At 37.2% G+C, this 288,358-nt stretch overlaps 1 protein-coding gene across 2 annotated transcripts; it reads right to left on the bottom strand.

Moving 5' to 3' along the window:
* Positions 1 to 57,296: 57,296 nt before the first annotated feature.
* Positions 57,297 to 175,066, bottom strand: GABRG2 (gamma-aminobutyric acid type A receptor subunit gamma2). Of its 2 annotated transcripts, XM_024753383.1 has the most exons (10): positions 174,960 to 175,066; positions 147,397 to 147,548; positions 145,632 to 145,699; positions 143,104 to 143,324; positions 140,759 to 140,841; positions 138,046 to 138,183; positions 66,584 to 66,736; positions 61,059 to 61,264; positions 59,004 to 59,027; positions 57,297 to 57,572 (listed from the first exon to the last, which is right to left on the bottom strand). In XM_024753383.1, exons 1-10 carry the CDS (start codon positions 175,064 to 175,066, stop codon positions 57,297 to 57,299), a joined length of 1,428 nt encoding a protein of 475 aa, XP_024609151.1. The 2 variants fall into 2 exon arrangements, with proteins under 2 accessions (XP_024609151.1, XP_024609152.1); XM_024753384.1 differs by lacking the exon at positions 59,004 to 59,027.
* Between the last annotated feature and the right edge of the window lie 113,292 nt (positions 175,067 to 288,358).

Genomic DNA, 288,358 nt, shown 5'->3' on the forward strand with positions numbered 1-288,358 from the left:
TACAAGTTCATTGGGTAAAAGTTCTACACATTAGAGCTGACAGAGTTAACTACCTGAAAATCCTTCTTCTGTCTGTTGGGTTTGTTCAGTGATAGTCTCATGTTCCAATCCTAATCAGAATACAGGTAGGACTTTAAAAAGAGTGTTATCAAATTAAAAGGCAAAAAAAGCAAACGACTTAAATGAACAGGAATCAGAACCTTGTGTCATGAGTAAAAGTTGACAAAGTAACAGATATTTATTTAGCTTGAAGAAGAAAAGACCCAGTATGATACAACTTTCTCTAAATACTTGAGGTTCTTAAGGAGTAAAACTTGATTGTACTTATTCAATGAGACTCCTGGGAGGTAATTGAGAACCATGGATGCAATTTATGAACGGACAGATTTCTAAGAATGAACGCTACCTAGTATTGTAATAAACCTACTCGGGGCTTAGTAGATTTCTTCTCATCAGAGGTTCAAGCAGAAGCTGGACCATCATATCTTAGGGATATTACAGGGTTGGAGTGGATAAACTTTGAAGGCCCTTCCAACTCCAAGATTTTGTGTTCTGTGATTGCTTAGTTCCAGCCGATGTCAAAATTTCAGACCCCAGGCTGGTTGTGCGTGCATCAGAAAACTCTGAGACATATTTAGAGCCCAGAATTTCTTCTGTTTCCATGAAACAACAGAATATGTGGTCCAAACTTACATTCCTCTCGCTTACTTCATTCTTCATGACTTAAATGAAATGGGGAGAAAGTATTTGTCTATTACACTGTCTGGATTCCTCACTGAGAAACTCTCATCTCACTGGGATACTTTCTGAATAGGAAACCTTGACTTTTCCTTTCTCAGAATCACCCAGAGAGATTCACTCAGCATGTTCCCATGCTGGCTTTCCCTTTTCCCCATGTATGACATCAGTCACTTTTTACATTTAGACACATTCCAGGCTACATGATAGGAGTTTCTGAGTTCTGGTAACAATAGGAGGTTACAAGGCATTAACTACTGGTGAGTAATGAGACAAATTGGGGGCACATGGTAAAATGCAGAGTGATACATGCGAGAGAGAGAGCCCTGACTCTAGATATTGAAGGAAACAGCATCAGACACTTCAGTTTTCTAAACTTTAGCTTCTTTTTCTGTACCATGGGATTAATTGCCTTTGCCTTGCTTTTCTTTCTTTCCTTTTTTAATTTTTATTGAGTTATAATTTACATACCATACAATTCACTTGCTTTACTCGTACAATTCAATGATTTTTGGTATATTTACAGAGTTATGTAATTATCACCACAGGCATAGAGTTTTTTTTTTTTTTTTTTGGCCCTACAGTACGTGGGATCTCAGCTCCCCAACCAAGGATTGAACCTGCACCCACCGCACTAGAAGTGCAGAGTCCTAACCGCTGGACCACCAAGTAAGTTCCTGCCTTGCTTTTCTTAATGAATAGTTTTGATGCTTAAACAAGCCAGTCTATTTGAAAACTTCCTATAAATTATTGCTAAAATATGAAAATTGTCGAATATAATGATGTTTGGAAAATCAAATCAATGAATGAATGCATTCTGTTGGGCACACATATACTGTACCTTAAAGTCATATATGTTTAATATCCTTGTTATTTTTTTTGAGTTGGGCTTGTTAAGAGGTTTGCGTCAGAACTTCACTCAAATCTAGGCCTGCTTTTCTATGCTGTTAGGAAAATCCCTTAAACTTTCTGAGCCATAGTCTTTTTAAAATAAATTTATTTATTTATTTGTTTATTTCTTTTTGGCTATGTTGAATCGTTGCTGCACGCAGCCTTTCTTTAGTTGAGGAGAGCCAGGGCTACTCTTCGTTGCGGTGCGCAGGCTTCTCATTGCAGTGGCTTCTTCTTGGGGTGGCTTCTCTTGCTGTGGAGCACGGGCTCTAGGCGCGTGGGCTTCAGTAGTTGCAGCACACGGGCTCAGTAATTGTGGTGCACAGGCTTAGTTGCTCTGCGGCGTGTGGGATCTTCCTGGACCAGGGATCAAACCCGTGACCCCTGCACTGGCAGGTGGATTCTTAACCACTGCGCCACCAGGGAAATCCCTGAGTCATAGTCTTCTTACCTGTAATAAGGAGAGATTTGCTGTTGCTTTATAACACATTCTTAACAGTTAAGAAAGTCAGTAATGTGAAAGCAGTTAGCACAGTGCCTGGCATATTATAAGCATTCATACAATAATCGTTAAACTTGAATCTGAGGTTTTAGCAGCAGTACGTGTCATTTGTAGCAGTACTTGGCTTAAGTCCTTTAAAAAGGCAGTTTTTTCACATCCTTAGAGGCGAGATAAAGCAATATTACTTTATTCTTCCTAGTGATCACTAAGGTCCTAAGTTTTCAGCTGCTGGCTTTTGTTTAGCAGGTAAGAAGACTTCCTAGAAGCACAATTAATGCACAAGGTAGCTTGTTGTGTTAGCAGTTTTCAGAAGATAGAGAAACTGTCTCTTCTACCTGGCCCCTTGTAGACACAGTGCCATAATTAGTAAAGTAAATAGGTTTCCTCTGTCCCCTTCCCACTTGTGTCTCTTAATATGCATTGTTTTCAGGGAAGACCCTGGCAAGCATCAGGCTTTAGAAAGCAATGATAAAAGGTGACCATAGCAATGAAAATAATGGCAGGAAGTAAAACTGTACTCCATTCTGTTGGTAGAGAGGATGGCTGACCTCTTGTTCCCTCCACTTTGCCTTTTTAAAGAATATTACAGTCTGGCAGGGAGAGAACTTTCACTACTAACAGTAATGGCATTATTGTTCCCTTGAGATGTTTTGCTCCTTTGGAATTCTTCTCTTTCTTTCATGGGGCAGGTAGCCAAATAAAGCAGCCTGCTTGGTTCTCCATTATATGTTCATTGCCCATGACCTGGCCCTAGTAAAAATGCAGTTTCTATGGAATGAATGAATGAATGAAATGGAAGTGATTTATCTCAAAACACATGGTGCAAGAAGCAGAAAACTTGTTCCAGATGGGCTCCAAGAGCTACTGTTCACGATAAGTTCAGTGTTACTGAGTGGAACTTCCTGTCAGATTCTACTACAAAAGAAAAATATGGAACCTACGCAAAGTATATATTACAGCCCACACAAAGAAATACCCTGAAGAATCAGAGAAAAAATTTTGTATCTGAGAAAGATTTTGTGTAAAAACAAGAGGGGATTATAAAAGCTGTCTAATCTATGAAATTAAAGCCAGCAGATGTGAAGTGGGGAAAATCTAAAATTAGAAAAATACATTTGATGAACAGCACAATTACTAAATTAAAAATAAAGATAGAGAAAAATCAAACAAGTATAGAGGACAAAAATGAGATATTCACTGAGATCCACAGTATAAAAATAAAGTGATATAATAGTTGAAAGACATTAATATATACAGCACTTGCAGTTTCTGTGTATGAGGATGACTCAATTTTGGGGGTAGAGTGGGTGGTGTTGGAAAGAATGCACAGAGAAGAAATATTCAATGAAATGTACAGTATACTCAGAATTTTCTTGAGAGGAAGATTTGAACATACAGATCAATAAAGTTCACAAAGTGTAAAAAATTCATACCTAGATATGTTATTTTAATTTTATTTAAAATTTAAGAATAAAGAAAATGTAACCTTTAGATATCAAGGGGGAAAATGTTGCCTACATGGGAAAGAAAACGGCTGTCTTAGAATTTTCCTCTATAGCATGAAAGACTCAAGGGCAATGCAATGATGTTGAGGGGGTTTTGACGAAAAAGAATTTTGGCTTAAAAAGTCTATATTGATTTAAGTTGTCATCTATATGCAAACAGAGAGATAGATGATAGATAGATGATAGAGAACACATATGTGTGTATGCATTTTCAGAAATCTTGGGGATAAATTAAAAATCTGTGTCTGTCATAAATCCTTTATGATGGAAATACACACACATGCATACACAGCCTGAAAATTACATTTAAAAATTTAAGATTAGGTAAGCGACGGTATAAGATAACTAATAATGTTCAATAAAGCAAGTTATTCAAAGTGTAATGTTATAAAACTGAGTCTTCTCTGGATACAGTTGTTTTCCATTCAAGAGGGGAATGGAGGAGGAAGCCTCATTTTGACTTCAAGCTTAAGCCACCTTCTCCAATATTCAGAAGCCCTTCGTTTAGTGAGTTAGAGAGTATTGCTCCAGATTAATAAAGTAAAATTCTGTTTCCGATTTGGATATTCATCCTTGATTATATGCTCCCCTAATTTTACAACCACAGAGAGCAGAAAGATTGAGTTGTGGCCCCTTTAACCGCTAATATGCAACTGATATGGGACTGTTCTCTTGAAATCGTTAAGTACAGTGTCATTACTGAGTTAAACCCCGCTTCATTTCACTTCCAGTGTTAAGAATAAATCACCACCATTTTTTTAAAAAGAGTATTTAATTATGCATTTTGAAAAGACAGCCTTCTCAGCCTTGCTGAGACTCTAGGGGTCTTGTCACAGGAGAGACTCCTTTGAAAGGTAAGAGACATTGAAAATTCTATATTGACCCAGCTCTGGGAGCTTTATGGAAAGATCATTAGTGACAAGAGTGACAAGAGTAAAAGGGCTTTAAGCATTTATTTAAAGTAAAAGATTGCTGGGAATTCCCTGAAGGTCCAGTAGTTACGACTCCGTGCTTCCACTGCTAGGGGCCTGAGTTCCATCCCTGGTCAGGGAACTAAGATCCCACAAACCGAGTGGTGTGGCCTTAAAAAAATAAAAAAGAAAAGGAAAAGATTACTATGAGAAAGAGTTTTTCCACTACTGTATATACTCTTTAACTGGGATATTTTTAAGAGGTTACAAAATAGCCAGGCAACTTTTCCACATGTTTTGCATTCATGGCAATGCTATGAATGGCTACAGAGTGTGAGGTTTCAATCTTCCTTGGTTGTGTAAAGAAATTTCTAGTTATATTCAAAGAGCTAAATAAATAGGGAGAGATATACAAATTTCAGACTCCTGAGAAAGCAGTTACTTCTGGGCTTTGAAGAGAATTGCTTTTCGGTGAGGAAGAGAGAAAAGGGGAGAGGAGAGGGAAGGGGAGAGGGAAGAGAAAGGTGGTGGGAAAATAATTGCAAGTCCTATTACTAAAGCTACATGACATATCTTTAATTTACTACCAATCTATCCTTGGCCAAAATCCAAAATAAGTGTTTTAAAGCAGAGTTTTATTTAACACTATGACAACCAAAATTTACCAAACAGAATACACTGGAAAAAAAAATGTGAATGGAGAATAATTATACTTCATTTTATGTAATTTATCCTGTTAGTTTTAAAGGGGATCCTGAGACTCTTGTACGTAAGTTTTCTCATAAACTTGAAGATTACAGCTTCCAGTAATTTAATTTAGCGTCTGCTAGATTTAATTATGGTTGAGCAGTGCTGAACTCACTGGCAAATGATGATAGCACCTTTCAGATGCTGAAATCACTGGCAGAACTGCTCAGCTCCTTTAATCAGATGCGTGTCCTCTTTGTTCATCCAGCACCTTGTTATCATCACGCTCTTTGGAGTAACCCCATTCTTCCCTTAATGAGATCAAACTATAGCCATTGTTTAAGGCTCATATCAAGTACTTTTCCTCCATGAAACTGTCTCCTACATCTCCATCCCACATGGACTTTCACATTCTCTTATTTCTTAGTTGTAGATATAATTAAATTGACGTGATTTAACCATTAACTGACTCCTATTAACGCAGGAGGGTTATCCTTGTATCCTGACCTTGAACTTAACCAATGCTACTCGAGAGCTACTTTATCTTAGTGATCCATTATTTCCTTTTGTATTCTTTCTTAGCTGTGTTCTTCTTTGAAATATATATATAATATAAATAAAACATATATATACATTTATATTTATATATTGAATTTAGCCCACTACTGGCACAGAAGTTTATAGTTCCCATCTCCTTTTCCCATTCTCCTTTTCCTTTCTTTTGCCCTTAATGAACAAAGATGCTAATTCATATATTTCAGTTCTGGGTAAATTGGGTTCTTGACAGGCACTTAAAGTATATTTACAGATTAAAAGCTGAATGAAAAAGAGTAATGGTGTTCTCTCTAGAACAGTGGATCTTTTTTAAAAAGTCCCTGGGAAAGAATAATTGTTCTATTTTCACGATAGACTTTATTTAAAGAGAAAAACAGACAGAAGAACAAATGGTCAGCCCGAATTAGTATTATAGCTTGTGTCAAGAAGGTAGAGTCTAGAAGGCTATGGCTTTCTTTCTCAGTCTGTCAAGCTAAACCATGTAATAAATGCATTTCTATAGGCTAATTTACATCTGTGGTCAAGGGAAATCAATATAGCTAAGAATATACTTTGGAATGTTAAAGAATTAAAATACTTCTGGAGGTTTTTAGTATTACTTTTCCCTTTAATAAATTGTTATGTTTAGATAAAATCTGGAATAGAGACTCTTCTTAGTAACAGGATTCCCTTCTCTTGTCTCCCCATTGAGCAACCTGCTTTTATGGGACAAGTAATTTGTTAAGCTGCTTGTAGTGAGAACAGAGGCCCTGAGTTTGTTCAAGTAATAATGATGGTGGTCACAAAAGTGCCTTTTTTAAAGGGTAAATGGTTACAGGGCTTTGACTTAGCAGGTAAGTCATTAGGGGCTGGAGCAGAGTTGCTTGAAGAGGGGGTTATTGGTTGCAGAGAAAAGAGCTGGCAAGGAGGAAGGGAGACTGTTGTGGCTGAAAGCAAAAGACAGAATTACAAAGTGAACAAACATATCTACTCTGTATTTTTAGTAAGTGGTCAAAAATAAAACATATGCATCTTTTAGATAACCTCCTTAACAAACCTTTTCCCGGCTCTGCCTATAATCAGTCTTGGAGGGATTTGAAACTTACATCCAAAGAAGTCTCTGATACAGGAAAACCATGACTCCTGCAGTCTTCTTTATGTCTGTTTTTCTTTTTTTTAATTTTTAAATATTTATCAAACAACCATCCATAGTATAGACATCGTGCAAGGTTAAAACATATTCAAACATCAAGATCTACATTCAGGGCTTCCCTGGTGGTGCAGTGGTTGATAGTCCGTCTGCCGATGCAGGGAACGCGGGTTCATGCCCCGGTCCAGGAGGGTCCCACGTGCCACGGAGCGGCTGGGCCCGTGAGCCATGGACGCTGGGCCTGTGTGTTCGGAGCCTGTGCTCCGCAGCGGGAGAGCCCACGGCAGTGAGAGGCCCGTGTAAGTTCTAGGGGCTGGAAGTCTGGGGTCAGGGTGCCAGCGTGGTTGGGCTCTGGTAAGAGCTCTCTTCTTGACTTGCAGCTGGTTGCTTTCTTGTTGTGTCCTCACATAGCAGAGAAAGAGGAAGAGGAAGAGGAGGGGGAGGGGGAGGGGGGGCGAGAGTCTGGTTTTCAAGGATGTAAAAAACTGCTACCACTTCAAGGTCAGTGCAGGCAAAAGCAGAAGCTGACAGTGGGAGCACACCCAGTGCTAACAATAGTTTGTCAAGGTTCAAGGCAAAAACTACAACACAGATGAAAATTTTTATAGGGTATCTTCTCATGAGCACCCCCCGCCCCAGGACTTTTACCTGCTCTCCTGCCATCGTTTCCCTTGTGGAAGATAGATATTTTCTTTATGTTATTATACCACAATGTGGGATGCTGTTGATGATTGTTATAATTAGTATTATGGTACTATTACTATGTACTGGGTAGTTTTATGAACATTTTCCATGTATTCAAATAGATCCCTACTATTCTTTATATCATCTGGAGTATCCACCCATGGGGTTTGGTCTTACAGCAGGACCTATTCCTCACCCCTCCCCTGTCCACCAGAAAACCTATGGAACACACACATACACATCAGCAGCAACAACCACCATCCAGAAATACATTTCCCAAAGACAGAGTCAGGTTATTCATTCCAAAATAATACCATGGCAGGATTCACATAGATGTTTAAGTGAGCTTTGGCACCTTAGGTCCTGCAGACAGACGTAGCTATTGAGACAGGCAGCAGACTTTCATTAGTACTACCCAGGAAATTCACAACCTGGAAGTTAATATTGCAGATAGAAATATTACACAAGAGGAAATAAGCTATAAAAATGAATCTTTGTTTTATATCTTAACAGCTGCAATATAACTATATTCCTGTGAAGAGCTAAAATGTAAAATGATTAAAAAGTGATAGCAAACATCTCCCTGTTTCAAAATTTTGTCCATAATTTTCCTTCCTTGAGTGCTTTCAGTTATTCATTCATTGAATATTTTCTAAATCTTTGCAATAAACACAAATAAATAAAATAAAACAAAATAATTGAATGTCTTCTAATGGGAGTTCATAGTTAAATGAGGCCTGATCTTATTTAAATCTCCTGAATGATATAGTGGCTTTTCAATAAAGAGAACATCTCTGCCCTAGGATAAGCTTTACTTACTTTATCATGATAGAAAGGAGATAAGACATGGTAAAGATGTAAGACTACAAGATGAAAAGGATATGAACCTGTTATATAATAACAGTAGATGACACAGAACAAATACAAAATAAATGTTAATACACTAGGGACAATACATTGAAATCAGCTTATGGTCTGGACAGGAACTAAATCCTCAGTGTGGAAAATGGAAAATATTGGCCACCTTCTCTTACAGTAGCTAGAATATCCCTTCAAAGTCAATTCATCTGGTTAATATTTCCTAGAACCAAAGGGGGAGCATCTGACCTGTTTGTTGAAATCTATCATTGACTGTTTAATGTGGGACTGGCAATATGTACCTTGAAACTGGACTAGGAACCAATGGATGAAAATCAAACTTAGGATCTCAGAGTTATCCAACAGAAAATTACTCCTGGCTCTAGTCCTCGTATTTTCCTTGGCATCTATTATTCTTCAACCATTGAATATCTCCATTTAAAACTACCTGGTTTTAGTCCTCAGACATAGGTTATGAATATATAATATCTAGCAATAATATTAGCTGTGTTAGATCAGGTTTATAGGGCTATAAAACATTTCCTGATGGTTAATTTTATTGTTTAGTGAAGTCTATGGTATTGTTGCTCTAACATAATTCTACAGAAGAGGGATTAAAATAGACTCACCTCATCCAATGATACCTCTGGTGGTGATGAATAGGTCAGCTAAGATGCCTGCAGTGTAGACTCAGGAGAATTATAAAGGTGTAATAGAACCCGCTTCAACACACACACACACACACACACACACACACACAGAGAATTCTTTAATTATTGAAATTCCTTCATAAAATTTTTGGTAAAGAATTTTATAAGCAATGCAGTTTGAAAAGTTGGAAAATAATTAAGTGGATGCATGTTAATTTTTTCCCTTTTTGATTCATGAATTACATGATGCTGGATAGTCTTCTATGTCCTCCAGATCGTCTTCCCTATTATATAGCCTGCTCTCTGCCTCCCGAAGGCTAACCTTTATTTATTCCTTGTTCTCTTCCATTGGATTGCAAATGGAAATATAGATAGAGGGCATTCAGGGTATTTACTCACCCAACTCTGTGGTTTCTCCTTGGCCTAGCTGCATCCTTTAACTAAAGGTCATATCTCCTCTCCAGGTGGCCATCTCCACATGACACTCTAAGAATTTCTATAATTACTCTGTCCACTCACCCCTTCAGGGGTGCAAACAGCCCTGGTATTGACACGGCCGCATCTTTGGAAATAGCCCTTTATTAAACTCCCTTGAGTAATCCAATTTGAATATGCCATCTGTTTCCTGCTGGCACCCTGACTGATATACACATGACCAGATCTCAAAACTTAGTAACACTAGGTAGCTTCTGATGATTGAATAGCTTTATTTCAATAATTCAGAAACTAATTCCAAGAGGTTCTTTCTATTTCACAAGTCACAACCAATAGAGCAAGATCTGCTAAACTTCGTGGATTGCTCTTCCCATCAGATACTATCATCATGTTCCTCTTATTTTGTTTTTACAGGATTTTCCAAAAGTATCTCCCTTTAAAATAAAAAAGAATTGAATAGCCCACTTCAAGCCTTTTTATACCATCCACAGGCCTCAAATACCAACCTTCACAATTGAATTTCTTTCCCTTCCTTCTTTAGAATTGGTTTCAATGTCTTCACCTTTGAAAAGCCATGCCAGATTGTACAGTGTTGAGATCTGTGCCACTTTTCTGTGTTCCTTTAATACTTTACAGTTACTAGGATATAACATGTATTAAAAATGTTGAAATTGCTTATATAATTGGTATCTATATCCATATATATAATATGAGATCCTTGAAGACAGGAACCCTGTCTTGTTCATTTGTGCATCCATTACATCTACCCCAGTACTGGCACATAGTAGGCACTCAATACAGCAGTCCTTTCTTGTCTATGGGGGATATGTTCCAAGGTTCCCTGTGGACTCCTGATACCAGGGATAGTATCAAACTCTATATATACACTATGTTTTTCCTATACATATTATAAAGTTTGATTTATAAATTAGGCACAGTAAGAGAACATCCATATTGCCAGAATCAATACTCTTGTGCTCTGTGGCCATTATTAAGTAAAATAAGAGTTACTTGAACACAAGCATTATGATACTGTGATAGTAGATCTGATAACCAAGAAGTCTACTAAGTAACTAATACGTAGAATACTCTAGAGAAAGAAAAGGATGATTCTCATCCCAGGCAGGATGGAGTGGGAGGGCCTGAGATATCATCATGTTACTCAAAATGGTGTGCAATTTAAAACTGATAAATCGTTTATTTCTGGAATTTTCCATTAATATTTTTGGACCATGGTTGACTGCAGGTAACTGAAACCACAGATAAGTGGGAACTACAGTACTGTGGGATAGAGCTATGACCATAGTAAAGTTGGATTCGGCTCACCTCGCATTATGCCTACAACCCAAACAACTCCCCTAGATTTGAGAAGACACAATGGGGATGATAGAACAGCCCAATTCTCTGTAATCTTTAACTCCCCGTGACTTATATAATGATCAAATATTAGACAGTGTGATGCCTATGTGTTGAGCACGCAGCGTTAACATTATGAATACAGTTCATTAAGGTGTTGTTGAAGCAACAAGGAAAATACAAAGATTAATTTTTTTTTAATACGATGATAATTTTATTGTTACTGTTCCAGAAAGTATATCAATACACCTCGATCTTTTCCATACCAGTATTTCATTAGGAACATATTTTGTTTTCAAATCTTCACACAATGTATTAGATGCATTTAATCCTTAATGGGATTTCTTCCTTCAGTAGCTCAACAGTTCATTCTGGCATGCACTTGTAAAATCCCTCTCTATTATTCAATTCACTTTACGAGAAAGCTAAAGAGCATGTGTTCTAAAAAATAATATTTTGCATTTATATAATTTATTTTAAGAAATAGTTTATAGTAATTTGGACCTTGAAATTTTTCATGACATAAGTCCTTATGTACCCAAGGAATGGTTAAAAAATACATAAATATATGTATTTTTTGCAATGAATAAAACGTAAGTGGAATAAATAAATGAATGAATGAATGAGATTTATAGGTGAAAATTTGAAACAGCCGAATCATAGCAAGTTTACGTCATATAATTTGCCAGGTTATACAGGAACAGAGTGAGACACTGAAATATTCTTCCATGAATGTTTAGACACCTCTTGAGTCTGCTACAGTATAAACTGTGATAATTCCATACTGTGTAAATATTTCCAGCTATAAAAATACACTAGAAAAAGCTTAGCATTTTTATAGTGTTCTCCAAGACAGTAGATACTATAGTAATGGTATATTCACATTTACAAACATTTAGTAAAGAAAAAATACTGTAGCAGATACTGTGTGGTACAAAGATAAAATGATACAGTCCTACTGTTAAAGTAGAATAATCATACCTAACAAATAACAGTGTTTTAATAAATACTTTTTTGAATAAATGAATAAAAATACAAAGAAATATCATTAATAACTAAAATATATGTCACATCTATGGGCCTAGCATTATAAATATATTTGTTTTAATTTTCTTCTTAGAAATTTCTAAAGTAGGTATTATTATTTCAGTTTCACCAATTAGGAAGCTAAAATTGAAGAGGCTATTAATTCTATTCAAGGCATAAAAATTGGAAGCCATAGTACCGTGGTCTGAACTCATGTTAATCTGAGCTCAAAGTCTGTGCTTTTTCCATGAAACAAACCACCTGTCGAGTGCTAGAAAGAAACCATATACAATGAGAGAGGTCCTAATACCTACCAAATAATAGATGCAAGTAATTGTTATCCAAAGGACATGTTACGTGCTATTCAACAGTTTAATGGAATAAGAGCTCAGGACTCTGAGGTTTAAAAACAAGAATAATGAAAAACAGCAAATTGCCTCTCACTATCTTACTATCTCCTGGATGTTAGGCTTTCTGATGCCAATTCAGCTTGATCACAGATATTAAAAATAGAAATAATGATTATTTAACCCCTACTGTTAGCCATATTGCATATTCTGTTTATCTCTTTATTTGCATTACCTCATTTTATTTTTAGACAACCACATAAGTTAGCTTCTACTGTATCTAAACATGTGATAAGACAGTCCATATTTAGGAAAATTAAGTACTAGTACATGGTAATAGCACTCATAAATGGCAGATTAGACTGAAAACCAGGTCCATCAAAGTCCACCGACATACATACACTACCAAATGTAAAATAGTTAGCTAGTGGGAAGCAGCAGCATAGCACAGGGAGATCAGCTCCGTGCTTTGCGAAGACCTAGAGGGGTGGGATGGGTAGGTGGGAGGGAGACGCAAGAGGGAGGGGATATGGGGATATATGTACACATATGGCTGATTCACTTTGTTGTACAACAGAAACTAACACAGTTATTGTGAAGCAATTATACTCCGATAAAGATCTCCTTAAAAATAATAAAAAATAAAATAAATAAAAAGCCAAAAAAAAAAGTCCATCATCTTATTTTTATGCTATAATGTTTACTCTCTAGGTTTCTCTGAACAACTGTCTCCTTCACACCATGATAGGCTTGGCTTTGGTTTCTTTCAGACATCATTTGTTTGTGTACAACTTTCATAATTTTTGTATGTATCATCAATACTGCAACTAGTCAACACTAACACTTACATAGAGCCTACAATATTCTGGTCACTGTTCTGCACATTTATTTGTATTAACAATTTTAATCCTCCAGTAATCCTATAGATAAATATTATCATCTGTTTTATACTTAAACAAGTTCATTTCTAAAGAAGTTAAGTGACAGAATTTATATTGTAGTCTGACCTGAGTTTAAGTTCTTAAATGTTATACAATATTACTTCTCAATATTATCAAATTACTAAATAGTTTTCTTAAATAGATTCACTATGCATACATTTATTTTAAAAAAATCTTTATTCATTGTCACTATAAATACTAGTTAAATGTTTTCTTAATACTTTTTTTAAAAAATTGAAGTACAGTTGATTTACAATATCATGCTAGTTTCAGGTATTCAGCACAGCAATTCAGTCATATATGTATATGTTTATATTTATTCTTCTTCAGATTCTCTTCCCTTATAGGTTCTTGCAAAATACTGAGTAGAGTTCCTTGTGCTATACAGTAGGTCCTTGCTGGTTATCTGTTTTATATATAGTAGTGTGTATGTGTTAATCCCAAACTCCTAATTTATCCCTCCCCCACACTCCCCTTTCACCTTTGGTAACCATAAATTTGTTTTCTTTGTCTGTTAGTCTCTCTCTGTTTTAGAAATAAGTTCATTTATATCATTTATTTTTCGTTCCACATATAAGTGATATCATATGATAATTTATCTTCCTCTGACTGGCTTCTTCAATTAGTATGATAATCTCCAGGTCCATCCATGTTGCTGCAAATGGCATTATTTCATTTTTTTATGGATAAGTAATATTCCATTGTATATATATTATCACATCTTCTTTATCCACTCCTCTGTTGATAGACATTTAGGTTGCTTCCATGTCTTGGCTGTTGTAAATAGTGCTGCAGTGAACACTGGGGTGCATGTATCTTTTCAAATTATACTTTTCTCTGGATATATGCCCAGGAGTGGGATTTCAGGATCATATGGTAGCTCTCTTTTTAGTTCTTAAAGGAACCTCCATACTGTTCTCCATAGTGGCTATACCAATTTAAATTCCCACCAACAGTGTAGAAGGGTTCCTTTATCTCCACATCCTTTCCAGCATTTATTATTTGTAGGCTTTTTGATGATGACCATTCCAACCTGTGTGAGGTGATACCTCATTGTAATTTTGATTTGCGTTTCTCTAATCATTAGTGCGTTGAATATCTTTTCATGTGCCTCCTGGCCATGCTGTATATCTTCTTTGGAGAAATATCTATTTAGGTCTTCTGCCCATATTTTGATTGGGTTGTCTTTTTGTTATTGAGCTGTATGAGCTGTTTGTATATTTTGGGAATTACATCCTTGTCAGTCACATCGTTTGCAAAGATTTTCTCTCATTTTGTAGGTTGTCTTTTCATTTTATGTTTTCCTTTGCTGTGCAAAAGCTTATAAGTTTAATTAGGTCCAATTTGTTTATTTTTGTTTTTATTTCCATTATTCTAGGAGATGGATCCAGAAAGATATTGCTGCAGTTTATGTCAAAGAGTGTCCTGCCTATGTTTTCCTCTAGGAGTTTTATAGTATCTGGTCTTACATTTAGGTCTTTAATCCATTTTGAGCTTATTTTTGTATATGGTGTTAGAGAATGTTCTGATTTCATTGTTTTACATGTAGCTGTCTCGTTTTCCTAGCACCACTTATTGAAGAAGCTGTCTTTTCTCCATTGTATATTCTTGCCTCCTTTGTCATGGATTAATTGACCATAGATACTTGGGTTTATCTCTGGGCTTTCTATCCTGTTACATTGATCCATGTGTCTTTTTTTGGCGCCATTCCTGTACAGTTTTGATTACTGTGGTTTTGTAGTGTAGTCTAAAGTCAGGGAGCCTGATTCCTCCAGCTCTATTTTTCTTTCTCAAGATTGCTTTGGCTGTTCAGGGTCTTTTGTGTTTCCATACAGATTTTTAAAAAATTTTTTCTAGTTCTGTAAAAACTGCCATTGGTAATTTGATAGGGGTTGCATTGAATCAGTAGGTCACCTTGGGTAATATAGTCATTTTGACAATATTGTTTCTTCTAATCCAAGAACATTATATATATTGCCATCTGTTTGTGTCATCTTTGACTTATTTCATCAGCATCTTATATAGTTTTCACAGTACAGGTCTTTGGCTTCCTTTGGTAAGTTTATTCCTAGGTATTTTATTCTTTTTTGATGCTATGGTAAATGGAATTGTTTCCTTAATTTCACTTTCTGGTCTTTCCTTGTTAGTGTATAGAAATGCAGCAGATTTCTGGGAATTCCCTGGCAGTCCAGTGGTTGGGACCCCATGCTTTCACTGCTAAGGGCATGAGTTCAATCCCTAGTCAAGGAACTAAGATCCTGCAAGCCGTGCAGTATGGCCAAAAAAAAAACAGAAAAAATGAAACATTTCTGTGTATTAATTTTGTATCCTGCACCTTAATGGATTCATTGATGAGTTCTAGTAGTTTTCTGGTAGCATCTTTAGGATTTTCTATGTATACTATCATGTCATCTGCAAACAGTGACAGTTTTACTTCTTCTTTGCCAGTTTTTTTTTTTCTTTTTGCGGTACGCGGGCCTCTCACCGCCGCGGCCTCTCCCGCTGCGGAGCACAGGCTCCAGACGCACAGGCTCAGCGGCCATGGCCCATGGGCCCAGCCGCTCCCGCTCTGCAGCACGTGGGATCACTCCCAGACCGGGGCATGAACCCATGCCCCCCGCATCGGCAGGCAGACTCTCAACCACTGCGCCACCAGGGAAGCCCCTTATTTTCCAGTTTTGATCCCTTTTATTTCTTTTCCTTCTCTGGTTTCTGTGACTAGGACTTCCTAAATTATGTTGAATAAAACTGGTGAGGGCTTCACTGGTGGCGCAGTGGTTGAGAGTACGCCTGCCGATGCGGGGGACACGGGTTCGCGCCCTGGTCCGGGAAGATCCCACATGCTGCGGAGCGGCTCGGCCCGTGAGCCACGGCCGCGGAACCTGCGCAACCAAGCCTGTGCTCCGCAATGGGAGAGGCCACAGCAGTGAGAGGCCCGCATACCGGAAAAAAAAAAAAAAAACAAAAAACTGGGGAGAGGGGACTTCCTTGTCTTGTTCCTGCTCTTAGAGGAAATGCTTTCAGCTTTCTACCATTGAGTATGATATTAGCTGTGGGTTTGTCATATATGGCCTTCAGTATGTTGTTAGGTTCCCTCTATGCCTACTTTCTGGAGAGTTTTTATCATAAATGGATGTTGAATTTTATCAAAAGCTTTTTCTGTATCTATTGAGATGATACGGTTTTTGTTCCTCAATTTGTTAATATGGTGTATCACACTGATTGATTTGGAAATACTGAAAAATCCTTGCATCTGGGATAAATCCCACTAGGTCATGGTGTATGATCATTTTAATGTAATGTTGGATTCAGTTTGCTAGTATTTTGTTGAGGGTTTTTGTGTCTATTTTCATCACTGATACTGGCCTGTAATTTTCTTTTCTTCTAGTAGCTTTGTCTGGTGTTGATATCAGCATAGAATGAGTTTGAAAGTGTTCCTTTCTCTGCGATTTTTTGGAATAGTTTCAGAAGGATACGTGTTAACTCTTGTCTAAATGTTTGGTAGAATTCACCTGTGAAGCCGTGTGGTCCTGGGCTTTTGTTCATTGGGAGTTTTTTAATCATGGAATCAATTGCAGTATTTGTAATTGGTCTGTTTGTATTTTCTATTTCTTCCTGGTTTAGTCTTGTGAAACTGTACCTTTCTAAGAATTTGTCCGTTTCTTCTAGGTTGTCCAATTTATTAGCAAGTTGCTTATAGTAGTCTCTTACTGTGAGTAATCTTTATCATGAGACTCTTGCTTCAACACATATATAATGACAAATATTTATTTTATATCACCTTTAAATTGAAATTTCATAAATAGATTTTTGTTAAACAGCCATAGAAGCGTGAGTCCATAAAACTCATCCACCCCTAAGTAAGGTGTTAGTCAACAAAACAGTTATTGGTTTTACCTCTGCTGGATCATCTCAACATGTGTGCAATATTAGCTTTCATTTTCTCTCTACCTCACATATTACTCATGACACAAATTAGATGCTAGAATTATAATTCTGATCTATAACAAGCAACATCAATCTTATGGAATATTTTGTGCCATAGATATGAAGGTACAAATATCATATACCAGTAGACATTAATCAATATAACTGCAATAATGACTATTTAGATGACAATTTTTCCTCAGGATTTCTTTCTTAGTCTCATTTACAGCAAGGATAGCAAATGGGTTTCGACTCTTATTTCAATGCTGATTACTTTGTAGAGGGTAAACTCATTTCCTCTTGTGCATTGCTCCTAAAACCAGTGTTTACAACTGTGCCCAGAACATGGTGCTCAAGAAATGCTTATTGAATGGATGAATAGTGCTTGATAGAGAATTGTCTTGACAAAGATTTTTTTTGCCCATTCTCTAACCTCAGTGTTAAAGAGTGATATTACCTTTTTATACAGGCAGAAATAGTGAAATTTACCTCACACATCTGTCAAGCTTGTAGAGCAGTGCTTCTTCAACACATATGTAGAAGCACGATACTTGGAGATCCTATTAAAATGTAGATTCTGAACCAGTAGACATGGAGCCCCAAATCTGTTGATTTAACAAGTTACCATGGGCTCCCAATGTTGCTGGTTTTCAGGCAACACTTGAGTAGCATGGAGCTAGACTGAACAGTAGTCCTTGTTAAAACCCAGATTGTCCCACCCACAGAGATTCTGACTCACTAAATCTTCAGTGGAGCCTGATACTTTGCATTTCTAGGAAGTTAGGAGCAGATGCTCATGCTCCTTTTTCCCTTACTACACCTTGAGAACCACGGATCCAGAATATGTCCGTAGGAAGGGGTGCAATCTCCTCCCCCCACCATCCCCCAATAATGATACGTGAACCAACAGGTTTTTACGGCATATTAAGTCTCCTAATTTTATGACCCAGCTTGGGTTGTTTCCAATTGCTGGTGCTTCCTTTCTCAGCATTCCAGAAAGAGCCCTGGACTACCATCCATTTAAAAGATTTCTAAAAAAGCAATAACATTTGCAAAATAACTTCTTGTATACGTGTTGAGGGGTGAAGAGAGAAATTATTTTCTCTCTAACTGACACATTTAGATATTATAGAAATTCTCTGGGGTTTTAAGCTGAACCATCTGTCCCTCTAAAGAGAAAAACAATCTGATATCTATAGATATGTGTCAGTCACAGCTCAAGACACTTTTCCTCTGCTTAGGGAGCTTTAAATTAAACAAACAGAACAGAGTCATAAGCATGATTGTAACTGGCATTTATCCATAATGAGCTATCTATAGCAGAGTTGAGGAGGTGTTGACTTACCTTTTAGAAAGTTCCGTTTATCACTCTTCTGTGAACTGTGAAATCGTTTTCAGAATTTGGTGCATCTAGCTCTGTGGTTTATCATTTATCATCATGATACTGGGAAAACAAAGACCACGTTCTGCCATTTGAGTCCCTAGAGAAAATATTAAAAAGAAAAGAAGAGTCTGATGATTTCTGGGACTGTAATTTGCATAGGCCAAGGAGAAAATACTTTAAGTTCAAAGTCCAGGAAGCAAAAGGTTCATCATCATTTACACTTTCATGGTTACATTCTGATATCTTCAAAATTTAAGTATTTGTGAATTAAAATGTATTCTTCAACATATCTGTAGGAGAGGAAGGGGAAGAGCCTTTTGCACTTATAGTTTGCGGTCTCACGATTATAATAAGCTGCTGATTAGAATTGCTTGTTAGATGACTGAGAGCAGTGATAATTTCATGGGTTTTTATCTATGAAATACTTGTTGGTGAAACATTCTCTTGTATTTACAATGCACAGATTTTCATGTACTTAATGCCTGTCTTGGTTAACCTTGCCTAGCATCAGAACCAGGGCAAGACCAATTAACAACTTTCCTTTAGAATCCAGTTTTCCTTTCTAGTGCAGAATAACAATTAATTTTTAAAGAAATCACACATATTTATTGATCAATTATGTTCATTTGTACCTGCTCTATTTCTTTTACAGTAAGGATGCAGATTCAGGCAGTGTTTCCTATGCTAATGCCTGTGATACAATCTGGGGCTTTGCTTATATTCTCGGATAGTACAGGAAAAAAAAAAAATCAATGGTGCTAGATTTTAATCCGAGGTTTGGCAAGTGGTAACTGGGCAAGTCACTTAAAATTTCTGTCTTCACCCATAAAATGGGAGCACCAAAACTTATCTCACAATAGTGTTGCGAAGGCTAAATCAGGTTGTTTATTAATGCCTATAGCATAGTACTTGACACTTATAAACCCTCACTAAATTATAATTGTTATTGTCATTGCAGCATTATTTTTTCTCATAAAGGCAAATACAACTCCAACAGATTAATTCTATAAGAAAAGCACTGTAAAGAAAGCTTCATGGAAGCTTTTTGAAACTCAGGGTCTTGAAAACATTGCTCTGATTTGAAAAGCAACGGGCACTCTTCCCTCACAGCATGTCACAGTGTATTATTATATTCCTATGCACAAAACTGCATATATTTCTAAAATCCATTTTGAAGTATAATACATATAAGAAATCAAATGATTTCTTGCTTTCTCTGTAGTTTTATTGTGACACAAGACAGGTACTAGTAAGGGACATTACTTTAAAAATACAAGTTTAGATGTAGAACTAATCTCATGGTTTTTAATTATTTTTGAAATGAATTTTTTTTGTTTTGTTTTGTTTTTTAACATCTTTACTGGAGTATAATTGCTTTACAATGGTGTGTTAGTTTCTGCTTTATAACAAAGTGAATCAGTTATAAATATACATACGTCCCCACATCTCTTCCGTCTTGCATCTCCCTCCCTTCCGCCCTCCCTTTCCCACCCCTCTAGGTGGTCACAAAGCACCAAGCTTATCTCCCTGTGCTATGTGGCTGCTTCCCACTAGCTATTTTACGTTTGGTAGTGTATATATGTCCATGTCACTGTCTCATTTTTTCCCAACTTACCCTTCCCCCTTCCCGTATCCTCAAGTCCATTCTCTAGTAGGTCTGCATCTTTATTCCCATCTTGCCCCTAGGTTCTTCTGATCATATCTTTCTCTCTCTCTTTTTTTTTTTTTTAGATTCCATATATATGTGTTAGCATATGGTATTTGTTTTTCTCTTTCTGACTTACTTCACTCTGTATGACAGTCTCTAGGTCCATCCACCTCACTACAAATAACTCAGTTTCGTTTCTTTTTATGGCTGAGTAATATTCCATTGTATATATGTGCCACATCTTCTTCTTTTTTTTTCTTTCGTGGTATGCGGGCCTCTCACTGTTGTGGCCTCTCCCGTTGCGGAGCACAGGCTCCGGACGCAGAGGCCCAGCGGCCATGGCTCATGGGCCTAGCTGCTCCGTGGCATGTGGGGTCTTCCTGGACCGGGGCACGAACCCGTGTCCCCTGTATTGGCAGGCGGACTCTCAACCACTGTGCCACCAGGGAAGCCCTGCCACATCTTCTTTATCCATTCATCTGCTGATGGACACTTTAGTTGCTTCCATGTCCTGGCTATTGTAAATAGAGCTGCAATGATGAACATTTTGGTATATGACTCTTTTTGATGAATGTTTTTTTATTTCAAGATTTCTATGCTTTATTCCATCTTTTATGTTGGATGATTTTATATCTCCTTTTTAGCTGACATAATTAATGGAACATCCTATAATAATACAGCATAAAGACATCCCATAAAGAAATACATCCCATAAAGAAATACAGCATAAAGACATTTTGGGTGGAGTGTCAGAAATAAATCATAAATGTTAGAAGCGAACAACTTATAGAGCACTACTTTGGTCAGTGAAGATATTTGATAACACCTTAGATTTTTTCTTTCTTGAATTCCTTGAGATTATTTTCACTGAAAAAGAGAACTTTGAGGAAAATACACCTGTGGTTTTTGAGAAGTGCTTTTCTGATTTTTTTTTCTCTTTGCTCAGAAAAATTGGGTATGGTCTATAATTAATAGTATATTTTATCAAATCTTTCCAAAAGCCTCTTGGAAATGTTGTAGCTTGGAAATCATGAGAACAGCAATTGAAAATGGTGCCCGACTACTTATATAAAATAAAACTGTCTGCCCCTAATACAGATAGACACAGTTTTGTCTATGTGAATTACTTGTAGAAATTTACAGAAGAGAAAGTTAGAAGAAAATATGGATAGCTGAGAAATGTATTAAAATTTTAACATGAACTCTTTTAAAATGAGAACTTGTATCAAGAAATACCACAATCCTCTTTAAAATCAACTAGTTTTTCTTGTAAATATGGCTCAGGAAAATAATAACTAATAATTTTAATTATTATTTGATAAAAATAATAATTAAAATATAAGCCTAATAGTAAATATTTACTTTCCATTAGGATGTTAAAACATTTTAAGAGACTATCTTCCTCATGCTAACAACCACAGCAACAAAACTAGAGAAGCTACAAAGTCATCATTAAAAAAAGAAATCAAAGAACTGAGAATTCAAAACAACAATAGTAAAAAGGTATATGAGCACAAGTTCAGAAAGTGATGAATCCCTCTAAAGAGGGAAGAGCCTGCAGTTGCTTTGATTTCTGATAGAGAGAGAGGAGGATAAGAAATCTTTCAGAGACAGGCATGTGGAGAAATCTGCATTTAATAAACATTTAATGGCCATTTGTGGGCTGGTTTGATAGATTAGAATACTGAGGAGCTTCAGCCACTGAGCTACTTGCATCCTTCAACTAAGTTTCTTTCTACAAGCCACCTCCTTAGTCAAAGGCTGAGGCAGGACAAGAGAGTCAAGGGAGGTCCCCCCACTCCCACCCCACTCCGCCAAACCCAGAGGTGCTTTTCCAAGTGTAAGGCAGTGGCTTACTGAAGCTGAGCAGGGCTGGAGAGCTGAGAACAACCCCCTGGGATGCAGTAGGCTATCATCAAATGCCAGGTAGTAGCTGCCAAAGGCTGGGAAGAGGGCAGGAAAGCTGAGATAAATCCAAGGCACTCCAAATCTTATCTGAGTGTATTGCTGAAACCCCACTGAAACCCCTGCAATTTTGGTGTTTACTGAGAACGTTGCAGTGGAGCTTTAGAGGGTTAAATGTAGGGCAGCCGAGGACATTCCCAAAGGCAGAAAAACTCCCAGGAATTAACCTGAACATCAAAGAGAATTCCCCAGTGGCCCAAAGAGCTGATAGCCAGACTGAAATCAGCAAGTAATTTCCCAGTTTGCTGGCATTCAACTCCCAAGCTTTGATGAAGAAAACATCATTCCTTACTCAGATAGCTGAAGTCACTGGTGAAACAAATAAATCAAACTGCAGCAAAGTCTGGATCGAGATGAAATAAATTTACACTCAGCTGCATTATCAGAAACCTTACAGAAACAGGGGTGTACCCTTTTCTAGGCTGAATATTACTTTTTAAATTATACTAGGTACCTTTATATCCAATGTCTGATACACGATAAAAGTTACTAGACATAAAGAAACAAGATGTAACCCATGGTGAAGAGAGGAAATAGTAAATTTAAACAGATGCAAAGATGGTCTAGATTTTTGAATTTTCACACTATAATAAATATATTAATGGATTTAATTGAAATTATATGCAGTGTCTATGAAAAAATGGAATATATCATCAAAGAGATGCAAACTATAAAAGTAAACCAAATGAAGAAATTGATTGATAGATTTAACAGCACCCCTAGAAGCAATGGAGGAAACAATCAGTGGACTGAGAGGCAAATCTATAGAAATAATCCAACTGAAATACAAGAGGAGTACCAAAAATAAATTTGTATAATGAAAGAGCTAAAAAACTGGATATTTGATTTTAAAAATGAACCTTAACCCCTTTTCTCTGTATATACAAAAAACAATTTGAGTTAGATAATAGACATAAATATAAAACCAGAATAAAATCTCTGAATGAAAATTTGAGAGAATATCTTCACAGTGTTGGAACAAGCATATATTCCTCAGACAGGGCAGAAAAGTATTAACCATACAAGTAAAAGTGATAAATTGTATTCATCAAAATAAAAAAGTCTGCCCATCAAAAGCCACCAGTAGGAAAATGAGTAAACAAGCCACACACTGGGAACAATGTTTGTAATACATACACCTGGCAAAGGACTCATAGTCATATTTTTTAAAAAGCTTCAGCATATAAATAATAAAAAGGCAAACAATCCAATTAAAAATGGACAGAAGTCTTGGATACTTCTAAAGAAAGATAAACAGCCAATAAACTTGTTCAAGGTGCTCAAAATCATTAATCATTAGGGAAACAAAAGTAAGACTACAAAAAGATATTTTACAAACCCTGGAATGGCTAATATAAATACTAAAATACCAAATTTTGACTAGAATGTGGAACAAGTGAAATCCCCATTCTTAATCAGGTATCATTTAGCACAAAGTAACAGTAATAATAGCATAGTAATATGATAATACCATTCAAGTGAACAAGTGGTTTATTTGCTGAGCACGCTAAGCAACTTTAGTGACAGAACAAAAAAATTCAGTCATCACACACAATGACAGGAATTTCTGCTTCTGAGTCTTGCTATGAGTCTTCCTAATTCTCCATAGTTTACCTGTAAATCAGCTTTTTCTAGCTTTCATGGCTTATCTGAGCTTCTAAAATTGCTGTTTATACATGGATTTGTTCTGACAAGGCACAGATTCTGGCCTATACTGTTCATTGTCTTCTAGTTTAAGCCCACATCATTTAATTTCCTTGGTCTTCTAGTGTCCAGTCTGAAACAGGAGAGAGAATCTGTTGTGTTCTGCTCAGTTGTGGTCAAAGGGATAGGATTATCTCATGTAAGTAAGTGTAATACTGAGGCCCATCTATTCATATGGTAGATGGTAATTTCAAAGAAGGGATCATGAGCTAAACAAGAAAACTTAAATGTATTTATTGCAAATTTTGACCTCATAAGGTTGCTGCATGTATTCAATAGGAAAATGTACATAAGATGCAAAGCAGAGTACCTAACACATAGTAAGAAAACAATAGCTCTTTTATTATCATAGTAATTATTTTAAAATGTAAGGGGGCATATAGCATGGTGTGAACATTTTTAAGTTCACAATATTTATTCTTTCTTTCCTCTTTCACTAAAATAGAAGGATAACTATACAATGCAAAGAAAATTAAATTTGATAATCACTATTGTCCTTATGTCAACTTGACCTCTATTTTTTATAGCATCATTTGAAGGTGGAATATTTCAAAATAGAGCCATATCATTTAATTTAGATATGTCTTACTAATGTCAATATGTTGCATATATAATACAGAAATTAATCTAGAATAAAAAGAAAGTATACGACTCTCTAGAAATATAGTTCTGATCTGTGTCCATTGTTAAAAGACCAACTGAGGCACATTAAAAATTTTCAAGAGTTTCTTTGAACACACATCAGTCAGAATCTGCCAGTGGCAAACAGAAGATGGTTAGGAGCATTCCATCTGACAGGAACTAGGAGAGAGGTTTTAAAGAGAAGATGCAGAAGCAAAGCAAGGAAATTATTGATTGGCTATAGCTTAAGCAGTTACCTTATTCGGGAAAGCCTAGGTAGCCATGATTTTGTGATTGGCTGTTCTTTTATTTTCTTGGATTCTGGTGCATTGACTCTGGCTTAGGTTTTGGTTTGCTTAGTAGGCTACCAAGGTATTAGAGCCACCCCAGTCTAATAGCTTCCTCCTTTAATCACTTTAACACCAGCTTCTCTTTGATTTATATGAAACTCATTCTATCTGAATAGTGCATTCATAGCGATGGAGAAGATGGTATATAGCTGGACTGCAGAAAGTATTTTGTCTATTAGACAATAATTTTCTTGAGGGCTGGCATATTTTGATCCTTACTTTATCTCAGCATTTAGTAAAATGCTGGTAGAGTGTAGGTACACATTAACTATTTGTTGTTCTATAAATTGAAGACATTGCATTTTCCTTTGTCCTGCTCCACCTATTCTATATATTGGACATTTGAAGAATACCTCATGATATAGAAAGTGTGATTTTGAGAAACTTATGATGAGTTACCTCACACTTGCCCCTATTAGTTTGTGTGGATAAAAATTATTTAATGTATTTTATTCAATGTTAATGGAATAGTAAATGGGAAAAATGAGATTACAAATAGATCTTTTGACTATATACTGAATGTTCTTTTCAGAGTTATAGATAAAGATGCATGAAAATTAATTAAAATGGTTCCTATTTTCCCCAAAAGAGAAGTCTGCACTGAAATTTTTTTTTAAATAAATTTATTTATTTGACTGTGCTGGGTCTTCATTTCTGTGCGAGGGCTTTCTCCAGTTGCGGCGAGCGGGGGCCACTCTTCATCGCGGTGCGCGGGTTTCTCACTGTCGCGGCCTCTCGTTGCAGAACACAGGCACCAGAAGCTCAGGCGCAGTAGTTGTGGTTCATGGGCCCAGTTGCTCTGCGGCATATGGGATCTTCCTAGACCAGGGCTCGAACCCATGTCCCCTGCATTGGCAGGCAGATTCTCAACCACTGATCCACCAGGGAAGCCCTGAAATTTTAACTAACTTCCCAAGAGACCCCGTAAAGTGACATTAATTCTAAGAAAACACATGGGAATAGAAATTCTTTATTTTTGTGCATTTTTTTAATTGAAGAATAGTTGATTTACAATGTTGTGTTAGTTTCAGGTATACAGCAAAGTGATTCAGTTATGTGTATACACACACACACACACACACATATATATTCTTTTTCAGATTCTTTTCCATTATAGGTTATTACAAGATATTGAATATAGTTCCCTGTGCTATACAGTAGGTTCTTGTTGGAAGTAGAAATTCTTGATTTGAAACTCTTTATTAATATAAAAATATGCTCACTAAAGGACCAACCCACTGCATGCAACATTTTAGAAGAGCTAAATTAAACATTACTGAGCTGTAGGTTTGCTTTGATAAGTATATATTTACTATTTCTGTCATACATTTTCTCTAATTAGTATAACTGTTACGTCATTCTGCAGATAGCAGGCAAAATGTTCTTTGGAACAGTTTTCACTGAATCATTCCTCTTCTCAGAAGTATTCAGTGACACACTGTCTTAAAAAAAAAAAAACCAGAAAAAACTAACAAATCAAATCATCTCGTGTATTAAGCCCAACATTCAAGGTCCTTCTTCACTTACTCTATTTCTCAACCTCTCTCTTCTCACCTCTTATGATATCCTTTATTCCCACAGAGCTTATATACTTCGACCTACATATTTTGTAAATATACTCTTCTTCCTCTACTCCATTACATGCTCACTCTTTAACACCTGCTGAAATCTTTCCCAGTTTGTCATGAATTTCTTGATTAACCTTTGCAGCAGCCTTCATTGTTTCTACAGCTTAGAATTCTACTCCCTTCTTGGAAAACCTATAATCTGATTGCCAGTGTGGAATTGGGCTCTTTCATATTCTGAATCAACTTATTTCTAGTTAATCTGGTAACACTAAACGTGGTGATTGGGAGTGATACTTAGTCTGAGACCTGAATGATTAAAAAGTATCAGTTCCACAGAGAGCTGAAAAGATCATTCCATGCAGAGAAAAAGGCCAGGGCAAAGCCTTTGAGGCGGGAATGGACTTTGCATTTTTGAGCAACTGAAAGGAGACATAGTAGGTGAAGTATAGTGAATGATTGGGGAATGGTGGGAGTTGGGGTTGAAGTTTGCAGGTGAGATCCTAATAGAACCTTAAATGCATGTTAAATGTTTGAATTTTATGTTATGGGGGAAGCTATTGGAAGATTTTAGGTAGAAAACGTATATGATCAGATGTATATAAAAAATCAATTTAATATTGAGGGGAGAATGTGCTAAAGTGTATTATGGTGTAAGCCTACTCACTGGCCATGAGCAAGCCCTCTCCTGCAATCTTCAGCTGTCAAATGAGGATAACAGCTTCACTAAGTAAGAAATAAATATGGTCTTTTATGAGAAATGTTTAGGCAAGAATGTGATGGAAAAGCAATGATATTAGAAAAGATCTTGGAATTTATAGAAAAAAATCTAAGGTAATGGAAAGAACCTATCTTGTCTAGTCAAGGTATCAAAAGAGTGAAGATTAACAGGAATGAGTTATTCAGAATAACAGGAATAAAGGAACAAAGGAGCAAAATATTTTCTTCTGAGCAAAATTCCTAACTCATGGGTTTCCCTTGTCCTTGTTATACATTTATGCCAGTGCCCTGGTGACCTTGTACAACACAGGCCACCTAGGTAAGATTCAATCACAAATGACATGAGGCTTATCAGAATGCCCTGTGAGTCTTAGGAAACAGGGAGAGATAAGCAGTGTTGTGAGGGGCTAATTCAAGGCAATTTCTCACTGACTTCCGTATCTTGAGAGAAGCTTTCCCAGGGCAGTTTCTATCTGTCTCCCTAATTCTTATAGGACGAGGGGCTTTCTGCCTTGTCCCCTCGTAGGGTATAGCTGCTGTTGATAAAACGGCTTTGTTCCTATGTGGAATTGGTTCCTCAGAAACAGCCTGGTTCCTAACTCGTTTGCATGTCACCTGGTCCCTTTTGCTTTAATGTCATCTTGTGACATGGGGAGCTGACATCATTGCCGATCTTGTTCTCACTGTCTATGTAAGTCATAAACTATGTGAATCTGCCTGGGCTTATATTTTCTTTACTAGTCACATCTGTCGGCCTTCTTGACAAATTTGGCTTCCAGTCTTGGGCTGCTCTTTTGGAAGAATGACAACTGGAGTCCTGTGGACTGGCTGGTTAAGTGTGGTAACCTGGTAGGTCGGAGTGGACATGGTTGCTGAAGTGTTCAGTAACAACAGAGACAACTAGTTTTGGATCATCATCCTTGAGATGACTGATGAATTGCCGTCATGGTTAGAATTAGGTATAAAGCAGCAGGATCATGGGAAGCTAAAGAGAGTGTACGGTGGTTGTCAGTCACCATCTGCACCACTGGCAAATGGAGGTCACTTTCCTCCAACTCGTAGCTGTGTCAAAAGATTAAATATTTGGGAATTCCCTGGCAGTCCAGTGGTTAAGACTCTGCGCTTCCATTGCAGGGGGCACAGGTTGGATCCCTGGTCTGGGAAGTAAGATCCCGTAGGCCATGTGGCTCGGCCAAAAATTTTTTTTAAAAAAAGATGAAATGCTTGCTGGTGATCAAGGGCAATTGGTTACTCACAGAAGGAGAGAAATTAGAGTTCTATCTGGGTAAAAGCCTAATGAGATAATAGAAATGTGACTTATCTGGTTAGCATGTTAGGGAGCTATACAAGGGTTGCTGGATAAGAAGGAATGGAATTCATTTAGGTGGTTAACAATCAACCCTGTGCTCCAAGCCACCCTGGCCACAGTTGCCTTGCTTGATGACGTGGGCCCAGGGGAAAGAACATGTAAAGACTGATCAGGACTTACTGCAATGGGTCTTTACATCCATATGAAAGAGTGGCCTGGCCAGGATGAGTTTTTAATCTTCTGAAAAGCACCCATGGAAGACTTAGGAGAAGCTCTACCTTCTCTTAGAGTCCCTGTAACCCCAACCTGGATTAGTAATGGAGATAATGAGCACCCAGGTGCGAAACAGTCACCTGGGCCAGACAGATCAGTTTCTGCAATCAGCACCACCATGCTGTTGGGGAAAATGAACTGTCCTATTGTGTCCTGGGAATAAGCTCTAGAAAACTGTTCAGCTACTAGGAAATAAGCTACTGGGAAAGCCTGGACAAATGTCAAGAAAAGTGACCTGCACGCTATGGGAGAGAAAAGGAAATTAATTAAAAGTCCAACCGGTAGGGCCATGTGAATCTGGCTATTACATCAGTCCCTAAGAAGATTAATGATTTGCCCCCAGATGATATTACCCTTCACTTTCAGGCCATGAGAGGGACACACGACTTGAAGATCTGGGCACTAGCAGAGGAGAATCCCTATTTAGTTGTGCCATTTGCTATGGACAAATAAGGGGTGAGCTAGGAGGATCTCAACCCCCTTGCTGAGGTCTCTGCTGTTTGGACTGGTATTGACACAAAAACTTTGATGCTGCCTCTCTACCTAGATTTTACCCTCTTCAAGAACCAACAGGACTAGGGTAGGATCTAAGGTTACCTAAAGAGGACTGGAGGTCTGATTCACTGGTCAAGATGTGTTGAGAATTTTACAGCAACCAAGGTTGCCAAAACTTTTCACCCTCTAGTTCTGGGAAGTACCCATGGATGTGATTTAAAAAAAAAAAAAAAAAAAAAACTTTAACTGGGTTTGGAAAAATTCTCAAATTTAGCAATATACTGATTAAATATCTGGGTGAATCCTTTTGGGCCAGTGTACAATTAGTAACTGCTAATACTGAATATATTGTGGGATTTAGACGTGTTAAAGATGTTCTCATGAAAACTGTTCTCATTGGGGAAATACCGTGATTAGAACAGTGGTAGTAGGAAGATTGCCTGACTGGGAGCCCATCAGTCTTCCTCTGCCTAGTCATGTCTTACTGTGAAGCAGTGTAGGATACTAGAGGGGCAAGGGTAGGAGGACTTCATGGCACTGATCAAGGTGGTAGTGGCGACAGAGTTGCTTAAAGAAATATTATCAGCTTGTAAGAGCCTTGTGTGGCCAGTGAAAAAATTCCGTAGTACCCGCTGCCTCTCTGTGGACTACTGCAAGGTCTGTGTGGCAGTAGTCCCTCTTGTCTTTGCAATTCCAGACATAACAATCTGAGTCCATTGCACTGATTGAAGGTGTTAGTATACAGTGGTACGCATTGCTAACGCCCTCTTAAGCACCCCAGTACTTACAGATGATCACAACCAATTTGGTTTTTCATGGCTTGTGTCACAACATAATTTTACTGTGCTGCTTTAAGGCTATCTAAAGTCCCCCATGATTTGTCCCTGGTAGTTAGGCAGAGACTTAGAAGAACTAGGGTACTACTCCTACTACTGGTACCATCATATCGATGACACTATTCTGATTGGAAAGACAGGCTGCCTTAGATAAGATGTTTCAGTATCTGAGTAACTAGGGCTGGAAGACTAACCCTGGCAAATTAGAGTCTGGTCACCCTAACAAAGTTCCTAGGAAACATATGGACTAATATTCAGAGGACAATCCCTGAACCAGTTAAAAAAGACCTGTTGACCTTAAAAGTTCACAAACAAAAAGAAGGCACAGCATCTAATAGGCCTATTCGGGTATTGGAATTATTTTATACGTCACGTGAAGATGCTGCTCAGCCAGTTACATGAGAACACCAGCGTGACAGCCACTTCCGAGAGAGGCTGTGGCCAACACCAGGCCCTAGGATCTATCCACCAAGCTGTACAGGCTCTATTGAGTCTTTGAGATAGAAATGTCTGTGACTGATAATTATGTGGATTGCAGCTTATGGCAAAAAGTCGTTCCCACTAAGGCAACGATGCCCCCTGGGTTTTTGGACACAGTAGTTCCTCTGTGCCTGGTATACCTCATTGGGTGGCAGTTACTGATTTGTTATTGGATGTTGTTGGACGCTGAGAGACTAACTAAGCAACAGCAGATTGGTACCTTGATATCCTGTCCTGGGATGGGTCCACATGAAAGCACCAGCAAAAAGGATATTGACCAGTAAGCATGTTATTTAAATGGAAATAGTATATCCAGGAAAGAGGTGAACCCAGGATTAAACAAAGCTACATTAGAAAGTGCTTAGTCACCCCCAGATGGGACCATCTCAAATGTGGGGTCTGTACTGGTCCTTTTATTCTCTGTGCATCCTCCTCCACTTCTGTGCCTCTCCTGTATCCCTCCCTGCCTAGGAATTTGGAGGTATCCTTCCGGGCCTGCCTTTGCTGGCCGCCAGTGTCCACAACCCCCATTGAAGTAAATCTCTCCTCTGTCCTATGATCTCAGGGTCCTATTCTTTGTTAACTGGTGTGTTTGCTTAATTCATGTCAATTTTCATGGTAATGGATGTTAAGAAGTCTAACGTATTACCCCATCTTTCAACTTTGTGCCTCATTAGAGCTTTTAGGACGAAAGTAGTTACTAACGTGGTAAATGTTAGACCTAGTGACAAAATAGTAAAGGGAAATTTTTCCCGTCCCACAGAGGGATGGTATCTTTCTCTGTCCCATACATGTTTGCCATGATACAGCTGGGTATGTAGTGATAGAGAGGAAACTGCAGAGAAAGGCAACACCAGCAGAGCCCGGGAAATGCAAATGCATGGTGCTGGGCTCCACCCCACTGCTCCTGAGCCAGAGCACCTGGTACAGAGGCATCTCCCCCCGCCACTCTGCTTTAAAGAACACTTCAGGGGATTCTGATGCTTTTTCAAGGTTGAGAATCACTGGTTTGGACAAGGTGTTTCTAACTATTGATAATTTGTTTTTATTTTGTGTTGCTTTTGATTGTAGTCAAGGACTATTTTTCCAGCAAATAGAGGAGAAATTCCAGGAAGAAATGCAAGTTTTAAGGCTCAGAATTTTCCACAGTGCTGTGACTCACCACGCCTAAAAAATCTTCATAGTTTTTTCTTCTCATTTCAAATAGGAGTGTTGTGTTCACTTTGAGAGTCAGCTGTGTGGCCTCAGAAGCCTGGTTTCTGGCATGGACTCCAGGTACCTGCCGTGGGATAGTAGTTGCTTCTCATCTCCATCTCCCATTCTCCCTCTCTCCCACATCCCCTTTCAACACTAACCTATTCTAAAATATCTTTAAGGTAGCAGTTATATGACTTGAGTTCATACCAAGCGTCTGTGTGTCCCCACTTACATATACAATGGAAGGGTCAATATTTATTTTACCTCTCGCACAGGTTTTTCAGGAAGGTGAAATAAAATCACATATGTAAGGTTATTTATAAACTGTGAAGTGCTTTGCAATCATAAGATAGGAATAGTAATAGTATGATTCTTAGCTAGACTTTTTTTAACTACCAGAAAGCACGATTCTTGCTTGGTCAATTGTGTAAATTTTGTAAGGAGACTTGATTAAAATAATAGTTTCTACTGTGAATGTTTTCATATTGAGAGAGAGAGAAAGAGGGAAGAAAGGAAGGAAAGAGGAAGAGAGAGGGGGGAATAACATTGCAAAAAAAAAAAAGAAGGCATTTATTTTCTTATTTAAATAACCTATTTAGTTTCCCCTTTGACTGTGAGAATAGGAGCTAAAGCCTTCACAAGTATTTAACCTGGAAAGGTGTCTCTGGTTTCCATCTCTTCCTACGTACAACATTAATTTCCTCTGGGATAGTCTAACAAACACCAGTTGGGAAAGGCAAGGATGAACAAATAAAGGACTGAAAAACAATCTCATACTTTGGGGGTGGCATGATTGTTAGTGAAACCACACAAGAAAATGGAAACTGGTCTCTGTGGACTCTTAAATTCATCTTAGTGCTCGCCAGGGTAGGGCCTTTGTACAGGCATACTTGGCTGTTGGGTCAAATATTTCAACACTATTAACTGAGTCAGAATATAACTGATCCTGGCCCTGGCAAGTGGAGGGGTGAGGGACAGTTAGTTACTGCCAGAGCCAAAACTGTGATCCTGACTCCCCCTCGGCCCCTAGAATTGAGCCCATATGTGATGATTTCAAAGATATGTCATCGAATTCTTTGATACTCCTCCCTTGAATTGGTCTTGACTTAGTGTTTACTTCTAAAAAATAGAATCAAGTGGAATTAATGGTATAAGCCTCTGAGATAAGCCATAAAAGCACTGGGACTTCAGCTCTCTCTCTTTGGATCACTTTCTCTGGGGGAAGCAAGCAGCCATGTTCTAAGCAGCCCTGTAGAAAAGCCCACATGGCAGGGAACTAAAACCTCTGAAAAATAGCTGGTGAGAACTGCATGCTTGCCAACAACCAGTTGAGCCACGAGATTTTAAAAATTTGTTATTTTAAACTACTAATTTGGGGAATATTTGTTACACAGCAATAGATAGCTGATACAATATATCTTGATACAGCTAAATGATTGTTTAGGTTTAATTGATCCCCAGATGACTGCAGAGGTATTTCATGTAGGGAATAGGGATGGGCACTTGATCATATTCAATTCAAGAGCTTTTTCTACAAAGTGTTTCTACTAAAACATTTGAATCTTCAAAACTAGCTTTTTATTAACCAAGACTTTAAGACGTTATTCTTTTAGAGCAGTTTTAGATTCACAGACAAATTGAGAGGAAGGTACAGAGATTTCCCATATCCCCCTGCCCCCCACACATGCATAGCCTCCCCCATTATCAGTACCCCCACCAGACTGGTACATTTATTACAATTGATGAACCTGCATTGGCACATCATAATCACCCAAAGTCCATAGTTTAGGGTTCACTCTTGGTGTTGTACAGTCTATGAGTTTGGACAAATGTATAAAGACATGTGTCTGTTATAACAGTATTATCCTAAGTAGTTTTACTGCCTTAAAAATCCTCTGTGCTCTGCCTTTCTATCCTTCCCATAGACCACCACCCTTTTTTACTAGCTCCACTGATATTTTCACTAACTCTGTAGTTTTGTATTTTCCAGAATATCTTATAGTTGGAATCATGCAGTATAGCACTTTCAAATTAGCTTCTTTTACTTGCTAATAATATGCATTTAAGGTTCCTCCATGTCTTTTCTTGGTTTAATAACTCATTTCTTTTTAGCACTGAATAATACTCCATTATCTGTATATACTGCATTTTATTTATCCATTCACGTACTGAAAGACATTTTGCTTGCTTCCACATTTTGGCAATTATCAATACAAATAAAGCTGCTATAAACATCCATATGCAGGTTTTCATGTGGATATAACTTTTCAATGCCTTTGACTTTTCAGTACTGTAATTTTTCAATACCAAAGAATATGATTACTAGATCATATAGTAAGAGTGTGTTTAGTTTTGTAAGAAACTACCATACTGTCTTCCAAGGTAGCTGTACCATCTTGCATTTCCACCTGTGATGAATGAGAGCTCCTGTTGCTCTACATCCTGGCCAGCTTTTGGTGTTGTCAGGATTCTGGATTTTGGCCACACTAATAAGTATGTAGTGGTATCACATTGTTGTTTTAATTTTCATTTCCACGATGACATATGATATAGAGTATCTTTTCATGTGCTTATTTGGCATCTGTGAATCTTCTCTGGTGAGGTGTCTGTTAAGGTTTTTGTCCCATTTTATAATTGGTGGTTATTTTCTTATTGTTGAGTTTTAAGTGTTCTTTGTATACTTTGGCTAACAGACCTTTATGATGTGTCTTTTGTCAATATTTTTTCTCGGTCTGTGGCTTGTCTTTCCATTTTCTTGAAAACTAAGACTTAAAAAAAAAAAAAGAAAGAATCTCTTGACTCATGTGTCATAGCCAAAACTTGACCCTGGGAGCTCATCCTTACCTTGCTACAGCAAAGATTTTTCTGAGCACTTGTTATGTAGTGGGCATGGTTGTAAGCGCTCAGGATTAGACTGAACAATACAGCTACCCTCCTCCATTCAGCATTGGTCATCAGGTCTGATTTTCCTTTACCTGATCACTGAATTCCTAGAATTTTCAAAACTATCCTGGCATAAAATTTGTATCACATCCCTTCCCAGTTTCCTTTATCCTCCCATTATAAGAAAATAGTCTGCAAGAGAGGAGAGAGGTCACATTTGTGTTAGTTAGGGAATATGGGTATCAGATAATGAGGGAAATTACAAAATTGCTTTCTTGTAAGAATGTTTATTTTTTTCTGGATACAGATGAAATAACACTTATGTGCTTATTTTATTACAAAAGCAATACATATTCCTCTTGAAAAACACAATAAGTACAAAATCAAATATTACGTATAATCACACCAAAGATGGTAATAATTACGAGTTTTTTTCTAACCACTGTCCCTCTGTGTATCTTTCCTTCTCAATGTGTGTGTCTGTGTCATGTATGTGTATGCATAGGTGTAGATTAAATATTCTGGTGAATCCTTGTATTGACGTAGTGCTTTATGTTTTAAACATTGTTTTAAATCATCTCTAATTGCTCAGTAAATAGTTGTTGGACTGTGAAGCCTTTGGAGGCAAAGAATGCATCTTACACATTTTCTATGTCTATCAGGGCACCTAATGTGTATATGGATCTAATAATTGTTGCAAGTATTATTCCCATTTTATATAAAGTAAAATGATTCAAGGAGAAAGCAAAGGGCATATTCAAGTCATACTGTTAACTCTCAGTAGATTCTGGAGCAAGAGCTACTATAACTGCAGTAAAGCTTCCTCTTTTCTTTGAAGGCACATGACTGCCTCTGGGAAGGTAAACTGCCCTCTTGGGAAATGGATTAGTGGAGAGAATAAACAGACCTTGGAGACCAGAGTGCAGTTGCCCTTTGAGCCTGGCTTTCCCTTTAGTTTTGAAAACCACACTGTTTTACCCACAGCTGATCAAAGACCAGGTCCTGCCAGAAGTGAAAGATGATGGGAGAAAGACCACACCATCAGAGTCTGCTAAAAGTGTGGCTTCTGTAAAACTATACTGCTTTTCATTTCCAAAGTGCTGTCCGCAGACAGTATGGAGCAGAACAATTTTGAATTTTTAATGTTTCCTTCACACAAAGCTATTTCGGAAATCGTCTCAATGCTGCTTACTCATTCATTCACACCAGACAGAAATTCTGTCAGAACTTGTCACTTTTATTTAAGGAAGTCCCTGACATAGAGCAGCTTTATTCTAATCATGCTCACATTCGATCTGACAGTTGCACAATATCTTGTGTGTCCACCGTACATGCTCAGAGAGATCATTTATCACTAAACATTTCTCTTTTGGCAACTCTGATAGATTCTCACCTTCTTTTAGCCCAACTTCTGGGGAGTAAAAAAGCCTATATTAAAAATATCATAGTTTTCATGTTCTCTGTAGATAGTGTGAGATGACATATTATAGAAACAAACACAATTTATTTGTTGCAGCTGCAAGAGCAGCGGGGGCAGCGGGATGCCAATGGAAACTAGTAGAAAAGATGTAGTGCTCACAAAGAATTGAATCCTGAACTTTCTGATTTTCTCCTTGAATCCTATTTTCCCAAAGGAATAAATTACGTTCCAACGAAACCAGTTGGTTTCATTGGAGTTTATAAAACATATTAAAATGCAAGTTTAAATGTTATATTGATACATAAACTGAATCTTCTAGACATATCTAGCCTTAAAAAGACTCAAGGTCAGAGGTGGACATTACTGAATAATCTGCTTCAATTGGTGCTGCATTAAAAACACTGTCACAGTAATTATTAGTATTTCTCATTTCTTGAATGTGTAGTATGGCTCAAGCATTCTATTTGCTTTATATACATTATTTCATTTAATCTTTGCATGCACTCTGTAAGGCATTATCATCTCTATCTTGCAGAAAAGGAGAATGAGCCTCAGAGCAGACAAGTGTTTCATTCAAGGTCATTCTAAAAAAAGGTCATTTCAGGGAGATGGTCATCTATGAATTTTCTATATAGACAATTAGGTAATTCCATAAGTATATTTTGAGAGCTGGGACACAAATGTGTGCCTCGTTATGGGCTAGAGGAGTGATTAGGGAAAATAATCCAAATGGACTTCCACTAGCAGCCTTTCACAAAGTGTCTATCAGCAACACACTTCAATAGATAAGGAAACTAAAATGAGTGATTCCCCATATATTGCAACCCCTACTTTGCACATGTTGGTGCATGTGTGTTACCACTGTCGACATCCAAACCAAATTTTGGGTGGGGGTCCATCCTGTGTCTGAGGGAATAACCAGATTATCTTGTATGTTTTTTATTATAAAATGGGGATAATATCTCTTTTGAAAAGTTATCAAGAAAGGAAATAGGAGTCTAATGCATTGTCTGAAAGTTCTACTTCTTACTGCAAAGTGACATGGGCACATGCAAGATCCCTGGGGTGCCAGCTGATACTTTCATAAAAATAAATCATAAAGAAATTGGCAAAGGAAATTGAATACTTAAAAAACATTAACATGAGAAAATTAGCAGCACATAGTAGGACTCAACAATTACAGACCATTACTATTTCTATGTTAATGCCATAGAATAGTAAAATAGTAAGAATAATAGGCAAGCTTCCAAATTATGTCTACATGTAAATCATTGATAAAGCTTTAACATAAAACTTATTTTCAAACTCTAGTAGTTGATATAGACCTTTCATTAAGTGGAAATGAAATGATTCCAATGATTAAGAATCTACATGAAGCTTTCTTGATAAGAAAACCACTAGAGTGAACTGAAGGAAAAATAACAGAACCAGAATTCCCACAGCTGGAAAACTCAATTCCTATATCTCTCTTATATCTCTTTATTCACACCCTTGGGAAAATTGTCACAAGCATCTAAATTAAACAATGTCTTTTAATAGTTATCTCTTTGGAAGTAACGTATTAGTGGTGTAAGACGTATTAATGGTGCATGATAGTCGAGTGAGGAAATTCACATCAATCCATTTAAAAAGTAGGCACTGTAAATTGTGATTTTACAAGGAGTAGTTTGGTAATGTTTACAGATTTCACCCAACGGATCATCCTGTTGTTGTATAGTTTATAATGCCAGGTAATATATTTTATCCTATATAGCTTTAAAAAGCTAGCAGATAGCCAAGAAAGCAGGTAAACTGTCTTAAGAATTTTAATAACCTTATTTTTATTTCTCTAATTCAGTTAATATGCTCTGGTTTATTTGTGACAGATATATACAAAATCATTGAATATATAGTTAATTAAAAACCAAGAACATTGATTGCACACATCAAAAAGTACCTTGCTTTCCCAAACTCTCCTTCTCTGAAATTGCTTTTCTCAATGGAATTACCTTTAATCAATCAATTTGAGGACTTGAATCTTTGGTGTGGCAGTAGTTGGACTGAATGAATGCAGTTGTCTTCAAGAAAAGCTAACCCTTGGTGCCATACTTGCAAAATTGAGGGATAGGCCTCTGAAATACGTGGTTTCTTGGAGGTGGTATGCAAAATCCCAGAGTAATCAATCTGTATCTTCTGGAAGTGTCAATTCCACTCAAATAGTTTTGGAAATATTAATAAATAAAAGAACCACAAGGAGATAAACTCACCAGAATGACTAAAATTAAAAGAAATGACACCAATGGATGTTTCAGCGATGTGGAACAACTGAACCATTGTTGATGGACTGGTAAATATTGCAGTATATTTGGAAAATGTTCTGGTGATTTCTTATAAAATTAAACAAATATCTACCCTATGAACTAGCAAGTTCATTATTAGATATTTACCCAAGATAAATGAAAGCATATACCCAAAAGTTACTTGAAAAACAACGTTCATGTTAGCTTTATTTGTAAAGCCTTAAACTAGAAAAGAATATTAATTTTCCATCAGAGAAGAATGAATAAAGACATTTTACTATATTTGTAGAAGAGGATAGTACTCAGAAATATAAACAACTCTAATGTATGCAATAACATGGATGAATCTTAAAAACATTATCCACAAGAAAGAAGTCTTACTCAAAAGAATACAGATAGTATGCTTCCATTTATATGACATTCTAGAACAAGTGAAAGTCAACTAAGGTGGAAAGATTACAATGGTGATTGCCTCTTCAGAGATGACAGATGGAATTTCTTGGGAAGGGATATGAGGGAACTCTCTGTGGGTAATGATAATGTCATATCCCTTTGCACTACATAGGCATAGTCATTTGTCAACAGTCATATAATGGTACACTTGGATTTGTGTATTTCACTGTATAGAAATTTTACTCTTAAAAAAGAGAATGGGTTAAGAAAGTGGCAGACAGATGGATAATATATGAAAAAACAAATACATCAAAATATATACATATTTACACTGTTACATTAACACAGGAAGATAATCGGTCCTTCTAGCGTTAGTTAAAAAAAAAAACAAAAAACAACCTAGGTCGTATGTAAATGCTTATTTACAGTTTGATTTTAATGTTGTAACACTGCAAATACTAGATTTTTATGTCCCTTGTATATGAGAACATACTATTCCTCAGTTGTATAAACCCATTAAATTCTGGTTCTGGAACAGTTCTAGCTACAAACATCTTAAAATTCTGGATAGCATAAATCACATTATTTTGCAGGCAAGGTTGGACTTACACAAGGAGAGGAAAATCCGTAGTGTCAGACATGAAGTGTACACAACACCCAAGTAGCAAGAGGGGAGTAAAGACTATGGTTATCCATCGTTTTAATCTAGGGATTTAGGATTTAACAATGACTCAGGAACAAGAGACAAGTCTTTGGTCTGAATGGGAACTAAGACCCCTGTTTAAAGCCATGTCACATGATGGGTTATTCTTCCTACCTGCTTGGGACCCTGTACAGAAAATGTGTGCATCCCTGAATGATCTTAGATAACTTTCCCCCCTGAGTCTCAGTTTTCTTATTTATAAAATGTGTATTGTAGTTATTAGTTGTTGGGCAGTTTTTATCAAAAGAGGAATCTACTATATTGGAGGACTGAAACACACTAGGTTTGATAGGTAGTCATGGAATAATAAATCAGTACGCTCAAGAAAGCTTAGGAAGAGAAACAAAATAAGAGAAGGCTAAATAATATTTGAACCCTTATAACCGCAAGAGTGAGGTAAAACAGAGTGCAAACAAAAAGCTGGTTCTTTTGAGTGGCTGACATTTTATAAGCATCCAATCAAAATTGGTGGTGCCATAGCACCTGCCTCTGTGAGTTTTTTGTTCTCAGATATTTTAGTCTCCTATTTTGTGCCTCTTGAATTTCCTATCAGTTTCTAAAATTATCTTGTTCGTTTATTTATCATTATTTGTTTTCCCCATCCTATCATGCCTGCTAAAACCTGTCAACGAAAGATGAAGGTCCAAAGTCTTTATGGCCTCAAGACCCTTCCTCATCTAACCAGTGGTTGCCTTCCTTCCTTGCTTACTCCCTCCAGCCACACTGCTCCTAAACTAGCCTCAGTCAGGAATTGTGTTCTTTGTTCCCTCTGCTTAAAATACTCTTTCCATGAATATATTGCAAGACTCCCACTCCTGCTCAATTCAGGTTTCTACTCAAATGTCACTCATCAAACAGGACATTCTGCCCACACCAGCTCATATGATATCTCCCTTACCTTTCAGTACAGTTTTCCAAATTAATACAGCCAATGCATTTGTTCTATTGCAAGTGTTCTATTAATCTATGAGAGGGGAAAACTTACCTTTTTTTGTTTTCGCTTGATAAGACCTAATTAACTATGTAGTTCTGGCTCTGGGTATGATTATGGAAACTGGTATATGCACATCTAACCATATAGATGGTTCCAATTTTTCTGATAATAAAAGACAAATGCTCGTTGTCTAATACTAAAACCGTACATACAGGTAGAAAGAATAAAGTGAAAATTCCCCTTCTAACTCTTCCTCCTCCCTTCCACCCACCCACCTGCCCTCCCTTCTTTCTCTCTTCCTCTCTCCCACATGCCCTTCCTCTCTTTCTTCCTCATACCCTAAACATGACATGTGCCGAGATCAACAGTCTCAAGAATTTACTGTAAACCCTTCCATATTTTTAAAATATGTATTTATGATGCAATGTATCTGTGTATATATGGGCACATATGTGTACACCTTTTTTACATGTGGAATATAAGTGCAAAGTGCAACTTTGTGACTTATATGTATCTATAAATAGATAAATAGATAGATATAATTTTACAGTGTGCTTTTTCCACTTAGCAACATATTATGGATTTTTTTATATCAGTGAGCTTAGATCCACATCTTTATTTTAGCTGCTGCCTAGTAACACATTACATGGAAGTATGATGCTTATAATAATCAACCTCTTCTTAATGGCTGCTTTCAAGTTTATATTATTAACATAAATGCAGCAATGCCTACATTATATATTTACATATCCTTTATAAATTTGTGTGGACATTATGTTATGCTGTGGTAGACCAATAAATAGATGGATCAGATAGAGATTCTGAAAATATATATGTATTGTGTAGCAGTAATAGCACATATTTTAATGTGGGAAGTAATTGGTTAGTGAATAATTTTTGTTGGATTAAGTAGTTAAGCATATGAATTAAATCAAATCCTTTAACTCATATAAAAATAAATTCTAATAGGAATAAATAATTTTAAAATAATTAAAAGTACAGAACTATTACAATAAAATATATATAGTTTTTATCCACTGTTTAGGGAAGGCTTTCTGAAGAAAAAGTACACCAACCTAATTACAGTGAATTAAAAACTTCTGTATGCGATAGACAGCATAAAGTTTAAAAAACAGTGGGCAGACTGAAAGAAGATACTTAGAACATCTACTCATCTACAGCAAAGGCTAAATATGCAGACCACAAAAAAAAAAAAGCCTACAAATGAATAAGATCAAACAAAGAAAAAAGAAGAATGAAAGGAGAGATAGGAAGAAAAATGTATGATGGATGTGAATAGGTGATTTACGAAAGAGATTTGGATGATCCCAAGCACAAGGAAAGATTTTGAACCTCATCAATATAAAAGAAATGCAATTTAAAACAAAGCACAATTTCACACCCAATAGATTAGAAAAAATATTAAAAATTTTAAAGTAATATGTATCAGCAGGAGTATGAAAACCATTATTCTCTCATGTTCTTTCTGGTGAACGTCTAATGATGCAGCTACTTTGGAGAGACATGGTAGTAGATAGGACAGCTAGGAACAGGATGAACACAACTACCCAGCATTTCTTTCAAATTATATACACTGAAGGTTCTCCTTTGATTTGTTTGAGTTGAAAAAAAAATGCACATAGGGCTTCCCTGGTGGCACAGTGGTTGAGCATCTGCCTGCCAATGCAGGGGACACGGGTTCGAGCCCTGGTCTGGGAAGATCCCACATGCCACGGAGCAACTAGGCCCATGAGCCACAACTACTGAGCCTGCACGTCTGGAGCCTGTGCTCCGCAACAAGAGAGGCCACGACAGTGAGAGGCTCGTGCACCGCGATGAAGAATGGCCCCCGCTTGCCACAACTAGAGAAAGCCCTCGCACAGAAACAAAGACCCAACACAGCCAAAAATAAAAAATAAATTAATTAATTAAAAGAAGGCTCAACATTAAAATAATGCACATAAATTTAGAGTATTTACAGAATCCCTGAAATCTATCCATTAATATTCTAGGGTGTTCATTAACTTCTGTGCCAATGACCCCTGGTATGTAATTTCCTTGTTTGCAAACTAACAACATCCTATAATAATTATCCAATGACTAACAAAGCCCTTATAGGAGACTGAGAACAATTTAAACATCGTGTATATACATGTATATGTATATGTATGTGTGTGTGTGTGTGTGTGTGTGTGTGTGTATATATATATATATATATATATATATATATAAAATCTTCCAATGAAGATGTATGTGAAGCTAACCGTGATGGCACAGGAAAGGCATGTGCAACATCAGGCATATGTGATATCAACCCCCATCTCCAATCCCCTTTTCCTTTCTTAGAGCATACAATGCCATGCTCTTAGGTGATTTTTCATGGACATGAATCCTTATCCAACGACATTTCAGTGAAACATTTTTAACTTGCTAAAATTGGCACATGAGGTATGTAGTGGTTTGAATGGACCCCCATTCAATAAACCTCCAATAAATGTCCATGTTCTGGAACCTGTGAATATGATCATTTTTGGAAAAATGGTCTTTACAGTTGTAAGTAAATTAGGGATCTCAAGACAAGATTATCTTGGGTTTTCCAGGAGAAACCAAAATCCAGTGCAAATTGTTCTTATAAGAGACACATAGAGAAGAGAAAGCCATGTGAAGACAAGCAGAGATTGGAGTTATGCAGCCACAAAATCAAGAAAATCCTGGAACCACCAGAAGCTGGAAGAAACAAGAAAGAATTCTACCCTAGAGCCTTTGGAGGGAGCGTGGACTTGCCAACACCTTGATTTTAGACTTCTGGCCTCATGAACTGTGAGAGAACTAATTTCTGTCATTTTAAGCCAGGAATCTAATACAAGGTGAAAATGATTCAACTTCTCAGGGCTAGGTGCTCCCAGGTACTTAGGTTAAGTGATTGGACAGGAAGTCTGTCTCCTAGATGCTGGTTAACTCTGCTTCAGGCCGTAGTAACTAACCCCATCCAGTCAACTAGCCTTGACAAATTTGACTACAATGCAAAGCGTTTACAACTAGAGAAGATTCTAGAATTTCCATATAAATCAGTGAGTTATTTTGGCAAGCACATTTGGTAGTTATGTTTTAGACCATAATTTACCAATGACTAACTTTGTAACTTTTGTCAAGTTACTTAAATCTGTGGGTCTCCATTTCTTCATCTGTCAAATATAGAGGTGATATAAGGGAGAATAAATTATAGCAGAAATCAAGGAAATTAGAACTTTTATGGAGAAAAATTCACTTTTTTTCTCTGGTTCTGTTTATTCTTCTGTACCAACAAATTTGCTTGGTGAGACCACAATTATCCTTAGTTATGAGAAACCATTCTAAGCAATTATACCTTCCTAAACTATTTAAAAATTAAATTAAATTAAAAAATAAAATCATTTGAGAGGTATGACTTTCAGTTATGTCACTGTTTACTTCTACTCACTGGTGATGTTCACAGATCTTCCTGTTTCTCCCCATCATTTACTGGAGAATTAAGCATCTGACTGACAGCCTTGCTCCTCATCCTAAATCTTAAAAAAAATCCTCAGTTTCTTCAACATCTCTATGGATCATTCATCCAATAACATAACCTGAGTCCTTCAAACATATCAATTCTCAAGACCTTTGACCTTCAGTCAGTGTCAATAACCTGGACTTTGCTATGATCAGCATCTCTTTCCTCTAATCTCCCTGGTCTATTGTTTCATCTCTTTCTTTGACCTATTCTTTAATGCCAAGTAGGTCACTGCTTCCCAAATGCTTCTTCATGAATTGAAAGTACTTCTATTTCATAAAAATTACTTAGGATGTTGTTAAAAGTATAATGTTAGGTCAAATAATTCAGAGATTCTGATTCTATAGATCTGGATTGGTGTCTGTGAATCTGTGTAATGTAGATTTATTCTGTGACTTTTCACCATCTCCATCAATATTTACTGCATTCGCTCTCCTTCCTGGATCTTATGATACATCAGTTGTATAGTATCTTTTTGACAAGCCACGTTCACACCTCATCACATCTGCACCAGTTTTTTTTGTTGTTGTTCTTTCTTTAGTCATGAAATTAACGGTGTTTTCCTTCACCTATGCACCAGATCCCATTGTATTCAGTCTCTTTAAGAGTCTGGGTCATTAGTGATACAATTTATTTTCTTAATCTTCAACCTTTTCTTTTCTATGACTCCTTCCCAACAGTATTTAAACCTGTAAAATTCTCTCCCATCTTTAAAAGATAAAGCTTTCCCTTCACCTCTTTTAGACTCCCTGGAGCTATTTTCTTCTCTCTCTTCTTCCCTCCAAAACCCAGTGTCTTAAAGAAGTTGTCTCCAATTGCTATCTCTATTTTTATAGCTTCCATTTGTGCTTCATACAACTACAGTCTGACTTCTGCCACCTCCACTCAGCTGAAATTGTTGTAGATAAAATCACTGTTGACTTCTTTGCTACTAAATTCAATGGAAACTTCTCAATCCTAGGTTTAGTTAACTTTTGTGCAGAATCCGATCGGTTTGTGAACAGATCACATCACACTGAACTTTAGAGGGGTTGAGGTTGCTGTGACACCGCACCTTTCTTGCTGTGTCCTGGGCCTCCTCACAAGAATTTCCTTTTATTTTCCTCACGGTTACATCTTCTTTTTTTCCCCCTTTTCATTCTAAACCTTTTCCCTCAGTTATCTTCTCCATTTCCTGATCTTCACGTACTGTTGTATATTCTAATAATTTGCACTCTATTTTTGGCTCATTTCTTTCTTCTTGGCTCCAATCTAAGTACCTCAGATCCACGTATCTACTACATTATCACCACTTAGATGCTAATACTACTATTAAATGTAAAGGTCATAACGAGAAATAACTACTGAACAGGCTCTCTGCTAAACCCATTTCACAAATTATCTCATTGTAAGATGTTCCCATTTTAAGATGAATAAACTGAGGCTTGGAGATATTTAATAAATTACTCAGTTCATACAACTAGAATCCAGATGTGTTTGATTCCTAATTCCATACTGTTAGCCATTTTTAATACTGCTTCTAATGATAAATATGCAAGGGTTTCTCCGCAAAAACTCAAACCCAACAGATCCTAAACTGAAATCTTCCATTTGGTTTACTATCGCAATGATTTTCCAATCTCCGTCCATTTACACAAGCAAGAAACAGGACTTTTTACCTTATAGACCATATCTAATAAATCACAAATTTTCTAACTTTTACTTCCTTAATACCTTAAAAATACAGCACATTCTACCTATCCCCATGGTTCAAAACACTATTAACCTTCCCCTGAATCAGCGTAGCGCTTTCTAGCTGGTGTCCCTGCTTCAGGTCATGACCCCTCCAGTCCATTTTTCACAATGCAGTGAGTGATTTTCTGAAGTCAAATCCAATCATGTCACTTCCTTGCGTACTTAAATCCTGTCAATGCCATTCCACTGCCCTCAGGATAAAGTTCACTCTCCTTACTAGGGGTTGCAAGGTCATTCGTGACCTAGTGTCTGTTTAAATCTATTTCTTCTTCTCTATCCAACTACTCACTTCTTTCTAAGCTCCAACCATTGGACACTATTTGTAGATCCCTAAGCAGGCTGTGCTTTCTTTCAGTTCTAAGATTTTTTTCTCCTGCCTAAAAATTGTATCCTTCTTCCTCCGTTCAGTGGGTTAATTGTAACCCATCCTTCATGCTTCAGTCTAGAGAGAGTTTTCTCTTATAAACCAGCTCTCTCCCACCAAGATCTCCCTATGTTTTTCCAGAGTGCATGGTCATTTTACTGATCATACAGTTCATTACACTGCATTGTCATTACCCATTTTCTTACCTGACTTTGTTACTACACTTTATGTCCCTTCAAGAGTAGACATCATGGGCTTCCCTGGTGGCACAGTGGTTGAGAGTCTGCCTGCCAATGCAGGGGACACGGGTTCGTGCCCCGGTCTGGGAAGATCCCACATGCCGCGGAGCGGCTGGGCCCGTGAGCCATGGCCGCTGAGCCTGAGCGTCCGGAGCCTGTGCTCCGCAGTGGGAGAGGCCACAACAGTGAGAGGCCCGCGTACCGAAAAAAAAAAAAAAAAAAGAGTAGGCATCATGACTTTATTTTGGCCAAGCTTTCCCCAGAAGAAGAGCCTGAGAGAAGGATTATTCAAGGGCAGATAATTTTGGAGGTGATATCAGGAAACTGGAGGCAGAGTAAGGAAGTGAAACAGGGAAGGGAAGTAGTCAGTGAAGAGCCCAAGTGCATTACCACTCTGGGTAAGTGGAGTTTAATATGTTGAGGCATTCTGGGAGCCAGTGTAAAATCCGTGCCTCAGAGTTAGGACAGAGTTGGCATATCCACGTACTATCCTGGTTGTGCTGAAAGTTACACTTTTAGCCTTGGGTAGCCCCTTCATCCCAGACTAGTTAGTCACCCTATTAGCAGCTCTCATCAGGTAATGGTTGAAGGCAGCTCAGGGGAGGGCAGGGGACTGGAAGAGAATGTATTAACTTCCTGACACTTGTAACCTACTGTGTAGACAGCAAAATTAACTCCCATAACCCAAGGCAAAGAAATTTAGGAGCTGGCAGGTGAAGGTTGGGCAAGTATACATCGGATATGGGTCTCTGCACCACTTGCTGCAGGTTTACTGTTCTAGACCTAACGCTTCACAGTGTCTCATACACAGTAGGTACTCGGAAATATTTATTAAATAAGGGAACAATTTTTTTTCTGAAAAAGGAAGAAGCGAGTTTCTGCAACTTTATTGTTCTACCCTCAGCATGGAACATCATTTCTAGCACTTAGTAAATGCTTAACAAATATTTTGAATGAATGAAAATAATCGAATAAAAGTCTCACTGTATGAAGGAGATGATCTTGAAGGTCCTTGTAAGATGTGAGATTCTATAATATTAAGAAACAATCAATATGCATATTCTACCATGTCCTTAATTATCTCTGTGTGGGTATTGTGGAAAGCAAAGCACACTATTTAATCATTCCTAACCAGTCCACATTAGGGAAGAGGAATGTTGCAGTATTCTTCCATCAGCCTCACAGCAGAGTGGCTGTGACAAATTGGAGGAGGGCCACCATGACCCAGTTTGGGGGCCCCATCACTGTAGAAACATTTAAAACCACACTGTGGGATGGTGGAACACAGATTAACTATTGCCACATGGGCCCCTCTAATGATGGAAATATAAAGAGAACTCTAATCTCCAGAGCTATTACCTTGGTGCTTCCCTTGAGCACTTTCTGTATTTTTCAAAGAGAAAAGAATGAAAGTGGAGGTGCGGGTGTGGGACGGGCTGTCTTCAAATAGTTTCCTGAAATGCCGTCTGAAACAAGAAGGGCTTGGAGGAGAGGACAGGGAATGTGTTTGAGCAATAGCAGAAAGTAAATGCACTCTACTTCTGGTTTTCAGAACATATAACAGTTAAAAAAAACCTTTTTCTCTTGTGTATGTGTAATTTGTTTATGTGTGTGTGAATAGTGTATGTACCGCGGCAGTCTGCTTTGCCAAGTAGAATTCCTTGTTCTCTAAGAAAGTTCTTTTCTAAGCTGACTACATATAATGTACTTTTAAAATCCAGATTTTTATCATAGCAATTTTAAAATTTAAAAACATCCCTTTTCTGATTGTAGGATTAATTCATGTGAACAACTGAGGATTTTAGAAAACTGAGAATGGGATTAAAAAAAAAATCTCCAATGCTCTAAACATCATTTTTTCTTAAAACTTTCTGTCTGTCTTCTATCTATCTTTCTAACAAATTCATAAGTTATCTTTATGATTTTCTCATTTAAAATACACTAGGTCGGGCTTCCCTGGTGGCGCAGTGGTTGGGAGTCCGCCTGCTGATGCAGGGGACGTGGGTTCGTGCCCCGGTCCGGGAGGATCCCGCATGCCGCGGAGCGGCTGGGCCCGTGAGCCATGGTGGCTGGGCCTGCGCGTCCGGAGCTTGTGCTCCGCGGCGGGAGAGGCCACAGCAGTGAGAGGCCCGCGTACCGCCAAAAAAAAAAAAAATACACTAGGTGGCCAACTCAAAATTTACTTTGAAGGACCCAGTATTAGGATCCCAGAGAAGTTGCAGGTCATGATTTGCTTTGAACATGCGTGACTTTCATGGCTCATTCTCAGATGGGTGGCAAAAGACTCGATGATTCTCATGGGACAGCTCTCTCTGAAAGCTGACTCTCAAAGTGACTGAGATTTAGACACAGCTAGAGGGCCATGTGACTCTGGTCAGGGGAGATAAGCCTACAGGTACTGAGACTGTGAATAGAGAAAACTACTTCAGGTCACGTGTCACAAAGACAATCCATTTTTATGTGCCTAATTCTTGGTTGGCAAATGTATATAGCACAAATCAGGGTAAATAGCATTAAGGATTTCCTCATTTGGTAAGGGTTCATAATCTCAAACTAAGAAATGAAGGCTACTGTATGGATATGGATATACATATAGGTATATTTTCACAATTGGATTATTTTGTTCATACATCTTGTAGCATATTTTCCAACTACTAAAATATTATTTTAATTTTTTCTACATGTAGTTGTATAGTTAAAACTTGTGACCAATCTAAGAAATGCATTTTGTAAAATGAACTAGTATAAATCTAAATAAACATAATAACAGGTCTACTGATACTCAAGAAACTACATCCATTCGCTTCATTCTTTTTCGAAGGAAGTATTAGTACTCACGATGTTTATGTGAAATTTCATACATAGCTTATATATTCAATAATATAAGATATAAAAGGTAAACCTGGAGTTCATATGGTCCAAATCCCTCATTAGAAAATTCTGAGCCTGCTCTTCCGCCCTCCCACCCCAGGTCATAATGCTTGTTAGTTGTAAAAATAGAACTGGAATAAAATTGATTTGATTTTCTATCAAGGTCCTTTATATTGTGCCCCATGGCAACTTCCCGTATATATATATATAGAATCTGGGATGGGGTAAGAATTTTGTAGTCAGATCTTTAGTTATACATTAATAATTCTCACCACCTACTGAATTTCAAATTTAATACTTTTTTGGCATTATATTGTAAACTCTATAAGGACAAGGCCCGTGCCATGATAGCTCCAAAGCATAGTGCAGTGTTTGGCATATGGTAGGTGCTCAGCGTACTTACTGAATTGAATCACATGTTCATTACCTTACAAAGGGATCAAGTCGTTTTGGGGAAAAAAAAACAGTGAAAGAGTGAAAGGGGAGAGACAGAGTCAGTAGAGGCTTAGAACAGGAAAGGGACTAAATTGAAGTACCGAGTAGAATTGCCCTCTTCTTCTGTTAGCAGGGCTCAAATCCGGTCCTAATGAGGACTTACTTCTTCCCGAGACTTTCAAACGAGTGGGGGCACTGCCCTGGGAGGAAGTCAAAGTCTTGTACTCTGTTGGACACTGGGTTCAAAGCACCTACTGAATTTATTTGTTCGCCAAATGGTTCAGGCGTAATCACTTTCAGTTAAGTTATGCCAGTTAAGTTTTAATTGTCCTATAGTCATTTTGTTTACAGAAATAGGACTCTGGCTTTGCTATTTTTAGCCTTGAACCCAGTATGGAATTGTACCCTTGGGTTCCCACTGACTCAGAAGCCTTGTTTCCTTCTAAACTGAGCAATAGTAGATGAGAAATACTGGATCAGAAGGTCCACCCTCTGTTAAAACATCTCCAGGCTGCTTTGGACTGCAAATCACTGCCTGACTTGGCATCCTTGCCATGGGGCTCACCAGAGGTCCATGACTATTAGCCCACATTAACTCCCAGAAAGCAGTTTTCTGAAGGTGTTTGCTAAAGCCAATTGGAAAATTATTTGTGCTGAGTAGAACATACGGTATAAAATATATGGGTCTCTAGAATTCCACTGTGATTCCTTTTAAATATTACTTTTTTCATAGAATAGGAATCCATTGAAATGACCTAAGTTTCACCTTTATCATCAGAGAGTTATGACGACTAGGGTGCGAAGAGGCTGTGCTACATGTGCTAATGTTGGGAGAGATTTGCCAGATAGTTTCCATCCATTTCTCTAGATTCATTCTCCACCATCCTCACTATGTGGTACGCCTACTACATTGACCTCTCTGGCCCAAGCTATCTGGGTGGGTTTCCTTGCCTTCTAATACTTTCCATTTGGTTTGACCAATGGGATGCTTTATGAGGAGAAGAGAGAATGCTGGGTAATATCCTCACCCTCCCTCCCTACCTGACCACTGTTTGGCAGTGGCTGTATCATCTATCTAAATCCACAGCTCCTGTTGGGTGGCTTCTGTTGCACAGTATTTTCTAGGTTCCATTACTGCTCCTCCTCCTTGCACTTTTCAGGACTAGAGGGGTGTAATAGGCAGAATAATTGTCCCTCAAAGATGCCCATGTTCCAATCGTCGGAACCTGTGAATATACCTCACTTAGTAAAAGGGATTTTGCAGGTGTGATTACGTTAAGGATCTGGCGATGAATATCCAGGATTATGTGGGTGGGCCCAATGTAATCCCAATGGTTCGTGTAAGTGGGAGGCCAGAGATAGAATTGGAGATATGATGAAGGAAACAGAGGTTGGACTGATGTGATTGCTGGTTATGAAGATGGAGGAGGGTCACTAGCCAAGGAATGCAGAAAGCCTCTAGAAACTTGTAAAAGCAAAGAGCAGATTCTCCCTTAGAGCATCCAGCAGAAAGTCAGCTCAGAAGACACTTCTGTTTTAGACAGTTAGACTTCCAACTTTCAGACGTGATGATGAATTTGTGCTGTTTTAAGTCACTAAGTTCGTAGTAATTTGGTACAGTGGCAATAGGACAGTAATTCAGACAATAATGACTTTCCACTGTTGTTAGACCTGTGGTACTACACCATCCTTTTATTGGTGGGTCTTAACCTTGCCCACATCTTTGCAACTAGCCCCTTCATTAATGTTTCTTCACTTATCCGTCTGAGTGTACCATCTGGTTTCTGCCAGGACTCTGTTAAATGCTTATACCGTTTTATTCATTAAAGCCACTTTTAGGTATTTATTCTATAGAAATGCTGGGAGATGTATACAGTAACTGAGATATATACAGATGTTGATTATTTATAACCACAAAAATAAGCAGAATAGGGACTGGCTAAATAAATTATACTATAGCTGTGTGATATAATAGAATGCCAGAAAACATTTTTGTTACATATGTACACACACATGCATAATTGTGTGAAAAATCAGGCTACAAAACATACCTATGTATTTTACCTGTGCCTATATCTGTATCTGTATCTACACCTTTATCTATGTATCATTTATCTATATATCATCTGCCTGTTTAAATATATAGAGAAAGAAAACTGAAAGAGGAGAAAAAGATAAATGATGCTTTTAGTGGTTAACTATTGCTAGTGGATAAAGGATAATAATTCTTTGTGCATTTTCATATTTTTCAAATTTTCTACAAGGCTTTCATTAGTAGTCAGAAAGACAGTTTTAAAGCAGTAATGGGTCCTCCTCACATATGGTAGAATGCTTTGTATTACAGAGGAAATCTTTTCTGGGTCACCCACAGTTAGAACAATTTCTTCTATATACAACTATTTTGTGCAGCTTCATTATAGTTACTTGTATTCTTGTCTGACTCCTCTATCATATTGTGGTTATTTTGAAGCAGATAATATCCTAAAATGCATGTCTTCCTGCACACTCACAGTGCCCTATGTGAAACTTGCAATATGTGTTTACTGAAAGCTTTATATTGAATTGAATTTATAGATGCTTAATCAAAACTTCTTTGACGGGGGTCTTATTTACAGACCCGTAAAAAATACAAGTAACAGGAAAAAACCTATGAGGCAAATCTGTATAGCAAATTTGTATATACAGAGGATAAAAAACCTGATTTAAGATGCAAATGGATAGTGAATTATTTATATCATATTCTTGTCACAGAATGGTTCATTTAAAATTGGTTTACTAAGAGGATTAGATGAATGTAAGTACTTAGCTGAGGTAAACATTAGAATTAGACTATTCAAAAATCAGATCAAGTACTGGAGGAGGTGAAAGAAAATAACCTATCGTACTTTAGTCACACTGGAAAGACTTCATGGACCAGGTTGAATCCTTAATTAGTGACTCTTCAGTATGTTGAGCGACAAAGGTATTCTAGGAATATGGCACTATTTTGGAGAAGACTCGAGGAAATAGGACAGATGAGTCAAGACAGCTATGTGGAGATACGGCAGAGTTTAGGAGAGCCTGAATGTTAGATGATAATCAATAATATCATACCATAATAAACGGCAGAGGAGTGATAGAATTAAGATATGTCAGAAGGAGAAGAGACTAAACCCTTTCATTCACATGTGAGAGACTGAGTCTCCCAAGATAGGAATATTTGGAAAATCTTCAGATATGACCTAAAGTCTCTATCCCTGGTCCAGTGACATTTTTTTTCTTTTTATATGGGAAGAGTCCTCAGTAATGATTGAGTCCTCATGTTCATTTCATTAAGGATTTTTAACACTTAGCTACAAAATAATGTATTTGACTTAGTTATATTGCAAAAAAATACTATATTAAGATAGAGCTACATATTTATTGATAATGTTTCGCATGTTTATTTAGCAGTCATCTTATTGGGGATTTTTAAGGGAAATCATGTTTAATTTTCAAAAGATATCTACATGTTTATCTTCATGCATACCACGTATAGTGATTTAGATGTTCCACTTGGGAATAGTTATTTATTGATACTTAGCTCTATAATCTTCTTTATGTACATGAATTTCCTAAGTATGGTGTGATGCCAGTAAAGATGTTTATCGTACTGCACTCCTACAGTGGAAAAACGTAGTAATTAACTTCATAAATGATAATCGTTATTCTTAAGCAAAGTAGACTATGATCCTTGTGCCCTTTGTTTTCTGACATTCCGTATCTGTGCTGAAGAAAATGACTGACAATCCAATAATTCCTTGGTATTGCTTCAGTCATTCCATATAGTAAAACTATGGGTTATAAACCATTATTATCCCCGTTTTCCAGATGAAGAAACCGAGGCAGAGAAAAGTTGGATAGTAAGTCTTGGCAGGGCCAGGATTTGAACCTTTGTAATCTGGAGTAAGAGCCTCTGCTTTTCCATTTTGTTATACAAACAATAATAAGGAAAAGCCTTTTTTTTTTTTTTTTTTAAATCCTGAATAGAGAGAAAGTCACAGCTGGATTTTGTAATTGGCCTATGGTTCCTAACCTCAGACCAAGTAATAATAGAGCATTCCTACCACTTTTCTGATATAGTTGAAAGAATGAGCCTGTAGAGACTAGCTGTAGGAAACTCTGGTTTTCTGTTGCTCCAAGATCAGAGGGACAAAGGCCAACTCTGGGTCTACAATTTTTCAGATGATTGGAGATCCCTTCTTTGCAACAGAATTCTGAAAGCAGTGGGTAACACTGAAAAGTTACATTAGAGAATAAAATAAATGTAAAATCTATCAACTTATCTCTGTTGCTACATATTTTAAAATTTATCTCATTGCAATTAAAGTGAAGTCAAGATCAGAGAAAGAAGGCGTCTTCAAATCTGGCAGATCCAAAAGAAAAAAGCATTAACAGGAAGATAATAATGTATTCCACAATTTTACTTCCAAATCCTAAAACACTGTGAGGGGCAGTAGAAAGAGTAATACTTGGGTGGCTTCCTGGTTTGTCATTAACTGGCTGTGTGACCTTTGGCAACTCAATGAGCATTAAAAATATTTAGCAGAGCTATTGGTCTAGGTCATTCTCTCTTTCTTCTACATGTTTAACAAAAATCCATAGTGACAGTCATAGAGAGACCAATTTTTGACATAATCCCCAATGACCGCATCATTTGGTTAAATTTAATTTGACCTTCATTAGAGACAAAACTTGCTGCTACTAGTCAGAATAATATTGAGACTTTAAAAAAGGATGAAGGCCGTCCAATGAATATGTACTTAGCTAAACATAAGGTCAAGGAGTTAGACAGAAGACAAGACCAAAGTGAACACTAATTTTTTTACGTGTCTGGAAGGTGAGAAATAGATGTTTAAATTGGACGCAGGAAGCCACGAGGGGCCAAGCGAATGACAGCTAGAGGAAGGTTACGGCAGCTGTGTTTGTAAAGGGTTACGCTAACTCTGTTCTTCTGAGAATTTCAAAGGACTTCCAGAAAATAAGATACTGGCTCCCTATATTTTTAATTTTGGGGGCTACAGAGAAGTGTTCTTTGGCTGTGGAAATAATCTGTGAGATTTCTTTCAATAAGAGATTTGTATTTTCAGCCTATAGTTTAAAGGAAGGTTTGCAATTCAAGTACTCTAAAAATGAAACATGGTGCTACAGAGCCACATGTAAGACGTATGAATAGTGCTGGATGCTTTTAGAGAGCCGATCTGATGGGAGTGGGAGGCAGCAGAGTGCTGGTGTTGCCACATGGGGTGGCCTTATTATACCTAATTTACAGCTGGTAAAATGGAGGCTTATAAAGGCTGAATTGACAGTTGTCAAACAACTGGTCAGTGGTAGAGTTGGGATCCCAATGATGTCTGACACCAGTGTCCATATTCTTAACCATGCCAAAGTTTTAGGCACAGAAGTCTTGAGCTTCACCCACTCCATACCTTTTCTGTCTTGTATCTCTACTCCACACCCCAAACACATCTCTTAATTTCTTTGAAGTGAGGAGCATTATCATGCAAAACACGATCACACTGCTCACAGATACAATTCACATAAAGGGAAGGAAGCGCTGGAGAATGAGACAGGGAAGAGGGGTCACACTCTTTAAGACAAACAAGTCCAACCAGACCACTGACCTGACACCATAGATTAGAATGCAGCATTTTTATTGTAAAAGTCCACATATTAAGCAATTCCCTTTGTGAAAAGGTTTCCAAATACATAGACCAGGAGCAGCTGATAATTAAGAATTAGATTATGTATAATATATATTCATGTTGCCAATACTATGCACACATTGGAAAGCTAGCTTTTTTGAGTGTCCCCATTAACGGAATACATTTCAAGTCGACAATAATAACATGTTTCTCGTCATTGAAAATTTGCCAACAACTCTCCCAAAGAGTCAACATTTAATATGTTAACAATTCAAAACAAGAAAATAATTCTATTTACATGTGTTTGAGGTTATATACTAGAGCACTGATACAGTAAAGGTTTGTAAAATTGGCAGCTAAATGTATTTCAAGATTCATCCAGATGACTTGATCATGACTTTACATGGTTTTCTATTAACAATGCCACTTTCTCTTCTTTTCTACTCTTTTTAGATTATCTATAGCTATGATTGAATTCCGACTTAGAGCAATGATTGCCAAAAGGAAGAACTTGCAAAGGGTGCTATTTTAGAAAAATAAGGATTCAGGATGAATACATGAACATGGAGCTCAACTCATTATGTTTGAAGTCTGGGACCACCACTTCATGTGAATACAATATCCTTGAATGAGGACACAGTCATAGGCTCAACCTCCATGTAAGTCTTTCATTTGTTCTTTCATTTTTTAAATGTTAACTTCAGTACATTTTGGTTTTCACAGAGCGTAGATTACTCCATTCTAAACACCAGTCAGGTATGACTCCTGCTTATGTCTGTCATGTGTCCTCAGTGAAGGGGTGGATGGGTCAGAGCTGACTCCCCTCCAAACCTGGAACAATAATACACAGGTTCTAATTATGCCCTACTAGACTCATTTCTGTACATAAATGGAGGATGTCAATATTGTTCTAAAAGGAGTATGGACTTTGCCTAAAGTAAATGTTTGATAAGGAACAAAAATAGCCAAAATTCTTTGGATCCTTCTGTTTACTTCTACAAGATCAAAGAGCACTGCCTAATGCCTATGTGAGAAGATGAATCACTGGTTCCAGACCAGCTCAGAGAGATTCACCAGAAGCATATAAAGCCAGTTCACTTCCAACCACATTTATTGAGCGCCAGCTATGTGCCAAGCACTATACAAGGTGCTGAGGACCCAAAGAGGAAATGACAAGGATTCTGCCCACAAGGCATTCACAGTCACTAGAAGCAGATCTTGAAATGGAGAGTAAGTTCTGTTATGACCTATCAGCCTAAAAGGAAGAAAAAAAATAGCAGCAAGCACACACATTTACTTTATTCTCTAGGAAACTGGGCATATTTCGAGGTGGCAGATGTCAATTATCCAGTCTGTATTTTACTTAAGGTGTTTTAATATGTCATACGAGGAAAAAATAAGATGTTTGAATCTTCATGCATGAGGGAGAAGGTAGAGAAAATTCCTCCCTCCAATTCCAAACCCCAAACCCTTATAATTACATTCATGATTCTTTTACAGCCCAAAGACACAGAATAAAATACTTTATGATGTTAACTTCAATCCATTTGTTTTGGCTCTAGAGAGATGCATGCATTAAACTTGAAGCATTCTACGTTACTGAAATATTTACATCATTGTACATGTGATGTGGAGGAAATTTTCCTCATATCTTGGGCTGGAGATGAAATAGATTTCTAGTGTAGGCTCCTATATTTAAAGCAGGTTGTGATTTTTCTCAGATAAGGGAGATATCCTGTTGGGATCAAATTTACCACAACTTGACCCCAGATGAACAGAGGATACAGTTTGGGATCTTTTGCATCTCGTTGTATTTTGAATTGAGTAAGGATACCACCACTGTAAATAGTCATGGCTTTCACTATTGCAATTCCTGTCGTGGAAAACAAAATCTTGTTTGTTTTCAATGTTCCTGCTCTAATTTCACTTGGCCTTGCAGGTTTGAGACACAGCAAACAGTATAGCTCAAATTACACTTATTTACCACAGGAGAGTTGGGTGCAAACCATATGACATGAATACAATTTACCAGGTTAGAACATAGAAACAAATTCAGAGTATTATAAACCACTCAGGGGATTATATAAGTGGACTTAGGACATTCTCTCTCCATGAGATTTAGTGAGTAAGACCCACATCAGTAACACCCATACCTCTTCACAGGTAAAGGTAGGAAACCCAGTAAACCAGATTGAACAAGCAGAAGGCAGTGGGGAAGAAGATCCGCGCATAGGAGTCCATCTTGGCGATACGGATATGTATCCTCCCATGTCTCCAAGCTCCTGTTCGGCAGTCTTCGAAACAGCAGAAAAAACTGGCACAGTCCTTGCCGTCCAGACACTCATACCCATATTCTTCATCTCTCTCTTGAAGGTGTGTGGCATTATTCATTTGAATGGTTGCTGATCGTGGGCGGATATCAATGGTAGGGGCCTGAGATAAGGGTAGGGAAGGAGAGGGATCAGAGTTAGTTATGCTTGCTAAATCCTAGACCATTTCTCCACAGTGTCAACCAATGTGAATGATGAATCTGAAAATGAGTACTCAGGGAATTGCTATGACATCATGATCTACAATGGTAAAATTGAACTTAGAAGGATAGCACATTTGCAGGGTTCAAATTTTGAGCTTAAGCAGTGCAGCTGAAAATAATACCACCAAGCTAATAGCTATAGCAAGAAGATTGAACACCAAAAGAACTCAAAGTTTAAAGATTTAAATCACACAGCTACATGGAATCTTATCTAGTAAATATTAGATGTGAGGTTGGTTACATGAAGGCATTTAATGGTGTTGCACATGAGTAGAACAGAGAAATAAAAACGCGTCAATTTCGAAATCAAATTTTGTGTCATGCTCATCTATATAGGCAAATACTATAACCCCATTACACTGAGCAAATGTCTTGAATGCTTTTAATAGAAAACGTCAAGATATATATAAATGTAGAAGCTTCCTGAGTTTATACCACAATGGTATGACTGACTTATGTTTTAATGGAATATATAAGTACTTTGTCTAACGTGCACCATTTAGAAGCTTCAGAATGTCAGCAATATTAACCTACATGTGAGTGAAAAATTCTTTTAAATGTTACTAGCTATCAAACTCTGTCTGGCATGAGAAGAAACTAGTACCAATTAACTAAATGTTAATCTAATCTTTTCTGCTGCACCAATTACAAAATTGCTAGAAAACTCAAACATTTATTTAATGTTAATTTGGATGAGTTAGTTTTAGGGTAATATAAATCCAAATCGTATTGTCTGTGAATCAGCGATCAGAATCCAGCTGAGAATAGAAATCTCATTAAATATTGCATGGTAGAGCCAAAGGCCCCTGGATCACCCTGGAAGGGAGAGATGGGTGTTTTAACTTACAGCATTTCAAAAAGACTGTATTATTTTTATAGAACTGACAGGTAGAGTTCAGGTCAGTGGAGATTATTGCATGTACTTATTGAAAAACAATCCTTTGTTGAATTAGGATTTACGGAGTCAAATTTTAGGGCATATATGGTATATATGGGACATGGTAGGTACAGCCAGTGAAACTGGATTCCATTTTTATCTGTGAAGAGAGGGTAAGTCTTGGCTTTGACGTTTAAAGAGGCCCACTCTACTAATGACATCTCATAGAGCTTACAGATATTTTTAGCCTCACGTTAGGTCAAAACCTCTGAATTAATGTAGGGTTGCTGAATCAATTCTAGAAATCTATAGAACTTTCTCCATCTTAAATGTGTTATCTCTAGTGGAATGCTAAAATGTCTGCTCATAAAAAATAAATAAAACACCATGTAAGCATTAATAGTCAAATTCAGCAGTTGCATGCAGTGAATTTCCATTCCAAAAAACATTATACCTTGAAGGAAAACATCCGAAGAAGCTTTGGGTTTGTAGACAGAAAAGAGAATCACATTTTTTTAATGAAAAAAGGAAGAAAAAAAAAAAAGAGAGACAAAGTAAGATAAATTAAAAATACATTTTGAAAGCATAGCAAGTGAAATGAACTGAAATTGTAAACAAAGAAGGACAGTTGTGAGCTTGGAATAAAGCATATGCCTAAAGTTGGACAATGAAATTTGGTGATTGATTGCTAGTGAAATCTCCAGTAAATTAATCCACAGTGATCTAACTGCAAAGGCCAGTATTGTTCACGTGTGAGGAAGCTTTCTATTGCCCGTTTTCCCTGATCAGAAATACTGATTTCATTTTCTAATTATCATCAAGGAGGCCTTACTAGGAGAGCCTTGACACAATGAACCCAAGGGCATATTAAATTGGAAAATGAAATTTCAGCTTCTCATTCACAGCTTGGGCTCTTGATAGTTCTGATAAATCATCTAATTGGCTTAAAAGAGGGAAATGCATGAAGTTCTCAGGTAATTTCATTTTTGCAGGTTCTTCAATTCCCCTTCTCCTCTGCCTTCTTTTCTTCTGCCAGCTCATGACCCTGGCTTAAGGAATCCAAGTGTTTTGTATCTCTGCAACAAAATCCACTCCACAATAGAGAGGACCAGAGGGCTTTGTCCTAAGCCAGTCCTCACATCCCTGTTTCTACTGCCAGGTAATAATGCTGAGTGTCTGTAGAACCATCTTTGGGGGGAAAATGAAATAGCAAGTGAAGGAGGGGAAGAAAATAAAAAACAACAAACACAACAAGGAAAATAAACTAAGGATAGAGAAAATGCAAAGGTAAAGAGAGGCAATACAGACAGAGAAAGAAAGGGCTGCATAAAGTATAGTGAATATGGGCAATTAAAGATAACAGTTTCTTTTGCATTAATCATCAAGAATAATGATGCTTCTTCACCTGTTATATAATGCCTTACATTCAAATAAACACGTGCAATTTGTAGAATTTCTCCTGGGTTTCTGGAGATGCATCAGGATGCAGTCTAGCATCAGCTACATTCTGTGGTTATAATTCAGCTCCCCAAAGCCCGTGGGTCAGAAAGCTGGCCACTATCATGACCCTCATAGCCCTTAGAGCAGAAGACCAGGAAAGGCTATAAATTCAGGAGTTCCTTTGCCCCAGCATTGTAAGGAAATGGACTAATTTTCATGGGGCCTCCTATGAACCAAACACTGTGTTTAAGTGGGCAAACGGGCAGCTACATGCTCTTTTCAACATCCATAATAAAAGACAGTTGCTTTAGGCATTTTAATTTATGCTTCATCAACTCTATTTAAATTTAGGTGGCCAGGTGAAGCCATCCTGTCTCCAAGTCACTGAACTCAATCCAGGTTGGTAACTGCGTGAATCACCAACATCAACCACCATCATCAACTATAATTGTAAAGTACTATGTAACGTTTTTTACATCCATTACCCCATTTATTCCTCACAGCAGCCTCATAGGATGTGTCTTTTTTGTAATACTCATTTTATATATGAGAAAATGAAAAAGGGAGGCTAAAAAAATACATTTTAACTATAAAACCAATAGAAGTCCTCTGGCAATGCACACACACACACACACACACATATTATTTGCAGCAGTGTGGTGATCCCTGAAACTTTAAGAACCTTGTGGCTTCCTATTGGAAATCATTGGATGAAAAATTTAAGTTAAAACATCAATAATTTAAAAATATTAGTTAAGAGGCAGAAAGATGAAAATCAATGAAACCTAAAATAACAAGCTACTAGAAGATGAATGCATTGTTCAGCCATGGTTATACTCCCAACGAAATAGAGAAAGCAAGAGTCTGCCTTAGTGAATCAGGTCTCTCCCAAGTAACTGATGACCTTAATGAATCCTTATGGCCTGGCCAAACCCACACAGTCCCTTTTCATCTTGCAGCCCAAAGTGTGGATAGACTGCAGACAGGCTAAGCAAGACCAAACCAAAACAAAACCAGGTGATCTCTGTGCATACAAATGTCAGAGGTCCCAATAAGAAATGATACATACAGGGTTTTTCTTCTTTTTGTCTTTGTCCTTGCTTGGTTTCCGGTTGCTGACAAAATAATGCAGGGTGCCGTACTCCACCAAAGCAGAGAAGACAAAGATGAAGCAAACAGATACGAAGAGATCCATTGCCGTGACATAGGAGACCTTGGGGAGCGACTTCCGGGCAATGGTGCTGAGGGTAGTCATCGTCAGGACAGTGGTAATGCCTGCAGGAAGACACAACAAAACAGATCATGTGACCACACCAGCAAGGTGGATAACTAACTGTCACTAATAAAACCAGACGTGTTTTGTGACTTCTGAGGAGCAACCTCAGTATTGGGAAAGGAGGTATAACTCAGATTCATTCACTCAGTTCACGGATGTGTATTGCCCGCCTACTATGTATCATCTACCGTATGTGCTGAGAAACGTGCTGAAAATGTGCTGAGAAATAAAATAGACATGGTCCCTGCCCACATGTGCCTCGTATTTCAGCGAAAGACACCACCATGGATCAAGTAAGCAAAGAAAAGTATAATTACAAATTATGGTACGTACCATGCAGAAGAGCAGGGATGATGAGAACTTACTTAGCTGGAAGGCCTCTTTGAGGAGGTGATATTTAAGGCGAAGCTTAAAAAATTAGAAGAAACCAACCTTTTGGCTATTAGCACTAAATAAATTAAAGGGAGGTTCTGAGGAAGGGAAACCTTACCTGTTTTTGAATTTTTTAAATACCTGGCTTCTGGGGATGGGCGGGGAAATCACGGTGATGCTGGGGAAGTCGAAGTTCAGTCATGCAGAGCATGCACAGGAGTTTGCATTTTATTCAAAGTGCAAGGAGAAGTCATTTACAAGTATTAAATAGAGGAGGTGCGTTGTGTACGACTGACATGTTCTGATGGATAAATTCTTTAGAGGCTATTTGTGATGAAAATAGGTATCTCAGAAGTAATATCATAACTAATATTTACTGAAAACTTCCTCATGCCAGGCACTCTGATAAACATTTTATGTGCATTCTCTCTTTGAATCTTTACAGCAGATATTTTCATTTTGATTTTATAGTTGAGGAAAAGGAGGCAAAAGGACCAGTGCCATGTCAGACGGTAAAGTAGCAGAAGGATTTAAACACAAAAATTAAATGTCTGATTTCAAAACACTTCTTTTCCCCCTCGTGCAACAGTGCCCAAGCAAACAAGTCCTCCCCAATAATTGTTTAATAACAAAGAACAAAATTAAGACAACCTATACGTATCTACAGGGGAAGGGTCAGGGGCTTACCTTCTGTAACAGCTATGTTAATTACAATAAAGGCAGCACAGATTCAGTATCTGCATAGGTTATAGCTCCAGTTATAGGAACTTAAGTCACTTCAACAGTCTAAATTTCTGCATCTGTTAGTGATCGTGGAGTCATCCGTCTCCCTGTCTAGTCTATATACTTTGTGACAACAGGTAAGACATATGTCTTGATGTCCATTGTAATCCCATAGTGAGTATAGTGGTAGGACTCAATAAATATCAAATGAATAAATAAAACAATTGAAGAATAGTGTGCATATGAAAGACTAGAGACTCAACCTACATTTGAAAATAGGAATCCACACTGATGACTTGGGGGAGATAGATACTGTTCTGTGCGATTAAAACTAACACTTAAGAATCTCTTCCTTTGGCCAGGTACTATGTTAAGTACTTGTATAATTAATTATCCCACAAAATCCTCACAACGACGTAAGCACTGTTATCCTTGTTTTGTTTTGTTTTGTTGCAGGTGAAAAAACCTGAGTCCAGAAGGAATAAACTAGTTAAGTGATAGAGATGACATACAAGCCTAGCAAGTCTGACTTTAAACGCAATGCTCTGAACCACATTGCTGTATTTCCTCTCTATAAATAGGTCCATAATATGCAGGATGTTTTTGTTCTTAAGGCAGATGGGTTAAAACTTTCAAGTGCACATACGAGTTATATACATGCTTACTTTCAAACACTTTCCAATTTTGTTAAGGGTTTTCATGGTCTATCTTTGTTCTGGGAGCTATTGTAAATTCCTAATTTGGGATATGATGTAGAGATGTGGGTCTTCCATGTTGTCATGATGGAAACATAAGAATGGGCAAGTTTCTCAATTACAAACTGGGGATGGTAGTGACTGGGGGAACTCCCTAAGGCTCTTGGGAAGACTCAATTGAATAAGGCACATAGAGTGACAATTCCTAGTAAAGTCTCAATAAATAGAAGGTGTTATTATCCTTTATTTTAGAGAAGAAAGATCTGCTTCTCAAACTAAAAAAAAGCTTCACTTAGGTTGTCTATACGTTAATTCACGTAGAAGTTTTTGATTATACCTAATCACAGCTGATGTTTTTGTGGGGGAATTTCAAAACTAAATTGGCACTTTGGTCTTCACATTCAGGCCTCAAACCACATATGACCTATGAGAAGTGAAAATGTCAGTATTCACAGTAGATACCATGGATAAGTTCACTTAAGACAATGTGGCTTGTCTCATATTATTAAGTTCACTTAAGACAATGTGGCCTCTCTCATATTATTAGGCTACATGGCAGTTCGTCACAGCCATGTAAAAGAAGAATCTTAAAAAAATGCTTCAAGATATTTTCAGGTCTGCCTGGAGCCACAGAGAAGAGAACAATGAAGTATAGACAAACGGTAGTTTTAAGTGATTTGCCAACCAACAACAAGATAGCCTGATGTGGTTTTTTCGTTTGTCTTTAATGTGGTTTTTAAGCCTAGTTTTGCTAAAAGCAAAGAGATTAGAGTTCTCTTACCTGAGATACATGAAAAAGATCCATAGCTTCTTTCCATTCCTCCAGCCTTGGCATGAAGTAAGCTCTTCAGGCATGTTACCTTACCTCATAACTCGGGTGAAAAATACCAATTCGTATTGTCCTTGTTTCAGCCATCATCCTTACATCATGATTAAACCTCACCAGCTACCACTTGTGTACCAAACTATACTCAAGTGTTATAAGTTCCAAAATGAATATTCCCCATTCTGTGGTGATCTGAGTTTAGAAAGCAGTCAGCCTCTGAGCCACATGGGTATGTTTGTCTCACTCATCAAATAACTTGGCTCTCTAACTGTTCAATGGCAATAAACTTGAAGTTCACAGGTGTTTAATGTCATCTGGTTCAACTCTTGATTGTAAACGCTGGAAAAGGCAATTGGACTCAGTGAAATCTAGGTCAGTGTTCTTAAACCGGATCACACATAAAAATCACCTGGGAAATTTTGTTTTTCTTTTAATCCTGACACCCAGCCCATGCTGTCAACAAATTAAATAAGCATCTCTTCAGGTTGGACTAAAGGCCCCCTACTGAGTTAAATGTACGGTTAAATCTAAGAAGCACTGACCTAAAGAAGTGAGACAGCAAAGCTAAAACAGGGAAACCAGCCCAGCTCAGCACCCTACCTTTTCCCACAACTGGCCTTCAACAAGGTCTCACCCAGAGCAAATCTAGGTGTCAATCAGCCAAGGTGCAGATCTACTATCTGCTGGCTGTGTGACCTTGTAAATGTCATTTAACCTTACAGCACCTCTGCTTCCTTAGCTCTAAAAGTGTGACAATAACCTTTATTATCATTACAACTTCTACGTGAGGCTGTTGTGAAGAGTAGAAAAAGCATGGGGACCATGTTGAAGACGCCTGACTTATCGTAAATGATCAACAAATAAGAGGAGCACCTACCTGCTGTTTGCTTGGGGACCCGTCCCTCGTTCCTCAGCCCACTCACCTTGATCCCTTCTCCCACCATGGTCTTGTGCCAGTGAGCACTCATTGAATAAGTGGTGGAAATGAGCTACTAGAGTGGTCTTAAGAAGGATTTTGACCAGCAGGAACTAGACTTCAAGAGAATAGATTGATTTAAAATCCTTCCCTTAAAATATTTTTGGAATGGGTAGATTGGAATGAATGCATCAGTGCATTTTTTCCATCCATTCATAAGTGCATACATTCCTTGACTAATCACTGAAGTACCAGCCATGTGCCAGGCACTATAATGGGAGTGAAAAAGACATTTACATTCTGAGGTGACAGACATATAAGCGTGTAATGCAGTACACTACTCACAGTCACAGGTAATAGTCCTCAAGTAATAGACTCAGCACATTCTGGGTCTGTCTTAGCATGTAGCATTAGACAGGACATTATAATTGTGAAGTAGAGCCTGTAACATAAAGTACCTCATATAACAGAAAAACTCAAAATAACTTTATTTTCAAACAGATGGGAGACTAAATTAGGTTTGGAGGAGAACAAAAATGCAAATGATGTCTTTTTTTCCCAGTAATCATTTCTGCCCTCAGTTTTAATAACGTGGTACAGATCACTTTGTCAGAAAATGACTATAAATGCTAACATTTCTGAGGCCCTACTATGCCTTGTGAACTTTGCATGGAATACCTGATTTCACCTAATAAAACCCCACAGTTAGGTACAGGAAATGATATATGTTTCACATGTGAGTAAAATGTGATTTGTATATCCAAGGCCATACCATATGTGTGGGTTGAAATCCAGATTCTCTGGACTTCAAAATCCAAGCTCTTAACTATTACATGATACTGCCTCTCTAGTCAAAGAGTGAGCAAGAAATATGGTTCTAGTTTTCATACAGATGATAAAAGAGGACAGTGGTTTTATAATTCATTTTTCAGTAGTTTTAGTTAAGTCTTTAGGAAATTTTATGTAGTATGAGAATTTTATTCATGGGCCTAGCCTCCAATGTCCCTGTGAGTCTGTGGCTTTGTCGTAATCTACGTGAGTCCTCTTTCCTTTCGTGAGGAAAAAGATGTGAAACTCCAAGACAGATATCACCATATATAAGAGATCGAGCAAACTGCAAATAATATTAAAAGTGGAGGGAGGGGTCCCAGAATTTCACAGGTAATTATGTTTTCCCCCAAATAAGCTTTTCAATGGTTCTTCTATAAGGAGCCAATTACTGTGTATGTATGTCTTCAAATGTCACAATAATTATGCATGTTGAAATTAATCAGTAGCCAGTGGTGTGCTAGTAAATGTGTAACAATTGATTCCCTAGAGAAAAGGTGCCCCTGATTTTTAGTGTTTGCCTATTTCCATGTTGTTAATATTTTCACCTTGGTTGATTTCACTACCAATGTGGCATCACTGAACACAACGTTGGGAAAAGATAAACACAATCAGCTCTCATGAGCTGGTGTGAGCAGCTCTAGTGTACTACTGCCCCGAGATCAAAACAAAAAAATCTACTGAAAAGAAAAGGTTTCTTTTCCCCCCCCAAGTTAATTTAAATTACTTAAAAACTTACTGAAGAAAGCCTATGGAGGTAATTTAGCAAAACAAAACTAGGAAACTTTATACACTGCTTCTTTTTTTTAATATGCTAGTTTTCTTTAAAATGAAACAAATGGCATTTCTATGTAATTGATGACTGAATTAAAAGCAAGTCAGTTTTTAAAGGGGAATAAAGATTAGTCATATTTGGTACTTACCTTGGGACAGTACAACACAAAGAATTGTGTCTCACCTAAAGAAGTTCTGGCTGGAACAGCATCCTTATTGATCCAGAAAGACACCCAGGATAGGACAACGATGAGTGTGCAGGGGATGTAGGTCTGGATGGTGAAGTATCCCATTCTTCTGCTCAGGTCAAAATAGACAGTCATGACCACGTAATCCCCTGGAACAGAACAAAGATAGACCATGAAAACCCTTAACAAAATTGGAAAGTGTTTGAAAGTAAGCATGTATGTAACTCGTATGTGTACTTGAAAGTTTTAACCCACCTGCCTTAAGAACAGAAACAACAAAAAGCAAACCCCAACCTGTACTGAATTCTGATCCTTTTAGAAGCAATGTGATTACTGATGGAAGGAAACATTTTTATTTATTTTTTTGGCGGTACTCGGGCCTCTCACTGCTGTGGCCACTCCCGCTGCGGAGCACAGGCTCCGGATGCGCAGGATCAGCGGCCACGGCTCATGGGCCCAGCCGCTCCGCGGCACGTGGGATCCTCCCGGACCGGGGCACGAACCCGCGTCCCCAGCATCGGCAGGCGGACTCTCAACCACTGCGCCACCAGGGAAGCCCCGGAAGGAAACATTTTTGAGCACATTGCTGGTATTTTCTTCTTTCGTGTGATTTTTGACATTGCCTTCTCTGCCTACTTAATATACACAATGTGAAATTTTTTGTTTGGTGGAGAGGGAAAGAAACAGTGTTTCTGCTCTGTGCCTTTCTCGCCTGCAGTGAATCCTAAGGTTTGTAAGAATTTCCTCTTGTTCTCAGGACCTTTCTCCGTACAAACCAGACAGAAATATCCCGGTGCTTGGTACTAATAAATGACTGTTTACTCAGTTGATAACCACATTTCTGTGCTGAGACATTTTCTCATATTTCTGTTGAATCCTGTGATTTTCCTTCATAGCAGTTAACTTCAGTTTGTCATTTCTCATTCATTCGTGTGGTTATTTTTGTAATATCTGTCCCACCTATTAGACTTTACTGCATGAGTCCACAGACTGTGCCTACTCTAGCCCATCATTGCCCTATCAGTACTTAGCATCCTGCTTGATTCCAAATAGGCATTCAGTAACATTTGTTGAGTAAATGATTAAATGAATGAATATATTTATATATTTAAATATAGAGAAAGAAACAAAAATCAAGAAGTTGTATTCTGGAACATTTGGGTTACAAAGGAGTTTATGTAAATAATACAGAGAGTAATCAAGGAATCCAAGAACGACCGTATAGCTGTGCATGAGAACCACGTAATGTGACATAATCCCAAGTCTCTGATTCATTAAAATCATGGTGCATGCATTGTTTTTAAACTTCCATGTCTTTCATTTTGTATGATTCCAAGTGAAATTTTACAAAATTTTAATTTTTGAAGTTAGAAAATATACTATAGAGACATATCCCAGTTACTATATATTTATGCTTCTTTATAGTACTGTTTGAGAACATCAGTTTCAAAGACTACATACACTCTCCTAATGTGAGGCAAAACATGAGACCACTTTTCAAATGTTGCTTCTTTTTTCTTTACTAAATTGTGATTTGTCCTAAAATGCATGGACGATGAAATCCAAATCATGTGTTTTAGTTGAATTACTTGGCTTCATGTCTGTGTTTCTCTACTTACTTAGATGATTTAGATCTGATTCGAAAATAAGGCGCTTTAGAAGCTTCATGGGGAGAAGACTGACTTAGCTGGGTGAATTTTTACTACCTAGTCCACTTCTTCCTTCCCCCTCTCAAGCTTCACTCCACACCCTTCTAAGCTGCTGAGATAGAAAACCCTTCACTGGGTACTCTTCAAGGGAGTAAAGACTCCTCTAACCCTGCAGTGTTTCCTAAGTGGGGTTATGAATACATCCTAATACTGCCCTTCGGTGGACTGATGGACGGTCACTTGTCTAATTCAGTATCCTGGTTAAGGCAACATTAGTGACCCAGACACTAATTAGGGAATTAGGCTCCCATGGGAATATTGGTTCCCTGTCCAAGAGCAGTGATTAGCCATTATTTAGCAATTATCCCTGAAAAGTTAAAGGTAGGAATTTTCTTATTGAGCATAACTAGATTTTGGTTAGTTCCCTGAGATGATGCTTCTCTGTGTTGATTTATTTGGACATAAGCTATTTAAAGTCATAGCATTTCATAAATTTGTTTGGTCTTTGTTCTAATTTAGAATATAACAGACACAGGCGATGATTGAGGAATAAAGACATTTAACTTGAGATGATCCCTATTAATATCTATCTTTTTCTTTCCTGTTTCTTTGATCACAATACCAGAGGCGAATTCAAGTTTCTTATTCTACATAGGAAACACAAAGAAAGAGACGTTTTCTTTTTAAATACTAATATTCAGGGGCACTTTTTCTCCCTATTTTCCAAGTCCTTGAGAATACTCTGCGTATTTTAAACATGTTTTTAAATGAAACTTTATGAATTATAGTATTTTAGATAAATCTAGACAATTTTAGTAACTCCTTTTTTACTCCTTTATCATGTAAGTGAATGAGAATCTACACTTTGGCATTAGTGATCTGACTCTTTTTAAAGGTGAACTTTAATTTTGCCTCAAGTGAACAGATAATTATCTCAATTTAATTCTCCACTTCCCTTCAGGTCAGAATCTAAACTTCTACAGCCTATTTATCTATCAATTTCTATTTTAAGGTAATAGCTTCTGAGCATCTTTCATGTTTGCCAGCAAATCCAAAGCTTTTCTGTCACTAGTTTATGGATTCAAACTTGGGAACAGGCCATTTAAAAGCAAGGCAGCTTCACAGTGACAGCCCGGTGCCTGTCGTATCTAAGGCTCTATCACTTTTTGTATTTTTAAAAACTCTCTGGCTGAGAACCCTATAAAATCAAGTCTCTTGAAAGTGCCACATCAGTGATTTCCCCAAGCCCAAAAGGATTAAAGTCGAAGGTGGTTATTTCAGCCACTTCAAATTTATTCTATTGATTTATTCTAACATATGATATTTAAAGTCATAGCATTTTATAAATTAGTTTGGTTCCCTGTTTTTGTCCTAATTTAGAACACACAGAGGCTATGACTGAGTAGAGAAGACATATAAGTTGAATAACACCCATTAGTGTTCAGTTTTTATTTTTTGTAAGATTCTTATGTCTAGTTTTAGGAAGACAGAAACATTAGTGAATAATGAACTTCAGTTATTATTTTTTTAGTTGTGATGTTAACCATTTGAAAGCTTTAAAATTCAGATTTATTGGAGTGTTTAGGCTCTTATTTCATACATGAAGCTATCTCCTCTTAAAAACTTAAAGAGTCCATGATAGGGACATCTTCCCCTCCAGTGAATGCCTGAAATAATAACTATTTTCTATTTACCAGGAAGGGGGACCTACTATGTGCAGACACTGGGCTGTATGGTTTGCAAATATTATCTTTAAACCACCTAAACGTTTTGTCAGGATGCTGAAAAAACTAAAACCACTTTGTTCCTCTTCCAAGTTTCTTACTCTACTTAAATATAGTTGAATAGAGTATATATTCCCCACCAGGTTAAGTTGAAGGCATAATTCGTGTTAATATTCTCTTCCTTACATTCCTTTCTCTAGTCTCTTTTTTATTTGTCAACAAATATTTTTAATCATTTTTATGCAAAGAGCACTATATAAGGTAATGTGGAGATACAGACCGATGGAATCTCACAGACTGATTCTAAATTAAATGGATTAAATGAGAATAAGATTATTTTGTCTCTTACTACAACTCAGAGAGACAGAGAGAGAGATGTGTTGAGACAATGCAGTAGATCTTCCTTTATCACTCCTCATTGAATCTGAGGCATAATTGCACAGGGCTGGTTTTGACCACAGGCAGGCAGGAGAGTTTGTTGGCTACAACTTCATTTAGGAAAAGTGTTTTCTGAAATTAGATCTGTACCTCACCTAACACACAACAATAAATTTAAGATCTACTGAAGATTCAAATTTAAGCATGAATATAAATACTACATAAGGAAAAAATATAATAGAACATCTTCATAACCTTAGTGTGGAAAAGGCTTTGTCAAGTACACCATAAAACAAACATAAAGGAGAAAAAAATTACAGGTTTACCATGTAAAACTTAGAACTTCTGTATTATAGGTATTTTTCCTTTAAATCATTTTAGAAGGCAAAATACCACATTTGAATAAAATATTTCCCAAATAAATAAGAAATCAAAGGCTAATATCACTGACACATAAGTAATGCTCTTAATTATTGAGAAAGAGACCCACATTTTTAACTAGGCTGAAAAAAATGAATGGACAATTCATAGATACTAAATACAAGAAAAGATTCTCAACTTCAGTAGTGATCAATGAAATGCAAAGTAAAATCATAGTATTTCATTTTTAGCCTATCATATCAGGGAAAAAAAATAAACTGGTAATTTCTAGTACTGACAAAACATGGACAGAGAACAGAGCTACACACTCTTGGTAGGGGTGTACACTGACGTAAGCTGGAAGGTAATCTGGAAGCACATAATATATTTTACTTCTAGATATTTGGAATAAACACTGCAAAAAAAAAAGTTTATTAAATATTGCCTTTCAATTGGCACCAAGTTGTTTTCAAGATTTGCTCCGTGCCCAAAAGTATGAGTAGAATACCCAGTCCTTGGGCAGAATCCCAATCCCTGACCTTATGCACCTAGAGCATTGTGGGAGAGGAAAGGCTTTCAAATTCAATCAGCTGCTAACATCTATGCATGTCATTCCCAAGTGTTTCTGCATCTGTCACTTGCCAACCATTCCCAGTCATGGCTTAGGCTCTCAGCTCTTCTGGAATTACATTCAAGGTTTTTCCGGCAACTAGGTCCTTGGAGGTCAAGAGAGGGCAAAATAGCTAAACTGTAATCCTTGCCATGAGGGAGTCCTCAGGCTAAGAAAGACATATGAATATAGTGTCACTACTCCAAGGCACACGGACTCTAATAGAACACACAGATGCTAATTTATCTTACATACCCTGATTAGATGAAGTTTCTGGCAAGCACATTTTTGAAAGTTCTGCTTAAATGTCAATCTTCCCAAACCTTTAGAGATCCATGCTTCTCTTCACAGAAAGTCCAGACTCCTTAGTGTGGCATGCAAGGCTGTCTGTAATTTGAATTTAACCTAGGTTTCTCTCCCTCTCATTATTCCCTTCATGTTCTCTAAGCCCTACACAAAGTAAATATTTTCATTTCATGCTTCTATGATTTTCCTGTCTTTATTCTTCCTGGCATCATATCTCTCCCAGATTCCCAACTTATCTCTTCAATCCTTTTCCTCATTCCAACCTTCCAGCCGCCCCCAACACCAGCACACCCCACACACATATACCCCGTACTGTGACTAGACCTGTGCTAAGTGGTAGCCATCTTAAGTAAAATTGAAAACTAAAAAAAATTTTTAATTCTATTTCCTCAGTTGATCAAGCCACACTTCAAGTGCTTAACAGCTATTTATATATTTATATATAAAATTATAAAAGTTACTAAATTATAGAAAGCTCAATTGGACAGTGCTGGTCTAAGCTAATCCTTCTAGAATGCATTTATGGTCATGCCATTCCCTTCAAGTTTTTCAGAATAAAATCCATTCCACTCAACAGGTGATTCTAGTCCTTTTGCCCTGGTCCACAATGAACCATCCCAGCTGTGTCTCACACCATTTGTAATCTCTCCATTTTATGCCCACCCAACCTGATTTACCTTCTGCTCTCCCGAGGGGTCCTGTTCATTCTTTTGTCCTCATTTGCCTATGTTACCTCCAATTTCTGAAATACTTTCCACACCTCCAATCATGTCATATACATATACCTCCAAACCGTTCTACTGTTGTCCATTGATATCAGGACACATTAAAAGTCTTCAACTTGTCCTGTAAGACTTCGTGTCGTCTTTTCCCTGACTATTCTCCAGCTTCATCTTAAATCGTATTTCTTTACACGCCAGCTGGGGTTCTTGCAGTTCCTTAAATGCTCTCTGCTACCTCTCACGTTATGGTCTTTTCACATGCTGATTCCCTGAGCTCAAAGTCTAATATCCCCACCTCTACTTAACTCCATTCTTTCTTCAGATGCCAATTAATGTATCCCATCATCAGAGAAGCCATTATTCGATCAGATGTTCTCAGTAAGATCTCATAGCACCACATGACTGTCATAGAGTTGATCTTAATTGGAAGTATATGATTGCTATGAATATTGAATTACATTTTAGACTATAATTAACCCATGGGCTCCATGACAGAAGTAGCTATAGCTATTTAGCTCACTATTTCATTCTCAGCATCTAGTACAGTGCCTGGTACACAGAAGGAATTCAACAATTATTTGTTAAATGAATAAATGCTGTAGCTCAGATGGCCATGAAAAAAAATTCCGGATGAACTATACACCCAAAGCATTTAAGACCAAGGCAGAGATCAACATGGGCTTTTAAAATATTAAACGTTACTTTAGAAATTATTGCTTCTGGAAATATTTTTTACTGGATACCTTGCTGAACTTAATCCCCAAAGATGTGGATCTAAGGACACAGTGAGCTGTTAGTAGTCTTAGCTGCTTGCCAAGAAGAAAAAAAAGAAGAAAAATCAGCTGCATCAGAGTGGCTACACCATTCTGGCTTATTAAAGAATCGATTGGTGATTTGAGCGTCTCAGCTAGATGCAGTTAGGGAAGGAAGAGGACAAAGGGCTGAAAAAGCCATCACAGTCTTCCACATTAAGTCTAATACGTGTGCTTTCATTTCAGAACTTCACCATTATTATTTCATCTGTTATTTGTTCAAGCTCATATGGTAATGAAAAAAGAACAAAATAGCAATTGGGGAGAATACAATGAAAAATAAAAAGTGTAATTTATAATTATTTTCCAGGCTAAATCTATCTTTTCAAGACTCCCTGTGACTGTCTGCTCTGAGGAAAGGGAGCACAGATTTGTCTTGAGGAACAGGAGCTGCTTCAAGTTAGAAGCCAAGGTGGAGTCCAGAATTCCTGCAAGGGTGACTTGTTGGGGTTTAGCTGTTAGAAAATGGGGAGTGAGGGAAGCAGGCAAGGGCAGCAGAAAAAAGCTAAGCATGGATTTGCTTCAGCCTGAGGAGGAGAGCTTCCAGGAGGTTCTGGAACAAACTGCGCCACAGAGTTAGTCCCACCCTGAGGCCAGAGCAGCAGTCATTTGTACTCCACAGGCTAAGGTGGGGTGGTCTTAATCTCCTAGTTCATATGGCTCTAGGCTGGTCAAAGGCAGTTCTCCAGAGAAGCGGACAGTCATGAGCTGCTAGCAGCCAACCCTCGCAGCACCCGAGCAATGGGCGCACCAGCTCAGAAAAGGTAATGGGAAGGAGGGGACATCAAAAGTGTCCACTGCAAGGACTGTGGTGTCAGGCTGGGTTCAAAAGGTCTAGTCCTGTCACTCACTGGTTGTATGATTTTAGGCAAGTGCCTTAACTCTCTTCCTTATCTGTAAAGTAGGGATGATAAGAGAATATACCTCATAGGGTTATCATGACCATAAAAAGAGTTAAGATACATAATGTGCCTGGTAAATTCCTGGCACACAGTAAAAGGCCTATTAATGTCAGTTATGATTACAAAGTAGTGTAATCTGCGGAATATAATTAACACCATTCTGGCACATACAAGCATAGAAGTGCTACTAAACATTCAAAAGAAAGTTAGAAAGGGTCCTAGCGTTTATATCAATCAAGTCTATCCTCTTCAAGGTTAAACAATTGAACCCCATTGAAAAAGACAGGTGTTTTATCCAAGGACACAGAGTGGCAGACCCAAGACTCCCGCCTCCCAAACCAGCACTCCTTTTGTAGTAAACAGCCTGCCCATTTTGAGCCAGTGGTAAGGATCGTGGAGGTAAAGCAAAAAAGCAGAGAGTTGAGCAATTACTGAATGGGGTTAATATAGAAAGCTGGTATGGATGACTGGGGGCCCCAATCATAACAAGAAAAAATCCTCTCATTTGTTCTTAAACCTTATATAATAGACCTGTTACTTTTAGGAGAATTGAAATTCATTTGTCTAGAATGCCAGCCTAACAACCATTCTAGAATTTTCCTCTTGGGGAACAGCTCTAGATGAAATTCAGTATTGGCAAAGCCTCCAGATAGTGGTTTTCTCTAGGTTCAAACAGGACCTAGGTATTTGCTAAGATCTCAGTTCTCTGCACTCTTTCCTAGAACACTCTTTTTTTTTTTTGCGGTACATGGGCCTCTCACCGCTGTGGCCTCTCCCACTGCGGAGCACAGGCTCCGGATGCGCAGGCCCAGTGGCCATGGCTCATGGACCCAGCCGCTCCGCGGCATGTGGGATCCTCCTGGACCGGGGCATGAACCCGTGTCCCCTGCATCGGCAGGAGGACTCTCAACCACTGTGCCACTAGGGAAGCCCTAGAACGCTCTTTTTATTAGTGTAATAGCTTCTCTTCCTTACCCTCTGAAAAAGCCACCACTGATTCTTAGCTCAACGAGGCTTTTGTAATTTTGAGCCCATCATCAAATTCCCACACTGTAGCAAATGAATCCACCTTGGGATTTATATAAATAAAACAACTCTGGCTCAGAAATCTAAAGGTGAAGATACAAATGAATGCATTTGCTACTTTGATCCATTCAAAAGAAACGCAACGTCCCAGTGTATTTAAACTTAACTCTTACAAACATCTGACTAGATACTAAAACGTGTTTTACATAAGGGCAGAGTAGTTCACTGTAGTGGAAAATATACAGGATCCAGTCTGAGAATTCAAGTATTAGTGATGTCATTAACAAGGTGCAGGGATTTGGGTAAATTGTTCAAATTCTCCCAGTAAAATAGGGATAATCACACCTATCACTAGGGCGGTGGTGAAAAACCATATTTTCTAATGGTAGGGAACGTGTTCTGTCACCTTTCAGAGACAGTGTGTAGGTGAGTGGTACATGCACCTTCCTGTTCAGTGATTTTTGTTGTTAGCCTCTGTTAAAAGGCTACCTGCCACTGTCAGGAACAATAGTTAAGAAGTCAGCCTTGTTCTTGTTTATATGAACATATCATTTTAATATAGTTCACAAACTTATGTCACAAAAGTTGCATATTCTTTTCTGTTCAACTTGGACTCTGAAGTACAGACTAATTACATAGCAACATGGCTTGGTATTGAAAGGTAACAAAATACCCTTTCATGTGTGGTTACTCCTTATGTAGCATATTACAGTGATACCACCAGATCTCACAATGTTTCTCTTTGAGAAGTCTCTCATTTCAGGTAAAATTTTAAAATGTGAATTCATATTCCACTTAGTTCTCCTGGCTTCAAGTTGCTGACTGGAAATATTTTTAATAGCTCAGAAAAGAGATACCAATAAGAAACACACACCATACTAGAGTAATATCTGTCTGTCAACTTTGATAAGAAAATTAGACTGGCTTAATGGAGGTATCAGTGAAAATCCGAGAAATCCTGAGAAAGATAGCAGTCATTTACTTCCAGTCAACCTGAGGTACATGCTAGCTGGGGAAGGACTTTATGCTCCTTGTAATTAGAAATTTCAATTGATTTGTCACAGTTATCATCCCAGGGCTACAGAAAAGTGACCAATATGTATATTTTGCCATTCTGGCATAGAAATGATGAGACTGTACTCCTTCGGAGACGAGTAGAAATCCCAGGCATCATCTTTGGAAAGAAGCAAGACTTCCCAGTAGGAAAAGGCATGGTTCATAGTTCAGCCCCTGGAAAATGAAGTCTTTAGGCATAAGCAGCCACAGGTTTTCATCATCTCTCATTCTTTCCTGACCTATTAAATAGGAATTTCCACCCTTTCAGAAGTACTGGATAGAAAACATTGCCCGCTGACTTCTTCCCAATTTATTCATTCTGTGTTATCTGATTGATGAAATTGGCACAGTTAGCCAATTTCCTTACTTGTGTTTCCTTATTAGATGGATCTGACAGTCACTTGTGTCTGTTCTCCATTTGGTTAGCTCTCCTGAGTCAAACCATGGACTAATTTTTAGAGGTTAATCTAGAGCTTTATCTCACTTAGTCCCTGCCACAGGGACTCAGTGGGAGCCACCCAGTTAAGCAAGTATGTTGGTCTTGCACACCCAACCCTCCTTTGAGTTGGTTAATACCAAAGATTAGATTTGGATGAGCTACAGTAAGAATCCCAACTCTGACTACAAATTTATGCTCTAAACCAATGCTACCAGCAATGAAGATGATATTTGAACTCTGTTGAATTTATGAATGCATCTCACAAATGGTTTCAAAGTCAGGAGACAAAGAGAAATATTATTAGTAATTGTACACCTCAAAACCCAGAAAACTCTTCTGGAGAAATAAGCATATTAGCAAAAATACTTTATTTTCTCTTTTTTTTTTTTTTCACTCTTTCAATGGGCCTGGCATAACTTTGCCTTTGAAGGCAGACGTGCTTAGTCTAACCCAGGCACTGACATTTGCTTAAAGAAAAGACACCACAGAGGTTGAGAAACCTAATGTTACCAGAACACCAAGCTTTCTAAAGTGACTTTGAAAGCAGCTGGAAAAAGAACATCCGAATTCAGGCAACTAAAGGCAATCATTGCAAAAGGTCAGATCACAAAATGTTCCCAAAGATGTCAAATCACTCCTAGGGATACTCTGCACAATTGTAGGCTTAAAAACTTGATCTCACTTGCTCTTTGCTCTATGCCCAAGCACTCCATTATAAAGGTTTGTTTTTTGTTTGTTTGTCTTGTTTCATTTTGTTTTCCTTCCTGCTGGAATTCTTTCACCCAGGAAGTTGTGCATTTTGTGATATTCAAGGTAGTTTTTAAGATGTCTGTCAAAAGTCATTACTACCGTAAAATATATCAACTACATCATAAATTATATCTACTACATAGAGTTGGTTCTAGAAAAGCACTGCAACTCACAGTCAGTGCGTGGGTTCTAATTCCTGTCTGGCTATGATCTTGTTGTGTGATCTTGGGTAAATCTCTTTCTCCTCTTTTGTCTTCTTTACAAAACATGACTAATTTAATTAGATAACAGACCTTGTGGAAATCCTATACCAAATGTTAAATATTATTTTAATATTGAAAAATTATTATTAGTGATGTTATTTAAATCTGCATATTTGAAATATATGTCCAGATTTCACCAATGGGAGTTTTAAAATTTATTTTAAAAAAAAAAAGGAATGAGACATTTAACCAAAAAAAAGAAAAAAACACTAGCTATTTCTTAGTTGGACACTCATTTGCTCCATAACCTTGAGCAGATTATTTAATGTCCGTTGTCTCGGTTTTCTCACATGGAAAAATACAGATGATAGTCACCCTTACATCACAGAGTTGTGATGAGGATTAAGTAGAATGATTCCTGTAGAGTGTTTATAACATAGACTGAGACACAGTAGGTGCTTAATATGTGTTCCTGAATGTTATGACCATTTTTGTCCTTTTTAAATGTCTTTACATAAGTCAGACATATGTATGACCTTGAGAATTTAGTTGTATAGAGAGCTTTTCATATTGATTTATATTTACAATAAATATTTCTATTTTTCTCCACCTGTCAGAAAATCAAAAGCTTAATCTCATTCTTTCCTCCTCTGGTTTTAAACCTAAAGATTCTATAGCTCTACACCTGACAGGACCTCGCCTTTTGCTCTGTAACGGCCACTTGGGGTACAAGAAAAGAGAGCAGAATAACCCATTCTCTTCCTTCCCCTGAGAAGACTCCATTACAGACAAAAGCATGAGAAGGCCACAGTGCAGCCGTGAGAGCAGAAGCCTCCCTATTTGTGGGCAGCAGGCCTTGTGCTTGAGGTATGAGTCTTTGCAAACTCAAGAGTCCACCTCAGAGCTGGTGAGACGACATCTGCCCTGCCTCTACTTCACTGGTAGCACAATCGCTTCCTTCTATCCACCAAAACACCCCATGTAGTGGACTTGCTTGTGTAATAAATGAAAACAATATGAAAACTTGAAAAATGTAGGCAACCACATCCACTTTCAGATTACATTTGGGATTCAAACCTCAGGGCTGTCTTGGTTTTCAATTTATATGTCCAAGAATGAATTCTAGCATCAATGTGTTTGCCACATAGAGTGTTGTGTCTCTTTCATTTTGTACAGGACAGTCCAGACCAGGGGGTTGATGCCCAGCATTCTCTGTCCACAGGGAAGATGAGGATTTTGTTTTTGAGCAAAATGGGCCTCTATGAGCAGCTGTTCTGAGAGGACGATCATGTGAGTTGTAGTATGCAGCATTTGCTTTCTATCTGACTTCTGCTATGGCAGGAGTGATGTAGGAGATTATCAAAAGCCTTCCAAATCCATGTGTTGTTTTTTTTGTTTTTTTTTTGAGTTGGCACTTGCTTTATTTTAGCAGATGGTATTCTGTGTCTAATCAGCGTCAAGAACAATGGTGTAATGCTCTGCTCACCAAAACTGAAAGTGTCTTTGGCCTCATTACATAGGGAGTTTTTAATGCTTTCATTGCTGAATTAGAATTTGGATTTGATCCTACAGTGTCAGAGCTAAGAGAGAGTTTAGAGATCAGGCCAGTTTCTTCATTTTCCAAAAGAGAAAGTGGGGCTCTGGGGAGTACAGGGGCTTCCCAAAGGTCAGGGTTCTCACCATGGAACTTGCACCAGGAGCCACGTCCCTCAATTTACCCTGAGAACCTTTTCGTTTTCATTAATACTGTCATTTAAATAACTATGAGTTGTAAAACTGAACTGTAGTTTTATGCATTAAAGATTTAATTTGATTTTCTCTCTTCTTTCCCTTGCTTGAGTTTCTGAATAAACTTTAGAGTTAACCAATGCGTACTGTGGAGTAACTGCTTTTATGATTTGCAAAGAAACAGAATAAAATAATAATAATCCTTAATTTTAGACAGTTATGTTATTTGCTAAGCACTATTGTTCTCTCAGCATTAAGGAAACAACTTCTCAAGCAGCTGATCAGGAGAGATTTCCCAAGGAGGATTTGGTGTCGGCATTAATGAAATTGTAGCCCACTTGGAATCTGGTGTTTAAATAGTGAGAAAATGGAAGTCCCTTTCTTCCCCTCTACAGCCTTCTCTGTAGGGAGGAAAAATCTCACTGACTCTTTTCAAGCAGTTTCTATAGGATGTGCACTTTGTAGAATTTATTAATTTATTCACCCCCCCAAAATTCTGTAACAACATATTGATTTTTGTGGCATGGAAGTAGTAATGGGAAACATTTGTAAACTGGTTTGCAAGTATAGGACGTTACAGAATTGAAAATAGCTGCTTTAAGTTAAACGTTAGTTATCTTTAACCTTTGCAAAGGTAGGGGAGATACTCTTGGTGATGTTTTAAGACCAAACATTAAAAAGAGAAGATCCCTTCTCTGCAAAAAGAGAAGGTCTCTCTCTTTTCTTCTTTGCCCTGTGTCAGCTTTTTTTTTTTTTTAACATCTTTATTGGAGTATAATTGCTTTACAATGTTGTGTTAGTTTCTGCTGTATAACAGTGTGAATCAGCTATATGTATACATATATCCCCATATCCCCTCCCTCTTGCGTCTCCCTCCTACCCTCCCTATCCCACCCCTCTAGGTGGTCACAAAGTACCGAGCTGACCTCCCTGTGCTATGCAGCAGCTTCCCACCAGCTATCTGTTTTACATTTGGTAGCGTATATATGTCAGTGCTACCCTCTCACTTCATCCCAGCTTACCCTTCCCTCTCCCTGTGTCCTCAAGTCCATTCTCTACGTCTGCGTCTTTATTCCTGTCCTGCCCCTAGGTTCATCAGAACCTTTTTTTTTTTTTAGATTCTATATATGTGTTAGCCTACGGTAATTGTTTTTCTCTTTCTGACTTACTTCTGTATGACAGACTCTAGGTCCATCCACCTCACTACAAATAACTCACTTTCGTTTTTTTTATGGCTAATATTCCATTGTATATATGTGCCACATCTTCTTTATCCATTCATCTGTCGATGGATACTTATGTTGTTTCCATGTCCTGGCTATTGTAAATAGAGCTGCAGTGAACATTATGGTACATGATTCTTTTTGAATTATGGTTTTCTCAGGACATATGCCCAGTAGTGGGATTGCTGGGTCGTATGGTGGTTCTATTTTCAGGTTTAAGGAACCTCCATACTGTTCTCCATAGTGGCTGTGTCAATTTACATTCCCACCAACAGTGCAAGAGGGTTCTCTTTTCTCCACACCCTCTCAAGCATTTATTGTTTGTAGTTTTTTTTTGTTTTTTTGGTTTTTTTTTTCGGTACGCGGGCCTCTCACTGTTGTGGCCTCTCCCGTTGCGGAGCACAGGCTCCGGACGCGCAGGCTCAGCGGCCATGACTCACGGGCCCAGCGACTCCACGGCATGTGGGATCTTCCCAGACCGGGGCGCGAACCCGTGTCCCCTGCATCGGCAGACAGACTCTCAACCACTGCGCCACCAGGGAAGCCCTGTTTGTAGATTTTTTGATGATGGCCATTCTGACCGGTGTGAGGTGATACCTCATTGTAGTTTTGATCTGCATTTCTCTAATGATCAGTGATGTTGAGCATCCTTTCTTGTGTTTGTTGGCAATCCGTATATCTTCCTTGGGGAAATGACTGTTTAGGTCTTCTGCCCATTTTTGGATTGGGTTGTTTTTTTCATATTGAGCTGCATGAGCTGCTTGTATATTTGGGGGATTAATCCTTTGTCGGTTGCTTCATTTGCAAATATTTTCTCCCATTCTGAGAGTTTTCTTTGCATCTTGTTTATGGTTTCCTTTGCTATTCAAAAAGCATTTAAGTTTCGTTAGGTCCCGTTTGTTTATTTTTATTTCCATTTCTCTAGGAGGTGGGTCAAAAAGGATCTTGCTGTGATTTATGTTATAGAGTGTTCTGCCTATGTTTTCCTCTAAGAGTTTTATACATGTGTCAGCTTTAATGGACAATTCATAATCTATGCGAATGTCAAAGTCACCAAGCTTATGTGTAGTTCATCTTTTGTAGATACCAAAAAAATTGTGGTAACATAAACATTCCCCATATTTCCTCATAGTTCTCTTACATTGTCTAGCCATTGTTCTTATTAAGAAAAGACACTGGGCTTCCCTGGTGGTGCAGTGGTTATGAATCCACCTGCCAGTGCAGGGGACACAGATTCGAGCCCTGGTCCAAGAAGATCCCACATGCCGTGGAGCAGCTAAGCCCTTGTGCCACTCATTACTGAGCCTGTGCTCTAGAGCCCGTGAGCCACAACTACTGAGGCCGTGTGTCACACTACTGAAGCCCATGCGCCTAGAGCCTATGCTCTGAAACAAAGAGAAGCCACCGCAATGAGAAGCCCACGCACCACAACAAAGAGTAGCCCCCACTCGTCACAACTAGAGAAAGCCCGCGCCCAGCAACGAAGACCCAACGCAGCCAAAAACTAAAGTAAATAAATTTATAAAAACAAAGAAAAGACACTGATAAAGAATAGAATATAAATAGACCCCCTTTGTTCCTAGTTGTAAAATCATTCCTTTAAACCACTATCACTTTAAAGTAAGTAAAAAATGTATTAAAAGGAAAAGAGATAGCATATAGCTTAGACTATTTAGAATTAGAAGGAATCTCAAGTATCATCTAGTCCAGCTGTAACTGAAACTTGGAGACTTAAAATTATACATCCAGGGACACAAAGGATCAGATCTAAAATACAAAATTTCAGTTGCTTGATTCTCAATTTGAAATTTTCTCATGATGACTTTCCATTAAAAGCATGACACCAATTTTGGGGTGTATGATACTGAAATGATAACACAATAAACCCATAGAAATATGCAATTTTAGACATCAACTTGTTCAGTTCTCTTATCTTAGAAATGAGGAACGTAAGAGAGGTCCCTCACTCCCCAACCTTCCTCCTAGAGAACTGGAAGCTCTCAGTTCATCCTCTGTCATAGGTTACCACACGTAATACTGCAGAAGATGGAGAGGAGAGGAGTGGAAGGAGGTTGGCTTTGGGGGAAATTGATTATCTGCCAGCTGAGAGCTGGGCTTGGAGCAAGAATATTTTTCAAGTGCTGATGTTTCCTTCCTGTATGTTATGAGAAGGGAAGCCAAGGCAGTTTCTAGCATTGTTCCTTGAAGAGCTGTGACATGCTGTTATGTAAAACAAACCCCAGAAAGGGAAGGGATGCCAACAAACAGTCTCACCACACTTAGTCAACTGTCCTCCATGGAGACACTGACAGTGTGTCTCTGCCTGCACGAGTAAAAGAACACCACTTGCTGAACGTAGGCTGGATGACCCAGATGAAAATCTGAGCTGTAATCAATATACCTCCTCACTGTATCTTAGCCAGGGAAGAAAATTAGGGATAGCTAAGCAGCAGAGATACTTGGCTTGGCATGTAGCCATATTTGCTAATCTCTGGGGAAGGAAGAGCATTCAGGAAGTCAGACCAGCAGTTATAAGAAAACAGTTTTCCATTTTTCTGCTTAATTCTGAGGATCTAAACAAAAGCATGATAGAGGCTGAAATTATATCTCACGTTTTCCGTTTCTCTGGCCTTTTCCTCTTGATGCTCTCTGTCCTATGTGACTGAAGATCTCCTTTCCACCCACTGCCCAACTTCACACAGGGCTTTCTGACCTGCTTTCCCTGAACAACACTGTTTCTGAATCATGTTTATGCAATGAAAATAGTGTGGGCTTTGAGATCAAATCTGGATCTGTACCCTGACACGAGTTCTTACTAGGTAGATAACTTTAGATAAGTTACTTAACTCTTTGGACATGTTTCTTCATGTCTACACTTAACTGTGTCACATTCCCTTCCTTCCAGTTGATCTAGGCTACAGAAGACATGATAGACTAATTGTCTAATGATTGTCTTTCCTAGCAGCATTGCATTTTACAGGGGAATTCCTGTAGACACAATGCTCTAACTCAATGGACAAGAGTTTTAATGTTGGGATTCCTGGTGTCGTAGCACATATAAGTCTAGAATCATATCCAGCTCCATCAAAGCCACACACTGAGAAGACTGTGTAATCCACCGTTAAGTCCAAACCTCGATATTCCTCATGTCTGGAGATTTGTGCTTCCAGGGGTTGGATTACATGATGAATAAGAATATTCCCAATTCTATAATCTTACAAAAAGCTTAAGTTTAGTCATAAACTCTAAAGCAAATCATATCAGTGTTTAGATAAAGAAGATAGACTAAAACATCCTAATACGAACCTAGAATACTCTCAATTTTTTTAGCATACTTTTAATTTGGGAGAAAAATCATAGATTTGTCAGTGTGTGATTTGATGACTTTGCTAAAAACAATCCTTAACATGAATCCAGGAGCTCCAGGCAATTCTGGTCTCTTAATCTCCATTACTTATGTGTCTTAAGATATTTTTTCTGTTATCCTTTAAGAGTGCCACTGTTGAATTCTAATGAGGTAGATTTGCAGGGATAATGATGTCTGGGAATTACATCTGGAATTTTGGAATAGTGAAAATAAAAGTTCAGGAAGCTCAATTACTACTGGGAGTTAAATAGCTTTATAGCAACCGGTGTCTATTGATCACCTGCTATAAGCAGCTCCCAGCTTCCCTGAGCTGGAAGCTGCCTCATGGACACAACCTTGAGAGAGTAGGTGTTGTTGAGACCATCTGGATAGTATATTAGACTGAACCTAGTTAAAGCCTCTATAGAGAAGTTTCTATAGACACTTCTAAGATTCTGGCAGGCAGAAAACGGAACTACTTGTCTCGTGGCCACCCAGGACAAGCCTCGTGAGTGCTTGATGCTTCCTGTGTGGGGAGAGTTCTGCTGTCAAACCAGGTGGCTTCCCTGCCAGTCCTCTGAATTGGAGTCAGAAACATATGGATCCTCTTTTTAATACAAGGGGGAAATCAAAGCACTCTGGACTTGGGGTCACAAGGCAGGGAATGAATCCCAACTTTGCAGCTAAGTAGCAGTGCTATGACCCTGGGTCTTAGTACTCCGGCAAGGTGTCAGGCATGAGATTCTGAGGTGGGAGAGCCGAGCTCAGGACACTGCTCTACCAGAGACCTCCCAACAGCACGTAATATCAAACAGTGAAAGCTCTCCCAGAGATCTCCATTGCAACGCTAAGACCCAGCTCCACTCAACGACCAGCAAGCTACAGTGCTGGACACCCCATGCCAAACAACTAGCAAGACAGGAACACAACACAACCTATTAGTAGAGAGGCTGCCTAAAATCATAATAAGTTCAGAGACCCCCCAAAACACACTACCAGACATGGTCCTGCCCACCAGACATGGTCCTGCCCACCAGAAAGACAAGATCCAGCCTCATCCACCGGAACACAGGCACCAGTCCCCTCCACCAGGAAGCCTACACAACCCACGGAACCAACCTTAGCCACTGGGGGAAGGAACCAAAAACAACAGGAACTACAGACCTGTAGCCTGCAAAAAGGAGACCACAAACACAGTAAGTTTGGCAAAATGAGAAGACAGAGAAATACACAGCAGATGAAGGAGCAAGGTAAAAACTCACCAGACCAAACAAATGAAGAGGAAATAGGCAATCTACCTGAAAAAGAATTCAGAGTAATGATAGTAAAGATGATGCAAAATCTTGGAAATAGAATGGAGAAAATACAAGAAACATTTAAAAAGGACCTAGAGGAACGAAAGAGCAAACAAACAATGATGAACAACACAATAAATGAAATTAAAAATTCTCTAGAAAGAATCAATAGCAGAATAACTGAGGCAGAAGAACGGATAAGTGACCTGGAAAATAAAGTAGTGGAAATAACTACTGCAGAGCAGAATAAAGAAAAAAGAATGAAAAGAATTGAGGACAGTCTCAGAGACCTCTGGGACAACACTAAACACACCAACATTCGAATTATAGGGGTCGCAGAAGAAGAACAGAAAAAGAAAGGGACTGAGAAAATATTTGAAGAGATTATAGTTGAACACTTCCTTAATATAGGAAAGGAAATAGTCAAGTCCAGGAAGGGCAGAGAGCTCCATACAGGATAAATCCAAGGAGAAACACACCAAGACACATATAACCAAACAATCAAAAATTAAATACAAGGAAAAAATATTAAAAGCAGCAAGGGAAAAGCAACAAATAACGTACAAGAGAATTCCCATAAGGTTAAGAGCTGATCTTTCATCAGAAACTCTGCAAGCCAGAAGGCAGTGGAAGGGCATATTTAAAGTGATAAAAGGGAAAAACCTACAACCAATATTACTCTACCCAGCAAGGATCTCATTCAGATTTGACAGAGTAATTAAAACCTTTACAGACAAGCAAAAGCTAAGAGAATTCAGCACCACCAAACCAGCTCTACAACAAATGCTAAAGGAACTTCTCTAGGCAGGAAACACAAGAGAAGGAAAAGACGTACAATAACAAACCCAAATCAATTAAGAAAATAGTAATAAGAACATACATATTGATAACTACCTTAAATGTAAATAGATTAAATGCTCCAACCAAAAGACATAGGCCAGCTGAATGGATACAAAACCAAGACCCATATGTATGCTGTCTACAAGAGACCCACTTCAGACCTAAGGACACATACAGACTGAAAGCGAAGGGATGGAAAAAGATACCCCATGCAAATGGAAATCACAAGAAAGCTGGAGTAGCAATTCTCATATCAGACAAAATAGACTTTAAAATAAAGACTATTTCAAGAGACAAAGAAGGACACTACATAATGATCAAGGAATCAATCCAAGAAGAAGATACAATAATTGTAAATATTTATGCATTCAAAATAGGAGCACCTCAATACATAAGGTAAATGCTAACAGCCATAAAAGGGGAAATCGACAGTAACACAGTCATAGTACGGGACTTTAACACCCCACTTTCACCAATGGACAGATCATCCAAAATGAAAATAAATAAGGAAACAGAAGCTTTAAATGATACATTAAATAAAATGGACTTAATTGATATTTATAGGGCATTCCATCCAAAAACAACAGAATACACTTTCTTCTCAACTGCTCATGGAACATTCTCCAGGACAGATCATATCTTGGGTCACAAATCAAGCCTTGGTAAATTTAAGAAAATTGAAATTGTATCAAGTATCTTTTCCAACAACAACACTATGAGACTAGATATCAATTACAGGAAAACAATCTGTGAAAAATACAGACACATGGAGTCTAAACAACACACCACTAAATGACCAAGAGATCACTGAAGAAATCAAAGAGGAAATCAAAAATTACCTAAAAACAAATGACAATGAAAACACAACAACCCAAAACCTATGGGATGCATCAAAGGCAGTTCTAAGAGGGAAGTTTAAAGACAAAAAGAATAAAGTACCTAGGAATAAGCCTACCTACGGAGACAAGAAACTGTATGCCGAAAACTATAAGGCACTGATGAAGGAAACTAAAGATGATACAAACAGATGGAGAGATATAGCAAGTTCTTGGATTGGAAGAATCAACATTGTGAAAATGACTGTACCACCCAAAGCAATCTACATATTCAGTGCAATCGTTATGAAACTACCAATGGCGTTTGTCACAGAACTAGAACAAAAAATTGCAACATTTGTATGGAAACACAAAAGACCCCAAATAGCCAAAGCAATCTTGAGAAAGAAAAACTGAGCTGGAGGAATCAGGCTCCCTGACTTCAGACTACACTACAAAGCTACAGTAACCAAGACAATATGATACTGGCACAAAACCAGAAATATAGATCAATGGAACAGGATAGAAAGCCCAGAGATAAACCCACATACCTGTCGTCAACTAATCTATGACAAACGAGGCAAGGATGCACAATGGAGAAAAGATAGTCTCTTCAGTAAGTGGTGCTGGGAAAACTGAACAGCTACATGTAAAAGAATGAAATTAGAACACCCCCTAACACCATACACAAAAATAAACTCAAAATGGATTAAACACCTAAATGTAAGGCCAGACACCATAAAACTCTTAGAGGAAAACATAGGCAGAACACTCTGTGACATAAATCACAGCAAGATCCTTTTTGACCCACCTCCTAGAGAAATGGAAGTAAAAACAAAAATAAACAAATGGGACCCAATGAAACTTAAAAACTTTTGCACAACAAAGGAAACCATAAACAGGATACAAAAAAACCCTCAGAATGGGAGAAAATATTTGCAAACAAAGCAACTGACAAAGGATTAATCCCCCAAATATACAAGCAGCTCATGCAGCTCAATATCAAAATAACAAACAACCCAATCCAAAAATGGGCAGAAGACCTAAACAGTCATTTCTCCAAAGAAGATTTACAGATTGCCAACAAACACATGAAAGGTTGCTCAACATCACTAATCATTAGAGTAATGCAAATCAAAGCTACAATGAGGTATCACCTCACACCGGTCAGAATGGCCATCATCAAAAAACCTATAAAAGTTAAATGCTGGAGAGGGTGTGCAGAAAAGGGAACACTCTTGCACTGTTGGTGGGAATGTAAATTGACACAGCTACTATGGAGAACAGTATGGAGGTTCCTTAAAAAACTACAAATAGAACTACCATATGACCCAGCAATCCCACTACTGGGCATATACCCTGAGAAAACCATAATTCAAAAAGAGTCATGTAGCACAATGTTCGCTGCAAATCTATTTACAATAGCCAGGACATGGAAGCAACCTAAGTGTCCATTGATAGATGAATGGATAAAGAAGATGTGGTGCATATATAAAATGGAATATTAGCCATAAAAAGAAACTAAAATGAGTTATTTGTAGTGAGGTGGATGGACCTAGAGTCTGTCATACAGAGTGAAGTGAGTCAGAAAGAGAAAAACAATTACCGTATGCTAACACATATATAGAATCTAAAAAAAAAAAAAAAAGGTTCTGATGAACCTAGGGGCAGGACAGGAATAAAGACGCAGACATAGAGAATGGGCTTGAGGACACAGGGAGAGGGAAGGGTAAGCTGGGATGAAGTGAGAGGGTAGCATTGACATATATACACTACCAAATGTAAAACAGATAGCTGGTGGGAAGCAGCTGCATAGCACAGGGAGATCAGCTCGGTGCTTTGTGACCACCTAGAGGGGTGGGGTAGGGAGGATGGGAGGGAGATGCAAGAGGGAGGAGATATGGGGATATATGTATACATATAGCTGATTCACTTTGTTATACAGCAAAAACTAACACACCATTCTAAAGCAATTATACTCCAATAAAGATGTTAAAAAATATATTAAAATAAAATAAGCCACTCCCAGTGGTAACTGCAGATGCAAGGGTAAACAAGAATGTCCCGGCTGAAAAAGGGCCACTCATGTACTTCAGGAAAACTGGCAATTTGTGGTGCCGTTATAAGTGCCCTGAAAGAGGAGAATAAAGGAAGAGAGTTCCAAACATTCTCAGAGGTTGCTTCATGTCAACTCAGTATGAAGGACAAATAGCAGCTGTCAAGTGAAGAATACAAGAAGAACATTCTACAGAGGAAGCAGCCAATGCAAATTCCCTAAGGCCCGTAAGAGCCTGACATGTTTAAAAAGCTATAAACAGTTGTTGTGACTGTGATGTACAGTGTTTGGACTGGGTGAAGGAGAATGTAGGGGAGGAAAGCTTGGAGAAGTAGATATTGAGTTTCACGTATGTCATACTAAGGAAGTTGGAATTAGTCCTAGGGCAATGTGAAGCATGTCCCAGGCCTTCTATCACCATTATCAGGCTGAGTAGGGAAACCCCATGCTAGGATAATATCTGCCTTCCCCAAAAGTGTCAACTTCATTTAAAGGTGTCAAGTGGAATCTCACACTTGGTATAATCCCATCCTCCGCAACATAGTTCAAGAGTGAATCAATGCACTAGTCTAAAACAATGACTCTCTAGGCCTTTCCAGTCATCAGGTGTCAACTACTGTGGTGGGCTGGACCACACATTGGAGAAACCTGTTTCTCCAGAATGTCTTTCCTCATTTATAGGGGAAGATTAAGTTGCAGATAACTCCTCCCCAGGCATATCCTCTACAACCACATCAACACTAGCTACCTTGAATCTACCAAGTCTAATCTTAATATGCCCAGATTTTCTTCCCCTAGTTACTTGAAGATTTTTAACTCCTGGCTCACTGCCACACTCTCTGACATCTCTGATATCAATTCTCAGTTTTCAGTCTACAAAACTCTGTCCCATGAGTTCCCTGAATTCCTCTGGTCTGATGCAGTGATGTTGATCTCAATACTACTTCATTCACCCACTTGTGTGGCATATTCAACACCACGTTTTAAAAAATTAATAACTGCAACATTTCCATAATCTCTGTTTTATGAATCTTGCCATATGATTAACATCTCATTTGCTTCTAGTTAACTCCCTCAGGTAGTCTGGTCTTCAAAATCTTTTGACCTAACAGGGACCTTTAATCCATTGTTTCTATAACATTTTTACTCTCCCTCACCCCATCAATATTTTCTCTCTCTCCTTACTCTGTGTCAATTCTTTGATCATTACAGACCCTCTTTTATACTGTCTCAACTCTGCTGCCATTCATCAGATTCATCTGGCAAAACCACCACCTTGGTTCAACTCAAATTTCCTTGTGCTTGATGTCTGTTCCCAGCCAAAATGACTTTTCTTGCTGTTGCTTAGACAGTGCAGGCATCCTTTTGCCCTAGTGACATTACAGTAATTACCAGTTAGTGTCTAGAAATCTGGGAATCATAACTCTCCAGAAATGTGTCCAGGACCCGAACAAACCTTATATATCAGGACTTAAAGTATAGCTTCTACATACATTTGTACTGAGGGCCTGTCAGTGTCCATGTCACCCACAATGTCGGTGGGAAATGGCTTAGTCACTAAAATTTAGACACCACTGATTATTTTATAACTTCATAACAAAATTTTAAATGATTTGTAAAAACAGGCACTAACAACAGAAAGGATACATGAGGAGACAGCAAGGTAACAGCAAATATCCAGAGGATTAAGAAGGACTCCAGTATCAAATATAGTTAGCCAAAAGATTCAACACACATAAATATAAATTCTAGGAATTAGGAAAAAAGTAGACAATAGATTCCTTTAGTTGTTCCTTTACCAGAAAGTGAAAATCTCTGTCATCTCAGGTTACAGCATATTTATCCCAAAGTCTTAATCATTTCATATTCAATTATTTGAACTACTGAACACAGATGAGGTACAGCTGAAAAGGTAGCATGACCCAAGGTGAGAAACCTTGTCTTCCAGGCATTTTTTCATATGCTTAGGTGAAACTATACACACAAGTCCCTCCATTCCAAAAGGAACAGAGGACAGTGTATCTTATTTCAAGACTGTTCTTATGTTTAGGAGATGCTCTTTTTAGGTCACTTATGAGATCCCTTGAGCCTTTTTGCAGAGGAGTAATTTCAACTCTATTTAATTGCTACAGGAAATATTTAAGAGGAGCAGGAATGAAGGAGTGGATCTCTACCACTGTGTCAGGTAGAAAATTAAGAAAAATAGCCAATTTGGGGGATTTGAGGTATAGATTTTCAATTTGGTCAAGGTGGAGGGATGCTGCATATCTACTCCTGATGTTCCCATCCCTGTGAAGGAGCTCTGCTAGAATAACTGTTAGCCTTTCCACATCCTTTTAGTCTATCCCAGGCGAGATGGAGTTACTGGAATGAGTAGTGAGCTTCAGAAGGATAAACTGGACATTCATTGCCCAACTCCTTCCTGTTCCTCCTCCTTCTTGGGAGTGAGAGCCCTACAGGGCACATGTGTTCTACTCTGCTTTTCCAGGCATGGCTAATCTTAATTCTTCTGGGTAGATAATTCTAGTTCTGGGGTTTAATGTTATAAAGTCTACTATCTCACAGGTGTTTATGAGATTTTCCAGTTATCAGCTTTGCTGGTAATAAAGAGGATACTCTGGTCACTTTCTACTCATTCATTTGTAAGATTTTCCAATTGTTTTTGAACACGAGACAAAAATGAGGTGCTCCTAACTGGACTTCTTAAACAGTCAACATTCACAGTTGCTTGAGTAAGCGTGGTCCTTCTATATCTGAGCCTTTATTTGTGCTATTATCCTTGCCTAAATGCTTCTCCTCTCTCTTCAGCCTATCAAAATCTCACTTCTAGATGATCTCACTTCTAGCACTCTATTTTCCGGGGGGGTCTTCTTTGGTTTACCAAGCATCTCTCTTCCTATACTGGGCATTACTTTAACTCTAGTTTAACTCTACTTTAACTCTAATCTTGATTTGCTGGTTACTACTATATTTTGCTCATGTGGACATAAGAGATTCACTTTTTCCCTAGATTTTTTGATGACTGTAGTTTGAAGACATGGCTTGTATAGTGGGAATTATTTCAAATATTTCACACAAATAAAAGCCTTAACACAGTTATGAGTACATTCTTTGGAGTGAGGCCCATTTTCAAGTCTTGGCTTTGCCACATTCTAGGTGACCCCAGCCAAGGTTCTTAACCACTCAGTGTCTCATTTTCTCATCTGTAGAATAATAATTTAATTCTTCATAGTTACTGTAATGATAAAAAGAGCAATGCCATAAGACACTTAGCTTAACTCCTAACACATGGTTAATACCCAATAAATGATAGCTACAGTTAGTCTTTATAAATATCCCTGTGTGCAGAGCACGCACATGCGTATATATGTTCCTTTTCATTTTTGATGTAACTCCCAAGACATATTGAACTAAACCAGAATTTTTTGTATTTGTCTTGAAAATGTGTAATTATTTTTTTATTGGTTAATGCCCATCAAATTCCATAGGAAAATACTGTTAAATATAAAGTATTCTATGAAAATCCCATAATCAGACAAAATAGTTAAAGGATAAACGGAAGTTTCATCGATACATAGAAAATTTTGAAAGATTTCAATAAGTATGACTGTATCCCATCCATCAGTAATCCCAGATAAACATACCCTTGATGTTCAATATATGTTTAAAGCAAGACGGAGCAGAATTTGGAAAGGAAGTAATATTAGAAAGATGATTTTCAGACATTGTATCTGTGCCCCATCTTTTCACAAAGACAGTTGCTAAGTCTTTGTAGAATATCCAAACATTTAATTAGTCATCTTTGAACTAAAAGGACTAAGCACTTTGTTTTCAAATATAAATGATTATCATGTTCAATATGTTCTAAGGTGTTTTAACATTGGTACTCTCTTGATTGTGCCAGAATCTACTTGCCGCACAGGTACTGTGAGATAACATTGGTTTTAAAATGCCTTGACTTCAGACAGATTAAAATGTAAAACAAATATGCACCTTAAAATCAATAAAGTAAGGTGATTTTTCTCAGTAATATTTATTGAGAATATATGTCAGATTCTATGCCAGGGTGTAAAACAGATGCCAAAAAAGGCAGTTTTCCTGCCCTAATGAATACCAGGAAAATTTATGTGGGAAATGTATGAAAAATACAGTTAGGGCTTAAAAGCATCAAAGATTTTTATCAAAATTTTTATTCATAGCTAATTTTGACTTAACTGCAATTTTAAAAAAATTCAAAAATAAAATTTTAATGGATGCTAATACTGGTAAGAGTAAGAAAAATAATCATACTGACTCCTAGTTCAAACTATAAAAAGAGGAGCTTATATTTCACCAAACCTCCTGATGAGATAAAACTATAAAAGCTGGATAAAGTTTCTTTTAAAGGAAATGGAAGCATATTGTTTGAAGGCATCAGGAAACAAAGGAGGCATCCAGAATCTCTCTCAAAATGTTAATGAGAAGAAAACTGCAGTAACTCATATTTTTTGATTCAGCAGTTTTATGATGCTATGGTAGTAAAAAACGAAGTTCCAGGACAGACCAGAGAGAGGGGTTTTGGAAAACAATCTATGCCATCAGTTGATTTTCTAATTATTGTTTCTAGTATATAGAAATAATTTTCTATTGACATTTGATTTAGTGACCTTGTTAAATTTTTATTCCAGTAGAAAATCTTCCAATATTTTACAATGTATAATGTTTGCTATAGGTTTTTTTTTAAAAAAATATTTATTTATTTATGGCTGCGTCAGGTCTTAGTTGCAGCACGCGGGATCTTTCATTGTGGCACATGGGCTCTTTGTTGCAGCACACGGGCTTCTCTCTAGTTGTGGTGTGTGGGCTTCACTCTAGTTGTGGCATGCAGGCTCTAGAGCATGCGGGCTCAGTAGTTGCAGCACATGGGCTCTCTAGTTGTGGCACACAGGCTCAGTAGTTGTGGTACGCAGGCTTAGTTGCCCCCTGGCCTGTGGAATCTTAGTTCCCTGACCAGGGATCGAACCCAGGTACCCTGCATTGGAAGGCAGATTCTTAACCACTGCACCACCAGGGAAGTCCCTATATGTTTTTATTTTGGATACCATTTATCATACTAGAGAAATTTCTTTCTATTCTCATTTTACTAATTGTTTTTTTATCATTAATGGGAAGTAGGTTTTCTAAATGAATTTTCTGCATCCACAGAGATGATTGCATGCTTTTCCCTTTTTATTCTCTGACTGTGAAGAGTCTGCCATATATTGTTTGAATTTATATATTAAGCCAGCCCTGCATCCCTGGAATAAAACTCTACTTGGTCATGAAATACCATCCTTTTTATATAACATTGGAGTAGATTTGTCAACGCTTGCATTACAGTTTTACTTCTGAGTTCATGAGCAAGACTGGCCTGCATTTTCTTTTTTCTTGTTCCTCTTCTCACTCTTGTTCTTCTTTTATTTGTTGTTGTTCTTGCTTTTGTTTTTCTTGCTTTTGTTCTTCTTGTTCTTCCTCATCCTCCACTCCCTCCTCCTCCACCCCTTTTTCCTTCTCATTCCCTTCTCCTCCCCCTCCTTCTCCTTCTTCCTCTTGCCTTATTATGCCTTTGTCTATTATGATGTCTAATAAAAAATGTGCAGGACCTATACACAAATGCATGCATGCATACACACCTGTGGGTGCAGACACAAACTAGAAAGTTTGAGATAAAACTAAAGAAGATCTAAATAAAGGGATGTATATACCTTGTTCATAGAAGGCTCAATATTATAAAGATGTCAGTTATCCATAATCTAATTTGTAGATTCAGTGCAGTGTCAATCATAATTTCAGGTACTTTTAAAATTGATAAGATCTGGGTTTCCCTGGTGGCACAGTGGTTGAGAGTCCGCCTGCCAATGCAGGGGACACGGGTTCGTGCCCCGGTCCGGGAAGATCCCACATGCCATGGAGGGGCTAGGCTCGTGAGCCATGGCCGCTGAGCCTGCGCATCCAGAACCTGTGCTCCGCAATGGGAGAGGCCACAACAGTGAGAGGCCCACGTACCGCAAAACAAAAATGAGATTGTTTTGAAATTTATGTAAAAATCAAAAGAACCAGTGATAGCCAAGAGAAAGAATAAAGCTAAGGAACTGTAAGACTAAATATCAAGATATTTATAAACAAGAGTAATTGAAACACTGGCACAAAGAAAATCAGACTAGATTTCATCTCAGAAACATACATGCAGTAACTCAATTTATTACAGAGTTGCCACTGAAATGCATTGTGGAAAGGACTGTCTTCAAAAATTACTGATAGATCTGTTATATATACATTTGGTAAAAGTTGTTTCTTGATTGCTACATTACTCCTTACACAAAAATGATTCCAGATGGATTATGGTCATAAATATTAAAGGTCTGACTGTAAAATGTGAATTCTAGAATATACATAGGAAAATTTCTTCATGACATTGGGGTAGGCAGATATTTCTTAAACAAGGTGCAAAAAAAAAACCCTACTACTAAAATTAAAAAAAAAACAACTATTGCTTTAAAGTAAGAAATTCTATTCATTAAAGGACATCATAAGTGAGAATGGAAGTTAAAGAATAGAAGATATGTATCTATTTGTTAAAAGACATGTATCCAGAATATGTAAAGAAATCCTACAAACCAATAAGAAAAAGATAAAAACAATGGACAAAGTCTTGAGGAGGCACTTCACAAGGAAGAATAGGCAAGTGACCAATAAGCATATGAAAAATTGCTCAACTTCAGTAGTCATCAAGGAAATGTAAGTTAAAACTACAATGAAATACCACCGTTCGGGGCTTCCCTGGTGGCGCAGTGGTTGAGAGTCCGCCTGCCGATGCAGGGGACATGGGTTCGTGCCCCAGTCCAGGAGGATCCCACATGCCGCGGAGCGGCTAGGCCTGTGAGCCACGGCCGCTGAGCCTGCGCATCCAGAGCCTGTGGTCCGCAACGGGAGAGGCCACAACAGTGAGAGGCCCACGTAACACACACACAAAAAAAAGAAATACCACCATTCATCCATCAGAATGGATAAAAAAATTTTTTAATTAAATTTTTAAAAGGACACTGGAAATCCCAGTATTGCCTAGTATGTAGGCATACTTCAGGATTCAGAAATTTCACTCATGGGTATATGTCCATAAAAAAATCTATAAATGTGTATTTATGTCAAACCTAATCTCCCAATTCGTCCCACCCTCCCCTTCCCCCCGTGTCCACATGTCCGTTCTCTATGTCTACGTCTCTATTCCTGCCTTACAAATAGGTTCATCTGTACCATTTTTCTAAATTCCACAAATATACGTTAATATACAGTGTTTGTTTTTCTCTTTCTGGCTTACTTTGTATGATAAATTCTAGGTCCAACCACATCTCTGCAAATGACCCAATTTCGTTCCTTTTTATGGCTGAGTAATATTCCATTGTATATATGTACCACATCTTCTTTATCCATTCATCTATCATTGGACATTTAGGTTGTTTCCATGTCCTGGCTATTGTAAATAGTGCTGCAATGAACATTTACTCCAATAAAAAAAGTAAAAAGAAAAAAATGTATATATGCACCAAAAGACATACACATGAATGTTTACAGCAACATTATTTATAGTAGTAAAAACTAAAACAAGTTCATCATGAATAGAATAAATTGTGGTATATTCATGAAATTGCATATTATATATCAGTGAAAATAAATGTACTAATGCTGCTCAAAACATAGATGGATGCACTAAATCTAAGATACCGGATGAAAAGGTATACACACTATATAATCACATTTATGTAAACTTTAAAACTCTGCTAAGAAAATAAAAATCCGAATAGTGATGGGGGTAGTGATAAGTGGGTAATAAAGATTTATTAGGGAGGGTTCTGCGGTGTCAGTAATAATATTCTATATTTTTATCTGGTTAGTGACAACATGGGTGTATTCCCTTTGTTAAAAATTCATTGAGCTGGTACAGTAATCAAAACAGCATGCTATTGGCACCAAAACAGAAATATGAATCAATGGAACAGAACAGAGAGCCCAAAAATAAACCCACACCCTACAGTCAATTAATCTTTGACAAAAGAGGCAAAAATATATAATGGAGAAAAGACAGTCTCTTCAGCAAGTGGTGCTGAGAAAGCTGGACAGCCACATGTACATCAATGAAGTTAGAACACGCCTTCACACCATATACAAAAGTAAACTCAAAATGGCTTGAAGACTTAAATATAAGACATGACACCATAAAACTCCTAGAACGGAGGCAAAACCTTCTCTGACATAAATCATAGCAATGTTGTTTTAGGTCAGTCTCCCAAGGGAAAAGAAATAAAAGCAAAAATAAACAAATGGGTTTTAATCAACTTATAAGCTTTGGCACAGCAAAGAAAACCATAAACAAAACAGAAAGACAACCTATGGACTGGGAGAAAATATTTGCAAACAAGGCAACCGACAAGGGCTTAATTTCCAAAATATACAAACAGCTCATACAACTCAATAACAAAAAAACAAACAACTCAATCAAAAAATGGGCAAAAGACCTAACAGACATTTCTCCAAAGAATACATACAGATGGTCAATAAGCACATGAAAAGATGCTCAACATCACTAATTATTAGAGAAATGCAAATCAAAACTATAATGAGGGCTTCCCTGGTGGCGGAGTGGTTGAGATTCTGCCTGCCGATGCAGAGGACATGGGTTCGTGCTTCGGTCCGGGAGGATCCCACATGCCGCAGAGCGGCTAGGCCATGAGCCATGGCCGCCGAGCCTGCGCGTCCGGAGCCTGGGCTCCACAACGGGAGAGGCCACAACAGTGAGAGGCCCACGTACCGCAAAAAAATAAAAAAAAACTATAATGAGTATCACCTCACACCAGTCAGAATGGCCATCATAAAAAGTCTACAAATAAATTCTGGAGAGAGTGTGGAGAAAAGAGAACCCTCCTACACTGTTGGTGGGAGTGTAAATTGGTGCAGCCACTACAGAGAACAGTATGGGGGTTCCTTAAAAAACTAACAAGAGAGTTGCCATATGATCCAGCAGTCCCACTTCTGGGTATATATCTGGAGAAAACTCTAATTCGAAAGGATACATGCACACCAATGTTCACAGCAGCACCATTTACAATAGCTAAGACATGGAAGTAACCTAAATGTCCATCAACAAATGAGCGGCTAAAGAACATGAGATATATGTATATATACATAGTCACGTATCCAATATATATATTGGAATATTACCCACAAAAAGAATGAAATAATGCCATTTGCGGCAACATGGATGGACCTAGAGAGTATCATACTAAGTGAAGTAAGACAGAGAAAGACAAATATCATATGATATCACTTATATGTGGAATCTGAAATATGATATAAATAAACTTATTTACAAAACAGAAATAGAGTCACAGACATAGAAAACAAACTTATGGTTACCAAAGGGGAAAGTGGGGAAGGGATAAATTAGGAATTTGGGATTAGAAGAGAGATACTACTATATATACGTAAAATAGATGAACAACAAGGTCCTACTGTAGAGCACAGGGAACTACATTCAATATCTTGTAACAAACTATAATGGAAAAGAAAAAAAAAATTAAGTGACTTCATAAAGCTGAAAAAAACCCCACTGAACCGAAAACATTGTTTTTGCACTTTGTTATCCTTAAATAAAAATGTTCATTAAACAAAGCAAAATATTGCTGCAGCTAGAAAAGCCATATTAAGCAATGTTTTAGCCTGTAAGTGGTATCTAGATCTATTTAATTGTTATTTGGCTTTTCTGATTTATACTCCATTCATTTCATGGAACTTCATAGACCCCACAATAAATTGTCAGTATTTTTCCTCAGTTTCATTGGTGGAGCCTGTAATGCCACTAATGTAAATGAGACAAAGTATATGATGAATTATGGATAGAGAAGCAAAGAAGAGACTCATAAAATATTTGAAGTCTCTACATGTATGATGAAAGTTTCATCAATGATATGATCCCTATAGTGTGTAGAACACTGGATATCACAGCAATCAAGCCCTGTTGTTTCTAATCTTTGCTCTGCCACTATTAAACCCAGTGTTTCAGAAGTGTTGCCTGGCTTCATAAAGCCTCAACTTCCCCATCTACTGAAAAGATTGGGCTTCCAGTCGAAGAATTCAAAATACATACTGCAACATGCTTATGGAAGAATGTTAAGACAAAGACACAAATGAGCAACTTTTAGAATTATCTTTGGAATTTCTTTTAAAAGATTCCTATTTTATACTTCTTAGCTCATACTCCTCTATATTTTGCTATACTTGTTGATCTCAGTGGAGTTTACAAATACCCAGCTGGGTGAACAGTTTTATACCTCTTAGCCTATATTTGTCTTTGCTTTGCCATTCATGTTGTCACTGACACCCACAGAGGTTACTCAAAACTTACTCAACACACAGTTTCAGTTTCTTGGGGCTAGTAACTTCCACTTGTGCTGTGTAAGAGGATACGCACATGTGTATCTTGATTTTCCTGTCTCTCTGCAGCTATTTTGCTAAGAAAATAGTTCAATTCTAGAATGAGTTGAAGATAGTCTTTTGTTACATAAAATACTGAATGCCCACGTGCTATATTTTGCCCTCTATATAATTCATTTATTCCAAGTAAACTCTGAGGTACATATTATTTTCTTCATTTTATAGATGAAGAAACATCCACTTAAAATAAATAATGAGTGACTCACTAAACTGGTCAATTGGGAGTTTGTGGTTTAAAGCTCAGTTTTTCCAATGACTTAGCCCATGTTTTCCCCATGCTTGTTTAAAGAGCTGCGGCCAGTTGGAAGTTAATGATTCTAAGGTACAAGTTAATGTCTACTTAGGTGTTTCCCTTTGAAATATGTGAAGCTCCATAGTACTGTCTGACCACAGAGACGCCTACATTACCAAACACCTCTTAATATATTTGGTCAGACGTTGTAGTAAGAAAGAAACCATGCCTTTGGTTATACTCCTGCCATTTCTAAAAGGAGAACAAGAGTTTCCTTAGTATTCCTTGCTCTCTCTGGATTAATTTTCTGAAGAAGGTTAATGCACTTTCCTTTTCCAGAAGATGTTCGGACACCTCCACTTAGAAAGCCCAGATGCCAACCACTGGCAATAAGAAAGGTACAATTAAATATGCCAGGGCATATCAAATATAATAGAAGGGACTTCAAATGGTACCCCTGGAAGTAGGAATGCAGAATGCATTATACAGTGTAACATGGGAAGAAATTTGTTGGGGTGAGATGGAATCACTTCTGCAAGAGGAAATAAGAAAGCCAGCTTATGCTTAGGATCTGAGGTAGCACTTCTCAAACTTTATTACACCTAAGAATCACCTTGGGACCCTGTTTAAAATGCTGATTCCAAGGCCACACCTCTGGAGATTCTAATTCTGCAGATATGGGGGGGGCAGTCTGGAAATCTGTACCGTGATGAAGTAGCTGGAGTGATACTGGAATATCCATAATGTATTGTGAGAATTCATACTCTAAACAAATCAAAGAGGTAAAGGACTAATTAACAAACATTTGGAATAAAGCAACAGCCAAGTGATTCCAATCCTACCTCTTTTTATTTCAAAGCCCTTTCATTGCCATAAAGGGGAAAAGAGTCAATCGTCTCTCTAAGTCATTTTAATGACTGCCATGAGTGGTAACACAATCATTTGGATCAACTGCAGAGATTTAAGTAAAGACTTCATTCTTTATCCCACACCTCTTTGGGGGTAGATATGCTTTGAAGCAATTTTCTAAAAATATTTTACAAAAGTAACACAAAGCATATGACACAGTCATGGAACAATTCAGAAGGGTCTGGGGCAGTAGCCATAATCAAACATATTTATGTTTCTGCAGGAAAAGGTATGGACGCTTATACTTTAAATGAGATTAGGTCTATGACAAGCTTCATGTGTTTTCAGGTTAGTTCTTTCTGTCAAATGAGTTGAGATCAAGTCGTTATTTTTATGATAATGGAAAAACTTTAATTTTCAAATTAGTACTGTGGCTTGAGAGCAAATACTGTGGATAAGATATTATGGACTTTAAAAGCTGTAGTTTATTGAATACTTAATATTTGTCTGGCATTGTAGGTAGTGTTTTATATATGATTTTTTGTTCTTGCTGTTGTCTTCACAGTATTCCTATGAAAAGAAATGTCTTATTAGTCTTGCTGTAAAGAAGAGGAAACTGAGGACCAGAGAGTTAAAGTGATTTGCTCAAGGCCAGGCTAGTGAGTGGCAGAGCCAGGATGAGAACACAGCTGGTCTGACTTTAATGATAATATTTTTATACCGTGGTATACTCCCTTACTCCAAAGTCCTCTCTTCACAGCTAAATTAAGAACTAAAATTTGCTTCAGTGATAATATAAATACAACTTTGAAATCTCTTTCCATTAATTCCTAAAATATTTCATTAAATATATGTTATGCTTTTGTATAGTTCTTTGTGCAGTTCACAAATGTTCCCATTTTCCTTTCTGCCTGGACCATGGTAGAAAACCACTGAATCATTCCCTATGAAGATAGACACGGCCTTGTGATTGCTTTGGTAGCATAATCTCATGGGATTGTTACAGCATTCATAATCTGCTGGTTACCCAGCTTTCTTGCTTTGCATCTATATTATTGGCTTCAGTTTCCATTCCTAATCTATAAAGTGACCAAAGTAAACATCATTTAATAATGTTGTGTAATAATTTTGCTATTGACAATGCCACTGTTTCCAACTCTGGGCCATTTCTACCAACAAAACATCATTAAAGAAATATAAGAAAGGGGCACCATCAAGATGGTGGAGGAGTAAGAGGTGGAGATCACCTTCCTCCCCACAGATACATCAGAAATACATCTACACGTGGAACAGCTCCTACAGAACACCTACTGAACGCTGGCAGAAGAACTCAGACCTCCCAAAAGGCAAGAAACTCCCCATGTACCTGGGAAGGGCAAAGGAAAAACAGACAAAAGGATAGGAATGGGACCTGCACCTCTGGGAGGGAGCTGTGAAGGAGGAAAAGTTTCCACACACTGGGAAGCCCCTTTGTGGGCGGAGACTGCGGGTGGCAGAGGGGGAAAGCTTCGGAGCCACGGAGGAGAGCGCAGCAACAGGGGTGCGGTGGGCAAAGCAGAGAGATTCCCGCACAGAGGATCAGGGCCGAACGGCACTCACCAGCCCAAGAGGCTTGTCTGCTCACCCGCCGGGGCAGGCGGTGCTGCGAGCTGAGGCTCAGGCTTCAGTCGGAGTGCAGGGAGAGGACTGGGGTTGACGGCGTGAACACAGCCTGAAGGGGCTAGTGCACCACAGCTAGCTGGGAGGGAGACCGGGGAAAAGTCTGGACCTGCCTAAGAGGCAAGAGACCATTGTTTCTGGGTGCGCAAGGAGAGGGGATTCAGAGCACTGCCTAAACGAGCTCCAGAAACGGGCACGAGCCGTGGCTATCAGCACGGACCCCAGAGACGGGCATGAGACGCTAAGGATGCTGCTGCCACCACCAAGAAGCCTGTGTGCAAGCACAGGTCACTATCCACACCTCCCCTCCAGGGAGCCTGTGCAGCCTGCCTCTGATAGGGTCCCGTGATCCAGGGACAACTTCCCCGGGAAAACACCCATGCGCCTCAGGCTGTTGCAACGTCACAGTGGCCTCTGCCGCCACAGGCTCACCCTGCATTCCATAACCCTCCCTCCCCCAGGCCTGAGTGAGCCAGAGCCCCCGAATCAGCTGCTCCTTTAACCCACTCCTGTCTGGGTGGGGAACAGCCATGCTCAGGCGACCTACATGCAGAGGCGGGGCCAAATCCAAAGCTGAGCCCCAGGAGCGGTGCGGACAAAGAAGAGAAAGGGAAATCTCTCCCAGCAGCCTCAGGAGTAGTGGATTACATCTCCACAATCAACTTGATGTACCCTGCATCTGTGAAATACCTGAATAGACAATGAATCATCACAAAATTGAGGCAGTGGACTTTGGGAGCAACTGTAGACTTGTGGTTTGCTTTCTGCATCTAATTTGTTTCTGGTTTTATGTTTATTTTCGTTTAGTATTTAGAGTTTATTATCATTCATTGGTAGATTTGTTTATTGATTTGGTTGCTCTCTTCTTTTTTCAATTTATATATATATATATTTGTTTTTAGACTGTCCGGTTTTTGTTTTGTTTTGTTTTTTTAGTATAGTTTTTAGTGTTTGTTATCATTGGTGGATTTGTGTTTTGGTTTGGTTGCTCTCTTCTTTCTTTCTCCCTTTTTTTAATTACTTTTAAACTTTTTTATTTTTAATAATTTTTTTCTATTTTAATAACTTTATTTTATTCATTTTTTTCTTTCTTTCTCTTCTTTTTCCTCCGTTTTCTTCTGAGCCATATGGATAACAGTGTCTTGGCACTCTGGCCAGGTGACAGGCCTGAGCCTCTGAGGTGGGACAGCTGAGTGCAGGACAGTGGTCCACCACAGACTGCCCGGCACCACATAATATCAAACGGCGAAATATATCCCAGATATCTCCATCTCAATGCTAAGACCCAGCTCCACAAAACGACCAGCAAGCCACAGTGCTGGAACCCTGTGCCAAACAACTAGCAAGACAGGAACACACTCCCACCCATTAGCAGAGAGACTGCGTAAGATCATAATAAGTTCACAGACACCACAAAACACACAACCAGACGTGGTCCTGCCCACCAGAAAAACAAGATCCAGGCTCATCCACCAGAACACAGGCACCAGTCTCCTCCACCAGGAAGCCTGCAAACCCCACTGAACCGCACTTACCCACTGTGGGAAGACACCAAAAACACTGGGAACTACGAGCCTACAGCCTGCAAAAAGGGGACCCCAAACACAGTAAGTTAAGCAAAATGAGAAGACAGAGAAATACACAGCAGATGAAGGAGCAAGGCAAAAACCCACCAGACCTAACAAATGAAGAGGAAATAGGCAGTCTACCTGAAAAAGAATTCAGAGTAATGATAGTAAAGATGATCCAAAATCTTGGAAACAGAATGGAGAAAATACAAGAAACGTTTAACAAGGACCTAGAAGAACTAAAGAGCAAACAAACAATGATGAACAACACAATAAATGAAAATAAAAATTCTCTAGATGGATTCAATGGCAGAATAACTGAGGCAGAGGAACAGATAAGTGGATTGGAATATAAAATAGTGGAAATAACTACCTCACAGCAGAATAAAGAAAAAAGAATGAAAAGAATTGAGGACAGTCTCAGAAACCTCTGGGACAACATTAAATGCACCATCATTTGAATTATAGGGGTCCCAGCAGAAGAAAGAAAAAACGGACTGAGAAAATATTTGAAGAGATTATAGTTGAAAACTTCCCTAATATGGGTAAGGAAGTAGACAATCAAGTCAAGGAAGTGCAGAGAGTCCCATACAGGATAAATTGAAGAAGAAGCATGCCAAGACACACATTAATCAAACTATCAAAAATTAAAACAAAGAAAAAAGTATTAAAACAGCAAGTGAAAAGCAACAATTAATGTACTAGGGAATCCCCGTAAGGTTAACAACTGATCTTTCAGCAGAAACTCTGCAAGCCAGAAGGGAGTGGCAGGACATATTTATAATGATGAAAGGGGAAGACCTACAACCAAGATTACTCTACCCAGCAAGGATCTCATTCGTATTCAACAGAGAAATTTAAACCTTTACAGATGAGCAAAAGGTAAGAGAATTCAGCACCACCAAACCAGCTCTACAACAAGTGCTATAGGAACTTCTCTAGGCAGGAAACACAAGAGAAGGAAAAGACCTACAATAACAAACCCAAAACAATTAAGAAAATGGTAATAGGAACATACATATCGATAAATACCTTAAATGTAAATGGATTAAATGCTCCAACCAAAAGACACAGACCAGCTGAATGGATAAAAAAACAAGACCTGGGGCTTCCCTGGTGGCGCAGTGGTTGAGAGTCCGCCTGCCGATGCAGGGGACACGGGTTCATGCCCCAGTCTGGAAAGATCCCACGTGCCGCGGAGCGGCTGGGCCCATGAGCCATGGCTGCTGGGCCTGCGCGTCCGGAGCCTGTGCTCCACAATGGGAGAGACCACAACAGTGAGAAGCATGCATACCACAAAAACAAAACAAAACAAAACAAAACAAGACCCATACATATGTGTCTACAAGACACCTACTTCAGACCTAGGGACACACAAACACTGAAAGTGAGGGGATGGAAAAACATATGCCATGAAAATGGAATTCAAAAGAAAGCTGGAGTAACAATTCTCATATCAGATAAAATAGACTTTAATATAAAGACTATTTCAAGACACAAAGAACGACAATACATAATGATCAGGGGATCAATCCAAGAAGAAGATGTAACAATTGTAAATATTTATGCACCCAACATAGGAGCACCTCAATACATAAGGCAAATGCTAACAGCCATAAAAGGGGAAATGGACAGTATCACAATCACAGTAGAGGACTTTAACACCCCACTTTCACCAATGGACAGATCATCCAAAATGAAAATAAATAAGGAAACACAAACTTTAAATGACACATCAAACAAGATGGACTTAATTGATATTTATAGGACATTCCATCCAAAAACAGCAGATTACACTTTCTTCTCAAGTGCTCATGGAACATTACCCAGGATAGATTACATCTTGGGTCACAAATCAAACTTCGGCAAATTTAAGAAAATTGAAATCTATCAAGTATCTTTTCTGACCACAGTGCTACAGGAATAGATATCAACTACAGGAAAAAAATCTGTAAAAAATAGAAACACATAGAGGCTAAACAATAAACTACTAAAAAACCAAGAGATCACTGAAGAAATCAAAGAGGAAATTTAAAAATACCTAGAAACAAATGACAATGAAAACCCCATGACACAACACCTATGGGATGCGGCAAAAGCAGTTCTAAAGGGAAGTTGATAGCAATACAATCCTAGCGCAAGAAACAAGAAACTTCTCAAATAAGCAACCTAAACTTACACCTAAAGCAATTAGAGAAAGAAGAACAGAATACCCCAAAGTTGGCGAAGGAAAGAGATCATAAATATCAGATCAGAAATAAGTGAAAATGAAGTGAAGAAAACAATAGCAAAGATCAATAAAACTAAAGGCTGGTTCTTTGAGAAGATGAACAAAATTGATAAACCACTAGCCAGATGCATCAAGAAAAAAGGGAGAAGACTCAAATCACTAGAATTAGAAATGAAAAAGGAGAAGTAACAACTGACACTGTAGAAATACAAAGGATCATGAGAGATTACTACACACAACTATATGCCAATAAAATGGACAACTTAGAAGAAATGGACAAATTCTTAGAAATATACAAACTTCTGAGACTGAAACAGGAAGAAATAGAAAATATAAACAGACCAGTAACAAACATTGAAAGTGAGACTGTGATTAAAAATCTTCCAACAAACAAAAGTCCAGGACCAGATGACTTCACAGGTGAATTCTATCAAACATTTACAGAAGAGCTAACACCTATCCTTCTCAAACTCTTCCAAAATATAGCAGAGGAAGGAACACTCCCAAACTCGTTCTATGAGGCCACCATCACCCTGATACCAAAACCAGACAAAGATGTCACAAAGAAAGAAAACTACAGGCCAATATCACTGATGAATAGAGATGCAAAAATCCTCAAGAAAACACTAGCAAACAGAATCAACAGCACATTAAAAGGATCATACACCATGATCAAGTGGGGTTTATCCCAGGAATGCAAGGATTCTTCAATATATGCAAATCAATCAATGTGATAAACCATATTAACAAATTGAAGGAGAAAAACCATATGATCATCTCAATAGATGCAGAAAAAGCTTTTGACAAAATTCAACACCCATATATGATAAAAACCCTCCAGAAAGCAGGCGTACCTCAACATAATAAAGGCCATATATCACAAAGCCAGAGCCAGCATCATTCTTAATGGTGAAAAACTGAAACCATTTCCACTAAGATCAAGAGCAAGACATGGTTGCCCACTCTCACCACTCTTATTCAACATAGTTTTGGAAGTTTTAGCCACAGCAATCAGAGAAGATAAAGAAATAAAAGGGATACAAATCGGAAAAGAAGAAGTAAAGCTGTCACTGCTTGCACATGACGTGATACTATACATAGAGAATCCTAAAAATGCTACTATAAAACTACTAGAGCTAATCAATGAATTTGATAGAGTATCAGGATACACAATTGATGCACAGGAATCTCTTGCATTCCTATACACTAATGAAAACTCTGAAAGAGAAATTAAGGAAACACTCCCATCTACCACTGCAACAAAAAGAATAAAATACCTAGCAGTAAACCCACCTAATGAGACAAAAGACCTGTGTGCAGAAAACTATAAGACACTTATGAAAGAAATTAAAGATGATACATACAGATAGAGAGATATGCCATGTTCTTGGATTGGAAGAATCAACATTGTGAAAATGACTCTACTACCCAAAGCAATCTACAGATTCAATGCAATCCCTATCAAACTTCCAATGGCATTTTTCACAGAACTAGAACAAAGAATTGCAACATTTGTATGGAAACACAAAAGACCCCAAATAGCCAAAGCAATATTGAGAAAGAAAAATGAAGTTGGAGGAATCAGGCTCCCTGACTTCAGACAATACTACAAAGCTACAGTAATCAAGAGAGTATGGTACTGGCACAAAAACAGAAATATAGATCAATGGAACAGGATAGAAAGCCCAGAGATAAACTCACGCACCTATGGTCACCTTATCTTTGATAAAGGAGGTAAGAATATAAAATGGAGAAAATACAGCCTCTTCAATAAGTGGTGCTGGGAAAACTGGACAGCTACATGTAAAAGAATGAAATTAGAACACTCCCTAACACCATACACAAAAATAAATTCAAAATGGATTAAAGACCTAAATGTAAGACCAGACACTATAAGCCTCTTAGAGGAAAACAGGCAGAACACTCCATGACATAAATCACAGCAAGATCCTTTTGACCCACCTCCTAGTGAAATGGAAATAAAAACAAAGATAAACAAATGGACCCAATGAAACTTAAAAGCTTTTGCATAGCAAATGAAACCATAACCAAGATGAAAAGACAACCCTCAGAATGGGAGAAAAGATTTGCAAATGAAGCAACTGACAAAGGATTAATCTCCAAAATATACAGGCAGCTCATGCAGCTCGATATCAAAAAAACAAACAACCCAATCCAAAAATGGGCAGAAGACCTAAATAGACATTTCTACAAAGAAGATAAAGAGATAACCAACAAACACATGAAAAGATGCTCAACATCACTAATTATTAGAGAAATGCAAATCAAAACTACAATGAGGTATCACCTCACACAAGTCAGAATGGCCATCATCAAAAAATCTACAAACAATAAATGTTGGAGAGGGTGTGGAGAAAAGGAAACCCTCTTGCACTGTTGGTGGGAATGTAAATTGATACAGCCACTATGGAGAACAGTACGGAAGTTCTTTAAAAAACTAAAAATAGAATTACCATACAACCCAGCAATCTCACTACTGGGCATATACCCTTAGAAAACCATAATTCGACAGGATTCATGTACCACAATGTTCATTGCAGCTCTATTTACAGTAGCCAGGACATGGAATCAACCTAAGTGTCTATCGACAGATGAATGGATAAAGAAGATGTGGCACATATATACAATGGTATATTCCTCAGCCATAAAAAGAAATGAAATTGAGTTATTTGTAGTGAGGTGGATGGACCTAGAGACTGTCATACAGAATGAAGTAAGTCAGAAAGAGAAAAAAAAATACAGTATGCTAACAGTTATATATGGAATCTAAAAAAAAAATGGTTTTGAAGAACCTAGGGGCAAGACAGGAATAAAGACACAGACGTAGAAAATGGTCTTGAGGACACGGGTGGCGGGGGGTAAACTGGGACAAAGTGAGAGGGTGGCATGGACATATATACACTACCAAATGTAAACTAGCTAGTGGGAAGCAGCCGCATAGCACAGGGAGATCAGCTCAGTGCTTTGTGTCCACCTAGAGGGTTGGAATAGGGAGGGTGGGAGGGAGACACACGAGGGAGGAGATATGAGCATGTATGTATATGTATAGTTGATTCGCTTTGTTATACAGCAGAAACTAACACACCGCTGTACAGCAATTATAATCCAATAAAGATGTTAAAAAAAAAAGAAATGTAAGAAAATATATTCTGCTTATAGTCTGACACCAGAGATTGCTCTTAACCTCTAGGCTTAATATTAAATGAGAAACGGTAAATTTGATGTTAATATATTTTTAAAGTGATATCTCTTTTTATTTATTTTTCTTCCTATTACTGGGATTTCATTCTAATGTTCTGTAGGCTTAAGAAAAACAGCACAAATGTTATGGATCTTTACAAGTCATTTACTCACTAGCCCCTCCCTCCCTTCTTCTTTGACCAGAACACCCTAATTTCCTTTGGAGAATTTCCTGTTCTCCTTCGTCAGTCATTGAATTTGGGTGGTACACACCTGATTCCACATCCTAGGGTGTGGATTTATTTTATTTTATTTGTTTTTTTATACAGCAGGTTCTTATTAGTCATCCTTTTTTTTTTTTTTTTTTTTTTCCGGTACGCGGGCCTCTCACTGCCGTGGTCTCTCCTGTTGTGGAGCACAGGCACAGGACGCACAGCCTCAGCGGCCACGGCTCACGGGCCCAGTCGCTCTGCGGCACGCGGGATCCTCCCGGACCGGGGCATGAACCCACCACACCCCGTGCATTGGCAGGCGGACCCTCAACCACTGCGCCACCAGGGAAGCCCTAGTCATCCATTTTATACACATCAGTGTATACATGTCAATCCCAATCTCCCAGTAGGGTGGGGATTAATGTGAGGGTCCTGTTCTTATGCCTAGAGCAATTGGTTTAGTGATGTGAACCTCACCCAATTTAAAGCTAATAGAAGAGAAATACCAAGCACTCCAAGGAGAGAGTATCTTTGACAATGCGGTGGGATGATATAAGGTCTGGTCTCACTGCAGCCATTTTACTACAACAAAGTGAGAATTTGGACCTCCCTGGTGGTTTTGTGTAGAGTCTGAGTATGAAACCAACACCATGGATAAAAGATGGAAGACATGGAGAGAAGCCAGATCTTTGATAAACACTTTTTGACTTACTGAATCTGATATTCGTGACTTAAATAATCAGTCTGACACATATTTTGATTCTAAAAGTAAATTTTACTTAGACTACATTGAGACAAAAGGAATATAAGGATCTTTCCATAACTTGAAAAATGTTGACTGTGTTTTCTCAAGAAGAACAAGTGACCAACTAGGCTTTAAACATTTCCCCAAGAATGCCCTGAGCTTCCACCAAAAATCCACTCAAAGTCATGCCACAAGAGGTGTCATTTAATACATTTGTGTTTTCAGTGTATTTACAACCCATTTGGAGAGGCAAGAAACGTATGTGCCATAATTAAAGAAACACAAAGTTCTTAGCTGCATGGTGGTGAGTTGTCAGTACAATAAAAATGGTAAAGATAGCAATATATGCAGCAATAGTTGGGGAAAAGGTCACATACAATGTCACTAGATCTTGGGTTTGAAGGTTGTGTGTGATTTAGCCATAGAATAAAGGACTGAGTGTTTCAAGGAGGGGGAATAGAATAGTAGTGGGATGACAGTGGAGAAACAGAGACCGCTCCATCATTTACTCTGTCAGCTATGGGGCAAGGCCCGTTTCCTACAGTGTGTCCTACAGTGTGTCCCTGTGCATCTCATGATAATCCTGTAATGCAGACAATATTAACACTTGGCCAGTTAGTTTAGTCTTGGTTTGGTTTGATTTGGTTCTTACAGGTATAACATTGCAACAGGTCTAACTCTTACAGTTATTAGGACATAGGATCTATGAATTGCACTTAAATATTCAACTTCCTCCTTAATTTTAACCAATACAACTTCCTTTTGACTCTGAACAATTCAAAATTACTTCAAAGTATACAAGTACATATTTTGTTAGATTTTAAAAGAAGCATATGCATCAGTGTGTTTGTATGTGTGTTTCTTTGTGTGTCTCTCTATGTACCTTATACAGTCAGCAAAATATTTCAAGCTCTAGGCTAATGGAATAAGGAAAGATAGATATTAAACTTGTCTCATTCAATTCCACAAATTGTATTATGCTTCTTTATGTAATTTTAATAATTTCTGAATCTGATTTTCGCCTTCAATAACATGAAGACATTGCAGTGTTAGTGATGGCATTAATTTATCCCTGCATGCATGCATGTTTCTGTATGACCCTTTGATATCTAGCTCTTCCACATTTTACAGGCATAGACATTCAAGTGCCAAACTAAGCTTTTTCAGTAAGAACAGGAATTAATTTTCCTGATGTCATACTCTCACTCTCTACTGAAGGCCAACAACTGTGAGAAGTAGAAGCCCAGAAGTGTGAATCATTTTTCTGAGATATGCCTACAAATCGTAATTACATCAAACCTTAATCCCTTACTCTCATGAGGACTCATTGATGTTCTTTCTGCTCTGTCCACATCTCTAATAAAACCTAATATCTCCCTGTTTTCAAGATTCAGTTCAAATGTTTCTATCTCCATGATTCATTTTGCTAGCTATCTTCCATTCTACAACAGACATTTATTGAGCATCTGCTATGTGTCAGGTCCTGTACTAGCTGCCAAGGAGATAATAATGAAGTTGGACTTTATGGCAGTTTATCTATGTTCAGTCCTATAAAGGAGAAGCCCTCTCATCAAACAGAAAGAGCTTGTGGTAGGTTAGTTAATCAGAAGTGATCTTTTATCAGGTTTTAACAATTTATACAATGTTTTAAAAGGCATTTTAACCTAAAAACCTACAAAGTGCACACTTTATCTACCATTAAAAAAAAATAGGCCCAAGGCTCTTTTTCATTGAACAAGAGTCTGCCAGTTGGTTTTCAAAGTGTCACCTTTCACACATAAATAGACCCTAAATTAATGGACCACACATCTAAATTCATCCAGTTAAGATATATCAAGTGCAAAAATTGTTTTAATATTTGTCATTTTTATAATCATTCTTAACCCACACCTAAATGTATGACTTCATGTAATAGTTAATATATCATTAAAATAGTAGTTCAACATTCATGAACGGATTTGGGCAGAAACCCAACTTGTTTGGGGTATATATTAAATATGACAGAATTATATGGACATGTAATAGAGTAAACCACGAGCCTAGAGTATTCAAATTGCCAAGGACGTCAGTCAACACTTTCTACAGAGGGAATGGAAAGGGTAGCTGTGTAGACTAAAGTGAATTAAATAAGGAGGGTAAAGAGAGTGTCTACAGTTTTATAATCATTGAATAAATAACTAAAATAAGTAGGCTTTAAGCTTCTTGAAAGTGAGATTCTTACCTCATATAACTTGAAATCTAATACCTCTTGGTACAGATTTTATTTATCATCTATGCCATGGAATACTAAATGAATAATAAAGAAAGTAACTAACTGAAGAATACCTTGGTTAATGAAAGCAACGTTGGATTTCAGTACCATGTTTCAATGGAAATTTTTCATCTAACCTGGCTGGTTTCCTTCCTGTACAATGCTGTACAAATGATCCAATAAAGTTCAAAGATTATATAATGCAATTATATAATATGGCTTACCAAATAGAATATTTCAATTATTATTTTTATAGGCATGGAAACCACGACTCAGGCTAGAAACATGCCCAAGCCTATGATGCTTGCAGAGATGGCATCAGAGCTCAAGTTATCTGACTCCTCATCCAAAATTCTCCCAAGTCTACCGCTTAGACTAGAAGGCTGCATTATTCAAGTAAAAGCCACAGTGCTGGGGCTTCCCTGGTGGCGCAGTGGTTGAGAGTCCGCCTGCCGATGCATGGGACATGGGTTCGTGCCCCAGTCCGGGATGATCCTACATGCTGCGGAGCGGCTGGGCCCGTGAGCCATGGCCACTGAGCCTGCGCATCCGGAGCCTATGCTCCGCAACGGGAGGGGCCACAACAGTGAGAGGCCCGCGTACCGCAAAAAAAAAAAAAGGAAAAAAAAAGCTACAGTGCTGGAGTGCTGACTGTAACCTCCTAATATCTCCTTTGTACAGAGAAATCTAGTAGGTATAATTTCATATTTAGACATGAAATTGTACCACTAGAGCGATGGATCTCAAAGAGATCTCAATACTGTCCTTGACCATGATCTATTATATTCTCCTAGGCCACAGAAAAGACTCCTGAGGGACTGAGGGTAAATTCAAAGGGTGGATGCAACGTCAAATGATTATCATATCTAGAGCTACAGACATATTATATTTGTCTAGATGCAAAGCTCATGCTGGTACTGCCATGGACCAAAAATTGAATGTAAAAGACAGGGAAAGACATGCAGAAACCATGCAGCATCTCACTCAACGTGAAATTGGCACAGCTATAGAAATGCCACATTGGCTAACGTCTTAGCAAAGGTTTCCCAAGCAATCTCCAGTTCGCTGGGCTGGCAGTTGGTCTATACAGACACCTCTCTCCCACCACCTCTGTCTGGGAGGCACTAGGCATTGCATGAATGGGGGTAAGCATCCTAACTGCCAGAAAGAGGGGTGGGTGGAGGTAGGCACCTCTCTAAAATAAGCCCCTGGAGCAGTCACAATTATAAACTACAATAGCCCTTAAACTGGATAATGACTGTCCCAATGCTTTCAAATTATATTCGAAACACATACTAAGGTATTTTCAGAATCTGAGATATTTTAAAGGTAATGGCTTTTTTATTCAGAAAAAGAAAAAAAAGTGAGGATGACATGCTATTGAAGCATATGTGCATTAAGGTGTTCTGGTGTAGTAAAAAGTATGGATTTTTGTGTGTGATGCTTTACCAGGCTTTTCACATAGAGAGTAACGTAAAATACTATTTAAAATTCGGTTAGATCCAGCTCATTGTCATTCCATTGGACTGAGAGCTGCTCAAAGGCAAGGGCCACGTCTAATTGCTCGTCTTGAACCCTATTAATGATGCTTGGAACATAGGAGCCCTGAATAAATAACCAAGGAGCTCAACTTAGCTGACCCTAAAGAAAGGAGCTAACCAGAGCTTGGAGCCACTCCTGGGAGAGTTTGGCAGTGTTGCATAGATGTATACAGGCAGGTTTGCAGTCTGGACTGAGTCCGAATTCTGGCTCTTCCACTCACTGGCCATGTGACCTCGAGCAAGTTATTTATCCTTTCTGAGCTTCCATTTTTGTAATTTGTAAAATGGCTGTATTAATATTCTCTGCATGGACTAATTGAAAGAATAAATAACATTGCCACTAGGAATTAATAATCTCAACAGCAAAAAAAGATAGTATTCGGGGATTTTTTAAACCTCTTCCTAAAAGTAAGGTACATTTTCTTTAAAGCGATGAAAGTCTTGAATCAGTTAAAAGAAAAAAGCGTGGAAACCATATTTCTACCCAATATGTTTTGAGTGGGTTTACCCACTAATTTGTATGAATTCCCTAATCTACGTTGAGTTTCTATTCCTAGAGTTGGTGAAATTCAGTGGTAAATAAGCCTCTAAGAAATAAGGAAGCTGACACATTCAGGTGCCCAACAGGTGACCTTTACAAAAGGACAGCGCCCTTGAACCTGCCTTTGGCATAACCTAGTACTATTTTAGCAAGTGCCTCCTAGGCAAGCTGGTCTCAACTTACAGTGGTTTTTAATACATTTTAACTGCGGAATTCTTTTTCTTCTTCCTCTTCATCCCCTATCCCTCACCAAAGGCACCCTTGGAAAGAATCTAACAGAACAGAAAGTTTAAGAACCTGGGATTTGTGGCATGTTTGATCTGCTTTCAACCCCTACTTATCTCATTGGCTGTGAAGACTTGGACTAATTTCCTTGAGTCACAGTTTTCTAATCTCTGAAAAGAGGGTACTCATCATATTTGCTTTGAGGTACTTACGAGGATACTTGAAAGAGATACTTCATAGAAATTTCCATAGGCCCTTTGTTGCACATAGCATGTTTTCAATAAATAAATCTAATTATTACAATACTGGATAACGGTGATGTCTTAAAATACAAAATACAGCAATTATCTTGCTAGAAATGTTCAAGGAGGCCATCAGTTCTCAAGAAATCAACGTTTGTTTCTCTCAGTCCCAAACAGAACAGAGACTAGCACTAATGCAGAGTTTTGTAACTTTCCTTGTATCCCCTCCTAGAGGCAAGAGACTGCCCTGAATGCTTTGAAATGAAAGGATAATCCTAAAATTTGTTTCCAAATCTCTACATGAATTCTCATTTCAAAATGTTTTCCATCCTACACTCCTCATCCAACAGTTTAACTTTTGATTCCCAGGAAAGTTAGAGGACTGAATGTAGCTTGCTCGCAAGCTCGCAAACCCCCCACGGACTTTAAAACTGTCAAAGCTACAGCTCCCTTATTGGCTTTTGGTGAAAATACATTCATCCCAGGGGCCACCCAAATTCCATCCTTCTCTATCTTCCTCTGAGTGTAACTCCCTTCATCCTTTCATTTCCACATTTAGCCTTGATCTTTTAATAGCAGTTTCCCCACCAAGAGTAGCAAGAAAGAAAAAAGAATTTGCCTTTTATGTTGCTTTAATAATATCCTTGATTGTTATCAGCTTGTCATCCTTATTAAGTTCTGATGACAAAATCTGATCCTAGGAACCCAGGAATGAGAAGCAGGAAATTGAGTCACATTCCCAGTCCAGCCTTGCTCCTTCTGGAGCTGGGATAAATGATTCATTTTCCTCATGTCTCAGTCTTTACTGGCACAAAGGTGTGTGTGTGTGTGTGTGTGTGTGTGTGTGTGTACACACACACACACACATCTGTAGAACTTCAGCTCTAAGGGGTCCTTATGGATAATTATTAAAGCAACGATGATGATGCTTTGCATGTGCCACACTCCCAACTTGTTGTAAAGCATTTTCACATCCATTCTCTCATTTGATTATCTCCATACATTTTTGAGAAAGGACTCCAGCTAATGTCATGTACATCTTACTGATAAGAAACTGATACACAAAGGGATTTGATCAAGGATATAATGTAGCATGTTAGAGGCAGTCCTGGAAGTAGAACCTGGGCTTTAAGACTCTCTACTCCAGCTTTCCTTTCACCACTCCATAATATTTCAACTAATACTGCATAGTATTACACCATCAAAAAAGCTAAGCCAATGTAACTTACTCCTCAGAAAGCAATGATTGCCAACATTTTCTAGCAAACACAGAAAGTAGCAATAGGTCACCTTTTAACTCAGTCATTCTTTCCCTCTTGATTTTTATTTTTCTTCTTTCTATTTTACTTCGATATCTGATGCAAGAGAGAGGAGCTGCCAAAGTAAACTTTTGAGTTACAGAACTTAACAAAGAGGCTTGGATGAGACCTGGAAACCAATTATTAGGTGCTTCATTTCCTATGAAACTAGCTGGGAGACCTTAGGCAAGCCATTTTACTTCTCTGGACTTCATTTCTTTAATCTAGGAAATAAGGTAACTTGACTGGGCAAGTCCAGGGTCTCTTTGACTTGGGTGTTTTTGTCTTTGTTACATAACTATGGCATAGAGCAGGGGTCCCCAACCCCCAGGCCGTGGACCACTACTGGTCTGCGGCCTGTTAGGAACTGGGTCGCATGGCAGGAGGTGAGTGGTGGACAAGCAAGCGAAGCTTCATCTGCCGCTCCCCATCGCTCCCATTACTGCCTGAACCACTAACCCCCCATCCGTGGAAAAATTGTCTTCCACAAAACCGGTCCCTGGTGCCAAAAATGTTGGAGACTGCTGGTACAGAGTATTGTTAGTAATGCAAAATGAAAAATAATGAACTCCTCTGATGCATCTAGCAAATGCGTGTGTGTGTGTTAGACACTCCAAATTACTCAGGGTCAGTCAACAAGTCAGCTTAATATCACTTTCCCAAATCCTCAAGCACTTTTCTTCCAAAGCCACTTTATGGGACAGCTATTAAAAGAGCACTCCCACTCACACTTCTGCTTTTTGCACACAATTCAGCTTTCTCCCTTTTCTTTGGTCTAACTGGACGGTTACAAAGCAAGCAGGAGTGGATCATTGCATCAATCACTACCTTCTACAAACTTTCAATAAATTATAAATACTTTTCTCAGAGTCATTAAATATGCCTGGAATTTTCATGCAGATACTTTTTTTTTGAATTTCAAGAGTTAGAGAGAGGAAAATATAATTGTATTATGATCATATTGTCATCTATTTCCAAAACTATTCACAATTTCCTAAGCATTTTCAGATACTTACCTCAGTTAAGTCTCATAGCAACTCTGATAGGACAATTCTTCCATTTTACAGATAAGCAAAGTAAGGTTCAAGAGGTTAAGTGATTTGCCCAGATGTATATACCTATTAATAAGGTCTGCTAGGACTTAAGGCCAGACCTTCTCACTCCTAACGAAATATTTTTTTTTCCCTTCAAATTTTACTAAGAGTGATGTTTTACTAATATAATATCGATTTAATTTTATCCAGAGTTTTCCTGTGAGTCGTAGATACTATTTCTAGTATCTAGAAAGCATTTTACCTAGCTTTGTTCAACACACTTCTATTACTTCCTCATTCTTTTGTAAGAAGAAAACTGGACCTATCAGGTTAGAGTCAGTTATCAACACTCTGAATATTGCCATCAACTTGAAAAAGAAAACATACCAGGTTGTTACAATATGCAAATCACATAAGGTACCTTGAAAACATGTGTCCTTTATTATGTGTTACACGTACACACACAACACACACATATCTATTCATGTAAATAGCCTTCTTCCTTAATGAAAAAGAAATTACTATGTCCTACAAATGAGACCCAGCAAAAACTCTATGACCCTCTCTCAGAGCACAGGTTCAAATCCTAACTCTGCCACTTACCAGCTATGTGATCACAGAAATAACAATAAGATCTACCTTCTAAAGCTGTTGCAGGTTTACATAAATCTTGAAAAGTACTTAGCATAGTGCCCATTGCATGTGAAATGCTCAGTGAAAACTGTCTTTAATGTACACATGATCATATCATTATCAACAGTATTTACTTCTGTGTAGATTAGTAGTGGCAGATTTTTTAGAACCAAAATATCTCCTACTATTCACTAATACAGTATAGCCAGTGAAATGAAAATTTCTTTTTATATTAGCTTAGTCTTAGGTAGTGGCCAGGGTATAGTAGCTTGGGGACATAGATGCCCATTGATTAGTTCTAGTTCCATTATAACTAGCCATGTGGAAATATTTTAAATTATTGGTAGCACTATATTTCATGTACTTCATCTATAAAACAGAGGAACAGAATTAATTTTAAGAATGTTTCAGAGAAGAAGTAGTTAAAATTGTAGCACACTATTAAGATTAAATAAAAGAAAGCATTTAAGTTTTACTGGAAACCACTTTCTTTATACTCTTTTCTAACATAGGACTATTAGAAATATTAAGGATTTTTTTCCATGCAGAAAGTTACAGTAATCAAGAAAGCTTGACCTTTTCATTATTTTGTGGCCATTCATTATTAAATCATTTTCAATTATCTCCCCCTCCTGACAAAAGGATGATTCTGGTTTATTGTTTCTTAGAAGTTACCACTGCCTAATATCTGTAAAATTGAATCTAGTATGGGACCAATATTTACAGACTTGTTTTCCATTATAATTAATAAAGCTGTCCCAGCAGTACAGCAAGGGAAATCTTCCCCAGATTTATAAAACTTGACAGTTCCCATCACCTTATGATAATTTTCACGTTAATATTGTGTCTTCTTACCTGCTCCTTCTGAAGCCGATTTTACATAAATCATGGCTCTAGGTCATTGACAAAGTGAAGCAGGCTTGTCAAAAACAAGAGGAGAATTCCTTTTCAAGAGGAGTATTCTCAGAATAAGAGACATTTTTATGCCTGGGCTCTATTTTCTTTGAGAGTAACTCATTCCTTTCCCTTGCTGGGGGTGACTTATCCTGACGTGTGATCTCGAGCTATAGGTACTTAAATGGCCAGGTAGGCTGGCTAGGTATAGCATGAAGGATTATACTAATGGAAAATTTTGGTTACAGTTTTGTAGTTTTAAATATTTGCTGTCTTTTTCTACCAAATCCATCCCTACAGAGGCCTTCACTCGTGGCCCTTTGTCTAAGAGAAGCATGCATCCCACCTTATAGACTTCAGGGTTGCTCATGTGACTTGCTTTGGCAAAAACAAACGATTTATGCCTATCAAGCAACAGTAACTTTTTTTTTCAGTAACTCTACCACTTTATCGACTTTGGCCAACAGCAGAATATCTAATATATTAACAAAAAAGTACTACTGGTTGTTATCAAAATTCTGCCAAGAATTTTGGCAGCAGGTTGTTATTATCTATTTTATACATATTTTATACATATCTATTTTATACATATTATCTATTTTATACATATTAGTGTATACATGTCAATCCTAATCTCCCAATTCATCCCACAGAACAAAAAAGTACTACTGGTTGTTATCAAAATTCTGCCAATACATTGTTTACTTTTGTTTTGAATTTCATTTTATTTATTTTTTATACAGCAGGTTGTTATTATCTATTTTATACATATTAGTGTATACATGTCAATCCTAATCTCCCAAGTTTTATGGCTGAGTAATATTCCATTGTATGTATGTGCCACATTTTATTTATCCATCCGTCAATGGGCATATAGGTTGTTTCCATGACCTGGCTATTGTAAATACTGCTGCAATGAACATTGGGGTGCATGTGTCTTTTTGAATTATGGTTTTCTCAGGGTATATGCCCGGTACTGGGATTGCTGGGTCATATGGTAGTTCTATTTGTAGTTTTTTAAGGAACCTCCATACTGTCCTCCAGGGTGGCAATATCAATTTACATTCCCACCAACAATGCAAGAGGGTTCCCTTTTCTCCACACCCTCTCCACCATTTGTTGATTGTAGATTTTTTGATAATGGCCATTCTGACTGGTGTGAGGTGATACCTCATTGTAGTTTTGATTTGCATTTCTCTAATGATTGGTGACACTGAACATCCTTTCATGTGTTTGTTGGCAATTTGTATATCTTCTTTGGAAAAATGTCTATTCAGATCTTCTGCCAATTTTTGGATTGGGTTGTTTGTTTTTTTGATATTGAGCTGCATGAGTTGCTTGTATATTTTGGAGATTAATCCTTTGTCAGTTGCTTCATTTGCAAATATTTCCTCCCATTCTGAGGGTTGTCTTTTTGTCTTGTTTATGGTTTCCTTTGCTGTGCAAAAGCTTTGAAGTTTCATTAGGTCCCATTTGTTTATTTTTGTTTTTATTTCCATTTCTCTAGGAGGTGGGTCAAAAAGGATCTTGCTGTGATTTATGTCATAGAGTGTTCTAAGTCTTCCTCTAAGAGTTTTACAGTGTCTGGCCTTACATTTAGGCCTTTAATCCATTTTGAGTTTATTTTTGTGTACAGTGTTAGAAGTGTTCTAATTTGATTCTTTTACATGTAGCTGTCTAGTTTTCCCAGCACCACTTATTGAATAGACTGTCTTTTTTCCATTGTTCATCCTTGCCTCGTTTGTCATAGATTAGTTGACCATTGGTGTGTAGGTGTATCTCTGGGCTTTCTATCCTGTTCCATTGATTTATATTTCTATTTTTATGCCAGTACCATACTGTCTTGATTACTATGGCTTTGTACTATAGTCTGAATCAGGGAGTCTGATTCCTCCAGCTCTGTTGTTTTCCCTCAAGATTGTTTTGGCTATTCATGGTCTTTTGTGTCTCCGTACAAATTGTGAAATTTTTTGTTCTAGTTCTGTAAAAAATGCCACTGGTAATTTCATAGTGATTACATTGAATCTGTAGATTGCTTTGGGTAGTATAGTCATTTTCACAATATTTATTTGTCCAATCCAAGAACATGGTAAATCTCTCCATCTGTTTGTGTCATCTTTGGTTTCTTTCATCAATGTCTTATACTTTTCTCAGTACAGGTCTTTTACCTGCTTAGGTAGGTTTATTCCCAGGTATTTTATTTTTTTTGCTGTTGCAGTAGTGAATGGGATTGTTTCCTTAATTCCTCTTTCTGATCTTTTGTTGTTAGTGTATAGGAATGCAAGAGATTTCTGTGCATTAATTTTGTATCCTGTAATTTTACCAAATTCATTGATTAGCTCTAGCAGTTTTCTGGTGGCAGCTTTAGGATTCTCTATGTGTAGTATCATGTCATCTGCAAACAGTGACAGTTTTACTTCTTCTTTTCCAATTTGTGTTCCTTTTATTTCTTTTTCTTCTCTGATTGTAGTGGTTAGGACTTCCAAACCTATGTTGAATAGTAGTGGCAAGAGTGGACAACCTGGTCTTGTTCCTGATCTTAGAGGAAATGCTTTCAGTTTTTGACCATTGAGCATGATGTTTCCTGTGGGTTTGTCACATATGGCTATTATTATGTTGAGGTAGGTTCCCTCTGAGCCCACTTTCTGGAGAGTTTTTATCATAAATGGGAGTTGAATTTTGTCAAAAGCTTTTTCTGCATCTATTGAGATGATCATCTGGTTTTTCTCCTTCAATTTGTTAATATGGTGTATCACATTGATTGATTTGTGTATACTGAAGAATCCTTGCATCCCTGGGATAAATCCCACTTGATCATGGTGTATGATCCTTTTCATGTATTCTTGGATTCAGCCTGCTAGTATTTTGTTGAGGATTTTTGTGTCTATTTTCATCACTGATATTGGCCTGTAATCTTCTTTTCTTGTAGTATCTTTGGTTTGGTATCATGTGATGGTGGCTTCACAGGATGAGTTTGAAAGTGTTCCTTTTTCTGCAATTTTTTGGAATAGTTTCAGAAGGATATGTGTTAACTCTTGTCTAAATGTTTGGTACAATTCACCTGTGAAGCCATCTGGTCCTGGACTTTTGTTTGTTGGAAGATTTTTAATCATAGTTTCAATTTCATTACTTGTGATTGGTCTGTTCATTTTTTCTATTTTTTCCTGGTTCAGTCATGGAAGGTTATACCTTTCTAAGAATTTGTCCATTTCTTCCAGTTTGTCCATTTTATTAGCATAGAGTGCTTGTAGTAATCTCTTATGATGCTTTGTATTTCTGCAGTGTCCACTGTAACTTCTTTTTCATTTCTAATTTTATTGATTTGAGTCCTCTCCCCTTTTTCTTGATGTGTCTGGCTAAAGGGTTATCAATTTTATTTATCTTCTCAAAGAACAAGGTTTTAGTTTCATTGATCTTTGCTATTGTTTTCTTTGTTTCTGTTTCATTTATTTCTGCTCTGATCATTATGAGCTCTTTCCTTCTGCTAACTTTGGGGCTTTTTGTTCTTTGTCTAATTGCTTTAGGTGTAAGGTCCTGGACTTTTGTTTGTTGGAAGATTTTTAATCATAGTTTCAATTTCATTACTTGTGATTGGTCTGTTCATTTTTTCTATTTTTTCCTGGTTCAGTCATGGAAGGTTATACCTTTCTAAGAATTTGTCCATTTCTTCCAGTTTGTCCATTTTATTAGCATAGAGTGCTTGTAGTAATCTCTTATGATGCTTTGTATTTCTGCAGTGTCCACTGTAACTTCTTTTTCATTTCTAATTTTATTGATTTGAGTCCTCTCCCCTTTTTCTTGATGTGTCTGGCTAAAGGGTTATCAATTTTATTTATCTTCTCAAAGAACAAGGTTTTAGTTTCATTGATCTTTGCTATTGTTTTCTTTGTTTCTGTTTCATTTATTTCTGCTCTGATCATTATGAGCTCTTTCCTTCTGCTAACTTTGGGGCTTTTTGTTCTTTGTCTAATTGCTTTAGGTGTAAGGTTAGGTTGTTTATTTGAGATTTCTCTTGTTTCTTGAGGTAGGATTGTATTGCTATAAATTTCCCTCTTAGAACTGCTTTTGCTGCATCCCATAGAGTCTGGATCGTCGTGTTTTCATTGTAACTTGTCTCTAGGTATTTTCTGATTTCCTCTTTGATTTCTTCAGTGATCTCTTGGTTATTTAGTAACATATTGTTTAGCCTCCATGCGTTTGTGTTTTTTTATATTTTTTCTCTGTAACTGATTTCTAATCTCATAGCATTGTGGTCGGAAAAAGATGCTTCATATGATTTCAATTTTCTTTCTTTCTTTTTTTTTTTTTGCATTATGTGGGCCTCTCACTGTTGTGGCCTCTCCCATTGCGGAGCACAGGCTCCGGACGCGCAGGCTCAGCAGCCATGGCTCATGGGCCTAGCTGCTCCGTGGCATGTGGGACCTTCCTGGACCGGGACATGAACCCCTGCATCGGCAGGCAGACTCTCAACCACTGTGCCACCAGGGAAGCCCGGTTTCAATTTTCTTAAATTTACTGAGGCTTGATTTGTGACCCAATATGTGACCTAACCTGGAGAATGTTCTGTGTGCACTTAAGAACAAAGTGTAATCTGCTCTTTTTGGATGGAATGTCCTATAAATATCAATTTAATCTGTCTGTTCTATTGTGTCATTTATAGTTTGTGTCCCTATTAACTTTCTGTCTAGATGATCTGTCCATTGTTGTAAGTGACGTGTTAAAATCCCCCACTATTATTGTGTTACTGTTGATTTCCTCTTTTAAAGCTGTTAGCAGTTGCCTTAGGTATTGAGGTGCTCCTATGTTGGGTGCATAAATATTTATAATTGTTATATGCTCTTCTTGGATTGATCCCTTGATCTTATGTAGTGTCCTTCCTTGTCTCTTGTAACATTCTTTATTTTAAAGTCTATTTTACCTGATATGAGTATTGCTACTCCAGCTTTTGATTTCCATTAGCATGGAATTCTTTTTCTCTCCCCTCACTTTCTTTCTGTATGTGTCCCTCGGTCTGAAGTGGGTGACTTGTAGACAGCATATATATATATATATATATGGGTACTGTTTTTGTATCCATTCAGTGAGCCTATGTCTTTTGGTTGTAGCATTTAATCCATTCACGTTTAAGGTAACTGTTGATATGTATGTTCCTGTTACCATTTTCTTGATTGTTATGGGTTTGTTTTTGTATGTCCTTTTCTTCTCTTGTATTGTCATTTTTCCCTTGCTTTCAATAATTTTTCTTTGTCTTTAATTTTTGTCCATTTACTACTATGTGTCTTGGCATGTTTCTCCTTGGGCTTAGCCTGCCTGGGACTCTCTGCACTCCCTGGACTTGATTAACTATTTCCTTTCCCACGTTAGGGAAGTTTTTGACTATAATATCTTCAAATATTTTCTCAGGTCCTTTCTATCTCTCCTCTCCTTCTGGGGCCCCTATTATACAGATGTTGTTGTGTTTAATGTTGTCCCAGAGGTCTCATAGGCTGTCTTTATTTCTTTTCATTCTTTTTTCTTTACTCTGTCCCATGGCAGTGAAGTCCACCATTCTGTGTTCCAGGTCACTTATCCGTTTTTCTGCCTCAGTTATTCTGTTATTGATTCTTTCTAATGTATTTTTCATTTCAGTTATTGTGTTGTTCACCTGTTTATTTGTTCTTTTTTTTTAACATCTGTATTGGAGTATAATTGCTTTACAATGGTGTGTTAGTTTCTGCTTTATAACAAAGTGAATCAGTTATACATACATACATATATATATATATATACTCATTGTAGTTTTGATTTGCATTTCCCTAATGATTAGTGATGTTGAGCATTCTTTCATGTGTTTGTTGGCAGTTTGTATATCTTCTTTGTAGAAATGTCTATTTAGGTCTTCTGCCCATTTTTGGATTGGGTTGTTTGTTTTTTTGTTATTGGGCTGCATGAGCTGCTTGTAAATTTTGGAGATTAATCCTTTGTCAGTTGCTTCGTTTGCAAATATTTTCTCCCATTCTGAGGGTTGTCTTTTGGTCTTGTTTATGGTTTCCATTTGTTCTTTAATTCTTCTAGGTGTTTGTTGTTTAATTATTCTAGGTCTTTGTTAAACATTTCTTTCATCTTCTCCATCTTTGCCTTCATTCTTTTTCCGAGGTCCTGGATCATCTTCAGTATCATTATTCTGAACTCTTTTTCTGGAAGGTTGACTATCTCCACTTCATTTAGTTGTTTTCCTGGGGTTTTATGTTGTTCCTTCATCTGGTACATAGTCTTCTGCCTTTTTATTTTTTCTCTTTCTTTGAATGTGGTTTTTGTTCCACAGGCTGCAGAATTGTAGTTCTTCTTGCTTCTTCAAACAGAAAGTTTAAGAATCATTTTATTCTTTTGTTATTTCACCTTTGACTCTGAGAATGGCATGCCACAGAATGAAAAAGCACAGCAGAAAGAGCAATACAAGAATATGTATAATATTATATATAAATTTTAAACCACTGAGATTTGAGGGTTATTTTCTATCATAGCATAGTCTAGCTTGACCTGACAAATACAGTCTGATTCTACCTTACATGTGTGCAGTCAACTTACATAGATAGATAGGTAGATGCCACAACAATAACGAGAAAAGAAATTACACACTAGGCAAAAATATAGCCAAGGACAAGTCTTTCTGCAAACACAAATTCAGAACAGCTCAGTCATCACTGGATTGGAAAACTGGCCTCTCAGCAAACACAGGTATCTGTTTAGTAACTTATTCTATGGTCTTGGAAGAAGTCTCTACCCTTTCTGGATACTTTTCTACAAGATTGCTTGTACATCATGCCACCTGGGTGATGAATATCACCTTATAGAATTACTGTGAAAAGTGAATGAGATGATATATATATATATATAAAGGTCTTACAAATGCTAGCACATTATATTCTTATTATTATTACAGAGTTGGTAGTATCAGTACTATTTTAATGGACTGCTGATTCATAGCAGCCCAATTTATATAATTAAACACAAAATAATAAATTAAGTTCATACCTTGTGCTCTTGATTGCAAGTGTTATTTCTGTTTGAGGAGGCCAGGTGTCTATTCTTTCTCTTCTATGAAAGCCATGTCACAGCCATTGTCCTATGTTCATCCTCTGCAATTTCTCATTCACATGAATTCATTGAAATTCCACCCTCGCTATTCACACCCACGGTGGGCCTATTATTCCCAGGCCCAATTCATTTTTTTCATACCTCACCTAATTTACCAACCATCTCTATGGCAAACCCCTGGGCCTCTTCCCCCACAATAGCTCCCAGAGTTCTCTATACTTGACAGATAAACTAGATCTATTAATTGCTGAGTTTTACAGAATAAGAAAACATGAAGAAATTTCTCTTAGGAACTCATGGGAACGTGGAAAACCTAAATACCCACCAGACATTTGCTTTATGACAGAGCTGCTAAATATCAGGAAATACAGAAAAACATTTTAGGGGTGAAAAGGACCTTCACATTTAATCTAGTTAATTTTTTAATTTTGAGATGAAGATATTGAGGGCTGAAAGAGAAAATGACTTGCTCAGGGCCATTCAACTATATGGTAACACAACCACAAAGGAAACGCTTAAAAGGAATCATAGTTTTTTTGTGCTATATCCAGCTGCCTTATTTTATCAAAGAAGATGAAGGAAAAAGTGTTCATTGGCTATGCAAGGCTGCTAATCAGTAATGTGCAGGAAAAGTGCAACACATGTTGTAGTTGCTTAGATGTAAGCTGAAAGAAAAAAATAAAAGGAAAATACAGAGAAGACTAGATGCACAGATGTCCATATATAGAACTTCACAACTCTGTTTAAAATCCATTTTCCATGAAAGCAGGTGGTAGAGATAAACTGAATGAACTTAAAATCAATTTGCATTGCATATGCTAGATATTTATGATAAATAAACCCATTTGTAGAATGTGAAAAGCAAGTGAGACCTAGGTTGGCTAGGTTCTGACACTTCTCTGCAACTCACTGTCTACTCTCAGACAAACCTTGGTTGATTAATAGTTTTCACATTTATTTCTTACAGTATCATTTTGTGATAGAAATTCTCTCCGCCTATTAAAAGTAAATGAATATTCTTCATTTCCACAGATACGTATTTGTTCTCATTTGGGAAATGATTATCTTTTATTTCCCCCTATTTCGAGTGAGATATATATAGTTCGAATGAGATGCATATAGCTTTCCAAAATAAGGAAACAGTAGTTCAAGAAGAAAATCATATAGTCCTGAAAATACAACAGGGGGTGTTAGGAATTTTGGTAAAGGAGATTGTGTGCCTCACCCACTAGGACAGGTGAGAATTCAACTCTACCCAATCATTTTCAAATGCAAATGACAACCCAGATATTTAAGATGTAAAGATGTTTAAGATTTGCATACGAAATTTCTCAATTGTTCAGTGTTGACGGAAATAAATAGAATTTAACTCTGTCCATGTCTAATTATCTGTGCTATAGGCTGTAGTTACACAATTGACTACCAATTTACAAACAGTGATTTTTACCTCTTTGGAGTAATTACCCAAAGTAAAATTACAACTGGCCTTAATTTTTGATATTTAGCCCTAAAATTTTATTTTTCTATCAATCTAATTTTACTCTCAGTCACTAATACTGGTAACAAGAAATCACCAACTTAGAAAATGTAATCATTAAGTGGTTACAATTAATGTTCGTGATTGCATTATATGTTTAGCAAGGAGGTATTTCACAGCTCATGCATTACACATTGTCTTTTATATTACAAAGCTCTTCACCACTTATCAGTGAACAGTAGATATGATGAAAATCAAAGTGAATGGTGCTGTAAGTCATACGAGTAAAGGCAGATTAGAAATCATGTTTGGAAACTATTCCAGTAAACTCAGTTATCTACATTGAAGCTTTCGTCTTATTATCAATGTTATTTATTGTACTTCAGTATTCACAAATAAAGATACCATCTTATAGAGCTGATAGAGAAATGCTTATGGGCAAAACAATTAGGTCTGTGGAGGGTAGGGGAGAAGAACTAGAGAAAATGCTATTTTCTAGTATTTCTTTTTGACATTATTCTGAGAGATGATGTATAACAAGGAGTAGTTAATTTTAGGGTGGATTAATTGGGAGACAAATGTGAAAAATTAAACATTTAAGATGTGGTTTATATGTTAAACATGAAGCACTGTCAGTTTCTTGAATAACAGAGACACCATATATAAAAGTAAACAAGGGGACTTCCCTGGCGGTCCAGTGGTTAAGACCCCATGCTTTCACTGCAGGGGGTGCAGGTTTGATCCCTGGTCTGGGAACTAAAATCCCACATGCCGCAAGGCATGGCCAGGAGAAAAAAAAAGAACAAAATAATGCCATTTGCAACAACATTCATGCAACTAGAGATTATCACACTAAGTGAAGTCAGAAAGAGAAAGACAAATACCCTATGATATCACTTATATATGGAATCTAAAATATGACACAAATGAACCAATCTATGAAACAGAAACAGACTCACAGACATAGAGATCAGACTTGTGGCTGCCAAGGAGGAGGGGAGGAGGGAGAGGGATGCACTGGGAGTTTGGGGTTGGTAGATGCAAACTATTATATTTAGAATGGATAAACAAGGTCCTACTGTATAACACAGACAGGGAACTATATTCAAAATCCTGTGATAAACCATAATGGAAAAGAATTTAAAAAAACATATATATGTGTATAATTGAGTCACTTTGCTGTACAGCAGAGATTGGCACAGCATTGGCATAACTATACTTCAATAAAAAAGTTTTAAGTAAGCAAAAAAAAATATACTTAGTCATGCTTAACATATGTGTCAATTCTCTAGTCCTTGGGCTTTTCTGATCTCTTTCTGCCCTGGATTAACAAAACTAACTGTTCTTGATTTCCTAAACGAGATAGACTTCAGGAGTGGCAAATGAGAATAGTAAACAAATGCTGCTCAGCCCCAGCATGTATACCCCAGAAATGCTTTTCCGGGCTATTACGCCTGCAGTGTGCTGTGACCTTCATAATAACCTCCTTCTGAAGAAAAGAAAGTTAAGTATAAAACAAAATAAAACAAAACAAAGCATTATTTTCCTCACTGCTATTTGATGCCCTTTTCAGTCTCTGACATGCTCATATTTGCATAGCTGCAATGCTGGATAGCATTATTTTCTGAAAATGCAAAAATAAGATGAAGGAATTATTTGACTGCATCAAACAGAGTGAAAGAAACATTCAATGAGTCTGTGTACAGAGCACAATGTCTATAGAGTCAGTCTCCACCATCTCACATTTTCATGTTTTTAAAAATTATTTAATGGTTTACATTTATTTGGGGACAGCAGCTGAACAGGAGAGCTCTTTTAGTTGGATCAGTCACATTGAAGAACATGTCTTTTAAACGTAGCAAAAGAAGAATTTCGATTGAATTAGGAAACACCATATACTTGGATAAAAATTAATGTTGTCTTGACCTGCTTGGTTTTGATAGACGGTCAAAATAAGATATTAGTCCTCAAAATTACTGTAAATAGTAGTCATGCAATCCTTTTATTATGTTTTCTTTCTGATGAGACTTTTCTGCAAGTAACACTATTATACAAATATACTGGATCCAACAGTTCTTTAGTTAAGGCCAGATTTGCCTGGTGATCCATAGGTTCACTTAGAAGTGAATAATAATATCTTATAAGCAATAAATATGTTTCTGAAAAAGTAAAATATTGTTGCTAAATTGTTTCTCACTTGATGTTATTGCCCCATGTAAATATAATTGCTATTCCTATAAGTTAACATTTTTTTGATATATGTATATAGTTATCATATTAAATGCTATTACTTCATTGCACTGTCTCTATAAAAGTAGCTATTATCAAGTTTAGAAATAACATTTTTATTTTAATTGATTCATCTCTTTACCTCATGTGTTTGTGAAAGGCAGTGGGGTAAAAACTTGGGATCTGGGTAAATAACTCTATTGAATAGCCTTGAACAAATTACGTAGCTCCTCTAAACTTAAGTTGCTTCATCTGTAAAATGAAAAATATTACTGCTCTGAGAAGCTTGTGAGAAATAAAATGATGTCACGCATGTTTCACAGATGCTAGAAAGTCATAAAACCCACTGTCCCTTCCTAGCATACAACTGAGCTACACTTCCCAGACCCATATTTATCTCCACAGGAACACACAGCTAGTTCTTGCCCACGGAATGTAAGCAGAAATGAAATCTGTCACCTTGAAAACAAACAATCTTCCTTAGACTTCCTATGACTCCTCTGTGCAGCCCCTCTCCACCTCTGAAGCCCCATTTCCTCACTAGGTACAGTCAGAGCAACCTTGGAATTTAAAATTCCAATGTGGGATTATTATTTTTTTTTTTTTTGCTGTACGCGGGCCTCTCACTGCTGCGGCCTCTCCCGCTGCGGAGCACAGGCTCTGGACGTGCAGGCTCAGGGGCCATGGATCACAGGCCCAGCCGCTCCGCGGCCCGTGGGATCTTCCCGGACCGGGGCACGAACCCACGTCCACTGCATCGGCAGGCGGACTCTCAACCACTGCGCCACCAGGGAAGCCCCAATGTGGGATTATTTTTTTAATAGTTAAACCTCTTTTTTTATTTCAAGTATAGTTGATTTACAATTGTGCTAGTTTCTGCTGGACAGCAAAGTGATTTTGTTAGATATATATATTCTTTTTCATATTCTTTTCCATTATAGGTTATTACAAGATATTGAATATAGTTCCCTATGCTATACAGTAGGACCTTGTTGTTTATCTATTTTATATACAGTAATTTGTATCTGCTAATCCCAAACTCCTAGTTTATCCCTCCCCCACCTTTCACCTTGGTAACCATAAATTTGTTTTCTTTGTCTTCAAGTCTGTTTCTGTTTTGTAAATAAGCTCATGTTATCATATTTTAGATTCCACATTTAAGTGATATCATAGGGTATTTGTATTTCTTCCTAACTTACTTCACTTAGTATAATTTCTAGGTCCATCCATGTTGCTGCAAATGGCATTATTTCATTCTTTTTTATGGCTGAGTAATATTCCATTGTATATATGTACCACATCTTCTTTTCCATTCATCTGTTGATAGACATTTAGGTTGCTTCCATGTATTAGCTACTGTAAATAGTGCTGCAGTGAACATTGGGGTGCATGTATCTTTTCAAATTAGAGTTTTCTCCAGATATATACCCAGAAATGGGATTGCTGGATCATATGGTAACTCTATTTTTAGTCTTTTAAGGAACCTCCATACTGTTTTCCATAATAGTTGCACCAATTTACATTCCAATGTGGAAGTTTTAAATGTGGTACATGAATATTCCAGTATATATATATACTAATAACAAAACAGATTTTTAAAAAGGAGTGGGAATGTCATCCCTTTAAGTTAAAAGCCTAAAGGAGTTTATCTTTGCATTTGACTTGCTTTGAAACTGTCAAAAACTTGATGAAGGGAAACATTCTAGGAAATCATTAATTTATAAAGAAAGTTACTCCTACATTGAGACATCTATAGTGTAACCTTGGTTACATCAAAGATTATAAATAAGTCCAAGGACTTTAAAGAAGCATCTAGTCAAATGCATTCTCTTTAGAAATAAGGAATTTTCATCCCAGAAAGGGCAAGTGACTTCTCCATGGCCATTCCTGGCCCAGCTCTTTATGTAATCCATTCATTTTCCTCTCCTGAAACCAAAGTTAATTTTTCTAAATTGAAGCTTAAAAATAAAATAAAAATCTATTACTGTGCAGTCTTTCACACTGATTTCATTTAATATATTAGGTTGCTTCAAGTAGTTTGAAAAGTTTATTATTGACTAAAATGGGCTCACAACTTACTGTGATTCCAAAGTAACCCAAGACTGTAGGACTGGGTTACAGTTGTTTATTTCTCTCCTATCATTTAGGTTTATTAATTTTTTTATTCCAATCTCTTCCATAAAACAATTACCATTAACTTATATATGTTTTCATTTCTCTTTTTATTTTCCCCACAATAGTTTATGTCAATGATGAGTATCTTTACCTGTGTTTGCCAAAGACATATAAGTTAAAACACAGCCTAGAAGGTGGAGCTATTTTTTTCTTTTTAAAAAATTAATTTATTTAATTTATTTATTTTTGGCTGTGTTGGGTCTTCATTGCTGCGCATGGGCTTTCTCTAGTTGCGGTGAGCGGAGGCTACTCTTCATTGTGGTGCGATGTCAGAGCAACCTTGGAATTTAAAATTTCAATGTGGGATTATTATTTTTTTTTTTTGCTGTACGCGGGCCTCTCACTGCTGCGGCCTCTCCCGACCTCACTAGGTACAGTCAGAGCAACCTTGGAATTTAAAATTCCAATGTGGGATTATTATTTTTTTTTTTTTTGCTGTACGCGGGCCTCTCACTATGCACGGGCTTCAGTAGTTGTGGTGCACAGCATTAGTTGCTCTGCGGCATGTGGGATCTTCCTGGACCAGGGCTTGAACCCGTGTCCCCTGCATTGACAGGTGGACTCTTAACCACTGTGCCACCAGGGAAGCCCTATTTTTTTTTTCTATTTGGAGAATTATTTGACCAATATGTATACACTTATATAGGCAGAGAAGGTTGAACTTGAGCTTAGTATTAAGAAAAATGAGCACAAAGACCTGAAATAGGTTCAACTTATCCAAAAAACCTCAAGAAAATAAAGGATATGGTGTGAGAATAATGGGCAATATTTGAAGATATAGGGTAGATTACATATATTTTAGAAATCAAGCAACAAACATGGACTTCATCCACGGAGCTGGTGTTTTTAAAATTGTGGTCTGCATGCCACTGTTGAAAAGTAAGATGAACTTAGTGGTACAGAGTTCTTTTTTAAATTTTGTTTTAGTATTTATGCATTCCTTGTAATGGAAATCAAGAAAATATAACTTGCACATGGAATCGAAGCCAAAAAGGTGGGTTAAAGACAAAAAGGAAGTATATAATAGTTAATGTACATGGGAATGCCAAAAAACTATGAAACAATGATGTTTACATTTCTAAGGACGATATGGAAGATTTAATGGTTTTCTAGACTTATCATGGTGACTATTTTGAAATGTATAGAAATATGTTGTGTACCAGGAACTAACATAGTGTTGTAGGTCAATTAGACTTCAAAAACAAACTCATAGAAAAAAAGATCAGATTTGTGGTTATTAGAAGCAGGGGTGGTGGGAGGGAGAACTGGATGAATGTAGCCAAAAGGTATAAACTTCCAGTTATAAGATAAATAAGTACTAGGCATGTAATGTACAACATGACAAATTAACACTGCTATATGTTATATTTACAAGTTAAGAGAGTAAATCCTAACCATCACAAGGAAAAAATTTTGTTTTCTATTTTTTTAATTTATTATGTATATGAGATTATTGATGTTCACTAAAGTTATGATGGTAATCATTTCATGATATATTTACATCAAATCATTATGCTGTATACCTTAAACTTATACAATTCTGTATGTCAATTATATCTCAATAAAACTGGAAGAAAAAAGATTTAACGTTTTTCTAATGTGGGAAGTACATGATATATTTCTTTTTGATTCATAATAATGGCAATGGTGTCCCAAGAATGTAGGTTCTCCTAAGAAACTCATTTGCCCATTTTTCTAACCCACATCTCAGGATGAGAACATCAGGAACAAAGCTCTGCTTGATACCAAAAATCATGTAGATAATTTGGTGAAATGTCCATGGCAATATGACTAGAAAGAACAAGGTCTTCTACTTGAGAGAAAACAATGAGTAATGGAAAAATATATAGTAGAATTCTGCATTACTTATTTAATTGAGGGAAATTTTATGGTTTTATCAATATAATTGTCACAAGCAATCCATTTTATAATTACCTACTAATCAACAACTCTAAGCAAATCACCAGGCTAATAGCATCATGGATACAAAGATGATTAAAAGAAGGCTTCCACTGGGAAGTCTATGACTAACTGGAATGAGAGGGCAGAAAAGGGGGAATAAAACAACTGCTAAAAAAATATAAGGTGGAAATTCTGTTTTCATAAAGTAGGTGAAAATGCCCTGGGGGGAGTCTGATGATAATGATGATGGTGCCTTCCATTTACTGAGTCCTTTCTATGTGTTAGGCACAATTTTAAGCATTTTCAGTGGATTATCTTACTTAATCCTGAGAGTAACCCTGTAACATTGGTGATATTGAGCTTAGATATATTCAGTAATGTATACAAATCAGTGTTCAAACCTGAGCTGTCTGGCTCCAAGAGTGCACATTCTGGCATTAAGGTCTGAAAGGTTTCACTGAAGAGAAGCTGTTTTTTTATGTTTTAAAGTCATAAAGAAGGTAGGGCTGAGTTGATAAGCCATGCAAAAAAGAAAGGAGACTGAAATTCAATGTGTGTATAGGATTAGCTATTTATATTCATAAAAATATTAACAAAGTAGTTCTGTCACAAGCTGAGAAATAATAGAAAACCAAGCTGGAAAGTTCCTGAGATCAGGGGCTTACATATTAGGAACAATAGCTTGTGCTTAATTGAATCTCCTGAATTCTTGGGACATGAGGAAAGCCATGGTTCAGGAAGACTTATTGGGACACAGTGCAAATAAAAATAGTGCAGTGGTTAAAAGCATGAGTCTGAAAGCAAACCACCTGAATTCATGTCCCAGCTGCCAAATCTGATCCCTGCAAGTAAATGAACCCCTAGAAGTCTGTTTCCTTAACCGCAGTGATACCTTCAGTGTTAATGACATTAAATATGACTATGGTAATGAGAATTAAAGTAGGTCATGTATATAAAGTGTTTGCTATGGTACATGTAGTTAGTGCTCAGTAAGTGCTAGCTTTTATGATTAATGTATAAAGGATAGACTGTAGAAAAGAGAGACTGACAGCAGGGATGTAGTTTAATAGGCTCCCAGCAGAGTCCAGATGAGAACAGACACGATCGTGAACTAGGACAGTGGCAATGGCAACTGAAAAGAGGACAGTTACGCAAGATATTTCAGAGGTATACGTGTCTTCATGATTCATTAGATGTGGGAGGCGGACATGTGACTCTGAGTGTTCACGCCTGGCTCACTGGGACAATGACGGTGCTATTACCACATACAGAGCAATCAGGAAGAGGTGATGGTTTGAAGAGAAATCATGGATGCAGAATCTATCTTGATGTATTGACCAAGAATTAAAGGTATTCTTCAAGTCTTATCAATCTACCACCGAGGCAATATTTTTCTCAGGAGTGACACACATATAAATGGTGATAAAGATGATTCAGGTGGTGTATACAGAATTATCACATAGCCTCTAATTATGTGTAAGAAAATTCCTTCCTGCTTCTTCTACCCTTCTGTTTAAATCAAGGAAGTGTTTTACTTTGGTGCTAGTTACCCTTTTCCTTTTCTCTACTATCTCTTTCTTTCTTTTTCCACATACTCAGAGCCCAGAGAACACAAATATGTGCACTTAAAATTTAAGAACATTTGTTCACTTTTCATTATATTCTTATATCAATTTCTATTTATGTCAAATGCTTCTTATTTTCCAATTATGGTCCTAATGTGAATTTTCCTTTAAAAAATCATTTTACTAATAACAAGGAATCAATTTAAAGAACAAATATACTAAGGAACCCACAGTACAGTCACCACTTAGATATAACAAAATCATGAAAGGTGGACTTGAATGAGTGAAGGTTAGCAATCTCCGCAGTAAACTAGGCCTAATTTTAGGCACTATTCTCTCCTAGTTTTGACAGAGGCTTCTCAAAGGGAGATACATTTACTATAAGTCTAAGAGAAAACCATATTGTTGTAATGGTCAAGATTCAAAAAGGCTATAATTTTGATCTTCTGATAACTTCCCAAGAAAGTTGTTAATATAACTTCCTTGTAGATATTAACTAGTTATGGAGCCATGCTTTGAAGATAAGAATGGCATCAGAAATAAAACAAAGATCACACAGAAACTTCCAATCATTACAAAATCAACTGTCACAATAATCAGGCTGCCTGTCGGCATTGGGGTTAACTTTCAACTCAGCCCTTTCTCTTCCCAGAGGCAACTGGAATGATACCACACACAAAAAACAAACCAGCAAGAGCAGGGAGTGGACAAGAAGACCAAGGTGGAGGCTAACCCCCATATTAAAATTCACAAGGAGTTGATACAATCAATTAAATGATGCTACTCAATATCAAATCTGATATCAATACGGTTTTGCTTTGATTTCTCTAGGAAGGGTGATAGCCTTGTGATACCTTGATAAATTTTCTTGCCATGCTTTAAGTAAATAGATTATTTTCTTTTGGATGTATCTCTTATTAGACAGTAAATACTCTAGATTATTCTCAGTATGAGACTTTGGGAAGGGGATGATGTCAAACCCTATGATATAAAGCCAACACTTCCCTCACCACTGTTTGGTTTTAATGCCACTCCGGGCTTAAATGACTGAACAAAAGATCTGCTAGTCATAAATTTGTGGGTTCTGTTTTAGGGTGCTGTAATAACTATACAGATATGAATATACAACAGAACTTAATGTCCAATTTCTTATTCTGGAAACATACAGACTTAGAGGTTATTTTTACATGTGCTGTCTCACAGATGGAAGACCTGTTCTAAGGCAGTCCTGAATCTGTTTTGGGGACTAAAATAAAGACTGTTCTAGTACTTGATGGTCAGTATTTCCAATGAATAAGCAAACATAAGGCCACATTTTAAAAATAAACTAGAGCATTTCTTTGATTTTATTTCAGATTCTTTTTGCAACTTTTTTTTTTTGAAGAAATCTGCAAATGCCAAAAACAATGTTAGGTTTTTGATTTAGAGGATGATGCTTATGAAGGTAGAATCTTAAATTTCCATTTCTGTCTAGGTCTGTAATTTGTTTCTCCTTGTACAACAGACCAAGGCCTTTTTCTAAATTAGTCAACACAAAAATATGTCCTATTAATTTCAGGAGGAAGACAATCAGGTATGCATGAATAAATCAATAGAAAACAGCTTAATTCATGGTAACAAATACAAAAAGTATGTCTTAATATGGTAAGCTATGAACACAACGTTTATATTTGAAATTAGGACATTTAAATTCACATAACTTTAAAAAGGAGCAGCTGGAATAATCTATATGGAATATGCACTCAGGGGCTCCCCTGGTGGCGCAGTGGTTGAGAATCTGCCTCCCAATGCAGGGGACACGGGTTCGAGCCCTGGTCTGGGAAGATCCCACATGCCGCGGAGCAACTAGGCCTGTGAGCCACAATCACTGAGCCTGCGCATCTGGAGCCTGTGCTCCGCAACAAGAGAGGCCACGACGGTGAGAGGCCTGCGCACCGCAATGAGGAGCGGCCCCCACTTGCCACAACTAGAGAAAGCCCTCGCCCAGAAACGAAGACCCAACACAGCCAAAAATAAATTTTTAAAAAAATACGCACTCAGCATTGCAGAGGGTTTGTATTAACCTATAGCCACCCATGAGACACATCTGGTCTGGAAATATGTTTGACTTACCCCACATGGTTTTTTAAATCACCTTCAATTAATACCGTTAAAAATTATGATATTTGATATAAAAATACTATAGATTTTTAGTTTCTCTTGAAAAAAACTGAAGTCCTGACCACATTAGGTCCCATGCATACTTGATAATTATAACTAATACTATTAGGCACTACTACTTATTGAATGCTAAGTGTTAGGTATCATTCTAAGCATTTTACCTTTTTTTTTTTTTAAATACATACAGTATGACTGTGAGGCAGATCTTTTGTCCACATTGGTTATCTGTGAGAGCTGGTCCCCTGAGAAATTCAGTAATTTCTTAAAATATGTAGCTGGTAAATGATGGAGTTGGGATTTGAACCCAGGCCTGACACCAAAACCCAGTCCCTTATTCACTGATGAAGCCAGTTCAAAATATTTAATTACTGAACATGGAATTAGTCATATCCACTCTGGTCACTTTTCTGCATTTTTGAGAAGTTAATCTTCCCCATGTGATGCTTTAAATATGAAACATATTTCTTAAAAGAAACATTATGCCTATTAAGTATTTTCTTCTTTTTTAATAACTGTTACTTATTTTTCATAGGGGAATTAAGCAAATAATTTGCTTATCCAATTTGAATCTAATTTGCTTTAAATTGATAAAATCCATTTATATTTATGTATTGTACTAGAATACCAATTATAATTTTCTCTAGTAAATGAAAACACTTCATTTAATTTTCTGAATATCATTTCTAGACAAGTGTTGAAAGCTTCTAAATCATATACACCAGAATTTAAACTCTGGAAGGGTCACTCAAAATTATTTTCAAGTGCATCTTACCAGAAGTTGTCTTCACTACTTCAGTGGTATTTCTCAGTCCAACAAATGAAAACTGATAAAGCCTCCAAGATCTTGTGTCACCCACTTCAACAGAACTACGCTTCCATTGATAGACAATTTCTTCACGTGGATAGCCATCTGCCATGAGATAAGAAAGCACACATTTTAAATGATTAAAAATGAACATATGTGGCAACCACCTTCTATGAACAAGACACTGAGGGAGATACCAAGAGAGATAGTTTGGACTTCGATGAGGATCTTGGACTAAAAAGCATTACCATACGGAAAATCAATACAATTTCCCATATCCTAATGGGAAATTAGATTTAAAAACCATGAGGTCAAAATTACCCATGAAAAGCACTTAAATTGCATAGAAGGTACACTATACATGGTTTTGTATATACTATACACATACTTTACATTGTCTGGGGTAAGATATAAAAAGTAGCCAGTATATAGTACATATGCAAGATATTGTTTATGATGAAACCGAGTCAACAGGGTAAGATTTTGAGAGTCATGCAGAAAACAGAAAATAATGGAAGAAGAGCAGACTCAAATCCCTCCCCAGGGCATGTCCTTGGAATAGAAGATGATTGGGAAAAATTACCTCAACTATTTACATTATTCTCTCTCTCAATTTGTTGAGGCTTCATTTTAATATACACAGAAATCTGCAACTAAAAGCAGTAAGTAGAAATGCCAAGGGGAAGATACCAATGAGAACTATGTAGATTCCTTACAGCTCAGTTAGGTTCAGCCAAAACAACAGAAAGCATTCATGAAAGAAATATTACACTGATAATATAATGATTATCAGTACCTTTTCCTAGCCATAATATCCTAGAAAGCTTTCTCAATTTTTCTTCTACATTATTCATTTACTTATGGGGATGATGATCATACTTATTTCATGGAATTGATGGTCAATATATATTTGCTGAATGCATAAACATCATTTTATAAGTAAGCTGCAGAATAAACTCAAGATAGATAGATAAATGATAAAACTAGAAATCTTCTCAATTGTTTGTCTTCTAATAATGCTGTGGAAAGGTAATTTTGATTATGGAGGCTGATTGACTTCTTGGAATAAAATCCCTTGTTTCCCTTTTTTCCTTTCTTTTGGTCCAACTCTTTGTCCACTATATTTTATTAATAAGAAGAAAGAAAAAAGAAAGCCGAATCCCCAGATTGCTATTGAGTGGTGGTAGCACGCTGGTAGGGCTGGGTGTGGTGAAAACTGAGAATACGAATGATAATATTAAGGAACTTCCTATGGAGAACATGTTGGTGATTGAATTGTTTTAATAGCAATAAGTAATATGAAGCTGATTTTGGGTTCAGAAGACAATTGTCAATCAGGAATCTGATGGCATAGAAATCACTATTTCTTAAGGTTTAGCTGACTCAGTAGAGGAGTAGTCCCAGTTGGAAAATTAAAAGAAAAGAAATCCAATCTCCTAAACCTTAGGTAAGCTTTCACTAAAAAATATTCTATTCTTGGATGAAGTAGAACATATGAAATAAGATTTATAATGGAAATTTTTCTCAGTATGTATAATATACAGTGACATTTTCCTTCGGTTCTCTCTGGAAATGATGTTTATTGAAAACAGGTGATTGGTTTTCTCATCTCTTTCTTTCTTTTTTTTTTTGAAAGTATTGTTATTATGATTTAGTTGGTTCCTAGGAGCCTCCATCACTCTCTGGCTGGGAAATTTTACCTATATTAAAAACTTAAAACTCATAGCCAGTTTTTCATTCTACCCAATATGCACAATTGACAGTCCAAAAATAAGAAGGAGGTGAGCAATCTAACACAAATGCAGAACAAATAGTGAGGCAAACGTAGGGGAAACTGAGGCTTCTTTTCGATTCAGACAGGAAATAGCTGCGAAGGTTACTAAAGCTTAATTTGTATTAGAATCATCATGCTCTTCTTGCTATAGTCTATTATCTGATGATAATAATAATTAATAAAATAATAGAGCTTTTGATTAAGTCTTATTATGTGTGATGTAGTGTACCAACCATTTTACATATATCAACAAAACAATATTGAGGTGAGGCAGGTATTATAATTTCTATTGGGCACCTGTGTTATGAACTCATTGAGAGATTTAGTAATTTGCTCAAGTCTTTAGTGATGGAGTTGGGATTTGAATTGGACCCACATGACACCAAAAATCAGCCTTTTGCTCACTGGTAGATAACTAGTTTTAGTTATTACTAGAACTCCAGGTGGAAGAGGTAATTTTCAATTTTGTTATCTTTATAGATATATCAAAACTGGAATGAACAAGCAACATTGTTGGATCTCTGTGTGTCCTGATATGTAAAGGGAGAAAACAACTAGCAAATGTACTGCTACTCTCTTCTGGACCCGCGGAGGGAGTGGAGATGTATAATGCACATTTACCTCTTTCTACTGAGGCCAGGACAAGCTTTACAATCCTTCTCAACAAAGGGCTCCAGGAAACAACTGCCAGTTTATTAAAAGTTTATGCCTCAATGAAATCTATTCGTAATTCCTGATAAAATGGATCCTTTTTTTATGATGAAAGAGATTGTCAAAATCTTCAAAGTCAACAACACTGCTTAATGCAATTTTGCATTCTGTTTAAGTCTCCCAATTAACTGATATTGCAATCAGCAAGACTAAGTGGTGAGAGGGGATGCAGAATATAGAATGAGTATTACTTACAACTGGAGAATTCCAAGGGACAGGAGTGTTCATCCATTGGAAAATTGTGCAACTGTAATTGGCACTCAGCATCAATTGTCAACCTAAATAGGAAAATATGAAACATGAATAGACAGATTTTAGACTGTTTTAAAAAATGTACATTAGCACAATTTCTAGTGACCATTTGTTTTTATTCCTGGAGAGTATGTCACACATTCTTATTGATAACAAAAGGTGATCCTCACTGAAGACATTCACCAAGTCCAGGAGAAAATTGTTTAAGACTTAATGTAGTCCATTTACTTTCACAGACTAAACAATAGGATCTCGTTGACCTGCAACTCGATTTACTCAATATTTATTAGCCCATAATTTTTTTGGCAAATTAATCGCACACATGAGATTGCTCAGTGAATGCACTTAACTTACTGAATAGAACAAACTGTTTTAGGAACTTAAACTCATTCACTGCATGTAAATGAATGCAGATAATTCTCAGATCTTATCTGCTAATTAAAGCAGAACTTTCTCTTTATAAGTACTTGTTAGCTGTTAGCTTTAAATTACTATATGTGAGTTTAAAAATACCTATGTTTCACAATGGAGTATTATGCATTCTTACAAAGGAACACTATAAAGGCATTATATAGGATGTTAAAGAGTAGAAGAATATCTAATAGCAATCAAGAAATGTTAAATACATATACACAGACATATCAGAAAAATGTTTGCCAATGAGTCTCAATTATTTTGCATCTGAGGTGCTTACTAAACATACAGATTTTCTTTCCCAGTAGAGCCTGGGACTCTAGGAGGGAGAAAATTTAAAGGAGTCCTAGATGTTTTGACCACCTTTGGGGAAGTATGAGTATATTGTTAAATTGTAATGGTGATGGGTTGATGATTTTTTTAATTTCATATTTGTTAGCTATATTTATTACAATTACAGATATCAATCAAAGTAATAAAAGTTGTTTTATAAACATTTTATATTAAAAGTTTAGAATAAATTTTAATTGGGAAGATTTTATTTTTCTATGGTATAACAGAGCAATTACTGATCTTAAGATATAATTAATAATCATTGAGCCCTTAATTGTCTGCATGGCACTGAGTAAGGTGAATTTTTCTCTCATTTAATAAGAGTTATTATGGCTTTATTGTACTTGGACTTGTCCAAAGCCACAAATCTAGTGGCATAGTAGAGATTTGAACCCAAAATTATGTCTCCAAAGCTAGAGGTTTTAATCACTGTCACTCAGTAATTATATGCTCTTCCAAAGAAAAGATTAGTTTTATTCATAAGTGAAATTATAATTAAATTAGATATTTTATTAGTATCATTTCTCCAAATTAAACTGGAATTGTTAAAATTGAAGATAATGTAGATTGCAGATAGGTACATAGATATATATCTATGTGTATACACACATATTCATAACTCATTATAGATAAGCAACTCATTATAGATAAACAACATATTCATAAGTCATTATAGATAAGATAATGCTTATCATTATAGATAAGCATTATAGATAAGAAGAAAATCATCTCTCTATATAGATTGGCAAACTCATTCAAATCTTGAATGAATCTTATGAGAGATATTTTTGAGCTGGGGTCCATAATTTAATATTGTACAGTGACTCTGCAAGTTAATACAAGTGGAACAATGACTATAGTATTATGAGAACGATAAAGGAACTTGAGATAGTGTGACTTTACTTAATACTTCAAAAGTTAGACTGAGCTCTTATTTAGCAGACAAAATTTGATTTCCACTAGAGTCTAATTCCAGTCATTACCTTACATCTAATTTAATAAAACCCATGATGAAATCAAAATATATGCAATGAATTTCTTTTGTAATTGTGGCTCTTTTTTCTAGTAACTGATATAACTCTGATGATGAAGGCTTTGGATCCAGTTTAAAGTATTATATTTTATATCTTGAATATTACCTATGGCATAAAATATATGTTAGAAAGGCATTTAACATGAACCATTTTGAAGCTACAAGTTCCTGGATAGTAAGACCTAGAAGAATCATACTATTCATAACTATTATTGAAAATATATACAAATAATTTAAATATCTGCTGTGCTTACTTTTTTATTAGGCTCATGTCCCTGTGAGAAAACAGAGTTCTCACATCAGTCAAAGAAAACGTTATACCTATGTCCTTTGAAAAAGTTCATTGATAACAGAAAAAAACCTAATTTTGTATCATCACGTACTATTTTGATCAAGCATGCCAACCCTGATTTAGGCTTGACATCTTTCGTTCTTTTTGTTTTAAGAGAACATGACTGATCTTTGCTTTATTCCCAGCAATTACTCCTTTCCTTTTCCAAAAGAATACCTTAAAGTGTAGAGCACTCGACCATCATTCCAAATTCTCAGCATCCTATTGGGGGTGGTTATCCAGTGTGCATCGGCCTTTTTGGAATTTCTGAAGAAAGTGTCTGGAATCCAGATTTTCCCCACCATGTTGCTATTCAATCGGAGGACTTTAATGGTGCTGTTAAATTTCAGACGTCTGTCATACCATGTTTGGGCAAAAAATATATCAATTGTATATTCCTGTTTTAAAGAAAAAGATGAAATGGAACATCTTTTATATAGTAGGATTGTATTGTAGAGCATTTGTGTGTATTTATCACATATGTTCTCATTGCCAAAACAAAGCAAAGCTACTTTGGCTTTGAATAGTCCAAAAGAAAGCAGAAGCTTGGCTAAGGAGACTCACCCATCTTTTGTAGACAATACATTATGAAAAACTAGACCTAAGTGAATTCTGGTAAAAGATCATAGCCCTGACACAGTTGTTTGCATTAGGTATTTATGGAGCAGTTTCTCATGTTATTTTGGGCCAGCTAATTCTTTGTCACGGGGGCTGTCTTGTGTAATTTAGGATGTTTACTACCATTCCTAGCGTCTACCTACTAGGTGCCAGTAGCACCAAAAACAAACCCCACCCCCAAGTTGTGACAACTAATAATATCTCCAGACATTGCCAATTGTCTTTGAGGAGATCAGTTACTCAGGTTCAAAAACCACTGCTACAGAGTAAAAGAAAGTCCAGAATCGTTCTCAAAACGGTTCTAAACCAGAGCTCTGGAAGCTAAGCTGCCTCACCTCGCAATGAAGTGAGGATCCTAGAGAATCTATCTTGTTGGGTAGTATGAAGATAGAAAAGGGGAACACACTATACACAAAAAGCACTTTGTGCCCTGTCTGGCAGACAGCAAATATCCAAAGTAAGGTAACTATTTTTAGTTTTTACTATTACAGTTGTTGTCTTCTTTTTATAAACAAGAGGAAATGCACCAATTAAAAGACAATCTTTACTACTGTACTAATCTCTATCACAGAACATATTTAAAAAGTGCTATGATGACAAGTGACTCTGTAATAATTATACCCTCATGTACGTATATATCACTAAAGTGGCAACTTTAATCACAGAAAAGAAAGTGTGATGTGAATTAGTCCTGGGATCATAACACCCAAGATCTAATTTGCCTATCATATTTAGATATTATTTAGCATGATTTTATAATTCTATTTTAATCATGTCTGTAAATGAGAAAATTAAAGAACAAACCCTTGGTGTTCTTAGAACATGACCCCCAGTGTTCTTAGAATATGAGAGTTGGGGGATGGGAGTCATTCACATTTCCAAGTCCAATCCCCTCAACCCACCACCACGTATGATGAAGAATACAAAAAATCAGGATGAGACTATACTCTTCTTCCTTTGACGAATCTGCATTGTTCTGGATTATATCCTTGCACTCCTGCCCCTGTATCTCACTGTAATTCACTACATCGTCACTGGAGTAAGTCATACCACTTTGTTTACTGGTTAATTGCATATTTGCAGTCCACAAGTAATGAGAGGGGAACTTCTTCTATGAAATTCTTTATCAACTAATCAGTGATGTGCCAATAGGTAGAGTAACTCAATAATTTCTGATCCACATTTGGGCAAACACACACACACAAACAAAAGGTTTAAAATTCTTTAAACCAGCATTTCATAAACTGTGATCCTGGGACAGTAGTTCTGGGCACTAGTATTCCTGAAACTGTAAGTTCTGTGTTTAAATAAACTACATATATAGCTGATTCTTCTTAGATATTTACAACTTGCATCAGAATTTTAGTTGTAAAGAAGTAACATGTTAGCATTTGTTTAATAGTTAAAACAAGCAAACTTACTTGCATGGAGTACGCAGGTGGTGGTATACTTTTTTTTAATCAGCCCAGTTGAAAGCAATAAATGTTTTTCATCTCTCTGACTCAGCAGAGCATCGTTATTGCTTGCTTGGCAAACACTATTTTAAAGTTACAGTATCACTATGTTATGTTATGTTATGTTATATTATGTTATGTTATGTTATGTTATATTATGTTATGTTCTACTCTATTCTACATAGGCTCCAATCTAATTTCTTATTTCAGATTTGGATAGAAAGCTTTATAAAAGAACAAAGTTACATTTATTGTTAAATCTAATGCACTATTTCTTCTGAGAAACAATTCTGATTTGAAGCCAACTATGACCTCTTCACACCTTGAATATTCTAAAAAGTAGTAGAGCACTATATTTTATTTTGTAGTAAGCAGGACCTACCAAATAAGCAGTGAGTGTTGAATTTTAAGATTATAGCATTTACCCAAGGTAATTTTATACCTATGATCACATTTAATTTTTGTAACAAATCATTTAAAATAATTATCTTTATATTACAAGGGAGAAAAAAGGATCTGAAAGATTCTCTCTCCCTTCCAAATTTTTTTTGTTGGTATAGCCCTTGCTATTTCCGTGTTACCACATTTCCTCTCTAATATGTTAATAAAATAGACAACCAATTCGAAACTTACCATATTGATAGCATTCACTGGACCAATGCTATTCACATACATGTCTGTGTGAATTAATGTTGGTTTCACTGTAAAGAGAACCATAGAAATATGTGCATATGGAGAAGCATAATATTTTAATGCTTAGTCCTTTTTATTCTAGAAAGAGATTTATTTATTTTGCTACATTAGAAGTGCTTTATTCACAGCTAACTTGTTGCTAGTGACTAATTTGCTACATTTAGCTATTTATTTTCAAAGAAGTATCTTAAGCACATAAATACATAACAAAGCATAGCAGAGTTTTGAAACTGATTATCTTTTTAAGACCATATAAAAATGAATAAATAAGAAAACACTGCTCAGATTTTCTTCATCCATCTCTCAGATATCCTGAATTTTATTATTTTTCCTTTAAGTTCTAGAATTGATTTGGGCATTCTAACTTGACTGGGCCCATATAGAAAAAAATAGCTACTTAGTGATCTAGAAATTAATAAGCATTAGAAACATGGAGACATAAAAAGCAAAAAGTATTATGAATTGTTTTTTAAACATTCCTCCCTGTTGATTCCTTTTATGACCACTTTATCCTCATTCACCTCTAGCCAATACAAAATCAATCTTCCTCAATGATTTAATGAATTCTGTGACTCATCAAATAATATGAGGAAACCATATGGAAATCCAATACACGCCTATTCGTCAAAGAGGACTGATATTAAAAATCATGTAGTATTACATCCATGGCCTAATGAATATGCTCTATTTTCATTTAACATTTAATGAACGAGGATTCATAATACCATTCATTCTGGGCTTCAATTCAACAAGTACATTTCTCTCATCTTTATCCATTTTCCTTGAAGTGCCATGCTGTAAGTCTCTGTGATGCACTGGATTCTTCACTCCTCCCTGCATCTGTACCCTTGCCTTCACATCAGTGAGGCTACTTCTCTGCCTCTGAACTTTGAGCCTGACCATTTGACTTGCATTGACCAATAATATATGGACGGAAGCATTAAGCCTTATGAGTTTCTATTTTCTCTCTTGTTCTTTGCTATTGTCATGAGAAGGATACTTCTAGCTAGTCTGCTGGTCCCAGGAGTGGAATGAGAGTACAGCTTTCTTAAATGAGCAGCTCCAACCTGGCTGAGCTTAGATTAGACCACCCCCAGCAAAGTGCTAAATAAATGCTTATTACTGTATACCACTGAAATTCTGTGGTTGTCTGTTACACAGCTATAGATAAGCAGTATGTCCTTTCTTTCTTTTTTTAAAATTAGTTTTTATTGGAGTATAGTTGATTTACAATGTTGTGTTAGTTTCAGGTGTACAGCAAAGTGAATCAGTTACACATATACATATATCCACTCGTTTTTAGATTCTATTCCCATGTAGTTCATTACAGATTACTGAGTTCCCTATGCTATATAGTAGGTTCTTATTAGTTATCTATTTTATATATAGTAGTATGTGCTTGTTTGTTTTTGATGTTTCTTCAAAAAGAAGTTGTCACTTTTCTTCTATAGTCTTTGTCTGAGATGTATAGGAAAATTTAAATTTCTCTCTCTCAAGCTAACTTGAAAATCATCTTTCTTCATTTTGAACTTATCAGTGCCCCGTCTACCCCCAGACCTGAATGCTGTTGATACATTCTTTATTTTTGCAGTATTTAGTAAAAGTATCATTTATATCCTTCTGGTTATTGAAATGGGCTGATGCTCTCTCCTCATGTGGTAGACTTGCTTTTATCTAACACACATCACAAAAGGTTTTAACATACCTCCTATATCAGGTCGAAGTTTATTATCATATCCTTCCAGGAGGTTGTTTAAGATGACAGTGACATCACCCTCCGGAACCTTTGGAGTCAAGACCCATGTTTTGTTAGAAGCATAATCTTCATAGTCATCATCAGATTTTTGGCTAGTGAGGCTAAGAAAACAAAATATTGGTCAAGAAATATAGACTCCATCCAAGTTGACTTTTACTCACAGACCACTGGTAGGAAAGGAGAAATGAAACAGGATGACAGGAATGAGTTACACTGGATTACAGTGAAGATTCTCAGCTGAGGGTTAGTCTAGCTAATTAAATTTCACAGATGTAGATTAAAATCTATTAAAGTATACTCTTCAGTTGTCCAGAATGCTCTGTCCTCCCATCTATAAGTATACGATGTTTTACCAGTTACTTTTGCCTTTTCCATAGTTGATGTTCTTCCTGTCCACCTGCCCAACTTTACAAAGGACTTATAAAAAAACAAACACGGGCTTCCCTGGTGGCGCAGTGGTTGAGAATCTGCCTACTAACGCAGGGGACACGGGTTCGAGCCCTGGTCTGGGAAGATCCCACATGCCGCGGAGCAACTAGGCCCGTGAGCCACATCTACTGAGCCTGCGCGTCTGGAGCCTGTGCTCCGCAACAAGAGAGGCCCGTGCACCGCGATGAAGAGTGGCCCCCGCTTGCCACAACTAGAGAAAGCACTCGCACAGAAATGAAGACCCAACACAGCCAAAAATAAAAATAAATAAATTAAAAGAAGGATCCACATTAAAAAAAAACAACAACTCTGGCCTGAATCATGAAAAAAAAACCACAACTATTTTGGTGAAAGCAATGCTTAAATGATCACAATGTAGTCTAGGAGTTCAGGCATAAGGTCTACTTCTTCCTCCTTTGAGAAGTTAACTTGCTCCAACCTATTAATGAAAGTAAGAGACTGGTAATTAGATTCACTCCCACAAACTGCCAGACAAGTCTCTCCCCCCTCAACTGAACTACTAAGGAGAGGCTCAGTCTTGCTGCCTTTCCTTCCTCCAGGGTGTGTGTATGTGTTTTGTTTTTTTTTTTTTTTCCCTCACTTGCACTGAAAGCAAGGGCGGTTCATTTATCTTTGATTGTTAAGAACCTGGTACTATGAATAAAGATGTAGCTGTAGACTTTAAACCACTCTTTATTACAGCAAAAGCTCCTGAGCTAGAAACTCACACTAATGGTTAACGTACTACAATCATAGAAGTGAAATGACCTATTTTGAATAATCAGAAAGTGACAGGATAGTCTATGATTCAGTTTTCTATGCCAAAACCTGTCAGAAAAGCCACAATTGGACCAGAAACTAAGGCTGATGTTGGAAGCATACTGGAATTCCTATAGTTTGCTTCTCCCCTGCCGCAAACTCCATCCTCCTCCCCTCCACACACAAAATGATTATATTTGCCAGATCTAGGGGCAATGTAAAACCTTGCAAAAGCTGCTATTTTAATTTTTATCAATATTCAGTAAATACTGGTTACTTTTGTTGCTTATGGTGAAATAAAAAAATACAAAATAAAGTTTCTCATCCCATTTCTCATCTTCAGTTTATTTTCTTGAAGATATGGTAAGAAAGAATCTTGTCAGAAATCAAATCACTGCCACAGTACCCCAAACATGTATCATATTCTCAAACCATATATTACACTCAATTATACTCATTTGTCAAGATAGATAAATATATACATATATAACATATGTATATGTAAAGATAAATAGATAGATGACTAAATATGGTAGGAGAAAGCTGATTATGTGATTAATCTGGTTTGAGAATGAGGATGGGAGATGAAATTTTAAAAGTAATCACTGGCATGAATCAACTTAGTAAGCAAGTAATCTTTTTATTCCTTTAAAGCTTTATGAATAGGAAACATAAAAACTGAGTCACACATTTGCATAAAACCTGACATAACCAGTCTTATATCTTGCACTTCAGTTAACATAAGAACTTTAAACAAAATTTGAATTTCATAGGGCACCCCTAGAGGGTATGTATGATGGGCTGGACAAAGCTCCAACCAGCTCTCAAAGAGAATTACTTCAATGCAGGCAGAGAGCAGTTGTCTGATACGAAAATTCCTCTTAAGCCTCAATTCATTATTTCTCTAGAGCACTGATGAACTCTGTGTAATAGAGTTCTAATCCTATGACCTAAATCTTACTACTTCTTCCTCCTTTGAGAAGTTAACTTGCTCCAACCTATTAATGAAAGTAAGAGACTGATAATTAGATTCACTCCCACAAACTGCCAGACTGGCATGAATCAACTTAGTAAGCAAGTAATCAATTCATCATTTCTCTAGAGCACTGATGAACTCCGTGTAATAGAGTTCTAATCCTATGACCTAAACCTTACTACTTTAAGAAGAAAAAAAAAGTTATCTGACAAAGAAATTTTCAAATCCCCCTGATAACTCATTGAGAAAAGAATGTAGTTAGCCCACTGGATGTTGGATGTCATCATTATGAAATTTTATCGCTGTTTAATTTGTTCAGGCAAAAGTGCCTTTTCAAAAAAATCTCAACTTCTTCCTTCCTTTCTCTCCGTCTCTGTCCTTCCCCTTCCCCCTTCCCTCTTTCCCTCTCTGATAAAAGCATCCTATTAAAGTTTCTTCAAGGAAAGGGAAGATATATTAAACAGTTTGGTATGCTTGTTCATTGCACTTCCTCATACTAACAAATAAATAATACAAGGGTGATGGTGCCATGTTACCATTATTACTATTTTCTGGCAGACCAGGAGGGAAAATACATTAAGTGAAAAGAAAAGGGATACTTCTGGGACTTCCCTGTTGGTGCAGTGAATAAGACTCCATGCTCCCAGTGCAGGGGACCCAGGTTTGATCCCTGGTCAGGGAACTAGATCCCACATGCTTGCTGCAACTAAGAGTTTGCATGTCACAACTAAGGAGCCCACATGCCACAACTAAGACGCTGGAAAGCTGCAACTAATTTCCTACTTTAGTTCTTCTGACTCTGAAGCTCTCTGTTGTAAATTAGATGATTAATTTTAATTTTCATCTTTACATTTTTATGCATGATTTGAATTTATGCATGATTACAAACATGTAATGAGTTCATGTTTATAATCAGAAACAAAAATCAATTTTATTTAAGAATAAAGAAGCTTTTAAAAACAAACAAATACTGAAGAGATGTGCAGTGAGAGATTGCTCGCAATTAGAAGATTTTACTTGAATTTTGGTACATATTTTGGATATTTGTCACTGTGAAGATTAATCATGCAGTTTATACAATTTTAATCCAGGTATTTCATATTTTCACGGATTCAATAAGCTATGAGTTTTGTAGGAAGAAAAATCTAGTCACTGTACTCTCCTAGGGTAGTATATGAAAAAAGAATTGGGACAAAGAATCTGTGACTGTACATTCATCAGAAAAATAAGATCATCTAAAACAAATGGCTGCTCAAGCTCATTTTCCCTTAGGACAATACATTAGTTTATGCCTGAGTTCAATAAAAGTAAGGCCCCTTCAGCACAAAGTTAATAACATTCAAATTTCATAAACTTGCCATTGCAGATACCAATGATTTGATCTCCCCACACTGAGGAATAGAAGCAGAGCTTGTAATTTAACTTAATGGATGTGTTCAGCTGCCTCACTTAAACTCTTTCATGACTTGGAAAGCAATGCACACTGCAAGGGTAAGGCATAAGCTAGTTCATTTCAAAGAATGTCTTCCAGGCACAGCAAAAGGTGGACTTTGGTATAAAGTATCGGAACAGCTATGCTAGGTGAGTATATATCCTCGGAGGGCACAGGGGACTTACAATCTGATCACGGGAGGAGGAGACTTCCTCTGTACTGTCCTGGAGGACCAGGGATTCCTGAGAAACACTGTGGTTTAGTGAGTAGGAGCATTGGGGCACAAGTTACTCTTTCATACACAGCCTTTAGTGGCCTATGGGATTCTATTATCTCCTATTAAGGACATGTAAGAACCTGTGCAGAACTTGTTGGGAAGGGTGCTCTACGCACAGGTGAGTATGTCAGCGTGTACATGCACAGAGGGTAGAGGGCAGGGGGGGTAAATTCTAACTATCGATTGTGGGTGCATTATTTTGCCTACAATGATCCCCTTAGCTCACACCTCGTTCAATTTTTTTTTAATTTATTTATTTATTTTTTTGCATTACGCGGGCCTCTCACTGCTGTGGCCTCTCCCGCTGCGGAGCACAGGCTCCGGACGCGCAGGCCCAGCGGCCATGGCTCACGGGCCCAGCCGCTTCGCGGCAAGAGGGATCCTCCCGGACCGGGGCACGAAGCCCCCTCGTTCAATTTTTTGATAATTAGGTCAACAGCTGTTGCTAAGTGTGTTTATTTGACTGAGTCAATTATCAGATTATATATTCCTATGTATGAAAAGCAAACAGTTTATTAGCAATCGCCAATGACCCGTATCAAATCAATTTCTCTGGGGGTTTATTAGCTAAGATGAATTTTTTTTGCAAGTATCAAAACATTCAAACTAAATTGGGAGGGATATATAACTTTAAAGCTTAATGTAGGATAAGCCTCATGGTGCTTTGATTCAGCTTCTCAACTATGGATTTAAAAACTCAGACTCTTGGGCTTCCCTGGTGGCGCAGTGGTTGAGAGTCCGCCTGCCGATGCAGGGAACGCGGGTTCGTGCCCCGGTCCGCGAGGATCCCACATGCCGCGGAGCGGCTGGGCCCGTGAGCCATGGCCGTTGGGCCTGCGCGTCCGGAGCCTGTGCTCCGCAGCGGGAGAGACCACAAGAGTGAGAGGCCCACGTACAGCAAAAAAGAAAAAAAAACCCTCAGACTCTTTCTGTCTCATCCTTCTGTCCTCCATGCTATCACCCTCAACCCAAAGATGGCTTAAATGTACAGTCACAAGATGCTAGCAACAACTCCTTACCTCTATGCTTCCTTGTTTATATCCATGAAAACAGAGATAAACTCTTCCAGTTTACTTTTCTAAAAGTCCCCAGAGGGTCTCATTTTGTGAATCACTGGCCTGAATACATATGAATTCATACATATGAAGCCATGTCTATAGCTAGAGGGTGGGACTCTGTTCATTATTTTAGTATAATTATATATCCTACCACTAGTGTCAAAGATGAAATCGACATCCCCAAAAGCATGTGGACTTCACAGAGAGCAAATGAAAACTGGGATATTTAAGATAAGGAGGGAAAATGTGGAGAAGAGAACCACAGCAGTCACTAGGAACAAAGGGTGTAAATAGGAAAAAAACATATCAGGTCATGTTCTAGGCATATCATTGAAGACCATTTTCCTACAGTTAGTGCCCTCACTGCATTTGCTGTTGCTGTTGTTGTGTATTTGTTTTAACTCACTCATAAATAAAAGTGGGAGAATGTGGAGCGGCTAGCATTCATACACTGCTGGAAGGAAAACATTTTGGCATTATATTCTATTGATGAACACCTGTGTATCCTATTAACCAGCAAGCGCATCCCTAGATTTACTCCGAAAAGAAATGCACGCACACATCTACCCCAAGACATGTACAAGAATGTTCACAGTTGCATTATTGGGAATACAAATCTATGTAACCTAAATCAATAGTAGAATGAATAAATAAATTATGGCATATTTACATAATGAAACACTATACAACAATACAAACTAGTGAACTACCACTACGTGCAGCAAAATAAATCTGAAAAATAAGCATTTGAGCAAAAGATGCAACACATACACCCAAGACACACACTCACACATATGCTGTGTTTCTGTTTGTATAAAATTTAGTATCAGGTAAAATTCAACTATGGAGGTCAAAGTCAGAACAGTGATTACTTTGAGGGAGAAGAAAGTAGATAGAAATCAGGAGGGAGTTGAGGATGTCTTCTGGGGTGTTGGCAATATTTATTTCCAGAAATGGTGGGTGGTAACATGAGATTTTATTTCAATTAATGACGATGCACTGGTCTATATTTATTTACTTATGTACTTTATATACATTTTATTTCACAATAACAACAAAAACAGTGTTTAAAATTTTGGTTTAGACTTGAATGTTAAAAGAAAAATAATAGGCAAGAAATATGTCTTCAACAAGAAATATCTGTCTTCAACAGTGTTGTTTCCCAAAACTTTGCAAGTGTCTGGTGCTTGACAAAACACCCAATCAATACTTTCTCAAAATACTGAATGAATCAGTGAGAGTATAGACTATTTTTAAACGTTCAGTGTTTGTGAAACTTAACTTGGTAAAACTCACTCTTTACAAATGTGCATATGTCACAGTTATAGGTAATATTAAAATGAACTGCCTATATAAAATGCCATCTGGCAATTGTCATCACTTTCTTCATTAAATGCTATCGATTCCTTGTATATGAAAACTCAAATAACATATATTGAAAATATTGATATTTAGGGAGGTTAAAAAGGAAATAAGGCCAAGGTTAACCCAAGAAAGCAATTCTAAAGTCATGTTAACTGTCTACGGCTGTCAGAATAAAAATTAAAGTGTTGATGCTAAATTGTGGTAAGAAAGACATATCAATGGATACAGGAATTCTTATGTCATAAATAATAATACATTTTGGTAATGACAATAATGATTGTTCAACTGACACATTCTTAATTTATTCCTTTACTTATAAAGCACTTTTATGTGATAATTTACAAAATGATAAAAAATAATAATCTCAGAGAGCGGCCAAGATGGCAGAGTAGAAATACCCTGGGCTCACCTCCTCTCACGAGCACACCAAGATCGTAACTATCTGCAGAACAACCATCGATGAAAAAGGCTGGAACCTACCAGAAAAGACCTTCTCCAACTAAAGACATAAAGAAGGAACCACAATGAGGTCGGGGGGAGGACTCGCATATTGCGAGTCATAATCAAATCATACAAATCATATACATAATCCAAATACATAATCCAAATCCAAATACATAATACAAATCATATACATAATCAAATCATAATCAAATCATATACCCCCTAGCTGGGCGACCCACGAAGTGGAGAAAAATTATATTGCAGAGGTTCTTCCACAGAAGTGAGAGTTCTGAGCCCCACGTCAGGCTCCCCAGCCCAGGGGTCTGGTAGCTGGAAGATGAGCCCCCGGAGCATTTGGCTTTGAAAGCCAGCAGGGCTTTGCAGGAGCCCCACGAGACTGGGGGAAACAGAGACTTTACTCTTAAAGGTGCGCACTAAACCTGACGCACACTGAGACCCAGGACAGAAGCAGTCATTTGAGAGCACTGTGGGCCAGACCTAACCTGCTGGTCTTGGAAAGTCTCCTGGGGGGAAGGGGGTGCTACGGCTCACCCTGGGGACATAGACACTGACATCAGATGTACTGGGGAACACAGCAGCTGCCATAGCTCATTGGCACCAAGACCTGGCCCTACCCAGGAACCTGTAAGTGCCAGGGCTGTAATGCCTCAGGCCAAACAACTAACTGGGTGGGAACACAGCCCCACCAGTGGCAGACAGGCTACCTAAAGACTAAAGAGCCCACATCCACCTCTAGACACGCCCCCTAGACATGGGCACAGGTCACTAGAGGGCCAAGACCCAGCTCTACCCACCAATGGGCAGGCGCTGGCACCTCCTGCCAGGAAGCCTGCACAAGCCTCTAGATCAACCTTACCTGCCAGGGGGCAGACACCAGAAGTAAGAAAATTATGATCCTACAATACAGTTCAGACCCTACCCTGGGACCAGCTGGGCCCTGGCTCTGCCCACTAGCAGGCCAACGCAACCTTCAGGACACCCCAGCAGTGTGTCAGAAACCGCACCCACTACCATAGATCTGAAATGAGCTCTGGGACCCCTGGGCCCTGCAGCCAGATTCCAGAAACCAGCTCTGCCTGCCAGTAGTCCAGCACTAACCCCAGGACCTGGCTTCACCTGCCAGTGGGTAGGCAATGGCCCCAGAATCTCTGGCACCCTGACTCTGCCTACCAGTGAGCCAGAACTAGCCCTGTGGCCCCCTAGGGGTCCTCAATCAGCCACCACGTGACCAGGCCCCACTAAACAGCAGCCAGCAGCATCCACGCAAGGCAGGGCCTGGCAACCAACCAGACTAGGGACCAACCAAGCCTACAAGACAGCCCACATAGTCAGCCTGCCACAATAGAAGGACCCAAGCAGCCCTCTTAGGGGGAACCACCAGAGCGTATAGTTTGGGTGCTGAGAGGGGAGTGTACTGCTAGGACTCATAGGACGCCTCCTACAGAAACATAACTAATCTACCACAGACATAAAAATACAAATAGCAACTTAGACAAAATGAGACATCAGAGGAACATATTCCAGATGAAGGAATAAGACAAAACCCCAGAAGAAGAAGCGAAGTGGAGATAGGCAGTCTACCTGAGAAAGTGTTCAGAGTAATGATCTAAAGATGATCAAAGGTTCCAAAAAATTACACACATTCAAGTTACCAATTCTCAACCTGTCTAAAAACCAAATACCCCTTCAAACAGATACAGTCCACCCTATTCTATTTAAATATTTTTCTGTTTTATTTTATAGAAATTATTTTGCTGAATTCACAAACGGAATTTGATTTAAGAAGAACTTTTTGTCCTGTGATGTATTCTGGTTACTTTTTTTTTTTCCTTTTAAGGACTGCATATTAAAGTTAATTCTGTGCATAGCATGCCTAGATACTGAATTCAGGAGTTCAGTCACATTGAGTTTTTGTGCACAGAGAGATTTGACCTTTGGCTCTTTACTAAAGATTTAGGGAAAAACAGGATTAACACTGTAAAAGTTTCCTAACGTAATCAATCTTGTACTTTTTGTATGTTTTTTATATACATGTATATTTAATAAGCACAAGCTTGGTTGTATTTTTTACAATTCAGTTAATAGGAAAATGTTTTGTTAAAAAGGCTACAGTTGGAATTGAACAAAGCAGAAACGAAACTGAGAACTGTGTTATTTTGTGATTAAAAGGAGCAGGTATCTAAAGAAAAAAAAAAAGATGATCAAAGAACTCAGGAAGAGAATGGATGCATAGAGCGGTAAGTTAGCTTTTAACAAAGAGTTAGAAAATATGCAGAACAAACAGAGATGAAGACTACAATAACTGAAATGAAAAATACACTAGAAGGAAAAATAATATTCGCAATGTTTTGCTTGTGTACACTCTGCCACAGGTAGGAAGTGGTAAAGTGTACATGGTTTCAAAATCTGAATTATCCTGGGGAAACTGAGACAACTTATCTTGTACACTGTACACCAAAGTAGAATTTTTAGAAGGCAGTTACCTGAATTGGGGCCCCAAGTATGCTGGTCTCATGCAGTAATTTTTTTTTCTACAAGATAACAGAACTTAGATACTGTACTTGCATTGTTGTTGAACTATTACAACACGGTGACAAACTAGCCAGCACAGCTTTGGGGGCTGCTCTCTCTCACTCTAGAAACACAAATGAAGTTTGCATATCTTGCTATCTATCTATCTACTTATTTATTTATGGCTGTGTTGGGTCTTCGGTGCTGAGTGCTGGCTTTCTCTAGTTGCAGCAAGCGGGGCTACACTTTGTTGCAATGCGCAGGCCTCTCATTATGGTGGCTTTTTTTGTTGCCTTCATGGGCTCTAGGTGCACGGGCTTCAGTAGTTGTGGCACATGGGCTCAGTAGTTCTGGCTCGTGGGCTCTAGAGCGCAGGCTCTGTAGCTGTGGCGCACGGGCTTAGTTGCTCCGCGGCATGTGGGATCTTTCCGGACCAGGGCTCAAACCTGTGTCTCCTGCATTGGCAGATGGATTCTTAACCACTAAGCCATCAGGGAAGCCCTCTTGCTACTTTCTGACTATTGACATCCAAGACCAATTTTAACCACAGAAGATATGCAAAACATAAAGCTACTGTCAGAGAAGAATATAATTATTTACCATTGAGAAATAGTCCAAAAAGGAAATACTTTGAATTTCTTCATTTATATGATTACTATCATTCACTAAGAATGTACAATGTCCAGCACACACTGAATGTCTGATGCTGGATACAGACCAGCTGTTCTTACCCTGGCTGCATGTTAAAATTACCTAGAGGGCTTTTAAAAAAAATAATAATACCAGGGCTTCCCTGGTGGCGCAGTGATCGAGAGTCCGCCTGCCGATGCAGGGGACACGGGATCGTGCCCCGGTCTGGGAAGATCCCACGTGAGAGGCCCGTGTACCACAAAAAAAAAAAAAAATTCCAGTGCTGAAGGCTTACCTCTTAAGTTACTAATTTAATTAGACTAGGATTAGACCAAGCCATTGATATTCAGCTAAATCTAAGGTGTAGCCAGGATGAAGAGTTACTGCAAGAGAACATGACTCAGTTGCTTGAACTTTCTTTTCTGAATAAATAGCACGTTGGTAACTGCTCTCAAGCGAGTCAAATAAATGTCACTTACTATGGTGTTTCAAGGTATACTGGAAATTCAAATTAGCATCATTTGCAATTAAGAGCCTATGTCCTATTAAGATAACTTCATATCAGTGCTTCCCAAAGTCTGGGACACCTGATGCTAGTACCCAAGACAATTTTAAGTGTCACATATGCATAGCATTAAAACACATTGAAATTCATAATTAGAAAGTTTTTCTCTTTTAAATTTTCTTTCCGCTCATCCAATCATATTAAAGACAAAGTCTTAGTTACAACCATGTTCTCCAATTTGCTAACCTACTTTCTAAAGAAGAACAACAACAAACTTAGCACCTCTGGTAGACAATGATGTATAACTGAAACTTGATAACATTGTTCTGGCTTCACTGTATTTACTTTGCAGTTTTCTTCTGTTATGAAAAATGAAACTGATTTTCTGGGCTTAATTACTTTTAAGTTTATTAAATAAAATAATTAGATTTAAAAGACATTGGCTGGGACTTCCCTGGCAGTCCAGTGGTGAAGACTACTCCATGCTTCCACTGCAGGGGTCATGGGTTCGATCCCTGGCCAGGGAACTAAGATCCCACACATGCTGCATGGCACGGCCAAAAAAACTAATTAATTAAAAAAAAAAGACATTGGTTTATGAAAAATATTAAGTAAAAAAAATAACCAAGTGTCACTTGGATGTGGCAAAAATCATGAAGGTGGTTGAATCTGGGGAACAATGCCTTGTGAATTTAGATTCCTCATTCCTTCAGTTAATCAGCCTGTATATGAGACTCTTTTGTTCAAGTACAGTTGCAGATGGAAAGATGTGCAAAGTACAATGCTGATATCAAAACACCTCTCATCTATTTGGAGAGACAAACAAATATCTGAAGAGCTAGAAAAAAGGCAACACTTATTAACAGCACAAGGCAATAAGAAAAACATTGTCACATGGTAGAACGTGACTAATCTGTTTGCCAGCACCTCCAACTTGATATGAATGAAGGTTATTTCTATCAGCATGCCTCTGTAATCAGTTCCAAAACTCAACTTCTATGGTAAGAATAATATTTTTCTCTAGAGCATAAAACGTTTTGGGGAAATTATAAAACTTTTCATTCCTCTTCGAGCAAAATAGAAGGTAATATATATATAAACATGCAAAATTGTCCACTTATTTACAAGGGAGCAACAGGTGGGTAAGAGAACAAATGTGTATTTTCTCATAGTCCATGAACAAGAGGTCAAACTGTTCCAAATTTAGTATAAAGGTCATCGAGAGCCAGTTTAAAAAAGTGAAGCCTGATTATATTACATGCAATATCAACATATATTCAGATGTATATTCAAGTGTATCAAACTCAAGTGAACTTTAGATGTATTGAAAATTCATATCACTATAGTCTGTTCTATCATAGCAAGAAATGAAATATTCTCATTTTGCTAATATACAGATGTTTGAAACTATGGAACAAATTTGTTCAGGTGGCTGACTGAATTTTCATTTTCATGTAGGAATTTTATCAATATGTGTCCATCTGAGTGACCATGATTCTGGGAATTTTTCTTTCTCTACATTTTTTCTTTTCTTTTCCCTTGTTTCTTTTCTAGAAGATCATGCTGTAGTCTTTAAGTTCAAGTCATACAAATTTGACATTTGTTCCTGTGGTGTGGCCACTTTTAGAAGATTATTCTTAAGTTTTCATTATTTGACTCTTCCTGGATAAAACATTTTCTGAAAATCAGTGTGTTATCAATCACTTGAAAAAGTAAATCAAGTCTTATGTTTCAGTTTTGTTGCTCTCATTTTGCTTCCTCCTCATTCCCTCTACCTTCATTATATCAATAGTCCATCTTTATCTCTACATAAATTTACATAACTTAGAATTATGAATACTCCAGATCATAGAAGTTGTGTATTTATTCACTCACTTGTATTATTCACAGATATCTCCTATGAGCTAAACACCATTCTCAGCACTTGGAATTATTACTTTTTTTTCCTATGAAAATATGGTAGATGTTTTTTAAAAAGTTCTGTGCTGGCAGTGAACATAAGTAAGTATTCTATGATGTATTTTAGAAAGTCCAAAATTACTTTTGTTCTTAGAATTCTGGAACAATGTAAAAAAACAAATCCCAATGGATTTGAAATCATCTTAACTTCACCCAAAGTTTAAGGGTGTTTTAAATCAGCATGCTGGTTTCATAAAAAAACTAAAAGTTTGTATAATAGAAAAAAGGTCAGTTTGTGTCATTCATATTTTTGCAAATTTAGATCCCTGTCACACTATAGCTTAAATGCTTTAAATGATAAAGAATTCATATTACAAAGAAAATACCTTAAGGAAATAACAACTTACTGTCTTTTCTCAGTAGTATATTTTTACCTTTTTCATGAGACTGCAAACCTATTGCACAAATTAAAAAAGGAGCTCCCACAGAATCCATGCTTCTCCCTGCATCTTCCCTATCATTATTCTTTCCACTCTTTCCAATATCCTCAGGTACATGATCACAAGTAATATCAAAGCAGATCTCATAACCATTAAGAAACTTCTGATTGGGCTTCCCTGGTGGCGCAGTGGTTGAGAGTCCACCTGCCGATGCAGGGGACGCGGGTTCGTGCCCCAGTCTGGAAAGATCCCACATGCCGTGGAGAGGATGGGCCCGTGAGCCATGGCCGCTGGGCTTGCGCGTCCGGAGCCTGTGCTCCGCAACGGCAGAGGCCACAACAGTGAGAGGCCCGCGTACCGCAAAAAAAAAAAAAAAAAAGAATAAAACTGATGGTATTATTATATGAAGTATTTCCCAGAATTCAAAATATTCACTATGGCCTCAAAGTTGTACCATAGGAAGCAGCTTTCTGACTCCCAAATCCTATATCCTGACTTTTTCATCCATGATCACTGTCCTCCAGCCATGTGGGCTAATTTTAGTTCCTAAACCACACCAAGTTTTTTTCTCCATTCAGGGCCCTTGCAATCTGCTGTTACCTATAATGAGAGAGGTCTTCCCTTCAAACTTTTCATGGCTGAATTTTTTTAATACTCTTATAATCTCAACTTCTTATCCATTACTCAGAGTGGCCTTTCCTGAGTATTCTATCTAAAACAATTTTTTCTTTTCTCCATCATAGCACACCTTTTAGTTATTCAACATTTACCACAATTTGAAATTTGTTTGTTTACTATCTGCCTGTCCCTAGACTGCAATGTCTAAGAGGATTAAGAAGATGTCTGTATTTCTTCTTGTTTTATCTCCAGTCCCTAGTACAGTGCCAAACAAGTATTAGGAACGCAATACCTATTTATTTATGGCAGAAAGGCAGGGGACCTTCATAGGAAATTTGTCTTCCTTCATAGGAAGGAGGAAATTTGTCTACTTTGCATTTATTTTCATTCTGCATTTAACATAGTGCTTGAAAGCTCAACAAGAGTCAAATGATATCCCATGTTAGCCAGTTTCAAGGGGAAAATGGACAGAACCACATGGATATGTGGATTTAAAAAATGGTTGAGTGTAAAATGTCTATCTAGTTACACAAATTTACTTAGATCAGAGGCAATAAGTGAAACAAATCAATATATATGTAGGATATTGTCTATAAGAATATATATAAAAGTATGGTTATAATATATGACATATATAATGTAGTATTATGTTTTTAAAAGCATGTCTTTATTCTAAAATATACATTCCACAAGTGCAAGGACTGTGTTTGCCTTGTTCAATGCTATAGCTTCTTGCATGTTGCATAGTGCCAGGAACACAGTCACTGGGGATTAAACAAAATGTGATTCACAAGATAGCAAGTCAGAAGGACACTACTGAGGTCACCTGAGTCAGTGTATAACCGCTATCTTGAAACTTCTGCTTTATGTACATCTTCATTTTTCTGAAATATTTCATTGATACTTAAACATCTATTAAGAATGTGGTTGGGAGATTACTTATAGTCTGAAGTCAAGAAGAAGGCAGGTGCATAGAAGGGTGATTAATTGGAAAGGGCAGAAGAAAACCTCCAAGTGTGATGGAAACCAATATATATTGGAAACTAATATATGTATGTATATATACATATGGGTGGTGGTGATAGTGGTGTACACATTTGGAAAAGATTTTACCTAACTCTACACTTAAACTCTCAACAGTTACTGAATCTAAATTATGTCCTTATTTAGGAAAATATTTGTTAGGAAAAAAGTCTCTCTGCTATGTGGTGAATAAATCAGAAGGTAGCAAAACCGGCATCAGAAAGGTACTTTAGGTGGCTGATGCAGTAACCTAGGTGACAGAGGATGTTGAATTTCACTCTATTATCAGATCCATAAGGCACACACAAAAAATGAAGACTCAGTTATGACCTTGAATAGAAAAATATCAGTTCTCTCTTTTTTGCATATAGTTAAAGAAGCTGTCTTCAGGAAGAAGTCCCACGTGTCACCACATATTTTATTGTTATTGGGACCTAATCCACACGTGTTAGGAATTTTATCAAGTTTTTAGTATTGATCTAAAATGAATGAACAGTATAGTCATTCCAGAAACTTATGGACCTTTATCCAATTTTCTCATCTTACACAAATTAAGACAGGGGACTAGAGAATTACTGAATTTTTATTAAGAAACCCCTCTCCTGGACTTTACCCAAATTTAGCGTTTAACAGGGGTGGAGAGACTATTTGTGTCTCTAGGAATATCCCCAGGAAATAAATAATGACCCTGAGGTAGTAACAAAAACAAAAACAACATGTAAGAGAAGTTTACTATGTGCCATGTACTATGTATTATGTCAATTGCTACTCAAAAGTAGCTTTTGAAGAATTATTATCTTCCTTTTTTTATATGAAGACACTAAGGATGAATGTAGTTAATAAATTTACTGAGGGCCATCAAGTAGTAAATGTCAAGGGTAGAAATATGAATCCTGGTCAAGTATGGCTCCATAGCTTATGCTCTTAAGGACTACACGATTCTGTAGGATTTGTTTGGGTTTTTTTGTTTTGGTCACCAGCCATATATGCTGAACTTAGAGTGAGGCACTATGGAAAAGATTCTTTTTTCCTTTTTTTTAAAATTTATTTATTTATATTTTTTTGGCTGTGTTGGGTCTTCATTGCTGAGCATGGGCTTTCTCTAGTTGTGGCGAGCGGGGGCTACTCTTCATTGCGGTGTGCAGGCTTCTCATTGTGGTGGCTTGTCTTTGTTGCATAGCACAGGCTCTAGGCGCATGTGCTTCAGTAGTTGTGGCACGTGGGCTCAGTAGTTGTAGCTCGCAGGCTGTAGAGCGCAGGCTCAGTAGTTGTGGCACATGGGCTCAGTTGCTCCGCGGCATGTGGGATATTCTCGGACCAGGGCTCGAACCCGTGTCCCCTGCATTGGCAGGCGGATTCTTAACCACTGTGCCACCAGGGAAGTACCTTTTTTTCCTTTTTTAAGAGAAGATAAATTTCAGGGAAAAGGAGATGCAGCTTTTATTATTTAATTAAACAGTAATTATTGAACATCTATTAGAAGCAAGACACTTCTCTAAAAGCCTGGAGTATAACAGTGGAAGAAGCAGCATCTCTGCTCTCATTAATCCTGGATTCTAGCTGAAGAAGACAGAAAATAATAAATCAGTAAGCTACATAATAAAAATTTTTCTACTTAATTACTGAAGACTAAGGAAAGGTAAAACACAGAAGAGAATAAGTGGAATTGTGAGTATAGGGTTGAGGGACATGTGCAGTATTACACTGAGTAATCAGCGTAGGCAACGAGAAGGCAATATTTGAGCAAAGATTTGAAGAAGGTGAATTAACTAGTGGATATCAGGAAGAAATGAATTGCATGGGTAACGTAATATTAAGTATACTTTCCCCATTGTTATCATAACTGATGTCCCAGCACTGAGAAAAATAAGTGAGAAGTGTTATATTCTCATTTAACACAAATGTGGTAGGCTGCCAAGAAGAGGCAGAACTTGCTAGAGTAGGCCAAAAACCAGTCCTGGGTTCTTTTTCCTTCACCCACTTTGGGGCTGTAAAATAGGAGTCTAAGGATTCAATAAGAGAGCAGTTCTTATGGAAAAAGTTTATTGGCCTAAGTGTAGAAAGAATGGTGCAGTTTCATATCCCCTCCTCACAGTGATACATGTTCCACCTCTACCTCAAGGCAACTAGAAAACAAAGTCAAGAAACCCACTCATTGATGTCTACCATTTAGGGGAGACTAACAGGGGTAATTGCTATCTCTACCCAAAACAGAAAACGTACATATCTTCTTCTTAATGCTGTTTGAACACAGGGTAGATAGAGAATTCTTAGCAAAATTTGGCCTGTGGTCTCTAATTTAAGCAGTCCAAATGACTAATGTAGCCTGACTTTTTCCTGGAAAAGTCTAAAGGTGATAGGCTGGCTTGAACTATCCCAATAGTGAATCTGAGTGAGAAAAAGACCTTCACTTTCTGAAGCTGACAAGCAATTTTCCTGAGTTTGTTTTTCATTCATTCATTCCTCCTGAGCTAAATGGATGCCAGAAAAACAGTCTATTTGGCAAGAAAATGCTAGTAGAAAGTCAGGGTAGATGTGTCTTTAGAGTGGAGCTGAGGGCCTGTCATAAAACATCAAGCCCTCATACAGCATGACCCATGTCAGGGAACAGTGCAATTCTAAAGGTCCCCAGGAGGAGGAAGGAGGAAGAGGGTTAGCTCCATAGAATCCATCCAACCCCCCATGAAAGAATGACTAAACATTTAGGCATTTTTCACCCAGAGAGTACAATAAGATCTTTCCGCAAAGGTAACTGCCCTTCCTCCCTCCACTCTAATCTTGAAAAAGCCAAAAGCAGCATAATAAAAAGAGAAGAGGAGCCTAACAAAAAAATGAAGAAATAGTGTCAGGCAGGCAGCAGAAATCTTAGGTCAGGGCTGATCAGAGAACAGAAAAAAATTTAAAGTGAGTGAGAGTTTGAAGAATCAATTTAGATGAGACTTTAATACCTGAAAATGAGATCATTATAAACTCTAAAATGAATGGAAAATTCACTGCTTTTACGTTAGGTATTGTCCAGGTGTGGGGAAGAGAGATTCAATAGATGACGTTTAAAGAGAATCATAATTTCTAGACCATAGCTATCTAAATCCAGCATTTTCAATAAATCAGTTACTGGAAAATTCAGGCATATTTTAAGTATCATTTCATAATAGAAGGCATAAAATTAAAGATTTTTAAATTAATAACATTTAAACATGGCTGTATTTCTGTTATCATTCACTCTCCACATTTTTAGGGGTGAACATTACATACTACAATATACCAATATCAATTAAATGTCTTACAGATATAAAACAAATGGTGCTTATAGGGTTAAGGGACTCCCCAAAGATAATTTAGTTTATAAATTATACCATACACAAAAATAAACTCCAAGTGTATAAAAAACCTAAATGTAAGACCAAATACTATAAAACTCTTAGAGGAAAACATAGGCAGAGCAATCTGACATAAGTTGCAGCAATATCTTTTTCGATCCATCTCCTAGAGTAATGAAAATAAAAACAAAAATAAACAAATGGGACCTAATGAAACTCAAAAACTTTTGCACAGCAAAGGAAACCACAAACAAAATGAAGAGACAACCTACAGAATGGGAGAAAATATTTGCTAATGATGCGACCAACAAGGGATTAATCTCTAAAATATACAAACAGCTCATGCCGCTCAAAATCAAAAAAACAAACAATGCAATAAAAAAAGCGGACAGAAGACCTAAATAGACATTTTTCCAAAGAAGTTATACAGATGGCCAAGAGGCACATGAAAAATTCTCAACATCGCCAATTATTGGAGAAATGCAAATCAAAACCATCAATACAATGAGATATCACCTCACACCGGTCAGAATGGCCATCATCAAAAAATCAACAAACAATAAATGATCTAGAGGGTGTGGAGAAAAGGGAACCTTCCCACACTGTTGGTGGGAATGTAAATTGGTGCAGCCACTATGGAGAACAGTATGGAGGTTCCTAAAAACTAAAAACACAACTACCTTATGATCTAGCAGTCCCACTCCTGGGCATGTATCTGGAAAAAACATGGTTTGAAAGGATATGTGCACCCCCGTGTTCATTGCAGCACTGTTTACAATAGCCAAGACACCGAAGCAACTTAAATGTCCACTGACAGATGAATGGATAAAGGAGATGTGGTACATATATACAATGGAATATTACTCAGCCATTAAAAAAATGAAATAATGGTATTTATAGCAACATATATGGACTTGGAGATTATCATACTAAGCAAAGTAAATCAGACAAAGACAAATATCATATGCTATTATATGCAGAATCTAAAAACAAATAATACAAATGAACTTATTTACAAAAAAAAGACTCACAGACTTAGAGAACAAAGTTATGGCTACCAGGGGGGAAGGGTGGGGGGAGGGATAGATAGGGAGTTTGGGATTGACACGTACACACTGCTATATTTAAAATAGATAACAAACAAGGACCTACTGCATGACACAGGGAACTCTGCTCAATATTCTATAATAACCCAAATGGGAAAAGAATTTGAAGAATAGATACTTATATATGTATAACTAAATCACTCTGCTGTACACCTAAAACTAACATAACATTGTTAATCAATAATACTCCAATATAAAACAAAATAAAAAGTAAAAAAATAAATAAAATAATGAAAAATTTACCTGGATGTAGAATAAACTAAAAGTGTCTAAATTTTTATAATTTCTAATAACTTGATTAATAAAGTATGGGTTTATGAAGGTTATGAAGTAATTATTTAAATAATTTAAGTAATTAATTAAATACTTTGTTGTGGAATTTAATGAAGAATAATCAATTTCAAATGTACACTTTTTTAAAATTCAAAAATTTTTTCTGAAAACTGTTGAATTTTAAAATTTAAGAATTAATTTAAAAATAAAGAATGCAAATTTTTATTAATAAAGTTAAGTTAAAATGAGGTAATTTAGTTAAATGATAATTTTTACCTGGAATCACTGAGATGTTGTTATTGACTTTAAAAATTATCACTTTAAGTTTTCCCTCTAAGAAATACTAAGGAAAATTACTTTTCTATTAAAAACAGGAAATATCTGAATACTACCTCAGATTTAAAGTAACTTGTTTGTTCTTTCTTTTGGAATAATTTAAGAATATATATTTACTCAATCTCTTTAATATAATGGGAAAAGTATTCTTTTCTGAGATTAAAAAGGGCATTATCCAAAGCTACAGATTTGTGTGTATGTGTATGAGTATAGGACACTTTGCTTTTAGAACGATGATTATTTGAAAGGAACTAAATACACACTTGCTAATTCTAAGAATAAGATAAAGGGGGATACTGGAAGACAATAGGTAAAATAGATTTTTAAAAAAAAACAGTTGATAATTTATTAACATATAATTACTAGCATCTATTCTCTTGCTGAAAGATTATAATTTATCAATATTGAAAAGTCACTGCGGGAGTTCCCTGGTAGCCTAACAGTTAGGATTCGAAGCTTTCACTGCAGTGGCCTGGGTTCAATCCCTGGTCGGGGAACTGAGATCCCACAAGGTGTCGGGTCTCCTTCTGTACACATTTTTATAGGTCATACACAGTGCATTTTGCATGTAATTCTAAAATCCCCAAAATGTTCACTGTATTTTTCTTATCGTATTATATCCAAGTCTGAAATTAACTGATATTCACAACTGGTATTTATATTTAAGATGGTCATGTGTTTTTCCCCCTCTTTGTAGTTGACTATTTATATTGGATTGACAAAGAATCAGAGAAGATGTCTCAGTTGGAGGTGGTGGTAGCAAAACAGATCTACTTTTATGCATATATAACTTGAAGACCTACTGGATGGGGAGTGAGTGGAGCAAAAGCCCATCAACTGGCCATTGGTTAGTAAATTTAGTTTGTGTTAAAATAATGTCATAAATGATGTGTTACTTTATTTAATTATCCTTAATATAGTTCTTGTCTATTACATAATTTTTTAAATAGTAAAGAAAAATAGTTTTCAGAACATTAAAAAAATTTTCACCACTTTTCTTCCCCGAAAATACCATTCATTTTTCAAGTGACAACCTCTTCAACCGAGGGCAAAAAATCCAGCAAAGACTATTATAACCAAGAAAAGAATGTTGAAATATTAAAACTGACCAATTAGATGATTGTAGATCAGTTTCAGCTAGTTTGTGGATCTCACTCAGTTTCTCTAGCCTATGCTTTCATCAAGTTAGAAAGCTGATATATTCTCTCATAGCACCATATGACTTTCCTGTGTAGCATTTACCTGAGTTAAAACTTAATAATTATTTGTATATTGGTTTGATCATTGCCTGCCACCCCGTGAGACTGCAAACTCCATTATGGCGGACATCAAGACTTTTGTCCCATAAGTATATACCCAGTTCCTAGAACAGACCTGGCTGCAATACTATTCCTTTAATGAATTAAGAATTAATTCATTTCTACAGTTTATATCTAGAGTTTTTCCCTCACTTATGGTATTTCAAATGTGTTTTCAAAAGCAGTTTATATAAAGGGACTGTTAACCTGCACAAAAGATCATAAATAAGAGTAAGTCATTTATTTCTTCCTACCAAGATAACACTGAAAAGTTATATTCAGTTTGTTTTGGCCATTTTATTTAAATATGCCTAAATAAATTATAGAACTTGATATTTATCTGTCTCACCACATAGACTTTGGTTCTACTACTATACTTGAGTTCATGGCAGGGTTTCAATTATTACAAAGGACCTTTGCTTAAAAAGCATTCTTTATTTTCCTCACTATGTTATTTGGTATTCAGATGGTTTTCTTTATGAATTGGTGGAGAATGTAATATCAGCACTATTTACTTTGCATTTACATGGTACTTTATCTATAGAGTTCCATAATTTTTATAATAATATAGAATTATTACCATATTTTGCCCTCTTATTTCATAATACAGTGGGGTTTAATATGATTTTGAGTTAAATTTTATCTAAGCCACAAATGTATAACTTAAAAGGAGGTTTTTATTTCCTTTTAAAAGATGTGCATTCTCTAGAATATGGAAGAAATGAATAGCAAATAACTTTCCCAATAAAGCAAACTGGAGAAGCCTTTTACACCTCAAAACAATCCAAGTATTTTCTTACTTTTACGAAGAAAAAGGGTGACTATTGTTGAGTGGTGTGGTGTATTGCACTAGGAATATGGCTGGGGAAGTCTCAACCCTTGCTCTACAGCCAACATTCAAGAAGACTTGGACAAGGGGCTTCCCTGGTGGCGCAGTGGTTGGGAGTCCGCCTGCCGATGCAGGGGACACGGGTTTGTGCCCCGGTCTGGGAAGATCCCACATGCCGCGGAGCGGCTGCGCCCGTGAGCCATGGCCGCTGAGCCTGCGCGTCCGAAGCCTGTGCTCCGCAACGGGAGAGGCCACAACAGTGAAAGGCCCGAGTACCACAAAAAAAAAAAAATGCTTGGACAAGGTAAAATGTTATCTTCCTCATCTAACTTACAAAGCTATAGAGAGAATAAAAGTGTGCACGAAAACATTCTCAGGAAGAAAAAAAGCCTTAATTTGTAGAAAGTGTAACTTTTTATTCCTCTAGAAGTTAAAACTTAAGCACTTTGATATTAAGTTTTCACATGCCACAGTTAATCGAGCTGTTGCTCGAGGTGATTAAAAAGGTCAACTTTAATATCTATATATTGAAGATAGAGATATCCAGATATTGAAACAGTAACATTATTTCTACTTTAATATTCAGTATGGTTGCCTCAATATAGAATTTCTGTAGGAAAACTATGGGACAACATTGAGCAAATTAGCCTATACATTTTCTCAGGGGAGGACAAAGTCTCTTTGAAAATGGGATGACAAGCAGTAGTTAAATTTCTGGGTCATGAATGAATTGCAGATTAAACTATGCTTTATTTTCACATAACCATTAAAAAAATATACTTTCTTAATGTATTTTTCCCCAGGGACTAAATAATATCATTTAACATGTTATTTAACTCATGAAACAACTGAAGAGTGGATTATTTCTAAGCATATCTGTTCAGAGCTTTCAATCAAAATTGTGAGGTAAATTTAAAAATGGAGTGAGTGATGGTACTGAGGACCTCAAACCACACTACTATATAGATTCAACATTTTAATTTATTCAGTGGGCTGATTGGATGTAAGGTATCTATTCTAACTTCTATTATATGAAGGTGAAATCAGATAATTATAAAAACTAAAACTGATTGGTATCTTAATAATCTAGTCTAGTTACTACACTTATGAGCAAACAGTACTGGTGAAATGAAACTGATCGAAAAATTCAGAAGGAATAAAACAAAACAGAAAACACAAAATAAAACTCAGAAGTCATTAGTGACAGATCTAAAATATAATCAGTTATCATTATCTTGTATGTATGTATACATTTTACAATATTTTTTCAGAGAACTCCATTTTTTTTTTATACAGAAAATGTGTATTTAGCAAAAGATACACTGAGATCAGAGTGGCTATGGCCCAAGAGACAAGGGAGGGAGGTGAAAGGCCTTCTGAGATCCTGCTATGGGAGAAGGGGTCTGGGGCAAAGTGGTGAAAGGACTGGGTAAGTGCTGAGTTGTAGGGGGAGGGGTGCTACAGAAGGGAGAAAGCTCCAGCTGCATCAACACTGTTGGCAGGTCATGCGTGGAACTCAACAGTGACTCGCTGCAAACTATGATATAAATGTATATACCTATAGGACTCTATTTCTATCCACATACATAATTATCATTATTTGATGTTACTTCTAATTATCTGTTGCCTTTAAACAAGTCATTTAATCTCTCTATAATCTTGGTTTCCAAGTCTGTCAAATGTGGTTGACAACTGTCGCAGATTGTAGTAAAAATTGTGTGTGTGTGTGTATATGTTATGTATAATATAATTATATTTTATGCATTTAAAATATATAACTTTTGTATATGTTAATTAAAATCTATTATATGTTAATATTTATATATTTAAAAAATTTGATTCAGTGTATGTATATACATGACACAAATAGATTGGAAAATCTGAAAATATCGTATTGTGACTATATGGTTTCTGACTTTGAAGATGTCACATGGATCTCTTCTAACCCAGTAGCAGAGGATGAATTCTTTCTTTCACATTTACCTGAATAGGTAATGTGCCCATCCCAAATGAAATCCTGAATTTTTAAATTGTTCTGATACCTGGGTGGTCAAACAATTCCTGACCTGCACTAATTATAACTTTTTACCAATCTTCTGTGATCACTGAATTCAGCAGAAGTACTTTAGATGACCATGTAGGGGAGGAAAAATAATTTTCCTTCTACTCTTCTAGGTTCTTGGTTGAGACATCCTTGTAATAAAAAGATTCACAAGAGGAAAAGAAAAAAAATACAGAAAAGTAATAACTTGTATATTTCCTGTATACATGGGAGATACCCAGAAAGCTGAGTAAGTCCTTCAAATGGCCCAAGCCATCATCTTAAATACCATCTCCAGCTAAAGACAAAAGATGTTGGGAGGAGGGGAAGCCAGTTACGGAAGGTTATTAAGTAAAGCACAGTCAACAAGGGGATGGTTGTTAGGCAGATTTAAGTCCCTGCCTTCACCATTGGTAAGTTTCTAGGTATTTAGCCAAACTCTTCTTTCTGGTACAGGGAGGGAGAGACCCTTAAAAATGGAGATTTCCATTATAAATGTGAATGCCTCTTACAAAAGGGTAACTTCCACTCAGTTTTAAGCTTCACCTGTATCTGCTGTTTCTTAAAAATAATCAGCCTTAAATAATCCTTACGCCAAAGAGGCATATTTTGGGTTGGCAAATTCTGCTCCCCTTCAACAAGTATATGTCATTCCAATAAAGCCTACTTGTACTTAAGCTGTGGAAAGTCTGCCTTGGAATGACTACGAAGTTATGATGGTGAGAAGCAGCCACAGCCCTAGTAAAATAATATTTACAACAAAGATAAAGTCTCTAAAGTCAGTCTTAACATTCTTCCAGTTTGAGCAGAAATCCTTGATATGAAGCAAATTTTAAAATATGGAGAACGGAGACCTCTACCACTAAATATTCTGTAATTCAATCATTTTGAGATTAGGTATTCTAAACTGAGCCTAGGATATCAGAGACACTTATGTAACGAATTTAAATTAAAAGCTAATTTTTAAATTCCTGCCTACAATCCAGATATTTTGTCTAGAGGGTAGTGGGCAGCTGGATTCTGGGAAATACTGGGTGATATATATTTTTCTTTTTTTTCCAGATAGATGTTTGCCTCAGCGTAGACTATTTGAAATGTTATGTCTATAAGCAATTAAATATGCTGAAGAAGTGATTTCATTTTTCTTTTTCTCATAAAACCAAGTGGAGAATTTGGAAGGATAGTAAATAACAAGCTTGTATGGTTCAAGAATCATACAAGTTTAGCAAGTTTCCCAGACCATTTCTATGATAGCATTGTATATAAGATATGTGGCAGTTTAGATAGTTTTGAGTTTCAGAAATTAACTATCCCACATATAAGAAGAGATATTAGCTATTAACATCCTCACTTCAATGCTTCATATTCCTCTTTGTTTTACGTTTGTAGAGATACAATCTAATGAATTTAGTCATTTTAATGAGAGTGAAAAATATTCTTTTGAGTTATGTAAATGAAAAGTCATTTAAATGTTTCTTTTTTAAAAAAAACTTCCCCTCAAGTTTCTAGGTAGTTCTACTACCACTGTTTACCCAAAAAACCTTTTTCAAACTGCTCCCAGAATCCCACATTTTTCTAGTCACTTGTCTTTCTTCAAGATCAGCTTCAGAGATCAAAGCTCCTATTTTCATCCAACTCTATTCAGCCATTCAAATGGCTTTTTTTTTTTAATGGGATTGCAGCAAACTGAAACTCTGATCACATTCTCTGCACCAAACTGCAATGACTCCATTCTGTTATTACTGAGAAAATGTGAATATCCTCCGATTGGAGAGTTTATATGACACATAACTCCCATTATTTAGAGCTGTTTAAAAAGTTCATCTAAGCTACTACGATAAGAATTGAAAATTAAAATGTATCACTAAGTATTACTTTTTATATGATAATTGGAAAAGAAAAGGTGGGACTGTTGCAGTAAGAAGACATCTTAAATATGATAGTATTAGGAAAATTAATAAAATTGCACATTTTAGGTTAAAATAAGACCATTGGAGTAAAATATATAAAAATATTCTCATCTATTCAGTTATAAAGTTGTTTACTAAGATGGATGTGTGTAAGAAGGAAAGACATATTTCCCTATGTCTTGACTAGATTTTAATCCACAGGTTTCATAAATGGTAAGAACATGAGAATGATATTTCCTATCAACAAGTAACTACAAATTCTCTAATGTCTGAAACAAATTAAGAGTTACATACAACATTAAATAGTAAAATATGTGTGCAAATTTTAATTAAAAGAACTGTTTTTCCAGTATTCCACTAAAATGTATTACACATAAACCATTTCCAGTAAAAAGCCTTCTTCTGAGAAAACTACTTAATCTTACACTCTTAAAGAAAATATATTCTATTTTTATAGTAAAGCAGGGAGGTATGAAAAGTGCTGGTAGAATTAAGCAGGCCCCTCTCTCTGCTTGGAAACTCCAAAGACTCCAAAGAGAGACTTTCACTCCTTTTTGGCTTGGGTCTCTTTTTTACTGAAATCTGTACCTCCTCATTACCTACCCTAGAGAATGGAGGACCAGTGAAGTTAACTAGAAATGTTCAATAAAATAAAATAATCTTTTAACCCCCATCCCTTTTATCTCCCGTTGTTACAACTACTACATAAGAGTGTCAACTCCCAGGAAAACCTTAGGGCAATGGCTTGATTTCTTCTATAGCTAGTTTTTCTTTCTTTCTTTCTTTTTGAGCAGATTTGGGGTAATATTTTTACAGCTTTATTTCAAAGTGACAGTATAGAAGAGTGCAAGTAATATAATATAAGTACAATGGACCTGTGGAAATCCTGATGGTACGTGTTGGGCAGGGGGGTTGTTTTGGTGGGTGGATAAATGATGAACTATATGTGAAGGGATAGTTCTTTGATACCTTTGGTGCAGGGAAGTTCAAAAAAATTTAGGTGCAAAACACTTTGCAACACACACCTGCTCAGGATTTTGGGAAATCCACCACCCCCTTTTCCCATCTTTTCTATTCAGTGCAACAAGGCTCTAAGACATTAATGCATAACTTCACAATTTTGGCATCACATTCACCTGGCTCAGCATATTTTTCAACACTGCAGCAAAGCCAACTCTTTTCCAGACATATATCCCTCCACGCACTGATTAACTACATTCTCTACCCCATGCCCAGCAATGCCCCTCCTATCTCAAGGAGGGGTTAGGGATAATCAGAGCAGGGTCCCCAGATGTCACTAGTGCTCTTCGGCTCCATCGGCCTTCTGTCTATACTATAACGATGTCCTGTGTAGATGTAAAGTTGTCCCGTGGGGTTAGACAAGCCTCGTTCCATTTGGCCCTGACAGGACTGCTGTCCCTGGTGCTGAACCCTGTTAGCCCACCAGGGAGTCTGCTGCCAAGTCAACGGGGCTGGATAGAAAACCTGGCTGGCTGATCTTAAGAATGCCCAGGTGCAGGAGCAAGCAATACTTTGGATACAGGAACAGAACCCATCCACACACACACACACACACACACACACACACACACACACAAACACACACGTCTCCCGGGTGTGCGCCAGGACCCCATTTGCAGTTTTCTCCTCCAGACCCGCACCCAAACGCCTCCAACATGGCCTCAAATGCCGGCATGTATCAGCACAGCCCACCTAGACATCAGACTGCAGTACTATCAAAATGCTACTCCCCAAACACAAAGTCTTTATGACGTTAGCATTTCCATTCTAAAACAAATAAAGAAAATCCAATAAATTAATAAATAAATGAAAGTGACCTTTCTCTTTCCTCCCTCCTTTTTCCCGCCCCAAATATTCACATTCCCTTAAATTACAAAGCCCCAAATCCTATAAGAGTCTTTTAAATCTGGGTGGTCTCCCGAGTTCCTCTGTCCCCACCCCTTCCCCCAACCTCTCTGAAACAAAACGACGCCGGAAAGGGCATATCTTACCCCGGGTAGAGCGATAGCAGGAGCAGAATCCACACCGTCATTTTCTGTGAAAATACAGGAGTCGAGTAGACTGAGCTTCCTGTGCTCCATGTATTTGTCGAACTCATCGCTTTTTTTTTTTTTTCTCCCCTGCCTCTAGCCTCTAGGTTGCAGAAGAATCCCTCCCCTTTGTATTATTATTATGCTTATGAACTGATGGTGGCTCCCCCCACCTGCCTCTAGTAGGTCCCGTCACTGGGGAGCTGTATTGCTAGCAGCTTCGGGAATTAATATTCAGGGGGCAGAAATAAGATCAGCACAAACGCTTGCAGATACCATCAAAGCGTCAGCTCAGGGAGCATCTTCCAAGTCCCGGGGAATAATATAATTGAGGCAGGGGGAGGGTACAGGGAGAGACGCACAGGAGACAAATAAGGGAAAGGGAAATGCATGCACACTCGTACACATACTCATGCCCCCCACGCTCACACATACTCCTCCAGGTCCATCAATTGAGGTTTGTTTATTTGTTTGATTTGTTTTGATTTTTCTTTTAGAGGGCAGCAGGTGTGTGTGTGTGTGTGTGTGTGTGTGTGTGTGTGTGTGTGTGTGTGTTTAAAAGAAATACACGAGTCTCTGCGTGAGTTAACTATCACGCAGATTAACTATGAGGTCAAAGTGGAAGCAATGCGCGCTGCTGCAGCAGGAATTAACACATGCGTGGTGTCTTTCCAGCGCCTTTTAACCCTTTATTGCCCACAAAAGTATGCAAGGACGGGCTTTCACGGGGACAAGAGGTGCTTTAGGAAGACCATATACTATATCACCAACGACAGAAGGTTTCTCTCTTCAGATCTGCCAAGAATCCTTATTTAAAATCATGCAATATTAGAAATCATGGTTACGTTGTAGAGGGAGGGGGAGCAGACGGTGGGGGAGGATTGGCTGTTTCTCTGTAAACCATCCCGTAAGAAAACAGATTTGGTGAATTTTCAATTTTAATGAAGGGAGAAAACACTGATAGAATTACAAAACAAGAAGAATCTACGATCCCCAGTATTCACTCCTTTTTCTGCTCTCCATCTTTAGTGAAAATGTACAAATACAAACTTCTTGAAGGTTGAAGAAAATAAATGCATGAAAATAGCTGCCTGAGTAAAGTCTACAGACCACAAAATAGGGGGCTGCTCTTTGAAAGGAGGTTGGACAAAGGGGAAGGTCAAGAGGACATTAACAATATAAAGGGATTTCTGTTTGCTCTATGGGATTTGACTTTTGTTATTGTTGCTCTGCTTGGTGACAATTCTGAAAATTTCTGGGGTGGATGAGTGGTGTTAGCATGCTGCCTTCTTGCCTAGAATGTTACCATGGATACTGATACATGGGAGATATCCCTTTATGCCAACCTAGCTCATCCATCGCAGAGGAAATCCCATTCACTCATCATGGAGAAGAAAGTGGAGGAGTGTTTTAAGGTTTCCTGCAAAATTGAGACCACAGCAAAGATGTTCATGTAGAAGTACAAGTGAAGAGGACGGATCAGATCCCTTCCTGGAACATAGCAGGGAGTCATTTCAAAACCAGTGCCTTTTCTACAAGAACGTCTTCCAGGTAGGGAACTTGAGTAAGGAGTCCAGGAGGCATAGAAATAGAACATGGGATGAGTAGGTGCACACTTCATCTACAATCCTAAAATATACTTAAGGAAAGCAGAGAGAAGTACTGGTGGCTTCCCTGAGGCTGAGGAGACACATTCTGAAGCAAAAAAGCCCTAACAGAGACGCCTGGAAACCTGCATGCCTTTAGAACTTAGGCAGTTATTTTACGGCGCTTGAACAAAATCCAGTTAAAACAACAACAGCATTCACGTGCAGTAGCCAATTGACTTCTTTTTTGGTGATTAAATTAGAGGCAGAACAAATGCAAATCCGTTTTTTTGCAATTTTCTTATTCCTTACTGCACTGTGAGGAATTTTGGCCTTCCTTATATTTATAATTTTCTTTTTTTTTTTTTACAGAAAGAGCCTAGGTTGTTAATAGGTGTATACTGTTGTGTTTTCAGTAAAGACATTCTCTCATATTTTTGTAAGCCAACGCTTACATGTTCCCATGCCTACAAAAACCAAGCAAGTGAGATAAGTAAAAGAAAAGGGCTAGTTATGAAACAGTAAAGTGGTGGAAACCATGCACACCGGGGTGGCCATACCCCATCTGAATGGAGTTGCCACTGCTCTGTTCCAGGCAGTTGCCAGAGGAAATGGGAATATAACTGTGAGAAATGTCCTAATCTTTAAAATACAAAGGAGGCCAAACCCAACATATATGCAAGGCCACTAGGTTGTAAATAAAAACTGATGTGACAATTCTGCCTTCTACCAAATACAACATTTCAAATTTTCCAATGTAAGTTTTTTCCCCCCTTGAGTTTAGTGATAAGCATACTGAAGCTGTGAGAATTAATGCTATCACGTTCACAAAGTTCTGATTCCTTATTGGTATCATAATGATCCCTGTAAATTATAATCTATTTCAATAATGGAATACCTCTCAGCATATTAAGAAAATCCATAGAGGAAATTTTACTGTTTATAGTATCTGGGTACAATTTTAACTGTGCTATTCCTGGCTAGTAAGCTTCAGTTTTCCTCTGTGGAGCTTTCCTATCTGGCGGCTGCTCTCTGAAAAAAAAAGTATTTTAATAAATTTTCTAAGATTTTGCCACACATATATTCACTGGTATTTATAAGATATTTCATCTAGTAATTTCTTTTGTAATCACATTTTAGCTATATTTAATCTTGCCCATTTTTAAGAAGATACGTTGTGATACATATTTAAATTCCCATTATTTGATAAATGTGATGTTCATATTTCCATTGCAAACAATATATGTGTATATATGCCTACGTTTTATACTAATATTTTTACATTATTAAAACGTAGAAAGATAAAAACTACCACCTGCAACCTCTTATTCAAACAAGCCCTTGTCAATATATTGGAGAATTGTTTGGCAGGTTAATTTTCTCTGAATGAAGTTTACTTTTACTTTGATATTATTATTATTACCATTATTATAATTACTACACACAGAAGTGAATTATAAGGTCAAAATTTGGATCAATTTTGTTGTTGACACCAAATCTCTTATCACTTGCAGAATTAAAATACTTAGGTTAATGATGAAGTAGACTAACCATCCTGCAGATAACATTTATAACTGGGGGACAAAACAACTATGTAAGGTACTAGAAAGTCACCAAAAGCAGGCTGAAAGTGGTGAAGGTTTGACCATAAAAAGAGGAAACTGAATTGGATGAGATCTAGGATTATGAGGATTTTCCCTGAGGACACTTAAAAAATGATCAAGTTCTCCCTATTTGCCTTGAACTTCCCTGGTTTTAGCTTGGAAAGTCCCCTATCCCTGGAAAACCCTGAATTGCAGGGGTAAAGGATGGTTAAAATTATTAGAAGGCAACAATCTTACTGATTTGAGGTTTCAGAGGAGAGTTGGAGCTGCCAGAGCAGCTCAAATTAAGGGCGGGGGGTGGGGTGGGGAGGAATCATAGAAACAAAGTAACAACAGAAAGGTAAGACTCCAGATCTACATGCAAACTTTGTTTAGATATTTGTTTTTGAATGGAAAGAGCAGAAAGGCACCAAGAACACTGCAAGAAAGCAAAAACTGAAAGACTGAAAAAGTTGAGCCAGTGTTTTGGCTGCTATTCCCTGTACGAGATACTGAGTTTGGAGTTCGAAGGATTTGCTCTAAGCCTAAGGACAAAACTGAAACTAACCTGAAAACAGTAAAAAACTAATCTTATACAACATTAAAGTGATTTGTCAATAATTTAACTCCGGGAATTCCCTGGTGGAGCATTGTTAAGAATCTGCCTGCCAATGCAGGGGACACGGGTTCGAGCCCTGGTCCGGGATGATCCCACATGCCATGGAGCAACTAAGCCCGTGTGCCACAACTACTGAGCCTGCACTCTAGAGCCCGCAAGCCACAACTACTGAGCCCATGTGCCACAACTACTGAAGCCTGGGCACCTAGAGCCCATGCTCCGAAACAAGAGAAGCCACTACAATGAGAAGCCCACGCAACGCAATGAAGACCCAATGCAGCGAAAAATAAAAATAAATAAATTAAAAAAATTTTTAACTCCTAATAGAACAAAAATCAATATTCCTCAGAGGAGTATTATAATCTGAATGTTGGTAATATATAAAACATCTGAGAACATGGTAAAAAAAAGTCATAAGACATACAAAGTACAAAACAATAAGACATAGTTTTTTAAAAATTGCATTTAGTACAAACCAACCAAACCTGAGATGCAATGAGCAAATAAGGACATTCAATCAACTGTTTTAAATAGTTCAAGGACTTAAAACAAAACATGTCCATGATGCTTATATGATCAATGAGTGTACAGTAGGGACTCTCAGAACAGAAATGGAAACTATTTTTTGAAATAAAGCAAAATAGAAAATTCTGGAACTGAAATTTATAATGCCTGAAAGAAAAAAAATCATGCATGTTTTAATACCAGATTGGCAATTGAAGAATAACAGTAGAAGAAATGATTGGTAAACTTGAAAACATGTCAACAGAAATTATCCAATATGAAAACCAAAGAGAAAAATATTGAAAAAAATTGAACTACTGGAAACTGTGAGACAATATCAAGCCTCCTGATAAAGTAGTGTAGAAGGAGAAGAAAGAGAGAATAAACATAAACATATTTAAAGTAATATTGGCCAAAAACTTTCCCAAAGCTTGTGAAAATATTCCATATAGATCCAAGAAGCTTAGTAAACCCCAAGCAGGGTAAACACAATGAAAACTATACCTGGGAACTTCATAGTCACACACCTAAAATCTAAAGATTAAATGAAAATTTTGAAAGTAGCCAGAGAAAAATGAAACATTACAATTGCTAGACGTTAATATTACAATGATGGCTGACTGATCAAAACAACAGGTCAGGAAACAGTGGATGATACCTTTAAAGTGCTGAAAATAAATTATACATAGAATTGTATATCCAGTAAATAGGTCCATCAGACGTGAAAGGAAAAAAAAAGACATTTTCAAATAAAGGAAGGCTGAGAGAATCTGTCACCAGCAGAGATGAGATGAAAATAATGCTAAGGTAAATTCTTCAGGCTGAGGAAAGTGATGGCAGATGGGAACCCAGATCAATGGCAAGAGCCCTGAAAATGGGTAACATGTGAGGAAACTATATAGTTTTTTATATATTTCTTTTAGGCGACACCTGACTTTTTAATGCAAAACTTGTAACACTGCATTTTGGAGTTTATAACACATATATGTATAAAATACATGTCAACAACTGCACAAAGTATCCTAGAGTTGGGGTCAAATAAAATTATACTTTTGTAATTTCTTGTCTATTTCATGAAATGATATAGCAACTGTACACAGAGTTTGGTAAGTTTAAGGTGAATATGATAATCTTTAAAGCACCACTAAAGGTAATATAAAAAGTTGTACCTAAAAATCATTAGAAAATTTAAAATAAAATACCAAAAATGATTTTGTAAATGCAAAAGAAGGTAGAAAGTACCTGAGGGGAAAATAATGGGACAAGCCGAATGCGAATAGCAAAATGTTGGTAGAAAATAAGCATGAACACAAGGAGTATTACAAGAGATAAAGAGGTATTCTTTATGATGACGAAAAGATCAACTCATCAAGAAGACATAAATATAATATTTTACACACCCAGTAACAGAGCTTCAAAATAAATAGAAGGAGAAACGGACAGAACAGGGCTTCCCTGGTGGCGCAGTGGTTGAGAGTCCGCCTGCCGATGCAGGGGACGCGGGTTCGTGCCCTGGTCTGGGAGGATCCCACGTGCCGCGGAGCGGCTGGGCCCGTGAGTCATGGCCGCTGAGCCTGTGCATCCGGAGCCTGTGCAACGCGAGAGGCCACAACAGTGAGAGGCCCACATATAGGCAAAAAAACAAACAAACAAACAAAAAAAAACGGACAGAACTGGAAAAATTGACAAATTCCACAATCATAGTTAGATACATTAAAAGTCCTCTGACTTAACATTTGTAGAATACTATACCCAATAATTGCAGAGTAAAGTAAAAAAGGTACATCTTTTTCAACTGTTCATAAAATAAGCCTCAATAAATTTCAAGTTTTTGAAAGCTTGTATATTTTCTAACTCCAACAGATTTCGATTAGAAATCAAAAATGTAAAATATGTAGGAATGTTTCAAAAAGCTTGAAAATTGAAAAAATAATACTTCTAAATAATATGTGAATCAAAGAAGAAACCACAAGAGAAGTTGGAAATGCTTCAAAATAAATGAAAATGCAACATAACATTTGTTTCGTGAAGCTAAAGCAAGTCTTAGAGGAAAATTTATGCCTGTAAATACATTGAATAAAGAAAACAGTGATCTAAACTTCTGACTTTAGAAGCTAGAAAAAAGAATAAAGAGTCCTACACATATATTCATTTGATTTTCAATAAAGGTGAGGCATTTTGAAGGGGAAAGATGAATGTTTTAAAGTAATGATGTTGGAACAAAGGATTAAATTATTTTAAAGAATAACATGTGCCCTTTATTTTATGTCACATGCAAAAGCTAAAATTATTAATTTTAAGAAGAAAACAGAATATCTTTATCACTTTGGGGTAGGCAAAAGTTTCTTAGAGAAGGTATAATGTATTAAATATAAAATATGACTGATAAATTGGTCTTCATAAAAACAAAAAATATCTGTTCATCAAAAGACTACTAAAAAATGAAAAGGCAAGTCACATACAGGGAGAAAATATTCACAATATAAGTGTCTTACAAAGGACTTGTATCCAGAATAAAGAACATAAAGAAATCTTACATCTTAATAGTGAAAACGCAAACAACCCAATAGAAAAAGGTCAAAGTACTTGAACAGACTCTATGAAAAAGTTATGAGTGTATCTAATAAGCACGTGAAAAGCTTCTCACCATCAGAATTCATTAAGAAAATTCAAATTGAAACCACAATGATATCTTTCACATGCACTGTAATGGCTAAAATCAGCAAAAGTGACAATGACAAATTTTTTGAGGCTACAGAAAAATCCTCATGCATTTCCTAGAAAGAATATTAAATGGTACAACTATTTGAAAAAGATCATGGCATTTTCTTTCAGTGTTAATCATTCACTTTTCATATGACCAAGACATTCTACTTCAAGATGTATATCAAAGAAAAATAAAAGTCTGTTTACCCCAAAAAGCCCTGTGTAAGAATTGTATAGACAAATTTGAAGCAATCCAAATATCATCAATAGAAGAATGGATAATCAGATTCCAGGGTATATTTAGAAAATGGAAAAACATATTATTCAGGAATAATCTAATGAATAATTTATTCACATATATTAATATATAATATACATACACACACACACACACACACACACATATATACATTCAACAACATGGTTGAATCTCAAAAGTACTATGTTAAAAGAAGCCAGGCAAACACCAGTACATATTATATGATGCCATTGATATGACCTTCAAGGGAAGCAAAAGAAATCTATGTGATTAAAATCAGAACAAGGTTGCTTATAATGGTGAGGCACAGGAGAAATTTCTGGGTAAAGGAAGTATTCTTGATTAGGAAAGTTATTACACAGGCTTATACACTGATAAAACTCATAAAATTATGTACTTAAGATCAAATCATTTCACTGTCTATTAATTTCACCTTAATAAAGTTTCTATTGATAAAATAAACATTATCCTTATCAACAGCATAATCTGTGACTGGCAAAGTGCTGTGTGACAGGCCTTATTTGATCCTCATAAAAAAACCAGAAGGCAGGTAATATTATTGTCAAATTTTTACACATGGGAAGATTAAAGTTTAGAGAGGCTGAATTACTTGTCCAAGATAACCCATAGTATCCACTTTATAATCTATGGCAGAGCAGATTTTAAACCCAGACAGTCTGATCTAAGAAACTGATCTCTTAAGCATGGTTGTATACAGTTTTTCAATAACATAACTGTGGCAATAAATAACATAGTTACTAATTCACTTCCTTAATCATGAGCTATCATAAAATTTCAGAGGAAACATGATTTAATACAAAGATCATAGAGTCTGGAGTCAGAAATCTTAGTTCTGTCATTAACTCTATGACTTGGGAAATTACTTCATTTCTCTCTTATTTTCTCATCAATAAAGTGATAGATAATACAGGTGATATATAAGGATCTTTTCAGTTTTAAGCGTTCAGTGACCTATAATTTGAATAGGATTTCCGTGGGAGTGAGGTGGGAGGAGATATCTACAGCTCCTTCAAGGAAGTTAGCTTAACAGCATGACATTAATAGGGTCAATGTCCTTGTTATTGCACACTAAAATAAACTGGAAAAAAAAAGTTTGACTCGGTCATCTCAATCTTAGTCTTCTTAAATCTTATGGGAGAGTTAAAGTACCTCATTGCTCAGGATATTAGATGAGTCTGTCAGAGTCTATTTCTCCCGCTTTGAATTTGAGCTGACCTCAAATTCCCTTTGTCCACCGGAATGTACAAATATGTCAGTTCTAAGTCTGGGCCTCAAAGAGCCTCTTTATTTCATTCTTCATCCTCTTATAATGCTCCTGTCATCATGTAAGTACATCAGTTCTTCACGACAACATTGTATTTGTATACTTGTCAGATGCAATGCTCTCTCCCCAGCATCTAGAAGAGGGCCTGGTACATACTATCGGCTTATTGACTATTTGTTCAAATCTAAAAGTTGAGTCTTAGAAAGTATCCTCTGGAAACATTGTATCAGTTTATATTTGCAACAAAAATGTATGAATGCCAATTTGGCCATTCTTTTAGAAGCCATTCTTTTGAAGATATATATATCTCCACACACACATATATATATATATACACACAGGTTTTTTTTTTTTTTTTTGTCAAAAGTAAGGCCTGAAAAACTAAGGCATTCTCAACATTGACTCACAATGGCACATGATATAAGAACTTGATCAATGCTGTGGATTATCTTGTAATGATTTTCAGATGTTCTAGGCAATCGTGACACAGTAAAAGACTTTTCTCAGGCTAATGTCTCTCACTGCTAATGACATGCCTTCCAGGGACTTTCTTTTAGACTTTGGAGTCACAGGGGCATCATTCAGTGTGACCATTAGTGGATGGCACTCTTGGGACAGAGAGGCCTGGAACCACAGTATGAATTTCCCCCTACTGGCTTCAGAATCCCTTTAAGTACCCAATAAAAGAGGATTTTAAACTGCAGGGGAATAAAAAGGACAAACGAAAATGACAGCAGATGATTATAGTGATAATTTATGGCATTCTTGGAATTCTTTTAATTAATTTCCCTTTTGGGGGGTTCAGTTAAAAGGTGAATCAGTTCTTAAATGACTGACTTCATCTCTTAAAAAATTTAATTATAAAACACAAATATAAATAAAATCATTATTGTAGCCATCACAATTTATTTGGCACAGTTTACAGAAGAAGAAAAAAATATAGAAACTTAGGAAATACAATATGGGCCTACCAAACTATAGTTTAAAACCATCAGACTATTTTATTGAGGAAAAAAATTTCAGCACTTCAAATTAATACTTCATAGAAAACATGGTTTCTTTAAACTTACAGAAAATATGTAATAATTTCTATTGCCTTTGTCAAAAAATAAGAGGTTTCAGCAGGAAAAATTAATCCATGTTTTTTTTTTTGTTTTTTTGTTTTTTTTTTTTTTGCGGTACCCGGGCCTCTCACTGCTGTGGCCTCTCCCGCTGCGGAGCACAGGCTCCGGACACGCAGGCTCAGCAGCCATGGCTCACGGGCCCAGCTGCTCCGCGGCATGTGGGATCTTCCCGGACTGGGGCACAAACCCGTGTCCCCTGCATCGGCAGGTGGACTCTCAACCACTGCACCACCAGGGAAGCCCTATCCATGTTTTAAATTTGATTAGAAATTTTATCAGTCACAACTGATAAAGATTTTTTACATTTGTCTCATCTGCATATGAGCAAATAATACTAAGCTCATAGAGCTGTGTGGGTTAAATGAATTAATACATGTAAACAATTTATACAATTCCTGATCCGTATTAAATATTCAATATTATTATTATGTGTTTTTCTATTATCAGACAACATTCACCAAAATTTATTAGTACCTAATAATTACAGGCCTCAATCTAGACATCATTTAAACAAAGTTGCATTAAATACATATTTCCTGCCCTTGAGGAGCTTATAGTTTAGTGACTTAATTTTCTGCCATTCTCACTCTCACTGGAACACAATGTAATAAGTCCTTTCCCAATGCTCTTCTATGTTTCACAAATACATATCCAACTGCCTTGTAGACCCCTTCACTTCAGAGTCTCCTGGAACAACAAGTTCTGTATATCTGAGACATAAGTTTGTAGAAGGTCTTTCTCACAAAAACTCATTTAAAGTCTCTCTGTGGACTCCTCATTTCTTCCACATGAAATCCCAGGCATAGCTCACAGCTTTCCCTGGCCCTGTAGCTAATAAATTAAGAGGTATTTAACAGGGCTTAACATGTACTGACACAATTCAACTTAAAACTCTAAACACTTTGCAATTTAAAACATTCCTGCTGCACTGAAAAGATTTACTTCAGGATAAGAAATCTGAAAAGAAAAGGGGAAGACTAAATGACATTTCTTATTTTTCTTGGTATACCTTCCCTCACTCTTCCCCTAACACAAACACTCCCACACACCCATATGTACACGTGTAAACACAAACAGCTACATGCCATATAGCTGCTTTTTAACAAGGAGTGGGGTGAAGGGTAGATATCACTTGACTGGTACATTAAAATCTGGTGTCAGAACCGTAGATACACAATTACTCTCTCTCTTTTCTGAGGCATTTTTGAGAGTTCTTAAGAGATACCCGCTAAGCTAAGGGCTACCAAGAAGTTTCCTGGTGTAGAAAATGTATTTGAGTGGTGGTGATGATCTCCCTCAGCTGTTGCATCTCTAGGAGATCCCTGTCTTTTTGAACAGAAGTCCTTTATGTGAAATATTTCAAGATGGCGCACAGCCAACCCCCTTTCCTGGGAGCCACATATGACTCATGGAAAACACACAATTTTGTTGCCAAGCTCTGAAAGGGCAGAATGTTTCCAATGTACCCAGTCTCTTCCTCTGTTACCAGAAAGCTCTAGTCATAGTCTCTTGCCTTTAGACTGTTACAATTGAGTCATGTACAGATCCCTGTGTCCTCCAGATTCTTCGAGGAACACATGTCATTCCCTTAAGTAGTTTTCTTGAACTCTAAACCTGTGGCTCAAAATGAGGGGTAAATTCACAATAGCTAAAAAGTGGAAGCAAGCCCAGTGTGCATCAAGAGATAAATGGATGAGAAAATTGTGCTACATATGTATGTATGATGGAATATTATTCAGCCTTAGAAAGGAAATTCTCACACATGCACAGAATGTGCATAATGAGGACATTATGTTAAGTGAAATAAGCCAGCCACAACAAACATTGCATGATTCCACTTATATGAGATATTTAGAGTTTTCAAAATCCTAGAGACAGGAAATAGAATGGTTGCCACCATTAGTGGTGAGAGAGGAATGGGAAGTTATGATTAAATGGGTATAGAGTTTCAGTTTTACAAGATGAAATGAGTTTCTGGAGATGGACGGTAGTCATGGTTATACAATATTATGATAATAATTAGCAGAGAGAATTCCTTTGACATTTTCTCCTCAATTCACATGAGTAAAGCAGCTATTTACTTATAAAGTTTATTCCTACTTGTTGAAATCCTATTTCAAGAAAAAAAAAATTGAACTTAATTATCCAGAAACCTATCCAAACCACTATGCTTTCCAGTCAGTTTATCAAATCATTCATTCATTCACTTAACTAATATTGTTAATTGTCAACTAAGGTGTCAGACACTGTGCCAGGTGCTGGGGCTATAAAGGTGAGTAAGCCATGATCTTTGTCCTCAAGACCCACACAAATTCATGAGGAAGGCACTGTGCATACACTTTGGAAAAATGATTGAAGATGGTGAAATAAATGTTGACATTCTGAGAACTTACACATGGCTGGTTGTGGGGACTTAATACTGAATGGAGTATCAACTAAACCTTTGTGAAATTACTGTAGTTCATTGATGTTATGTTTGTGAAATTAGATAGTTTAACACTTTTATTACTTCAGACATTTCCATTAATCAGTATAAAGTTAATTACTCAGTGAAAAATTATTGAATGTAATGTAAGGCCTGAAATTGACTTTAGAAAATATGCAACCAAAGCTTCTCTTTGTAATAAAAAGGCAAATTAGGCCCAGAGAAATTTAATGACTGATCCAAAGTTACCAAGCTGATTAATAACAGAGCCAGGATGGGCAATGCAGATTTCCTGACTACTAGGCCTCATCTGCAAGAAAACTACTGACTACTATGACCCCCACCCCCAAGAAGAAAACTTCATTTTGTAGATTAAAACAAAGGTGAAGATTATCACTATAAAGTATTTTTCTTTCAGTTCTTCTTATGGAATACGCTGCAATATGTGAGATTGTTTTCTATTTATTTAATCCAATCTTCAAAGGATGATTTACTTTTTGAGTCGATATTTAACTCTTCTATATAGCAGAACACCATTTGTCATTTATGATACTGGGGATACAGAAGAAAAGTGTCCTAGGGCATGGAGGGGATTCAGTTAGGTAGTTTTCGCTGGCTGAGAGTTTAGTTTAATGACAACTTGGTTTGAGCCATTGAGTTGGTGACAGTCTCAACCTCCTATTCTTCCCTTCAGATTGTTTTCCTTCATTTCTTTCTTGGAATCTCAATTCTACCCAGGTACTTACCCAACTGACAACCAACTATTTTATTTTGGTTACTTTTTAAAAAGTACTTATACTTTAGGTCTACAGCAATGTAAGCAGTGATTATACATTTTATTTCTATTTGAGAAAAATTTGCGTTTTATTTCTATTTGAGAAAAATTTGTTCATTTTAACTACACTAGCATAAGGCTTTTAGTATGAGCAAAGAAAAATGAAAAAAAAATGTTCCTTTCTAACATAAGAACTCAGACTTTCAAACATCTTTCATTTTCCTTTAGACCATATTAACCTTGTCATCTCCAGCTGCCTGGGGAAAACCTATTTAGTCATTTATCATTTTATTTCAGACTCTGGGCTTCTGTCTTTAAACAAATGCAAAACTTTTGGAAAATTCAAACTCCAATGTGATATGTAGCTACTTAAAGGGACTATTCTTTTTTTTTAAACATACTTAATAAATACATAAGGAATTAGTGAATGCTTTTGCCTTAGAAAATACTGACTGTGCCAATGTTATTTCTGAGAAATGTAAGTCTTTATTTTTTTATAATATTCACATTTGGCTAGTTGTAGAAGGAATCCATACTCTAGGTACAATGTTTGGAAAAATACTGAATAAAAATATTTGAAATTCCCCTTTAATGCTATTCCATTGGTCATAACATTCTTTGAAACCCTAATTGTGATGACTAGATAATACTTCATCATTTTTTTTTTTTTTTTTTTTTTTGGGGAAACTCTCAACCACTGCGCCACCAGGGAAGCCCACTTCATCATTTTTATATTCCAGTTTTTTAACAATCCTCTTTTATTGGGCATCTACACTGTTTCCAAATATCCACCATTACAAATAACATAGTAAGGATATTCTTGTATGTAAAGCTTTGATTGTCTCTCTACTTAGTTTCCTGGAATCATTTCTAGACATCAAATTGCTGAGTCAAAGGACAAGTATTTTTATAGTTCTTGATTTTTTTTATCAATATTGCCAAATTGTTGGAATGTGGCAGCAACCAATTCTTAGAAATGGTCTCTCCAGAGTAATAGCTCCTTTCTTCCACTTGCTCAACTACTGAAGTTTCAATGTTCTCATGTTCTCTTTCCTCATGAGATACCTTCCTACTTCACCCTGTGTTAATTACTTCATTTAACATACGGTATGGAAAACTTATCATGTGCCAAACAATATGCTCTAGATGTCCTGATGGTACACCAGTGAATAAAGCAGGAGGGGGTTTGTTCCTTCTTTGGGTTTGTTTTCTAGTTGGGGAGATAGATATTAAACAGAAAACACATACTAATAAATATGAACTAACAAGTTGTAATAAGCACCACTGAAAAATTAAATAAGTTGCAATGAGACATAGTAACAGGGTGGAGGATGTGACTATATTGAGATGGGACTCAAGGAAGGCCGCATGTAGTCCTTAACAAATCCTGCTTTCTAATGCGTCATTTGTTCTAATTAATATGTGCCTAATAGCAACTCTCTCTCCATTTATCATAATACTTCACATCAAAAGATATCAAAGCCAGTAAGTAAATGCATTAGATTTTACTTCCATAGTCACAGGAAAATATTTTTATAGAGTATAGCTTCAGACAAAAATCCAGAATCCATAAAGGTGGGTGAGGTAAAGAGAAATCTTCATAACAAAAGTGAGCTGTAAAAGTAATCAAAGCCAAACTATAGACTATGAAGTTTTTAAAAAAATATTTGACTCTAAAGTTAATATATTATTCTGCAAAGAGCTCCTATAATTGGTAAGTAATTTTATCCCAACAGAGTAATGAGAAAAGGATCAGACTGGTGCAGCCTCTCCCCCCAAGATGGAAAATATCTGTGGCAGACATTGATGGTTGCTTAACCACAACCAATTACTACTTTATTTCAAAAAACAACTAATTTTGTCCTCTACCCTTCTCAGCACACACACTCACTGCAGAGTATGCTGGCCCTCATTCCAATTCCAGGGTTGAATCCTGATGAGTCATTTGGTTTCCAGTGATTGGCTTAATCGTGAATTTCTGACACAACTCAGGCCAATAAGAGGGGAAATCTGCTGCTAAAATTCTGCAGAAGACTTGCCCACTATTTAAAAAATAGATCAAAAGATCCATTTCTGCCTCTGTATGGTGTCAGGTCTAAAACGGACACCTGGAAGAGATGCAGCTCCTTGTAAGCACCTTGGAGAGCTAGGTGGGGATGGGATAGCAGCGGTGGGGGTGGGGGAGACCTGAAGCCGACTCTCCTCATCCCCCAAATTAGGGTTACACAAGACAATGACTTTTCTTATTTAAATAAACTAAAATTGACACTCTGTTAGTTGCAACTCAAAGTAGACTGATAATATGTCAAACACTGTCAATGGTAACATAAATCATGGTAATATTTTTGGATACTCATCAGCAAATAACTGTAAATAAATTAAGATGTTCACCTCCTATTGTCCTAGCTAGCAATACTAGAAAATCTTAGACATATGTCCAATTTAAATATAGTATATACCTTGTAACCTTACTTTTAAAAGCAAAATAATAAAAACCTAAATAAACTTGGTACATTATGGAATATCATAGAGTTCTATGGAGCACTATAAAACTTTAAAATGTAAAAGGTGGATCTATAATACTTAGGTTGGAAAGTGTTAATGTCAATACAAGTTAATCTATCTATGTACTTATCTATCCATTCATTTATTTATTGTATGGTCCCACTTTACAAAAGAATCATATATGAGACAAGTTTTAAAATCATACTCTTAGGCAGAAAGGGAAAATTGTGATGGAATTCTGAACAGTGTTCAATCATCTTAAAGATCATCTACTCCAGCCTTCCCATTATATGAAATGGGAAACAGTTCTGAAAGGGGATGTGTCTTGCCTCAGTTCTCACAGACAGAAAACAATCCCAGAATCCTGAATTTTACACTGTATATGGATAAATTTGTCCCTGATGATGAGATAAATGTGAGAGTGATGCCAAACTGGCCTTATGTAGAGGGGAGATCACAATAATATTATTTCAGGGTTTCAGAAAAGTTCTCTTCTACTGATACATTAAGTGACGCTTCTAATTTCTTTAGGGACAGCATGCCACAGTGCTTAAGACATCGAGGGCTAGAGTCAGAAACATTTAAACTGGAATTCTGAATTTGTCATTTCCAGGTTTTCAATCTTGGTTAGTTGTCTTAATCTGAGAAATGGCTTCTTGTTTTATATAATGGAAATAATCATCAGAGCAATGTGTAAGAACTGTTTCAAAGGCTTAAGAAACACATTAACATCTGAAAAATATTGGAATTTACCATCCTACAGTTTTGTACTGCCAAAGTCCCCCTAATCTTTTTAAGAGGTACACTTTATACCAAAGATTTGCTGAGGACTGAGATTTCCTGAGAACTGAGATTTCCTGTTCTCTGTCAGCAGAGCAGTGCTTCAGCACAAGATAAAGAATGGAGAGGTATCATTCCCCTATATTTTTCTACACATTGGCTGATGCTTCAATCGCAACACCTGATTATCCCATGCTCATGTGTACAAACAATTCATGTGGAAGTTGCAAGAGTCATTAATAAATATAATTGCCAGTTGAAGTTTAGCCAACAGCTGACATTACCACCACAGTTCATTTTCTGAAGGCTTCACAGCATAAGCTTGGACTGATGCTGAATAGTCCACAGACTATTCTGTGGACTGAATAGAATACAGAGGGATCACGTTGAGTGATAGTTTTCCAGTTTGACAAAACTATAAACGTCATCCAGTCAATAGACCAGGAACTATGGAATCAAGCAGTCCGTCATCTGCCTTATTTTTATATTTGTTTAATTTATTTAATCTATCCAGCTTCTGCAGGCCATATTATTTTTGTTTATGTCCTAGCAGACAGGATTCCTCCATCCTCTATTATAGATCAAGGGGCTGTAATATCCCTCTCCCCATGCCTAGCCAAGTGGGAAACAAGCAGTGGACTCCCGGTCAGTCAGCACATGCTACCACATTAGACTCAAAGATGAATGGCTGATTTAGAAATTGATCAAGGTGGTAAATGTGGTTAGTATCAAATATCAAAACTATTCCTGACATACAGCCTTGGTTGTATTCCCTGTTGCCATATTCCCCTGATGTTACTGGAAGAAAATTGTGACTAGAAAGAACATTATCATAGGATAGAATTCAACAGAGTTAAATGTGGAATCAACCCTTAATGCCCATTTAATCCAACCCTCTCATTTTATGACAGCAACACTATACTCTGTGACTATATAGGTTACCTAAATTTGCTGTGTCTTGCACGTTACTAATCATCACATAAAAACAAAAATAATAATTCTATATATACACAACCTTGAAAAAGTTGTGAAGGACATTGGTATGTGCAAAGTTACTTTGAAAATTCTGAAAACCATAAGGCATTAATAACAGCACGATAGGTTATTTTTCCCCCAGTTTCACACTTAAATAAAACATAGCTCCCTCTGGAGGGTTAAATAATTTTTTTAGTCCATTTCATTCAGAACATTCACCTGACTTCTCTCACCTTTTGGTCTTATCCTTTTATGAGGACTAAGAATCTAAAAACAACCGAGTAGGATGTAGGTCGCATGGTATTTGTAGAGAAACTTGATTGAGACATACTTCTATCCTTAAAGTGAAAATTCTTTGGCCTGATTAAAGAGAAGATGAATCTACCCAAAGACTCTTTTTTTTTCCTTCTTTTGTTTAACTCTAGAGACCAGATTAATATTATACGGTCTAGATCGGGGGAAAGAAAGGTACAGCAGGATGAAAAGGAAATATTAAGGACAAAGGGAACTCTTAATAACACCTTGAGAGATCAAAAGATAAAAAGTATGCTTTTATAAAATACTTTTTCTAATATTTTTATAGAGTGTATATATACATACATATATATATATACACTCAATTTCACTTCAGTTTGCTTCTTTGCCCATTCTGCCACCCCATAATGTATTCTAACAATCTATCTATATAGCCTAAATTCCCTAATTACTATACCTTTTTTAGAAAGGGTAGAGCATAGAATAGAATAAATTTTAGCAACATTTCTCAAAGTCTATTATACAAATCACTAATCCCATCAGATGATCCTCCAAAGGAAAAAAAGCATCATAATCAAATGAATTTGAGGAACAATGTGTGCAATGTCTCCGATTTAGAGGAGAATCAAAAAAGAGTTTAGAGGTTTTACATCCTCTAAAATGTTCTTCAGTAAAGAAACCTATTACCTTTGGCAATATACTTCCCAAACATATTTGCCAGTAAAAACATATTTTGCAGAACTTATGTTAGGTGGAATCAACGTTATGGTGGTTAAACATCTGAGCATTGGTGAAACCTGCAGCTGTGGCTAGACACGGGGTGTTGAAGGACTGACGTGGACCTTGGGCATCTGACGTGTAACACAGGAAGATGAAACCTGTGTGAGTTGACTTTAATACTTTCTAATTCCCACAACTCTTTTTCGAAGCCTGATAGCTTGACTTCCCTTGTGATGGACAATTCACAATGGCAGAATCTTACAACCAGATTCAATTCATCAGACATACGTCATAGCTCTTGAAAAGAAAAAGGGTGTCAAATGCATGACGTATTGACCTGGATTTAGTGTCTTGCTGTGCACGCACGCACACAAACATGTACACACACATGAAAACATACCTCCAAGAAAATGCATACTAAAAACTTGGCTAAGAACCTGGCTTCTGTGAGAGTCAAAATGATACAGCTCTTATCAGTTTTTTTTAAAATATAGTATATGCCAAAATTAAGATGCAAAGCCTAAGGCCTCACATTAATTACACCACAGATGACAAATAGATAATGACAGTGGCTAATGTCAGGAATCGAAAGTAATACTGTGTGTTTTGTTCCATCTCTTTTTAAATTTTGTTCGGAGTTTTGTTATTTAATCAAAACAATACCTATTTTAAACACATTAAACAATTTTGTCTCATTCTCATTAAATGATTTTTAAATTAAATATTTAATAGTTGTAAAAGATTACTTATAAAATATATATAAAGTGTAAAGAATAAAGATACGGTGATCGCCTGTGGGCACAACACTCAGTTTAATAAAAAGATTATGATCGGGCTTCCCTGGTGGCGCAGTGGTTGAGAGTCTGCCTGCCAATGCAGGGGACACGAGTTCGTGCCCCGGTCCCGGAAGATCCCACATGCTGTGGAGCGGCTGGGCCCGTGAGCCACAACTACTGAGCCTGCGCGTCTGGAGCTTGTGCTCCGCAACAAGAGAGGCCACGACAGTGAGAGGCCCGCGCACCGCGATGAAGAGTGGCCCCCGCTTGCCGCAACTAGAGAAAGCCCACGCACAGAAAAGAAGACCCAGCACAGCCAAAAATAAATAAATAAATGAATTTAAAAAAAAAAAAAAAAAGATTATGATCGTTATCCTGAGGTCCTCTGTGTTCTCGATCCTTTCCCCATCTTCTTTACATCCTCAGAATGGCTACTGTATTGAGTTTCTTTGCTTTTCTTTAGCTGTATATGTTTATATCCCTAAAAATACCCTGTTTCATTTGGAATATATGTTAATAAAATGATATTATATATTCTTCAATTATTCTTTTTACTCAGCTCAAATCTTGTGATTCATCCATGTTGTTTAATGTAGCTATAATATAATGATTTTGGCTCTGCTGTGGGACAGTTTGCTGAATTAATATATCACAAGTTATTTACCTCTTCTAAGGTTGATAGTTATTTGGATTATTCACTGTGTTTTCAGTTACAAACTATTCTTTTATAAACTTTCTTGATTATTTCTTCTGGTGCACATATAGAAGGATAGAGAATATACAAAGCATATACTTAGAAATGGAATTGGTGGGTCTCAGGTATGTGCAATTTTATAGGGCACTGCTAAATTATTTTTCAAAGTCATAATAACAATTTACTCTCCCACCAGCAATATATTCCAATAGCTCAACACTGTCATTAACATTTAATATTATCTATTCATTTTTTTTAATTTTTAAAATTTTATTTATTTTTATACAGCAGGTCCTTATTAGTCATCAATTTTATACACATCACTGCATACATGTCAATCCCAATCTCCCAATTCATCATACCACCACCCCAACCCTCCTGCCACTTACCCCCTTTGGTGTCCATATGTTTGTTTTCTACATCTGTGTCTCAATTTCTGCCCTGCAAACTGATTCATCTCTATGATTTTTCTAGGTTCCACATATATGCGTTAATATACGATATTTGTTTCTCTCTTTCTGACTTACTTCACTCTGTATGACAGTCTCTAGATCCATCCTCGTCTCTAAAAATGAACCAGTTTCGTTCCTTTTTATGGCTGAGTAATATTCCATTGTATATATGTACTACATCTTCTTTATCTGTTCTTCTGTCGATGGGCATTCAGGTTGTTTCCATGTCCTGGCTACTGTAAACAGTGCTGCAATGAACACTGAGGTGAATGCGTATTTTTGAGTTATGGTTTTCTCTGGGTGTATGCCCAGTAGTAGGATTGCTGGGTCATATCGTAATTCTCTTTTTAGTTTTTTAAGGAACCTCCATACTGTTCTCCATAGTGGCTATATCAATTTACATTCCCACCAACAGTGCAAGAGGCTTCCCTTTTCTCCACACCCTCTCCAGAATTTGTTGTTTGTAGATTTTCTGATGATTTCCATTTTAACTGGGGTGAGATGATACCTCATTGTAGTTTTGATTTACATTTCTCTAATAATTAGTGATGTTGAGCAGCTTTTCATGTGCCTCTTGGCCCCCTGGATGTCTTCTTGGGAGAGATGACTATTTAGGTCTTCTGCCCATTTTTGGATTGGGTTGATTTTTTAATATTGAGCTTCATGAGCTGTTTATATATTTTGGAGATTAATCCTTTGCCCGTTGATTCATTTGCAAATAATTTCTCCCATTCTGAGGGCTGTCTTTTCGTATTGTTTACAATTTCCTTCGCTGTGCAGAAGCTTTGAAGTTTCATTAGGTCCCATTTGTTTATTTTTGTTTTTATTTCCGCTACCCTAAGAGGTGGATCAAAAAAGATCTTGCTGTGATTTATGTCAAAGAGTGTTCTTCCAATGTTTTCCTCTAAGAGTTTTATAGTGTCCGGTCTTACATTTAGGTCTCTAATCCATTTTGAGTTTATTTTTGTGTATGGTGTTAGGGAGTGTTCTAATTTCATTCTTTTATGTGTAGCTGTCCAGTTTTCCCAGCACCACTTACTGAAGAGACTGTCTTTTCTCCATTGTATATCCTTGCCTCCTTTGTCATAGATTAGTTGACCATAGGTGCGTGGGTTTATCTCTGGTCTTTCTATCCTGATCCAGTGATCCATGTTTCTGTTTTTGTGCCAGTACCATATTGTCTTGATTACTGTAGCTTTATAGTATTGTCTGAAGTCAGGGAGTCTGATTCCTACAGCTCCGTTTGTTTCCCTCAAGACTGCTTTGGCTATTTGGGGTCTTTTGTGTCTCCATACAAATGTTAAGATTTTTTAATTTTAGTTCCATAAAAAATGCCATTGATAATTTGATAGGGATTGCACTGAATCTGTAGATTGCTTTGGGTAGTATAGTCATTTTCACAATATTGATTCTTCCAATCCAAGGACATGGTATATCTCTCCACCTGTTGGTATCATCTTTAATTTCTTTCATCAATGTCTTATAGTTTTCTGCATACAGGTCTTTTGTCTCCCTAGGTAGATTTATTCCTAGGTATTTTATTCTTTTTGTTGCAATGGTAAATGGGAGTGTTTCCTTCATTTCTCTTTCAGATTTTTCATCATTAGTGTATAGCAATGCAAGAGATTTCTATGCATTAATTTTGCACCCTGCAACTTTACCAAATGCATTGATTAGCTCTAGTAGTTTTCTGGTAGCATCTTTAGGATTCTCTATGTATAGTATCATGTCATATGCAAACAGTGACAGTTTTACTTCTCCTTTTCCAATCTGTATTCTTTTTATTCCTTTTTTTTCTTTGATTGCCATGTCTAGGACTTCCAAAACTATGTTGAATAATAGTAGTGAGAATTCACATTCTTGTCTTATTCCTGATCTTAGAGGAAATGCTTTCAGTTTTTCACCATTGAGAATGATGTTTGCTGTGGGTTTGTGGCCTTTATTATGTTGAGGTAGGTTCCCTCTATGCCCACTTTCTGGAGAGTTTTTATCATAAATGGGTGTTGAATTTTGTCAAAAGCTTTTTCTGCATCTATTGAGATGATCATATGGTTTTTATTCTTCAATTTGTTAATATGGTTTATGACATTGCTTTATGTATATTGAACAATCCTTGCATCCCTGGGATAAATCCCACTTGATCGTGGTGTATGATCCTTTTATTGTGTTGTTGGATTCTGTTTGCTACTATTTTATTGAGGATTTTTGCATCTATATTCATGAGTAATATTGGTCTGTAATTTTCTTTTTTTTGGAGTATCTATGCAGAGCACAGGCTCCGGATGCTCAGGCTCAGCGGCCATGGCTCACGGACCCAGCTGCTCTGCGGCATCTGGTATCTTCCCAGACCAGGGCACGAACCCGTGTCCCTGCATCAGCAGGCGGACTCTCAACCACTGCGCCACCAGGGAAGCCCTCTCCCTCTTTTTCTGGGTGAGTCTGGCTAATGGTTTATCAATTTTGTTTATCTTCTCAAAGAACCAGCTTTTAGTTTTATTGATCTTTGCTATTGTTTTCTTTGTTTCTATTTCATTTATTTCTGTTCTAATCTTTTGATTTCTTTCCTTCTGCTAACTTTGGGTTTTGTTTGTTCTTCTTTCTCTAGTTCCGTAAGGTTAGATTGTTTATTTGAGATTTTTCTTCTTTCTTGAGGTAGGCTTGTATAGCTATAAACTTTGCTCTTAGAACTACTTTTGCTGCATACCATAGGTTTTGGATTGTCGTGTTTTCATTGTCATTTTTCTCTAGGTATTTTTTTGATTTCCTCTTTGATTTCATCAGTGATCTCTTGATTATTTAGTAATGTACTGTTTAGCATCAATGTGTTTGTGTTTTTTACGTTTTTTTCCCTGTAATGCATTTCTAACCTCATAGTGTTGTGGTCAGAAAAGATGCTTGGTATGATTTCAATCTTAAATTTACCGAGGCTTGATATATGACCCAAGATGTGATCTATCCTGGAGAATGTTCCATGCACAATAGAGAAGGAAGCGTAATCTGCTGTTTTTGGATGGAATATCCTATAAATATCAATGAAATCTATCTAGTCTATTGTGTCATTTAAAGCTTCCATTTCCTTATTTATTTGCGTTTTGGATGATCTGTCCATTGGAGTAAGTGAGGTGTTAAAGTCCCTCACTATTATTGTGTTATTGTCAATTTCCTCTTTTATAGCTGTTAGCAGTTGCCTTATGTATTGAGGTGCTCCTATGTTGGGTGCATATATATTTATAATTGTTATGTCTTCCTCTTGGATTGATCTCTTGATCATTATGTAGTGTGCTTTCTTGTCTCTTTTAACATTCTTTATTTTAAAGTCTATTTTATCTGATATAAGTATTGCTACTCCAGCTTTCTTTTGATTTCCATTTACATGGAATATCTTTTTCCACCCCCTCATTTTCAGTCTGTATGTGTCCCTATGTCCAAAGTGGGTCTCTTGTAGAGAGAATTTAGATGGGCCTTGTTTTTGTATCCATTTAGCAAGCCTGTGTCTTTTGGTTGGGGCATTGAATCCATTCACGTTTAAGGTTATTATCAATATGTATGTTCGTATGACCATTTTCTTAATTGTTTTGGATTTGTTTCTGTAGGTCTTTTTCTTCTCTTGTGTTTCCCACTTAGAGAAGTTCCTTTAGCATTTGTTGTAGAGCTGGTTTGGTGGTGCTGAATTCTCTTAGCTTTTGCTTGTCTGTAAAGCTTTTGATTTCTCCATGGAATCTGAATGAGATCCTTACAGGGTAGAGTAATCCTGGTTGTAGGTTCTTCCCTTTCATCACTTTAAGTATATCATGCCACTCCCTTCTGGCTTGTAGAGTTTCTGCTGAGAAATCAGCTGTTAACCTTATGGGAGTTCCCTTTTATGTTATTTGTCGTTTTTCTCTTTCTTCTTTCAATAATTTTTCTTTGTCTTTAATTTTTGCCAGTTTGATTACTATGTGTCTTGGTGTGTTTCTCCTTGGGTCTATCCTGTATGCGACCCTCTGCCCTTCCTGTACTTGGGTGGCTATTTCCTTTCCCATGTTAGGGTAGTTGTTGACTATAATCCTTCAAATATTTTCTCTGGTCCTTTCTCTCACTCTTCTCCTTCTGGGACCCCTTAATGCAAATGTTGTTGCATTTAATGTTGTTCCAGAGGTCTCTTAGGCTGTCTTCAGTTCTTTTCATTCTTTTTTCTTTATTCTGTTCCACAGCAGTGAATTCCACCATTCTGTCTTCCAGGTCACTTACCCATGCTTCTGCCTCAGTTATTCTGCTACTGATTCCTTCTAGTGTAGTTTTCATTTCAGTTATTATGTTGTTCGTTGCTATTTGTTTGCTCTCTAATTCTTCTAGGTCTTTGTTAAACATTTCTTGCATCTTTGCGATCTTTGCCTCCATTCTTTTTCTGAGGTCCTGGATCATCTTCACTATCACTATTCTGAATTCTTTTTCTGGAAGGTTGCCTATCTCCACTTCATTTAGTTATTTTTCTAGGGTTTTATCTTGTTCCTTCATCTGGTACCTAGCCCTCTGCCTTTTTATCTTGTCCATCTTTCTGTGAATGTGTTTTTTGTTCCACAGACTGCAGGATTATAGTTCTTCTTGCTTCTGCTGTATGCCCTCTCGTGGATGTGTCTATCTAAAAGGCTTGTGTAAGTTTCCTGATGGGAGGGACTGGTGGTGGGTAGAGCTGACTGTTGTTCTGGTGGGCAGAGCTCAGTAAAATTTAATCCCATTGACTGCTGATGGGTGGGGCTGGGTCCCCTCCCTGTTGGTTGTTTGGCCTGAGGCAACCCAACACTGGAGCCTACCTGGGCTCTTCGGTGGGGCTAATGGCAGACTCTGGGAGGGCTCACGCCGAGGAGTCCTTCCCAGAACTTCTGCTGCCAGTGTCCTTGTCCCCACGGTGAGCCACAGCCACCGCCCGCCTCTGCAGGAGACCCTCTAACAGTAGCAGGTAGGTCTGGTTCAGTTTCCCCCGTGGTCACTTCTTCCCCTGGGTCCTGATGTGCACACCACTTTGTGTATGCCCTCCAAGAGTGGAGTCTCTGTTTCCCCCAGTCCTGTCGAAGTCCTGCAATCAAATCCCACTAGCCTTCAAAGTCTGATTCTCTAGGAATTCCTCCTCCCATTGCCGGACACCCAGGTTCGGAACCTGACGTGGGGCTCAGAACCTTCACTCCACTGGGTGGACTTCTGTGGTATAAGTGTTCTCCAGTCTGTGAGTCACCCACCCAGCAGTTATAGGATTTGATTTTACTGTGACTGTGCCTCTCCTACCATCTCACTGTGTCTTCTCCTTTGTCTTTGGATGTGGGGTATATTTTTTGGTGAGTTCCAGTGTCTTCCAGTCGAGGACTGTCCAGCAGCTAATTGTGATTCTGGTGCTCTCGCAAGAGGGAGTGAGAGCATGTCCTTCTACTCTGCCATCTTGGTTCCTAATTATTCATGATTTCTTAAAGAGGTATTAAGATTACCATTTCATAGTCTCTAATCAGTGACTAAGAATATAAACCTCATAGTTCCTAATCAGTGATGAAATTCATAGTCCTTACCCTCTCATCTAGAAAATATTTACATTCATCAGTACACATTCCTCACAAAAGATTCATATATACATAGTTGAGAATGCAATGAAGCTAACTTCCTATGACATGGTTCAACCTTTGTTAATTTAATTAATGAATATATTATGTCTAAGGATTGGGATGCTGTCAATTACTTTTCACTAACAATGCCCTAGAATTAAAAGCCAAAATGAAAAATATAAGTGCAAAGTTAACTAGCATGTATACCTAACACATTGGAAAAAAATCACATAATCTTTCCTTGTTGAAGGGAAGTCCCATCTTGTTAATATAAAACATAATATTTATTCATAATGAATGTACATTTTAAGTGTAGAACTTTCAACCCACATATAAAATTGAGACCAAAGAAATGTAATATTTTCTGTCCAATGACAGTTGAAAGACCTTGAGTGATGGGAGGTACACAAATGGGTATTTATACAACCACCCTTGTGACTCGTTTATTCAAAAGTATAAATAAATAGATAGATAAACCCTGCCATTTAAAAGTTAAGTGACAATTAATATATATAAATGCATATATACAATGAATATATATTTCACCTATATTTTGGAAATATTTTAAAGCTATCTTCTGCATGAATATACCTCAGGCAAATATAGCAATGAATGGCCACCATCAAAAAATCTACGAACAATAAATGCGGGAGAGGGCGTGGAGAAAAGGAACACTCTTGCACTGTCGGTGGGAATGTAAATTGATACAGCCACTATGGAGAACAGTATGGAGGTTCCTTAAAAAACTACAAATAGAACTACCATATGAACCAGCAATCCCACTACTGGGCATATACCCTGAGAAAACCATAAAAAATTACTTGCTTACAATTATCTGGAAAATGTTGCAATGTTTTACATCACCACTAATAGTGTTTGAGATATAGTATGAGGGTACTTGGGGTTGCAAGGTGACAGTGTTGACATCACTTAACTTAAAGAAAATTTATAATTTCTCATAACTGGAAGTCACAGAAAAATACAGGTGCTTTCCCCACAATAATAAAATTATTTAAATTATATTTAAATAAATACCTCAGTTTCCCACTATATTTACAGGATTGAGAGTCACAGTGTCTTTGCTTCAATACCATTTGTGAATGTGTGCACAACTTTGTTGCTTTTTTCATGCAAGGTGGAGGGATGTAAGGTCAGGGAAGTAGACAGCGATTCCGGGTCCGCTGTGAGGCTGCACACGCACTGAGCTCTCAGCTCTGCCTATGCCCCACCACCAACACTCCAGTGTCCTCACGTGTTGTGGAAGGCAAGCGGGGGTGTTTCATGTGAGTTATGATAAAATACTGAATAATTCCTGGGATTTAACATAACTGAATAAGTTAACAGGAGTTACCTGGTAGGCAAATGAGGTCACACTTGATTCTCAGAAGATTCGTGGAAAAGAAAGTATCGTTATTTAACACCATCACAAAAAAAGAGCAAGCGGGGGAAAACAGGAAACATTTATGTTTCAAATAACCACCCCTGATGGACCTTACAAAGAAAGTGCTAGAGAAACAGAGGACGGAACATCTATGGAACAAAAATCCAGGAAGACATAATGACTGTTTAGACAAGCTATAAAGGAGTTAACAAAAAAGGAATTTTGGTTCAAATCTTGCCTTCAGCAAAGGTTCATTGTATATGGCACCTGTCACATCCTGTGTCTTTTACACATTTTGAGATTTGTTTTGCAAATACAGCTATTTCAAAACCATATACACAAGTCAGAGAATTCAGGTTTGCCCATGCTTACACAGTAAGGCTGAAGCTCCAGTGAAGTGAAATTCTTTGCAATAAATCTTCAATAGCACCTTGTCAAAGCTAACACAAAATAACTAAAGGAGGCAAAGAGAGTAGATGGCTCTATTCTTGCCTTTAGAGATTATAACACTTCAATTAATAGGAGGCAAAAAAACACACTGGACCTTTTTGGCAATAAGAATCTAAATATCCTTTTAATCATAGTTTGGCCATAGTAAAACAATATGGAATTACACTTTACTAGGCTATTTCAGAGTTTAATAGTTGCATCAAGCTATCTGTTTGCCTTCATTTGTCCTCCAAATGAGGAATATCCTTAAAGTCAGTGGTACGTTTTCCTCTGTGTAAGGCAAGTTTCTAACTGCCTCTACTTACAGAGCTTTGATTTGATGCTATCAGGAAACATTACAAATGAAAATTTAACTCAGAGGTTACCCTAGTAAAGTTAATGGTCAATAAACATAGCAGTGTATTATCACGGTGGTAAGAATTTTGTGGCTATTGATTTATTAAAAAAAATTTTTTTTGTTCTTCTTTGTCTAATTGCTTTAGGTGCAAGGTTAGGCTGTTTATTTAAGATGTTTCCTGTTTCTTAACGTAGGATTGTATTGCTATAAAATTCCCTCTAGAACTGCTTTTGCTGCATCCCATAGGTGTTGGGCCATCATGTCTCCATTGTCATTTGTTTTATTTTTTTTTTATTTTTTATTTTTTTGCGGTACGCGGGCCTCTCACTGTTGTGGCATCTCCCGTTGCAGAGCATAGGCTCCAGAGGCGCAGGCTTAGCGGCCATGGCTCACAGGCCCAGCTGCTCCGCAGCATGTGGGATCTTCCTGGACCGGGGCACGAACCCGTGTCCCCAAGAGGAAAACATGGGCAGAACTCTCTATGACATAAACCACAGCAAGATCCTTTTTGACCCACTTCCTAGAGAAATGGAAATAAAAACAAAATAAACAAATGGGACCTAATGAAACTTCAAAGCTTTTGCACAGCAAAGGGAACCATAACCAAGACCAAAAGATAACCCTCAGAATGGGAGAAAAGATTTGCAAATGAAGCAACTGCAAAGAATTAATCTCCAAAATTTACAAGCAGCTCATACAGCTCAGTAACAAAAAAACAAACAACCCAATCCCCAAATGGGCAGACGACCTGAATAGACACTTCTCCAAAGAAGATATGCAGATTGCCAACAAACACATGAAAGAATGCTCAACATCATTAATCATTAGAGAAATGCAAATCAAAACTTCAAAGAGATATCATCTCACACTGGTCAGAATGGCCATCATAAAATAATCTAGAAGCAATAAATGCTGGAGAGGATGTGGAGAAAAGGGAACACTCTTGCACTGTTGGTGGGAATGTAAATTGATAGAGCCAATATGCAGAATAGTATGGAGGTTCCTTAAAAAACTAAAAAGAGAACTACCATACGACCCAGCAATCCCAGTACTGGGCATATACCCTGAGCAAACCATAGTTCAAAAAGAGTCATGTACCACAATGTTCATTGCAGCTCTATTTACAATAGCCAGGACATGAAAGCAACCTAAGTGTCCATCGACAGATGAATGGATAAAGAAGATGTGGCACATATATAAAATGGAATATTACTCAGCTATAAAAAGAAACGAAATTGAGTTATTTGTAGTGAGGTGGATGGACCTAGAGTCTGTCATACAGACTGAAGTGAGTCAGAAAGAGAAAAACACATCCCGTATGCTAAACCTAGGGGTAAGATGGGAATAAAGACACAGACCTACTAGAGAATGGACTTGAGGATATGGGGAGGGGGAAGAGTAAGCTGTGACAAGGCGAGAGAGTGGCATGGACATATATCTACTACCAAATGGAAAATAGATAGCTAGTGGGAAGCAGCCGCATAGCACAGGGAGATCAGCTCGGAGATTTGTGACCACCTAGAGGGGTGGGATAGGGAGGGTGGGAGGGAGGGAGATGCAAGAGGGATGAGATATAGCAACATATGTATATGTATAACCGATTCACTTTGTTATAAAGCAGAAACTAACACACCATTGTAAAGCAATTATACTCCAATAAAGATGTTAAAAAAATTAAGCCTGAATTGTTTTTTGTTTCATTATAAAGTAAACATCAAGGAAGTGTTTGGTTCATACAAGCTGCAAACAGTTATTTGGTTCAGGAAAACCAACTACACTGTAGTGCCCAAAAGACTACTGCGTATTCTGACTACATTTCTCCCATTCCCCTGGTTGATGACTGCCATTCCTAACATATTAGGGAAGAAAGAAAGTGACTACCAGCTCATGGATTGACACTCCCCTTCCACTAAGGCAGATCACCCTCCTCTCACTATTTGAACCATGTACAACAAGACTAACAGTGGCAAAAGAGGCCCTTTGAAATGGTAAGGAACACGTATTAGAAAAAAATCACTTTTTCTTTGAAGTTATACTACTGCAGGAACCAATTATTCTTTAAAGAAAATAAATGTCCTTACTATAAAGTGATATCTGTGATTAAAAAGAACATTAGCAATAGAAGGATTCATCTACATCTGAGGAGCTCAATGACTCTTCCTCTGAAGCAATATTAAAGACATGGAGAACATATCTGAATTTGAATTAACCAAACACAAGGCTTGACAGGTATGAAATTCAAGCTTCAAGATGTTGAAGCTGAGTTGTGCATTTTATTAAATCCAGTGTTACTTCCACAAAGAAGGGCTCCCCTGAGCATGTTAAGTTTCATTCCATTTCTATCATATTTCATAATTTTCATAGAACTTATCATTATGAGAAATTATTTTGTTTTTCTTATTATGCTTACTGTCACTCTTCCTTACTAGAATGTGATTTCCATAAGGCAGGAATTTTGTCTGACTTGTTTAAATTTCTACTGCTCGGGGGTTGGGGGTGGGGGAAGGCATTTAATAAATATTTGTTAAATGAGTTAACAAATGAGTGAATAATGAAAATGAATACCCCATAGAGGTGGAGGTAGGTTAGAAGTGGTCTCACTCTCTTTGAACTTGTAATTTAGTTGTCTAGTCAACTTATTGAGTTAAATTTGCATAACTGTCATATTAGCTCAAAGACAAAATGGCAAAGTCATTGAGATCCCTAGTTCTGGGTCCAGGAAGACATGGGGTAAACTTGGCTTTGACACTGACTAGCTCTCAGAATTGTGACAAATCACCTAACTATCTGAGGTCACAGTTCCATTTGCGACACAATGGGGATAATACTTTATAAAATATTGGGAGAGTTACTACAGATAACCTATGTAAAGTGTTTGACAGTGTATTAGGTACTCAGTAGGTGGTAGTTCTCAGGATTTTTTATTAGCAATCTGTAGGGCTCCTGCATAAAGCAAGTTCATTTGTTCACAGGTCATCAAGTACAACAAAGGTCAGATAAAATTCTCCTCAGTGTCCTTTAATCTTTAATTCTAGATGTCAGAGTTTATATTTAGAATGGCAATATCTATTATATGACAAGTAACAAGTTGACACTAAGGGAGATTTTCAACACTTTCTTCTTAGAGGCAATTTAACCACCTATATTTGGGAAATATTTCAAAGCATGAATATACCTCAGGCAGTTACAGCAAGGAATGTCTGTCTCTGTGGCAGTTTAGTTTTCTTTATTTCAAATTGGGTTGAGCTCACTGGAGGTAAATGATAAATCAAGGACATTTACTTGCAATAGGTTTGTAATTTTACAAATGCAATTCTGGTAAATACAAATGACTTGGCTTTATTTTTAACATCCACAAACATCACTTCAGAGTGGAGAGAAGGATGTGAGTTGAATTAAGTTAGAATTTGAACGTCTGCATGACCTTGAGACATAAGCACTGCCTCTAATTAAGCTTTGTGGGTTTTTTTTTTCCCTTTCTTCCTGCTTAGGAAAAATATCACTTAGTTTTTCTTTGGGTTTGGAAAACACATTCTTGAAGGAAAATAATTTCTATCTTAAGATATTTAAGCTTTAAATTGAAAATTCTGTTAAGTAACTTTTCTTGTCAAGTAACATTATTTAAGCCCTAAAACACTGCACTCTCAGAAGACATCACTTTGTGCATCTTAAATACAGATTATAACAGCAGCTACCGATTGAGTACCTCTTAATTACACATGTTAATGGAAATGGGGAATAGTTCCAAAAATTTCAAACTTCAAGCAAGCTTCAAATTATGTATATGTCCCTGATCAGAGTATATCTAAGATTTAGGGAAGAAAGAGAAATGAGAAATGACTCACCAAATTAAAAGCAAAAACACTTGTGATTCAGTTAAATGTTCACTTTTTGAGACAGAGACAATGTAATTTGGTTTTATATATACATATATATATGTGTATATATATATACACACACATATATATGTGTATATATATATACACACACATATATGTGTATATATACACACACATATACATATATTTTATATATATATATGTTGAAGCAAAGCAACATATAAAGATTCCCCCCACCCCTTTTTTATTTGCCTTCATTCCAAGTCCCCTACCCCCTCACTCTCTAAACTTTATACCTTCCATCTGCCTTTGAGGTCAGCAGAGGAAATTTAGCATTACAATATAAGTGATACTTTCTTTTTTATAATTGAACTATAAACTTCATGTGGAAGTAAGAATAGGAAGAAATGGCTACATATTCTGATAAAGATGGAGTAGCTGTCATTAGACCATCTCACTGTTTAAAGAAAGAGAGAGAGAGAGAGACTATAAAAGGTGTATAGAATATTTTTAAAAAATCAGTTGTTTGCTGTTTTGTGTATTCTCAAGGGCAGGTATTGAGAGAAGGGATGCATAGGAGTTGGACTCCACCTTTACTTTGGCTTTTACCTTGAGAGCATGTTGTAAACATGGGTCAGTAAACTACAGCCACCACCTCCATTAAAATTTTTGTCAATCCCTGTTCTAAAATGTGGTGCAGGGAAATAGGTTTCAAGTAGAGAGCAGTGGTCAGTCAGGCAGAGAACATAGAGTTGGATTCGAGGACTGCCCACACAGCTGAGATTTGGAAAACCTGCCCAGAGAGAAAAGAAAGCAGAGGGGATCTTCAAAAGTCTGTATAAATCACCACATTTCTTCCATGATGCCCAATGCACATTAAATAAAAGTATGTGAGAAAGAAAGAAAAAGAAACAGGTAATCAAGAGAGGAAAAAGGTTCAGCCATAGCATAACCAGAGATGACCCAGATACTGATTGTAAACAAAGTCGTCAGTATAACTATATGTTAAAGACCACTGAGAAAAACATGGAAAAATGAAGAAAAATAGAGAATGTCAACAGATAAAAGAAATTTATTTAAAAACACTGAATGAACTTTCTAGGACTACAAAACTTAATATTTGAACTTAAGAACTGTTTGGGTGATTTTTAAGAGCAGACTGGAGACAGAAGAAAGCAGGATTTGTGAATTAAAAGACATATTAACAGAAAAGATCCAAACTGGAGTACAAAGAGATTGAAGAAAGTCTAAGAAACGTGTAAAGCACAGTCAAAATTTATAACATACAATTAGAGTTTCTTAGAAAAGAGAAGAGTAACACTAGAGCATAAATAATATTGCTTAAAGAAATATTATCCAATCATTTTCCTAATATGATGAAAAAATCAATTCATAGCTTCAAGAAACTCAGCAAATCCTATACAGAATCAATACAATGAAACCACACCTAAGCCTATGATAACCAAAAAGCGGACATCTTAAATAAACATAGCTAGATGAAAAATACAAAAACAAAAGGGAGGAAAAATATGACTGATGGCAAACTTTTAACAAAACTTGTGAAAGTACAAAGTGAATCTTTACAGGACTAAAAGAAAAGAAAAATACTGACAACTCAGAATTCTACACAAGTAAAATATTTCCCAGTAATACGGTGAAAGACAAAGTTTTGTTTTGTTTTTTTTAAGATAAAAAACTGTGATATGTTTGAATAGTTTATTACCAGCAGGGCCAATCCACAGAAACTAGCAAAAAGATGTCTTTAGATTAAAGGAAAATGATCCCAAATGGAAGCATAGAATTTTAAGAAATAAATAAAAAACACTAGAAAGGCAAACATGATAGTAAATACAAATGAATATTAGCTATTTAATAAAAGAAAAACATTATCTTGTGAAATTTGAAATTTATAATGTATTAAAATATTTAGCACAAAGAATAGGAGGTAGTAAATAACGATAAAATGTTTCTTTTATCCTTTGGGAAATGGTAATGAACCAATTCTAATTCAATCAATAGTGCAATAAATCTAGGATGCATATTTTAACCTATAGAGTAACCACTAAAAGAATAAAATGAACAAAAGTGTTAGTAAAAAGCTAATAAAGACATAGAATGGAATAGTTAAAATACTAAATTAATCCAAAGATATGTGACAAAAAAGAGAGGAAAACACAACTTATGGGAAACAAAAAAAAAAATAGTAGACTTAAGTACAACTATATCAGTTATCATGTTAAATGTATATGACAGGGGAGTTCCAGTTTCAGCTCAATTATATACTGTAAATTATAGGACATCATTTTTTTTTAAGTATAATTGATATGCTAAGAGAGGAGATAATTGGAACCATATGAAATTTTTAATTAAAAACAGAGAAGGCACAAAAATTTTAAAAAAGCAACAAAGAACAATTATAAGAAACAGAGGACAGTTTCAAACATGGTAGATGTTAATCTAACTAGAACAATCACTTTAAATGCAAATGGTATAAAAACAAGAGATGTTAGAGAAGAAGAAAGATCCAATTATACATGGTCTAATAGAAACTCATTTTTAATATAAAGATTTAGCTAGGTTAAAAGTAAAAAGATGGAGGAAGATATACCATGCTGATCATAATCAAAGAGAGCTGAAGTATGTTAGTTTCAGACAAAAACAAAAATGAAATCTACTACGCAACTAAAAAAAATTTTTTTGATTAGCCAAAGCTTCAAACAGGTGCTTCTCAAGGTTATCAACTGAACAGCAAACAAAAAGCGAGCAATGTCATTAATCATCAGAGAATTACAAATCATTAACACAATGTAATACAACTATGCACCCAAAAAAAATGACTAATAATAAAAAGATGGACAATACCGGTGTTGCCAATGTGCTGCATGTTACATTGCTAGGTTGCTAGGAAATTGGTATTGCCACTTGGAAAACTATTTGGCAGTTTCTAAGAAAAAAGTGAAACCTATGTATACTCTATGATCCTGGAGTAGTACAACTGAGTATAAATTATAAATTCAACAAAAGTAGTTCTTAGGTCCACTGAAAGACATATACAACATGTTCCAGCAGGTTTATTTTTCCCTGTAACAGTCTAAATTAAAAATAGCTCATTTGTCTATCAACAGTAGAGTTGATACATACTGTGTATATATGATTTGTATATACAGACATCTGGGAGTGAAAACATCAAAATGCTAAAAATTATTCTCTGTGAGTGGTGAATTACGAATGATTGTTTGAAAATTAAATTTCTCTTTTCTGTTTCCTAAGCTTTCTGCAATGAGTGTGTATTACTCTTGAAAATTTGAAACACACATACAAAGCAAAAGCAAACAAAAAGAAACAGTGAGGTGAAGCTTTCTTTAGAAAACGCTTCACGATCAATTTCACAAGAAAACTTCAGTAAAGGAGAAATGACACTCAGACATTGAGAGCATTACCTTTACAAATTAGCATATACACTTCCGTTTAGTTTTGGGCAAAATAAAAGACCCTGAAAGGATTTTTACACAAATTCTTTCAGCCCTTGAGAAGTCTCAAGCCCATTGAACCTTGAGGCATTGATGTCAGGGTGTAGTCATCCTATGTTAATTTAGACCCATACTGATAGATAACTACTAAAATTAGGATCTTTCCTTTGAAGATGACACAATGACAGCCTAAGTGAATTTTGCTCCCTCTTGAGTTAAAGCTAGGAACAAGGTACCATCTGGTAGGTGTATGTACTCATGTCAGTACGTAACAATTCATCATGTCCTTCTGAGAACAGTAAAGTGGCTGCAAAATCAAAAGTTCACATTTTGAACAGTGTTATTTCACAGGTCTGTTTACTTTATACCTAATGTTCTTCCTAATATTTTCATGAATAAAGAACAATGGATTACAGAATATATTTCATAACACTGTAATCATGAGGATAAATTTGAGCAAAAATTATACACATCTTGAAATATGAAATGGAGTTTCAATATGGGTGACCACACATATTCCCAAATATATTTAATTGACATTTTGTTACAGTAAGATGATGAAGGATGGCATATGACTTTTTAAATGATTTTCTATAGAAAAATAATTAAAATAATTATTTTACATAGAAATAATTTAGATAGCATTTGACCATTTATATTTTTCTCTATATATGTTCATCTCTTATCTACTCCAAGGTTCTTTATGAATGTTAGAAATATCCTAACAAAATAATAGCAAACTAAAACCAACAACTTAAAATGAATAATAATGTTACAGGCACCACAGAAGGGGAAGGAGGTAGTTTAACTTTAGAAAATTAATGTATTAATTAAGAGATTAAAATAGAAAATCTCTTTACATTGCTTCCAGGGATTTTCTATTTTAATCTCTTAATAAATGTCCATTGACAGAGGAATGGATAAAGAATATGTGGTACATATATACAATGGAATATTACTCAGCCATAAGAAGGAATGAAATTGTGCCATTTGCAGAGACAGGGTTGGAACTAGAGACTGTCATACAGAGTGAAATAAGTCAGAAAGAGAAAAATATCATATATTAATGCATGTGGAATCTAGAAAATGGTAGAGATGAACCTATTTGCAAAGCAGAAATAGAGACAAAGACGTAGAGAACAAATGTATGGACCCCAAGGCGGGAAACGGGGGAGCAGGGGTGGGATGAATTGGGAGATTGGGATTGACATATATACACTACTATGTATAAAATAGATAATTAATGAGAACCTACTGTATAGCACAGGGAACTCTACTCAATGCTTTATGGTGATGTAATTGGGAAAGAAATCAAAAAGGAGGGGATATATGTACCTGTATAGCTGATTCACTTTGCTGTACAGCAGAAACTAATACAACATTGTAAAGCAACTATATTCCAATAAAAAAGAACAGAAAATCCCCTGATGTTGATAGATTTTTTTAAAAGTTTGATAAAATTCTGTATATTTGTTTTTTTTTTTATTTTTAAGTAGCAAACTAGGAAAGTCCTGATGAAATTTGTTTACAAAATTTCTATCAAGATTTCTACTAAATAGAATACATAGTTGCTACAGGCCAAAGCTCTGACTGTATCAACAAGATAAAGCCAATGTACTACAAATATTGTGTACTTAAGCCACCAGAGGACAAATGCAGTGCAATAAAGATGGGGGAACAATGAGTACAAATAACATTTCGGAGAGGGAAGAATCTTTCTGAGGTGAGTGGATAACTGCCAGCTGGCCAACTGTTTTTCTTGCTGTCACTGTTGCTGTTGTTTTTCCCTTGGGAGATTTTGTTAATTCTGGGCTTAGGTTGAGGCTCTGGTTTATCCCAGGAAGATGGCTTATATTGGTAAGTGTAAAAGTTTCAGTGAGAGTACGCGGCTATGGTAACAAACTGGAAAACTGTAGACTCTGAAATTCATGGCTGGTTTTCCCCAGGGGACATTTCCCGCATTTGGAGACTGCATGGGAGCCTGAGGATCTAGGACAAAAGCAGGGTGAAACCCCTGGAATTCTCACTTTGCTTAGGAGACAAAGAACTAATGGAGGCCTGCCTCAGCTCCAGTATGTCTCCCTCTAAAGACATTGGCCAAATGTTGAAGCTTTCTAGGGCAAGAAGCTAAAAAGCTAAGTTCAAAACCCTAGAAGGGCTAAGTGGAATCTCCTGGATTCTTTTAGTGCCAAAGAGACACAGATGGGCAAGCTCCCAATAAAAAGCCAGTGGGAATAGGAGTGAGTGACACTTGCTCAGAATAGGAATGATTATCACAGAATTCAGTATGGTGATTACCTCCAGGGATAGAAGGATGGTTTGAGTGAAGAAGGGAATCAGGGAATCTTCTAAGAAATTTTCAATATTATATTTTTTGACAGTGGTTTAATGTGTTTTCACTTTTTAATTAAATATGAATTATGTAATTACATATTGACACATTTTTATGTGGTCAAAATGTCACGATAAAAAGTAAAGTTTAGGGCTTCCCTGGTGGCACAGTGGTTGAGAGTCCACCTGCCGATGCAGGGGACACGGGTTCGTGCCCCGGTCTGGGAAGATCCCATGTGCCGCGGAGCGGCTGGGCCGGTGAGCCATGGCCGCTGAGCCTGTGCGTCCAGAGCCTGTGCTCCGCAACAGGAGAGGCCACAACAGACAAACAAACAAAAAAAATTAAAGTTTAAACAAATACCATAGGTTACAATAAAAATCAGAAATAGCAATATAATCAACTTCAGGTCACCTATATAACAATCTTAGATAATTTGTAGGTAACATAAAATGATGCTAGAAATTCATGGGAATTCTTTCAATTTCACAGATAAAAATTTGAAATATTCACTTGGTTTGTGGTTTTGCAGTATTCTGGGTTTTTTTCCCCCAAATATGACTTTCAATGAAAAAGACAAATCAAGAACAATACTGTAAGATCACTTAATCATAAACTAGCAAAATAAATATAGAATAATCATTCAGAAGAACAGCTTCTCATTGTTATCAACCTGACCTTAACTTTAAAAAGTAGCCTAAGGTTACTCAGTATTGGCAAGTCTATTAGTCTGCTTGAGCTGGCATTACAAAACACCACAAGCTGGGTGTATTTTTTCACAGTTCTGGAGGCTAGAAGGCCCAGATCAAAGTCCAGCAGGGTCAGTTTCTAGGGAGACCTCTCTTTCTTGCTTACAGATTTCCACATTGTCCTCACATGGCCTTTCTTTATAAGTGAGCTGGAAGAAAGTGAGCTTTCCTGTCTCTTCTAAGGACATTAATCCTATCATATCTGGGCTCCACCCTTACGACCTCATTTAACCTTAACTACTTTCTTGGAGGTCCCATGTACAAATATGGCCACACTATAGGTTAGGCTTTTTTTTTTTTTTTTTTTGCGGTACGCAGGCCTCTCACTGTTGTGGCCTCGCCCGTTGCGGAGCACAGGCTCCAGACGTGCAGGCTCAGTGGCCATGGCTCACGGGCCCAGCCGCTGCGCGGCATGTGGGATCCTCCCGGACCCGGGCACGAACCCGTGTCCCCTGCATCAGCAGGCAGACTCTCAACCACTGTGCCACCAGGGAAGCCCTAGGTTAGGCTTTTAACATATGAATTTGGAAGGTACACAAGCATTCAGTCTGTAACAGCAAGACATATATTTTTTTTCTTTTTACAAAAAATGAATATATTGATAAAGATAAAGCATCTGTTTACATTTTATGATGATTGGTTGCATGTCTGTCCTGAGGGAAGATGGGTGATATACATACTTCTTCTGGTTAAAGTTCACTATTGATTACGTATATTCCTCTCTTGCTTTTTGATAATGTATCTCCATAAATATATTAGGCAGAAACTTGGCTCACAGGAATTAAAAGTACTATAAAAAAGAAGTTGAAGTTGGATCTCGTTATAGACCCATAGCTTAAACAATGGAATTGCAGGGTAATAGCACCTGCCAGGGTCTCGGTTGTGAGGATTTGACAATCATTACTCCCTTCCCACAAGCAAATGCGTTGGTAGCTGAGAGGTCCTTGCACTTCCAGAAAATTGAAGATATCCACTTCCAAGTAGAGATTTAAAAACTGGAAGAGTAATATGTAGAAATAAAGTGGGCAGCTGTAGCTGATTAGGTATAGGGGTCGTGTGAAACGTTTTGTCCACTCTGTAGTATAGAGTCCTGAAATTTCTTCCTCACTATAATTACAGTGAATCTAAGCAGTCTAACTTAGAGCATGAAGGCCTCTTCCCTGTCCAAAAACCTCAATATGAAGGTAGATTCTGAAGGAACTTAAAACTTTAGAGTTAATCTTTATTTTTTTCAATTTCCGTCCTTCTTTTTATTGTTCAAGATTAATGGCAAGCAAGACTATCAATTTCATGCTGTAGTACTGTGCTTTTATTTCATATCTTGTGGTTTTGCTCAAAGTGAAGGAGGGGAAAGGGAGGAAGGTGACTGTGACTTTACCATATGAATGGAAAGTCAACACATGTTTTACAATCCTCTTATCCCTTAAGCTTTCAATCATTTTGGAATTTCCAATTCAATCTTTAAACTATGAAAAATGCTTTAGGTAATTTGGGTAGCCCACCAAAACACTGACATTTTCAAATGATGTTTAAAAGGCTCTCTAACTTGAAACTTTAAAAATGAACCATCAATTTTCATCTCACTGTTGTTTCAGAACTGCAATTAAACCTGCCATATGTTAGCTAATCTGCAAATAATACATCTGTGATCATTTGTGGAATTTCCCTCCTCCACACTTCTATTCCAAGCTCCACATAAGCAAAGAAGTGCCTTGTGAGTTACAGTTACCACGCTTTCCTTCTAGGGGCTGAAGATTTTGAAGGCCTCCATGTAGCCATGCATTATCTGAATTTAGCATAAGAGGGTTAGGTTCATGGAGGGGAAGGGAGACAGAGGGATGAAAGAATTTTTATCACCTTCTCATCAACAGTCAAAACAATAGCCTTTATTAAGTATCTGCAATTCACTCAACAGCTCTGTTAGGAACCGTAAGTGTAATACGTGGTTTTAACCTCAAGAAATGTATCATACGATTGAAAAGACAATGTACAGACAAGCACACACAACCACAGATTGCATCAAGTAATATATTCACAGGAGAAAACTACGGATTCAAAGAGTTAGGAGAAAGGAAAACGAATCACATCTTTGCAGCTCATCTTCTCTCCTTCTGGAAACTTCATTTTTCAAGATTCCACTTACTGTCACTTCTTCTATACATACTTTTCTGCCCCCCACCCTTGGTCCTACCTGCACCCATAGACAGATAGAAATCATCCTTCTCTGTGTTCTCACAGCACTTAGCACAGATTGCCAAAACTTTCACTTTCTGAGCCCCTCCCTAAACCTTGTACGTGAAGAGGATTACAACTTCACCAAAGATGTTTTGTTTTGTTTTGTTTCTCTTCCACAGTGTGTAGGAAAGTGTTGCCCCCTTTTTTTAGGTAAATGATTTTGGTCTTGAAGAATCTAGAGCAAAGGAGGATGGGAGAAGGATGAGAGGTCTTTGGACCAAGTTCAGGAGGGAATGCTTATCTCTGCACTTAGAGATTAAAAGGATATATTTACAAATTTTCTAGGCACTTATGAATCAGGCCATCTGTAATGGCCTCCAGAACATGTCAGTTGTAAATTATGCTGCAAAACGGCAACAGTCATTAAAGACTAAATCATATGGGTTATGACTCCATAACCACAGATCCACGGCTTCATGGACATGCAACACAAGTATTTCACTTGTCGCAATACACTGAAATAATCTATTTAAGTTTATCGTGGAGCAATATTTTGATATACAATAACTACTAGAGATGTCTTTCCCTATCAACTATCCTCCCTGCCTACGCTGCCCCTCTTTTTACATAGCTAGTCACATTAAAATAGATCAGAGTGATGAATCAAAGGCACAGGAAAAAGAAGTAAAAAAACAACAACAAAACCCCCCAAAACAAAAATCAACCTCTTGAAACTTTCTGGAGAGAATTTAACCTTGAAAACAAAAGATTTAGTTTTTTGGGTTTTTTTGTTTTGTTTTTTTGCGGTACGTGGGCCTCTCACTGTTGTGGCCTCTCCCGTTGCGGAGTACAGGCTCCGGACGCGCAGGCTCAGCGGCCATGGCTCACGGGCCCAGCCGCTCCGCACGGCATGTGGGATCTTCCTAGACTGGGGCACGAACCCGTGTCCCCTGCATCGGCAGGTGGACTCTCAACCACTGCGCCACCAGGGAAGCCCCAAAAGATTTAGTTTTTATGAGCTTGCTAATTTAGAAATCAAAAGGGTAAGCTTTGAAAGGAGTTTATACTATAAAAAATATATTTGAAAGAAAATATAGACAATCAAATCTACTCTCACCCTAAAAGCCTAGGAATCACACTCAATAAGGTTAGAGGGTTTTGTGGGACTCTATAAAAAGGTAACACACAGTGTGAAGGGACATGTAATGACTGATTGCCCCAGGAGCCAATGGGTATCTGTGGCACACCCACAGACTCATCGTGAGCACCATCTAATGCCTATATGCAGGTTGTAGTCCATTCAGAGCTGCTAGCCCAGGTTAACACATTCAGCAGAAAGGATGTGCAGTCTGCCATTCTCTGTCCAAATTATTCCTTGTAAATAAGGTCCTTCCTTTTGTCAATAGTGCAGAATGCTAAAAACATCAATGCACACAAAGAAGCAGGCAAAAAAATAGTTATGAAAAACAAGGAGCAGAACTCTAGATACTTAGAACAGGTGGTAGTTTGAGAGTAGAAATGCTCAGATTGTACACATATGTTGGACTATAAGGGATTGCCTGAAATCTTTTCCTATATTAGTGGTTCTCAACCAGGATGACTTTGTCCTTTCCTTCTGGAATTAGACCATGTCTAGAGATATTATGGGCTGGCACACCTTTGCAAGGGGGATGTACTATTGGCACCTAGTGGGGAGACGCCACAGCAGTGCTGCTAAATATTCTACAATGCACAGAACAGCCTTTCTACAAGAATCAGTTATTCAATTATTTGGTCAAAAATGTCAATAGTGCTGAGGTTAAGAAACCATGCCCTAGAGCATGACTTGTAGTAAAACCAAAGTTTGTTATGCTTACCCTGTGTTAGACTATAACCTACTGGAGGGTGCCTAAGAAATCTTACCTTTGTCTAGATATTAAGGCTAAGTGGAAGAGAAGAATATTCTCTGTAAGTGGGAGAGAAAACTCCCAAGATGTTTTCTTTAAATTCTTAATAATAAAAACCACCATCATACTGTTTTCTTTTTATCAAAATATAAAATACCTATGAAGAGGTATCCCTATATATTACAGTAAAATTATTTTTTCTATGTAACAATTGACACCAAAACTTAATGGCTAAAAACAATAAAGATGTATTTTCTCACAGTTTCTGTGAGTCAGGAATCTGGCAGTAGTTTAGCTGTGCTCCTCGGACTTAAGGTCTCTCATGAGGTTGCAAAGAAGCTGTCAGACAGGTCAGCAAACTTAACTGGGGCTAAAGGATCCATTTCCAAAGTCATTCACATGATTTCCAGGCTTTAGTTTCTTACCGGATGTTGAACTGACAGCCTCAGTTCCTAGTCATCCAAAATGCGTCTGTCTGTACTTAGCTCACAACATGGAAGTTGGCTTTCTCAACAGAAGTGAGCCAAGGAGCAGAGAGGGAGGGGAAAAAAGGAAAGGCGGGGGTGGGGGGGAAGAGATAGAGAGAGAGAGAAAACGCAAGATAGAAACCACAGTCTTCTAAAACCTAATATCAGAAGGGACATTATATCACTTCTGCACTGTGCTATTCATTAGAAGAGAAGAATTTCAGCTCACACTCAATGGGAGAAATACCCAAGAGTAGAAATACCAGAAGGTAGAGATCACTGGGGAAACAGCACACCCCCTTTTATTGATTAGGATGCTGAAGATTAAATGAGGTTCAGTGATTTCATATCACTATGAAAGGTGGATCTGGTAGTTGAACCCAGGACTCCCAGGACTGTATAAGTAGATCTTTCTCTTTAAAAATAATTTATTGAAATCATTTGAGTATATTTATGAGGTCATACATTTTATTACTTTAAATTTTTAACAACACTGTGATATATTTTCTACCTCCCTGCTTTAGTTAAGTTTAAATTCTGCCAAATAAAAAAATCATATTGATATCTGTCTCATGGAGTTTTGGGAAGAAATAAATTAAAACCACACATAAAGTTTGTAGCATAGATCACCAGACTGGCATGTTGTATATGCCTGACCAGTATTACCTGGTAGCTATTATAGGGCAAATTAACCACATTATTTTTATTATATGTGAATCATACATTTTTCTAAGTCCTAAAAAATAAAGTATGCAAAGTCTGCTCTATAAACTAGAAACTAAAGCATAGTATGGTAAAGCAAAATTCCCATGGCAAAATAGCTAGTAGGGGGGAAAATTAAGATTCAAACTCAGATCTGTCCAACTTCAAATTAATTGCTCATTTTAGTATGAAACTACATCTCATATATAGACCGACTTCTAAACTTCTCTATTATTAAAGTAACTCCTAATCTAGCTATAATTGTAAATTCTTTAAGTAATTGCTTAATATGGCAAGAAAAAATACTAGTTATATAATACTTTATTATTTTCATGTCTGTTATAGGAAAAATAACAGATTTGTTCAGGTTAATAAGTATTTATTAAGTACCTAATATGTCTTAGGTTCTGCACTAGTTTAGAAAATAAGTGAAAATTAAGATAAAATTTACAAATTTCCTAAATCTCCCAAATTTAAAAAGTATGATGAATTCAAATATTGGTAGTTATAGCAAAACATGGTAACCCGTTGCTGGGATTATAAATTAGCAAATTAACTTTGGACAGTAATTGTGTGTTATCTACTATAATGGAAAATATTGAATATCTGATTCTACTTTAGGTTCATAAACCAGATACTCATTTGCACATGTGGAAGGAGACATATGGGAAGATATTTACTGCAATATTATTTGCAGCAGAAAAAAAGGTAACACCCTAAAGTTCAATAAGAAGGTGAATGGTAATTATGGTATATCTATGCTCTGGAATTGTATCAAGTTGTTACAGAGATGAGGGAGATTCATATCTATTTTTCTAGAAAGAATTATAAGACACTGTGGAGAGAAAAATGTCTCAGAAAAAGTGTGCTAATATTCAAACACACAGAGAAATTTATTTGTATTTCCCCCATTTTGCTAAAGAGGAAGCTATCTGCATAGAGAGAATAAAAAGCTTTCCAAGGCTCATGAAGATCCTTGAATACAAACCTAGAATCTATCTGGTACCTACAGACCATACAATAGACCATACTCTTGCCAGGAGATAGTCTTTTCCATTCACCTGATAAGGCTGCTTGGAACCCAAGAGCCTCCAATTTCTGGAGGGACCAGGCAGAGAGAAAAGAAAAAGCTTTCAATTGTACCCACAAGTACAGTTTACCAAATTGCTGTAAGTCATAATTAACTTGAGAGGAAGGGCTTCCCTATATCTGGAAAACACAGATCAAAACCAGTAATATTCCAGACAAAAAACATAAAAATTACAACCATATTCACTCATTCACTAGGTAACCAATCCTTCTGTTAACTTTTTATGAAGCCATCAAGTTTTCCCATAGGATTCTTTAATTTCTTCCCCAGTTCAGTGGTATGATCTGAAATTTATCACAAACCTGTATTATCAAAAGGCCCTTCCTATGAATCTTTTTAAAGGTGAAGCACTTTTACGAAAGCATCAGAGTGCAACAACAGTCTATAAATGACAAAAGAACTAAAGAGGCAGCTAAACACCTGATTACAACGTAATCGATAAAGCAACTTGGTTACAATAACTAGAATTCTGATTGATTATAATCAGAATCCTTAAACACTTTAATATCTGGTAAAAACCAAGAAGCAAGTAACTGTGAATGTTTGTCATATCAGCATTTCCTGAGCGGAAATCTTATGCTTTAGTCTTCCTCTCCTAAGAAGGCAAAGGTAGGCAAACAGACCCACGCAGCAATTAATGTTACAAAATTTTATCCTATTTGAAATGACCCAGATAGTCAATGAATTCTCTTCATTTAACTTACTTTCACGTAACCAAAATCTGGAGAGGCTACTTTAGATAGACATTCCCAAAACATAATTATTCCTATAGAGTTTACCTACAAGCTCTTACCTCATTTACATTTACTTATAGTTTTATCATATCAAGTTACTTTCCTTGCTGACAAATTTGCAACAGACATAATAAGATCTTATTTGACTTTTAGTAAACCTAGGTACAACAGAAGTATCATACTTAATACTGATGACTCTAAATTAATCAGACCAACAAGCTTGTGTACCTTCAATACCAGCTATCAATTCAGTACTGCTATTTCCCAGATCACATGAACCTGAAATTCATTTGGGACAGAGCCCACACGATCATTTACATCTCAAAGTCACAAGAAGAAGAGAAATACCAATTCCTTCTAGAAAGTTAACTTCCTCTAAGGGCATATGCAAAAAAAAAACCCAATTTTGTAATGTCAAAAGAGCCCCATCTTGGACATTTTCAGGGATTTTTTTTTTCAGTTTCTAAATAGCCAATTCAGTTTCAACAACTAACAGTAATAGACAATAATACAAATCATTCACTCACATTCACATGCCTCACTTTCAGAGGAACCAGAAGCAGCATTCAAGCAAAGCTTTGCCTCACTGTCAGCTCTGCCTCTGTGGCCTTTCTTAAGGCAAAAAGCAACAGGCAGCCCACAGCTGTGGCCACTTCCTTCTTCCCCTACTGGAAAGACGGCCAATATCTCCCCAACAGCCATAGGGGCGTCTGTGAGTTCTGCCTACTCCCTTGGCGGACCCTGTCCATCAAGGACAGCCACCACAGGGCCCACATTAGTGGACAGCCACCCAGGGTTTCCTCCGCAATTTTGGGGATCACCCCTGGAACTTTCAGCACATTCATGGACGGCCCCCCTGGGGTTACCACCTGGAACTTTCAGGCCCCACAACTTTCCATCCCTGCCCATCCCAGTCCTTACATCTCGGCGCTTACGGGAGTCTCCTCGGCCTCCTGGACTGCTCCGCCAATTGCTGGGCTGCACCCCGCAGGCCTACAAGGCCTGTACTTGCCCAGCTTCAAGACCCAGGAAAAAGCCCGCAGTCAGCAACAGAGACATCAGTGGTTTAATGGAAGGGGGAGCTTACCTGTCCGAAGCAAGGTCCTGGAGCGACACCCCAATGTGTGCAGCAGACGCAGGCAGGATGTGGCCGCAGTCTTCACTCCTAGGAGGAGGGGAGGTTACCAGTTATAGGGGAATTGATGTCAGGTGGGCTCATCCGTTACCCGGGAAACTAGCAGAGGGGCACGCCCCTCACCACCACTTTGATAAGCTATCAGGTGGAGATGTTCTGATCTGAAGGTTAGGGCAATCACCAGCTGGGGCAGGGGCAAGTATGTGGGGAGGTCAGTCATGTGAGTAGGGTGTAGGTGAAGCAGGCACTGGCTGAGCAGGGGACTTACAGAGAGCAAGAGAACATCCATCTTGGGTGACCTGTTTATATAATACTCTTGGACCAGGATGAATCAGTTACTAGACATGAAGAGAACCTCAGAGATTGTCACATATATACCTAAGGGCCTGAGAGGGACTGTGAAGGTTAGTAAGAGGGACGACCCTTGGCTTTTCCTCTTCCCCGCCCCTACTGCCCCTTTCTACTTTAACAGAGCAGCTGTAAATTGTTGTGGGTTTTCATCTGAGAGTTTGATGGGAAAATTTTTTAAAGTGTTTTATGGAAACACCCATGTGAATCCAAATACCTCAAATTAAAAATAAGGAAACTGGGCTTCCCTGGTGGCGCAGTGGTTGAGAGTCCGCCTGCCGATGTAGGGGACACGGGTTCGTGCCCCGGTCCGGGAGGATCCCACATGCCGCAGAGCGGCTGGGCCCGTGAGCCATGGCCACTGAGCCTGCGCGTCCGGAGCCTGTACTCCGCAACGGGAGAGGCCACAACAGTGAGAGGCCCGCGTACCGTAAAAAATAAAAAATAAAAAAAATAAGGAAACTGAAACCCAGAGAGGCAACCTAGGTTGCCCAGAGTCAGAAAGCAAAGAACCATAAATCACAGCTCCGTCCTCCAAGTCCAGAGTGCCTTCTAGGTCACCACGCTGCCTCTATGTATTCTTAGATCTTAACCTGGGTGCCTCTGAACTATGAGAAAAAGTTCCTACTGGAAAAGGCCACGTGCAGGCAATTATCTTAGGGAGGCACCAAAGACCAAACAAATGGCAGTTGGGCCAAAAGAGGGAAACTAAAGCTGCAGATGGATAAGAAAGCGTGAGGAGAATTGCTTCAAAGCATTTTTGCTTTCAACATACGTTTTCAGAGGTTCTGCTTTTCTCCTGGAGCTGGAATAAATTTTCAAAGGGGACTAATTGCACTTTCTTAGGGGAAAAAAAGAGTAATTGCTTCGCAGTTTAATTGAATGAGGATAGATTAGTTTCCGCCGATGGTTTGTCTCCTTTTAGTAGTGGAGACTCGCTGAAAAAGAACAGCGGATGAGCAGAGGAAACCAGCTCTTAGGGCCCAGACTGATGGGCACCCAGAATATAAACACTGGTCTCATTTTCTCTGTTGAAATTCTGGGGCATATTTGTCTTCTTTCATTCACCCTTCATCATTAGTTCCTGTAGCCTTCACAAGTCACCAAATAGCTCCTAACCCGGAAATACTTTTTTATGATGTTGTATGAAAATATTGGACTAGAAAACAGCACACCTGCCTTAAATAAGCTGAGGAATATCCCTTTTAACCTCGCAGTGTCTCCTTTTTGCCATCTATAATGATAACTAAAGAAAATGAATTCATTCCAAGAGTATTTGTTGATTAGTATTTAGGGAGTAACAAATCTCTCATGCTGCATATTTCCTTCCATATGAAAGGAGATCACTTCATGTACCTATTGGCTTCTCTCTGCCCCTGTACATACTGATCTTCTGGGAAGACAGTGGCCTTATCTGATTAGCTCCTTCCTTTTTTCATTGTAAGCTAGGAATCTGATCTGATTTTCCAGGGGTATATTTTTTTGCATCAGGCCAGTCTGGTACTGCCTGAGATACAGGAGAGTCAACTAATTCTCCAGTTAGTTGACCCATTTGGTTCTCATCCTAGCTTACAGCCAGTAATGTAGATAATGCTTTCACCCTCATCTACCACTCTGGTTCCTTCTCTCTCTCTGTTTTCCTGGAACACATATGGAAAAGATGTCACCTCTCAGAGAATGTGACACCTTCAATGTGTCAGCTACTCAGCTAGATCTGGGTTGCAGTGGTGACATGGACAGAGAAAGACTCTTCAAATGGAGCTTGCAGTCTACTGGAAGAGACATAACATAAAAAGGAATAAACACATCTCTAAGATAATCATTTTATAATAATCTTATGAGACAGAGTAATTACCTGAGGGGAGTTACTTCAATTGGGTAGTAGTTACTTCGATGTATGAACTGGGTCTGAATAGAGAGAAATAGGCAGGTGTGCGAAAATTTGGGAAAAGAACATTTCAGGCAATAGGAAGAGCACGTGAAGAAGATCTTAGCATGTGCAAGGAACAGGAGAAAAAATGCTAATATAACTGGAGAAAGTGATAGATGGGGAAAATGTAGGGATATTAGAACAGTGATAGGTAGAAACGTATCTGTTCAAGTTAAAGTAATGCAAGAAACACTATTGGATAAAATATCACCGGCATGCTACTTTTTTTTAGGTGAGTGTAGGGAATAGATATTCAGATCTTAAAGTGAAGTTTGAAAGTTTAGAAGAACAAGGAGTTTGATTACTGAAAGATTTAAATGGATATTTTGTTTGTTTTTGTTGTTTTACTTATTTTTTTCATGCCCAACCCTCATTCTCCATTTTTCATTTTCAGATCTTCCTATGAACAAGCACAGAAATGAGGCTGTCTGTGACATTTTTGTTATCTCACTGTGTAACACGCACACACAGACACACAGAAACACACACAGAGTCTGAGAGAGAAAAAAGAACCTATTGGAAGTTTTCAAGAGATAAGTGACTGACAGCTGGAAGTTACAACATCTGGATTGTTTTAGGTCTATCTCTGCCCTTAATTGTGGATTGACACAAGCCCCCTTGATCTCAGTTTCTTCATTTAGTAACAGGAGAATCTCGACAATTCCTTTCTCTCAGCTACCCAAAGGACTTAAATCCTTTCACTTCTATCTCTGAAACATTTTTTAAATTATCTCTCTCTTTCATCCCCATGTTAACTAGACAGAATCATTCTGATCTTCCTCTTATTTTTTCCTATACCATTTGCCTCTTCTTCAACCTTCACAATTTATAGAAGTTGAATAACAATGCAACAAAGAAAGCAGAGGACAAAGAGAAACGATGTAAAGCAAGATTAAAGTATGCAGCTCATTTATCTAACGAATAGCACAAAGCTCCTTTGAATGTATTCATTCTAGTAACAGCAGGTTGAGAAAGGTGGAGTAAACACACTTAATTCTGCAGTGTTGACATTGAGTAGGAGCCAGGCATTGAGCTATTTAAAAAAGCAGACCATACATGGATGGCATAAGAAATATTTTGTGTGGCCCACACAGTTGTTTTTTTTTAATAGATTAGATGCTCAGATTTAAATTAGAGGAAATTTCACACAACATTCAAATATTCAGCCTCTCTTTAATATTTGGAAGGTCTGGCATATATGGCCTACATTTTTGTACCACAGCAATTATCTGACACTAGTAGAAGCTGTTCCCTCTGGAGAAGATATGAATACTTGTGACTTTGTTCATCTCTACCTTGCTTACTTCATGAATTTATATTGCCTGCCTCGCTTCTATAGGCAGTGGAATTTATGTCTCATGACTTAAGCCAAGGGAATGCAGGCTGATGTCCCTAAAATAGCAAGGTACTTAGATTAGGCAGACATGGCTCTGTGTACTTGGTCTTTACTTGCCCTGTGGTCATGCACAAATCCTAGATCAGCTTCAGTTTCCTCATCTGCAATATGAAAATGATAATATTTACCTCACAAGGCTGATATGCAAATGAAGTGTTTCAAATGATTTGAAAGCACAGTGAAAAACAATTTAGAGCTTTCTCATCAAATAGTTATTGCTGAAGAAGATTCGACAGGAATTGTAGGAGCAGTGCCGTAGTAAGAACTAGCGTAAGAACAGCAGTGTATGGGCATCTATTTTGGAATGTTCCAGGCATCCATACAATCTTCTATTAATAGCATGTTGATTTTTTTTAACATCTTTATTGGAGTATAATTGCTTTACAATGGTGTATTAGTTTCTGCTGTATAACAAAGTGAATCAGCTATACATATACACATATCCCCATATCCCCTCCGTCTTGCATCTCCCTCCCACCCTCCCTTTCCCACCCCTCTATTTGGACTCAAAGCACTGAGCTGATCTCTCTGTGCTATGCGGCTGCTTCCCACTAGCTATCTATTTTACATTTCGTGGTGTATATATGTCAGTGCTACTCTCTCACTTCGTCGCAGCCTAACCTTCCCCCTTCCTTGTTCCTTGTGTCCTCAAGTCCATTCTCTGCGTCTGTGTCTTTATTCCTGTCCTGCTCCTAGATTCATTAGAACCCTTTTTCTTTTTTTAGATTCCATATGTATGCGTTAGCATACTGTATTTGTTTTTCTCTTTCTGACTTACTTCACTCTGTATGACAGACTCTAGGTCCATCCACCTCACTACAAATAACTCAATTTCGTTTCTTTTTATGGCTGAGTAATAGTCCATTGTATATATGTGCCACACCTTTATCCATTCCTCTGTTGATGGACACTTAGGTTGCTTCCATGTCCTGGCTATTGTACATAGAGCTGCAATGAACATTGTGGTACACAGCATGTTGATTTTTTTTCCACTGGAGAACCAACCCTTCCATAATAACAATCTATTTGATTTGGTTCTGGTGGTATTGAATTCACCTCTGGCTTTAGGAGTAGTTATGTGACTCAGACAGGACTAATTTAAAGCATTGCAACTGTCTCCCTCTGTCCTCCCTCATACATGGATAGTGATTAGTTCAGGTGTGGGCATTAGCCAAGCCAGAACTAGTGATATAGTTGGGCTAGTCATGGGCTTTTACTGAGATAATTAAAGTATATAGCTGATTCACTTTGTTGTATATAGCTATATTCACTTTGCATATAGCTGATTCACTTTGTTGTACAACAGAAACTAACACAACATTGTAAAGAAATTATACTCCAATAAAAATAGTTTTAAAAAGCTGAAAAGAATTTAATTTTAGCATTTATCTAAACTATTGGGGGAGGGAGGGAGCAAATAATAGATATTAAATAGTCTAGGTCCTTCTAGGAACTTTCAGTGTCTTTGATTCAGAGAACATATAAGGTCAAGAATCTTTGAGGACACAGTCTTTGCCACCTCAATGTATTTTTCTCATGACTTTGGACTGTCAGGAGCCACCTAGTGGACAGAGTTTGAAAGAAAGCATATCTAACGGTCAAGGAAAACTGGCTGGAAAAAAAAATGGATAGATGAGAAGCAAAAAGAGAAAAAAGACTTCATGATATTGTTTGAAGAAGGATTAAGTTGTTTCTGAATCTAGCCCTTCACTTTCCAGTAAGATCCATCTCCCCCAATGCCTGCTTGGTTTGATGAATATATTCAAAATTTGTTTCTGCTAATTGTAAATAACACACCGTTATTAATTTTTATTGATATCTATTTATCAATCAACTACCTATCGCCTCCAGAATTAGTCATTTCAACATCATTGGTTTTTTGTTTTTTGTGTTTTTTTTAAGAAGATGTTGGGGGTAGGAGTTTATTAATTAATTAATTTATTTTTGCTGTGTTAGGTCTTCGTTTCTGTGTGAGGGCTTTCTCTAGTTGTGGCAAGCGGGAGCCACTCCTCATTGCGGTGTGTGGGCCTCTCACTATCGCGGCCTCTCTTGTTGCGGAGCACAGACTCCAGACACGCAGGCTCAGTAGTTGTGGCTCACGGGCCTAGTTGCTCCGTGGCATGTGGGATCCTCCCAGACCAGGGCTCGAACCCGTGTCCCCTGCATTAGCAGGCAGATTCTCAACCACTGCGCCACCAGGGAAGCCCAACATCATTGTTTATTAAATGGGATCACTTGGAAAGAACCCACATTTCATTTATTTCTCAATGTTTTGTATCCCCTTTTTCCCAGGTTAAGAAATAGGAATTTTCACTTTAGTATTCAATTTCATTTTAGACGAGATCGGGCGCATTCAGGGTGGTATGGCCATAGACTGGGATGAAGTGAGAGAGTAGCACTGACATATATACACTACCAAATGTAAAATGGATGGCTAGTGGGAAGCTGCTGCATAGCCCATGGAGGTCAGCTCAATGCTTTGTGATGACCTAGAGGGGTGGGATAGGGAGGGTGGGAGGGAGACTCAAGAGAGAGGGGATATGGGGATATATGTATGCATATAGCTGATTCACTTTGTTGTACAACAGAAACTAACACAACATTGTAAAGAAATTATACTCCAATAAAAATAGTTTTAAAAAGCTGAAAAGAATTTAATTTTAGCATTTATCTAAACTATTGGGGGAGGGAGGGAGCAAATAATAGATATTAAATAGTCTAGGTCCTTCTAGGAACTTTCAGTGTCTTTGATTCAGAGAACATATAAGGTCAAGAATCTTTGAGGACACAGTCTTTGCCACCTCAATGTATTTTTCTCATGACTTTGGACTGTCAGGAGCCACCTAGTGGACAGAGTTTGAAAGAAAGCATATCTAACGGTCAAGGAAAACTGGCTGGAAAAAAAAATGGATAGATGAGAAGCAAAAAGAGAAAAAAGACTTCATGATATTGTTTGAAGAAGGATTAAGTTGTTTCTGAATCTAGCCCTTCACTTTCCAGTAAGATCCATCTCCCCCAATGCCTGCTTGGTTTGATGAATATATTCAAAATTTGTTTCTGCTAATTGTAAATAACACACCGTTATTAATTTTTATTGATATCTATTTATCAATCAACTACCTATCGCCTCCAGAATTAGTCATTTCAACATCATTGTTTTTTTGTTTTTTGTGTTTTTTTTAAGAAGATGTTGGGGGTAGGAGTTTATTAATTAATTTATTTATTTTTGCTGTGTTAGGTCTTCGTTTCTGTGTGAGGGCTTTCTCTAGTTGTGGCAAGCGGGAGCCACTCCTCATTGCGGTGTGTGGGCCTCTCACTATCGCGGCCTCTCTTGTTGCGGAGCACAGACTCCAGACACGCAGGCTCAGTAGTTGTGGCTCACGGGCCTAGTTGCTCCGTGGCATGTGGGATCCTCCCAGACCAGGGCTCGAACCCGTGTCCCCTGCATTAGCAGGCAGATTCTCAACCACTGCGCCACCAGGGAAGCCCAACATCATTGTTTATTAAATGGGATCACTTGGAAAGAACCCACATTTCATTTATTTCTCAATGTTTTGTATCCCCTTTTTCCCAGGTTAAGAAATAGGAATTTTCACTTTAGTATTCAATTTCATTTTAGACGAGATCGGGCGCATTCAGGGTGGTATGGCCATAGACTGGGATGAAGTGAGAGAGTAGCACTGACATATATACACTACCAAATGTAAAATGGATGGCTAGTGGGAAGCTGCTGCATAGCCCATGGAGGTCAGCTCAATGCTTTGTGATGACCTAGAGGGGTGGGATAGGGAGGGTGGGAGGGAGACTCAAGAGAGAGGGGATATGGGGATATATGTATGCATATAGCTGATTCACTTTGTTGTACAACAGAAACTAACACAACATTGTAAAGAAATTATACTCCAATAAAGATAGTTTTAAAAAGCTGAAAAAAATTTAATTTTAGCATTTATCTAAACTATTGGGGGAGGGAGGGAGCAAATAATAGATATTAAATAGTCTAGGTCCTTCTAGGAACTTTCAGTGTCTTTGATTCAGAGAACAACATATAAGGTCAAGAATCTTTGAGGACACAGTCTTCGCCACCTCAATGTCAGTGAATTGCGTTACCAGTCAGCCCAGTTTTTGAACAGATGGGAAAATTTCAATATGAGCTCTACATTTGATGGTATGGAATTACTAATACTATGAGATATAGTAACAGTATGTTCATTAATAGACAAGAATCTTAATTCTTAGGTGGTGCACGTTGGAGTATTTAAAGATGAAGTGTCATAAAGTGTGCAAATTCTTTAATTTTTAAAAAATATATAGATATGCACTGATAATAGCATCTTTTGTTTTGGAAAATTACTTCTCCATCATGGTCAATTCTTATGTTCAGTTTTCCAGATCCAGAAGCGCTAGACTCCGACTTGACTGTATATCCTCATCCCCTTGTCCACAGTGATCGGTTCAGGATGGGCCTGAGACTAGAGATCAGTGAGACACATTCTCTGGACTTCGGCTTGCTAAAACTTTGAATCTATGAGTCAGGAGATGTCAACAACAATTTCACCAGTTTATAGTGAGGGCCTATATGAAAATGAAGCCAACACAGTAAAAAATAATAAAGAAATAGAAACTGATGACTGATAAAACTATTCGATTCCTTGGATCCAGCCATGCCCAGTATCTGCCTTGAATCTTTCATTTATACAAGCCAATAAATTCATGTTTTTATTTCATCTAATTTGAGTTGTATATTTCCATTTGTAGGTGGAGTACTTCCTACCAATAGACTACAACATCAACACTTTATATAGCCTTTTATAGTCCATTATATTATTCATGAATGACTCACACCAATTAGTCTTCTCTAATTCATCCCAAAATGCAAGTTCTTTAACAGCAGAGGCGATCCATGACTTATACCCCTAAAATATCTCCCATTGGACCTTTATATATTATTATATAGTAGATACTAAATATATGATGGCTGCTAATACTTATTTGTTGATTGATGAGGAATAATTGTAAATGGTTGCTCTTTGTTAAACACATTTGATCATGAACTAGTGACACAAGAGGAGAAAGCTGCCCCCAGGTTGCGGGGCAGGGGGAGTTAAATACTTTCTATCTTCACCAGTATTATTCAGAAGTCCAATTTGGCTTATTTTATATTTTTTTGTAGTCAAGAAGCACTAACATTCATAATAATTGCCTAAGAATAATAGTGATACTGATAATACCTAGCTAATGTTAACTGAATACTTTCTATATGCCGGATACTCTGCAGGCCACTTCAAGTGTATCATCTAATTTTATCATATAACAACCCTAGGAGGTATTTAACTTAGTATTGTTCTCATTTTACAGAAGAGGAACTTGGAGATGCTCATGATTAAAGGCTCTTCCTAGTGTCTCATAATGGTGGCGCTAGGACTCAAACCCACGTAGATTCCAAAGACTGTGCTTTGAAGTAAGTCCATAAATATTTTCACAAGAGAACAGGAGTTAAATCACCAAAGATTTATATTTTATCAGGTAAGGAAGATGTCCCTTTAAGTCAAATCATTCCAAATGCTCTTTCCTTTCTGATAAAAATCTAACCAGCACTTTTTGCATAGTCTAGTAATAGAGGAATACTTGAACCCATTTTTCATCTGTATAGATTTACTAGGAAAAACTCTAAATAAAACAAGATCTCTCTGGCTTTATATTCTGTTTTGGCAAAAATTGAGAATAGTTTTTCAGAAAAGAGTGTCTTGGTAAAATTATCCAGACAGCAACTGTTCTTCATGTCTTGAGAGCACCACATTGGCCTCATGTCCTTTACAGGACATGAACTTATACAGAGTGAGAGTTCATTAGTTTTCTGATGAATTAGAAACATCTGTGAGTCTGATCGATTGCTCATTTAGAAAGGACAAAGTAAAATACTATTCATTCTTTATTAAGGAAAAAGAAATAACATTTCCAGAAAAACTGATATATTTATCCAGCTAACTGAAGGTTTATATTCACTAAATGTACTGGATGCTATTCTTTATGTGAGATTTAATTTATGCCACTGTGATTGGCTTTTTAGAAATAAGTAAACACTTTGTTTCATTTATTAACATCTAAGTATACATTCTCTTTTAGGGGAATTTAGTTCAGTTTTCTACTACAATACATATCAGTTACTTAACCTTGAAGAATGAATATGTGATATAATGACTATATAAAAATCAACAATGTTTTAAAATTAAAACTAAAAAGAATGAAAATAAAGAGATTTCTAAACCCAGGAAAGTTTACTCTGAAATATTGTAAGAATTAAATCTTATTTTCCTTCAACTTCTTTAAAGAACAGTTGGTTCTTGAAACAGAAAAGTAAAAAGATGGCCTAAAACCTTTTTGAACTTTAAAAGGTCAATCTTGATTATATGGAGTTATTTTTAGCTGTGCTTTGTAATATCTTCAGCGATCAAGAAGAGAGAAGATTTATGCTTTAACTCTTTCCTCAGATGATATAAAGATCAAGACCTGGTATTAGATTTTTATTATTCATTATGGTATAATATATATTTATAAAGTTTCTTTTCTAACAATTATTCATAATGAAAATAATTTCCAGAGCCCATATAAAAGAGTCAAAAATGAAAAATCTTAGAAGAGAAGGATCTATAATCTGTTTAACTTGTTACCATAAATTGACTTTGGTGGTAATACCAAAGCAAATAATTTCTTAATAAAGCTTACACAGATTATGGATTCTTTAAGTATGTAATTAAACCTGTTTCATAGTCTAAGGTCTGAGTGACAAAGCTATACTCTGGTACAATGTAAGACAGTCAACATTTTATTAAGGATAAAGGCCATAGCAAATCTGATTAAAGGAGGCTTTTAAAACATTGATTTTAAAACTTCATAGGGCATGAAACAAATGCCAAAAGAAGATGAGTCCTGTTCCTGTAAGCCTTGGATAAAAGGATTATGACTTATGTGCCACCTGTATTTCTTTTTTGTTTTATAATTGGAGTATGGTTGCTTTGCCACCTGTATTTCTGATTTGGTAGGTATTTATGAATATGAAGAACAACATTATTTCTTTACAAAGAATATACATTAAAAAGAGATCTGTGCTCTTTCAAAAAAGCTTGTGGATATCTTCATGAGATGACTATGCTCCAGATTCATTATCTCCATTGTGAATATGAGAAAACCTAACTGGAGGACTAATGGGCAAGGGTGTGGGTCAGATATCCAGGCTAAGAATATGCATATGAGAGCAGGCCTGGGAATCGTCCAGAAGCAAACCAGACAAAACACTGAATCCAATCAGTGGAAAATTATTTTATTTGAATCTTGCAGGGTTTAAATTATTTCAGTCTCTAGGTACACATTTTCTTTTAGTTAAAATGAAACCTAATAGAGCTGGAATCAAAATAGCTAAAGAAATTGATTAAAGTACTTACTTTATAGAATTATTTACCTTTATATTAATAGCTGAATCCTTTAATATCATAATATTAGATTCATAAGTAAACTCAATTTACACACAAAAAAAGTACACAAATTTTCAGAACCAAGTCTATTACCTAATTAATAGCTGCTAGTAGTGAGCAATGCATATGAGGAAGTCTCTGTTTCAGCACATAACAGGCATTAAGTTATACAATTATCACCGAGTAAAGTGGATACTATTATTTCTCCAACTTATTAAGGCACAGTGAGATTGAGAAACTTAACCAGATATTCCCCTCATAAGTGGCAGGAGTGAATCTAGCACCCAGACTTGTTCCAGAGCCTATGTTCTTAACCATGACACTTCACTCTCTCTCTCAAAAATGCAAACACTCTTTTTTTTTTTTTTAAACATTTAAGAGAGTTGCTTCTACCTAGCTGGTATTTGCTAGGAGCAAAAATGTGTCACAGTGACCCTTGCAGAATACAAAGAAATTTCACGTTCTCAGGATGACTGTGAAAGTCCAAATTATCTAGATATTTACCATTCCATTCTCTAAATCTCTGATACTTTATGTCCAAAACATCATCATATCTCACTGGAGAACCTCTTGCAAAATACCTTCAACTGACATTTGCTTTCAATTTCACTCTCAGATAATCTATTATCCACACAGCAGTAAGAAGGAGGTCTTTTAAAATGTAATTTATATTATGTCATCCCAGGTTTAAAGTTGTCAATGGCTTTTCACTGCACCTTTTACAAGATCTGAGTCAGTTCCCTTTTCCAACACCACCCCATGCCATGTTAATTCTCATTCAACATTGTCCTGGAATACTGGCCTTCTTTCTTTTCCTCAAAGATTCCAAGGCCTCCTCCTCCTCCAACTTACTGCTATTCTTTCTGCCTGAAACATTGTTACATTCAAACTAACCCACTTGTCCAACTCATAATCATATTCAAATCCACAAATGACTAGCTCTTTTTCATCTTTCCAATCTAAACTTAGATACTGTCTCCTCAAAGAGGGCTTCATTGTTTTTCACTATCACAGTCTATGCACAGTTCATCAAATCAGCAGGTGTTTTCACAAAGTGGGGGTCCACGAGCATCTAACATATGGGCCACATAGAGTGGATGGCCAACTCAGGATTTCCCTCGAGGTAGCCTCTTTCCCAAGCCTCATTTCTCCAGTCTCCTGGATGGCTTGCCATTCGTTGGTTTGCAATGTTGGTAATTACTGGGTATAATTGAAAACTATACACGGAGGGCAAGGAGAGACTGAGACAACTCCAGATTGGTAGGTAGCTGTTTGAATAGGCATATGAGGCAACCACAAGCTGAGTATATCTCCACACCCTTCTGACAGAATCGTAAAAGTCTGTATATTGGGTGGCCAAAAGCTTCGTTTGTTCTTTCCATAAGATGGCTCTAGTAGCACTTAGTTGTCTTTAACTTCATTCAAAACAATTTTGTTAGATTGTATGTGACAGCTGTCATATCAGCATGCATTTAAAAAAAGACTTATCAAAATTGGTGAATTTTTGTGTAGTCATTTTAATATTGAAAATGGAAGGAAAAAAGCAACATTTTCAGCATATTATGCTTTATTATTTCAAGAAAGGTAAAAACACAACTGAAACGCAAAAATAGTTTTGTGCAGTGTGTGGAGAAGGTGCTGTGACCAATCAAACATGTCAAAAGTGATTTGCGAAGTTTCGTGCTGGTGATTCCTCACTGGACAATGCTCCATGGTCGGGTAGACCAGTTGATAGCGATCAAGTCTAAATAATAATTGAGAACAACCAACGTTATACCACACGGGAGATAGCCGACATACTCAAAGTATCCAAATCAAGTGCTGAAATCATTTGCACCAGCTTGGTTATGTGAATCATTTTGATGTTTGGGTTCCTCATAAGTTAAGTGATAAAAACCTTCTTGACCATATTTCCGCATGCAATTCTCTACTGAAACATAATGAAAACGTTCTGTTTTTAAAAGAAATTGTGACGGATGATGAAAAGTGGATGCTGTACAAAAAGTGGAATGGAAGAGATCGTGGGGCAAGCGAAATGAAATACCACCAACCACACCAAAGGCTGGTCTTCATCCAACGAATGTGATGTTGTGTAGGATTGGAAGGGAGTCCTAGTATGAGCTCCTTCAGGAAAACCAAACGATTAATTCCAACAAATACTACTCCCAGTTAGACCACCTGAAAGCAGCACTTGATGAAAAGCATCTAGAATTAGTCAACAGAAAACACATAATCTTCCATCAGGATAACACAAGACCATATGTTTCTTTGATGACCAGGCAAAAACTGTTACAGCTTGGCTGGAAGTTCTGATTCATCCACCATATTCGCCAGACATTGCAACTTCGGATTTCCATTTATTACAGTCTTCACAAAATTCTCTTAATGGGAAAAATTTCAATTCCCTGGAAGACTGTAAAAGGCACCTGGAACAGTTCTTTGCTCAAAAAGATAAAATGTTTGGGGAAGATGGAATTATGAAGTTGCCTGAAAAATGGCAGAAGGTAGTGGAACAAAGGGTGAATATGTTGTTCAATAAAGTTCTTGGTAAAAATGAAAAATGCGTCTTTTACTCTTACTTAAAAAACCAAAGGCACTTTTTGGCCCACCCAATAGAAAATTTAACAGAGTTCAGTCATGTACACAGTTCAGATGGCCTCAACAAGACCTTACTCTCCCAAGGCTATGTCCTTGAAACAGCTCCTAGTGTGGGAATGGTGTACAGAACGTACATTCTGAGGACAGGGAAGGGGATGAGGGGCCTTCAATTGCTCGGGTCCAGCTCATGGATCAACTGGCAGTCACATCCTCTGGATGATCTCCTCCAACACAGTAGCACTCCCAGACATTTTTATCAGAAAAGTGAAAACTTGTGTCCACTCAAAAACCTACATAAAATTGTCATAGCAACTTTATGGAATAGTAAAAACATGGAAATGACCAAAATGCCTTCAGCAGGTGAGTATTTAAACAAACTGCACTACATCCATTACTTGGAATATTATTCAGCAAGAAAAGGAACAAATGATTTCACTCATGATGACTGAAAAAAAGATCAAATACTCTATGATTTCATTTATATAATGTTTTCCATATTCTAAAATTATATAGAGGAAAATAGATTAGTGGTTACTATAGTTTAGGGATAGTTAAGTGGAGGAGTTGGGTGTGACCATAAAATGGTACTACCAGGGAGATCTCTTTGCTGCTCAAAGAGTTCCATATCTTAATTTTGGTGGCAGTTACACAAAATACACATGTGATAAAACGATATAGAATTGTATACACACATTGTACATGTAAAATAAATTCCATGTTTTAATGTTGTACTATGATGTGTCCATTAGGGGAAACTGGGTGATAGGGGCACAGCACCTCTCTGTGCTATTTTTCAACTTTCTATGAATCTATACTTATCTAAAAATAAAAAGTTAAAGAATTAGAGTACATGTAGTAGAGGAAAAATGCTGAAAAATTTAAAAGGCAAAATGACAATGTCTTGGAGTACAGGGCATGTAATCCTTATAACTAAGAAGGCTTATGATGTTTTCTAGCAAAAACTTCCCAGCGAAAGCAATAAAGAAATGCTTTTTCCAAGACTGTGGTCATGGTGGTATATTTTCTCCTATGAGTAGAGGTATTGAGGTTTGAACACAGTTATCTTTTTATGTGTATTACTTTTTAATAAATTCAAAAGGCCTACATTTTTCTACCTGATGTTTGATTTTCTAATACATGTCCATTCAACCTCTACAGTGACTAATATTTAATTAAAGATATTCAGTTACACAGCCTTGTTAAATTCAAAGTTAGCATCACAAGGCACACTTAAAGTTACTGACAACTGCGTTATGGTAACTATGCAGCAGGAAATTTTGGTGAAAAAAAAGATGATAAAAAAGGACGAACTAAGTTATATCAGTCAAGAAAAAAGTCTAATTAAAATCCAGTGTACCAGAAAGTAGTTCAATTAATACCAACTTATCTACTGTGGTTTTTAGCTCCAAGTAAATTTCCAATGACATGGAGTACAGTTTTTACTACACCATTTTTCTAGCTCAGCAACTCTTCCATCTACACTTAAATTTATTATACACGTTTGACCATACATCCTCTGGACACTTGAAACTTGGGTTTTTCAGTACGTGACATTTGATACTCACTCAATCTTTAAACTTATATGCATTTACTCATTCAGAACTTCAAATAGTAAGTTCCTACTGAGCATGAAAAGCAAAATAGTAAATAAAAAAGACTCGGCCCTGCCCTCAAGGGGCTCACAGCCTAGTTGGGAAAGACAGATAAAAAGGCGATGACAATGCAGTGTGATAAGGACTATGATAGAGAAATACAGGGCACCACAGAGGCACATGGAAGGTCACTTGAAAAATGTTGGCAGTAGGGGAAAACAGGAAGTAATACCTGGACTGATTTTGAATGATCAATAAATCTTTCCCTATGGAGACAACTGGAAATCGTATTTCAGGCTGAGAGAAAAGCATGCATGATGGTCCAGAGTCAAAAGCCTTACCATCAATGGGGACTTACTGGAGTGTTCTAACTGTTCTTCCTTTGGAGTTAAGAAACAACAGTTTCTATGGAGTTTTGCCTTTCTAATCCAGGCTAGAAAGGACAATAGCACTGGGAATGGAGAAGAGTGCATGGTCTTGTGAGATGGTTAGGGAAGAATCAGCAGGACATTATGAATGTTTAGATATGACTGAAGAGACTTAAAAGATTTCAAGGATGATGTTCAGGTTTTTGTTACGGCATCTGCTCTGCCCATTGGCTTGAAGGTCAAACTAAGATTATTCATGGAGGATGGAGAGGTAACATTAACCATTTTTGGAAACAAGCGAGCAATTTTGTATGTGTGTATATACACACATATACAGTGGGGAATAAGCAAAATTGAGAGATAGAGACAGAGATAAAGATAGAGATAGACAGTATTTTGTTATTAGCCCGATAGCAAATAGTTGGAACATATGAGGTGCAAATGAGGGCTGTGGGAAGGTCTACAGAAGAACAGCTTTGTTCTTACTGCTTTACTGTTTCTAAATGCACTTTTCTTCTCAATAAGCCTAAGTTCTTTTGTCTGAAAATGTTCACTGACTACAAGAATTTGAAGAGTCTGGACACAGAGCAAGCTGGAATTGCTAGGAAGTTAATGCCCCAGGAGTTACCCTCAACTAATGAGGGACAGAGTTGATGGAAAAATAAACCAGCTCCCAACTTCTTTGGTGGTATTAGGACACCTATGTGTATGCCAAATGCCTGGCACAGACCAAAGATAAATATATAAACATTTATACTATCTAAGAGGAAGCATTAGCTTCTCTTTCCATTTTAAAAATATAGCAGGTATGCGCATGATGGGATTAGTAGAAGTATATGAGTTCTATGTTCCAGGGGCCAGTAACCTAACTTCATACACTCACAGGAACTGAACTCTTTGCTGAGGGTTGCACTTCACTTTTGTTCTGTAGGAATTTTATTTTCCACCACCTGTTTCTTTCATTCTCTTTACCCCCAGGCTTCTAAGATCTGTCTGGTCCTCCTCCAGGAGCAGTACTCTTTTGAGATGGTCATTTCTTGTTCTGACCAATTTCAAGTCCCTTGCTGTTGATTTCCCTGTAGCCAGTGTTCTGACGCCCCAGGGTCTTGAATCTATTATTATTTCCTCACTCAGGTGGGACTTCCTCTCTTAGGGAGTGCTTTCACCTGTTTCCCACCATCACTGGGCCCCCACTCAGTGTAGGCTCTAGAGCAAGCTGTGCCAAGCCTGGGCATTTAACTTCCTACTTACGTGTAAATCGAGAGTAGTAGTACCCCATGTTTTTTCATTTTACTGTATGCATAAGTTTATGGGTTTTTTGTTTTTGTTTGGAATCTCTTCTTATGGATATGCTTGTATGGTTATTGAAAAACATATTTTAATTTAATTAGCTGCCATTATCCTATGAATCTGAAAACCCACTTTTAGGAATTCTGAAGCTTAGCTTTAAGGAACCTAAAAATCTGCTCATGGCCAATCTCAGATATCAAAGAATGAGACAATAGTCACTGGAAAAAATAGAAACAGACACCTCTTAGTACCAAAAATGAGAGCAAGAGTAACTTAGAACTTTTTCTAAGTTCTCTTTATGTTTTCTCATTTGATTATTAGAGTGGGGGAAAAACAACATTGGGAGAGGTCTGGGAAACAAATCTGTTAACATTTTTGAATAATAGTTATTGCTATTTGATGAAAGCCAGATTTCTCCCTTTACTATGTAAGCTGGGCAGGTTACATAATTTTCCATTTTAGTTACATCTCAATTATTTAGAAATAAATTAGATAAGTTCTAGCAAATTCTTAGAACAGTCCCTGTACATGGTAAGAGTTCAAAATATAGTAGTCATAACTGTATGATAAGAGAATCAGAAATAAATTCAATTACATTTGAGTAAGTTGTTTCCTGCTTACCTGGCTTCCAAGTTTCTACAATTTCTTTTGCCTAGCTGTGATTTTGCCAGCACCGTCTCTAAATGCTCCAGCACCATCTCTAAGTGCTCCAGCAAAACAGACTTGGTTCTTTGCTGTGCCAATATGTTTGAAGAGGCCCGCTTTGCATGTATCAACAGAACTGAAGCAGCGTGTAGATTCTGAGATGCATATATTTAAGAAAAAAGAAGAGAGAGAGAGACACTTTGCTGTTACATAGAGAGGAAAAGGACAGACAATGCATGTGTTCTGGTTTTTAAAGTTCAGTGTGTTTGGAGCACTGTGAAAATGACTGGCTTCTGGGCATGCCAAGTTAAAGCCAGCTGGGCCAGGTATTGCTAGAGCTCCTCCTAAGGGAGGTAACTGATGAAGGTGGGAGGCTGGTTAGCATGTTCTCCTCACGCCTGTGTGTGTGAGTAACTAGTAAAAACTCAACACTCTTCCAATTTGCAGTTGGTGGAATGGTTTAGAGCAAGACAAATGTTCCTATTGTAATACTAGGAAAAATGCTTCTAGTTCCAACAATGAGGAAAACGGTCCAGTTATTTCTCTGTATATGGAAACACAATTGCTTTTAACTGAAAGAGAACTGATTGAGTGTCATCTTAAGATAACCATGGACATTTTTCTCAACTAAGTCATTTCATAGCAATTCATGCACAGAATATTCCTTGAAAACTAAAAAAATAAAAAATCTGTATTCAGAAAGCATACACATTCAACTTAAACCATTAAAGACTGCCCTGTTAAATTTAATGTGGGGCTCACAATAAAATTTCAGAATTTCCTGTCCTACTTCAGGGCTAATGCATGTCACCACTTGTTGCTTCAGTAAGAGGCAAACACAGTCTTAATTTAAGTTGATAAGCTATTTCTTTTTATATATAAATTTATTTTATTTGTTTATTTTTGGCTGCATTGGGTCTTCGTTGCTGTGCACGGGCTTTCTCTAGTTGCGGTTACTCTTCTTTGTGGTGCGTGGGCTTCTCATTGCGGTGGCTTCTCTTGTTGCGGAGCACGGGCTCTAGGTGCGTGGGCTTCAGTAGTTGTGGTGCACAGGTTCAGTAGTTGTGGCTCATGGGCTTAGTTGCTCCGCGGCATGTGGGATCTTCCCAGAGCAGGGATTGGACCCGTGTCCCCTGCATTGACAGGCGGATTCTTAACCACTGTGCCACCAGGGAAGCCAGATAAACTATTTCTTTTCCAGACAAATATTAAGGGTATTATTTTCAATTAATGAAATGATATATCTAGATTTCCATCTTTGTAGATAAGTATTATTTATCCATCTAATTAATTCAGATGCCTTTATGGTTTTCTCTTTCTTTGAAAAGGAGTCATCTTAAAATATTTTCAAAATAAATTGCTTTAAGGAAATAAATTCCTTTAAGAAAAATTTAAAAAGGGTTTTTATAATCCTATGAAATATTCTTAAATAGTTATTCCTGTCAGATGAGCACAAAAGAACATCAAACAAATAAAAGGTGTTTTATTACATTATAGATGATGAATAAATAAGCATTTTATCCAAAATATTATACTAATTACTTGTTTCTTTTTTCTTTACAAGGGAGAAAATGTTGGCATCAGTGAAGAAATCAAAAAGGATATAATTTAGGAGAAAGGACTTTGAGAAACTATTGAGAAGTCTGTAATGCTAATGTATGCATTTAGTTATATGTAGCCTTAGAAAAGATTTATCTGATTGGTTCTGAGAATGAGGTTTTCTTCTCAAGAATAAAACACCTATCCATACAAAACTGGAGACAATCAATCCACTTCACCTTTAACCAAGAATTATATCAATAGTAGATAATGTTTATTGATTCTGGATCAATCCTTTCTGGAGAAAGGCCAAACTACTGATACCACGTTTTTAAATGTCTACTTGTTAACTTGAGAGATACTCTCCATGGAAAAAGGTCAATGGATGTATCTTAATATGCTCCTCTTTCCTTTTAGGGGGGACAAATAATAATTAGAAACTAACTGATAGCAATCAGTAAATATTTTGACTGATTGAATAAACATTGATGCTAAATATTAGGTTAAGTGATAATTTGAATTTTAGGATTATAAAATAACAGAAATATAACTGTTCCTTCAGGGCAGGGACTATTTCTTATTAGCCTGTGTATTGTTGATATCTAACATGATAGCATATGTTCTATAAAGATTTATTGAATGAGTGGATAGAGGGACAAATAGATTCAAGTTAGACTGGGCTCCAGCCTATGCTTTTAAATTTTGGGAGACTAGTGACAAAGGCTATCATCATATTTTTCTCTCATTATTAAAAAACATGGTATTTTCTTATTCTACTTGTTGATTTATTTTTCTTGTTTCTTCATAAAATAGACTGAGAGTACATATTTTGTCCATTATATATGACATTCAAACTCACTGTCAGGCACTTGGTAAGTCAATATTGATGATATTTTATAAGATATAATTGGGTTTGAAATATACTTGGCCTGATAGTCTAAGAGATTTAAGTGATACTTAATATAATAAAGTACATTTCTTTGTAGTGTCATCTAGTGACCTTGCTAAATATTTCCTCTAGCATCTCCCAAATTTAAAAGGGAATCCAAGTTCTGCCTGCTTTCTGAATTAAACTTTAGAAGAAACATGCAGAGTCAATAAATCCATATATCTTTGAATATTTAAGTAACAATGTGGTATACTCTGTTCGGTAGACTTTTTTTAAATGCCTCACATGCCATAGACACTCAAAAAATTATTTTGAGTGAAAACAAGATGTGTGAAAGACAAGTTGATGAGGTTATGGGTTGGCTTAGAGAATAAATTACATCTGTCACAATGGTGATGCAAAATTCAGCCAAGTTTAATATTTCATTTTCACTGTAAGTAATTCATCTTATTTTTTTCCATTAAATTTCAGCCTGTTTTTCTATTGTATTTAATTCTTTAAGGAGTCTTAAAATAAGGAGAAAAGAAAACTAATAACAAAATCAGTTGTAGACATCTTATTGTTGAAATCAACAAATGGTTCACTCATCTGACAGATTATAGTGTTCTAATTGAGGACATTGGCTTCTTCTTGAAAAGAAAGCCACTTCTCTAAAAGGCTCAGCAACAAACACAGGGAATCTCTTTAATTTTCCCATTAGCTAAAACTAATATCTGAATGTCCTAAATCTAACATTCTAGTAACAAAAACAACAAAACATATTTTAAAGCAATGATTAATTTAAGATTAAAATGATTAATATTCCAGTCGGGTTCTGGAAAACCACAAGATCAGTTTGCTCATTTAATCTGGTCAGGTGTGGTTTTATAAAACAAATAGAAAGTCATTTTCTTTGAACACACCTCTGTGAAAATCTACTGGATCATGATGAATTATTTCAGAGTCTGTTGTTATTAGGAAGCAGTGTAAAACAACAAAATAATACATGATTTTTATTATCAATCATGCTCACTCCTAAAGTATTCTAGAAGTAATTCCTTTATTCCTAGCAACAACCCTACACAGCAAGCATTTTACTACTGAATTTTTATAGATGAAGAAACTGATGCATAGGAAGGCTAAGAAACTGTTCCAGAGTGACACAGTTAATAAATAGTAGTTAATAGGCAGTAGAGTTGAAATATGAACACTGACAGTCTGGCTTCAGAATGCCCAGAGCTACTCTCCTGTAGTTGTACAACACAGAAGCTAGAGTATGGTAGACAAAGTTCTGGTCCTAGTAGTCTTGGACTGGCTTTTTGACTGAGTTCCTCAATTTCAAAATAGAGACATTATGTATTTCCTATGGCATAATGCAGTATTTAAGAGCATAGATTCTGGAGCTAGACTGGGTTTGAAAACAAGTTCTGCTACTCACCAGCTATATCACTTGAGCAAGTTGTGTAGCCTATTTGTGCCTCGGTTTCCCCATAAATACTAAGGAAATAATAATATGCATACCTCATAGATGTTCTGAGAATTAAATTAATTCCTCTCTCTCCCTCTCTTTCACTTTCTCATTCTCTTTCTCTTTCTGTTTTACTTAGAAGAGATTCTGGTAAATGTAAGCACTTTACAGTGCTTGTTAAATATAATTAAAAAATGTAAGGATGAAATTAATTTGAATAAATAATGTGACTGTAAAGCACCAAGTAGAAACCAAATAGAAACCAGGCATTGTTGTCTTCAATAGAGAATAGAGGATATTCAGTAAAGAATATCTCTATTTTATTTTCATGTCCCATCAATCTTATCCTTAGATTCTGTGCTTTATTCTAAACTAATTTTAGTTATTGTAAAGTTCCGGTTTTTGTTCTTAATGCCTGGCCTCAGTACTTGTTCCTAGTATCTGGACAACCTTTCCTCTCTGTATCTTTTCCCTCCTTCCATACTGCTCTCTATTATCATCATAGTCATAGTCAGCATCATTATCACCATTAGGTAGCTTTTAACTTAGCCCTCAGTTTCCCTGGGAAGCCTTCTCTGGCTTGTTCAAGATCAGTATGGGAGCCCTCACGCTATGTTCCCACAGCTCCCTAGGCTGATCCTGTCATAACACTCACCACCAGTCTATATGACAATTAATTTTCTACTTGCCTGTCTGTTATTTATCCTCAACTAAGCATAGCTTATGAAATTCTCTATCCCTCTAGCACCTACCACACTTCCTGACATGAAGCATTTTTTTGTATGTGTACTGAGCAATTGGAATCTTTCTTTTTCAATTGATGAACAATAAGGTCTACATCACTGGTTCCCAAAAGATGGTGTGTGGAAATATTTTCTCAGCCAGTGAAAACAAACAAATAAATGTATGTGTGTGGTCACTTTTCATAAAGGTAAATTTAGTTACTTTTTTTTTAAGTTCTGATATTATGCCCATGATTTTGATAAAAAATATTCTTCATTAAGTGAAAGTAATAATACTTGTTTGTAGCCTTTTAGAAAATTAAAAAGCTAGCAACTTATTACTCCTGGATCTCTATTTTTTAAAATTTAACTAATCCATGAGATCTAAAATCCTGGTGTAAAGAAATTGAGGCATAGAATATGGACCTAAGTGGGTGATGCAGAAAAGTATGATGGTGAAGAGGTTCTAAAAAGGATGTGTGGTATCTTTTTTTTCATAATATTGCTTAGAATTACTGAAAAATTTATTGAGATAGTCATGAATTTTAAACTAGTTATTATAATCTAAGTGAATATTCTATTTATTGTACCTGTTCCAATACCTAGATTTCATAGACTGAAGTGATAGAACTTCTTCATTTCAGTTAGGCATTTGATAGAGTTCCAAGAAATATTACTATTGGACTAGTTGTAGAAATAGTTCATAGCTAATAATGGAGAGAGATGAAATCATAGCCTATAAGCCATGGATATATGTCACTGTCAGCTTGGGATGTTATGGCATTTTCTTTGGATCAGACACATTAAAAAATGTATTATTGACTTGGATGAGGACACTGACAGCTTGCCTATTTAATTTTTTTTTTTTTTTTTTTTTTTTTTTTTTCACTGTGGCCTCTCCCGCCGTGGAGCACAGGCTCCGGACGCGCAGGCCCAGTGGCCATGGCTCACGGACCCAGCCGCTCCACGGCATGTGGGATCCTCCCGGACTGGGGCACGAACCCGCATCCCCCGCATCGGCAGGCGGACTCCCAACCACTGCGCCACCAGGGAAGCCCGCCTATTTAATTTTAACATGACAGGTATAAGAAACAAACATGATTGATTACAGAATCAGATACAAAAAAGTCCTTGAGAGGTTAAAGTAATTGATCATTTTAAGTAGAAAAAATATTAAGTGACAATACAAATGTATGCTTGTTGCCAAAAGGAAATTCATGGGAATTTACTCATCAAAATAAAGGTAGAAGAGATGTAGGAATTTTAATTCGATATGAGCTAATAGTAGAAAGTGCCTAAAAATAGTTGTGATTTCCTTTTGTATTAATAAATTAAAGGATAGAATCTGTATAAGGGAGAAAATTCTTTGCTTTTGAGTAGTGGGTAGATATCACATTGCAAGATGGTTTGATAAAGCTACCAAATGTTGAAAAGGATTGACCTAAAAGAAGAGAAGATTTAGAAAAATTTTGTCTGTATCTTCAAATATTTATTTGAGTTAACTTTTTCATTCTGGGGTATGTGTGTATAATGTAAGTGTGAGTGTATGTCTGTGTGTTTATATGTTGTCCAAACTTACAGATTATAGAAAGGTATCCATGAAGAAAAATGTTTTTTCATTTATTTATAAAAATATTCCAGATTATGTCATGTCAAAGTAAATGATTGTAGAGACTGTCTATTATAGAGGAAGTAATAATGAAGTCATTCTCCTGCAGGTAAAGGTAAAAAATAATAGTATTTTACATCCTCCCAAGCAACTGTTGAGAAATGCAATTACTGTTCAAACTTATTTAAATATTGTGAGCTGTAAAATATACATCCACTGTAATAAACTTGCATTTAATTTTTGCAGATAAGTAAGGTCATAAGTGAAGGTGTAAGCCATGTTAAGAGGACGATAAGTCAGATTTAAATATCTTTTATACATTTCTTCCTCTGAAAATGCATTTTATTCATGATAACTAAAGAGAACAAATAATAGAGAGCTGAGAAAATGGCTTTATAAAATATGTTTGGTTAGTGTTGACCAAATATTCTGTCTGGGTACTGAAGAAGAAGGAATGGAGTCAAATATGTCACTCTAGATGGTTTCTTTCCCCAAATATTGCACTTCCATCTTGTTTCCACTTACTCTAATAGGCCTGTGGGGTGAAATAAGCATTCTGGTAAATTTGGAGTTACTGTCTTTAACTTGAATAAACGGACTTTCTCTCTTCTTCACTACTTTTCTTTTACTATGGGTGTCACACTTCATTGGTCCAGCCTACAGGTAATGTGTCATCATGATGAATGCCACCCAAGTCTATGAGACAATAGTCTAGTGAAATGGGGATTCCATTATGAGCTGTAGTTCATTTCTGATTATAACACAAATTGGTTGAGTCACCTTGAGTAAACTGGGCCATACGAGCATATTGGATCTTTCGGCTGCATCTTCACTTGCCTCATGTATAATGAATGTATTGCATATGGTAACCTTTCAATATGAATAATCAAAGTTATTAAAAAGATAGTAACAATACTGTAGTATTTTGTAACTAATATTGTTGATTTACTAAATTCATCTCAATAGCTAGTTTCTTTATCGAGACTATGGAATGTTTTTCTATCTGTACCTTGTATATTTTTCTTTAAATTATTGAAAAATTATTTTTCTTCATTAAGGTATAACTGACAAATAAAAGTATAAGATGTTTAAAGTATATACTGTGATAATTTGATGTATGTACACATTGTGAAAGGATTCCCCCCATTGAGTTAATTAACATATCCACCATCTCGCATATTTATGACTAACAGTAGAAAGAGGAAATCTTTGATAAGACAATGTGCCATTCTTCTTCAGAAACTCTAACTCAACTAAATAAACTGTAAAAGGGAAACATTGATAATTTCCAAAGAAGAAAAGAGAATAATGTGAGAGATGTTAGAAACTTATAGAAAGCCTAAAACTTAGAGTTGGATTTAGTTGCAAGGCAGTGATGCACAGTACTGTATGACATCACTTATATGTGCAATCTAAAAAACCCAATTTGTAGAAATACAGAGTAGCATGGTGATTACTGTGGGTTGGGGAGTGGGAGAAATGGGGAGATGCTGGTTAAAGAATAAAACCTTCCAGTTAGAAGATGAATAAATTCTGGGGATCTAGTGCACAGCATTGTGATTACAGTTAACAATACTGTATGATCTACTTGAAACCTCCTAAGAGTAAATCGTAAATGTTCTCTCCACAGAAAAGAAAAGGTAGTTATACGACACGATGAAAGTACTAGCTAACACTACAGTGGTAATCATATTGCAACATACAAAGGTATCAAATCAATGTACTGTACACCTTAAGCTTATACTATGTTGTATATCTATTATATCTCAATAAAGCAGGATGGGGGGCAACAAGAGGAAAAAACCCTTCTGATTTTCAAAGCTTGACAGAATAAAAAATAAATGTTTTCAATGAAATGGGTTTACAACAGATTATAGATGACATACAAAAAGCACCAAGCACAACACATGATAAATGGCCCTCATTAAATGGTACTGATCATTAATCCTAGATATAACACTAAAGGTAAGAACTTACATAATTACAAACTCTGTGGTACAGTCTGTAAAAGGCCGGTAATTTAATTATGCCAATATATCCCGTAAGTTTCTGAAAACAAATGTAAGTGTTAGATGATTACATATGAGCCTTTGCATATCGGATATTTATTGTTTTTGTCATGCATATTCATTCTCCCTTCTTTTGGCAGGGGGTGTTTAGGTGGGTCTCAGCCCACCTTTGTCTTCAAGGTATCATATAATTCAGTCCAGGGCAATCAAAGCACCACATTCTCTGTCCATAGTTATTACTCTCCAGACAGACACATGGCCCAATCAAAGCTTATTCTTGTCTATATGTACAAGGGTTTTTCAAGAGAGAGACATTCTTCTTCCTACAGTCTTAAACTTCTACATGTAGATACTGTCCGGGAGGCAACTATCTCACTTTCATGGGGAGGCAGAGAACAAAGCCAACATGTCTGAGTATCTGAATCCAATATGTGAAAAATAAATACTTCTCCTTTTTATTTGCTTAAGCTAACCATCCTCTCTGCTTTCCTAAATCTTTTCTTTTTCTTTCTCAATGTCTAGTTCAGATTTGAACAACTCTCTTTACCCAACCTCTTTAAACAAAATTTTAACATCTTTTTTGGAGTATAATTGTTTTACAATGGTGTGTTAGTAGTTTCTGCTTTATAACAAAGTGAATCACCTTTACATATAAATATATCCCCATATCTCCTCCTTCTTGCATCTTGTAGAATATATTAACATTAATGTATAGCTCCTTCACCTCCCCCCCCAAAATTCTGTAACAACATATTGATTTTTGAGCATGGAAGTAGTAATGGGAAACATTTGTAAACTGGTTTGCAAGTATAGGACATTACAGAATTTAAAATAGCTGCTTTAAGTTAAAAATTAATGTCTTTAACATTTGCAAAGGTAGGGAAGATACTCTTGGTGATGTTTTAAGACCAAACATTAAAAAGAGAAGATCCCAGACTTCCCTGCTGGTGCAGCGGTTGAGAATCCACCTGCCAATGCAGGGGACACAAGTTTACGCCTTGGTCTAGGAAGATCCCACATGCCGCGGAGCAAGCAAGCCCATGCGCCACAACTACTGAACCTGCACTCTAGAGCCTGTGACCCACAACTACCCAGCCCACGCACCTAGAGCCTGTGCTCCGCCACAAGAGAAGCCACCGCAATGAGAAGCCCTCGCACCGCAAAGAGCGGCCCCCACTCTCCGCAACGAGAGAGAGCCCGTGTGCAGCAATGAAGACCAACACGGCCAAAAATAAAAACATAAAATTTAAAAAAAAAAAAAAAAAAAAAAAGAAGAACCCTTCTCTGCAGAAAGAGATCTCTCTCTTTTCTGCCATGTGTCAGCTTCTTTTTTCTTTCTTTTTATTTTGCGGTAAGAGGGCCTCTCACCGCTGCGGCCCCTCCCACCGTGGAGCAAAGGCTCCGGATGCGCAGGCCCAGCGGCCACAGCCCCCGGGCCACGGGCCCAGCGGCCACGGCCCCCGGGCCACGGGCCCAGCCACTCCACGGCATGCGGGACCCTCTCGGACCAGGGCACGAACCCGTGTTTCCTGCATCGGCAGGTGGACTCCCAACCACTGTGCCACCAGGGAAGCCCAGCGTTTTCTTATTTTTAACATCTTTATTGGAGTATAATTGCTTTACAATGTTGTGTTAGTTTTTGCTATATAACAAAGTGAATCAGCTATATGCATATGTATATCCCCATATCCCCTCCCTCTTGCGTCTCCCTCCCACCCTCCCTATTCCGCCACTCTAGGTGGTCACAAAGCACCAAGCTGATCTTGCTGTGCTGTGCTGCTACTTCCCACTAGCTAGCTATTTTACATTTGGTAGTGTATATATGTCAGTGCTACTCTCTCAATTCAGCCAAGCTTACCCTCCTCCCTCCCCGAGTCCTCAAGTCCATTCTCTACATCTGTGCCTTTATTCCTGTCCTGCCCTTGGTTCTTCAGAACCATTTTTGTTTTTTAGATTCCATACTGTGCTACCATACGGTATTTGCTTTTCTCTTTCTGACTTACTTCACTCTGTATGATAGTCTCTAGGTCCAGCCACCTCACTACAAATAACTCAATTTCATTCCTTTTTTATGGCTGAGTAATATTCCATTGTATATATGTGCCATATCTTCTTTATCGATTCATCTGTTGATGGACACTTAGGTTGCTTCCATGTCCTGGCTACTGTAAAGAAAGCTGCAATGAACACTGTGATACATGCCTCTTTTTCAACTATGGTTTTCTCAGGGTATATGCCCAGTTCTGGGATTGCTGGGTTGTAAGGTAGTCTACTTTTAGTTCTTCAATGAACCTCTATACTGTTCTCCATAGTGGCTGTATCAACTTACATTCCCACCAACAGTGCAAGGGGGTTCCCTTTTCTCCACACCCTCTCCAGGATTCATTGCTTGTAGACTTTTTGATGATGGCCATTCTGACCAGTGTGAGGTGACACCACATTGTAGCTTTGATTTGCATTTCTCTAATGATTAGTGATGTTGAGCATCCTTTCATGTGTTTGTTGGCAATCTGTATTTCTTCTTTGGAGAAAGGTCTATTTAGGTCTTCTGCTCGTTTTTGGATTGGGATGTTTGTTTTTTCGATATTGAGCTGCATGAGCTACTTGTATATTTTACAGATTAATCCTTTGTCTGTTACTTCGTTTGCGAATATTTTCTCCCATTATGCGGGTTTTCTTTTCGTCTTGTTTATGGTTTCCTTTGTTGTGCAAAAGCTTTTAAGTTTCATAAGGTCCCATTGGCTTCTTTTTGTTTTTATTTGAATTTCTCTAGGATGTGAGTCAAAAAGGATCTTGCTGTGAATTATATCATAGAGTGTTCTGCCTATATTTTCCTCTAGGAGTTTTATAGTGTCTGACCTTACATTTAGGTCTCTAATCAATTTTGAGTTTATTTTTGTGTATGGTGTTAGGGAATGTTCTAATTTCATTCTTTCACATGTAGCTGTCCAGTTTTCCCAGCACCACTTATTGAAGAGGCTGTCTTTTCTCCATTGTGTATTCTTGCCTCGTTTATCAAAGATTAGGTAACCATATGTGCGTGGGTTTATCTCTGGCCTATCTATCCTGGTCCATTGATCTATATTTCTGTTTTTGTGCCAGTACCATACTGTCTTGATGACTGTAACTTTGTAGTATAGTCTGAGGTCAGGGAATCTAATTCCAACAGCACTGTTTTTCTTTCTCAAGATTGCTTTGGCTATTCGGGGTCTTTTGTGTTTCCATATAAATTGTGAAATTTTTTGTTCTAGTTCTGTGAAAAATGCCATTGATACTTTGATAGGGAATGCATTGAATCTGTAGATTGCTTTGGGTAGTATAATCATTTTCACAATGTTGATTCTTCCAATCCAAGAATATGGTATACCTCTCCATCTGTTTGTATCATCTTTCTTTCATCAGTGTCTTATAGTTTTCTGCATACAGGTTTTTTGCCCCCTTAGGTAGATTTTTTCCTAGGTTTTTTATTCTTTTTGTTGCATTGGTAAATGGCAATGTTTCCTTGATTTCTCTTTCAGATATTTCATCATTAGTATTAGGAATGCAAGAGATTTCTGTGCATTAATTTTGTATCCTTCTACTTTACCAAATTCATTGATTAGCCCTAGTAGATTCCTGGTAGCATCTTTAGGATTCTCTATGTATAGTATCATGTCATCTGCAAACAGTGACAGTTTTACTTCTTCTTTTCCAATTTGGATACCTTTTATTTCTTTTTCTTCTCTGATTGCTGTGGCTAAAACTTACAAAACTATGTTGAATAACAGTGGTGAGAGTGGGAACCTTGTCTTGTTCTGTGTCTTACTGGAAATAGTTTCAGTTTTTCACCATTCAGAATGATGTTGGCTGTGGGTTTGTCATATATGGCCTTTATTATGTTGAGGTAAGTTCCCTCTACATCTACATTCTGGAGGGTTTTTATCGTAAATGGTGTTGAATTCTGTCAAAAGCTTTTTCTGCATCTATTGAGATGATCATATGGTTTTTATTCTTCAATTTGTTAATATGGTGTATCACATTGATTGATTTGCATATATTGAAGAATCCTTGAATCCCTGGGATAAATCCCACTTGATCGTGGTGTATGATCAAGTGAGTTGTTGGATTAATGTGTTTAATGTGTTTTTGGAATTTGTTTGCGAGTATTTTGTTGAGGAGTTTTGCATCTGTATTCATCAGTGATACTGGTCTCTAATTTTCTTTTTTTGTAGTATCTTTGGTTTTGGTATCAGGGTGATGGTGGCCTTGTAGAATGAGTTTGGGGGTGTTCCTTCCTGTGCAGTTTTTTGGAAGAGTTTGAGAAGGATGGGTGTTAGCTCCTCTTGAAATGTTTAATAGAATCCACCTGTGAAGCCATCTGGTCCTGGACTTTTGTTTGTGGAAGATTTTTAATCACAGTTTCAATTTCATTACTTGTGATTGGTCTGTTCATATTTTCTATTTCTTCCTTGTTCAGTCTTAGAAGACTATACCTTTCTAAGAATTTGTCCATTTCTTCCAGCTTGTCCATTTTATTAGCATAGAGTTTCTTGTAGTAATCTCACATGATCCTTTGTATTTCTGCAACATCAGTTGTTACTACTTTTTTATTTCTAATTCTATTGAGTTTTCTCCCTTTTTTTCTTGATTAGTCTGGCTAATGGTTTATCAATTTTATCTCCCTTCTCAAAGAACCAGCTTTTAGTTTTATTGATGTTTGCTATTGTTTCCTTCATTTCCTTTTCATTTATTTCTGATCTGATCTTTATAATTTCTTTCCTTCTGCTAACTTTGGGTTATTTTGTTCATCTTTCTCTAATTGCTTTAGGTGTAAGCTTCAGTTGTTTATTTGGGATGTTTCTTGTTTCCTGAGGTAGGATTGTATTGCTATAAACTTCCCTCTTAGAACTGATTTTGCTACATCCCATAGGTTTTGGGTCATCGTGTTTTCATTGTCATTTGTTTCTAGGTATTTTTTGATTTCCTCTTTGATTTCTTCAGTGATATCTTGGTTATTTAATACTGTATTCTTTATCCTCCTTGTGTTTGTATATTTTACAGATTTTTCCCTGCAATTGATATCTAGTCTCATAGTATTCTGGTTGGAAAAGATAGGTGATACAATTTCAATTTTCTTAAATTTACCAATGCTTGATTTGTGACTGAAAATATGATCTATCCTGGAGAATGCTCCATGAGCATTTGAGAAAAAATTGTATTCTGTTGTTTTTGGATGGAATGTACTAGAAATATCAATTAAGTCCATCTTTTTTAATGTATCATTTAAAGCGTGTTTCCTTATTTATTTTCATTTTGGATGATCCGTCCATTGGTGAAAGTGGGGTGTTAAAGTCCCCTACTATGATTGTGTTACTGTCAATTTCCCCTTTTATGGCTCTTAGCATTTGCCTTATGTACTGAGGTGCTCCTATATTGGGTGCATAAATATTTACAATTGTTATATCTCCTTCTTGGATTGATCCCTTGATCATTATGTAATGTCCTTCTTTGTCTCTGTAATAGTCTTTATTTTAAATTCTATTTTGTCTGATATGAGGAAGGCTACTCCAGCTTTCTTTTGATTTCCATTTGCATGGAATATCTTTTTCTCCATCCCCTCACTTTCAGTCTGTATGTGTCCCTAGGCCTGAAGTAGGCCTCTTGTAGACAGCATATTTACAGGTCTTGTTTTTATATCCATTCAACCAGTCTGTCTTTTGGTTGGAGCATTTAGTCCATTTACAGTTAAGGTAATTATCAATATATATGTTCCTGTTACCATTTTCTTAAGTGTTTTGGGTTTGTTATTGTACGTCTTTTCCTTCTCTTGTGTTTCCTGCCTAGAGAAGTTCCTTTAGCATTTGTTGTAAAGCTGATTTGGTGGTGCTCAATTCTCTTAGCTTTTGCTTGTCTGTAAAGGTTTCAATTTCTCCATTGAATCTGAATGAGATCCTTGCTGGGTAGAGTAATCTTGTTTGTAGGTTTTTCCCTTTCATCACTTTAAATATGTCCTGCCACTCCCTTCTGGCTTGCAAAGTTTCTGCTGAAAGTTCAGCTGTTAACCTTGGGGATATTCCCTTGTATGTTATTTGCTGCTTTTCCCTTCCTGTTTTTAATATTTTTCCTTGTATTTAATTTTTCATAGTTTGATTTATATGTGTCTTGGCATGTTTCACCTTGGATTTATCCTGTATGGGAAACTCTATGCTTCCCGGACTTCATTGACTATTTCCTTTCCCACATTAGGGAAGTTTCAAACTATGATCTCTTCAAATATTTTCTCAGTCCCTTTCTTTTCCTCTTCTTTTTCTGGGACCCCTATAAAGCGAATGTTAGTGCATTTAATGTTGTCCCAGAGGTCTCTGAGACTGTCCTCAATTCTTTTCATTCTTTTTTCTTTATTCTGCTCTGCAGTAGTTATTTCCACTATTTTGTCTTCCAGGTCACTTATCCGTTCTTCTGCCTCAGCTATTCTGCTATTGATCCCTTCTAGAGTATTTTTAATTTCATTTATTGTGTTATCACTGTTTGTTTGCTCTTTAATTCTTCTAGGTCCTTGTTAAACGTTTCTTGTATTTTCTCCACTCTATTTCCAAGATTTTGGATCATCTTTACTATCATTACTCTGAATTCTTTTTCAGGTGGACTGCCTATTTCCTCTTCATTTGTTTGGTCTGGTGGGTTCTTACCTTGCTCCTTCATCTGCTGTGTATTTTTCTATCTTCTCGTTTTGCTTAACTTACTGTATTTGGGGTCTCCTTTGGGCAGGCTTCAGGTTCATAGTTCCCATTGTTTTTGCTGTCTGCCCCCAGAGGGTAACGTTGGTTCAATGGGTTGTGTAGGCTTCCTGGTGGAGGGGACTAGTGCCTGTGTTGTGGTGGATGAGGCTGGATCTTGTCTTTCTGTTGGGCAGGACCACGTCCGGTGGTATGTTCTGGGGTGTCTGTGACCTTATTATGATTTCAGGCAGCCTCTCGAGCTCAGCTCTCCCACCTAAGAGGCTCAGGCCTGTAAGCTGGCCAGAGCACCAAGACTCTGTCAGCCATATGGCTCAGAAGAAAAGGTAGAAAGAAAAGAAAGAAAGAAAGAAATAATAAAATAAAATATAATAAAGTTATTAATATAAAAAATAAGAAAAAATTAAAAATAAAAAGGTATTAAAAAAAAGAAAGAAGAGAGCAACCAAACCAATAAACAAATCCACCAATGATAACAAGTACTGAAAACTACACTAATTAAAAAAAAAAGAGAGAGAGAGACTGAACCCTAGCATAAATGGTAAAAGCAAAGCTATACAGACAAAATCACACAAAGAAGCATACACATACACACTCACAAAAAGAGAAAAAGGAAAATAATAGATACATATAATAAAAGGGAAGAGAGCAACCAAATCAATAAACAAATCTACCAAATGATAATAAGTTCTAAATGCTAAACTCAGATAAACATAAAACCAGAAACAAATTAGATGCACAAAGAAACCCGAAGTCTACAGCTGCTCCCAAAGTCCACTGACTCAGTTTTGGGATGATTCATTGTCTATTCAGGTATTCCACAGATGCAGGATACATCAAGTTGATTGTGGAGATTTAATCCGCTGCTCCTGAGGCTGCTGGGAGAAATTTCCCTTTCTCTTCTTTTTCCGCACAGCTCCTGGGGTTCAGCTTTGGATTTGGCCCCGCCTCATGTAGGTCACCTGAGGGCATCTGTTCCCCGCCCAGACAGGACGAGGTTAAAGTAGCAGCTAATTAGGGGATTCTGGCCCCCTCAGGCTGGGCGGAGGGAGGGGTACGGATGCGGGGCGAGCCTGTGGTGGCAGAGGCCAGCATGACGTTGCAACAGCCTGAGGCACACCATGTGTTCTCAGGGGGAAGTTGCCCCTGGATCACGGAACCCTGGCAGCAGCGGGCTGCACAGGCTCCCAGAGGGGAGGTATGGATAGTTACCTGTGCTTGCACATAGGCTTTTTGGTGGATACAGCAACAGCCTTAGCGTCTCATGCCCGTCTCTGGTGTCCGTGGCTTGCACCCATCTCTGGAGCTCGTTTAGGTGGTGCTCTGAATCCCCTCTCCTCGCGCACCCCAAAACAATGGTCTGTTGCCTCTTAGGCAGTTCCAGACTTTTTCCCGGACTCCCTCCCGGCTAGCTATGCCGCACTAGCCCCCTTCAGGCTGTGTTCATGCAGCCAACCCCAGTCCTCTCCCCGGGATCTGCCCTCCTAAGCCTGAGCCTTAGCTCCCAGCCCCTTCCTGCCCCAGTGGGTGAGCAGACAAGCCTTTCAGGCTGGTGAGTGCTGGTCAGCATTGATCCTCTGTGCGGGAATCTCTCTGCTTTGCCCTCTGCACCCCTCTTGCTGCACTCTCCTCAGTGGCTCTGAAGCTTCTACCCCACCCACACCCTGTCTCCACCAGTGAAGGGAATTCCTAGTGTGTGGAAACTTTTCCTCCATCACAGCTCCCTCCCAGAGGTGCAGGTCCCATCCCTATTCTTTTGCCTCTGTTTTTTCTTTTGCCCTATCCAGGTATGTGGGAGAGTTTCTTGCCTTTTGGGAAGTCTGAGGTCTTCTGCCAAAGTTCAGTAGGTGTTCTGTAGGAGTTGTTCCACATGTAGATATATTTTTTTGTTTTTTTTGTGTGTAGATATATTTTTGATGTATTCGTAGGGAGGAAGGTGATCTCCACATCTTACTCCTCTGCCATCTTTAAGGTCCTCCTTACCCACCTTAGTTGAATTCCCAGAGCACATATGGCCAAGATAACACACATTTTGGGCATTTCCTTCTAGTCTACCTTGGATTGCTGCAGCTTAATTTTTCTTATGCCCATATTTTACCATTACCCTCAATGCTCCCCATAACATACAAATGTACATACACATACACACAGTACACTCACACACAAACACACATCTTGTTTAAGAACTTAATCAGTATGGGGAATGTACTTGTACACATTGTATTCCCTACAAGGCTAACACATGTTACTTTTTCCTGACCAGATGCTCAGAAAACACTAATTGATTTACATGTATTTCTCAAAATTTCTTCAAAGTACAAAGAAATAGACAAAGTGATGAGTTTGATCCCATTGTGACCTTTGAGATATTCAAAGTCTACATGGTTTTATAAAAGGGAATATGTTCTGATATTATGACTAACTTGACTTGAAGGAATGAGAGTATGTCATTAAATATTATGCAAATATGATATCCATACATAGAGAGAGATCCCTTGGGCAAAGGCATATGTACAGGCACCAGAGATAATTAGGAAATATTCTTTGAAATGTGTCTGGAGCCAGGGAGATAATTTAGAGCCTGAGAACTTCTTTGGAATTATGCTTCAACTGCAAATATCAAAACAACTATATTACTTTTATAACTATATTTAATACTTTGAAACTTTAAGTGATTTCTAGATTGAGACTTCTGGAATCAATAAACATGCAAAATGAAGAGGTTGCAAATGCTATATAAACATTTATGTCAGCCAATATATGCAATGTCATTCCATGAAAATCTATTTAAATATAACAATATTGCAATATTAAATATATTTAGGCTTAAATGTACTATATCTACCAGCTATTTGAAAAGACATTAGCTGGAAAAAAAGTATTTTACTTTCTGTTACTTTTTTTCCCCATTTAATTGACATTCTACCCAGTAAGAGATAAGCATTGATCGGTAGCACTGATTAGAGCTGTACCTTTATATGAGAGATATTTTTTATTAGATCTGTGCATATGATTGATATCTCTTATAGCTACCCAATTTTAGAGGTTGCATTTGAAGATAACCCTGAAAATTTAATATCATTTTTTAGATGATTCTCTGCTACTTTTTCCTTCAAACAATCCTAAAGACAAACCAATTGGAAGTTAAATAGCAATTTCTAGTCCATAAAATTTTCATGATAAATACATGTGATTTATCATAAATTGCTGATAAAATACATTTTAACATTATGTCTTTGCATGGGAAGTCCAAATACCGCAGAAAATAAGATTTTTCTTGTTATATTCATTTAAACCTTTGTATTCTACCACCTTTTTTCCACTTGATTTTAATCATAGTTTATTTTAGATTATATAATAATAATTCCTGAATAATTTACCTATTCTGCATTTGGAAATCCTTAAAATGTTATTTTTCAATGTTCCTAATCTAAACTTGAAAATATATGTCATTTTTTTTTTTTTTTTTTTTTTTCGATATACGGGCCTCTCACTACTGTGGCCTTCTCCCGTTGCGGAGCACAGGCTCCGGACGCACAGGCTCAGCAGCCATGGCTCACAGGCCTAGCCGCTCTGCGGCATGTGGGAACTTCCCGGACAGGGGCACGAACCCACGTCCCCTGCGTTGGCAGGCAGACTCCCAACCATTGCGCCACCAGGGAAGCCCTGTCATTGTTTTTTGATTAAAGTTATTCTTTAGTGTGAATCTGAGTAAACGTAAGCATGACTAAATTTAATTAGATTTAGTTACCATGGAGAATGTATAACAACAAACAAGTAAATAAACAGGAATATCCTTAGCAGTCCAAATATAGCATGGGTATTCTGAGCACACATCTTGATAGTATATCGCTTATTTTTCATACATATGGGTCATAGTACTCACATGCATAAATCTTTTCCCATCAATTGTCTTATAGTAGTATAGAAAATGATATATCAGCGTATTGGAGGTTGTATTTTATTCCATTATCACTGTCATCTTTTAGAAGACATTTTTCTGTACTGTCTTAAAGAAGCTAACTTTTTTTTTTTTTTTTGCAGTATGCGGGCCTCTCACTGTTGTGGCCTCTCCCATTGCGGAGCACAGGCTCCAGACACCCAGGCTCAGTGGCCATGGCTCACGGGTCCAGCCGCTCCGCGGCATGTGGGATCTTCCCGGACCAGGGCACAAACCCGTGTCCCCTGAATCGGCAGGTGGGCTCTCAACCACTGCGCCACCAGGGAAGCCCCAAATGGAGCTAACTTTTTATTAATACATTTTGAAAAAGCTACAAATTATATTACAAATATTATTGTACCTTTATACAAATAACTCATTATTTGCATGGCCATTTTAGTGCCTTTTATAAAATGTGACTTTAAGTTTTATATTTTATCCTAACCCCTCAGCTGCTTTACTCTTAAGTTTCTAGTTGAAAGCCATTTCAAAGGGAGGGCATTATATGGATTTAGTAACTAATCTTAATTTTATTAAGGACAACAATAGTAATAATGCTACATTTATTACATTATGTACCATATACCAAGTATAGTGCTAAGTAGTTTTATGAATAATCTCCTTGGCTCATACAGCAGCAGAAAGGACATGGTAAGATTATTCCCCCAATTTAAATTGAGGAAAGTTTGAACTATAAGGATTTAGGAATTTAAAAAAGATCCTGCCTAGCTAGTGGGAAGCAGCCACATAGCACAGGGAGATCAGCTCAGCGCTTTGTGACCACCTACAGGGGTGGGATAGGGAGGGTGGGAGGGAGGGAGACGCAAGAGGGAAGAGATGTGGGGACATATGTATATGTATAACTGATTCACTTTGTTATAAAGCTGAAATTAACACACCATTGTAAAGCAATTATACTCCAATAAAAATAAATAAATAAATAAAAATTAAAAAGATCCTGCCACTAATAAATGGCAGAGCCAGGCTCGAGCTCAGATGTGTCTGGAGATTTGAATGGTTATAAATGGAAGAAATGTATCACGAGTATTATGGAGTTTTTGTTTGTAACAAGTGATGAGAATGTGAGAGGATAAGGGACACACAGAAGTTCAATAACATTTCTTTCTTAAGCCATAAAGGGTTCTTATTTTTTTAAGATAAAACCTATAACAGTATTTTAAATAAAAATCTCCCAGGCTAGAATAAGTAAGACTAGAGGTGAAATATATTAGCTGTAAAATTGTATTTATTTTAAACTATTTATAATTTTTAATGAATATTGGCGACCAAAGAAAATGTATAGCATGATGTTTTTAATCCAGTGTGAGTGGGAAACAAATAGTACATGAAATTATGACCCCACCATTTTGTTCCTGCTCTTTTGAGCCAGACCTTTTAACTCTCAGTTTATTAGGGAATATTTTAACCCAATTATACCAACATTGATGGATTTTTATCAAAAGGTTTTTTCTGATACTATCCCAGAGAAGCAAATATAATTCTTTGATTTAATATTATGAACAGGACAGTTTAAACATGATTGTAAAGAAGAACAGTTATTTTCTGACACATTTTACAATGAAGATTTGCTTAATTTACTGAATTTTTGTTTATTTTGAATCTTGTTGATTGTAGTTTCTGTGGTTTCGTTTCTTTTCATTTCATTCTATTATATTTTCCAAAAATGAAATTGATAAGACAGCAGTCTCATAAGGAAACAAACCACAGAAAAACAATTTTTTTCAGACATAAGTTTTGTCAGTAAGAATTGATTCTCGTGACAATTTTAGGCAATAAAAAATTTACCAAGCAGTTTTAGAAACTGTAAGTTTTACTCCCTGTTGATTGTGTCTACAAAGTCATTTTTTACTGGGTCAATCAGTGTAACTTTTAAATGGTATTTACATTAATTTTTAAATTTCTGTCAACGTTCACTGCCTGCAGTGCTAGCTGCTCTCTATTTTATTTTAGGTTGATGTTCTTATGTAGTGATATGGCCTATGAACTGAATAAAAGATTTATGATTTGTATTTTATTACTCAGCTAATTTACAAAACTTTAGAGCAAATTATCTCATACATTTCAATAGTGAACTATGATTCAACATGGATAGATATTATCATTGTAATAGTTTTTCTGTATATTTCTCAGCAGTTTAAATCTGTACTTGAAACATCCATGCTATTTTCAAAACAAAAAGCAAATGAGTGATAAGATCAAAATGTTTTCTTAGTAAACAGGTTCTTATGACCAAATTAATGTAGATAGAAAGGGAAATTCAAGACTTGGCTTTACTGGAAAAATGCATGCCAAAGCACTCAAAGTGATTCACCTTGATCTGAGTGGTGCTAGTATGGGTAATTTTATTTTCTTCCTTTCAATTATCTTTCTATATTTTCTGTAATAAACATGTATTACTTTTGAAATAAGGAAAAGAAATGAAGCAAGAAAGCAAGCAAACAAGCAGAGACAAATGATATACAGACTTAGAAAGGCCTTCTGGGTGTTTTGTAAATGGCAGTCAATACATTACAACTGCAGAGGCAGATTCAGGTTTTGAAAAAGATAGTAGCTATGTGTGCAAAGTCCCCAAAAATGGACCATTCTGGAGGCTGGGAGCCCAGTTAAGGAGGCTGTCATTGCATTGCGGGTGAGGAATGATGGTTTCTTGAACTGAACAGGGCATGGAGATGGTGCAAAGTTAGCAGATAACAAAGAGCTATGGCAGGAGAAAGATATCATCCCGTAGAAATAAGAAATAATAAATGTCCAAAGGGAACGGGTTTCAGCCTGAGGCTCTCAATTGGCTCTCAATGTCAAGAAATAAAACACACACACACACACACACACACACACACACACACAAAAGAAGAAGAAGAAGAAATATATGGTTATGTGTTAAGAATCCTATAGAAAAAAGTTCTTAGTGTTTCTGTATATTTTCATTCAAAAACATGGATTTCTCTAGAGAAAAGTTATCCCATCCGCCTGGAGTTGGCTGGAAGTGAGAGTTGAGGCTGCCACCCCATGCCTGGATGCCAGCCTTCTGGGAAATGAGCAGAAGAAAGAGGTTGGGGATGTCCCATGGTACAGTACTTTTACTTTATGTAACTTACTATGTTGGTTCATAGGTTTCCCTAGAAAGAGGGTGAGTTTTCCGTCTTCTCTCCCCAACTCTCACTAATTCCATTATCTGATTTGGGAGCATATCAGAGAAAACTGACTATGCTCAGCACCACCCCTTCTTCTCTGTCATTTTGGGAGCCAGCATGCAACCACAAGCAACCTCACGTTCTCTGTGCTCTAAACGTTATGGTGGAGATGTCTACAGGGAAAACCTAAAGCTTCAGAGTTTTGATTTTGATAGAGTATGTAAGTCAATATAATTCTTCAGAGAAAAATTAGGAAGTCTAATTTTGTTTCAGATCTAAAGGCATAAACTACCAAGTGGTCTCTGCTCATCATAAATCTTATATTTTGATTTCACCTATCAAAAATATGTCTATATCTCAGATGATTCTAAACTCAGACAGGAAAGAAGGTTGTTACTTATTAGGACTTCTCAAATCCCCAACCCGCTGTTGTTGGGATGTTGTCACACCTGCTTCTTGGTTCCCTCATGTGGAGCTCACCAGATTCAATTCATCCAGAGAATGAATCTGCTGTCTGCCATCAGGTTGGAGAGGCGGCTTGTAGCTGCATGCAGATGTAAGTGAGTGGGGAAGAGGCAGGATGTGGGTAAGGAGATCTGGGGTGGAGGGGAGGTCTAAAACTTCTTAAATAGCTTTCCAAGTCGTTCAAGTTTTCAGGTCCCTTCCTCAAGTCCTATGGTCATAACTATCTGGTATTTCCAATGGTGAACCTTTTTTTTTTAATTGAAGTATAGTTGATTTACCATATTTGTTTCAGGTGTACAATATAGTGACTCAATACTTTTATAGATTATAGTCCATTTAAAGTTACAAAAGAATGGCTATATTTCCCTGTGCTGTACAATATATCCTTGTTGCTTATTTATTTTATACACAGTAGTTTGTGTGTCTTAATCCCATACCTCTATCTCTCCCCTCCCCACTTCCCTCTCCCTATTATTAACTACTGGTTTGTTCTCTATACCCGTGAGTCTTTCTGTTTTGTTACATACATTTGTTTGTTTTATTTTTTAGATTCCACATATAGGTGATAACATAGAGTCTTTCTCTATGTGACATTTAACTTAGCATTATACTCTCTAGCTCCATCCACATTGTTGTAAATGGAAGAATTTCATTGTTTTCTTGGCTGTGTGTGTGTGAATGCCACATCTTCTTTGTCCATTCATGTATTGAAGGGCATTTAGGTTGCTTCTATATCTTGACTATTGTAAATAATGTGGCTATGAACCTTGGGGTGCATGTATCTTTTTAAATTACTGTTTTCATTTTCTTTGGCTATATATCCAGCAGTGGAATTGCTGGATCATATGGTAGTTCTATTTTTAGTTTTTTGAGGGAACTCCATATTATTTTCCATAGTGGCTGCACCAATTTAGGTTCCCACCAACAGGGTAAAAGAGTTCCCTTTTCTCCACATCCTCGAGAGCAGCCAAGATGGCAGAGAGAGACACTGAGCTCACCTCCTCTCACAAACACATCAAAATAACATCTGCAGAACACCATCTACGAAAAAGACTGAAACCTACCAGAAAAGACCTTCTCCAACATAAAGAAGGAACCACAATGAGAAGGTAGGAGGAGCTGACTCGCAAAGTAATGAAATCCCATCCCCCGCCCCTCAGGCGGGCGACACACACCCTGGAGAATAATTATATTGCAGAAGTTCTCCCACAGGAGTGAGAGTTCTAAGCCCCATGTCATGCTCCCCAGCCCGGGGGTCCAGCACCGGGAAGGCAAGCTCCCAGAGCACTTGGCTTTGAAGGCCAGCGGGGCTTCATTGCAGGAGCCCACAGGACTGAGGGAAACACACTTCACTCTTAAAGGCACACATAAAATCCCAGGGCAAAAGCAGTAATGTGATAGGAGCCTGGGCCAGACCTACCTGCTGGTCGTGGAGAGTCCCCTGGAGAGGCGGGGTGGCCGTCCCTCACCCTGGGGCCGTTCATCCACGTGAACATGGCGGCTGCGTGTTTGCCTCGTTAGCACCGATTCGGCAGCTGGTCCCACCCAACAGCCTACAGGTGCTGGAGCTGGGAAGCCTCGGGACCAAACAAGTAACGCGGGAATAGAGCCTTCCCCATCAGCAGGCAGGCTGCTTAAAGACTGAAGAGCCCCGCGCTGTCTCCACAGTCGCCCCTAGACACGGCCCAGCCCACCAGAGGGCCAGGGCCCGGCTCCACCCACCAGGGGGCAGACTCCGGCCCCTCCCACCCGGAAGCGCGCACAAACCTCTAAAGCAGCCTCACCCGCCAGGCGGCAGACACCAGAAGCAAGAAAACTAGGATCAGCAACCCAGGTCAGACCCTACCCTGCGACCGGCTGGCTGGGCGTTGGCCCTGCCCACTAGCAGGCCAAGCCAGCCTTCGGGACAGCCCACACCCCATACGCAACTCTGTCAGGAGCCGTCTCCCCACCCCCAGCCCAACCACACCCCTACTCCGGCCTAAGGAGCAATCTGAAAAGAGCTCTGGGCTTCTGGGGCCTTGCCGCCAGACACCAGAACCTGGTTCTGCCTGCCAGTGGTCCGGTGCTAACCCCAGGGTCTGGCTTCACCTGCCAGTGGGTGTACAACAAACCCAGATAATTCAGAACCCTGACTCTGCCCACCAGTGAGCCAGCACTGGCCCCGGGGCCCCCCTAGGGTTCCACAACCAGCCGTCCACATCCTCGCCAACATTTGTTATTTGTAGACTTTTTGAAGACAGCCGTTCTGACAGGTGTGAGGTGATACTAAGGTTTTTGGGGTTTTTTTGTTTTTTGTTTTTTGCGGTACGCAGGCCTACTCACTGTTGTGGCCTCTCCCGTTGCAGAGCACAGGCTCCAGACGCGCAGGCTCAGCGGCCATGGCTCACAGGCCTAGCTGCTCTGCGGCATGTGGGATCCTTCCAGACCGGGGCACGAACCCGTGTCTATTGCATCGGCAGGCGGACCACTGCGCCACCAGGGAAGCCCCGATACTGCGGTTTTGATTTGCGTTTCCCTGATGGTTAGTGATGTTGAGCGTCTTTTATTGTGCCTGTATGTCATTTTGGGGGAAATGCCTATTCAGGTGCTCAGCCCATATTTTGATCAGGTTGTTTTTTTTCTTTTGATACTGAGCCATATGTCTTCTTTGTATATTTTGGATATTAACCTCTTATTGGTCATATTATTTGCAAATATTTTCTCCCATTCAGCAGGTTGTCTTTTCCTTTTGTAGATGGTTTTCTTTGCTGTGCAAAAGCTTTTTAGTTTAATTAGGTCCTATTTGTTTATTTTTGCTTTTATTTCCTTTGCCTTAAGAGACAGATCCAAATACTGCTACGATTTAGGTCAAAGACTGTTCTGCCTATGTTCTCTTCTAGGAGTTTTATGGTTTCAGGTCTTGTATTTAGGTCTTTAACCATCTTGAGTTTATTTTTGTATATGGTATGAGGAAATGTTCTAATCTCATTCATTTACATGTAGCTGTCCAGTAACCATATGGCCTTGTGTGCCTGGCATTGCTTCTTGCTGAGAAAAGTCATGGGCATACATGTTCAGCTTTCTCTGCTTTGTCATGTCAATTACCACTTGACCATCTGATTTCCGTCTCCCAATATTCTGTTGACAACTCTATGCAATAGTTGTTTTTCCTCCATGCATTTCATCATTTTAGATATGTGCCTGTATTATTGGCTTATGGACATTTTAATGGGGGTGTACAGAGGAAGTGGTGTTGATAGCCCAGTGTTGAATTGGCCATATTTTACCGGCAGTCCTCAAGTGTCATTACCAAGTGGTTAACTAGCCAGAACTGAAGGTATCAAATTCTTCTACAAAGAATCATTAATTAATAACAAATCTTAGCAATCATTTTAAGTACTTTATATCTATAGAAATGGTGGTCAGATGAATTGTTATTTCTTATTTATCACTCTAAACTTACATTCTGAGATGAGTGTTATGACTTATGATGCATTAAAAAAAAGGTATTTAAGATAAATAGGAGAAATGTTGTGGAAAGAGTGCTGACCCTGGATTCTATCCTGGTGCTATTCACTGACTACTTGTGTAGCTGTGAAATGTTGAACCATAACTGTGCTGTAAATTGTAAATTGTAAAATGAAGGTGGGAAGGTGGTTATAATAGACTGGCTTTGGGCTGACATTTAGTTTTAAATTTCTGTGTTTCCTTCCCTTTTAACATTTTAGTAAACATGCCTAAATCAAAAGTTTGAGTGCAAATTACATGCTTATTAATAAACAAAAGGCAAAATAATATAAAGTAACATTTAGTGCCTACTTATTATGTACTAATTTTCTATGTGTCTTAGTCTGCTTGGGCTGCAATAATAAAATACCATAGACAAGATGGTTTAGACAACAGACATTTATTTCTCAGAGTTCTGGAGTCTTGGATAGTCCAAGATCAGGGTGCCAGCATGGTAGGGTTCTTGATGAAGGCCTTCTTTCTGGCTTGCAGGTGGGTGCCTTCTCCTTGTATCCTCACGTGGTGGGGAGAGGGCAAGCTCTGCTCTCTTCCTCTCTTTGTAAGAATGCTAATCACATTCAGGTGGCTTCGCCGTCATGAAGTCATCTAAACCTAGCTACCACCCAAAAGCCCCACCACCAAATACTATCACATTGGGGGTTAGGGCTTCAACATAAAAATGTTGGGAGGACACATACATTGGGTGCATAACATTATGTGTTCTGCATGTATTAATTTATTAATTCTCTTACCAAAACTATGGGACTAAGAACTTTTAATATTCCCCTTTAGAAGATGAGGAAATTAAGACACAGAGAAGTATAGTAATTCACCCTAGGTCACATAGCTAGAAAAGCTTATACCAGAAATGCAAATTACAAAACATGTTCTTAACCATGGTGCTGTACAATTGTGATGGATTGTATGTTGCAGCTACTCAGTGAAATAAGTTATATCTATATCTTTCTCATTAGGATTTTTTTTTTTTTTCAATGTAATATACCATTTTATTCACTCTAACAATTAGTTGGTTTCAGGGACGGGACTGAAATGATCCTAGGTGTTGAGTATGCCATGACAATAAATTCTAATTCTTATTCTAATCTTTGTGCTTTTCTGAAATGTCCAGATAAATTTTTAACAATAAAATTTCCCAAAGTAATATATTTTGTTAGAATATAAACCTCAAAAATGATAAATACAATACCACTAATGCCCCCCCGTATAAAAAAAAAATTCTGTAATTGTGTGTGAAAAAATACTTTAAAAAATATAAATTCCTAGTAGCTAAAAAACATTTAATCTGAGTTCATATTTTAGCAAATAGTAACAAACAGACTTTTATTTTAAATCTGTCAACAAATATTTCTTACAGTTTTTTTTCTGCTTCCGTTTTAGTGATGCCTTTAAACTCTCTAAACCTCAGTTTTATGAAAGAGTCAGCAGTAGAAGAGGCTGCACTAGGAAAACCTTTTTTTTAAAACTAATATTTTATTAGTTTCATTCTATTCTGTCTCTGCCTCCCTCTCCATCTCCCCCTCCCCCTTTCTCAAAGAACAATTTTCAATTTTGTTCTATTAATTCCCAGATCATTCAGTCTGACAACTCAATTTACCTTTAAGGAAAATGTTGAAGTTACATGATTCTGTGCATTGATTTTTGGAAAATGCTTCACAAATGATTTATGATATAATGATAAAATGCGTTTTCAAAACATAACCAATGATGGAATCTGGGGCACTAGGATAGGAATGAAAAGAACTGGTCAGTTGATGATACAATGAATAATTGGCAAAATCAACATTTAAATTCATATAAAAGAAGCAATTGATCTCCAGATGCTTGAGTGTAGGCGCTCCATTATTAAATCTGACTAAAATAGAAAGGAATTAAGCAAAACAAGTAAGTTTACAAGAAAAGAAGGCAAAATCTTAGTAAGAGAAATTGATATTAAATATGATTAAAGAACTAAATATTTTATATTAATATTTAAGTAATGAAAATTCAGTTTTAGTATTCATATCTGATAAAACTACAAGGATATGCTATACATGTATGTAAAGTGAGTCTGTAAGTGTGAAATATTCTTGAAATCTATGCTGAAAATGTCTCATTAATTTAGAGGAGGGACTATAAACATAACTGCTACTGGGGCCAGCAGATGAGGATTAGTTGTGTAAGAAAAACTATAAAGTTTTATTTGAAGATAAAACTCCAATATAGGGCTTCCCTGGTGGCGCAGTGATTGAGAGTCCCCCTGCCGATGCAGGGGACACGGGTTCGTGCCCGGTCCGGGAAGATCGCACATGCCGCAGAGCGGCTGGGCCCGTGAGCCATGGCCGCTGAGCCTGCGCGTCCGGAGCCTGTGCCCCGCAGCGGGAGAGGCCACAACAGTGAGAAGCCTGCGTACCGCAGAACAAACAAACAAAAAAACCTCCAATATAGTAAACCATTTAAATAACTACCCATGACTCAGCACATGCTTTACAAAATTTAACATGGTCAATTTGCTTTAAATAATTTTCAAAGAAAAAATAAATAAATGTTGAAAGAATTGAAATTCCCTGGGTAACCATCCCAAATCAAACCAGGTGTTGTTCTAAGACTTTACATATACTACATATATTAACTGATCAAATGCTCATAACATTTTTATGAAGTAGCTTTAATCATTGTCCTCATTTTACAAATAAGGGAATCAAATCAAGAGTTTATAATAGTTAGAGGAGAAGGATTTGAACCCCAGCTAGCTAACTGCATGTGACATTGTACACATAGCTTATTGGGGCAAGCACATTCAGAATCTACCAGATGTTGTCCAAAATTGTTGTATTAATTAACACCCCCAAAATTCAGGTTTAAGAGGTTATGATTTTCCACACTCTTGTCCATAGTTGGTATTCTCAGACCTTTTAATTTTTGTAAATTTGATTATGGTGTACATTGCGTTTCCCTAAATCTGAGTAAAGTTGAGTATCTTTTCATATGCTTATTAGCTATATAATGTTTTTCTAGATTTTTCATTATTACATTTTAATTAACTACATTAAGGTGTAATTTAAAAATAACAAAAGTGTATAGATTCAACAAATTATGACAAATTATTCAACTGTTTAACCTCAGTGAAGCTCATTTTCTATCATTATTGCACATGCTTGGATCCAGACAAACCTTGACTTGCTTTCTGTCACTATCAGATTTTTCTTTTCTAGAATCTCATGTAAATAAAAATCATACAGTATCTAGTCTGTTCGGTTTGGCTTCTTTCACTCAATATATTTTTGACTTTCATGTATGATGTTATGTATATTAGTACTTTCTTCCATTTATTTATAAATAGTGTTCTATTAAATAAATATATTGCAAACTGTTTATCCATTCACTTGTTGAAGGACATTTGGATTGCTTCTCACTTTTTTCTTTGTTTGTTTTTGTTTTGTTTTTTGCTGTTATGAATAAAGCTTCTATAAGCATCAGGTACAAGTCTTCACATGGACATATGTTTTCATTTCCCTTGGGCAAATACCTAAGAGGGCAATTGCTAGATCTTATGATGAGTCCACATCCTTCAATACTTTTCATTTTAGCCACTTCAGTGGTTGATTAGAGCCATTCATTGTGGTTGTAATATGCATTTCCCTGATTAATGATTCTTCTCAGGGAGATTACAATGCTCCATGTAGGATCACCCTCACTGGACTGTTAGGAAGTTGAATCTGGACAGAAATCTGGGGTGATCACAGAGCTCATCTTATTTGTTTCCCTTTTCTTGGTGATCAAAGTCCTTGCTGTCTTTCCTCCAGTGTCTAAAAGCTGCAGACTTTTGTGTTTTTCCAGTTTTCTAGTCGCTTACTATGAGAAGAGGAATTAGATCCCAGTTACTCCATTATGACCAGAATCTGAAGAGTCTTTATTGTTCTTTTTCAAAATAAATACTAATATTTAGTATTAACTACAATTAGTAGTTAATTGAACTTAGTATTGCTAGTGAAATTTGATTTAATTATAAAGAGTTAAGAAGTTTCTGTTTTTTTCATTATTTATATTGCATATTTCTGGATTCTGGATTACCTTAATTAGGACTTATTTTTTGTAAACTTAATTTGGTGATAAACTCTCACATTCTTTATAAGTCTGAAAATGTCTTTAGTTTTCATCTCACTTTAGAATGATAATTTATGTGCACATTAAATTTTAGTTTATCAGTATTTTTTTTTTAGTATTTTGAAGATAATAGTTCCCTACCTTCTTGTATTTTTTCTGATGAAACCTTCTTATCTGTCTTATCTTTTTCTTGGGTTTTAAGATCATGTTGTTAACCTTAATATTCAGTAGATTGACTGTGAACAGAGAGCAGAATAGAATGTTGGTTACCAGGGGCCAAGAGGTGGGGAAATTGGGGAGATGTTGGCCAAAGGGTACAAATTTGCAACTAGAAAATGAGTTAAGTTCTAGTGATCTAGTGTACAGCATAGTGATTATAGTCAATAACATTGAATTATATACTTCAAAGTTGCTAAGAGACTAGATCTTAAGTGTTCTCACCACGCAAAAGAAATGCTAAGGGACTTTATAGAGATATTAATTAACACTATGGTGGTAATCATATTACAGTATATAAATGTATCAAATCAGCCATTGTATGCTTTAAACTTATACTATGTTACATGTTAACTATATCTCAATAATAAGAAAATAGAGAGAGAGAGGGGAGGAGAGACAAAGAGAGGAAGAAAAGGAGAGGTTTACTGGAAGATTGATAGATGATATTCTTTCAAATATGAAGAGTTCATTTAAATTGCAACAGTGTGTCAAAACTGCCCTTACAATCAGATTTCCTCAATCAAGAGTAAGCTTCAGTTGTAAAAATAGCTCATTTTTTCCCCCTTTGAGGTCAGCTTGTTAAAGATGGAACAGCACAGCACAATGTTTATGCTGAAATGGGTTTTTGAGCTGTGCAGGAGCAGAGGTGGTAATACATGGCATGATTACATTTAATTTACATTTCAATTCTATGTCTCTTGAGCCTGGGATCTGCTTTCTCATTTTCCTTTTTTGTGACAGTGGTGCGTAGCGTGATAACTATAGATTTCCATGAGTAGCTCCCAAATCCCTCCTCTCATTGGTATGCTACAGCAACCTTCTCTCTAGAATGTTTCTTTTTCTTCTGTTTTGGAAATTTGGTGATTTTCTTTTTACCTTGTTCATCCCTCTCTGTTCCTGAAACACAAAATTATCTGAAATTTGGGCTGCCGTTATACTAACTTAACATATAAAGTTATTGAATTAATTTAAATCAGATTATATCAAAATTTATTAACATCCGTGTCTTCCAATTAATTGCTGTCAAATTTCATGTGTAGAGGAAATTATTTCTATTCTCTCAGAAACGGGTAAAGAGCACTGATGTGTTTGTTATAGTTGGGGAAGAGAGAGAAGCTGAAATCTAAGCTTTGTAAAACTGCTATCGGTACCAAACATAAATTTTTAGGACATTTATCACAATTACTCTTACGTGTCCACTTAGCAAGGTTTTTGTTTTTTTTTTTCAGTACGCAGGCCTCTCACTGTTGTGGCCTCTCCCGTTGCGGAGCACAGGCTCCGGACGCGCAGGCCCAGCGGCCATGGCTCACAGGCCCAGCCACTCTGCGGCATGTGGGATCTTCCCAGACCGGGGCATGAACCCATGTCCCCTGCACTGGCAGGCGGACTCTCAACCACTGCACCACCAGGGAAGCCCTTACCAAGGTTTTATACCTTCTTAAATTTTAAGCAGCACGTGCAAGTTTGGGAACCTTTTTTTTTTCTCTACACGTTCCCTTTTCTTCTCAGATGGAGATTCTCTTTGAAATGAAATAATTTCATTCTCCCTATGAACCACTGTGTACTACTTACAATTAGGCAGCGAAACTATAAAATTGTGGAATTGAGTCATACAATAAATGATGTGAAAAAGGAAGAACAAGTTGAAAAAATTCAGATATTGTGATGCACAGAATATATACAAATGTCAAAATGTACTAAGCACCTTCTAAGCCAGATTTCTGCATTTAAGTCTTGTCAATAGATATTTGCTGAGCTCCTGCTTTGTTCATGGAAATATACTGGCTGCTATGATACATATTGTATCTCCTTGCCCTTTTCATTCTACAGGACTCATATCTCTTAAACCAATTTTCTTTTCTCTGTCCCTTCTACGACCTCCTTTGTACAGATTTCCATCCATCATCTCACACCTGTATGTCTACAGGCCTCCAGGAAGGTCCACCCCTTAGCCATCCTTCCTTGTACTTTTCCTTAAATACATACGTGCTCAGAGCATTCTTCCATTCAGTTCCAATCCATTGCCCTCAGCTTAGCATTCAAATGTTTTATCATGACATAGGAGGTATTTCTTAAGTTTGTTGTACTTTATTGCTTACAGCTCCTTTGGCCAACATAGCACCCTCCCGTGCATATTTGTTTTGGGGTACACTGCCCCTCCCATTTCATAGTGTTCTATTAGAACCACCACCAACTATGTCTCTCCAAGGAGTGAGTACCTGACCCAAACTAGACCAATCAAAATCTTCTAAGAATTGAGTCCAGAGTAGAGTGCCAAAAAGGACCTAAGGTGGTTGTAGTTGAACCAATGCAATGACTGTGCCTTAAAGAAAATACCATAAATTCCTGCTACTGAGTTCCCTGGGAATATTATAGTTCTTATATTTCTTGTGTACTGACTATATAGCTTTTACATCAGTTTTGTGATTTAACCATTTCAATAAGTTCTTTCATTTTCTAAAAAGTTATCCATAGTTGATTTTGATTGCTTTCAAGGACATTTATTAGTAGACCCCTTCATAGACCTTCAACCTTATCTCTTAAAATTCCCCACCTTGTATCTGGGACTTAGTGAATTCAGTGTTCTTCATTAATTTACCAGTCTTTTTGTCTTATTCTCACAATATACCACAGTTGTTTCTCACCTGATTCTAGATATTTGCCCCTTATGCCCCCTTTCCATGGAAACCCCCTTCCTCATATCTGTACTTCTCTAATTTCTACATACGCTCTAGAACTCAACATTATTTTCTGTATGAAAACTTCCTTCATGTCCCAGATGCTGCTACTGCTACTGTGTGTGCCTATATCTTGTTTAACATGCTTTTCAGTTGTTGCTTATCTGCTCTGAAATAGGAAGTTTCATAAGTGTAGAGTCTATGTCTATCTTATTTATATTTTATTCATAGTACCTAGCTCAGCGCCTAGTATGTAAAAACAAATTTGCAAATGTTTGTTGAATAATGAGTAAATGAATGAATCTAAGAAAAACATTTAATTTTATAAAACATTGTATAATCATGCTCCAAATTAAATATAATCCAAGTTGAGGCAGTAAGGCTTCTGGCAAGATAGAAAGAAAGAAAGGAAGGAAGGAAAAGAGGGAAGGAGGAAGGGAGGAAGAAAGGAAGGAAGGAAAGAAAGAAAGAAAGAAAGAAAGAAAGAAAGAAAGAAAGAAAGAAAGAAAGAAAGGGAAAGAAAGAAAGAAAGAAGGGAGATTGGTTCAAGATGGTGAAATAGAAGGACGTGTGCTCATTTCCTCTTGCAAGAGCACAGGAATCACAACTAACTGATGAACAATCATCTACAGGAAGACACTGGAACTCACCAGAAAAGATATCCCACATCCAAAGACAAAGGAGAAGCTGCAGTGAGATGGTAGGAGGGGCGCAATCACAATAAAATCAAATCCCATAACCACTGGGTGGGTGACTCACAAAATGGAGAGCAATTATACCACAGAAGTCCACCCACTGGAGTGAAGGTTCTGAGCCCCACGTCAGGCTTCCCAATCTGGGGGTTTGGCAATGGGAGGAAGAATTCACAGAGTATGACTTAGAAGACTAGCAGGATTTGACTGTAGGACTTTGACAGGACTTGGGGAAACAGAGACTCCACTCTCGGAGGGCACACACAAAGTAGTGTGTGTATCAGAACCCGGGGGGAGGAAAAGTGACCCCATAGGAGACTGATCCAGACCTACCTGCTAGTGTTGGAGGGTCTCCTGCCGAGGCAGGGGGTGGCTGTGGCTCATTGTGGGGACAAGGACACTAGCAGCAGAAGTTGTGGGAAGTACTCCTTGGCATGCGCCCTCCCAGAGTCTACCATTAGCCCCATGAAAGAGCCTGTAGCCTCCAGTGCTGGGTCACCTCAGACCAAACAACCAACAGGGAGGGAACCCAGCCCCACCCATCAGCAGACAATCGGATTAAAGTTTTACTGAGCTCTGCCCACCAGAGCAACACCCAGCTCTACCCATCACCAGTCCAACCCATCAGAAAGCTTGCACAAGCCTCTTAGATAGCCTCATCCACCAGAGGGCAGACAGCAGAAGCAAGAACTACAATTCTGCAGCCTGTGGAACAAAAACCACATTCACGGAAATATAGACAAAATGAAAAGGCAGAGGAGTATGTACCAGGTGAAGGAACAACATAAAACCCCAGAAAAACAACTAAATGAAGTGGAGATAGGCAACCTTCCAGAAAAAGAATTCAGAATAATGATAGTGAGCATGATCTAGGACCTCGGAAAGAGAATGGAGGCAAAGATTGAGGAGATGCAAGAAATGTTGAACAAAGACCTAGAAGAATTAAAGAACAAAAACCTAGAAGAATGAAAGAACAAACAAACAGAGATGAACAATACAATAACTGAAATGAAAAATACATTAGAAGGAATCAATAGCAGAATACCTAAGGCAGAAGAATGGATAAGTGACCTGGAAGACAGAATGGTGGAATTCACTACCATGGAACAGAATAAAGAAAAAAGAATGAAAAGAACTGAAGACAGCCTAAGAGACCTCTGGGACAACATTAAATGCACTAACATTTGCATTATAGGGGTCCCAGAAGGAGAAGACAGAGAGAAAGGACCCTAGAAAATATTTCAAGAGATTACAGTCGTAAACTTCCCTAACATGGGAAAGGAAATAGCCACCCAAGTCCAGAAAGTGCAGAGAGTCCCAGACAGGAAAAAACCCAAGGAGAAACATGCTGAGACACATAGTAATCAAATGGACAAAAGTTAAAGACAAAGCAAAATTATTAAAAGCAACAAGGGAAAAATGACAAATAACACACAAAGGAACTCCCATAAGGTGAAGAGCTGATTTCTCAGCAGAAACCTACAAGCCAGAAGGGAATGGCACGATATATTTAAAGTGATGAAAGGGAAGAAACTACAACCAAGATTACTCTACCCTGCAAGGATCTCATTCAAGTTTGACAGAGAAATCAGAAGCTTTACAGACAATTCAGCACCACCAAACCAGCTCTACAACAAATGCTAAAGGAACTTTTCTAAGTGAGAAACACAAGAAAAGGACCTACAAAAACAAATCCAAAACAATTAAGAAATTGGTAATAGGAACAAACGTATCAATAATTACCTTAAATGTGAATGGATTAAATGCTGCCACCAAAAGACACAGGCTTGCTGAATGGATACAAAAACAAGACCCAAATATATGCTGTCTACAAGAGACCTACTTCAGACCTAGGAACACATACAGACTGAAACTGAGGGGATAGAAAAAGATATTCCATGCAAATGGAAATAAAAGGAAAGCTGGAGTAGCAATACTCATATCAGATAAAACAGACTTTAAAATAAAGAATGTTAGAAGAAACAAGGAAGGACACTACATAATGATCAAGGGATGAATCCAGGAAGAAGATATAACAATTACATATGCACCGAACATAGGAGCCCCTCAATACATAAGGCAACTGCTAACAGCTATAAAAGAGGAAATCAACAGTAACACAATAATAGTGGGGAACTTTAACACCTCACTTACATCAATGGACAGATCATCCAGTCACAAAATTAACAAGGTCACAAGCTTTAAATGACACAATAGGCCATATAGATTTAATTGATATTTTTAGGACATTCCATCCCAAAACAGCAGATTACACTTTCTTCTCAAGTGCACACAGAACTTTGTCCAGGATAGATCACATCTTGGGTCACAAATGAAGCCTTGATAAATTTAAGAAAACTAAAATTATATCAACATCTTTTCCAACCACAATGGTATGCGATTGGAAATAAATTACAGGGGAAAAAAAAGTAACAAACACGTGGAGGCTAAACAATATGTTACTAAATAACCAAGAGATCACTGAAGATAATCAAAGAGGAAATCAAAAAATAACTAGAGACAAATGACAATGAAAACATGACAATCCAAGTCCTATGGGATGCAGCAAAATCAGTGCTAAGAGGGACGTTTATAGCAATACAATCCTACCTCAAGAAACAAGTAAAACCTCAAATAAACAACCTAACAGTACACCTAAAGGAACTAGAGAAAGAAGAACAAACAAAACCCAAAGTTAGTACAAGGAAAGAAACCATAAAATCAGATCAGAAATAAATGAAAAAGAAATGAAGGCAACAATAGCAAAGATCAATAAAACTAAAATCTGGTTCTTGAGAAGATAAACAAAATTGATAAACCATTAGCCAGACTCATAAAGAAAAAAGGGAGAAGTCTCAACTCAATAGAGTTAGAAATGAAAAAGGAGAAGTAACGACTGACACTGCAGAAATACAAAGGATTGTGAGAGATTACTACAAGCAACTCTGTGCCAATAAAATGGACAAGCTGGAAGAAGTGGACAAATTCTTAGAAAGGTATAATCTTCCAAGACTGAACAAGGAAGAAATAGAAAATATGAACAGACCGATCAGAAGTAAGGAAATTGAAACTGTGATTAAAAATCTTCCAACAAACAAAAGTCCAGTACCAGATGGCTTCACAGGTGGATTCTATCAATCATTTAGAAAAGAGCTAAAATCTATCCTTCTCAAACTCTTCCAAAAAATTGCAGAGGAAGGAACACCCCAAACTCATTCTATGAGGCCACCATCGCCCTGATATCAAAACCAAAGATACTACAAAAATAGAAATTTAGAGACCAATATCACTGATGAATACAGATGCAAAAGTCCTCAACAAAATACTGACAGACAGAATCCAACAACACATTAAACACATTAATCCAATAACAGACTTGATCATACACCGTGATCAAGTGGGATTTACCCCAGGATGCAAGTTCTTCAGTATATGCAAATCAATCAATGTGATACACCATATTAACAAATTGAAGAATAAAAACCATATGATCATCTCAACAGATGCAGAAAAAGACTTTGACAGCATTCAGCACCCATTTATGATAAAAACCCTCCAGAAAGTGGGCATACAGGGAACCTACCTCAACATAATAAAGGCCATATACAACAAATCCACAGGAAATATCATTCTCAATGGTGCTTTTTTCAGAAAAACCTGAAGGCATTTCCTATAAGATCAGGAACAAGAAAAGGATGTCCACTCTTGCCACTGTTATTCACCATATTTTTGGAAGTCCTAGCCACTGCAATCAGAGAAAAAAAAGAAACGAAAAGAATACAAATTGGAAAAGAAGAAGTAAAACTGTCACTATTTGCAGATGACATGATACTATACATAGAGAATCCTAAAGATGCCACCAGAAAACTACTAGAGCTAATCAATGAATTTGGTTAAGTAGCAGGATAAAAAATTAATGCACAGAAATCTCTTGCATTCCTAAACACTAATGATGAAAAATCTGAAAGGGAAATTAAGGAAACACTCACATTTACCATTGCAACTAAAAGAATAAAATATCTAGGAATAAACCTACCTAAGGAGACAAAAGACCTGTATGTAGAAAATTATAAGACACTGATGAAAGAAATTAAAGATGATACCAATAGATGGAGAGATATACCATGTTCTTGGATTGGAAGAATCAACATTGTGAAAATGACTATACTACCCAAAGCAATCTATGGATTCAATGCAATCCCTATCACACTACCACTCCATTTTTCAGAACTAGAACAAAAAATTTCACAATTTGTATGGAAACACAAAAGACCCTGAATAGCCAAAGCAATTTTGAGAAAGAAAAACGGAGCTAGAGGAATCAGGCTCCCTGACTTCAGACTATACTACAAAGCTACAGTAAAGACAATATGGTACTGGCACAAAAACAGAAATATAGATCAATGGATCAGGATAGGAAGCCCAGAGATAGACCTACACACATATCGTCAACTAATCTATGACAAAGGAGGCAAGGATATACAATGTAGAAAAGACTGTCTCTCCAATAAGTGGTGCTGGGAAAACTGGAGAGCTACATGTAAAACAATGAAATTAGAACACTTTCTAACACCATACACAAAAATAAATTCAAAATGGATTAAAGACCTAAATGTAAGACTGGACTGTAAAACCCTTTGAGGAAAACATAGGCAGAACACAATATGACATAAATCACAGCAAGATCTTTTTGGACCCACTTCCTAGAGTAATGGAAATAAACCAAAAATAAACAAATGGGACATAATGAAACTTAAAAACTTTTGCACAGCAAAGGAAACAATAAACAAGACAAAAAGACAACTCTCAGAATGGGAGAAAATATTTGCAAATGAAGCAACTGGCAAAGGATTAATCTCCATAATATATAAACAGCTCATGCAACTCAATATCAAAAAAACAAACAACCCAATCAAAAAATGGGTAGATGACCTAAATAGACGTTTCTCCAAAGAAGACATATGGATGGCCAAGAAGCACATGAAAAGCTGCTCAACATCACTAATTATTAGAGAAATGCAAATCAAAATTACAATGAGGTATCACCTCACACGAGTTAGAATTGGCATCATTAGAAGATCTATAAACAACAAATGCTGGAGAGGGTGTGGAGAAAAGGGAACCCTTTTGCACTGTTGGTGGGAATGTAAATTGATACAGCCACTATGGAGAACAGTATGGGGGTTCCTTAAAATACTAAAAATAGAATTACCATATTACCCAGCAATCCCTCTACTGTGTGTATACCCAGAGAAAACCATAATTCAGAAAGACACATGCACCCCAATGTTCATCGCAGCACTGTTTACAATAGCCAGGTCATGGAAGCAACCTAAATGCCCATTGACAGATGAATGGATAAAGAAGACGTGGTACATATATACAATGGAATATTACTGAGCCATAGAAAGGAACGAAATTGGGTCATTTGTAGAGACGTGGTTGGACCTAGAGAGTGTCAGGCAGAGTGAAGTAAGTCAGTAAGAGAAAAACAAATATCGTATATTAATGTGTATATGTGGAATCTAGAAAAATGGTACAGATGAACAGGTTTGCAAGGCAGAATTAGAGACACAGATGTAGAGAACTAACTTATGGACACCAAGTGGGTAAAGCAAGGGGGTCGGGTGGTGGGATGAATTGGGAGATTGGGATTGACATATATACACTAATATGTATAAAATAGATAACTAATAAGAACCTGCTGTATAAAATAAATAATAAAATTCAAAAAAAGAAAGAGAAAGAAAAAGAAAGAAAAGAAAGAGAGAAAGAGTAAGAAAAAAAAAGAGAAAGAAAGTAAGAAAAGAAAGAAAGAAAGAAAAAGAAGGAAAGAAGGAAAAGGTAACAGATGGAAGGAAGGAAGGAAGGAGAGGAAGGAATGAATTAGTACTGGTGAGGTTACTAAGGAAGGATGCAGGAACGACATGGGGCTTGATATGGTCATGAAGACAGATAGCATCCAAGGAGTTGAAAAAAATGAAACATTTTGGCCCCAGCATGGCAGACTTGGTACTTCAAAATGGTATTTGTGAAACCTGCAGCACTTTTCTAGGGTAGCCTTTCATCACTGTGTAGATGTGTTGACAAATAAGTTTTATTTCACATGTCAATTCTGATTTTTAGTGGGATAATGTGGCCAGTGTTGGCATGAATGAGTATCGTGATTGAATAGCAGTAGCTCTCTTGGAAGAGGAATGTGGGAGTTTGAACAGGAGTGACAGGTGTTTTCCATTCATGTGCTGGTATAATCCATTATCCTCTAGTTACCTTTTTGAATTAAAATTTCCCATAAATTTCCCATGGAGTTGTAGAAAATGCTCATTTGAGAAATGTATTGAGGGCTCATATAAAATCATAGAAACACAGAATTGTTAAGATGTCTCAAACCTATCTATTCATTTTACAAATTTGGAAGTCAACATTTGGAGAGAGTAAGAGGGCTTGCCCAAGAATGCCCTTCCATTGATCAGCAAGAAATTATTTTTTCTATTTCTTGGTTTGGAGTTTTCAGGTTACATAATCAAATTTAAGTTTTCTTTTAAATTCAAAGACTCTGAATTAACAAAGTTCACTTATTAGTTGTGATGACCTGCCCAATTTATTTTCACTCCTCCATGTTTAAGTAAGTAACAATTTGTCAACAGTTGGATCACACCATATCACATGTAAAGTTATTAGCCAGTACCTGGCACAGAGTAAGAAATTAAGTAAGTGCTAGCTGATATTTTCATTGTGATATTTCAGTTCAAACATAATATTTAAGTGACTCAACTTCCAAATTTCTTGAAAGAACTTGGTATCAATTTTAAAGTCTTGGTAAAATCAGCTGTGTTTCAGGGAGTAGGGCCCCATGTTATAAAGGGCTACCCATTCCACTATGACTTCATTATGAAACCGTTTCCCCTACTTCTTAGAGCACAGTAATGAAGACAGTCTAGGAAAGTGTAGCTAGGACTTGGGTCACGGAAGCAAGTGGTGAAGACAACTGGAGGATAGCAAGTCTGGAGAAAGAGGAAATGTGAAAGAGAAACCAGAGTTATGATATTTTAAGCCAGGTTTTCTCTAATTCCATCTCTTTTGTAACATGGAGTTACACCTTCAAGGTTAAGTTTTCCTTTTCTCACTATAAATTTTATGGATTATTATACTTTTATTTGTACAAGCAGAGGTGGTGACAGCAGCAGGCATGGCTTTGGAACTCTAACATTCTGAAGCCAAAGTTATTATCATTAATAAAATAGTCAGTGATAAGCAAAGCTAGCCAATATGGAGTCCTGGTTATAGGCCAGGCACTGAACTAATTGCTTATTTACATTATCATTGTTAATCACCATAGTAACTCTATGAGAAATACTGTCTCCATTTTACAGATAAGGAACATGAGATTTGCAGCAGTTAACTTGCCCAGAGTCACAAAGGTGACAACCAAGTATAAAAATACAGAACCACCGTGTCTCCAAAGTCCATGCTTTGAACCCTCACAGCAGATTGTATGAAGCACATTACCTCCCTCCTCGTTCCTTGTGATTTGTACACAGAAGGTAACATCTGAGCCTGCACCATCCCCACAGCAATCAGGGTGGAACAAAAGGCAGATCCTTGGGAAACCCTCCAGTCCCAGCTCCCGTCCTGCCTGGGTGTGCTCCAGGTGCGTCATTTGGCTGGGCCGTTATGAACCATGTGAAGCCTTGGCACCTGCTGTTCCTTCTGCCGGGAAGATCCCTCCTCCATCTTAACAGCTTGTTATTTCTGTATCTTGGAAATCTTACCTGACCTCCCAGGTATGAATCAGGTAAACTCTTCAACCCCTCAGCCCCAGGGGCTGCTTACTCCACCTCAGCAGATCCAGGGCCTTTGTACTTACTTCAATCACACTATGTATGATATGGTGCTGAATTTGTTAGCTAACTTCCCACTTTCTTCCATAGATAGTGAAATTAGAACAGGAACTCAATTTTATTCTACATTTTTTAAATTGAAATATGGTTGATTTACAATGTTGTGTTAGTTTCAGGTGTACAGCAAACTAATTCAGTTACTTATTTATATTTTCATTCTTTTCCCTTATAGGTTATTATAAAATATTGAGTATAGTTGTCTGTGCTATACAGTAGGTCCTTGTTGGTTATCTATTTCATATATAGTAGTGTGTATATGTTAATTCCAAACTCCTAATTTATCCCTCCCCCCACCTTTTCCCCTTTGGTAACCATAAGTTTGTTTTCTATGTCTGTGGGTCTATTTCTGTTTTGTATGTAAGTTCATTTGTATCAGTTTTTTAGATTCCACATATAAGTGATAGAATATATTTGTCTTTCTCTATCTGACTTACTTCACTTAATGTGATAATCTCTGGGTCCTCCCATGTCTCTGCAAATGGGATTATTTCATTTTTTATGGCTGAGTAATATTCCATTGTGTATATTATATATAAATATATACATTATATATATATATATATATATAGTATGGTGGTGTGTAGATAGATAGATAGATACCACATCTTCTTTTTTCATTCATCTTTTGATGGACATTTAGTTTGCTTCCATGTCTTGGCTATTGTAAATAGTGCTGCAATGAACACTGGGGTGCATGTATCTTTCCGAATTATGGTTTTCTTCAGCTATATATGTTCAGGAGTGGGATTGCATGATCATATGGTAATCCTACTTTTAGGTTTTTAAGGAACCTCAATACTATTCTCCAGAGTGGCTGCACGAATTTACATTCCCACCAACAGTGCAGGAGGGTTCCTTTTTCTCCACACCCTCTCCAGCATTTATTATTAGTAGACTTTTTGATGATGGCCATTCTGACTGGTGTGAGGTGGTACCTCATTGTAGTTTTGATTTGCATTTTTCTAATAATTAATGATGTTGAGCATCTTTTCATATGTCTTTTGGCCATTTGTATGTCTTCTTTAGAGAAATGTCTATTTAGATCTTCTGCCTATTTTTTGATTGGGTTGTTTGTTTTTTTGATATTGAGCTACATGAACTGTTTGTATATTTTGGAGATTAATCCCTTGTCGGTCACATCATTTGCAAACATTTTTTTTTCCATTCTGTAGGTTGTCTTTTCATTCTATCCCTAGTGCCCAACACAACAAAGAGAACCTAATAGATTCTCAAAAAAAGTATCGCATGATTGAAATATTAATAATAATCATATAATTCCTGAATAATTCTATGTGCTAAGCAATGTACTAAGTTCTTGAATGCATTAACTCATTCAATTTTTTCAGTCAATCTGGAAGCTAAATAATATTTCCACCCTAAATCAGAAAACGTAAGCCTAGGTAGGATATGGGGTTTACCTTTGTTCACACAGACAGAGGAAATTTGGATTTTGTTTTCTCTAAAGTAGAATCCATACTCATAAGCACTGCACTTTATTAGATCCCTTCATGAATGGAAATAACGCAAGCATCAAGACACATGACTTTAGAACATGGTCTTACAATGTAGGCTTCCACTCTTGCTTTCCCATTTTTCTCACCGTTCTCACAGTATGCCCAGGCTGTTTCTAACTTGGCACCTTTGTCCTTGTGCAGTCCTCTTCGTGATGCTCACAACTTCTGATCTGCTTATTCACACCTAATCTAGCCACTTGGGAAGAAGGAGCATTCTTCCCTGATGTTTTGAGCTCACATGGGTAGACTCACCTCTGAACTCATAGTGCATTTTGTCTCTTCTATTTACTCTTTTTCTTGTGGTTTTAGTGAAATTCTGTTGAGGTTAAGAGGAGAGTCTTTGCAGTCAATCGAAGCTGAGTTTGTAGGTGACTCAGAGCAGACTAGCTTTGCCGTTGGGTTAATACTGATTTTACATGTCGGATCCCTCCATGGTCGGTCTCTGGGCCAGTAAGAGTCTCAGGATCCAGGGACAAGTGGAGGAGTGAGTGGCTAGTGAGGCTATGGATGCCTGGCAAGGCAAATGAAGGTTGCATTGCTGGTGAAGAGAATAAGGAGAATAACAAAAGGCAGACCTGCAATTAAATGGGAGGAAATAAGAATTAGAAATTGATCTGAAACAAAATTCCTGCCATAGAGGTTAGAGAAGACTTTGGGGTGGTGGAGGTGTAACCCATAATGCACATATTTACAGGGAAGTTAGGTTTAGCCCAGGGACTTAACCAAGCCCATGCAGGAGGCAATCCTCTCCAGGGGAGGTAGAGGTGAAAACCACACATTCTATCTGTAATATCTGTAGAAATCTTTGGCTTTGTGGCTCTCTGCCCTTGTCTGCTTCTGACAAACAGGATCTTTTTTTTTTTTTTTTAATTTTTCCCCTTAGGTTTTTATTTATTTTTTTATTCTTACAAATAAAAAAAATGATATTGGACCTGTCCTTAAAAGCAGGTCCCTTTTGCTCCCAAGGACATTTGTATTGAATGAAGAGAAGCCAAATGGAACAGGTGGAAAGGGAGTATTCACTTATTTCTCCCACGTCATACTAGGATGCCCCAATCTCCATGCCACCTGCCTTGTTTAGCAGTCCTCATTAAAGAGAACAGGGCCTGGCAGTCTGTGAAGTCTGCTCCCTGGCACTGCCTGGACTGCTGTGGGCTGGTAGCAGCCTTATGGTCTCCAGACAATCTGTCATTTCTGCTTTGTCCCAATAACCTTTGGCAAAACAAAAGCAAACAGGTACCAAGGATGCCAATACAGAGAATTTGCCCTTTCTTTATTTTAAAAAGTGCAGGTGTCATTGACCCCACAAGAAGGCATTAGCTCTTCAGAAATTTCATTTAGAATCTAGATCACCTATGTGCTTGTTATATTTCTAGACCAAAAAAAATCCCCACATTTGGTTACCATCTTTGTTATACTTTTTACCCTCTCTTCACCGGATTCTGCAAATAGGAGGAAATATGTGGGGAGATAATAACTACATATGTATGTGTGTGTATGTATCTGTGTGTGCCTATGTTTTTATCTGTCTACTTCTGTATTTTTCTCTCTACGTATGGAAAGAGAGAGAGAAAGAGAGGGAAAGATATAAATAGACACATACTGCATGACACATATATGTACACATACATAGTTATTATTTTCCCAAATATAAGAAAGAGAGAGAAAGTTATAAACTAAAATATATGGAGAAGGCACTGCATCAAAAGGTCTAACAGCTCTGTTTCCACTGAGATGTGCAGTGTTGTAGACTAGGTAGGGGCCTCCAAATGCCTACAAAACTGAAAAAAGATAATGTTAATGAATGAAGCTGAGTCTCAATTTCCTACAACCCTCTGATAAGCCCCACTGGTTTTCAAACCAGCCACTCCTCATCCCTTAGGCAGGATTCTTTAGCCTGTGATATCCCGCCTTCTCTTTTGGGTCACCCACCAGGTGTGTGGGTCTAGACTAGACTGTGTCTCCTTCCCTCCTACCAGACTCTCTGTGGTTGTTTCTTTATAACCTTGGTTATAGAAGAGCTGTCGTAGTTCTCAGAGAAAGTGGCTCCATACATGGTGGTAGTTGTTTTTTGTTTTTTTTTTAGGGGGAAGTGAGCTTTATTTGCTCCTTACAACAATGAAAAGTAGATAGGAAAATGTTAGGAATTACCTTTGTTTGATGGCAATATTTCTGATAGTTTTGATGTGTTTGTGGGGCGAGGTGAGCACAGCATCTTTCTAGTCCAATATCTTGATCTCACCTCCACAACTGGCCCTTCCTAATTTACTGGTGGCAGTCTTCTTTACTAAAAAAGACAAAGCTTATAACAAATTCCAATCTGTACTTACAATTTTCCATATTTCCATTCCTCTCCCCACCACTTATACCACCCCCTGGCATTAGACAATCAATAGGAAATGAATAAAATTCACATGTTAAAACATACCTAAGCAGAAGACACACTGTTTAAATTATTGTTCCAGGAAAATTAGATTTCGTTGGCAGACCCAATAATCTCATTGTTGGGTTTTTTCAACTATTTTTCCACTTGGAAAAATAGTATTTTTCTCATATTTTTTTATTGGCATTCAAAGAATGTGCACTATAGTCTTGAATCTACCTTTAACAGGGAGTTTATCCATTATGCCTTTCATTATTTTTTATTTATAAAGTAAAGGAATTAATTTAGAGAAAACTTAAGCCCATTTAAACTCATAAAAAGTGACCTCATTCCAATCCTGTTTCAAATTGTGGTTTGGCATTTTATAGCTACACAGCAGTGGGTTAGTTCATTTATCTTTTTAAACTTCAGTTTTCTCATCTGTATAATGGGATTGTCATCACAACATCACAGGGATATGAGAATTAAATAAAATAATATATGAAAATGAGACAGTGTAATCCCTGTCACTAAGAAAGCAGTACGTTATTGGGAGCTATAAATTAGTGATGATTATCCCTGTTATATCATACAGTGGTTTATTTTCCTATGGAAAGTTTTGTTTAGGATCCATAGAATACACAGACACTTTTCAAGGGTGCCCTGGCCAAAATTTGTTGGGGAGAAAAAGTCGCGTTTCTTTGGGCCACATAGCACTTTAATCTTACCTTTGAATAATCCTTTGCTCAAGAAAAAGTTTTTGAATCACAAATGTTCCTGAGAATACTACCTAAGGCTTGAATTTAAAAACAGTTTTGATATTTCTGTTTCTTTCTATTTTTTGTGGTGGCCATGAAGGAAAAAAGCTGAATTTATGTGGACAGCTGACCTACCTATGTGTGTATTCAGTCTCCACATATTAATTCACCAACTCCCAGTGGTGGTCTGTGCAGAAATAGGGCTGCTGAGGAACAGAGACTCACCAATATTAATAAAAACAATTTTAAATGTTTACCTTTTAATAGTTGAATAACTTTGTTAAAGTACTCAACAATATTTTGAAGAGACCTTATTGCACCCTTTGCCTTGAGATAATTGTGATGCCAGAATCCAAATTATATTCAACAGTGTCGTTTTGTAACCATGAGTGTTATAAACATCTAGGCAGTGTTTCATTATTTCATGCCAAGCTCTAAAACTAGATCATTCTGAGCATAAACTATACTTCATCTTTCAAGATTATAAAAATTAGTAATAATATCCACAGACTTCTCCCTGCTCTTATATTAGTTGAAAATTAGAGCTAGTGGGCAAAATAAAGATAGCTACAAACAGCAGGAACAAATGTTTCTGCTTGACCTACAAATAGCTGTGCTATAATGTAGAGGGGAGAGTATAGTCTTATTTATGATGTCTGAAATTGAATTTCCTCTTTAAAGAACAAAGCAGTTTAATTTTCAAAAAATATTTGTGTTTTATTATGAAAGAAAAAACCCTCTGATTTAACAGTTCCATCGAATTTTATTTTTCCATTGAATTTATACTCACTCTTCCATTTATGGAGGGAATTTATTATAGTTACTGGTTTTATACTGAATGAGACAAAATCTCCAAGATTTATTTTAATGAAACTTTGAATTCCTTGTCATTGACAGCAAACTGTATAGATTTTCCTTAGTAATGCCATACTTTATTGTTTAAATCCCCAGTCATCCCTCCTTCCTCACCCCTCAAGTAGTGTTACTTTAGTTTCTGAAATAAAACCAATGAATCCGTAAACATAGGCTGTGGGTAATATTGATACAATATGCAAATAATAAAATAAAATCTCAAATCTGCTTCTGAGCTCCTCTAGTAACTTAATCACTTAAATTATTCTTATTTCCAAGTCCAGATTCTCCCTTTAGATTTACTTTTTTAATGATTTCTTCTCTTTATTGAGATTCTGTATTTCATGTATCATTGCTATAATACTTTATTATTTGAACATAACTTTTTTCATCCTTTGAACATGCATATTATACTGATTTGAAATCAGCCCACTACAGATGACTTTTTTTCCTTATCCTCCTGTTAAATTTCCATTTCTGCCTCTTTTGCCAGTCTTTTGTTTGCTTTAATAAGGATTGTAACTTCTGGTTACCTTAAGTATTGGCTTTCCTATTCATTTGCCTACAAGATTACTACTATTTCCATGGGTATAGAATTTTTGCATACTTTGGTCCAATTTAAGTAAGAGCCCCTATCCCCCCAGTGGTGAAGATGCATATTTATACAGCTTGTGCTTCACTGGTAGCATTATTGCAAAAATGGAGCTGAAGGGGCCATGAGTGCAATTGCAAATTAAAATGTTACATATGAACATTCTTACAAAAGTTTCAGTAGTGCTTTTTTTTTTTTTAAATAAATACCCCTTACATTGTTGTTGATTTCTAGAATCTGGAAAGTTTTGCTTTTAGAAAACCTGTCAAGTTTTATTATTGCTTTTGGGGAGAGGAATTGTTCAGGTCCTCACTGCGCCACTCTAGAAATGTCTACATTAACTACTATATTATTCTTGTTTTCTGCGTAAATGAGGCTCAAAAGGAACTGTGCAATGGGTCAAGTCAATATTTAAAGTGGGGTCTCTGACTCCAGTGGCCATGCTCTTTCTGCTTCAATGGATGGCAGAGTGTTTGTGCTGGCCATCCCCATCATCTCTAGTTTGTTTAGGATGACTTTTCCTTTTGACCTGAAATGCCAAGTTTTTTCATGTTCTCATACTTTATATGATGATTAAGTTTTCAAATAAAACATAGACCAAGGAGATCCAGTGTAAGATTTTTAAAGATGAGTTTTGAAAGTATCTTTATAATTAAGTACAAATTATTTTTTTAATCTGGCAAAATCACTTACACAGTGTTGTAAACAAATCAATAGACCTATATGAATTTCTTCTTTTATAACTACTCTATGGTAAGATCAGAGAAGGTAATATGCATAAATTATACTTTGTTGGACTATTAATTAGGACATGATCTTTTCTATAATAACATGTTACAGAGAAAGACAGGTGAATTATCAACCAAAACCAAAAAGAATCTTAATATTTTACAATCCTATGGAAACTTTGATCTCTTTTTAGACTATAAATGTTTTATTGAAAAATAATGTGGCTTTTGAAAATGTAGTAAATCAGCATTCTTTCAAATAGAGTTTTGATGTTTGCTAACTAATACAGAAGACAACCTTCCCTTTCTCTGTGAAATAATCTTAACGCCAAACATAGTATAGCTGTTCAATTAATGATTACCAAATGAATGTGTGGATTTGTATAGATATTCTGAAAAACAGAGATCACTAATCAGCTGAATTAGCCAAATTCAACTGGCTGATACGTTACATGTGACAAACAATAGTTTCAAAATTGGAGTTAAAAAGAAATTCAGAATCAAGTGTTTGGTTTTTTTTGTCCTAACACTGTAATACATAGCAACATGAGGACCCTTTCCCCACATGGCACCAAATAGCTGGAGCTGAGGCTAAAGAGACTGGGGGCATGTACTGTTTTTCACAGTCCCCAAAGCTTCACTTGATGTGATATTGTCTGCTTTAAATATACGTGTTAGTTCCCTGGCAGTAGACTTTGTGACTGAGTTAAGTTTTAACGTGTTATTATCTTTGAAAAAAAAATATGTCCCTTATCATCAGCAGCCCCCCCAACACTAAAGTGCCTGATAAATGTTGAATCATCTTTCAAAACGTAGCTCAGCTAACACTTTCATCTGAAGACCTCCCTCATACCACTTCCCAAGTATAAATGCCCTGTACTTTGTCCCTTTACATCTTTTTTACTGTTATAACTTTAGGTTCACTTGGATTGTCTATGAAATTATGATCTTTCCAAGAGCATACTGTTATCTTCATCTCTGTAATCTCAGTAACTACTATGATACCA

This window comes from Neophocaena asiaeorientalis, unplaced genomic scaffold (genome assembly GCF_003031525.2).
Source record: "Neophocaena asiaeorientalis asiaeorientalis breed wild unplaced genomic scaffold, Neophocaena_asiaeorientalis_V1.1 scaffold268, whole genome shotgun sequence".
Classification (NCBI taxonomy): Eukaryota; Metazoa; Chordata; class Mammalia; order Artiodactyla; family Phocoenidae; genus Neophocaena; species Neophocaena asiaeorientalis.

What these genes read in the sequence shown, in the direction of transcription:
- GABRG2 (XM_024753383.1), bottom strand. Translation starts at nt 175,066, where the DNA reads ATGAGTTCGACAAATACATGGAGCACAGGAAGCTCAGTCTACTCGACT. An exon ending in CGAGTGCTCTACACTTTAAG is followed by an intron (nt 140,842 to 143,103) that starts GTATTCTTTTGG and finishes TTTCCTATTTAG; the next exon opens with GTTGACAATTGATGCTGAGT. An exon ending in TTCGGATGTTTTCCTTCAAG is followed by an intron (nt 57,573 to 59,003) that starts GTATAATGTTTT and finishes CCCTTATCTCAG; the next exon opens with GCCCCTACCATTGATATCCG.